The sequence below is a fragment of the Nerophis ophidion genome, linkage group LG25 (genome assembly GCF_033978795.1).
Source record: "Nerophis ophidion isolate RoL-2023_Sa linkage group LG25, RoL_Noph_v1.0, whole genome shotgun sequence".
Classification (NCBI taxonomy): domain Eukaryota; kingdom Metazoa; phylum Chordata; class Actinopteri; order Syngnathiformes; family Syngnathidae; genus Nerophis; species Nerophis ophidion.
The window spans coordinates 22,253,651-22,500,337 of NC_084635.1; the positions used below are offsets into that span (position 1 = coordinate 22,253,651).

A 246,687-nucleotide genomic window follows, 5' to 3' on the forward strand; every position below is an offset into this window, starting at 1 on the left:
TGTGAGAAGGAGATACAAGAAGGAGTGGGAAGAGCCTCTAGTGTAATGCCCGCAGCTAAAAGCAACTGCGTGAGAACGTATACTCCAATATCACGATATTGTCATTTTCTATATTGCAGAGACACTAACCCACGATTGATTGCGTATATCTATATATCGCTAAGTCCTAAGCAGTAGTAATGCAGATGCATCCCGACCAACACCCAACCCACCAAAACAAATTCAGGAAGATTGGAGCATGTGGAAGGAAATTATGACAGTTTTAATTATTCACCAAAAGGGGGCGACAAAGGCACTGCAAAATTGACGCCGGTACGACCCAACCTACACCCCGACCCACCCCAAAGTAAAATGTCAGGAAGTTTGGAGCATGTGTAAGGAACTTATGACTGTTATAGTCATCGTCGTCCCACCGGAGTGAGTTTTTCCTTGCCCATATGTGGGCTCTGTACCGCGGATGTCGTTGTGTATTGTGCAGCCCTTTGAGACACTTGTGATTTAGGGCTATATAAATAAACATTGATTGATTGATGTAGTATTTCACTACCAGCGGGCAATACATTTGTCACATTTGTCGTACAGTTAACCCACCATCAACAATTTTCAGGAAAATCGGAGCATGTCGAAGGAAATTATGGCTGTTATGATTTTCAACCACCAGGGGGCAATGTTGGTAACACTGCAGCAATGCAATTGCAGCCCACCCATTACTGTGATCCACCATAATAATAATAATAATAGATTTTATTTGTTAAACAAAAAAAGCACTTTACGTTGAGCAAACAACCTCAAAGGGCCACAGTGTAAAAAATAGTAATAATAATAATAATAGTAAAAAGATAATAAATAAATAAATGATAAATGGGTTGTACTTGTATAGCGCTTTTCTACCTTCAAGGTACTCAAAGCGCTTTGACAATACTTCCACATTTACCCATTCACACACACATTCACACACTGATGGAGGGAGCTGCCATGCAAGGCGCTAACCAGCACCCATCAGGAGCAAGGGTGAAGTGTCTTGCTCAGGACACAACGGACTTGACCAGGTTGGTACTAGGTGGGGATTGAAACAGGGACCCTCGGGTTGCGCACGGCCACTCTCCCCACTGCGCCATGCCGTCCCTATAAATAATAAATAATAAAAATAAATAAAAATATAAACTTAGAAACTAGAAACAGCCCAATAGCTATAAACAGCATGCATGTCTATACAAAGGCTTTTTTTTTTTAAAAGATGGATTTTTAAGCCTTTTTTAAAAGCATCCACAGTCTGTGGTGCCCTCAGGTGGTCAGGGAGAGCGTTCCACAGACTGGGAGCAGCGGAGCAGAAAGCCCGGTCTCCCATTGTTCGTAGCTTTGTCCGTGGAGGTTGAAGGAGGTTAGCCTGTATGGAGCGGAGGTGTCGTGTAGAGGATTTGGGGGTGAGTAGTACTTTGAGGTAGAGGGGGGCATTTCCATGGAGGCACTGGTGAGTTAGTAGGGAGATTTTGAATTCAATCCTGAGTGGAACAGGAAGCCAGTGAAGGGTTTTGAGAGTTGGTGTGATGTGGTCGTATTTCCGCACTCTCATCAGGATCCTCGTAGCACTATTTTGTATGTACTGCAGCTTCTGAATGTTCCTGCTGGGGATCCTGACAAGAGGATCCTGATCATCAAACATTTCTGGAAAATCAAAGATATGGAAGGAAGTTATCCATCCATTTTCTATCACTTGTCCCTTTTTGGGGTGGTGGGGGGTGCTGGAGTCTATCTCAGCTGCATTCGGGCGGAAGGCGGGGTACACTCTGGACAAGTCACCACCACATGGGGGGGTTGTGAGGATCGGTGTTAAAGTCTAGGCATGGCTGGACCCTGACCTTAGAGCCCAATGTCAGTTTGGAAGAAGATCCGATCATCTAAAGTGAAGTAATGACAGTTTGATTGATAATGGCGTGGGGAACGATTTCGCCTTCAGGCTCCGCCCACTTCAAATGGCTGTGAGCACTGCAAGGTGTCATCATCATCATCATCATCATCATCATCATCATCATCATTTCTACCAATTATGACAAAGGTCTGGACTAGTGGAGTAAACTGCAACAATTGATCATCCACATCAGTTTAGTATTGATATCTGATCACCTTATTAATATAATTTATTAATAATGCAGTTTGTTTACATCAGGGGTGTCCAAACTTTTTCCACAGAGGGCCGCACACGGAAAAATTTAAGCATAGAATAGAATAGAATGGACTTTATTGTCATTATATTTGCATATAACGAGATTAAGGACTCCAACTTAAAGGGGAACATTATCACCAGACCTATGTAAGCGTCAATATATACCTTGATGGTGCAGAAAAAAGACCATATATTTTTTTAACCGATTTCCGAACTCTAAATGGGTGAATTTTGGCGAATTAAACGCCTTTCTGTTTATCGGTCTTGTAGCGATGACGTCAGAACGTGACGTCATTGAGGTAATACACCCGCCATTTTCATTTTCACTTTACAAACACCGGGTCTCAGCTCTGTTATTTTCCGTTTTTTCGACAATTTTTTGGAACTTTGGAGATATCATGCCTCGTCGGTGTGTTGTCGGAGGGTGTAACAACACTAACAGGGAGGGATTCAAGTTGCACCACTGGCTCGAAGATGCGGAAATGTCTGCCACCAGACCCCCATTAAATGTGCCAGAGTGTCTCCACATTTTACCGGCGATGACAGACATGGCACAGAGATGTATGGATAACCTGCAGAAGCATTTGCAACGATTAAGTCAACTAAATCACAGAGGTGAGTTTTGTTGATGTTGTTGACTTATGTGCTAATCAGACATATTTCGTAGCAGCATGACTGCCAGCTAATCGATGCTAACATGCTATGCTAATCGATGCTAACATGCTATTTACGCTAGCTGTATGTACATTTGAAACTAGATACCCACATTTAATGCGAAACAAACACTTACCAATCGACATGTTTAATTTGCTCCACTGTCACAAGATGGGAAAGTCCCGTTCGTTTGGTCTGCACATTTTGCCGGCGATGCTAATCAGACAGCCATGCTATGGGCCACTTCATTAGGTACACCCATGCTATGGCCGAATAGCGTCAATAGCTATTCGCTCAATAGCTTCAGTTTCTTCTTCAATTTCGTTTTCGCTATCTGCCTCCATACTCCGACCATCTGTTTCAATACATGCGTAATCTGTTGAATCGCTTAAGCCGCTGAAATCCGAGTCGGAACCCGAGCTAATGTCGCTATATCTCTCTGTGGTAACCGCCATGTTGTTTGTATTGGCAGCCCTGTATGACGTCACAGGGAAATGGACAGTCGCAACGCAAATAGTGAAAATCAAGAACTTTAAAGCTTTTCTTAGGGATATTCCGGGAGGTGTAACATTTTGAAAAAAACTTCGGAAAACAAAACAAGCCACTGGGAACTGATTTTTACTGTTTTTAACCCTTTTGAAATTGTGATAATGTTCCCCTTTAAGGTGCGGTAGTGGGAACAAATATGGGGTGAAATAAATAACACAAAAGGTAATAAAGGAAAAAAAATGACAATTGAAATAAACAGACTACTATCCAATAAAAATAATAATCAATCCTGTACAATATACGAACCACTATAGAAATACAAAATGCAAGGGCCATTTTGATATTTTTCATTTTCAAACCATAACAAAATTTATGGATTTATTTTTTTTTAATCCTTAGGGCTCCTGGGGAGCCTAGAGGGTCTCAGTTACTAAAATGTTAAAAATAAGTCAGATTATAATTTTTTATTTTTTATTTAATGCTTACAGTAATTCTCTATATCAACTTGAAGTTGATATAAAGTAAAACAAATAAGGTTTTATGCCTTTTCTGTCAAAGACAACTTTGTTTTGTATAGTAAAACTGAAATATGCAGTATTTAGATAGATAGATAGATAAATAGATAGATAGATAGATAGATAGATAGATAGATGGATGGATAGATAGATAGATAGATAGATAGATAGATAGATAGATAGATAGATAGATAGATAGATAGATAGATAGATAGATAGATAGATAGATAGATGGATGGATGGATGGATGGATGGATGGATGGATGGATGGATAGATAGATAGATAGATAGATAGATAGATAGATAGATAGATGGATAGATAGATAGATAGATAGATAGATAGATAGATAGATAGATAGATAGATAGATAGATAGATAGATAGATAGATAGATAGATAGATAGATAGATAGATAGATAGATAGATAGATAGATAGATAGATAGATAGATAGATAGATAGATAGATAGATAGATAGTTATTGATTCCTTCAGGAGAGTTCCTTTACTTAGCAATTAAAGCCCTCAAAGATCAATAATGCAGGACAATGTTGATTTTAATTATTTAATATTTTTGAGTAATCACAGTGAAAAGTTAAATAATATCCTACTAAATATATTTGTGATCCGAAAGGTTCCCCACTCATAAAGTTATGCATTTTTTGTAGTTTTTGTTTTTTTAACTTTTAACACTTAAATTTCAAGATAAACTTCCGATATATTCGTCGATTTTAAGTTTGGACTATTATTTTGTTTGTTTTATGCTCTTTTGTCAAAACTTTGATGTTTTTATACGGCAACCACACAACATATGCAATATTTTTGTCAGGCTTTCCCCTGACAGTTTGTCTATGTTTTATTTTTTTCCTCTGCATTTGTCTGTTTCCTCTGTGTTTAGTATCTCCTGTCTTTAGTTCCTGTATAGTGCTCTTATTTTGTCAGCTTCCTGTCTTTTCCCCTGAGTGCTGTGTTTCTCCTCAGCTGCAGCTGATTGGCACCTGGCCACACCTCTTTCCTATCAGCCCGCTCCTATTTGTACCTGCTTTGTCTTGTGTCAGTTGCTGGATCATTGTATTGTCGTTGCCACATGTCACTCTTGTCGTGCTACCTGTCACGTCGTTTTGTTACAGCTACTACCTGCCATGCTACATTTTGGCCTGGTCGTCGTAGCGGTAGGCTGTTTCTGTTAGCATAAGTTATTTCCAGTTTTTATGTTTGCTATCCACTAGCTTCCATGTTAAAGTTCATTTTTGTTTTCTAGCTTCCAGTGCTAGCTCCCTTAGTTTGTTATTCCGCCCACGTGCGTGCTTTTTGTTTGTTCTTTAGTTATAATTAAATCATGTTTTCATATTCTATGCCTGCCTCCGTCTCTGCATCTTGGGGTTCATCAACAAATAACTCTGACAATTTTTTCCACTTAAAACATTTTAAAGTGATATTTTTAAAGTAATAATTCATTATAACATAGATTTTTTCTGGGTCTTTTTTTTTTTAGCAATGGGAAAAAAGAAAATAAAGAATGCATGGCAGCTTTGTGCACTTTTTCTCATTAGATTTCACCTCATTCCACTTTTTTTAAATGTTTATTTTTTATTTTTACAACACTATCAATTTTGCTATTTTTGCAGAATGTGTGGCGGGCCGGTAAACAATTAGCTGCGGGCCGCAAATGGCCCCCGGGCCGCACTTTGGACACCCCTGGTTTACATGCTTTTTTTTTTTTTTTTTCTTGGCTATTTAGGCTTATTGGACCCTAATTAGAATAAAAACTAAGAATCATCTTTTTATATGATGTACTTAGTCCATAAGTAACAAACGTGTACTTCATGTTTAGTGACCAAATTCTTTATTTTTACACTTTTTTTTTTTCAAATTCCATTGTATGTTATACTCTTCTGACACCACCAGATGGTGACCACATAAGCAAAAAAGACGCAGTTCAGTATCGTACACAATTTTGGAAATAAGAGCTAAAAGGTGTTGTCCACGCATGTGGCCAACATACCCTTTTGAGGTTTTTAAGTGCAGAAGTGACAGTTAAATTGATGATGGCGTGGCTCAGTTTTTTCCGCCAGGCCCCGCCCACTACGAGTAGATATGAACACATGGGGCACTTCAGGGTGTCATCATCATCATTTCTACCTTTAGAGAACAGGATCTAAGTCAGTGGTGCTGAGTTTTGAATGTTTCACGTAAAATGACCAAAAGCCAAGGGAGGAAACTTCTGCACAAGGCCACGCCCACATTTTATGACGTAGGCAAAATCTGTTCGCAATTCATCATCACCTCCATGAGCAGTACTTGCAATGTTAAGCGCAACTCAATTGGTTAAAGTCCCTAAATGGAGTTAGTTAAAAGTATATTATCAACAACAGTATCAATATTAGTTATAATTTCAGCATAGGAGTGATTAAAAATCCCTCATTGACATTATCATTAGACATTTATAAAAATAAAAAAAAGAACAGTAGTGTCACAGTGGCTTACACTTGCATCGCATCTCATAAGCTTGACAACACACTGTGTCCAATGTATTCACAAAAATAAAATAAGTCATATTTTTGGTTCGATTGATAGTTAAAACAAATTTACATTATTGCAATCAGTTGATAAAACATTGTCCTTTACAATTATAAAAGCTTTTTTTTTAAAAATCTACTACTCTGCTAGCATGTCAGCAGACTGGGTAGATCTTGCCGAAATCCTATGTGATGAATAAATACAGAATCGTTTTAAATCAGGAAAAAAAATTGTTTTTGAATCGAGAATTGAATCGAAAAAATTGATATATTATCGAATCGTGACCCCATGAATCGATATTGAATCGAATCGTGGGACACCCAAAGATTCACAGCCCTAATATGTATATATAATGAACGAATATATGTATACATTATATATATATATATATATATATATATATATATATATATATGTATATATATATATATATATATATATATATATATATATATAAATATATATATATATATATACACATACATATAATGAATGAATATATATATATATGTACATATATACATTCTATATACATATATATTTTTTTTATATACATGTATATAGTTAGTAAAATATAGATTTAAATGTGTATATATGTATAAAAATATTTATTAGTATATACATATATACAAGTATGGATACACACATACACATGTAAATACACACACACACACTCATGTATATATATATATATATATATATAGATATATATATATATATATACATATATATAGCTAGGGGCTTCACGGTGGCAGAGGGGTTAGTGCGTCTGCCTCACAATACGAAGTTCCTGCAGTCCTGGGTTCAAATCCAGGCTCGGGATCTTTCTGTGTGGAGTTTGCATGTTCTCCCCGTGAATGCGTGGGTTCCCTCCGGGTACTCCGGCTTCCTCCCACTTCCAAAGACATGCACCTGGGGATAGGTTGATTGACAACACTAAAATTGGCCCTAGTGTGTGAATGTGAGTGTGAATGTTGTCTGTGTATCTGTGTTGGCCCTGCGATGAGGTGGCGACTTGTCCAGGGTGTACCCTGCCTTCCGCCCGATTGTAGCTGAGATAGGCGCCAGCGCCCCCCGCAACCCCGAAAGGGAATAAGCGGTAGAAAATGGATGGATGGATGGATGGATGGATATATAGCTAGCCTAAATAGCATGTTAGCATCGATTAGCTTGCAGTCATGCACTGACCAAATATGCTTGATAAGCACTCAACACAAGACAATAACATCAGCAAAGCATATAAGTTTGGTGGACAAAATGAGACAAAATGAGTGGCATAAAATATGTCTTTCTCTAGCATCATTGAATAATGTTATTCATGTAAACAAACTACGGTGAGTTCAAGGACCGCCAAAATTAGGAGGACAAAACAGCGCTCTCAGAGAATCATGTTTAATATAAACAGTGGGATTTCTAACAAGGGCAGCACGGTGGAAGAGGGGTTAGTCTGCCTCACAATATGAACGTCCTGAGTAGTCCTGGATTCAATCCCGGGCTCGGGATCTTTCTGTGTGGAGTTTGCATGTCCTCCCCGTGACTGCGTTGTGTTGGCCCTGTGATGAGGTGGCGAGTTGTCCAGGGTGTACGCCACCTTCCGCTCGATTGTAGCTGAGAAAATGAAGGTTTTTTTGGCTTCTGGTATATATTTCAGGATGTGGCTAAAATACACTGTAACTTGTACAGGTGAAATTAGATTGATATCCTTTACATTTTGTGAGTATTGTTTAAATAAAAAATGTAAAAAAATTGTATAAATACATTTAAAAAACAAAAAACAAAACAAAAGTATATATATGTCATTGTGGTTTGTGCATCTCTTTGAGGCATTTGTAGTTAAGGGGCTATATAAATAAACTTTAATTGACTTTCTGGCGATGCATTTTTACCAACGTGACAATGATTTGTCAGCACTCAGCAGTCACATGCAAAATAGCAGTGAGTTGGACTCCACACTGTAGTATGAATCACAAACTGAGGAAGACAAATAAAATATCCAAACAAGTGGAGTCTAGTGCTCCAATTATAGTTACTTATAGGTTATGTTGTTGTCTGAAACTTGCGCTAAGGAAATGAGGTGAAATGAATTGAAAATGTGGGGGAACTGGGATGGAGTGGCTCAGTTGGTAGAGCAGCCAAGCCAGCAACTTGAAGATTCCAGGTTCGATCCCCGCTTCTGCCATCCTAGTCACTGCTATTGAGTCCTTGGGCAAGACACTTCAACAACCTGCACCCAGTGCCACCCACACTGTAGCTTTAAGATTGCAGATAATAGGTTTCATTGAGTAGAGCGCTTCGTGTCTCAAGAGAAAAGTACTATATAAATATGGTTCAATTCACATTGAAGTGTCTGTGATGCCTGGTAGTGTGGGTGCTTAAATATCAATGTTTTGTTACAGCAAATATCGTTTGATTTCCAGCTAGAACAGTGGTTCTCAAATGGGGGGATTTGAAGGTATGCCAAGGGGTACGTGAGATTTTTTCAAAATATTCTGAAAATAGCAATAATTCAAAAATCCTTTATAAATATATTTATTGAATAATACTTCAACAAAATATGAATGTAAGTTCATAAACTGTAAAAAGAAATGCAACAATGCAATATTTAGTGTTGACAGCTAGATTTTTTGTGGACATGTTTCATAAATATTGATGTTAAAGATTTCATTTTTTGTAAAGAAATGTTTAGAATGAAGTTCATGAATCCAGATGGATCTCTATTACAATCCCCAAAGAGGGCACTTTAAGTTGATGATTACTTTTATGTGTAGAAATCTTTATTTATAATTGAATCGCTTGTTTATTTTTCAACAAGTTTTTAGTTATTTTTATATCTTTTTTTCCAAATAGTTCAAGAAAGACCACTACAAATGAGCAATATTTTGCACTGTTATACAATTTAATAAATCAGAAACTGATGACATAGTGCTGTATTTTTCTTCTTTATCTTTATAAAAATGCTCTGCTCTGATTAGGGGATACTTGAATTAAAAACATGTTCAAGGTTGAGAACCACTGAGCTAGAACATACAAACATTAAACATAATCTTGAAAAACCAAAGTAAAATAGTTTATTCAATTCTGCTAGTTTCGTACAAAAAATTGAATAGTTTGTTTCCCATCCATATTACTTCAAAACATGCATTTAATCTCTTCAAACCACACTCCCTGTATGCAAGCCAGTAGTGTGTCCCCCAATTCTGAAATCCACATTTTGTTCCTGAAATTAAGCAGCAGTTACAACTCATCCTCCCACATAACAGCTACAGCAGCACCAAATTGTGGCGGTCCAAATCTATTTGTGGCGGGCCAGAAAAAAATTGGCTTCATGAAACGCGATGAAGGAGTTACAGGCAGAATAGGATTGCAACTAAGAAACATTGGATCAGCAATTATTGTGAAAACACGTCGGGTCTTTGGTATGATGTTAAATGAAGTGGTGCCTCATTTATAAATAAATCTTAGCCTTAATCCTTTTTATTTGTATTCTCAGTTCTACCTGCATGAATCAAAGCTCGGCCTAATCACAGCCTAATTACTAGAAAATGACTTTAACTATATGAGATAAATATGCAATGCGGTGTTTACAAATGATATTTTACTACACATTGTACACAAATAGCAGAAACCCAGTAAACAAGTAAATATTTATAACATATGTGATTCAACATTTAGGCACACAAAACTTTCCAGCTCACTTCATGTTTTAAATGGATTTTGAAAAAACAATTAATTAATTAAACCATCCATCCATCCATTTTCTACCGCTTATTCCCTTTCGGAGTCGCGGGGGGCGCTGGCGCCTATCTCAGCTACCCAATAAATGAAATTAAATGTAGTGGATAGGTGACACACATATTCATGCTTTATCAGTCTCTCATAAATAAATCAAGTTAAAGTGCTCCATGTACAGCTGGATACAAATCTAACTCCCTATTGCTAATCTTACAGTAAATGATCTTTCCCATCTCTAAATATAAAGGAACTCCTTTAAATGTTTCTAAAATGGACCTGTCATGTCTTGTGATCATGTTTTGTTTAGTTCTGTATTGTTTAAGACAATCCACTATGGATTGAACTTTCACAGTATCATGTTAGACCCGCTCGACATCCATTGCTTTCGGTCCCCTAGAGGGAGGGGGGTTGCCCACATTTGAGGTCCTCTCCAAGGTTTCTTATAGTCAGCATTGTCACTGGCGTCCCACTGGGTGTGAATTCTCCCTGCCCATTGGGTGTGAGTTTTCCTTGCCTTTATGTGGGTTATTCCGGGGATGTCGTAGTCGTAATGGTTTGTACAGTCCTTTGAGACATTTGTGATTTAGGGCTATATAAATAAACATTGATTGATTGATTAATTGATAAGACTCCATCGCTTCCTGTTTTTTCACTCCCTTGTTTTGTCACCATGGCGACCCATTAGATTCGCCTGTCTCACGCACACACCTGTTTCAATCATGTCATTTTTATTTCAGTTGGTCATCTGGCGTCATCACTCCATTCATGCTGTTTTTATTCTGTCTTGCAATTTTCATAGTTCATGCTGCCCTGCTCATGTCACCGCCAGTACATTTTTGTTTATTTATGCCACAGTTAGTGTCTTTTGTTTCATGTCCACAGTTTACCTCAAAGTGCTAGTTTTGTTCCCTGCGTTAAGTTTTGTACCTCCGCTGCGAGTGCCTTTTGTTTGCATGTTTTATAGTCAAAGAATTAAATCATGTATTCACCTTCACGCCATGTCCGGTCCAGTTCATTTGCATCTCGGGAAAACTATCCACGCAGAAAGCTGCATTGTAGTCCAAGTTCCGAAAGGACCACCAAGAATATACAGTAAAGGGACACTCTTAGAATAAATAAAACTACAAACAAATGTCACTCGTCTTTTGTCCTTCATTCACCATTAAATGCCTACTTAAGAATTACAAATTGCTTTCAAAAAGGGGTCTCAAACATCAAATATGTTGTCTTTCAAGTGCATTCAACTGAATATGGGTTGAAAAGGATTTGCAAATCATTGTATTCCGTTTATATTTACATCCAACACAATTTCCCAACTCATATGGAAACAGGGTTTGTAAATAAGGCCGTCTGCACCACTTTTCAATTGCCCACCCAGTGTTAGTAGCTCACCCGCAAGACGCAATTTTATTGATTGCACATGCAGTTTAGCATGTGGTATTTGGATCTTAGTATATCAAGCCCTTACAGTACAAACATTGTGTATGGTGCAACAGACTAGACTGGCACATTCACCTTTATGGCAAAGACTACTACCTAGCTAAGCAACCCACTATAGCCTACACAAAGCAGCAATCAAAACGTATTGGAATTGCATGCAAAGTCTACTTTATAATACTTGCCAATGAGACTCAGAAATGTCATTTGAAAAAAAATGTAACGACTTGACAGCACAGTTTTCGTAATCAGCTAATTTTTAAAAGTTGCATTAAAAAAAATTGGTTTTATATTTAACAATTAACATTTATCAACACACACACAAAAGTACCTAGAAGTGGGACTGTTGAGTAGCAGCATTGATTCCCATGTACCAGTAGTGGGTACTGTATTGGTTCAAATGTGAAAGGTACGTAGGATTGCCCAATGTGTTTGTTGTTAATTTTGGTGATTACGCTTTTATTATATAGTGTTGTTTGTAGTGGGGATTTTCTTTTTTTGTGAAGAAATGTTTAGAATTAAGTTCATGAATCCAGATGGATCTCTATTACAATCCCCAAAGAGGGCACTTTAAGTTGATGATTACTTCTATGTGTAGAAATCTTTATTTATAATTGTATCACTTGTTTATTTTCCACCAAGTTTTTAGTTATCTTTTTTTCCCAAAGAGTTCAAGAAAGACCACTACAAATGAGCAATATTTTGCACTGTTATACAATTTAATAAATCAGAAACTGATGACATAGTGCTGTATTTTACTTCTTTATCTCTTTTTTTCAACCAAAAATGCTTTGCTCTGATTAGGGGGTACTTGAATTAAAAAAATATTCACAGGGGGTACATCACTGAAAAAAGGTTGAGAACCACTGAACTAAGCCTTAGACTGGTCCTGTTGTGAGTTTTTTTTCTAAATTTTAAACACTTCCTTGTGGTCTACATAACATGTAATGGTGGTTCTTTGGTCAAAAGTTTGCATAGATTATGTTTTTCAGACCGTCTTTAAGCCACTTGCTGACTGTCTCTACAGAATCGCCGCTTTTTTTTGGGGGGGGGGGGGGGGGGGGCATTCTTATTGTCTGCTACTATGTTGCAGTTTTTAGCACTTCCATATTGAGTCGACTGACAGATATCAATCAGAACTAAACGCTACTTTTGATTAGCAATGGCAACTGCGAGGATGTCACTAAATTTATGAATTCCAAACGTCTCGAATGGATGAAGGCATATCTTATTATTTATATATATATATATATATATATATATATATATATATATATATATATATATATATATATTTCATAAATATTTCCGACATATCTTCCCTCATGGTTCGATAAAAAATGTTCAGGACTTCCAAACACACAAAAACAGGGAGCGACGGGTAAGAAAATTTGGTTTTTGCTTCCCCCTTAAGTCATTGTAAATATTAAATAGGATAGTAACATTGCATATTGACATGTTGAGTTCCCCATTTGTCTGCTTTCCTAAAGGAAGTTGCTCTTTGGGTCTCATAGGAATGGTACTTTTTTAGCCACCGATCAAATTTCGTTGTTACTATCGAGTGTAAGATCCAACGATGCCATATTTCGATATATATGCAGAGTACATGCTGATCAAGAAATGCCCACAAAACTGGGAGGAGAAAATGCGAAAGTAATTATTTAGCACGCATCACAATGTGATTCATCGGCAGCAGGGAGGAACAGGGTTTAGTGCGTGTGCTTCACAATACGAATGTCCTCTGCCTCTGTCAGTATTGAAAATTATTTATTGAATACAAAACATTTTGGCCGTTAGTGGAAAAAAAATCCATAAATTAGGTGCACCGTTTTATAAACCGCAGGGATCAAAGCGAAGAAAAGTAGCGGCTGATAGTCCAGAAAATATGGTAAGTGTGCATATGTTTCTGTCGTATAGACTGCGATACAGAAAATGTGTTACAGATTATAAATGTGTGCTGCTGGTTCAATGCATCGCACACAGGTAGGAGCATGATAACATTAAAGGGGAACATTATCACCAGACCTATGTAAGCGTCAATATATACCTTGATGTTGCAGAAAAAAGACCATATGTTTTTTTAACCGATTTCCGAACTCTAAAAGGGTGAATTTGGCAATTGAAATGCCTTTCAATTGTCCGCTATCGGAGCAATGACCTTTCACTTGTGACATCACAACAGGAAGCAATCCGGCATTTTCTCAAACACATTACACACACCAAGTCAAATCAGCTCTGTTATTTTCCGTTTTTTCGACTGTTTTCCGTACCTTGGAGACATCATGCCTCGTCGGTGTGTTGTCGGAGGGTGTAACAACACGAACAGAGAAGGTTTCAAGTTGACTTACGTGGAATGTGCTAATCAGACATATCAATGGTCACGGCATGCTAATCTATGCTAACATGCTATTTAGGCTAGCTGTATGTACATATTGCATCATTTTGCCTCATTTGTAGCTATATTTGCATCCAGCCTTTCCCTCCACCCACATTTAATGCCAAACAAACACATACCAATCGACGGATTCAAGTACACCAGTGGTCAAAAGATGCGAGAAGTCCCTCGTTTGTTCTGCACATTTTACCGACGACAGCTATGCTACGACAGATGGCACAGAGATGTGTGGATATCCTGCGACACTCAAAGCAGCTGCATTTCCAACGATAAAGTCAAAAAAATCACAAAGGTGAGTTTTGTTGATGTTATTGACTTATGTGCTAATCAGACATATTTGGTCACGGCATGACTGCCAGATAATCGATGCTAACATGCTATTTAGGCTAGCTGTATGTACCTTTGTAGCTATATTTGCATCCAGCCTTTCCCTCCACCCACATTTAATGCCAAACAAACACTTACCAATCAACGGATTTAAGTTGCTCCAGTGGTCAAAAGATGCACTCGTTGGTTAGAAAACGATCGCCTAATTCGTCCTCGTTGGCTCAATAGCTTCAGTTTTTTCTTCAATTTCGTTTTCGCTATCTGCCTCCACACTCCAACCATCCGTTTCAATACATGCGTTATCTGTCGAATCGCTTAAGCCGCTGAAATCCGAATTTGAATCCAAGCTGATGTCGCTATATTTTTCTGTTCTATCTGCCATGTTTGTTTGTATTGGCGTCACGCAGTGACGTCACAGGAAAATGGGGGGGTGGATACACAGAGGGCGAAAATCAGGCCCTTTAAAGCCTTTTTTCGGGATATTACATGATGGGTAAAGTTTTGAAAAAAACTTCGAAAAGTAAAATAAGCCACTGGGAACTGATTTTTATTGGTTTTAACCCTTCTGAAATGGTGTTAATGTTCCCCTTTAATGTGCAGAAAATTACCTTCGCTGTAAAAGCCCTGAATGCACGCAATATCCTCATCTAAATAAGGCCGTCTGCACCACTTTTCAATTGCCCACCCAGTGTTAGTAGCTCACCCGCAAGACACAATTTTATTGATTGCACATGCAGTTTAGTGTGTGGTATTTGGATCTTAGTAAATCAAGACCTTACAGCACAGTTTTTGTGATCAGCTAATTTTTAAAAGTTGCATTAAAAAAAATGTGTTTTATATTTAACATTTAACATTTATAAACACACACACACAAAAGTACCGAGAAGTGGGACCGTTGAGTACCAGCATTGATTCCCATGTACCAGTATTGAGTACTGTATTGGTTCAAATGTGAAAGGTACCTAGTGTTGCCCAATGTGTTTGTTGTTAATTTTGGTGATTGCACTTTTATTATATAGTGTTGTTTGTAGTGGGGATTTTAAGATTGTCATAATATATTTAAATGTTTGCTGCTTAAGGTGCGCGGGCCACAGTTAGACTTAACTATTGAGTTACAAACCCCGTTTCCACATGAGTTGGGAAATTGTGTTAGATGTAAATATAAACGGGACACGATGATTTGCAAATCCTTTTCAACCCATATTCAATTGAACGCACTACAAAGACAAGATATTTGATGTTCAAACTCCTCATAAACCTTATTCTTATTTTGCAAATAATAATTAACTTAGAATTTCATGGCTGCAACACGTGCCAAAGTAGTTGGGAAAGGGCATGTTCACCACTGTGTTACATCACCTTTTCTTTTAACAACACTCACTAAACGTTTGGGAACTGAGGAAACTAATTGTTGAAGCTTTGAAAGTGGAATTCTTTCCCATTCTTGTTTTATGTAGAGCGTCAGTCGTTCAACAGTCCGGGGTCTCCGCTCTCGTATTTTACGCTTAATAATGCGCCACACATTATTGATGGGAGACAGGTCTGGACTGCAGGCAAAACAGGAAAGTACCCGCACTCTTTTTTTACGAAGCCACGCTGTTGTAACACATGCTGAATGTGGCTTGGCATTGTTTTGCTGAAATAAGCAGATGCGTCCATGAAAAACACCTCACTTAGATGGCAGCATGTGTTATTCTAAAACTTGTATGTACCTTTCAGCATTAATGGTGCCTTCACAGATGTGTAAGTTACCCATGCCTTGGGCACTAATGCACCCCAATACCATCACAGATGCTGGCTTTTGAACTTTGCGTCGATAACAGTCAGGATGGTTCGCTTCCCCTTTGGTACGGATGACACATTCCAAAAACAATTTGAAATGTGGACTCGTCAGACCACAGAACACTTTTCCACTTTGCTTCAGTCCATCTTAGATTATCCCGGGCCCAGAGAAGCCGGCGGCATTTTTGGATGTTGTTGATAAATGGCTTTCGCTTTGCATAGTAGAGCTTTAAATTGCACTTACAGATGTAGCGACAAACTATATTTAGTGACAGTGGTTTTCTGAAGTGTTCCTGAGCCTATGTGGTGATATCCTTTAGAGATTGATGTCGATTTTTGATACAGTGCAATCTGAGGGATCGAAGGTCACGGTCATTTCCGACCATGCCGCTTACGTGGAGTGATTTCTCCAGATTCTCGGAACCTTTTGATGATATCATGGACCGTAGATGTTGAAATCCCTAAATTTCTTGCAATTGCACTTTGAGAAACGTTGTTCTTAAACTGTTTGACTATTTGCTCACGTAGTTGTGGACAAAGAGGTGTACCTCGCCCCATCCTTTCTTGTGAAAGACTGAGCAGTTTTTGGGAAGCTGTTTTTATACCTAATCATGGCACCCACCTGTTCCCAATTAGCCTGCACACCTGTGGGATGTTCCAAATAAGTGTTTGATGAGCATTCCTCCACTTTATCAGTATTTATTGCCAACTTTCCCAACTTCTTTGTCACGTGTTGCTGGCATCAAATTCTAAAGTTAATGATTATTTGCAAAAAAAAAAAAGTTTATCAGTTTGAACATCAAATATGTTGTCTTTGCAGCATATTCAACTGAATATGGGTTGAAAATGATTTGCAAATCATTGTATTCCGTTTATATTTACATCTAACACAATTTCCCAACTCATATGGAAACGGGGTTTGTAAAATGAGAGACACTTTATTGTTCCTGCAAGCCGCTTGTTTGAGACTCCTGCTTTAAAGTACAAAAGAACTAGTGGTGAAACAAAGCCTAAAAATGCAATAATAGTTAATAATAGGATACTTATAGGTGAAAAAATGATGTGAATAGTAGTTTTATTCAATTCTGTCATGCATTTCCAAATAAATGCACACACTGCTCACAATGGAAGTCACTTGACTCTCACAGATAAAACTCAAGTGATGTTTTTTTGGGGCCTTTTTTCTGTAGTAAGTCCTTTTTGTGACTATGTCTATCCCTGCAAAGTAAATCTGTCTCTTACTAGCCCCGAGAGGTCGGAGGTCAAATGTCACAGTGCTTTGTGTGTTTGCAGCTGCCAGGGAGGTACAACTGCAGCCATCACTTCCTGGCCAGTACTGCAATATATTTGCGGCAAGCAAAAATGATTGTACTTATCAGCTCTGCCCACCCAGGTAGACCTGAACATATGTTTAAGTGTGTCTATGTGTGTTTTTGGGGAGTGTTATTTGCAGCGTGACTTCTACGACCACTGGCAGGAGCAGTCGGTGGGCTCTTGAATGGCGTAGCTGACCCAGGTGGAGTTGCCGCTGCAATAGAGCTGCACAGAGCGCCGCTGCAGCCCCATCTCTCGGCAACACTTGCAGAAGCGAGCGTATGTGTTGATGTTGTAGTTGTAGATGCTGGCAGACGGACACTTCCCGTCACATGACACAATGTTCACCTGCAGGGCAGAGACAAGCACCGTTTCAAATGCTGGGAAGAAAATAATTGGCGCTCGCTGTCACTGGCTATAAGAAGTATAACGTCATCCACTATTACTATCCATGTACTGTATACACTATGTAAGAAAAATGTTGAAAAATGTTTTACTTAAACAGAGTTATTGTCTGAATTATTCATTTTTGGGTAACTTTCAGTAAAACAAGAAATAGAAAATTAATATTGTCATTCACAATGGCGTTTTAATTGTACCATTATGTCCCGGCAAGAAATCTGAGTTCAAAGAATTCCCTCTTATTAGTGATTCTCAGAGCCCAAAAAAAGTCTGCGGGCTATAGAGTGTTTTCTATTATGGCTCCAGTATTCTGGATTGCCCTCCTGGTAACAGTTCGAGATGCTACCTCAGTAGAAACATTTAAAGGCCTACTGAAACCCACTACTACCGACCACGCAGTCTGATAGTTTATATATCAATGATGAAATGTTAACATTGCAACACATGCCAATACAGCCTTTTTAGTTTACTAAATTGCAATTTTGAATTTCATGCGGAGTTTCTTGTTGAAAACGTTGCGGAATGATGACGCGTGCGCATGACGTCACGGACTGTTAGGTAATATTAGCGCAGCACTATTTGCGGCTAAAAGTCATCTCTTTTCATCGCGCAATTAAACAGTATTCTGTACATCTGTGTTGCTGAATCTTTTGCAATTTGTTCAAATAATAATGGAGAAGTCAAAGTAGAAAGATGGAGTTTGGAAGCTTTAGCCTTTAGCCACACAAACACACGGTGATTCATTGTTTAAAATTCCCGGAGGTGATGCTTTACTATGGCTCAGAGCGGTGAAGCGAACATGGATCCCGACCACTTGTCAACCGGCAGGTTTCGGTGAGAAAATTGTGTTAAAAAGTCGCCTCTTACCGGAGATCTGTGGAGTTTGCGCCGTCCTTGTATCTGCCGTGACTTCCCTCAGACACTGGCCTCAAGACACCCGTGGACACACCCCTCCGACTATCAGGAAGTATTTAATCTCACTAAAACACTAACAACACAATAGAAAGATAAGGGATTTCCCAAAAATATTCTAGTTCATGTGTCTAAAACATCTGAATCCGTCCCAATGCAGTCACCTTTTTTTTTTTTTTTTTTTTTTTTCTAGTCCTTCGCTATCAATATCATAATCCACAAATCTTTCATCCTCGCTCAAATTAATGGGGAAATTGTCATTTTCTCGGTCCGAATAGCTCTTGCTGCTGGAGGCTCCCATTATAAACAATGTAAGGACGTAAAGAGCCCTCATCCTTGTGACGTCATCGTCTGCGACTTCCGGTAAAGACAAGGCTTTTTTATCAGCACCAAAAGTTGCAAACTTTATCGTGGATGTTCTTTACTAAATCCTTTCAGCAAAAATATGGCAATATCGCAAAATGATCAAGTATGACACATAGAATGGACCTGCTATCCCCGTTTAAATAAGAAAATCTCATTTTAGTAGGCCTTTAAGTCCCATCTTAAAACTAATTTGTATACTCTAGCCTTTAAATAGACCCCCCTTTTTAGACCAGTTGATCTGCCGTTTCTTTTCTTTTCTCCTATAAACCCCCTCTCCCTAGTGGAGGGGGGCGGGGGGGGGGGGGCACAGGTCTGGTGGCCATGGATGAAGTGCTGGCTGTCCAGAGTCGAGACCCGGGGTCGACCGCTCGACTGTGCATCGGTTGGGGACATCTCTGCGCTGCTAAACCATCTCCGCTCAGGATGGTCCCCTGCTGGTCCCACTATGGACTGGACTCTCACTATTATGTTAGATCCACTACGGACTGGACTCTCACAATATTGTTAGACCCACTATGGACTGGACTCTCTCAATATTATGTTAGACCCACTATGGACTGGACTCTCACTGTTATGTTAGAGCCACTATGGACTGGACTGTCACTATTATGTTGGATCCACTATGGACTGGACTGTCACTATTATGTTAGATCCACTATGGACTGGACTCTAACTAATATGTTAGATCCACAATGGACTGGACTCTCATTAATATGTTGGATCCACTATGGACTGGACACTCACTATTATGTTAGAGCCACTATGGACTGGACTCTTACTATTATGTTAGATCCACTATGGACTCGACTTTCACAATATTATGTCAGACCCACTCGACGTCCATTGCACCGGTCTCCACTAGACTGGGGGGGTCCTCTGCACGGTTTCTCATAGTCATTCTCATCGAAGTCCCACTGGGTTGTGAGTTTTTCCTTGCCCTTATGTGGCCGCTGATCCGCGGATGTCGTTGTGGCTTGTGCAGCCCTTTGAGACACTTGTGATTTAGGGCTATATAAATAAACATTGATTGATTGATTTCTGATGAAATTGTTGAAACCGCAGTCTGCGGAATACAGACCTGTATAACATACTTTATACTGATTAATTACAGCATTTGAAAATTAGATAATTTATTGATTACTACTGTTTTCACAGCAAACTATCAAAACTATATAGGTAACCATTGACTTGACAGTCAAAAACTAATAATTGCTTGTATTGCGACATGTGAATTTTTCCCTTAAGTGGAAAAAAACGGCGGTCAACCAAACTAAGATGGCTGTTGTGCCACAAGCATTGCGATCAAATCTTCCTGCAGATAATCTAACTATGCAATGGAATAGATCCCTATAGTTTATCAAAAAAAAGTTGTTTGAGTGATAGCTAGTATTATCCATCGGTGGAGTTTGCAGACAGATTGAATAATCTTATGCTCCAATGTCATGCTACACGACAAAACAAACACAAAATTAGAAAAGCATGGAGGTCTGTAACTTATTTTAGTGTGGCTGTGTCAGGGAAATTGGCCAAGGGACTGTAGCGTGGTTTTATTGGTCTCTGGCAGTTTTGAAAATTTAAAAACGTGGGAAAATTAATTCAATATTAATGAATATATTTATATGTCATACTGATTTGTTAGTTTGTCACCTTCAACACAAAGCTAAGATGTTTTGTGCAGATAGCTTAGCAGATATTGATCTACAAGGGATTGGTTTTAGCATTCTTTAATGTCAAAATGAATCTGTCATGATCTATGGTCCGGATCATGTTTTTTGTTATTTTCTGTTTCAGACTCCTTCGGTTCGTGTTTTTTGTGCACCCTTGTTTGTTATAGTTACCATGGTTACTTATTATTTCCACCTGCCTCCTATTAGTGTTCGCCCGCTCACCTGCTGCCGGTGCACTAATCAGAGTCATTATTTAAACCTGCTTGTGGACTGCCTGTTTCTTGAATGCTGAGAGCTATTCCCTGGATCCTGACCCCTGTCCCTGTTTGCTGTTTCCTGGTTCGTGTTTTCCTTGCTTTTTTTTTATTTTAACATTAAAACCAAGTTGTTGTTTTTTTTACCAAGCCTGTCATCTCTGCATTTTGGGGTTCGTCACCACCACTTCGTGACAGAATCAAAGTGTTTCCCAGCGTCCTTTACTTTTCCTGTTTGCTGGAAAAAATTGGGACCCCTCTGACTCAGCATGATGACTTAATATGATAAGATGAATAGTTCGATTTTATTTGTTTTATTTGTATTTATTTTAAATTAAATTGATTACCACAAGAGTGAGTGAGTGAGTGAGTGAGAGAGTGAGTGAGTGAGTGAGTGAGTGAGTGAGTGAGTGAGTGAGTGAGTGAGTGAGTGAGTGAGTGAGTGAGTGAGTGAGTGAGTGAGTGAGTGAGTGAGTGAGTGAGTGAGTGACCCACACATGAAACATACCGGCCGGTTACTGCGGCAGTCATTCTTCCTGATCGTCATCCTGACTGTCACCTTCTGACAGGGTTTGCCGTCTTCTTTACCTGATTACAAAAAATAATTCAACAAGAACAGAATATAAGAACCTCTGTAGAAACACAGCAAACACAGGGAAGATACAGCGGGTCACAAAAACGAATGAAGAGGAAAGAGAAGCACTGACATCCGTCATGCACAAGCGATTGGTCAAAACATAAGTATAGAGGGGAGGTCGAACACATAAAAAAGAATTGTCAGGATCCTGACGTCAATGAAAAATATTCAGACAATTACATAAAATACAAACAAGTGCTGGTTGATAAAACCTGCCTCTGGAGGATCTCAGAATTTTAGTGTATCGTTATGTTAATTTCATCAGGTTAAGATTAGCTGTCACATATATCCGCCAATTTCTGTGTCAGAATGCGGAGGTGTGAAACTACTATTGTACATTGGCAGAGAACCATCACACAGGCACAAGGAAAGAAGCTGCTTCACTGATGATGACACAGCGAGAGTGCGGATAGTACTGAATGTGCTTAAAAAGCAGACAGGTCACCCTAGAGGAAGGCTATTCAGTTGGCGGTTCAGTTCAAAACTTGTAGACAAACATTTTTGCAGGAATTTCCTAAAATACAAGAGTGCTCCCATTGAATAGAGGGACTTGGATGACCCTCAACACATTGGCAGAGCCTTGCATTAACATTTAACCTTGCTAACAAACACAGAACCCTGGGCATTAAAATTGTGATAAACCCCAAGCCTTGGCCGAGTCATTCAAAAGACTACAAAAACGGGGACCCATTACCTCCCTGCTTGACACTCAGCATCAAGGGTTGGAATTGGGGGTTAAATCACCAAATGATTCCCAAGCACGGCACATGCTGCTGCTCACTGCTCCCCTCACCTCCCAGGGGGTGAACATGGAGGATGGGGAGGACAAATTTCACCACACCCAGTGTGTGTGAAACAATCAGTGGAACTTTAACTTTAACTTTAATAACTGATACTGTATGTTCCTCAAGGCACCCTTTTAAGTCCCTTCTTTTTTGGCAGGTACAATTTTTTGGATTGGTAATGTTATTTATGTAACTAAAGTGCTGCTATAGTTTTTTTATTTCAAATGCAGTCATTTGTTCACATTCTTTAGTAATAGGATATGATATGATTGACTTTTCTTTATACCACAATAGGCCAATTATGTGGTTGCAGTGCAGATTTTTACATACGGAAACAAAAGTAAAACATAATGAAAATATACAAATTAATAATAAGTAATGAATACATATTGCACACTAACAATAACATTATGTATAGATAAATTATAAAACAAAAACACTATCCTAACACCCGTATTGCATACTAATAAAGGTTGTAGTTTAGGTCCTCTCTTTTTTATGATTTGGTATATTCAACTGGTAGCCTGCGAGTTGAGAGAGATTCACATTTTTGCAGCTGCCACAGAAATTATACTTTACTAGCTTTTTTGCAAAACAGTAGAGCGCTCCTGTAACTGACAAAACAAAAAGATCAAAATATCATGTCTGCGGTAGAGGACACTGGTTTTCTAAGACTAATAGTGAAGAGGGATGTCCGCCCCCTGGTGTTTTGCTGAAAATATGCCCCCAAACCCCCCACCCCCCCCCCCAGAAAATGTTGTTGAGTATCCCTTGTCTAGAGCAGTGGTTCTCAAATGGTGGTACGCGTACCCCTGGGGGTACTTGAAGGTATGCCAAACGGTACGTGAGATTTTTTTTAAATACTCTAAAATTGGCAACAATTCAAAAATCCTAATAAATATATTTATTGAATAATATTTCAACAAAATATGAATGTAAGTTCATAAACTGTGAAAAGAAATGCAACAATGCAATATTCAGTGTTGACAGCTAGATTGTTTTATGGACATGTTCCATAAATATTGATGTTAAAGATTTTTTTTTTTGGTGAAGAAATGTTTAGAATTAAATTCATGAATCCAGATGGATCTCTATTACAATCCCCAAAGAGGGCACTTTAAGTTGATGATTACTTCTATGTGTAGAAATCTTTTTTATAATTGAATCACTTGTTTATTTTTCAACAAGTTTTTAGTTATTTTTATATATTTTTTTCCAAATAGTTCAAGAAAGACCACTACCAATGAGCAATATTTTGCACTGTTATACAATTTAAGAAATCAGAAACTGATGACATACTGCTGTATTTTACTTCTTTATCTGTACTAGGAGCAAGGTGGCTAAAGTGTCTTAAGATGATTTAGTACCAAAAACTCTCAAGTAACTTGTAAATCGTAGTTTAGCTTTGACTGCTAGTTGAGGTTTCAGGGTGCCAATAAATGTATTATAATTTATTATAACATTTTTGTTTATATGATTTAGATTTTTGTAGTACTTAAGAGTAGGGTTGTACGGTATACCGGTATTAGTATAGTGCCGCGATACCAATGAATCCCATTCGGTAATATATCGCCTCTGAAAAGTACCAGTCCACCCCTCCATCGTCGTCAAGTCGTGTCTTTTTTTGTTTTACGAGCAGAGGAGCATGTTCGGTAGCGCACAATTACGGAATACTTACAAACAGACAATGTGTGTAGAAAGAAAATGGGAAAACTGCCGCATTTTGGCTTAAAAACTAACGATAAAGGTGAAGTTGTAAAACTGAAACGCCCACCGGAAGAGGTGCTTTAAGACATGACTAGCTAGCTAGCGATAAACAACAATTTGTAGTCGGCAGTGTTGTAGCTACTTCTAAATCACTAATCCCCGCCTCCATGGCAAAAGAATAAAGTACGTTTCTTACAAGTATCATCCCTGCAGCACGAGGAATAGCTAAACATATTTCACTACACACCATAGCTATTAGCTCACCGGCGTCAAAATTTAAACAAACGCCATTGGTGGATCTACACCTAACATCCACTGTAAGGATACCAAGTAAAGGAACGTATCTAGTGGATACTACTATGATTAGGTCAATATTTTTTGGCACCACAACATCTTTCGTTTTTTTTAAATGTATATTATTTTTATAAACTCATGAAATACGTCCCTGGACACATGAGCCTACGACTTGGTATCAAATTGATACCCAAATTTGTGGAATCATTCAAAACTAATGTTAAGTATCCAAACAATAGAAGAATACATGATTATTACATTTTAACAGAAGTGTAGATAGAACATGTTCAAAGAGAAAGTAAGCAGGTATTAACAGTAAATCAACAAGTCGATTAATTATTAATTTTCTACCACTTGTCCTTAATAATGTTAACAAAATAATAGAATGGAAAATGACAATACGTTACTGCATACATCAGCAGACTAAATTAGGAGCCTTTGTTTGCTTACTTACTAATAAAAGACAAGTTGTCATTTATGTTAACTATTTTATTTAACTTGCAATAAGAAACATACCGGTATGTTTAATGTACCGTAAGATTCTTTGCTAAAATAAAGCCAATAATGCAATTTTTTGTGGTCCCCTTTATTTAGAAAAATTATTGAAAAGTATCAAAATAATTTTGGTGCCGGTACCTAAATATTGGTGTCGGGACAACACCATTTAAGAGTTCAGTAGCACTACTGCTCTACATAATGCTGATTTACAAATAAGTTGATTAAATCTTCCCTGTGTAAAAAAGTTACAAAAGTTAGTAAATATTTACACTCTGAGAAATATAAATATATGATTTGCTGGATCGAAAATACTTTATGATAAAGCTCTTCTATAGGATCTCATTCGATTGCGCAAGTGTATGTAATTGTTGAGTGCATGTGAGCGTCAGGTGGTTCTATTTTCCATTCAGATATTTCAATCCTGAGTGATGAGGTTTAAATATAACTGCAGCCGACAGGCAGCCAGAGAATCAACTCAATAGATCCCTTTGTTGTCAGAGACAGGCGGCACAGCCGGGTTTCGAGTTACGTGGGAGTCAGTGGGACCTGAGCTCCCACGATGAGGTGGTCTGTCCCATCATATTTCTTTCAAAGTAATGGCCTTATTCATGTGGACACCCTGAAAATTGCGCAAGTTTAGTTATAAATAGGGATGCTCCCATCAAGGTTTTTATATTGCTGATTCCAATGCGATCATCCATGGGTGCGATTGGCCGATACCAATACTGAGCACAGTTATTAACTGTACTTTTTTCAATGTATTCATGGTGAATGCTATTGATAGTTTAACAATTGGAACACAATATGTAATTTATACATTTTCTTTTATTACATACAATTGTTAGAGCAAAACATTGTCAATGTTACACAATAAGTGAACAAAAGCAAAAAAAAACATCTAATACACATTTCGACGTTTTAGATTTTGTCCTTTAAGTCCGCTTGTGTCCAGGGAATTATTCCTTGAGTTTGAAAACATGACCAAAAACAACAAAAAATTATTTTGAGAAAAGAAAAATATCTACTAAATCATTTTAGTATCGATCATAAACTTATACTAACCTTGGTGTTGACACCACCAATTTGTGATCCATTTGCCCACCTCTTATGTGTCGTGTACCGATTGCGACAATGCTGAAAACCAACAGTTGTTATAATGTCATCTTTCTTAACTCTTATTAATTTAGTGGTTTGCTTCACTATAGCATGCTTTCTCGCAGCTTGCTCTCGGTGTGTTTAGCCTCAACCTCTAGTGATAATGTAACGATACTTAAGATACTAGGAAATGCAGTTTGCTTGCCAAAATGGAGGTAAATATTATAGGCTTGGAGGCGCAGCTCCACACGCCACATAATTTACTGCTTGCTGCTGCTTGCTAAAAATAAATACAAGGTCAACCAGAGCACTGCAAAAAGTCAGTGTTCAAAAACAAGAAAAAAAATACAAAAATGAGGGGTATTTTACTTGAACAAAGCAAAATTATCTGCCAATAGAACAACAAAATTTGGCTTGTCAAGACTTTCCAGAACAAGTAAAACTAATTAACCTCAATGAACCCAAAAATACCTTAAAATAAGTATATTCTCACTAATAACAGCTGTACTACTATATGAGTACGCATTTTCTATTGTTTCATTGAAAATAAAACAGCAAAGTCAATTTGGCTGTCATCTGTTTTAATTATGAGACACAATTGTGTCAAAGTTATGATTTTTTTTTCGTGCTTGAAATAAGAAATTATTATTTTAAAAAAAGTAGTTTTAAACTTGTGAGTGTTGATGACATCTTACTGAGATCTTTTAAGACCAAAACCCTGAAAACAAGTAAAACACTCTAACATAAAATGTGCTTAATGAGAAGAATTATCTTATGGGACAGAAAATAAGCACATATCACCCTTATTTAAGATATTTAATCTTACTTAGATTTCAGTTTTTGCAGTGAGGGGATTGGCGTGTGTGATCGGCATTAAAAAGCATTAATCGGCAATGATGATCCCACACTTTTACACAAATGTCAGTCGATACCTATCGGTGTCCGATCGATCGGCACATCCCTGGTTATAACCTGGAGACATCATAAATATTCAATCTGTTGTACTAATTATAATTACGCAAAGTGCATGCGATTTTTATTCGCTGCCATATTTGAACCCTATTCTACCCTACGGATCCAAAGCTTAAAGCCCGACAAATTGAGTTACTGCTGCCGTATGATTTACACACAATGATTTATATATAATAAGGGAGTACTGAGGTTTAGACGTCTGGATAGTCAATGAAAACTTCAAGAACATCGCTTGTTGTATTGTCATGAAACATCAATGCAAGAGAATGTCATGTCTTGTGATCATGTTCTGTTTAATTATGTTCTGTTTGTTTTTGACTCCATTAGTTCCTGTTTTTGCACACCCTGGTTTGTTTTAGTTTCCATGACAACTCAGTTTCACCTGCATCATTTGTTTGAACTCACACACCTATTGTTAATCATGTCACTATTTAAGCCTGTCATTTTCTTTTGGTCGTGCTGGTGTCATTCTGACAAAACGTGGACTGTGGAGGGGTTTGTTTTCCCAGAATGCAAAGGAAGGTGACGGAACATGGCGTGAAGGTAAATGCATGATTTTAATCTTAACTCAAAAGCAACAAACAAAAGGCACTCACAGTGGAGGCACAAAACGTAACGCAGGGGACAAAATTAATACTTAAACATAAACTATGAACATATAACAAACAGCACTTACTGTGACATGAGCAAGGCAGCATGAACAATGAACATCAGTACGAACTAAGGCTAGTGTCATCACTCTTGTTTTTGCTCTGTCCATGCCATAGTTCGTACTGATGTTCATTGTTCATGTTGCCTTGCTCATGTCACAGAAAGTGTTGTTTGTTTTATGTTCAAAGTTTATCTTTAAGAATTAATTTTTTCCCTGCGTTAAGTTTTTTGCCTCCACTATGAGTGCCTTTTGTTTGTAGATTTTGAGTTAAGATTAAAATCATGCATTTACCTTCACGCCATGTTCCATCACCTTCCTTTACATTCCGGGAAAACAAACCCCACCACAGTCCATGTTTTGTCAGAATGACACCAGCACGACCAACAGAAAATGACAGGCATAAATAGTGACATGATTAAGAACAGGTGCGTGAGTTCAAACAAACGAGGCAGGTGAAACTATTGAGTTGTCATGGAAACTAAAACAAACCAGGGTGTGCAAAAACAGGAACTAATGGAGTCAAAAACAAACAGAACATAACTAAGCAGAACATGATAAACAGAACATGACATGACAGAGAATAACCAATTCCCAGGATGTATGAATGATGAGTCACTCCTAATATTGTTTCCTGTCAGTATTAACATAGCATCTTAAGCTCTCTGCAGCGGTGGAAGAAAACAAGCAGCATGCAAATCTAATACAGCCACTACTGGATAATCCACACAAACAGCACACACACTACTATCATCTGTTGAAACATGCAGGCATCTAAGCCCGACTACTGGGCTTCTACCAACAGCACATTGTTGGCAATCAACAATGCACTGCCCAGACAGTGCTAAATGTGAAGAGAGTGTAGATTTTGTATACAGGTCTGCAAGGAAGGCAGGGAATAAATGGAGTACTCAAAATTGGGATTTCTTTTCCAGACCCTAAAATGGAAGCCCACCTCAGTTCAACTAGGTATAAAATAATCTGCGAGAAAGTCATACATAAAAATACAAAATGGTATACTGAGGAAGGGAGTACATTGTTGAATTTCAACAATAGCACCAGCAATTATAGTGGTTTGGGTACCTCTTTCACAGTTTGTGTTTAATGTGGGAGTCACGGAGCTAACAGAGAAAGGGAACAGAGGGAATCCAGTACCTGGTGGGATTGGTACATGATGGTAAGCCACACACGTGTTTTCTGAGTTGTGGTTGCAAGTTTACATGCACTCATAGAGAGCATGAATGTCATTACAATGAGAATTGAAAACCGGTTCTTGTTGAGATCTCGTTAGCGCCTCATTGATAAAAGTCTATGCTTTCCTAAAACTAGCTAATATTAACTACAAACATGAAATTAATGTTTCTAATACAACACATTGTAATATTTCATGAAGTGATGTAATAATAATGTACAGCATTTAACTTCAGGAGCAGACTGCGGTATCTCCTGCGAGCGGCTTTTTCTTCTAACACACCATCAGCAGCTTCTCCTTATTTCAATGGATCGATGTTGGCAGTTTAGATATTATTTTAACACTTATTGCTGTTGTTATCAACTCACAGTTTCAGTATGGTGCAGACTAGCCATTCTACGCTCCAATGCGCCACTGAGTTGGCTACACACTTTGTCATGATTAGATGATTTATTTCTTTAATTCATTTCTTTATTTCTCTACTCAGTGGCCTAGTGGTTAGAGTGTTTGCCTTGAGATCGGTAGTTTGTGAGTTCAAACCCCGGCCGAGTCATACCAAAGACTATAAAAAAAAATGGGACCCATTGCCTCCCTGCTTTGCACTCAGCATCAAGAGTTGGAATTGGGGGTTAAATCACCATAAATTATTCCCGGGCGCAGCATCGCTGCTGCCCACTGCTCCCCTCACCTCCCAGGGGGTGATCAAGGGTGATGGGTCAAATGCAGAGAATAACTTCGCCACACCTAGTGTGTGTGTGACAATCATTGGTACTTTAACTTTAACTTTGAATATCATCCTCTTTTTATTACCAGCACTCGCCTTCGCACTTGCTTAATACCTACGGTTTGAAAAACTAATTAATGTTTTGCTAGCTATAAGCCAATGCTCGCAGGTAAGACAACAGATTTTTTGTTGGGAGGCTCGTAAACCAAGTTTTTGCTCGCAACCTGAAGCATGACAAATTGCTGAGAGATAGCTTGTATCCCAAAAAACTCATAAGCTAGGGTCCTCGTATCCCAAAGGTACCACTGTGATTAAAAACCACTGGTCTAATTTATTCAGTCCAAAGACACCTACATGTATCCAAGTTTCAGATGCCAACATGTAGATATTAGGTGAATTTAAAGAATTTGGACTTAAAGGTCGTTATATTTTCTATATGGAACTAAATTAAAATTGTAAGTAAATCAAAGACACCCTACGCTCTAAACATGTCCTTATACTGTCTTTTTAATAAACACATTTGCTTGGCTTTGTTTTTATACTGGACATCTTAATGCAACCCTCCCATTAATTTTGGCTGTGACCAGCACTGGACAGCTCAAATAATTGGGTGTTTGAGTGCGTGAAGCGGCATATACCATTACAACAACATCCTTTTTACGTGCTTGAATTTATTTGTGTGTGAGCGGGTCTGCAGTGGGTTTTGCCTTTGTGGACTATTTCGGAGTCTTTCGATTCCTTTTTTATAATAAGAGGGTAGTAATCATACTGTTTGTCACTGGCGAATGCATTACAACGGTCATTTAATGACTTGGCCTGCGCTTTCTGCATGTGTTACCATATTTAGGTGAATACTGCATGTAATGCATGTACAATTTTGATCCTGTGTGTCTTCGAGAAAAGTTTGCATTCAAAATAAAAATACATTCAGATTTTTGCCTGTGTAGTTGTCGGACATCCTGTCACTGTAAAGCACATTGAGAATACTCACTAATGAGAATAATTGGAAGGCAAATGTGATAGCAAAACAAGCAGCAATTATGACATTGTGCTGATGAATTTAACTCCAAACTGATTGGACATTTTGGAGGCATGTGTGTTGGAAGCTGATTGTGGCTCAAAGCTCGACAGTAGCTACCACAGCTGTGCAATGCTCACGTCACATACTCACATGTTTTGCAACATCCGTCCATGTAACTTACAACACTCCCTCCGATCTGGGTGAAAAAGAGAGCCAAAACAACATCTCTAATTATACTGTTGATCATTTAAAATATACAGTGGGAACAATAACAATAACACCTTTCGAATTTGTAAATTAACCCTTTTATAAAGGCACATTAAGATACTGGAGTAGGTCAGCAGTTCTTTGGACCTAAATACTACAAAGGAGGGATCTGTAACTTCCAGCTGTCTCAAAAATATTCAGGATTCAGAACAGGGGTGTCCAAACCTTTTGACTTGAGGTCCACATTGGGCTAAAAAAATGTGGCCAGTGGCCTGCATTCTAAGTAATATACATTATCCTGTTAGACCCGCTCGACATCTATTGCTTTCGGTCCCCTAGGGGGTGGGGATTGCCCACATATACGGTCCTCTCCAAGGTTTCTCATAGTCATCATTGTCACCAACATCCCACTGGGGGTTAGTTTTCCTTGCCCTTATGTGGGCTCTACTGAGGATCTCGTTGTGGTTTGTGTTGTGGTTTGTGCAGCCCTTTGAGACACTAGTGATTTAGGGCTATATAAATGATCATACATATATACATACATATATATACATATACTATATATACATACATATATACATACATATATACATACATATATACTATATATACATACATATATACATACATATATACACATACATACATATATATGTATAAATACATATATATATACATATAAATATATATATATGTATGTATGTATACAGTATATATATATACTGTATATATATATATATACATATATATATATATATATATATATATATATATATATATATATATATAAATATAAATCTATCTATATATATATATATATATATATATTCCTTGCCCTTGTGTGGATTCTTCCGAGGATATCCTAGTCGTAGTGGTTTGTGCAGTCCTTTGGGACATTTGTGATTTGGGGCTATATAAATAAACATTGATTGATTGATTGATTGATTGAAATATATATATATATATATATATATATTTTTTTTTTATATATACACATATATACATGTATATATACACATATATATATACACACATATATACATACACACACACATATATATACACACACATATACACATACATACATATATATATACAGTATATATATATATATATATATATATATATATATATATATATATATAAATAAACACACGCACACCGTTGTTTGGCTTGATGCCAAAAATTCGTGGAGTTACAACCACCCACGAACCGCAAACGAATGCAAGTGAAATTACTGAATTTTGTAACGAATTGCTAAATGTTTTTGTTTTATTTTTAACAACGTGTGTTTTACCAGCTTCATGTATTATCTGTGTAGTTTTAGCCATAGCATTCTTTACTAATGATCGTATTTGCCTTAAAGCACAGACCAAGAGTGGAAACCATAATTCATGAAGCATTTAATAAAATGTCAGTAAAGCTTTCTATTCTATTCTAACATAATCCTATATTAGGGCAGGCTAAAAAATGTCCATCCATCCATCTATTCTCTACCACTTGTCATATCAAATTGTAAAATGTTCTTTGAGTGCAACAAGAAAATGCCTTTTAATTTGTAAAATTGTTCTTTGAGTGCAATAAAAAAACACATGTTTGATATATGGTAAGATTTGTTTAAAATTATGTTTAAAATAAAACAATTTTGTTGTCCCATTTATTTTGAAAAGTATCAAAAAGTATTGAAATATATTGAAATATATTTTTGGACCGGTACCAAAATATTGGTATCGGGACAACCCTAATACATACTATATTACATAATGGATACATAAATATAAGCAACCACCATAATTGGATATTTGGAGTATGTGAAAGGTAAACGCCTACCTTGTTTGTGATGACCTTTTTAAAGTTTTGTAATCAATCAGAAATATCAAGCAGTTAAAATGCGCTAAACATGGATAAGTGTGGAGAGAGTGTCTTTAATTTTTCCCTGTTTTATGTGTTGACTTTTGGTGTTCATTTATTTACGCCATCAGTGGGAAAGGTTGTCTGGATCGGGTCATAAAAAAAGAAACGCTGTGCTTTGCATTACATAAAGTGAAATTAATGATAATTAACCTGAATTACTCATAATATCCGCATGATGACAAAAAAAATTTGAAGCAATTATACTTTAAGATATTTAGACTATAGTTGGAGGCACCCTATGGGCCAGATACTTGACTAAACTTATGACATTGCATAGGCCAAATTACCACATCGGCAGAGCGTTGTTTGAAGTGTCTTTAAAGAGGAGTTTGTTTTTCTAACATTTCTAACATTCTGACATTGCTTAGAGATCAAATACTGATTTCCTAAATCATAATTTTGGGGATATTTTTTTAATACACCAACCATAAAAACTATTCATTAATTAATGTGCACACGTGTGCGTGTGTGGCTGTGCATACCTTCATACACTCTGTTTCATTGACCGGGGGGCAGCTGAAGGGGTAGGAGATGAGTGTTGGTCCAGACAGCGTGTTTATGCATTCGAACTTCATGCAGTTGTACATCCACGATTTCCCTGGCTGAAACACAGCAATTATAAATCAACAACACATCAATGACAAAAATAACTGCTTGGGTAATGATTTTAAAAAAACACTCGCGTAGCTTTGAAACTAAAACAGGAAAGAATATTCCACATAGGACTTAATAATAATGAAGCATGCTGAGTACCCGACCTTATAAAGAAGAGTGGATCCGTTCTCATGAGCATAGAGGCAGGAAATATTCTTACAAACTCCACAGCAAGTTGACGGCTCTTTTGCAGGGATGTAGATCTGATTCTGCAACATAAACACACATTAACAAACCTAGAAGCTTAAGAAGAGAAAGATTCAGCACCCCATCCAGCTGTATAATCACTCACCATACAGCAATAGATGATACTTGTCTATTTCCTGACCGCTTCTATGTTAGCTACTGTACCTCTCTTTGTTTATAACTTATATTTTCTGCTGAATCTACCCTTTATTAAATGCTGCCCTTTTTTTGCTGCAGCTTTTACATATAATTTAATGGTAATTGGGATTTGTTATATATTGTATATATTATATGATACTATTATATCATATGATAATATATCGGTATATATTATATACTGCATATATAATATGTAAATATTACATATATGTTATATTGCTACTATGGTACATTTTTTATCTGCTTTATACCTTTCGTTTTCACCCTCTTTTTGTGCCTTGTGTGCACAATCCCTTCCAGCCTTGTCATTTCCATCCTTTGTAACTGAGCTACTGTGTGGAACAATTTCCCTTGTGGATCATTAAAGTTTTTCCAAGTCTAAGTCTAATGATTAAGGGTCTGACTGTCACGTGCAATTTTGATAGCACTCGCAAAGCTGATCTACTCAGCTTGTCCGCAGAGGATTGCCTCTCTTAAATGAGCAAATTTAGTTTGTCCGTCGTAATTTATATGCAGAATCCACCGTGTGTTCGTGTCAAAATATTTGGACTGTCAAAAATAAATAATATTAGACACATCTATTCAGCAATATCATTTACTAATGTTATAGCTTATAGAATAAATCCAAATGACTTGTTTTGGTGTCTGCTCGCTGTTTATATATATATATATATATATATATATATATATATATATATATATATATATATATATATATATATATATATATATATATATATATATATATATATATATATATATATATATATATATATATATATATATTTATATATATATATATATAATTTTTTTTTTTTTTTTTTTTTTTTTACTTCTTGCAATATGCATTTCTTTGGATCGTTTCAGACAAACCATCAAAACACTGGTACCTCCTAAAGGGCACTTTTGGTATGCTGAAAATAGTGTGTGTTATCTAGAAAAGGTGATTCATATTACTGTATTTTTCGGACTATAAGTCGCAGTTTTTTTCATAGTTTGGCCGGGGGTGCGACTTATACTCAGGAGCGACTTATATGTGAAATTATTAACACATTACCGTAAAATATCAAATAATATTATTTAGCTCATTCAAGTAAGAGACTAGGCGTATAAGATTTCATGGGATTTAGTAATTAGGAGTGACAGATTGTTTGGTAAACGTATAGCATGTTCTATATGTTATAGTTATTTGAATGACTCTTACCATAATATGTTACGTTAACATACCAGACACCGTCTCAGTTGGTTATTTATGCGTCATATAACGTATACTTATTCAGCCTGTTGTTCACTATTCTTTATTTATTTTAAATTGCCTTTCAAATGTCTATTCTTGGTGGTGGGTTTTATCAAATAAATGTCCCCAAAGAATGCAACTTATACTCCAGTGTGACATATATATGTTTTTTTCCTTCTTTATTATGCATTTTCGGCAGGTGCGACAAATACTCCGTAGCAATTTATACTCTGAAAAATACGGTATAATTGTCTGCAGCATATTCCACAACATAACAATACAGCACTGGTTGGAGCATATAATGTCATGAATATGGAGTGCCTACATAGGCACAGCCTGGAGACAAAAATAGAAAATGAAAAAGGAGGATTACCTCCAAATTTTTCAGGAAAACCTAAAATCATCAGCCTGGAGGTTGGGTCTTGCGTGCAATTGGGAGTTACAACAGGACAATGACCCCAAACACGTCAAAAGTGGTAAAGAAATGACTAAGTCAGGCTTAAATAAAGGTTTTAGAATGGCCTTCCCAAAGGCCTGACTTAATCGTGTGAACAATGCTGAAGAAACAAGTCCATGTCAGAAAGCCAACAAATTTAGCTGAACTGCACCAATTTTGTCAAGAGGAGTGGTCAAAAATTCAACCAGAAAATTGCCAGAAGCTTGTGGATGGCTACCAATAGCGTCTTATTGCAGTGAAACTTGCCAAGGGACATGTAAGCAAATATTAACATTGCTGTATGTATACTTTTGACCTAGCGGATTTGGTCACATTTTCAGTAGACCCATAATAACTTCATAAAAGAACGAAATACATTGAATGTTTTTTGTAACCAAAAAGTAAATGCTCCAATCACTCTGTCACAAAAAATAAGAATTTTAGAAATTATTGGAAACTCAAGACATCCATGACATTATGTTCTTTACAATTTTTGATCGCGACTCTAAATGACGTGTTGTTGGCATTTTTTAGATGGTTATTTAGAGGGCTTTGTGAGCTTCTATTAACTTCATTGTTAGCTGATTCTTCCTAGCATTTATTTGTGGGTTAAAATGCACAAACAAGAAACACATGTGTATTATTGTCTTACATAGGGATTGGGAATTATAGGAAAAATAACAAAAAATGCAGTTCCTCTTTAAACGCCGTTTTATCTGTTAGAGATCCCACACATAAAAATAAAAAATCCTGCAGTGATCTGTTTTGATCTTTGTGCGTATGGGGTGCTGCAATCATATCAGCAGAGCACACTACACACAACGATTCCAGCACACTACCGTGTTTGATGTAAATCGAAATCTCACGTGAACAAATATCATCTAAAATTGAAGAAGAAGACACTTAGCAAACACCACAGTAACGAACGGAACGCACAAAAAACGTTGGTTATTTATGCGTCATATAACGTACACCAGTGACGTGCAGTCATGGAAAGAAAAAAAATGTAAAAAAAAAAAAAAAATTGTTATATGTATCCAGCGATTATACTATAAAGTTATTTTCCATTCAACTTCACCAGTATTAGATTATTTTTATTCAAAATCGCTGAATTTTCACATTTGCTTTCAAATACTGAGGAGAGACTTGCGCTGAGTCAGCAGCCATCTGAGCCTCACCGTCACTATGGATTGCGCAATGACTCGGCTAACTGCTTGCTGCTGTGCAGTGAGACCATATTGCTATATGATTTATACTATACATTTCCATAGTTTAGTTAGCTGAGGTATGTAATGTACAGTGTATTTTGTCAACAACTGTATGTGTGTAACGTATTTCTTGTGCTGGGCAATCGTAAAACGCCTGCGAAGACGCACTGTGTGAGGCTCGCAGTAATCCGGCCTCTTGGCGGTAGAGGGCGCTAGTGATCCCAGAGATTATTCCTGCACCACTCGACTGTGATGAAGTCAGTGCCTCACCAGCCATGAACCTCACACACGTCACTGACGTACATTTATTCAGCCTGTTGTTCACTATTCTTTATTTATTTTAAATTGTCTTCCAAATGTCTATTCTTGGTGTTGGATTTTATCAAATAAATTTCCCCAAAAATCTAATTTATACTCCAGTGCGACGTATATATGTTTTTTTACTTCTTTATTATGCATTTTCAGCCGGTGCGACGTATACTCCGGAGCGATTTATAATCCGAAAAATACGGTAGTCTAACGTGTTATTTTTTATATTCAGTAACTCAGTTACTGTTACGACATGATGCGTTACTGCGTTATTTTACGTTATTTTTTATGTAGTATCGGCTAGAAACGAAAGATCTAAGTGTGTTTTATTGGAGAGTTACGGTGTCGTCCTTCTGATTCTTCCAGTGTCACAAAAGGCGCGCTCTGTGTGAGTGTGGGGGGGTGGCGCACTGTGTGTTGGGTCGTGTCTATGTTTACTAACAAGACATCATGGCAGAGCTAAAGTCAAGTTTCTTGGAGATATTCTCACTACTTTTCTTTTGTCGAGCACTAAGAAAAGAACATTTTAGTCAAATGTAAGTTGTGTCTTGGATCAAAGATCCTATCTACTGCCCAAACAAAGCAATTTAAATCTGCTGAAACAGCTACATAAGCAACATGCTTCAACGCAGCTAGTAGAGAGAAACAGACTCTGATGCCACTTCACCTCCACCTAAGGATTTTAACTGCGGCACTGCTATCCAAGACAACATTGATAGGGCCTTTGCAGCTAGAAAACATGCAGGCTATTTCTACAGTGGAGTCACCCGCTTTCAGGCAGCTAATTAACGTGATACCGGCGTCAAGCAGCAAATGGCACGGAAAACATGTTCCACGTACCTGGACAGTGAGTACATAAAAATGGAAAGCAAGCTAAAGAAAACTCTCAAAACTCTGCCTCTGCTCATCATTCAGCACTGAAGGTACACACACTGTCAATTCTCGTATACCGGTATAATTTTTCATTCTAGACTTCTAGAGTGTTTGATTATCACATCCCTCTAAATGTACAGATTATAAAGTTCACAAACATATGAGGGATCCTAGTGGGCCAGGCCAATCTTTTCTTATCTCTAAACTAAAAGTGGGGAAATGCGTAGAGTTTTCTGGGCTTTAGTACAGTGTTGATCTCCTGAAGAGATGATTTTATTTCCGAATTCCTTGAGAGAAAAATATGCCTGGTTAGGTTTTGTGTATGTCATGTGTGCCTTCCTTGGGAGAAACCAGGTTTACAGCTTTGTTGTGACATGTTATTATTACGCTGTTTGTTACTTATGTATGTTATGTTGCAGCTATTTAAAATAGATTTGTCAATTTGTTCTGGCCTCAAATAAATTGGCCTTTGGAAACATATCTTTGTCTTTGTGTGTTATATGTAGACCACGTGGCTTCGCAAAGTTCAGTGATGCAAATGCATGTCAAGTTGATCAACAGATTGTATTATCCTCCAGTGCAACAACAGTACTGAAATGAAGGCTAAAAGGGCATTAATGGGAGCCTTAAAAAAAATTAAAAAAAATATGTAATTAAATATTTACTTTTCACAGTAACGCATTATTTTTTGGTGTAAGTAACTGAGTTAGTAACTGAGTTACTTTTGAAATAAAGTAACTAGTTACTGGTTTTCGGTAACCAAGCAAACACTGGTCGTAAATAATAAACACATTTTATTATTTACAATTGTTGGCCACAACTTGTTTTGGAAGCGTTTATCGGGACAAATTCCCTATCAACACACTTTAGACCACAGCACAATCTTAACAGATAATCTTAACATAAGATAATCGGGTGTTTGCTGTCTTTTTTCTGTCTTTATGTGTGCACCCCGCTTTAGTACGCCCACCAAAAGTATTAATTATTTTTTTTACTTCCTACATGCAATTTAGCACTTTTTTGTAGATCTTTGTAGTTCAGGCCCTAAGTGTTGTGGAATGTTATGGTCTCTATGACAAAGTAGGTCAAAATCTGCAGGATACTGGTGTAAACTTTAATGTGTTGATTGGCTGTTGCTTATACAGTGGTACCTTTATATACGAGCGGTGCAACTAATGAGATTATCCAGTAAGGGTCATCTCCCAGGCAATTTGTTTTGAGTCGCGAGGTACCATTTGGGTTATGGACCAGCTCCAGATACCTCACCGCTAGTTGGGATAGCAAAGGCCACAGTAAACACTGTAACATCTGCCCAGCAACCCATGTCCTAAAGGCCTACTGAAATGAGATTTTTCCTATTTAAACGGGGATAGCAGGTCCATTCTATGTGACATACTTGATCATTTCGCGATATTGCCATACTTTTGCTGAAAGGATTTAGTAGAGAACATCGACTATAAAGTTCGCAACTTTTGGTCGCTAATAAAAAAGCCTTGCATGTACCGGAAGTAGCGGACGATGTGCGCATGACGTCACGGGTTGTAGGGATCCTCAAATCCTCACATTGTTTACAATCATAGCCACCAGCAGTAAGAGCAATTTGGACAGAGAAAGCGGCGATTTCCCCATTAATTCGAGCAAGGATGAAATTAATGGGGAAACTTAGAAACTCTCTCTCTCTTAAAAAACTACAAGCAATAAAAAAAAAACAACAGGCTCCAGTATTTACCGTATTTTTCGGACAATAAATCGCAGTTTTTTTCATAATTTGGCAAGGAGTGCGCCATATACTCCGGAACGACATATGTGTGAAATTATTAACACATTACCGAAAAATATTAAATAATATTTATCTCAGTCGCGGAAGAGACAAAGAAAATGTCAGCAATCGTCACACACACGTCACGGCGGCAGTGGGAGTGTTTCAGATGTAATTAGACACATTTACTAGGATAATTCTGGAAAATCCCTTTTTTGCTTATTGTGTTAATAGTATTTTAGTGAGATTATAAAGTCATACCTGAATGTCGTATGGCTGCGGGGAGCGCCAGTGTCTCTTAGAAGAAGCCGAAGAGCCAAGATCACAGCTGCCTTTTTGAGCTGCAGGATGAGGTCGCGTAATCCACTCAAGACTCCGGTAAGAGCCAACTTAATACCACAAAATTCTCCATCCAAAAACTTGCTGGTTGACGTAGAGAAACATGTTCTCTTGACCACTCTGTGTTAAAGCTTCACAACAAACAAAGAAACACCGGCTGTGTTTCGGTTGCTAAAGGCAGCCTCTTTCCACCGCTTTCCACCAACAGCATTCTTATTTGACGTCTCCATTATTAATTGAACAAATTGCAAAAGATTCAGCAACACAGATGTCCAAAATACTGTGTAATTGCGCGATGAAAAGAGACGACTTTTAGCCATAAGTGGCGCTGGGCTAAAATGTCCCCTCCAACCAATAACGTCACAAACACGCGTCATCATACGCGTCATCATTCCGCGACGTTTTCAACAGGAAACTCCGCGAGAAATTTAAAATTGTAATTTAGTAAACTAAACCGGCCGTATTGGCATGTGTTGCAATGTTAAGATCTCATCATTGACTGCGTGGTCGGTAGTAGTTGGTTTCAGTAAGCCTTTAATTGATAACAAGACAGACATGCAAGTTAGCAAGGGCGAAAATCAGTTGTAAGTGGACTGCTCAACTAAAGAGCAGAATGTGTGGCTAAAGGCTATAACTTGCGCCTTTTCGAGGTCAATTACGATTCTTTTTCTAAATTAAAAAAATGTCCTTGTGGTCTACATAATGTAATGGTGGTTCTTTGATCAAAATGTTACGTAGATTATATTTTACAAACCTTCTACAGTTGTTTTCTGATTGTCTCTTTAGGATGCGCTGTTTTGTGTGCGCTGTTATTTACGTGCCCCCACTTCGACTGCGTCTTCTCCCTGTCAGTCATGTTGTAGTTTTTAGCGCTTCCACTGACAGATACAAGTTCGAACAATACACTACTTTATACTACTGTGTGCCCTACAACAAGAGGATAGAAAAAAATTATGTTATTGACTATGGCATAGACTACAATGTCGAAGGCATGCAAGGCACTTTGGTTACATTATTACCATATATGGATAATCCGGTGACGGTTTTCCCAATCCGTGACATAACGGTTGGTTTTGTGGAAGTACGAAGGATGGCAAGATGGGTTTCAATATCTATCAGCAAATTTTATTTCATGTTTAAATGCCATTTTTTAATACCATTTAAAAAAGATGTAATGCCCATGTCGGACTGCATATGCTTATAATTGTGTGTACACTCACAATTGTAAGCATTTGACAATGATAGTCTATATTGGTTTAAAAGTTTACATGAACTTTTACTATTTAGTGAATTAGAATTGGCTTAATGACGGTTTCATCAGAGCATTTATTTTTATTTATTCATTTTTCTGTAGTAGCACCCGGTGTTCTGACTTTGTGCAATGGCCTTAGACAATGGCCCACTAAAAGGATCGCATGTCAATCATCACACTGTACCTTCAATCAAAATTACAATATTAAGAGGAATTGCACTTAAGCCTTCAAAATAAACAACTAATTCCGAATAGATTGATCAATATAATAAGCCCAGAAGTCATTATTTTATTCGATCTACAGTATTTATAACAGGCTGTAAAAATGCATATTCGCTGAAAATATGACTGATAATAGCCACAAACTGGAGGATACATTTTTAATCAGCATACAATTTTAGAAAATAGTTAAAAGGTTTAATGGATTTATTAAATTAATTTTTTTGTCCTGTCCAACTTCTCAGGCAAATCATATAGTTGATGTAGATGCCCATATTGGCTGTTCAGATTTACTTTACAAAAGAGAAGTGTAAGATACTTCTCTTGTTGGCTTATTTGAATTTGACTTTATTAAATGTATTTATATTATCATTTGGTGCAGCGGGCCGGAGCAGGAGGCAATAGAAAGATAAAAAAAGGAAGACAGAGGGCGATTAGACAGAGAGACAAAAACAACAACAGCAAACACAACAATAACAACAAAAACAACAACAACAATAGAATTACACCAGCACATACGATATGTACAAATATGATCGTAAAAGTGATAGGAAAGAAACAGTTAGCGTGATAAATAATAATATAGAAATGACAATGAACATTTTTACACTACAACTGGAGCAATACAAATACCAATAGAAAAAGTGTTATTGATCATGAACAATACCAATAATGTACCTCTATTATCAACAATAAAGTTGTTCAAATGCAACAATACATATACATAATGATAACTGGAGAGAAAAAAAAAGGAATACCGAAAGATGGAGGGGGAAGAGAGAGGCAACCTATATTAATCTTTTAGATTGTTATAGTAACAATGGGTTAAGCTTTGTCAGTATGCCATGTGTTACCCAGTTTCCCCTCCGGCAACAACGTTAATATATGTTTGATGAAACGTGATTATGTGCATGAGTGTGTGTATGTACATGTACTTGTATGTGTACATAATGTGTATATGTATGTGTGGAAGGGAGGTTGTGATCAGCACACTGCAGATGTAAATGTCAGTGACCCCGTCTGAGGGTGCACTGTCTCTAGTAGCCCAGACGGGGTCGCTGACATTTACATCTGCAGTGTGCTGATCACAACCTCCCTTCCACAGTATGTTTGTACAGTGAATGTATATGTACAGTATGCGTATGTTTGTACAGTGAATGTATATGTACAGTATGTGTATATGTATGTTTATACAGTGAATGTATATGTACAGTATGTGTATGTTTGTACCTTGAATGTGCGTGTAGATGGACGAACTTGGATTATGTAGGTATGTACTGTATTTTTGTATGTATGTGGGAGCGTAGGTACCTATGTATGTACGTTTGTATGTATGAATAACGGTGTGTGTGTGAGTATATGTGTGTTTGTATGTACAATATATTTGACTCCCAGTGTGCTTGGGAGCCAGAGTACGGCTCCAGCCGCCCAGAGAGCCCAACCCAAACAGCAGGTGTGGCGCCGAGGGAACCAGGGACCACCCGCCCCACGCAGCCAGGCCGGCCAACGGCGGGAACCCCAGAGCCTGGCCCTCCGCGCCGCCCGGAAGAGCCATCAGCAGGCCGCAGACAGACGCCCCTGGCAGAGGACAGGGCACAAGAGAAGCAGCGGACGGCCAGACCCCAAGCCAGCGAGAGACCACCCCCCACACGGGCAGAAAGGCGGGACGCCCCGCCCGGGGGGGCCCAGAAACTCCCCGCAACCAGACAGGAAGACCGCCCCCGTCCCATCAGCACCCGGGCCCCACGAGCCCAACCCCCACCCCCGGAGAGCACGGTTCGGCCTACAACAGGCCACCCCACTCAAGTCAGCCGCCACAGGACCACCAATCGCAGGGCCGCGGAAACCACCCACCCCACCCGCAGGGACTCGAACGATGGAGATGGAACAACCAGCAACCGCCCTATCGAGTTCTCCCTGAGGGAGGGGGGTAAAAAATGTATTTAAAAAATAAAAAATAAAAAAATTAGGTATATATATATATATATATATATATATATATATATATATATATATATACAAACCCCGTTTCCATATGAGTTGGGAAATTGTGTTAGATGTAAATATAAACAGAATACAATGATTTGCAAATAATTTTCAACCTATATTCAATTGGATGCACTACAAAGACAAGATATGGACGGCATGGCGCAGTGGCAGAGTGGCCGTGCGCAACCCGAGGGTCACTGGTTCAAATCCCACCTAGAACCAACCTCGTCACGTCCGTTGTGTCCTGAGCAAGACACTTCACCCTTGCTCCTGATGGCGCCTTGCATGGCAGCTCCCTCCATCAGTGTGTGAATGTGTGTGTGAATGGGTAAATGTGGAAGTAGTGTCAAAGCGCTTTGAGTACTTCGAAGGTAGAAAAGCGCTATACAAGTACAACCCATATTTGATGTTCAAACTCATAAACTTAATTTTTATTTTTTTAGCAAATAATAAGTTAGAATTTCATGGCTGCAACGCGTGCCAAAGTAGTTGGGAAAGGGCATGTTCACCACTGTGTTACATCACATTTTCTTTTAACAACTCTCAATAAACATTTGGGAACTGAGGAAACTAATTGTTGAAGCTTTGAAAGTGGAATTCTTTCCCATTCTGGTTTTATGTTGAGCTTCAGTCGTTCAACAGTCTGGGGTCTCTGCTGTCGTATTTTACGCTTCATAATGCGCCACACATTTTCGATGGGAGACAGGTCTGGACTGCAGGCGGGCCAGGAAAGTACCCGCACTCTTTTTTTACTAGGCCACGCTGTTGTAACACCTGCTGAATGTGGATGGCATTGTCTTGCTGAAATAAACAGGGGCATCTATGAAAAAGACGGCACTTAGATGGCAGCATATGTTAATCCAAAAGCTGTATGTACCTTTCAGCATTAATGGTGCCTTCACAGATGTGTAATTTACCCATGCCTTGGGAGCTAATGCACCCCCATACCGTCACGGATGATGGCTTTTGAACTTTGCGTCGATAACAGTCTGGATGGTTCGCTTCCCCTTTGGTCCAGAGGACACAATGTCAATATTTCCCCCAAAAATTTGAAGTGTGGACTCATCAGACCACAAAACACTTTTCCACTTTGCATCAGTACATCTTAGATGATCTCGGGCCCAGAGAAGCCGGCGGCATATCTGTATGTTGTTGATAAATGGCTTTCGTTTTGCATAGTAGAGCTTTAACTTGCACTTACAGATGTAGCGACAAACTGTATTTAGTGACAGTGGTTTTCTGAAGTGTTCCTGAGCCCATATGGTGATATCCTTTAGAGATTGATGTCGGTTTTTGATACAGTGCCGTCTGAGGGATCGAAGGTCACGGTCATTCGATGTTGGTTTCCGGCCATGCCGCTTACGTGGAGTGATTTCTCCAGATTCTCTAAACCTTTTGATGATATTATGGACCGTAGATGTTGAAATCCCTAAAAATCTTGCAATTGCACTTTGAGAAATGTTGTTCTTAAACTGTTTGACTATTTGCTCATGCAGTTGTGAACAAAGGGGTGTACCTCGCCCCGTCCTTTCTTGTGAAAGACTGAGCATTTTTTGGGGAATCTGTTTTTAATCCCAATCATGGCACCCACCTGTTCCCAAATAGCCTGCAGACCTGTGGGATGTTTCAAATAAGTGTTTGATGAGCATTCCTCAACTTTATCAGTATTTATTGCCACGTTTCCCAACTACTCGTGTTGCTGGCATCAAATTCTAAACTTAATGATCATTTGCAAAAAAAAAAAAGTTTATCAGTTTGAACATCAAATATGTCGTCTTTGTAGCATATTCAAGTGAATATTGCTTGAAAAAGATTTGCAATCATTGTATTCCGTTTATATTTACATTTAACGCAATTTCCCAACTCATACGGAAAAGGGGTTTGTACCTGTTGAAAACCTACACAAGCACAGAGAGATTAGGAAAGAGATGCCAGAGTTAAGATTTTAACCCACAACCGTTTTGCTGTGAGGCAGATGTGCATATTTCCCGCTGTATGTCTATGAGTAGTGAGTAAGTTGTTTTACCTGTTGGCAGTGGGCTGAACAGTTGGTGCTGCTGGTGCGCAGTAAGTGCAAACCACTCGACGTGTCCAGCACCCGGCTGCACTGTTTGCTGTGACACAGGCCATCCTCGCCACGTTCTACCAGGGTCTGACCGGGCCGCAGCACTCTTCGCTCCCCATACACACAGACTGCCTCTTGCACTGCACACACAACCAAAGACAGCAGTTGACTCGACATTACTGGGTACAGAATTAATAGTGTATAATTACAAGTTTCACTAAAAACATTACCCAAATAGTTGCAATTACAAATTCAGTTTTGAATTTAAAATGTAGTTTAATGTCTTAATAAATATAAGCATATAAGTATGCTAATTTGTCTGATACTTTTAAGCAGGCAAAGCTATCAAATTTTCACTTTAACTTTGATTCACTGTCAAACTAACATCTTTGAACTTTTGTAACACACCTTGTTTAAATAGCTTAGTGGAATCGGTCAGAAGTGATGTACATGTTATAGTTCAATCAATGTTGTTACAAGATGAAGATTGAAGAATGCTAAAGTGCTTCATATGTTTTAAAACAAGTAATGTAGTTTTGACTGAATTGTTGAAGTTTATAGCTTACAATCTGGTTCTATGTTGCAAGTTTTATTTTGAATCTATATCAATGATTTTTTTGAAATTTTATGTTTGCAGATGATACCTGTCTTTTAATATCATATTCTAATCTTGATTGCTGGACAAAATAAACACATGAAGTCATGTATGTTAAATCTGAATGGTTTAGGATGAATAACTTGTCATTTAACATTAAATTAACAAACTTTATGATTTTTTTTTACAAAAACAAAAGCTATAATTAAGAATACTTTAGAATTGTTTTAACTTTTAGGAGTTAACTTGACAACAACCGACTGGACTTGTTTGTAGCAAAATGATGAAATCTATAGGTATTTTGAGTATAGTTAGTTAATTTATCAAACACTCTTGTATGTTTACATTGTATTATAGTTTAATATATGCACATATAATGTATGACAATAGTATTTGGGGTGTGATTTGGGGCGGTATAGCTCGGTTGGTAGAGCGGCCGTGTCAGCAACTTGAGGGTTGCAGGTTCGATTCCTGCTTCCGCCATCCTAGTCACTGCCGTTGTGTCCTTGGGCAAGACACTTTACCCACCTACTCCCAGTGCCACCCACACTGGTTTAAATGTAACTTATATGTTGGTTTCACTATGTAAAGCGCTTTGAGTCACTAGAGAGAAGCGCTATATAAATATAATTCACTTCACAATTTGTCAACCCTACCTTTAGAAAATCTTAATTCAAAAGAAATTCTTGAGAAAAATGAATTTTTCCAATACACAGTTCTCATTTGCTCCTTTAAAAAAAAAAAATCTGACAATATTTAATGAGGACATATATTTTATGCATAATTATGCCCATTCATCTACTGAGTAACCAAAAGTTTTCCATATTTTTCCCATATTCTCCTGATTTACTTAACAAGACTTTGTGGTTACTTACCATTATGTAGAACATCTACTAATCAATGTACGCTTAAATATGGCGCACTCTCTTTCTCTTAAATAAACTACTACCAGCTATTCAAATACCAACTGTATTTCATTATTTTTTTTAAAAACTATTATAGGCCATGTTCTTCTCGAGTGAACTATGATGTATATGTTTGTTGTATGATATATGTATTGCATTTGACTTGCCTATTGTTGAAGCTGTGATAATTGGGATGTCTTGGGGAAGTGGCTTTATAAGATCTTGGGGTCCAACCTTTCCCGCACATATGTTTTGCTTTAAATTGTATATGTCTTAGTTTATGCTTGGGCAAAAAAATATAAAACATTTCCATAGGGGATTTGAACCAGTAATACTCACCACATTTGTACCTTTCGCAGGCACACAGGTTGCGTGGGTCAGACAGGAAAACCCCATCCAACTCAGCAATTTTTCCCTGCAAAACAAGGATACAAATACCTACGGATGTCTGTGTAAGATAAACAAACGCAAGAACTAAAACATACCAATCCACATTTAGGAGAGGTGATCTTGTCACAGGAACATTCTAAATATGAAAATACATTTGGGAAATGTTTAAGGCTAAATATCTGCAGACAATGTGGTTTGTATTGTGAAAGCTGCACATTTTATTATTGCATATATTGCAGGTTGTATACCGCATGTTTGCTTGGGACAGCAGTGACCTGCACTGGAAAGTGACACCGCTGACATCCCAACAGGGCAACTGAGCTGGGGACACCTGTAGGTCTCGCATACTATACATACACACACATGCGCACCCACAGTAGTCAAGAGTTGTTGGGGATAGACAATACAGCCATAAGACATCATATCTATTTCATATTTGAATTTAGCAAACCAATTTACTTAAACATGTATCAATGTGTGTGTGTGCAAGTGTGCTGACCACATCTGTAGGTGGGGCAGCAGCGGCCCGTGGTGTTTGCATCCACTGTTAGCACCTCCCCATCCTGGCAGAAAGGAGGCGCATCCACACAAGTAGAACACACTACAGCAAACACACATTGTATCATTGTGCTTTGTGACACCCAAAATATTACATTAAGAAAAAAATCTAATTTGATACTTACTGCAGATGTGATCCAGACAACAGCTATCGCCAGTTCTGGTGGCAATTAATGTCTGGTCGCTTCTGCATGTGGGAATCTCAGATTCACAGCGTTTGGGATCACACTCTGTAACACAGCCATGCATTGAACCCAATGTACAATTGCATTGATTCATTCATTTCCAGAACTGAAAGTACCCTTTTCAAGCGTTTAGACCTTAAGCAGGCAATGCTAATTTTATTCATCCGAGGTAATATATTATCAGGACAATTCCTAACACGACTCCACACTTTCCGGACCAATACACCTCCAACAAAGCAGTCCCATTAAGTTTTGTATGCAAATCAAACTTAGGTTGAAAGAGTGGGTTACTGTGTACTCACCACACACGTAGTCTGGGCAGCAGGAGTCTTGTCGATAGTATGACACTAGCCTCTCCCCATATTTACACTCAGGGGGAACAAGGTCACACAGGGTCTGATTACACACTGCAATGTCATATCACATCGTCTCAGCAAACGCTGTACTTGTTGAATGACAATATGAGCAACTTGGGTTTTTTTCGTTATACTCATACTGCACATCATCTTTGGTCTTACCACAGACTTTACGGGGGCAGCAGCTTGTGTCTTCTGCCAGGCTGATGACCATCTCCCCAGCCCGCTGGCACACAGGCCCCTCCATGGTGGAACAGTTGTACTCCATAGGGAGGATTGTGTCCTTGTCGCAGCGATACATGCAACAAGCGTCCTTAGAGGCCTTCCACACCTCCCCAAGGGCTCGTGGAACCCCAGCACTGTCAGTGCAGGCTACACATACACCCCAATTAGGGAATATAGAGTGACATTAGGGCCATACAGATAAAGATAGGATCTTACCACACTTGCTGGGTGGTATGCAGAGGGCAGAGTATGGTCGATGGAGCAGCGTTCCTTCAGGGCACACACAACCCTCGGTCAGGCCTGAGCAATAGTCTGGGTCTGAGTCAAAGTCCTGGTTGGGACAGGACTGAGACGTGCAGGCTGGCAGACAGGCCTTGTAACGCAGAGTGTCAGGGCACGTGAAGGCTAGAGATAGAGAGCAAAAACTATTACAGAGGAAACTGTGCTCGGTGAGGTTGTAGTTGGGCCAATGCACAGAATGGTGCCGTTTGTGTCACCTGAAAACAACATTAATAGATGCAAAATTAAAATTAATTATAAAATAATTGGTTTTCATTAGGCAAAATTGTATGCACCTAAATGTGATCACATATATATATATATATATATATATGTATATATATATATATATATATATATATATATATATATATATATATATATATATATATAATATATACAATTTACAAAAAATACAAAAATACAAAAATAATTTAGATTTAGATTTGGAAAAAATATATATATTTTGACAGTTACAACAAGTAAATGGCACCCATTTGGTAGAATGGCCAGAATAGTCTGTAAACAATCACAAAGAGGATATTTATTAACGTGATCACATTTATGTCATCCCATTGCTGACAGGAATATGTTTTAATGGTCTGAATAGTTGTCATCAGTAAACAACTAGGAAATACTTTACAGGGATTCAAGCTTACGACAATAATCGGGTCTCCTCCACTCAATGCAGATGTTGAATTTGTGGCAAGACGCCACGTAGGCAGCCAGCGCCACACATTGGTTGTTTACATACTCGACATCTTGGACCCAAACCTCACAGAATGTACTTGGAGAGACCTAAAGAAATGAAACATCATTCACGTTTTCTTGCAAGCTGATAATTATGTTATTTAAAGGCCTACTGAAATTAGATTTTCTCTTTTAAATAGGGATAGCAGGTCTATTCTATGTGTCATACTTGATCATTTCGCGATATTGCCATATTTTTGCTGAAAGGATTTAGTAGAGAACATCGACGATAAAGTTTGCAACTTTTGGTCGCTAATAAAAAAGCCTTGCCTGTACCGGAAGTAGAAGCCGGTGTGCGCGTGACGTCACCGGTGTGAGGGCTCCTCACATCCGCACATTTTTTACAATCATGGACACCAGCAGCGTGAGCGATTCTGACCGAGAAAGCAACAATTTCCCCATTAATTGGAGCGAGGATGAAAAATTTGTGGATGAGGATAGTGAGAGTGAAGGACTAAGCAGAGCAGTGGGAGCGATTCAGATGTTATAAACACATTTACTAGGAAAATTCTGGAAAATCCCTTATATGCTTATTGTGTTACTAGTGTTTTAGTGACATTATAAAGTCATACCTGAAAGTCGGAGGGGTGTGGTGACCGCCAGTGTTTCTGAGGGAGGCCATGGAGGAGCCAAGAAAGTCGAAGCTGCCTCTTTGACAGCTGCAGGAAGAACGACACAACCTCCGCTCATGTTTACGGTAATAGCCAACTTATTACCACAATTTTCTCACCGAAACCTACCGGTTGACATGTGGTAGAGAAACATGTTCGCTTGACCGCTCTGTTCCATATTAAAGCATCACAACAAAGAAAGAAACACCGGCTGCGTTTGTGTTGCTACAGCCGGCCGAAATCCACCGCTTTCCACCAACAGCATTTTTCTTTGTAGTCTCCATTATTAATTGAAAGATTCAGCAACACAGATGTCCAGATTACTGTGTAATTATGCGATTAAATCGGACGACTTTTAGCCGTGAGTTGTGCTGGGATAAAATGTCCGCTACAACCAATAACGTCACAAGCACGCGTCAACATAAGCGTCATAATTCCGCGACGTTTTCAATAGAACACGCCGCGGGAAATTTTAAATTGCAATTTAGTAAACTAAACCAGCCATATTGGCATGTGTTGCAATGTTAATATTTCATCATTGATATATAAACTATCAGACTGCGTGGTCGGTAGTAGTGGGTTTCAGTAGGCCTTTAATAATTTTTTTAAAAGATGCAGCTGCGGCTAATGAGGAAAACCTGTCACTTTGTTGACGAATAAACCTACAAAGGTGTGGCACTGGAAGAAGGCAGGACTCTGCAGCATGAGCAAACACCGAGAGCAGTCGCTGGTGGAGCAGTTGAACTCACGACGTCGACTGTGACTAATGTAGCTGGTGGTGTTGGGAACCTGCCAACTGTCAATGAAGAGAGATGGGTCCTCACCACGTTCAACAGTGGTGCCATTGGGCAAAGTCAAGTCATTATTTGGGTTTCCATCACAGAAACCTATGAGAGCAAATACAAAGAAATGATTCTTCCTGACATTTTAATGAGATGCATCAAGAATGATGTGTTGATAGAATGAGAGGCAATGATTCCCGCATATTTGTATTTATTTCAAATAGGCATCTTTGTTAATTTATCTATGCTGGTAATGTATAGTAACGTTAGAACAATTAAATGCTACATTGACCTATATTCACTATATTGACCTTGTTGCCATTCATAAAAAATAATAATAATAATAATAATGGCGTGCTTGGTGGAGCCCTGTAAGGTTTTCCAGTTTAAAATATGTGCCTTAGCTCAATAATGGTTGGGAAACACTGGTCCGGGGAGGCTAATTCTCCTACAGTTTATTACACTGCTGATCTTGGCAACATAACTTTTCAAAGTTGGGCAAATAATGACTGAATCTGTTTTTTTCAAAGCAGTCATTTGATCAAATTGTTAACATAAATTCCGTACAGTGAATCAAATGCTTTCAGGTTTCATTCCATCAGCAGCAAGGCTGGACAATCACCCCCAGTGGTACTTACAAGGACAAGCAATAAAAAAAACAACAACAGGCTCCGTTATTTACCGTATTTTTCGGACTATAAGTCGCAGTTTTTTTCATAGTTTTGCCGGGAGTGCAACATATAACCCGAAACGACTTATGTGTGAAATTATTTACACATTACCGAAAAATATCAAATAATATTATTTATCTCAGTCGTGGAAGAGACGAAGAAAATGTCAGCAATCGTCACACACACGTCAGCAATCGTCACACACACGCCAACCAATAAGAATTTGGCGGGGGAGGGTCATGGAATGCTAACTTCTATATGCTATATGCAACTGCCGTAGCTATTAAAATGGATTTCATCGTTGGCAGTAACTTATAAAAACTGAGAAAGGCTGAACAAAAACGGCACCAAAAAGGAAATCATGTACTGCAGATGTAGTGAAATATGCAGCAGAAAACGACAAGAGGAAGCGGCACATACCTTTGTAGTTGGCAGATTTGTTTAGAAGCGACATCGAGGAAGAAGATTTCATCTGATTTATCGATTAGGAGTGACAGATTGTTTGGTAAACGTATAGCATGTTCTATATGTTATAGTTATTTGAATGACTCTTACCATAATATGTTACGTTAACATACCAGGCACCTTCTCAGTTGGTTATTTATGTGTCATATAACGTACACTTATTCAGCCTGTTGTTCACTATTCTTTATTTATTTTGAATTGCCTTTCAAATATCTATTCTTGGTGTTGGATTTTATTAAATAAATTTCCCCCAAAAATGCGACTTATACTCCAGTGCGACGTATATGTTTTTTTCCTTCTTTATTATGCATTTTTGGCCGGTGCGACGTATACTCCGAAGCGATTTATAATCCGAAAAATACGTTGTTGTTTTTTTGTTTGTTTTTTTACCGAGTTTCATGTCAAAGATCTGGGTAGCTAAATGAGCATGTTGGAATAACTCTGAATCTATACCTATTCAAACAGTTCTTACCACAGAGGCCCATGGCGGGCAGCTTCTTGCTCTGGCTGTCGATGTCGATCACCATCATTCCAGTGCTGTGGTACCACTGTAGCTTGAGGCCAGCTGGGCTTCGAACCAGGTACATGCTGCCTGTGTCATAGATCTCAAAACCAAACTTTTTAAATCGTGGTCTGGCATACCGTGAGTTGACATAGAGCTGGTGAATAAAAATAAACGTGAACATAAATTATATAACACTTCGTTATGCATATAACAAGAGAGGTGCATTGCCCTACCCTCCTCTGGAGCCTGTCGATGACAATGTGGTTTGAATTGTGGGTGATGTTAAGTGCAATCAGACAAAGGTTGGTAAAATTTGCCAAAAGCTTTGAAAGGAAATGTACATATCAAAAGTGACTCTCAAGCAAATATCTTATATTGTAAAATTCCTTTAAGTCTGACATTGACTCACTGGTGACTGAGAGCCAGCAGAACATTCCTGAACAAGAGCAGTGACCGTCTCATTGGGCAGCTGGGCCACTATAAATGATGCCGCCTTATAAATGGCAACACTGTTGCCATCAAATGTAATCACATTCAAGTCTGGAAACATCGAGCAGCGACCTGGAACAGAGAAATCATGAAAGTGACATGATAACCTCACAGAAGTGTAGTGTAAGAATTGAGTATTCATATAAGTTTATCACAATTTGACACTGGAGTTTGCTTTGAATTGGTTAAGTCTGTGTTTCTCTTACATGGACAGTCCCATTGAGGACAACATTTGTCTCCATTGACCAGTACAGCAAAGCCAAGCAGGCCGCAGTTTGGTGGCTCAGACGAAAAGGGGCAGCTTTGGGATTTGTTGAAAAGGACGAGCTGATTGTTGACACAAATGTACTTGGTACACTCATTGACAATCTCTACATAAGGAGGCTGGAAATACACAAGACAAGTAATCATAAAACTGTACAATCAATGAATTAAAATATTCTTCTAAAAATGTAATTTAATAGCTGACGTGAGTGAACCCACTGCGCACATCCTTGTTGTTTCCACTTGCACAAGAGGTGTCATTACACTCGGACTGGTGCGATTCCTCTTATCCAGTGCAGTTGTTTGATCTGTTGTGGTTGCAAAAATGGAAGTTATGGCAGAAGCAAGAACGCCAGGTTTCTGAGAGGAGATTGACATAACGGGTGGAGAAGTCACGCGTTGGGAAGTGCTTATAGGCTCTGTGGTTGTCAGGACAGATACTGGAGTGGTTGACTTTCTGGGTTCTAAAGTAGGCCCAGGTGAAAATACTGTTGTAAGCGTGGAATCAGGCATTGGTTGTGTGGTCAAAGAAGTAGTCAAAGTGTGCACGGAAATTGTGCCAGCAGGTGTTGTTGTGGTCACTGGAGTCAATGGCTCAGCTGATGTGGTGATGGTTGCAGATGGAATTCCTGCGACTCCAGTTATTGGGCTTGGATGAGGCGTAGTAGTGACTAGCAAGGGTCTTGTTACCATGGTAACCCTGGTCGTGACAGGCTTCTCCGTTGAAGTGATTTTGGGTGTACCTCTTGTGACTGGAACTCTTAGTGTTGTCCTGATGGAGGCTGCCTGTGTGATTGTTGTAGACATTGTAGCAGATGTAGATCTTATAGTTGCAGGTCGTGTAGTGACTTTGTCGGGGGATGTTGTTTTTATTGGTGTTGGAGGAGAAATAGTTGTGCCAGGTGGTGACAAAGATGACATTGCTTCGGTTGTGGCTCTTGTTGTCAATTCCTTTCTGCTTGTAAACAGATGTGTTGTCTCTGTGACTGGTTTTATTGTAACAGGTCTGAGCGGGGTTGCACTAACAGTAGATGGGACACCAGGCTCAGGGGGACGCTCTGGTGTAACTTGTGTCTTGGTATGAAATTCTGCAGTAGGTATTCTGAGAGATGTAGTTTTAACAGTTGTTGTGGTTGTGACAGTAGCAGGTATAGCAGAGGGGCTCATCGGCCTCGATACCGGAAGACGAGGTACTTCAGTTGTTTTAGTCACACTGATGACAAGTGGAACAGCTTGAGAGGTCCGTTTTGGGGTAGTCTTTGTTGTTGGGCTGTACAAGTGGGTTGAAGAGGTGTCCAAATAAGGAGGACGTAATGGTTGTGAGGTATGTGTGGAGGATCTTGGTGAATATGGCGCGCTAGTCATTTTCATGGGGGACACTGACGATGCAGTTGATGTTACAGGTCGGGTGGCTACAGTGGTGGCTACTGCTTCCTCTGGAAGTCTTAAAGTTGCAGTGGACACAGAAATTTGGTCTGTAGGCTTAAGGGGTGGCTGAACAGCTATTGTTGTGATGCTAGAAGGTGTTTTGGACACAGTAGATTCAAGTATGGTTGTTGTATTTATTGCTGCCTGCAAATCTGAAGCAGCTGAGGTAGGACTATGTACAGTTGTAGTCGGAGAGACGTGGACTGGAGTTGATGGTGGTATCGGAGGAGCAGCTGGAGTTGTTAAAATTGTCTTCTCTGTGGTAAGTGCAGACATAGTAGGTCCTGTAGTATCTGGACCAATGAACCGCACCGTGCTGGTTTTAAAAGGTTCAACTGGAATGACTGAGTCTGTAGTCTTTGCTGTTGACATAGATGTTGTTTTTATAGATACAGACAAAAGTGAGGAAGTGGTTGAAGAGCTTGTACTTAGTAAAGCAGGACTGGTACGTGCAGTCGTAGGGGTTGGAGGAATTCCCCCCACCGTTAAAGGTTTTGTGCTGCTGGTTTCCTTATGAACAGTGCTTGTAGATTTGGGTACAATAGTCTGTTGTGTCACTGTTAAAGTCTCTGAAATTAGAATTGAAGGTGTATGAGAAATGGTTCCAAATGGGAACACCACTACTGACTGTGTAGCATCTCTAGAGTCCTCAGTAACAAGGAGTGAAGTGGAGGTTGGTCCCTCAGTAAAGTGCATGGTTGGTGTTGTAGTGGAAGATGTTTGAATGGGTGGTGATTCTTTGGTAGTGAAGAGAGGTTGGAGGGAGTCAGTAGACCTGGTAGTGGAAGTTAGCCGGAAAAGAGAAGTAATTGCAAAGGGAGCACTGCTTGACCTGGAAGTACTGGATCCAAAATGGCTAATGGTTGCACTCTTAGCAGTAGAATCAACTTCAGTCACTGCTAGGGTTGAAATGGGTTTAAAAACCCCTGGCCTTACAGCAGGGGAGACTGCTGTGCTTGAAGGTTCCGGTACTCCAGAAGGGGAGGGTATGCTTGGTTGGGTTGACTCATCGGGAATTGGTGGTATTATGGGAGCAAACGCTGATGTGCTCAACACTGGAGTTGTGGTGCTGGTTATGGTGGTAGAAAGTGTCATCAGAGGGGCAGAAGGCACAGTGGAAGTCTTGAGTGGAGCCGTAAAGTCAACTTTGGTGGTTGTTGAGGAAAGAGTTGCAGAACTTGGCTGGACAATAGTTGAAATTATGGGCATTATGACTGGGGCTTTGATACCTAAAGAGAAAATAAACATTAAAATAGATTGATATTCTAACATATGTAAAAACCAATGGATAGTGGTTTGTTAGCCTTGTAAAATGAATGGTAAGTATTGTATAATAAATGTGAAAATAGTCCTTGCTCATTTCACAGTATGAGCAACAAATTAGTGAATATGATTAAAAAGTATACATATATAATAAATAGTAAGATTATAATTTATACGACCACTGTTTCTAAGACATTGCATGGAGTCAAAGGATTTAAGTGTCAATATTGTCTAACGTTTAATTTCTGGGCTTTTAAACTTGCATGTGTTCGACATACCAGTGAAACAAGATCATACTCACAGTCTTCGACATAGACACACCGGTGAGTCACTTCATCAAGGACCATGTGTGGTGGGCAAAAAGGAAAGCAACCCTCTACTCTGCACAGACAAAACAGCAATGATGAATCTCACAAAATCATTCCAATTAAATTAAAAAATAATCAATCACAATATAATTCAGTGCTCTTGGTCTGCACTCTGATATGCAGTGGATCCATGCATATTCACTATTCAACATTTGTGTCCCATCAAATTTGTATATTTTCCGTTAAAAACAAAACAATATTTTTGTATTATTCTTAAGTTTTCTTTTTAAAAATGTGTCATGTTTTTCACAGAAAAAAAATCTTATTCACTCTTGACCAGTACTAATTAGTAATCTATAAATACAAATAACTTGTAATAAAGCAGCCTGCATGGTGGCCTGGGTGGGATGTAGGCCGCACAGTCAGGAGATCTGGCTTCAAATTTCTGTTTGCATAGACTTTGCATGTTCTCCCCGTGCATGTGTGGATTTTCTTCGGGTACTCTGGCTTCCTCCCACATTCCAAAAATACAAATGTTAGGTTAGGTTAATTGAGGACTCTAAATTATCAATATGCATGAATGTTTGTCTTGGTTGTTTGTCTTGAGTTATATAACCAGTTTACCCACAACCCTAGTGAGGATAAGCAGTATGGAAAACGGATGGATTGTAATAATAAAGCATAACATGGATTGCATAATTAATACAGCATAAAGTACAGAATATTGTACATGTAAGACGTGACAACAGTGCAAGATGGCATCACCCTGCGTCGCTCTGTAACCGATATCCCTCTACAATCAACTTTGTTACAATCTGACCTGAAAACTGGCAATGAGGTGAACACTAGTTAATATTTAAGTTGTTACTGGAAGTACAAGCAGTCTGTGGAACCATGTACCTCCGCTAGCCTTTTTATAGAGGGATATAGGCAGTGCCAAAGCTGATGATAGCGCAGTTGTAGCGCTAACATGACAACGGGGCTAATAATCTAGACTGTGATTCCAATTCCATCTGTTCATCAATCATTCAGTAGTGATAATCACCTTACATTACATACTGTACATGCAATCTTATAGTATAAAATATATTAAATAATTGTGTGAGGCATATTTAGGTCTTAAACCTTAAACGTACTATTGATCAAGATGCATTCAGTACACACTTGTAGTAAAAATGTAAATACATGGCAAATTTGTTTTAAAAAAAAGGTGGTTGTTTGTAATACATGTGTTGAGCTATTGGAATTATTTTTGTCTTGTTGTCTATTGCAAACTTCTGTAAGTGTATACACTTTGCAAATAAATATAATTTACAATTAGATTGAATAACTTCAAGTGCAACTGTAAGTTCAGGTAATACCTTGATAAAACACTTGACAGTAACGTTATTAATTTAAAAAACATAGCAGAAGTTTCTATTGCTGTGAGAGTTCATGGAAAAGTCAAATGTCTCACTGGGGGATGGAGAGACAGGCTTCTGCTGATGGGTCACTGCAGGTTTTGAAACAGGGACTAATGCAAGAGTCGTATCTCCACTGGCAACGTGGACCTGGTGGGGCATCTGGGCCGGAGCCTTGAGGAAAAAATAAAAATTACACTATATAGTATTTTAGGTTAAAAACAAAAAAGTTTCACATTGTTTTTTTTCGTGTACTAATCCTTAAGATGGACACTTTTAGGCCATTTGTTTTATAAAACATTACTAATGTTGATTAAAAAAAGAAAAGTTGGGACAGAATGAACACATGTTTATCTCAGATCATCTTTAGCCAAATAATCAATAGCTAATATGAAGTAGACATTAAGAAGGGGTAGGACTGAATAGCTCTGCTTCTCCCTACCTGCTCCTTTTGTAGAAATAAACCATACTATTACAATGTAAAATTGTAATGGTATGGTTTATTTGTTTCACACATGCTTAAGGTACATACATAGATTAAGTTTGCATGACTCAACATGCCCAAAAAAGGAATATGAAGAAGCAGAATTGTGCAAATATAACCACGTGATGACCCTCGTTAAGCCTGCTTGAAACACGTACGCAATGTTATAGCACAACATGCTGTAAACAAACTGTAAACAAATGCTGCTCTGTTTTAGCTGCAATGAGACTACAGCCAGACATGATGACTTTTGACCCCAATTGATAATCACTGACACAAAGTGACGCAGCAGTTAAACCCCTGACGGACAGCTGAGTGAAATCCATGCATAGAAATACTTCATTAGGCTGACAAAAATACATGCAAGTTAGGGCTGGACGATAAATCGATATACACGATAAATCGTAGGTTTGTCTCTGTGCGATATAGGTATATCGTGATATTCGAGTATACGTTCTCACGCAGTTGTTTTTAGCTGCGGGCAATATACTGAAGGCTCTTCTCGCTCTTTCCTGTCTCTCCTTCTTACAGACAGCAAGCGCACCTTTTTACATACGTCACATACAATGTCATATGCCCTCGCGGAGCAGAGAGGTAGCAGCATGGGTAACGTTAACTGCACGTAAGCGATGATAATATGGACCTTTGATCCCTCAGGCCGAGCCGTGCGAGTGGTAAAACTAGAGAAAGAAGGTGCGAATGAAGGAAAAATTAATTTCCAAGAAAAACAGCAGGGGGTCCATTGTCTGGCGGTGGTTTGGCCTCAAGTGGGAATATGTCGAACAGACAACCGTAATTTGTCAAGTGTGGGCCAAAAGCATTGCTACAAAAAGTAGCATAACTGCTAATGTGTAGCATCGTTTGAAAAGTCACTTGCTACAAAATGAAGAGCGATTACTCCGCATGTCAACATCTCCATTCGGTGCCACACGCCCACACCATCAAAATGCACAGGCAAACATTTCCGGATTAACACCGTATAAAAAAATTGTCAACAACATAATTTCATGAGGTCTGTAGTAACCTACCACATAGCAAAGGACGAACACTATTTGATTTCCTATTATGCAGCTCATTTTTATTTCACTGTAATTGAAATATCTTGTGTGACATCATGCACAAAAGTGCACTTTATTTGTGTTTAACTATTGTAGTGGTGGTCTGTACAAAAAGTGCATTTTAATTTAGTCTTGTTTGGATATGTCATCTTAGTGAAATCATGCACAAAAGTGCCCTAATAGCTTGTTTTAAAATGTCTCTGACAATCTTGCACTTTATGTTTTGGAAATGACATGAATGTTTGTGCCATTGCTTAATAAGTTAAAGTTAAAGTACCAATGATTGTCACACACAAACACTAGGTGTGGTGAAATTTGTCCTCTGCATTTGACCCATTCCCTTGATCACCCCCTGGGAGGTGAGGGGAGCAGTGGGCAGCAGCGGTGCCGCGCCGGGAATCATTTTATGGTGATTTAACCCGCAATTCCAACCTTGCTGAGTGCCAAGCAGGGAGGCAATGGGTCCCATTTTTTTGTAGTCTTTGGTATGACTCGGCCGGGGTTTGAACTCACAACCTACCGATCTCAGGGCGGACACTCTAACCACTAGGCCACTGAGTAGGTAATAACTGTTTAATAAATACAGTTTTGGTCAATTGACTTAGTTGTGATTTCCTTCTCTGCATGAAAGTTTAAAAGTAGCATATATTAATGCAGTATGAAGAAGGATGTTTGAATGTAGACACATAGAATCATCATATTGGTGTGATTATATGCATCAAGTGTTCATTCAAGGCTAAATATCGAGATATATATCCTGTATCGCAATATGGCCTAAAACTATCGAGATATCAAAAAAAGGCCATATCGCCCAGCCCTAATGCAAATACATACTAATAGAGAAGACTGTTGAGTTGACGGGGAGAGAAACCTTTTTTCTATGTTGTTTTTGATTACTATAATTCTTTACTGCGCTTAAACTTCTCAGCTCTTGTTGTTTAACTGTACAGCTTCTTCACAAAGGGAGTCAGTGATTAGTACCTGTCAGTCTGAAAAGAGTAGCCTTGCGGAAGCTGTCAGTGTGACGATATTTGAGCAGGTGGAGGTGAGGGATGGAGGCGTGTAAAAAGAATCCTGACTTTGCTTGGGACTCCAGGGAGTCATAGCCTGAGAGCCATGTGGCCCTGTGAAGCACGAAGGTGGCTCTATCCCAGAATTCCTTGCTGTCTTCCCACTTATCCAGCTTCACCTGGCCACCAGGGCTCACATATAGGAAGTGATTGGGTCTGTTCGCTGCTTCAAAGGAGATCCGGGATATGTCTGGTCAAAAAAAAGACAAAATGAAAAAACAGCATTTTGTATTTAATATGGACTTTCTGTCATCATCCATAAACAATAACCAGATTATGATCTCAGGACTTTTCTCATCTTGACCACACTGGTGAAGAGATACAATATTGCATTAGCAACTAAGATGCTTTTAAACCACATCACATCCTTACTGCCAAACAGGGAAAATAAACACAATGAGAAAAAGTAGTCTACTTTGACTTGAAGGTAAAACAACCCAGTCACACCATGTAAAATGATTAAAACCCTGAGTAAATAAAAATATCCTGAATGTGTTATTAGCTTATTTTGGAAGAGATCAACCAGACTACATGTAACCTAATTCTAGATTGTGGATGGCTGCATAACCAAATGGGTAATGGGTAGGAATGTGACGATACACTCATCTAATGAAACAAGTTCCATCCATCCATCAGTTTTCTACCGCTTATTCCCTTTTGGGGTTGCGGGGGGCTCTGGCGCCTATCTCAGCTACAATCGGGCGGAGGGCGGGGTACACCCTAAGTTGATATTGGATATTGGATTTACAAGCTTGGCCCTGTGATGAGGTGGCGACTTGTCCAGGGTGTACACCGTCTTCTGCCCGATTTTAGCTGAGATAGGCTGCAGCACCCCCGAAGGGGAATAAGCAGTAAAAAATGGATGGATGGATGGATGGATGGATGGATGGATGGATGGATGGATGGATGGATTAATTTACAAGCGCAAGACAAGATTTTAACAATAATTTTAAGCAGGGACACCATGGAGACAATTAAAGTGGCTCCTGATTGGCATGTTTTGTTTGGGTGGGTGTGACGTTGTGTTGGGGTTGGTGAATTCCTGAGTGCGCTTCTCCTTTTTAGAAAACTACTATGGCAAGGTTTGCATGCATGATCTACTGTATGCATGTACGCTTTTAACTGTTGAACTTGTTTCCACAAAAAAAGACTTATATGAAAAATTATGAAAGTCAGAAGACAGTAAATATAATTAAATGTCAGGGCAGAATATGTGTACACAAGAGTATTATTTTACACCGTATTTCAAACGGAAGCGGGCGAAATGGAACTAAAGCATTTGACGGCAAATGTCTGTGTTAAATGTGCTCTTCTGTGCATGACAACTGAGACAATCCTTTTGAAACAACTTTAAAAACTCATGCGTTTGTGTATATGTTGGGTCATTTCTAAATGTGTTTTAAATAGTTCAGCTTCATGCTATCATATGCTAATAAAACTGTCAGGTACAATTTTTCAAACACTGTCTGCTTGCAGGAGGTCCTCTCCCAATATTACAGCATTGATTTTTTTTCTTTATCTGTTGGGATTTTTTCTTCTTTGTCGTTCCGGCCAAACTGCTAGCATCCCCCCATCATTGCAACGTGCCCCCGTGCATGGCCCACTTTGGAAACCACTAGTTTAGTCTACCAGACACAAGAAGAAAAAGTAAATAGAACAATTTACCGTGTGGTCGGGCTCTGCTGAGGCCTGGCGTCATCAGAAAATGGGAGAAGGTGCCAGTGACGTCACTAAAGTTTCCACGTTTTACAAACACAGAGCTGCCAGACCTGCTGGCAACCAGCACCATTGTGCGGTCTCTGAAAGGAATCAATCTGAAGGGGCCTTTACCAAGAACTGCAGAAAGGACGCAGTGTTATTGCAGGTTGTTGGAGGGAAAATATAGACAAATACCTGTCCCTATTATCATTATCTTCAACCAATTTTGAATGAGTGATTCATTGATGATAGCCATCTCTAAATACATAAGCAGGATGCCCAGAAGAAAGTTGATTAATTAAAATCATGCATTTCTGTCCATATCTGTTAAATAAAAGCTGTATAACAGTGGTTCTCAAATGGGGGTACGCGTACCCCTGGGCGTGCTTACAGGTATGCCAAGGGGTACGTGAGATTTTTTTTTAAATATTCTAAAAATAGCAACAATTTAAAAATACTTTTAAATATATTTATTGAATAATACTTCAACAAAATATGAATGTAAGTTCATAAACTGTGAAAAGAAATGCAACAATGCAGTATTCAGTGTTGACAGCTAGATTTTTTTGTGGACATGTTCCATAAATTTTGATGTTAAAGATTTCTGTTTTTGTAAAGACATGTTTAGAGATAAGTTCAGGAATCCAGATGGATCTCTATTACAATCCCCAAAGAGGGAACTTTAAGTTGATGATTACTTCTATGTGTAAAAATCTTAATTTATAATTGAATCACTTGTTTATTTTTCAACATGTTTTTAGTTATTTTTATATCTTTTTTTCCAAATAGTTCAAGAAAGACCACTACAAATAAGCAATATTTTGCACTGTTATACAATTTAATAAATCAGAAACTGATGACATAGTGCTGTATTTTACTTCTTTATCTCTTTTTTTAACCAAAAATGCTTTGCTCTGATTAGGGGGTACTTGAATTAAAAAAAATTTCACAGGGGGTACATCACTGAAAAAAGGTTGAGAACAACTGCTCTATAATACTGTATAATACTACAGTTATTACATGTTTAAAGACAGAAATTCCAAACTTTTTTCCGAAAACTTGCAGCATGTCTCTCATGCATGTGTCCTGGTGTGTTTTTGACTTTAAAATCAACCCCAACCTGCGTATAGTGGCCATCTAACTGTCTACCACCGCAAAGCCTGGCTTTAAAATGCCTCCCAACCTGCGTATAGTGGCCACCTGTCTACCGCAGCAAACCTAGGCTTTAAAATCACTCCCAAACTGAGTTTAGTGGCCACCTGTCAACAACTGCAAGTCCTGGCTTTAAAATGGCTCCGAGTGCAGAATTTTCTTGCAGTTGTTTTTGATCCTATATCAATCAATCAATGTTTATTTATATAGCCCTAAATCACAAATGTCTCGTTTTTGTTTTGCATCTTTTTTAAGTGTGCTTTATAGTTTTGGTGTGATTTTCGTTTTGGATCATTTCTGTGTTGAACATTTGGACTTTGCTGCATGTTTTCCCCTTCCGGCCACTGTAAAATGCAGTTGTTATTTTCTTATTCTATGTCAAAATTTTAAAATCATTTTAAAAAAGGACAAAACAAATCATACCCACTTATTCTGATCGGAAGCGTGCTTTACTGTAAATCAACCTTCTCCTAAACTACACGAGAGCAGCAGCAGAGTACAAACCCCGTTTCCAAATGAGTTGGGAAATTGTGTTAGATGTAAATATAAACGGAATATAATGATTTGCAAATCATTTTTAACTCACATTAGGTTGAATATGCTACAAAGACAAAAAATGTTTATGTTCAAACTGATTAACATTTTTTTTTGTTGCAAGTAATCATTAACTTTAGAATTTGATGCCAGCAACACGTGACAAAGAAGTTGGGAAAGGCGGCAATAAATACTAATAAAGTTGAGGAATGCTCATCAAACACTTATTTGGAACATCCCTCAAGTGTGCAGGCTAATTGGGAACAGGTGGGTGCCATGACTGGTTATAAAAACAGCTTCCCAAAAAATGCTCAGTCTTTCACAAGAAAGGATGAGGAGAGGTACACCCATTTGTCCACAAATGCGTGAGCAAATAGTCAAACAGTTTAAGAACAACGTTCCTCAAAGTGCAATTGCAAGAAATTTAGGGATTTCAACATCTACGGTCCATAATATCATCAAAAGGTTCAGAGAATTAGGAGAAATCACTCCACGTAAGCGGCATGGCCGGAAACCAACATTGAATGACCATGACCTTTGATCTCTCAGACGGCACTGTATCAAAAACCGACACAAATCTCTAAAGGATATCACCACATGGGCTCAGCAACACTTTAGCAAACCACTGTCACTAAATACAGTGTGTCGCTACATCTGCAAGTGCAAGTTAAAGCTCTACTATGCAAAGCGAAAGCCATTTATCAACAACATCCCGAAACGCCGCCGGCTTCTCTGGACATAACGGACGTGACGAGGTTGGTACTAGGTGGGGATTGAACCAGGGACCCTAGGGTTGCGCAAGGCCACTCTCCCAATGCGCCACGCCGTCCCTATCAACAACACCTAGAAACACCGCCGGCTTCACTGGGCCCGAGATCACCAAAGATGGACTGATGCAAAGTGGAAAAGTGTTCTGTGGTCTGACGAGTCCACATTTCAAATTATTTTTGGAAATATTCAACATTGAGTCATATGGACCGAAGGGGAAGCGAACCATCCAGACTGTTATCGACGCAAAGTTCAAAAGCCAGCATCTGTGATGGTATGGGGGTGCATTAGTGCCCAAAGCATGGGTAAATTACACATCTTTGAAGGCACCATTAATGCTGAAAGGTACATACAGGTTTTGGAACAACACATGCTGCCATCTTAGCCCCGTCTTTTTCATGGACGCCCCTGCTTATTTCAGCAAGAAAATGCCAAGCCACATTCAGCACGTTACAACAGCGTGGCTTCGTAAAAAAAGAATACGGTTACTTTCCTGGCCCGCCTGCAGTCCAGACCTGTCTCCCATTGAAAATGTGTGGCGCATTATGAAGCGTAAAATACGACAACGCAGACTCCGGACTGTTGAACGAATGAAGCGCTACATAAAACAAGAATGGGAAAAAATTCCACTTTCAAAGCTTCAACAATTATTTTCTTCAGTTCCCAAAGGTTTATTGAGTGTTGTTAAAAGAAAATGTGATGTAACACAGTGGTGAACATGCCCTTTTCCAACTACTTTGCCACATGTTGCTGCCATGAAATTCTAAGTTAATTATTATTTGCAAAAAAAAATAAAATTTATGAGATTGAACATCAAATATCTTGTCTTTGTAGTGCATTCAATTGAATATGCATTGAAAAGGGTTTGCAAATCATTGTATTCCATTTATATTTACATCTAACTCAATTTCCCAACTCATATGGAACCGGGGTTTGTACAAATGAGAAACTAGAAGAAAGACAGCGTGAAGTTGAAAAAAGTGGAAAGGCTGCTATACCTTTGTTGTAGAATTCACAATCATATGCTGTGGAGGAAAGCATTGATACAGTTAATAAAAACAATTATTAGCAATTGTAGAGTCCAAGGTACTGGCAATATATTTTTATACAACTTTTTTCATAACCACATAAAAACAATCAAGTAAACCAATGAACTAAACGTGGTGTGTTTTAACTTACGGCATAGAGAGGGAGAGCGCCAGTCAACAGGAACACCCTGGTGACAGCACCGTTGGGCGTACACTGCAACACTGGTGCAGAAACATTCGCAGTCGCCTCCCCGACTGCAGCCACAAGTGTCTGCCAAGCAGTTCATGTAAAACCAGGTCACATCCACCTGAGGAGAAGGAAATCCCTTTTTATAAAACTAAGGTTTATACTTGAATCTCTTACGACTGGTAGTGGATGATAGATAATGAAATTAAATGTAATTCAAAAAAATATTGTTAAATGGTATTTATCATCACATACATTTACAGATGTACAGTAGACAGGAGTTGCCTGGAGAAAATGCTATTACACCCTGTTGTCGCAAGCATTTGGCTGCCATTATGTAATATACTACTACACTGTACGGTATAGTCCAAGGCTGTCAATGTTCTCACTTCATACGGATCATTGTATTAATTCTCAAGGCATTGAATCGATCACAAATAGAGTAAACCCTTTCATGTCTTTAGAGGATGAATACTTTGGATCTTCACAATGGCCTCAGACTAAAGCCGAGCTATCTAACTTGTTTAAACTTGTATGGTTATTAAAAATGATAACAAGTCACTTAGAACAGTGGTTCTCAACCGTTTTTCAGTGATGTACCCCCTGTGAACATTTTTTTAATTCAAGTACCCCCTAATCAGAGCAAAGCATTTTTGGTTGAAAAAAAGAGATAAAGAAGTAAAATACAGCACTATGTCATCAGTTTCTGATTTATTAAATTGTATAACAGTGCAAAATATTGCTCATTTGTAGTGGTCTTTCTTGAACTATTTGTAAAAAAAAGATATAAAATTAACTAAAAACTTGTTGAAAAATAAACAGGTAATTCAATTATAAATAAATATTTGTACACATAGAAGTAATCATCTACTTAAAGTACTCTCTTTGGGGATTGTAATAAAGATCCATCTGGATTCATGAACTTAATTCTAAAAATGTCTTCACAAAAAAAGAAATCTTTAACATCAATATTTATGGAACAGGTCCACAAAAAATCTAGCTGTCAACACTGAATATTGCATTGTTGCATTTCTTTTCACAGGTTATGAACTTACATTCATATTTTGTTGAAGTATTATTCAATAAATATATTTATAGAGGATTTTTGAATTGTTGCTCTTTTTAGAATATTTTTTCAAAATCTCACGTACCAGTTGGCATACCTTGGATGGATAGATGTGTGTCTGTTTTAAAAGTGCTCCGCCGCTGGTCAACAGATGAACTAACCATCGTGTGTAAAAATTTGAATTACTCCCTCTATGGCCAACATATGTGACAAGAGGTGCATGTAATAAATCGAAATGTGCCCTCTTTGGCCAAAATTAATTAAAAAATAAAAATGTATACAGAGACATACTGTAATAACTTGAAGTAAATAATAAAGATTACAAACCAATTACAAATAAAAATTTACAAAAAGCTTACCTTGTTTATATTTGCATAGTATGTAAATATTATTAATGTTGTAAATACAAATCTTTATATTTTTCCGAGGTCTCAAGAAGGTAACAAATACAAGAATGTGTGTGTGTGTGTGTGTGTGTGTGTGTGTGTGTGTGTGTGTGTGTGTGTGTGTGTGTGTGTGTGTGTGTGTGTGAGTGTGTGTGTGTGTGTGTGTGTGTGTGTGTGTGTGTGTGTGTGTGTGTGCGTGTGTGTGTGTGTGTGTGTGTGTGTGTGTGTGTGTGTGTGTGTGTGTGTGTGTGTGCGTGCGTGTGGTTGCTTGTGTACATATATAGACATAAAAATATCAAAATACTGCATACCCTTCCTTTGGTGTGTGCAAAGTTTGGACACCCCTCCTTTAGTTATATCTGCCATATAAGATGTTGATTATGCAGTTGTGTGGCTGTTATTCAACAACTTACCACTGGATGGCAGGCCTGGAAGACTTCACTGAGCAGAACTGCACACCGCAGCTTGGCAAAGGGCTCTCTTAGCGGACTGAGGGTGCATGGCTGTCTCATATCTTGGCTACTGACACACTGACAGCAAACAGATGAGGAGACAGTGGATTATTATGAGGGATTAAAATGTATGTTAAACATATGGAAACCCCGTTAAACATATGGAAACCCCGTTTCCATATGATTTAGGAAATTGGGTTGGATGTAAATATAAACTGAATACAATGATTTGCAAATCATTTTCAACCCATATTTAGTTGAATATGCTACAAAGACAATGTATTTGATGTTCAAACTGATAAACATTTCTTTGCAAATAATCATTAACTTTAGAATTTGATGCCAGCAACACGTGACAAAGAAGTTGGGAAAGGTGGCAATAAATACTGATTTTCTTGAGGAACGCTCATCAAACACTTTTTTGGAACATCTCACAGGTCTGCAGGCTAATTGGGAACAAGGACGGGGCGAGGGTCACCAATTTGTAAGCAAATTGTCGAACAGTTTAAGAACAACATTTCTCAACCAGCTATTGCAAGGAATTTAGGGATTTTACCATTTACGGTCTGTAAAATCATCAAAAGGTTCAGAGAATCTGGAAAAATCACTGCACGTAAGTGATGATATTACGGACCATTGATCCCACCGGCGGTACTGCATCAAAAACCGACATCAGTGTGTAAAGAATATCACCACATGGGCTCAGGAACATTTCATAAAACCACTGTCAGTGGTTTGTCACCGATTCTGTTCATAACTTTTATGGACAGAATTTCTAGGCGCAGTCAAGGCGTTGAGGGGTTCCGGTTTGGTAACCGCAGGATTAGGTCTCTGCTTTTTGCAGATGATGTGGTCCTGATGGCTTCATCTGACCGGGATCTTCAGCTCTCGCTGGATCGGTTCGCAGCCGAGTGTGAAGCGACCGGAATGAGAATCAGCACCTCCAAGTCCGAGTCCATGGTTCTCGCCCGGAAAAGGGTGGAGTGCCATCTCCGGGTTGGGGAGGAGACCCTGCCCCAAGTGGAGGAGTTCAAGTACCTAGGAGTCTTGTTCACGAGTGAGGGAAGAGTGGATCGTGAGATCGACAGGCGGATCGGTGCGGCGTCTTCAGTAATGCGGACGTTGTACCGATCCGTTGTGGTGAAGAAGGAGCTGAGCCGGAAGGCAAAGCTCTCAATTTACCGGTCGATCTACGTTCCCATCCTCACCTATGGTCATGAGCTTTGGGTCATGACCGAAAGGATAAGATCACGGGTACAAGCGGCCGAAATGAGTTTCCTCCGCCGTGTGGCGGGGCTCTCCCTTAGAGATAGGGTGAGAAGCTCTGCCATCCGGGAGGGACTCAAAGTAAAGCCGCTGCTCCTTCACATCGAGAGGAGCCAGATGAGGTGGTTCGGGCATCTGGTCAGGATGCCACCCGAACGCCTCCCTAGGGAGGTGTTTAGGGCACGTCCAACCGGTAGGAGGCCACGGGGAAGACCCAGGACACGTTGGGAAGACTATGTCTCCCGGCTGGCCTGGGAACGCCTCGGGATCCCCCGGGAAGAGCTAGACGAAGTGGCTGGGGAGAGGGAAGTCTGGGTTTCCCTGCTTAGGCTGTTGCCCCCGCGACCCGACCTCGGATAAGCGGAAGATGATGGATGGATGGCACTGTCAGTAACTACAGTTGGTCCCCTCATCTGTAAGTGCAAGTTAAAACTCTACTATGCAAAGCAAAAGCCATTTATCAACAACATCCAGGAAAGCCGCCGGCTTTGCCGGGCCAGAGCTCATTTAAGATGGACTGATGCAAAATGTAAAAGTGTTCTGTGGTCTGACGAGTCCACATTTCAAATTATATTTGGAAACTGTGGACGTGGTGTCCTCCGGAACAAAGAGGAAAATAACCATGCGGATTGTTATAGGCCCAAAGTTCAAAAGCCAGCATCTGTGATGGTATCAGGGTGTATTAGTGCCCAAGGCATGGGTAACTTACACATCTGTGAAGTCACCATTAATGCTGAAAGGTCCATATAGGTTTTGGAGCAACATACTGTATGTTGTCATCCAAGCAATGTTACCATGGACGCATGCCCCTGCTTATTTCAGCAAAACAATGCCAAGCCACGTGTTACAACAGCGTGGCTTCGTAGTAAAAGAGTGCGGGTACTTTCCTGGCCCGCCTGTAGTCCAGACATGTCTCCCAACGAAAAGGTGTGGCGTATTATGAAGCGTAAAATACGACAACAAGACCCCGAACTGTTGAACAACTTAAGATGTACATCAATCAAGAATGGTAAAGAATTCCACTTTCAAAACTTCAACAATTAGTTTCCTCAGTTCCCAAATGTTTATTGAGTGTTGTTCAAATAAAAGGTGATGTAACACAGTGGTGAACATGCCCTTTCCCAACTACTTTGGCACATGTTGCAGCCATGAAATTCTAAGTTTATTATTTTTTTGCAAAAAAAAAACAACAAAGTTTGAGTTTGAACATCAAATATTTTGTCTTTGTAGTGCATTCAACTGAATATGGGTTGAAAAGGATTTGCAAATCATTGTATTTACATCCAACCCAATTTCCCAACTCATATGGAAACAAAGTTTGTAATTACAAGATAATAATATGGAGAATTATAATACAACCAATACCAATGGTATAAAATAAAAATGTCTTATCCAAACCCTTCTATTACAAAGACAATTTGTGCATGACTTACCTCTGTTGTCGTCCAGCTGTTTCCAAACTCTTGTGGAGTTGTCGAGTCAATGTTGTCGGGAGTGCGCATCTCGTTCACTGTCTTCAAGTCAAAGTTTCCACACAGACCACTCAATTTCCCCTGAACACACCATTACCAACACTTTATCATTAGCACATGGAACAGCACTACAATTAATTAGTCTAAAACCAGAATCTAAAGTAATTAGGTAAAAAAAAAAAAAAAAGGAACAATACTACTTTTTATTTTTGTTTTGTTTGTTGTAGTTGTTCCTTTCTGTGCAGTTGTCATCACATTTTTTTTAAACCATCCATAAATGTAATGCTCTTCTGTTTGGAGTCAGAGAGACTGAATCAGTTTAACATTTTATTTTAGTTCAAATTTCTACATATTATTGCTTTAAGAGTAGCAACCAGACCAGTAACAGCTGTGCCAGAAGCACCAATAGCATTAACAGTGGGAATTTTTTTTTTTGTAAATACTGTAAATAAAAATATACAAACATATTTACCTTTGGATACTAATAAAGTAACCTAACCAGATCATGCTATCCATTTTAAAACAAATGTTTGAAGATAATGAGCTATATTTAGGTGATTATAGTCTAACTATATGTGGGCTACCGAGGATGTCGTTGTGGTTTGTGTTGTGGTTTGTGCAGCCCTTTGAGACACTAGTGATTTAGGGCTATATAAATAATCAATGATTGATTGATTGAACAATATGAAAGGGGCCCATTTCACAGGTTTTTAAAATGTATTGGATGCAGTGGCGGGTCGTGCGTTTCCTGCCGAGGCCTTTAGTGATGTCCGAATTCAGAGATTACCTCTCAAAATACCATAATTGATGTCACCACCTGACCATTGCTGGAGAAATACTATACAGGAACACATTTACGCCCTACTGGCCATTAGATCACATCAACAGTATAGAAAACTGGTTATTTTTGGCGCATTGAAAAAATCTATTAAGACTCATCAGCAATTAGAACATATCTTATGTGGTACTGTCAAAATTAAAATTGTAATAAACATATTAAAACTAAAAAAATTAAATATTCGAACTCACAAATAGAAGGACCTATTCGACGTTGTATAAGCCAGTGGTACCGCTCGTTGTCTTATTATTCGAGTGGAAATGGTGATCATTTCATCGCGAGAACAGTTGAGCTAGCTTCCGGGGTTGGCCAACATCGTATCACAAGATGTAGTTTCTCCTTAAATATTCTTCTTGAAAATGGCCTTGCAAATATATATCTGCCACCTAATCGACGTTTTGTTCTCCTTCTCTGCTATCCCGGTTGAGCTGCGGCGCAACACTTCCCGCTTTCTGCTATATTTTAACTTGTGATTGGATACTCACTTTGGAATGACAAGTGAGTATCCAATCACAGTCTCATTATCAAGCTACTTGGATAGGCTACTGTCAACATTTTTTGATCTCATTGGCTATAGCAACTGTCTCTCAACTCTAAACGTTCTTAAATTCATCAGCTAACATTTGTTATCATCAGGAAAGATGAGATCACCTACCAAGGTTCCATTCTAGAGGCCAATCTTTCCTGTGATAAAATGGCAACCAAAGTAATCAAAAAGGTCAACCAAATAACAAGATTCCTCTACAGAATCTCCTCTCTGGTCAACAAAAGCACCTTGAAGGTTCTAGCGGGAACTCTCATTAAACCCTTTTACGATTACGCTTGCACCTCCGTGTACCCCAGCCCCTTTCACAACCCTCAAATCTAGACTCCAAACATCCCAGAACAAGCTAGTCAGGTTACCTTTAGACCCCCACCCCAGATCACACTTCACTCCAACCCACTTCTCCAAAGTGGGCTGGCTCAGGGTGGAGGACAGAGTAAAACAACTTGCACTGAGCCTAGTCTATAAAATCCTCTACACCTCCCTGATACCGAAGTACATGTCAAACTACTTCCTTAACGTAAATGACCGCCTTAAGCACAACACCAGGGGGAGCTCCACAAACCACGTTAAACCCAGATTCCGATCTAAGAAAGGTCTTAACTCATTCTCTTTCTCACTCACTCACTCACTCATCCCATTGCCTAGGAGGCCGTAGGGGTGTCATGGTGGATGCTCGGGCAGTCAGGGATCTCCAGCGCTCACAATCTTCTGCTGTTCGTAGCAGGGTTTGGAAGCTGCAGCCAGTCCATTCTTTGATGTTGTCCATCCAGGCCTTTCTCTGCCTGCCTCGTCTGCGCTTCCCCTCTACTGTTCCCTGCAGGATGGTCTTTGACAGGGAGGTGTGCCTTGTGACATGGCCAAACCAGGTCAACTTACGACGTTTAACTGTTGAGAGTAGAGGTTCCTGTTCGCCAGCATGGGTAGTAACTAGCTGTCTAACAATCATTTGTCCGGTGTTCACTGTATTATATATGTAGCATTCTTCTCTAACACTTGCTTTCAAAGGACTGAATCCTGCGCTCAGTGTCCGCTGTGAGCGTTCAGCTCTCACAACCATAGAGTAGGGTGGAAAGAACAAGTGACTTGTAGAGTCTGACCTTTACCTGGAAGCTGATGGTATTGCTTTTCCATTCTCTTTCTATGCCACATCAATGTGGAATGCACTCCCAACAGGTGTAAAAGTAAGTGCATCTCTAGCCTCCGTTAAAACCGCTCTAAAACAACACCTCCAGGCAACTTCAACCCTTTACTAATACCCTCCTCCATTCACATCCCATCTCCCCGGATTGTAAATAACCTAATGTAAATAATCAAATGTATTCCTAATGTATATACTTGTTCTTATGCTATCTGAACTCACTATGTTCTCTGCTTGCTGTACATATCCTGATAAGTCACACCTACACGGTTTCAATGTCCATTTCTCTGTTGATGCAATTTGTTGATGTTGAAGTACTAATATCAACCAAAGCTACTCATCCCACCCCCCGGATTGAAAATAATGTAAATAATTCAATGTATATACTATATGATTAACTTGTGTGATGACTGTATTATGCTGATAGTATATATTTGTACCATGAATTGATTAACGTGGACCCCGAAAAAAACAAGTTGAAAAACTTATCCAGGTGTTACCATTTAGTGGTCAATTGTACGGAATATGTACTGAACTGTGCAATCTACTAATAAAGGTTTCAATCAATCAATCCGGGTGAGTATCCAATCACAGGATGCATAAATGTCACATTCAACATGAGTCCAGCTAGAAGGCCTTACTGACAACAACTCGTGATCTGATTTGCTATCGCAACTGTCTGCACAGACGCCCGCATTGTTGATTCTGAAGGCCTCTGGCAGATTTTGTACAGCATGGCAACATAAGCTACCAGAATTCTGATTGGATACTAACTAAAACTAGAAACAAAAGCACTGGAATGAGCGAAATATGACATGAAGAGAATATGAAAACATTCAGTTATTTAAGGAAAGTAATATAAAAATAATTGTATTTTTAATTATGATCTTGATTTCTCGTTATGGTAGGCCAGCAGAGAAGGCCTTGCTGGCCCTGACAACACACCACTGCAGTAAGTCTATTGTGATAAAATACTACATAAATCAGGTTGTGTACAGGGATAATCTGCATTTCTTTCCTATTGGCCAAAACATCTGCTCTGTTTTAATTGGTCAGGAGTTGGTGGTCGGAACCACTCATAAATATGATTGCCAAGGTTTTAAAAAAAAAAATGTTTTAATCTTCCTTAAGTACCGTATTTTTCGGATTATAAATCGCTCCGGAGTATACGTTGCACCAGCCGAAAATGCATAATAAAGAAGGAAAACAACATGTATACTTCGCATTTTTGGCGGAAATTTATTTGATAAAATTCAACACCAACAATAGACATTTGAAAGGCAATTTGAAAGAAAGAATAGTGAACTATAGGCTGAATAAGTGTACGTTATATGACGCATAAATAACCAACGGAGAACGTGCCTGGTATGTTAACGTAACATATTATTTTTTCTTCTAAAGTTTAGTGGGTGCAGCTTATATTCCGATGCGCTCTGTAGTCCCAAAAATACGGTCCATTCTATTGTATTGTTTTTTAAAACAAATTTCTGTTCTAAAATGTACTTTTTCTTTTTGAAAAGGCATGTTACATGGGATCTGATGGCGTTGTGGCTTGTGCAGCCCTTTGAGACACTCGTGATTTAGAGCTATATAAATAAACTTCGATTGATTGATTGATGTTAACATTTGTGGTGCATTAGAGGTCCAGGCATTTATAAATAGATTTTTAAAATAGTAAATTCATTACAATGGCATCGTTTATTTGAGATTGTTGTGAGTTACAAACTTTGTCATAGAACCAATTGAGCTTGTAAGTTGAGGCACCGCTGTATAGGATAGGGCCCCTTTGAAACTCAAAAATGTTGTATGGATATTGACAATACAACAGGTGGAACATGACTCCAATAGATGTAATTGAAAGCTTAATACTCCTGTCCTTCATAAAAGCTCAAACTTGTCCTTAAACTCCAAAAGTTGTTTAAGATGTGCCGCCTACCTGCCAACGAGGTCCAACCTGGATGTGAATGGTGGTTTTACGGTCCCACAAGATGGTAACGTCCTCTTCTGGGAATTGAACCACAGTAAAGTAACCAGCAGGCCAGAAGAGCATCCTCTGATTACTTTCAATGACACTGGATGGATGCTGTAAAACATGATTCAATTATAGTTGTATTGCTGTACTTATGTTGATATATAACACGAATACAATGTATTATTGTCATTATTGTATGCTGTCTCACAAAAAGAAGCGTGTAACACTACAAAAAACGACACAAAAACAGAAAACGTCACTTACAGGCTGCCCAGTGTCATCATTAAAAGCTATGACTGATCTTCCAATGTTGATCAGCAGTGATTTTCTGCAGATGACGCCATTGTCAAAACAGGCAATGTTCTCAGCCGTCACACTGAGAATCACATCAGCAATGCTCTGTGGAAAGAGAAAAAAAGAAAACGCCAATAAATATTACTAAATGTAAACATGTGAGAGACCTTAACCTTCTGGGGACATATGATTTTATATACTGTATTTTCATTTAAAAGCAAACTAAGACAGAAAAGTCCTTATTTTTTTAAGGGTGTAAGAACATTATGGATTTATATATATACATATATATATATATATATATGTATATATATATATATATATATATATATATATATATATATATATATATATATATATATATACATATATATATATATATTTGTTTTTTTACAAAAATTCCTCAATAAATTTCAGTCGTAAACAAAAATATAAAAAAATCTTAATTTGTTTCTAAATTTTGACCATTTGAATGCCTTTTAATCAGATAATGTTGCCCATTTAACGCAAGTTTATACTAGTTTTGAAAAATGTATGATTTTTATTTTTATTTTTTAAAGGAAACATTTAAATAAATGGCCTTAAAGAGTGTAAATGGGACAATGAAAAAGGAGAAGTACCTCCAAATTCTTCAGGACATCCTAAAATCATCAGCCCGGAGTTTTGAGTCTTAGGCACAGTTGGGTGTTCCAAGAAGAAAATGACCCCAGACACACATCAAAAGTGGTAAAGGAATGGCTAAATCAGGCTAGAATTAAAGTTTTACAATGGCCTTCCCAAAGTCCTGATTTAAACGTGTGGACAATGCTGAAGAAACAAGTCCATGTCAGAAAACCAGCAAATTTAGCTAAATTGCACCAATTTTGTCAAGAGGAGTGGTCAAAAATTCAACCAGAAGCTTGCCAGAAGCTTGTGGGTGGCTACCAAAAGCGCCTTACTGCAGTGAAACGTGCCAAGGGACCAACCAAATAATAACATTGTAAGCTACATTTGTAGCCACAGCTGCCCTGGGGTGGACTGACAGAAGCGAGGCTGCCAGTTTGCGCCTACGGCCCCTCCGACCACCACCTATCCTTCATTCATCGTTCATTCACCAGTGTGAGCGGCACCGGGGGCAAGGGTGAAGTGTCCTGCCCAAAGACACAACTGCAGCGATTTGGATGTCAAGACTGAAGTGAAGTGAATTATATTTATATAGCGCTTTTCTCTAGTGACTCAAAGCGCTTTACATAGTGAAACCCAATATCTAAGTGACATTTAAACCAGTGTGGGTGGCACTGGGAGCAGGTGGGTAAAGTGTCTTGACCAAAGACACAATGGCAGTGACGAGGATGGCAAAAGCGGGGATCGAACCTAGAACCCTCAAGTTGCTGGCACGGCCACTCTCCCAACCGAGCTATACCACCATACACTAGCGAGCAAATCAGAGGCACACTAGGGAGGGTCATATGATGATCACTATATAATGATGATTTGACACACATTGCACTGACAAGAAATCAGTATCTACATCGGGACAAGGTCATTAAACGGCATTGACACAATAAAATATGCAGCTAGCACGGTCTTCCAGATTAACTGGATAAATTAGCATTAGCTAATACAATGCTAACGTTAGCAAGCTCAGGACCGTTGTGCGTTCTCTCTGTAAAGATGCGGATTGTTTTTGTGCAGAGAACTTTGGGCATTTTGCATATAATACAGTACATACATTGCTCTGTGACCGAGACCACTCTGGCCGCAGTGCCCTCTGCTGGTTATTCAGGGGAGTGTGTAAGTCACATTTATTTATGCATCTGGTTTGTGGGAGGAATGTCTCATTGACACAAACGCAAAAAAGCTATCCACATATGCAAATTCAATCCCACCATCCATCTATTTTCTACCGCTTGTCCCTTTATAAATACAAAATCAAGAATATTTATATTCAAATCTCAAAAATATTCTTACTAATACAAGTTTATTTATACAAACTCTTGATGTATTTGTATGTCACATTTTTATATTTATAAATTGTATTTGTATATATTTTCAAATCTCAAAAATATATTTACAAATACGCGTTTATTGATACAATTTTTTATTTATTTATATATCACATTTGTATTTGTATATTTATTAATATATGCATATATATTAATATCATATTGATATATATAAGTTGATGTGAGACAATTCTACTTCCATAAGTTATTGTTGATCAATTGTTATGTGCAGTCTTGAATACATGACAAAGAGGACCTCTTAAATACCAATTATATTTAAACCAGGACATGTATTGGTCAATAATGAAATTTCACCTCAAAGCCAAATATTCTATTAGTAACTTTTTGTGAGTTGTGTATTGTGAACCACAGTTGTGACAGTTTTGTATGCATATGTAATTCATTACCTTTACAAGATAGACTTGGCAAGCACCTATGTAGTCGAAGAGCAGGCCATCGAAGGTTCTGTAATGGCGATCTCCGTAAGTGGTGCACATGGACGGACACGGCTGAAACTCACACTGGAACATTCCGTGCTGGCAAACGCTACAAAGAGAGCAAAATTGCAGCATCATTTTATTGTCAATTTGTTTTTTGTTTTCACATTTAATGGCCACTCCTTTTGTAAAATGTACACAACTGGCAGCACAATGAATTATCGGATGACGGTGTCAGCATTCATTGCATTGTTAGGCTGTCATCACCATTTGGATTCCCGCCAGAAAAAAGAAGTTGATGGAAAAAAGACTAAGATCACTGAGAGTGTTTTCATTCACACTGATGAACAGCGGCGACAATCCGAGAATTCTACAAGAGGCTGCTTGTTTCCCAGTCTTTTCTGCTGTTTAATAATACAATTATGATATCAGGTGGCCTTAGCCTATGGGGGGGCCCCGGGGCTCAGGAGGTTGTATATATATATATATATATATATATATATATATATATATATATATATATATATATATATATATATATATATATATATATATATATATATATATATATATATATATATTTATATATACAGGGTTTCCCGCAGCGTTTTGTTGGTAAGGCAGCCGCCTTACCAACAAAGAGCCGCCGCCTAAGCTAAACAAGCTGCTACGCTTCGTTCTGCCTCTGCTTGTCAGTAGTCTCTGCAGCAACCAGCATTGTCCCATCCACAAAAACCATCTGATTGGTTAAACACATAGCGGTAACAGCCAATCAGCAGTGTGTATTCAAAACGGTAACAGCCAATCAGCAGTGTGTATTCAAAGCACATGGAGTCTGTGCTCCAGCATTGTGACGAGCAGATAGGTGTTTAGCAGGTAAGCATCAGGCAGCGGACTCTCCCCAAATTATAATAAACACCTCCCAGTCAAATACTACTAACATCACTATGAGCCCGTTGACGTTCTAGAAACAAACGGCAGCTGAGCTCGCTAGCAGTCCTCTAGGTGAAGGCTAATTAGCTTTTTAGCGTAACTTTAGCTCATTTTGCAGTGTGTGTGTGTGTGTGTGTATGTGTGCTTGTGTCTGTTACGAACAGCAAAGCTTTGTGTCTGTTATTTCATTTTACCTTTTTCTGCGTATATTGAGCTGTGTTGAAGCAGCATAAAAGGACATTATGTTAAATAAAGAGTTTCTGTCTCTGATAGTTTATATAATAATGTAAGTGCATAATAAAGCCTACATGAACTCCATGGTGTTCATGGACTAATAGTCTCTCCTATTGCTATTGTACTATTTTTTCAGCTATAGTTACATTAATCATTAGTAGTGTAGCGCCCTAGTTTTGAATGACAGGGTCCCTGCAATCACATGTTATTATAATATTTACATAATAAAAATCAACTACAGGCTTCCCAAATGCTGTTATAAATTAAGTTGAGCATATGTCAGCATGTAGCATATTAATGACATACTTAGTATCTCAGGACAAGAACTGTTTTGTTTTTACTTTATGTAAAAAATATCGAGATATATATCGTATATCGTCATTCAGCATATGGAGTGGAAAACACAACCAAAATTTGTAGGCTTCTTCACACGACGAAGCTTGCCTACTTCACCACAGCCTGTAGTCCATTGTCCCCTAGGCTGTGGTGGCAGCGACAAAGTGGAGACTGGATGGCGACAGGCCGAGTTACACTGATCATGACCCCCACCGGTCTGTCCGCGAGAGAGAGACCACCTTAACTAACATATTTTCCGGGGAAAACACTGTATATATATATATATATATATATATATATATATATATATATATATTAGGGGTGTGGGAAAAAATCGATTCGAATACGTTGGGCGATTCAGAATTTATTCTCATTTTTAAGAAAATCAATTTTTTTTTTTTTTTATTTTTTTAATCAATCCAACAAACCACTACACAGCAATACCATAACAATGCAATCCAATTCCAAAACCAAACCTGACCCAGCAACACTCAAAACTGCAATAAACAGAGCAATTGAGAAGACACAAACATGACACAGAACAAACCAAAAGTAGTGAAACAAAAATGAATATTATCAACAACAGTATCAATATTAGTTATAATTTCAGCAGAGCAGTGAATAAAAATCCCTCATTGACATTATCATTAGACATTTATAAAATTTAAAAAAAGAACAATAGTGTCACAGTGGCTTACACTTGCATCACATCTCATAAGCTTGACAACACACTGTGTCCAGTATTTTCACAAAGATAAAATAAGTCATATTTTTGGTTCATTTAATAGTTAAAACAAATTTACATTATTGCAATCAGTTGATAAAACATTGTCCTTTACAATTATAAAAGCTTTTTTTTTTTTTTTTTAAATCTACTACTCTGCTTGCATGTCAGCAGACTTGGGTAGATCCTGCTGAAATCCTATGTATTGAATGAATACAGAATCGTTTTGAATTGGAAAAATATAGTTTTTGAATCAAGAATCGAATCGAATCGAAAAAAATCTATATAATATCGAATCGATATTGAATCAAATAGTGTGTCACCCAAAGATTCGCAGCCCTAATATATATATATATATATCTATATACATATCTCTCTCTCTCTATATATATATATATATATATATATAGAGAGAGAGAGAGAGAGAGATATATATATATATACACACACACACACACACACACACACACACATTTATGTATAAATTAGGGGTTTAAAAATGAATCGGTAGAAACCGAAAACAGATTTTAACTATACAGATGTAAATACATAATGATACACATGATTGGTCAATGTCCAGGTGGAAAGTTATGAATCGGTTGATTGGAGATCTGCAATAAAATAGAGACGCTCAAATCTTGAGACTTCTGTGATGGATGTAATACGAGAGTACTGCTCTAGTTTGTGACTGACAGCAGCAGAGCAGCATGGCAGACAGCACCCAAAAAGTTTACAAAAAATGATAACCCGAATATTAATCTAGTAGTAAACGTTCAGATTTTTTTTTTAAAAGAATGGCCAGTTGGATAAAAGTATGGCCATTTGTATAATTTGGAAAGCAGTGATAATGTAGCGCCAGCATGACTAATTTGAGCACTCACCTGATGTGACAGCATGAAGACACTCAAGCGGGCAATGTGGGAGCTTTAGTTTACTTGGTGGCACTTAATTGTATCTTGCATTTACCGTGGTGTTATAACACATCTGCTTGATTAACAGATTACTTTTCTCTGTATTGTATTGTTGCTAACTGAGCAAACAACAATAAATACCTGGTAGGTTTTGCAAAAGTGTTTGGTTTGCATCTTCTTTTCGTAAAGTTTATGGATTGCAATGCCTTGAACTAGATAGTTCTACTGTTTGCTCATAATTAAAACAGGAATTGCCAGTTTTGTCTGTCTGTTTGAATAATAAACACATGACATTATTCTGACATGATACATGATCCATTTAATTTTTGTTTCACCATGCAAAGCTTCTATCTGCATCGAATCGCACTGAATCATATCGCATCGAATCGTAATGTTTTAAAAAGTATTGTTAGTGAATTGTATCGTAACCCAGGTATCTAGATGCATATTGAACCATTTAAGGTAGAGATGCACACCCCTATATATTAGGAGTGACAGATTGTTTGGTAGACGTATAGCATGTTCTATATGTTATAGTTATTTGAATGACTCTTACCATAATATGTTACGTTAACATACCAGGCACCTTCTCAGTTGGTTATTTATGCGTCATATAACCTACACTTATTCAGCCTGTTGTTTACTATTCTTTATTTATTTTAAATTGCCTTTCAAATGTCTATTCTTGGTGTTGGATTTTATCAAATAAATTTCCCCCAAAATGTGACGTATATGTTTTTTTCCTTCTTTATTATGCATTTTCGGCCGGTGCGACGTATACTCCGGAGCAATTTATAATCCGAAAAATACTGCACACAGTCATGGTCATAAATTTACATACACTTGTAAAGTGTTTGGACACCTCTGCCCTGCGGAAGACAAAGCTGAGATGTTTGTGATTGACAGCTGTGAACACCAATCATTGCGTTCCGCCATCAAAATTGGGGGGGCCCCATATTGGAGGCCATTTACACTGCTCTGTTTCGGGACTTAACAATAGCTTTAAGGCAGTGGTTCTCAACCTGCGTTCGATCGAACCCTAGGAGTTCGGCAGATGTCAAAACACACCCCACTCATCGTGTAAATAAAAACTTCTCCCTATCGCCGTATTAAGGATATGGCAACAACAGAAGTCAGACTGATTTGCAGGTGTGTAATTTGTTGGGAGTTTATGCACTGTGTTGGTTGTGTTGTTTGAACTAGGTGATGTTCATGCATGGTTCATTTTGTGCACAAGTAAAAAAACATGGTAACATTTTAGTATTTGGAACATATTCACCATTAATTAGTTGCTTAATAACATCCAAATTAGTAAAATATTGGCTCTTAACTAGTCATTATTAAGTACTTATTAGTGCCTTATTTGGCATGGTCTTATTATAACCCTAACCCTATAAACCATACCCTAACCCCGATTCCTAACCGAATAACTCTAAATGAAGTTTTTGTTACTATGTTACTTTGTTACACCCCATCCTAAAGTGTTATCAAAAACATAATAACTTTGTTTTGAATTTGTTAAAAAAAAGGAGGGTTCGGTGAATGCGGATATGAAACTGGTGGGATTCGGTACCTCCAACAAGGTTAAGAACCACTGCTTTAAGGCAAAATACAACTTTACAATTTAGCAACATCGATGAAGGGTTATTTTAGTTGTGATACATCATATGTGCAAGCGTACTCGGAAAATAAACTACTGAAATAAGGACAGAGAAAAGGAGGAAAAGCTCGATTTCATTCTAGTACAGCTTGTACTGTCTTAAGCATACAGTTCCGACATACCACTGGTAGCAGGGGGAAGACACTTTGTCACCAGGGAAATACTCTTTTCCTTTCCAGAGGCAGGGGCAGGCTTTAGGTTCAAAGCACTCGTCTCCATGTTTCAGCAAGCTGGTGAAGAAAAAAATTGTTTTGTGAACATAGAAAAGGCACTGTGCCTTTTCCTGATCTCCTTAATACCAACCAGCATTTGGTTCATGGAATACTCCAAGGGGGTAATCACATTCGTTGCCATTTTGGAATTAGGACGATACCCCACCCACTCTTGCACTCATTAACACATCCCATAACTTCTACTCTGCTGTGTTATTACTACGGTACTTTTGTGACGTTGCAGACTATTTCTGAGTGTCTTGTTTGGAGTTGTAATGATTATCTGTTTCAGGTAGCCGCTGTCAATAATTACTTGCAAGAGGAGCAATCGCATGAATTTAAAGACATTTGTTTTTTTCTGCAGCTACACTGCAATCTCTCTGACTTTGTCGAATATCTGCGATCTTATTTTTGGTCGCCCAAAACCATTAGCGTTTGAATCTCAAAAAGAAGGGACATTCCACTGAGGTCAAAGTCTGGATTGGGAGGACCACTAAAATCTAGCAAAGCCCTCCATGAATAGAATAGGTTTACGCCATCACCTGTCATCTGCCTACAACAATGTGCTGACGTCTCTGCCCGAAGCATTGTCTCATTCCACAGAAGTAAGCTGTTTTGCCATCAGAGAGGCAAACAACCTATTGTTTTCCACGACGGTCATTCACCCGCCACACGAGGCAACAACAGCAACCTAAGGAACTGAAGAAGGCTTTCTATGAAAGGTTAACCGTCTTCAAGAGACATGAAGAGTCCTGTGATTCACATGCACAGAAGATGTCTCGTCACAAAGCGCACTCCACTCCATTTACTACAAACCTCGTTTCCATATGAGTTGGGAAATTGTGTTAGATGTAAATATAAACGGAGTACAATGATTTGCAAATCCTTTTCAACCCATATTCAATTGAATGCCACTACAAAGACGAGATATTTGATGTTCAAACTCATAAACTTTTTTTTTTTTCAAAAAATAATTAACTTAGAATTTCATGGCTGCAACATGTGCCAAAGTAGTTGGAAAAGGGCATGTTCACCACTGTGTTACATTACCTTTTCTTTTAACAACACTCAAAAAACGTTTGGGAACTGAGGAAAGTAATTGTTGAAGCTTTGAAAGTGGAATTCTTTCCCATTCTTGTTTTATGTAGAGCTTCAGTCGTTCAACAGTCGGGGGTCTCCGCTGTCGTATATTACGCTTCATAATGCGCCAAACATTTTCTATGGGAGACAGGTTTGGACTGCAGGCGGGTCAGGAAAGTACCCACACACTTTTTTTACGAAGCCACGCTGTTGTAACACGTGCTGAATGTGGCTTGGCATTGTCTTGCTGAAATAAGCAGAGGTGTCCATGAAAAAGACGGCGCTTAGATGGCAGCATATGTTGTTCCGAAACCTGTATGTACCTTTCAGCATTAATGGTGCCTTCACAGATGTGTAAGTTACCCATGCCTTGGGCACTAATGCACCCCCATACCATCACAGATGCTGGCTTTTAAACTTTGCGTCGATAACAGTCTGGATGGTTTGCTTCCTCTTTGGTCCGGATGAAACGATGTGGAATATTCGGCTGGATTACTGTAACTCTTTGTTTTTTGGTATTAATAAATCCTCTCTCTCATGTCTGCAGCTGGCGCAAAATGCAACTGCCTGAATTTTAACAAACAAGAAAAAGAGAGCACATTACTCCTGTTTTAGCCTCCCTCCACTGGCTGCCTGTGTCTTTTAGAGTCAATTTTAAAATTATCTTACTCGTTTTAAATCCTTACATGGTCTTGCCCCACCTTACCTCTCTGAGCTGCTCCACCTCTATGCCCCCACCCGGTCCCTCAGGTCAGCTGATCAGCTGATCCTGGAGGTACCCAAATTAAAAGCGCAAGCTCAGAGGGGACAGAGCCTTCTCTGTTGCGGGTCCCAAACTCTGGAACGATCTCCCTCTCCATGTGAGACAGGCCCCTTCTTTTGCTATTTTTAAGACCCTTCTTAAGACCCACTTTTATTCACTAGCTTTTAACCCAGCATGAGACTTTAAACTGTTTTTAACCTTTAACTTTTTTAACTGTTTTTAACTGCTTCTTATCTAACAAATTGTTCTTAGGGTAATTTGTATTTGCTATTTCAATGTGTTTTTTACTTCTGTTTTAAATGTTATTTTTTTAGTCATTCCTTTGCCTTTATTTTTCTTTGAGGTGTACAGCCCTTTGTTCATCAACTGTGGTTGTTTTTAAAGGGCTTTATAAATAAAGTTGGTATGGTATGGTATATTTCCAAAAACAATTTGAAATATAGACTCGTCACACCACAGAACACTTTTCGAATTTGCATCAGTCCATCTTAAATGATCTCGGGCCCAGAGAAGCCGGCGGCGTTTCTGGATGTTATTGATAAATGGCTTTTGCTTTGCATAGTAGAGCTTTAACCTACACTTACATATGTAGCGAGGAACTGTATTTAGTGACAGTGGTTTTCTGAAGTGTTCCTGAGCCCATGTGGTGATATCCTTTAGAGATTGATGTCGGTTTTTGATACAGTGCCGTCTGAGGGATCGAAGGTCACGGTCATTCTATGTTGGTTTACGGCCATGCCGCTTACGTGGAGTGATTTCTCCAGATTCTCTGGACCTTTTGATGACATTATGGACCGTAGATGTTGAAATCCCTAAATTTCTTGCAATTGCACTTTGAGAAACGTTGTTCTTAAACTGTTTGACTATTTGCTCATGCAGTTGTGGACAATGGGGTGTACCTCGCCCCATCCTTATTTGTGAAAGACTGGGCATTTTTGGGGAAGCTGTTTTTATTCCAAATCATGGCACCCACTTGTTCCCAATTAGCCTGCACACCTGTGGGATGTTCCAAATAAGTGTTTGATGAGCATTCCTCAACTTGATCAATATTTTTTGCCACCTTTCCCAACTTCTTTGTCTCGTGTTGCTGGCATCAAATACTAAAGTTAATAATTATTTGCAAAAAATAATGTTTTATCAGTTTGAACATCAAATATGTTGTCTTTGTAGCATATTCGACTGAATATGGGTTGAAAATGATTTGCAAATCATTGTATTCTGTTTATATTTACATCTAACACAATTTCCCAACTCATATGGAAACAGGGTTCGTAATATAAATGTGGACACTATAGTCAATATGTATAATATGTCTAACCTTTTCAATAGTGCTGTGCAGTGGAAGCCTGTGAGCAAGAACATGAGACAATGAATAGATATGAGGCACCAACACATGAGAAATGTGGACATTTAGGATTCTCACACAGGTAGGGAAAGACACCCTTTGTATGCCCTTCCTCCCATTTACTCCCCGCTCTGCAAGACAGGACTGATAACTATCTTGTAATATCAACGGCTGAGGTATATTGTTGAGTGAGACTGCAGACAATAAAGTGACAAACTGAATGACCCCCCTCCTTAAAACCCCAAGTTCAACTGACTAGAGTTACACCCCAGATAAAACTGTGTTGACAGTTTCCTCTATCCACCCGCCAAGCTGTTGGATCATTACTAACGTCATTGTCACAAACATTTGTGAAGGTACCATTTTGAGTTCAATTGCACAAGACAATGTTGATGTGATCGGATATAGTTAAATAAGAGTTAAATCAGAGTGCAAATCTAGTCATTGGAAATGTACAAGGTAGGTGATTTAAATCAGATAAAAAACAACTGACTAAAATAGAAGAAAAATGTTGTGACTCCACATATAGTGTCCATAGTCTTTAAACTTTTTTTGTATATGTGTTGTAGGTTTACAAATGGTATACTGCACCCTAACACTTTTACATTTCATGCCCTCCAAATTTACTGTACATCTGTGCTCCAATCGCACAATATTGATACACAAGTGTCAATTATACCTACATATGTGGCTGTTTTTTTTGTTTATATTTTACGCTTTATTTGTCTTACTTTGTATCATATTATTATCCTTACCGTACCGTAAATGTGGCTGATTTAACAATGTAATTTCCTGAAAAGGATCAATTAAGTGTCTATAAGTAGTTTTCAGTGTAAAACAAGTCAGTCATCTACAATTATAATCCTCTTTAATTGATTATCTAAAAAATTCACATCAGTTGGATTTTGATTAACATCCATCTATTTTCTCGCATGGGGTGCTGGAGCATATCTCAGCTGCATTCAGGCCGAAAGCGGGGTACACGCTGGACAAGTCGCCACCTCGTCGCAGGCCCAACACGGATAGACGGACAACATTCACATTCACATTCCCACACTAGGGCCAACCTAGTGTTGCCAATCAACCTATCCCCAGGTGCATGTCTTTGGATGTGGGAAGTATTTTTCTTAATTGTATAAATGGAGTCCATTGTCTACTATTATATTTGATTTTTTTTTTTCTTGAAAATATGTATTGGCCTAAACTAATATTGTTATAAAAATAATAATACTATTATTATAACATAATATGATATTAATAATATATAATATTATTATGTGAGGAGGTGTGGCCGGCAGCGGGATGGCGGCGAGGAGGCATGGCGGATGGACCCGCAGCGAGGCGGGGCGCGCTGGGATCGAAATGGACAGCAGGTGCGTGGATCGCCCAGCTGGGCAAAATTCAGTAATCTCCTCCCGCTGTATAAAAGGGCAGCAGCAGTATATATATATATACTGTTTATACATACATATATACATATTCATATATATATATATATATATATATATATATATATATATATATATATATATATATATATATATATATATATATACATATATACACATATATATAAATATATACACACATATATATGCACAAACACACATACACATATATATATATGCACATATATATACATATATATATGCACATATACATTTATATATATGCACGTATATGCACATATAGATTTATATATGCACACATATATATATATATATATATGCACACATATATATATATATATATGCACACATATATATATATACATATATATATATGCACTCACATATATATATATATATATATATATGCACACACACACATATATATATGCACACACACACATATATATATATGCATATATATATATATATATATATATATATATATATATATAACATGTTTTAAATTTAATTAAAACTGTAGATGAGCAAAATATAATTCAGAACATTATAGTAAAGGCTTGTATATCGTATGTAGTCTATATTTACCTTTTTTGCTGTTGACCTACATTCAATTGGTTTCAGTTGTCATGATCTGTTGCCCGGGTCATTTTTTGTTTAGTTTGATATTTCCTTATTTGTTAGTTAATTCTTTTTCAGCACCCTTGTTTGTGTTCTCATTTGCCATAGGTGCTGATTTTTGTCACCTGCCTCTGATTAGTGGTCTGGACGCTCACATTCTCCTGGTCACTTATCAGAGAGCTATTTATTCCCGTTTTGAGCCATACTCTGCCTTTGGATATGAATTTAGAATTACTAGCTTCTTGCTCCGTTGTTGGCTAGTCTATTGCTAAGCTTCACCGTAGCTTCTCATGCCATCCCCACGTTTTCCTTTTTTGTATCTTTTGCCATGTTATTTGAATAAATCTTTGTGGGGTGGCATGGCCGGCAGACCGTCAGCGAGGCGAGGTACGCCAGGGTCGACTCCAAGATGGCGGCGAGGAGGCGTGGCCGGCGGACCAGCAGCGAGGCGGGGCGCGCCGGGATCGGCGCCGAAATGAACGTCAGGTGCATGAATCGCCCGGCTGGGCACAATTATGTAATCCCCTTGTCATGATAAATCAGTATATTACATCAGCCACATAACTGTTTTCTATAGTTAGTTAGCCACATACAGTAATTCAAAATGTTATGGTCAGATTTAAAACTTTCAGAAAATGACATACATGAGATGAGAAACAATTGATTAGATTTTGTGCCTGATTTGTATAACATCTACTACATTACCTTACATTTACGATACAAGCTTCAACTTCTGTGTGTGTCTGCTTTCACCCCCACAGAGAGTAAGTGCTTTTCTACCTCATGTATGTGGCCCTTGGTCAAAAAAGTTTGGACACAGCTTCAACGTTATTCTGACTTTCGACCTTCACCCATGTACATCTACTTAAGCCTGCTCTGTTTAGTAATAGTAACCCACAGTAGACCATTGGTCGACATAGAAGAGAGGGATTGACAACATAAGCAGGACCACCTTTCCACTGTAATATCATTTTGCAGTGATGAAAGTTCAATGGATAAACTGGATAACTTCTCTCTGTTCATATTCACAATGAATGTCCACTCTATCAAGTTACCTAAAACTCCCAACATCCCGGCATTCAAGTTTTTGCAATTACAATGGTTTTCTTGGCTTACTCCGAAACTGGACTAAATGAGTCACCCAGTTAGAGTGAACACAAATGACGCAGAGTCCAAAAGACCAGGCATTGATTGTGCACCTGGCTAACCTTTGATGCTTGTGACGTTACCAAGAACACTGATGCTACTCATGCCCCGATGAAAGGTGGATTTTTGTCAAATCAAGAGTTTAAGTTCAACTTTGTTTTTTGTTTTTGCCTTCTGACTTTTCCACACAGTGAGTCAATGTTGAATTTTAGTTAGTTTTTACACAGGATGACCTTCCTGATGCAACCCTCTTATTTATCTAGCCTGTGAACCGGCACTCAGGGCTAAATAGGGTGTCCCTAAACCAGAGGTCGGCAACCCAAAATGTTGAAAGAGCCATATTGGACCAAAAAAAAAATGATGTAAGTGTCTATATTAGCTATGTTAACCTACTATCAAAATGACAGTGTCGCAGGCTGACACAAATCTTTGTTGACAGAAATGTTGAAATATAATATTTATTCTACCCACTTTTACAAAATTGGAAAACATTAGTAAAACAGAGGCTTCTTAGAGAGCGAGATAATGTTTAGATATTACTGGCTTAGAATGGCCAAAGGCCCAAGTTAAAGAAAATGGCGGGCTGTCTTCTTTGAATGGATTTATGACAATCTACGCAAGCTGGGTAATGTTTGCTGTAATCTGGAACAACATGGCACACAAACAACTTTCAGAAATGCAGCCAATATTACATAAAGATAATATGTCATGAGAAATGCAGATATAAATTAAATAGACAGAGGATATAGGAAATTAAATGAGCTCAAATATACATTAAAGAAAGGCATAAGGATACAATATGTACATAAAGCTATCCTAAATAGCATGTTAGCATTGATGCGCTTGAAGTCATGCACTCCACACAAGTCAATAACATCAACAAAGCTCACGTTTGTGCATTCACTCACAGCCTAAATAGTTTGGTGGACAAAATGAGACAAAGAAAGAGTGGCATAAAACAAGGAAATTGTACATGTAAACAAACTCCGGTGAGTTCAAGTACTGCCAAAATTAGTAGGACAAAACGGTACTCGCCAAATACTCTCATCAGAAAAGCATGTTTAATATAAATAGTGGGATTTTCTTCCTAGAGAACCCCTTTTAAAAGAAAACATATGTTTTTCCCCATGTTTTTTTATTTTCATACATTTTTGAAAAGCTCCAGGGAGCCACTAAGGAGGCACAAAAAGATTCCGCAGGTTGCAGACCTCTGCCCTAAGCGAAATGGTGCTCTGCAAAACCAGTGTGTTAACCTGCATGCCAGTTATGATGTTGAGGAACATTTGCTATTATATTATTATCACTAACAGAACAGGAAGTGGTCTGGAATGAGTTTACAGTAAAATGTCATATAAAGCGCTCTGTCATCTACAAACCACGTTTCCATATAAGTTGGGAAATTGTGTTAGATGTAAATAGAAACGGAATACAATGATTTGCAAATCCTTTTCAACTCATGTTCAGTTGAATATGCTACAAAGACAACATATTTGATGTTCAAACTGATAAACATTTTTTTTTTTTGCAAATAATCATTAACTTTAGAATTTGATGCCAGCAACACGTGACAAAGAAGTTGTGAAAGGTGGCAATAAATATTGATAAAGTTGACAAATGTTCATTAAAAACTTTTTGGGAACATCCCACAGGTGTGCAGACTAATTGGGAACAGCTGGGTGCCATGATTGGGTATAAAAGCAGATTCCATGAAATGCTAAGTAATTCACAAACAAGGATGGGGCGAGGGTCACCACTTTGCGAGCAAATTGTCGAACAGTTTTAGACCAACATTTCTCAACGAGCTATTGCAAAGAATTTAGGGATTTTACCATTTACGGTCCGTAAAATCATCAAAAGGTTCAGAGAATCTGGAGAAATCACTGCACGTAAACGATGATATTACGGACCTTTCATCCATCAGGCGGTACTGTATAAAAAAACCGACATCAGTGTGTAAAGGATATCACCACATGGGCTCAGGAACACTTCATAAAACCACTGTCAATAACTACAGTGGGTCGCTACATCTGTAAGTAGAAGTTAAAACTCTACTATGCAAAGCAAAACCCATTTATAAATGATAAATGGGTTGTACTTGTATAGCGCTTTTCTACCTTCAAGGCACTCAAAGCGCTTTGACACTACTTCCACATTTACCCATTCACACACACATTCACACACTGATGGAGGGAGCTGCCATGCAAGGTGCCAACCAGCACCCATCAGGAGCAAGGGTGAAGTGTCTTGCTCAGGACATAACGGACATGACGATGTTGGTACTAGGTGGGGATTGAACCAGGGACCCTCGGGTTGCGCACGGCCACTCTCCCAATGCGCCACGCCGTCCCTATCAACAACACCTAGAAACACAGCCGGCTTCACTGGGCCCGAGATCACCAAAGATGGACTGATGCAAAGTGGAAAAGTGTTCTGTGGTCCACATTTCAAATTATATTTGTAAACTGTGGACATGGTGTCCTCCGGAACAAAGAGGAAAAGAACCATACGGATTGTTATAGGCGCAAAGTTCAAAAGCCAGCATATGTGATGGTATGGGGGTGTATTAATGCCCAAGGCATGGGTAACTTACACATCTGTGAAGGCACCATTAATGCTGAATGGTCCATACAGGTTTTGGAGCAACATATGTTGTCATCCAAGCAATGTTATCATGGACGCCCCTGTTTATTTCAGCAAGAAAATGCCAAGCCACGTGTTACAACAGCGTGGCTTCATATTAAAAGAGTGCAGGTACTTTCCTGGCCCGCCTGCAGTGCAGACCTGTCTCCCATCGAAAATGTGTGGCGCATTATGAAGCGTAAAATACGACAGCGGAGACCCCGGACTGTTGAACGACTGAAACTCTACATAAAACAAGAATGGGAAAGAATTCCACTTTCAAAGCTTCAACAATTAGTTTACTCAGTTCCCAAACGTTTATTGAGTGTTGTTAAAAGAAAAGGTGATGTAACACAGTGGAAAACATGCCCTTTCTCAACTACTTTGGCACGTGTTGCAGCCATGAAATTCTAAGTTAATTATTATTTGCAAAAAAAAAAAATACGTTTATGAGTTTGAACATCAAATATGTTGTCTTTGTACTGCATTCAATTGAATATGGGTTGAAAAAGATTTGCAAATCATTGTATTCCGTTTATATTTACATCTAACACAATTTCCCAACTCATATGGAAACAGGGTTTGTATACTAAATCAGTTTGGTGTGAGATATTGAGCAGAAGAGCACATTGTTAAATTTTAATCAGTCACTCAGTTTAGAAAGAAGGACAGACCAAAATATGTGTTTCTGCACATATTTGGAGATTGTAAATTAATTACTCAAATGCATCCAGTGTTCTAGTAATGCACCATTTGGCTCAAAAATTTCTAGACCATGCCTAAACAAGTGCATCTGTCAGTCATCCCTGAAATCTGTTGAAGGGGTCATTACTAGGATACATTTCTTTAACCCCGCCTGTACACTCGTTATCACGATGACTTTTTGGTTGGTCTCACAGAATGAAACCACTTAACCCTCTATTTGGGCAGGCAGCCAGTTTGGATTAAAGCTATCAGATAACTTTGCACATGATTTATGTCCTCCCAGGCTAGCTATGAGAACATATGTCTCGATAGATAATCTAAGATTTGCACAAGAATGTGGTCATTTTTAGTTGTAGTTACGTTACGAGTGTACGAACACTGTTTAGTGACCTCATGTTAGCCTTCTCCATGTTTTTCAATCATGTTTTGAAAAAAGTCTACTTCAAATTTTGTCATTGTTTAAAGGCCTACTGAAATTAGATTTTCTTATTCAAACGGGAAAAGCAGGTCCATTCTATGTGTCATACTTGATCATTTCGCGATATAGCCATATTTTTGCTGAAAGGATTTAGTAGAGAACATCGTCGATAAAGTTTGCAACTATTGGTCGCTAATAAAAAAGCCTTGCCTGTACTGGAAGTAGCAGACGATGTGCGCGTGACGTCAAGGGTTGTGGAGCTCCTCACATCTGAACATTGTTTACAATCATAGCCACCAGCAGCAAGAGCGATTCGGACCGAGAAAGGAACGATTTCCCCATTAATTTAAGCGAGGATGAAAGATTTGTGGATGAGGATAGTGAGAGTGAAGGAATAGAAAGAAAAAATAAAATAAAATAAAATAAAAGGCGAAGGCAGTGGGAGTGATTCAGATGTTATTAGACACATTTACTAAGATAATTCTGGAAAATCCCTTATCTGCTTATTGGGTTACTAGTGTTTTAGTGAGATTATATGATACCTGAAAGTCGAAAGGGTGGGGCCACAGGTGTGGTGACCGCCACTGTCTCCAGTGGGAGGAGGTAAGAGAGTCCGCAGCTGCAGGAGGACGCAGGGTCCGCTCATGTTTACGGTAAGAGCCAACTTATTACCACCATTTTCTCACCAAAACCTGCCGGTTGACATGTGGTAGAGAACCATGTTCGCTTGACCGCTCTGTTCCATAGTAAAGCTTCACCTTCGGGAAGGTAAACAAGGAAAAACTGGCTGTGTTTGTGTTGCTAAAGGCAGCTGCAATACACCGCTTCCCACCTACATATTTCTTCTTTGACTTCTCCATTATTAATTGAACAAATTGCAAAAGTTTCAGCAACACAGATGTCCAGAATACTGTGTAATTATGCGATTAAACCAGACGACTTTTAGCCGTGAACGGTGCTGGAAGAAAATGTTCGCTAAAACCGGTGACGTCACGCGCAAGCGTCTTCATACGTGCCATCATTCCGCAACGTTTTCAACAGGATACTTCGCGGGAAATTTAAAATTGCAATTTAGTAAACTAAAAAGGCCGTATTGGCATGTGTTGCAATGTTAATATTTCATCATTGATACATAAACTATCAGACTGCGTGGTCGGTAGTAGTGGGTTTCAGTACGCCTTTAAGCTCAGTAAGTTTTTGTTCCTCTGCAAATATAAAACTATGAGCATTGATTTCAACCTGAACTAAATCAGAATATAATTCCATTATACAGTGAGTATTAGGCTATTAGCCACTGCATTGTGGTATAGAGGTGTAGGTCTATATAAAAAAAAATTGTGGGGCTCCAACCACTTGGGTAGACCACATACCAACAATACTATACAGTGTAAACAGTGAAAGTCGCCTAAAGGGGAACTGCAATTTTTTTTCTTATTGTTGCCTATCATTCACCATCCCTATGTAAGACAAGAACACATACTGTATGTCTTTGTTTTTATCATACATTTGAATTTATACTATACGGCAAGTGCGAGGTGGCTATATTGAAGCTAATGGGAGTCCAGTAGGTTGTGAGTCCAAACCCCGGCCGAGTCATACCAAACACTATAAAAATGGGACCCAATACCTTCCTGCTTGACACTCAGCATCAAGGGTTGAAATTGGGGGTTAAATAACCAAAAATGATTCCAGGGTGCGGACACCGCTGCTGCTCACTGCTCCCCTCACCTCCCAGGGGGTACTAAAGGGTTATGGGTCAAATGCAGAGAATAATTTTGCCACACCTAGTATGTGTGTGACAATCATTGGTACTTGAGGACAGCGTGGCGAAGTTGGGAAAGTGGCCGCGCCAGCAATCTGAGGTCCAATCCCCACCTTCTACCATCCTAGTCACGTCCATTGTGTCCTTGAGCAAGACACTTCACCCTTGCTCCTGATGGGTCCTGGCTAGCACCTTGCATGGCAGCTACCGCCATCAGTGTGTGAATGTGTGTGAATGGTTGAATGTGGAAATATTGTCAAAGCGCGTTGAGTTCCTTAAAGAAAGGTAGAAAAGCGCTATACAAGTACAACCCATTTACCATTTAATTTAAGTCATTACATCATAGTGTTATTGCACCCATAAAACCCACCAACAAGACTGCACTCCAATTACATGTCATGGCCTGAATATCAACAAAGTATTAGCGATATTGTTATCATAAGCGCTAACGCAGAGGAACTACTTTTAGCAGGCGCATTGATAACAGAGAGATAAGTAGCTTATGCAGCCATGACACACTGAACATTAAAAAGTTAAACCTGTGAGCAGCTGCATCGCCTATGATTTGTTAATATTTAATTCTAGATTAAAAATCATGCCTCTCAAGGTTGTTGTCATAAACTGAGAAGTTGGTCAACTTTGACATCCAACTTATGTATGTAAAGACACAAAAAGACGCTGGTTTGCGGTCACCTTTTTTTTTCTTTTACCATCGTGAGGATTATGTTTAATTGAGAGCAGTTCTTGTACAGTAAGCAATTGTTTGCTAATGTTTGTCGTTTGTATTTCTTGCTTAACACAAATCAATACTGCTACTTGGTAGATCTGCCTTATACCCAGCATCTAAAACCTGTAACTCATTATCCTTATGTTCAGGCTCAAAAATATAAAGTTCTGGATCATCATAAGTATCAAAGTAGTTGTTTCTGGCTCTCTTGAAGTCTGCCACATAATTGTAGTCGTTGTTGTTCTTATTGAATAAAATTGTGAACTTTGTGACGTGTATGTGAAATGATTGTGCTTTTATATGCTTAAATTGAGCAAAATATGTACATATTATATGTTATTAAGAATATGCCTGTTACTACATTGCATATATAATTACAGCATGTATTTTAACGCTGATGGAGGTTTTTGGATGTTTTTAGAGCGCTTTATAGACGGAATAGACAAAATGTCATAATGACACGCATTACCTCCATTGTTAGCAGACTTTCTAGCATTTATTTAAGCGTTAAATAAATAATTTAAAAAACATATGTGTGCTTCTGTAACATAAGTATTGTGAATGATAGGCAAAATGGTGTTACATTTTGAACGCACTGTGATGCGCGTGGTGTCACCCCAAGATGCAGCAGGACCAGACAGGCAGAAATTGCAGGTAGGAACCTGGTTTAATACAAAACTCATAAAATAACACTGGTACAAAAGCGCGTGCCTACGCACGGGAAGCTAATGCTAAACTTAGCATGTATTCAAAAAGAGTCCAAGTAGCGTGCCGAATGCACGGAAGCTAGGGCGAAACTTAGCCAAGGTATATAAAGCAAAGAAGCAAACATGATAGTTGCATGAAGCAAACTACGAACCAAGGACAAACTGAGGTAGAATGCAGGTTTAAATACTAAAGCAAACAATTGCCAACAGGTGTGCGTAAAAAGCATAGTTGTGGAACAAATCAAGTAACCATGGTGACAAGATAAAACAGGAAATGCTCAAACTAAGGGATAGGAAGAGTCCAAACAAATAATCAAAACACACAAAAGGACTCAAGAACAAAAACTATGTCTGATCCGGGAGGCGGATCGTGACAAATGACAAGAAAAAAGGTTTCTGGAATTTTGCCTATCGTTCAGAATCATTTTGAGAGACAAGAATACATACATCTTTTTTTTTTAAATTAGGATTTTAAAGATGATAAAAACCCTTGGAAGTTGCGGCTAATGGGAGTCAGCGTTGTAGCCTTCAAATCCCTCTAAGACAACTTAAAAACCATCAATCAACGTTTTGTATACACACTTAAAGTATGTACTGTATATATAATGTAGGAACAAACACATTCAAAACAATATGTAATATGTTCAATATTTACCGTATTTAGATCATTTTAATCATTTTCGGGGCTGACTTCTTCCCTGCATTGATTTCTGTTTCCATAGCAGCGCACGTCCGACTTCCAGTGCGTTCCTACTTCCGGATACAAAACACTTGTGTGTCTTCTAATCATGATGTACTTGGTAACAAACAACAAAGACTATTTTTGGACAAATGAGGATTCACAACCTTATCTTTTTGAAGCTGAATGAACAAAGGATTAACTGCTGCTTCTAGAAGCGAGCACAAAACGTTGGAACAGACAGAAACCGATAGAGTGAAGTGAAATCGACTCGAAGCTGCAAATTTGGAGAGAAGCTATTTCCACGTAAATGGCGTGCTTACCCCAAATAAACCAGAAAAAATTTCCGTGGCCAGCTGGACCAAAGATACAACTGTCCATCGAGTGCTGTATTGCTAGCTGTGTACAAACAAAACATGAAATGTGGGCTAATACCTTACAGATACTGTAATATGATTGTTCATGTTCTTCAGTCAGTAAAGATTGGTGTCCTATCGCAGTGTTGTGCATCACAAACTCAAATGTGTTTTGTGCTGACGTAGAAGCTCGCTTATCTCTTGCCGCAGTTAGCTTTTACGGCTAATACCGATGCACATCGATGTGTAACGACACAGTGTTTGCTCTTACAATAACAATTTCGCGACTCTTTGGTTATTACAAAGGTTTTAGAACGTAAATAAAGTATTGGCGACCATTTTTGAATTCATGTTTTAGGTGATTTAGCGGCACAATCGATTGCTCCCATTAGCTGCATTGCTAGCTACCTAAAACGAGCTGATTTTTACATGTTAGAATAAAAATAAAAAATAAAATACCTTTTGTCTTCTTGTCTCTCATAAGGATTGTGAACAATAGGCAAAATTCCCCAAAAAAGTGCAGTTCCCCTTTAAACTCTTCTATATCAAACAGCTCATCAAGTTCTGGTCCAGCTTGTTTTTATTACTTAAGAATAAGTAAGAGTAGACGGTCGACTGCATTTCTCGACGTAAAATTTGAGAGTCACGTGTCATTTCTGTGAAAAATTGGTCAGTGTATGTCAACCCGTTGTTAATTGCATTACACACTAAGCAGTTTAAAACAAATTCAGCAACATAACAACTGTCTAGCAGTCAGGAGAAACTAAATTATGGAACCTTCCGCACCACTTATTCAAATATTTAAGTGAATGTATGTATATATTACAGCCTGTATGTATATTTTTCCCACTATAGAACTTCAGAAGCCTTAAGAGAAAATTGTACACCATTTAATAATTTATAAAAAAGGCCAAAGCAGACAGAAACATGAAATGGATGCTCATGATGAGCGGCTCTAGACTTCAGATTACAACTGACCACTATTCACAGCTGTGACTGGGCATTTTAGAGTCTGAATTAACCTATTATATTTTTTTTGGACTTCAAGGGGAAATCGTTGTATTCAAACCCACACATGCCTAGAAAATGTAAATTAAATCAAAAGGTGGACATCCAAACCACACATGTCACCGTGCTTCCCAATCAAATCCTGATTCATTTATTATAAACCCATCGCAGTGCTGTATAATGGCAAAAATCTTTCAATGTCCTAATACTTATAAAATAAATAACTATTATATCATTTTATAAAAGACCCAGGATACAATATCAATGCCTCTGAAAAAGGTATGAACTCTCAAACTATGACTGTGTCTCTCGAACACCATGCAGTAAAATAGAAGTTTTTAGAAAATTAGTTAGATGATGTGATTTTCAAGAAGTTAAGAAAGTAGACCATTTTAATTAGAAGTGTGGACTACACGTTTGAGTCCGAGAGCAACTGTCAACGATTTTTTTCACCCAGATGATTCTTGAATGACATTTTCAAAGAGCACTCAACAAGCCTGTTGTCCTACTACCACTTAATATCAGCTTCACTAACACAATCAGTCTGGTTTATTTAGCAGTAATAGCTTATTTTGTAACCTTCAGCAAAGTTGATCATTTTTGCCCCAGGACTACGTTACCTTTAAGTCTCAATCAGCACCTCCTTAGGCGAGTGTATTGTGGAAAAACAATACGGTCAGTACGGCTTAGAAGCCTTCTTACACCATTACCTTCTAATCATAGAGTAAAAATGTCAGAAAATACAATGCAGGTTCTATATTTAGAATATTTTGTCAAGTTCATTCATCACTCTGAGTACAATTTAGCCAAATCCATTCAGAATATGTTAAGTACTAATGTCCAACTCACCCAAAAGGGCAGATACATCCACTCACACACGGCTCATGTGCAGAGCAGGTAAGGTTGAGCAGGTAAGATTCACAGGTGCGCTCACAGGTCACACCTCTTCCTGCAAGTTGGCTGCTCTGACCCTCTGAGCAGTTGTGGTACAACTGATCTTCCGGACATAAGCTGTCTGCAAGAAGAAGAATGATTCTGAATTTTGAATCCTTTAATTTAATATTAAAGGCCTACTGAAAGGAGATTTTCTTATATAAACAGGGATAGCAGGTCCATTCTATGTGTCATACTTGATCATTTTACGATATTGCCATATTTTTACTGAAAGGATTTAGTAGAGAACATCGACGATAAAGTTCGCAACTTTTGGTCGCTGATAAAAAAGCTTTGCCTGTACCGGAAGTAGCAGACGATGTGCGTGACGTCACGGGTTGTGGAGCTCCTCACATCCTCACATTGTTTACAATCATGGCCACCAGCAGCGAGATCGGTTCGGACCGAGAAAGCGACGATTTCCCCATTAATTTGAGCTAGGATGAAAGATTTGTGGATGAGGAAAGTGAGTGAAGGACTAGGAAAAAAAAAAAAACTAGACGGTAGAGCGATTCAGATGTTATTAGACAAATTTACTAGGATAATTCTGGAAAATCCCTAATCTGCTTATTGTATTACTAGTGTTTTAGCGTTTTTGTGAAAGTTGGAGGGGTGTGGCCACGGGTGTGGTGACCGCCAGTGTCTCTGAGGGAAGGCACGTTTCTCTACGAGGCGAAGCGAAGGCAGCTGTTGGGGCCGGGCTGAGATTTTTTTTTCTTCCCTCCTCCACGGTGGAAGCATCCCAGGTTCGGGGGCGGCCGGTTGGAGGAGGCAAGAGAGTCCGCAGCTGCCTCTTTGACAGGTGCACGAGGAACGACGCAAGCTCTCCGCTCATGTTTATGGTAAGAGCCGACTTATTAACCCCATTTTCTTACCGAAACCTGCCGGTTGACATGTGGTAGGGAACCATGTTCGCTTGACCGTTCTGTTCCACAGTAAAGCTTCACCGTCATTTTTCGGGAATGCAAACAAGGAAACACCGGCTGTGTTTGTGTTGCTAAAGGCGGCCGCAATGCACCGCTTCCCACCTACATCTTTCTTCTTTGACGTCTCCATTATTAATTGAATGTCTCCATTATTAATTGAAAAAATTGCAAAAGATTCAGGAACACAGATGTCCAGAATACTCTGTAATTATGCGATTAAAGCAGACGACTTATAGCTGGGATTAGGGCTGGAACAAAATGTCCGCTACAATCCGTGACGTCATGCCCACGCGTCATCATACCGCAACGTTTTCAACAGGATACTTCGCGCGAAATTTAAAATTGCAATATAGTAAACTAAAAAGGCCATATTGGCATGTGTTGCAATGTTGATATTTCATCATTGATATACAAACTATAAGACTGCGTGGTCAGTAGTAGTGGGTTTCAGTAGGCCTTTAAGTAATCCATACATGTGTTCCTCAACATTCACATACCATTAACTAAATCATTATCATCTCCAATAAAAGCTGTGTAATGTAGTGTAGTTACAAACTTCAGGAATAAACAGTTTTGATTATAATAGCTTTTCAATCCTAATAAAATAGTATCATTACTATCTAAGTTAAAGCGTTTCATTGTGAAACTTTACTTACCAGCCTCTGATGTCTGTAACAGAAATTTACCATCCGTACACAGCCTGTAAGGAAAAAAAAAAAAGATCAGCGCCTGGATTTAACTCAATAAACAAGCCATTTCAATTTAATAAACTGATGCAGTAAGTCACTTTTCATTTGTTAAACAGTCATGAGGAAAGAAACATCTTCTGGTCATGGAAAGAATCTCAATTGGTTTTAGAAATGCCAAATTATTTGCAAGCATGAGAAAACATTCACGGTAAAATTGTGTTAAAAACTAACCAATACATTATTAGAAAGTGGTGGGGGAACTTTGCAATGTGGTCAGAATCTCTCATCATCAATACAAAAATGCATACAACTATAAAGTAGTAATGCAACTATTCATAAACAACAGCAAATACGAGTACTGCTTGTATGTTTGACTTAGGTCTTTAGGACTTAAATATTTTAAGAACACTTAGCCTTCATGTCATATTGGTCAACATAATTACAGTATGTACCACTATAGTTTGGCAAACTCCGAAAACGAGTCGGAGCTTTTTTTATTATTTTGTGTGTGCAGTGGTACTTTGGCTTACAACGGCCCTTGCTCATGAGTTTTTAGGGATCTGAGCTGTCTTTCAGCTAATTGTTATGGTTTAGCTCGCCAACACAAAATCGGGTTACAAGCCTCCACAACACTAATTAGCATAAAGATGGTCACAGTAAACCCCGTAAGATTCGACCAAAACATGTCTCACTCGCTACCATTAGTTATTCGCTTGATATAATACAGATAAACTTTGTTTTTCCAACTATGAGTTGGTAGAAAGTGACTTTGAAGGACAGTACTGATAAGGGGAAGGGAATCATAGCAATTGAATTAAAGAGAGACATCATTAAAAATAAAGAGTGTGTAGCCAACTTGGTGAAGCATTACTATCATAGCGCTGCTACAATTATCTGTGCCATTCTGAAGCAGAATGAGTTAAGTATTGAAATTATTTCTAACCTGTTGACATTTATCCATGAAAAAAAAATTGAGAAACTGCTGATGGTGTGTTTGATGGAGAAGCACCTTGTAGAAGTACAAACTGTAGAAGTTGTCTCTCCATGGTAAATGTTGTATACAGTATGTATTATTTCATTATTTAATACAACTACTGTAGTTGCTTTTGGTACAATATACTGTGTCTAGAACAGTGGTTCATAACCTTGTTGGAGGTACCGAACCCCACCAGTTTCATATGCGCATTCACCGAACCCTTCTTTAGTGAAAAATAAAATGTTTTTTTTTTCAAATTCAAGACAAAGTTGTATGTTTTTGGTAACCCTTTAGTATAGGGGAACATATTCTAAGTAACAAAGACTTAATTTAGAGTTATTTGGACACTAAGGAAACATATTCTAAGTAATAAAGACTTGATTTAGAGTTATTTGGTTAGGGTTAGGGTCAGGGTTAGAGGGTTAGGGTTCTAATAAGACCATGCCAAATAAGGCACTAATTAGTACCTAATGACAAGTTAAGAGCCAATATGTTACTAATTTGCATGTTAATAAGCAACTAATTAATGGTGAATATGTTCCCCATACTAAAGTGTTACCATATTTTTTTTACTGGTGCACAAAATGAACCGTTCATGAACATCACCTTGTTCAAACAACAAAACTAAGACAGTGCATTAACTCACAACAAATTACACGCCTGCAAATCAATCAGCTGTTCCCATATCCGTAATATGCCAACAGGGAGAAGTTTGTATTTACACGAAGAGTCGGGTGTGTTTTGATCTCCGCCGAACCCCTGAGGTCGACTCAACGAACTCCTAGGGTTCAATCAAACCCTGGTTAAGAACCACTGGTCTAGAAGTTTGTTTTTCTTATTCAAAATAATTGTATATATTAAAGTTTTGGTGTTTTTGTGGGCTCAGCACAGATTCATTTATTTTCAATTAATTACAACTGCATTAGGAAGATTGATTTGAGATACAAGTAGTTTTGGTTACGAGCTGCGTCACATAACCAACATAACTTGCAAGTCGAGGTACCACCGTAGTTGTACAGTTTATCATTGAGTAGAGGCAGAGACGGGGACGAGGATCTTACTGAACACCTGCTGATGTCATGATCACGTCTCCTGGCTCATAATCAGCCCCAAGGAACGTGCAGGGACACTCACTCCTGCAAAAAACACCAGATGTTGGGAGTTAACTACCCAACATAAGTACCGGTACTAGGTATATTGACATTAAGGCTTTGACTGTATGTGAAATGAAACAAGAGAAAATGAAAGTGGATGGTTGTATGGTAAACACAAAAGCCCATGTGACATATGGGCCACACAGTGGCCTCCGTAAGTCCCCTCTCACTGGTTATCAGATATCAGTGTTGTCCCGAGACTAAGTGGGAATGAAAAGGGGGTTTCACGGTGACTTCCTTGAAGTAACTCTAGCACATAGTAAGTAATGCTGCATTGGGATGTAAAATCGTGGGACAGTTAAGAGTAGGTAAGCTGTATATCTTTCCTTACAAGACAGCATGAATGGGAGTGCTCAGTTAGTGAGTGCTCGAAGGTATTTTTGCCAGCCAGCAGTACAGTTTGCTTCAGCTTTAGGTGGTAGGAATTTTGTTGTCATTTCAAATTTCAAAAGATGGAGAGTGCACCAAAATAGTTGAACTGTGATCTCACCACTTAAATGCATATGCTGGGATACAAACTGCAGTTTGAGTACTCACTGCCAGACTTACGGCAGACTTAGCTTTTTTTTAAATAGTCATTTTCCAATAGACAGAACAAAAAATTATATATCTTCTTTACGTTTGTGTAATTTACAGAAAAGATAGAAAGCTGTCGAATCAAATCAGAAATTTCAGTTGAAGTATGATAAAATACCTCACAAAATTCAACAATTAGCTAACTCATGCTGAAAGGTGGTTGTGAACATTGGCAGTTTTCGACATATTAAAACTAGCCATTGGTTGTACATTTACTTCAGACATCGGCCAGAGACTAGGGGTGTAACGGTACAGGTATTTTATCGAACCGTTTCGGTACGGGGTTTCCGGTTCGGTGCGGAGGTGTACCGAACGAGTTCCCACACGGATATATTAAGTAGCGTACTGCACGTTGTGTAAACAATAATAGAAATGCCGGACATTTGAGGCATTTAAGAAACTCCGCCCTGACAGCTCCGCAAAAGAGGACATGTCCGGTGAAAAACGAAAGGACGTATGGTCAGTCTATGACCTGGCCCGGACTAGGTCCTGACCACACGTCCTCCCCTCACCGGACCCAAACCCCCCACGGGGCCGCCCGGGCAGAGCCCCCCAAACGCCCCAAATGTCCGGCACCTCGAGTTATGGTTGTGTGTTTTTTCAATGTACGTTCAGTGTTTAGAAGGTTAAAAACAAAACAAATTGCACACGCAGCAGCATTCGTGAGGGACGGGGAGAAACAGAGAGAGTGCTTGCGTCAGCTTTTTATCCATAGATTTATCAGATTTAATTTTTGTGTCAAAAGTGTGCCCCGGAGGCCATTTGCAGCCCACAGCTAATGTTTTAAAGGACCACGGCACATTCTAAAAATACTATTATAATAAACAAAAAGATAACAAAAGTGAAATAGAAAAGCTTAAAAGTTAAATGTAATTTAGAAAAAGTTGCAATGTTGACTAATAAAACAAAGCTGTTTTTTTGTTTTTACTTTCAAACTGTCATTGCTCAAAACATAAACATATGTAGAGTATATGTAGTATATGTAGAATATATTTATAATATTTATATTATATATAAATATATATAATATACTATATATATCATAATATCTATTATTATTCTTGTCTATTGTGACCGAACTGTGTACCGAAAATGAACCGAACCGTGACCGCTAAACCGAGGTACGTACCGAACCGAAATTTTTGTGTACCGTTACACCCCTACCAAAGACACGAAAAGGATTGTTTAACATGCAGTTTGTTGGCATCCAATTCAGCAACATATAATTGAGTGCATTTTGTTAGTTGCAGAAAAAGAGAAAAAATAACATCTGGGAAGTCTACAGCAAAGTCTACATCCAAGATGCAAAGATCGTTGGCCATATCCATGCCAAAGCTCATAAGGAAGTGGCAGTTGGTTCAAACCTTCAGTGTTTATTCTTATTGAGTTCGACACAAATAAAAATCTGCTTTTGCAAAAACACTTGAGTAATAATGATTACGTAAAAAATACAACAACACATGTTGACAAAAAACGATTATTAAGACCTCTTTGGGTCTCTAACACGATGTCAGAGCAGTCGACCGTCTACAGTATGTCGACATCGGCTTAATAAGTCTATTTGAGTAAAAAAAAAAACGATATGATGGACTGGAACTTGATGAATTGGTTCACTTTTCCGGTTTGTCGACATAAACAGTGCCAACTCAAACGGGTTCCACTGTCGAATTTGACAAACCAAAATTGTGTTCAAGTTAGACATATATAATGAATCCAACGCCCTGACCTGTGCACACAAAGGTGTGTTCGTTCATTGTAGAACAATCCCTCTGGGCAGACGCAGCCCTCCTCGCACTCCCTCTCACAGTGCTGCGAAGAAGAGAGGGCGGAGCAGCGGCGGTGACAGGATGACACACAAACGCCATACTGCATGGTGGAAGGACAGGTGACCGCTGCAGGGTCACAATCAATCACAATTCTGAGTTTGACTTCAAAATCAATTTGCAAGCAACATAAATGTGTTGTAAATTTAATACAATTGGTCGTAACATGACATTTAAACAGTCTGCAAAGGAAGGGAACAGTTGGCATGAATGGGGTTAAGGTCACAAAGTTGTGATTTACTCATTTTCTACCCCTGATCCTGTTTAGCATCATGGGTGACTTTGGGAAAGAGGTTGGGTAAACCCTGGACTGCTTGAGTCTCCATTGCTCCTTTTGTGAGGCAGACAACTGGGGAGCTAGAGGAGATATTCTAACAGAGATTTAAACCCCAAACCTCTTTGCTGTAAGCTCTGCGACATGCTACCATGCTAAAATATTTTGTGAGAATAAGAACAAGAAGAAGATAAAAAAAAGTAATCTAATTACACTGTACTTGAGTATCGTTTAAAGACTGAAATCATACTTCCGTTTTTTTCGGACTGTAAGACATAGTTTTTTTCATAGTTTGGCCGGGGGTGCAACATATACTCCGAAGCGACTCATGTGTAAAATTATTAACAAATTACCGTGAAATATCAAATAATATTATTTATCTCATTCGCGGAAGAGACAAAGAAAATGTCAGCACACGTCACACACACGTCAGCAATCGTCACACACACGTCAACCAATAAGAATTTGGCAGGGGAGGGTCATGGCAGAAGTGCATTGTGGGTCATGGAATGCTAACTGCTATATTCTATATGCTACTGCCGTAGCTATTAAAATGGATCATTTCATCGTTGGCGGTAACTTATAAAAACTGAGAAGGGCTGAACAAAAATGGCACCGAAAAGGAAATCATATACTGCAGATTACAAGCTGGACGTAGTGAAATATGCAGCAGAAAACGAAAAGAGGAAGCGGCGCATACTTTTGGAGTTGGCAGAGTTGTTTAGAAGCGACATCGAGGAAGAAGATTTCATGGGATTTAGCGATTAGGAGTGACAGATTGTTTGGTAAACGTATAGCATGTTCTATATGTTATAGTTATTTGAATGACTCTTACCATAATATGTTACGTTAACATACCAGGCATCTTCTCAGTTGGTTATTTATGTCATATAACGTACACTTATTCAGCCAAAATAAATAAAGAATAGTGAACAATTCTTTATTTATTTTAAATTGCCTTTCAAATGTCTATTCTTGGTGTTGGATTTTATCAAATACATTTTCCGCAATGGGACTTATACTCCAGTGCGACGTATACATGTTATTTTTCCTTCTTTATTAGGCATTTTCGGCCGGTGCGACGTCTACTCCGGAGCGATTTATAATCAGAAAAATAAGGTAGGTATCAATAGTATCAACATCTGGATCGATCTCGCCTACTTTAAATTGAAGCTTTAGTGCAGGGGTAGGGAATCTATGGCTCTAGAGCCAGACGTGGCTCTTTTGATGACTGCATCTGGCTCTCAGATAAATCTTAGCTGACATTTCTTAACACGATAAGTAATTAATAATTCCGCTGGTAATCACAGTGTTAAAAATAACGTTCAAAATATAAAACATTCTCATGCATTTTAATCCATCCATCCGTTTTCTACCGCACCTGTTCAACAAGTCGTTTATTATTGGTTCTGCTTTAAAATAACAATGTTATTAAAAATAATGATAGACTTATTATATCCTAAAAATGTCGGTCTTACTTAACAATGCACGCATTGTATTCAGTGTTGAAAAATATATTATATGGCTCTCAAGGAAATACATTTTAAAATATTTGGCTTTCATGGCTCTCTCAGCCAAAAGGGTTCCCCTTGCTTCCCCTGCTTTAGTGGTTAGCTTCTCGTGTCGTACTGCTCGGTGTGTTTTTTACAAGCTTAATCATTCATTTTTCTCTAGTCCTCCATTAATAGAATATCTAGTAGCCACATATCTTTTCTGGAGCGGTAATAATAATAATAATAATAATAATAATAATAATAATAATAATTAGATTTATATCGCGCTTTTCTATTGTTAGATACTCAAAGCGCTCACAGTGAAGTGGGAACCCATCATTCATTCACACCTGGTGGTGGTAAGCTACATCAGTAGCCCCAGCTGCCCTGGGGTAGACTGACGGAAGCGTGGCAGCCAGTTTGCGCCTACGGCCCCTCCGACCACCACCAATCATTCATTCATCATTCATTCACCAGTGTGAGCGGCACCGGGAGCAAAGGGTGAAGTGTCCTGCCCAAGGACACAACGGCAGCGATTTTTTTGGATGTCATTAGGTGGGAAGCGAACCTGCAACCCTCAGGTTTCTGGCACGGCCGCTCTACCCACTACGCCATGCCGCCCCCCGGTATCAGTCTAGATGACGTGCTAGCTGACCAGAGTTGTGATCCGGAGTGGATCACTCTTCCATGTACAACTGTAGATGTTGCTGTGAAGCTGACCTGACAGAGCCCGGAAGAAGATCCCTCCCCCATGAGTATCTGCTGGCTTCCAATAGATTGGACTCTCATTTATCTATTGTAACAATTAAATATTAATACCCACTCGACAGCCATTGCAGCCGATCACCCTGTAAGAGGTGTTCCTACAAGCTCGGTCCCCTCTCAAGGTTTCTTCTTTTTCCCCAGCTGGGGTCTTTTGACTCATCCATGTCCGGATGTGGGTTTAGATCAGAAAATGTGGTTAGGTTTGTGAAGCCCCGTTGAGATTCTTGTGATTAAGGGCTACATAAATAGACTTTGACAGATTGATTGATTAAGAAAGTTAGTTTAATTTCCACCATGTAGGTAAGGACGGTAGCTCGTTTCAGCTTGCTCTCAATTTTGACACTGTGTTCTGGCAAGACATGCAGCCTCCTGAAATTCACGCACACACCTGTAACAAGGAATTCAGAAATGTAGTTGTGTCTCAATGAGCGTGCATCCCTTCTGAAGGATGCTTTCAGGTGAGTACAATCTTTAGCCATATACCACTGGGACACAGCTGCCGAAAAGATCAACTAGGCTCAGCAGCTCATTAGCCAAACGCCGACCAGATAAAAAAGACAAATATCAGCCTCAATCCGATCTCATGATCGGGATTAGATTGCTACAATAATCAAATATAAGAAAGCCCTCGTTGCAATTGCCTGGTGTCCAGTCTACAGTCACGCCCAAAGTCAGCTGGGTTAGAGTCGAGCTGACCTGCGGTATAGAAAATGGATAGACGGATGGAAGAGGGCCTTCGGTTACACTTACTTGTATCCCCTGTGGTTGATTTACAGTTGTGTCTGCTATCTTTAACCCTCGTTTTAGTCTTTAAAGTGTTTTATATTCTTGAAATATTGTCCCTCTCTGGTCAGGAATTTTAACCTCCACTTCTCCTGCAAGATCGTGCAATAGCACGAAATCAATGACCACCCTAAACTTCAAGAACATTTTCTCTTTTAGTTTTAATGGGGGTTGATTGTAATAGTCAAAAAATAAGTAACATATTTGCTGCAGGGGAGATATAATTAAATCAGTAAAGTAAGTGTGGCACACACAAGCAACTATGTCCTTCCACTATGTGCGCTGCAACTAATTCTGGAGCAAATCATCCAGAACTAACGGCCAATTTTTATTACACTGTGTCAATGTGTATTTTAAGACATTTAAATTTGTGAAAATTATAAATTTACACATCAATTCATCCATCTATTTTCTACAGCTTTTCCCCATTCAGGGTCACGGGGGATCACTGGGGCCTATCTCAGCTGCATTCGGGCGGAAGGCGGGCTACACCCTGGACAAGTCGCCACCTCATCGCAAGGCCAACACAGATAGACAGACAACATTTACACTCACATTCACACACTAGGGCCAATTTAGTGTTGCCAATCAACCTATCCCCAGGTGCATGTCTTTGGAGGTGGGAGGAAGCCGGAGTACCTGGAGGGAACCCACGCAGTCACAGGGAGAACATACAAACTCCACACAGAAAGATCCCGAGCCCGGGATTGAACCCAGGACAACTCAGGACCTTCATATTGTGAGGAACATGCATTAACCCCTTTTCCACCATGCAAATTTATACAATTTAATATAAAAAACTTTTTTTTTTAAAAGTCTAATCAGACAAATATTTCACAACTCATCTGCAGTAGAACCCCATTTTAAAGACTACTGATTAAGAAGATAAACTAACTGTCAAAGTTAATAACGATGCAATAATAACGCGTTACCTGTAAGTTCCTTTAACAGCGCTAGTTTAACGTGATTGACGCGCATGCATCCTGACTCCTTTTTGATCCCTTGTTCCATTCCGAAGCACGAAAAAAATGTGAAGGCCACAAGTTTTAAAATAGCAAGCAGAAATGCACAAATAAAAGGGTACATTATGAAAATCCCATGTCCAACGCCATGTCCTGTTTCTCTCCCGACAAGACAAGACCATTCTATGTTTCATTGTCGTGAGTGAACGCCTGCTGACGCGCTTTGCCTCTTGCAGAGAGGTGGAGCTTTACTTCCAAGTTTGGATTACGAATAAGTGCATTGATAACATAAAATGTTGATTGTTACACTAACTGCTTTAAAGTTGAATACAATTCAGCAGGAGGTCAAGAGTAATTTTTTTTTCCGGAGACTTTCACTTCGTCAAAACATGTCAAGACACCTCTTCTGTTACCAATCACACACTTCCGGTTTCACAATAATAGTGCTACGGGTCAAATTTGGTCGAACTACTATAACAAAAAGAAAAAAAATGTCTTACATTACAAACATGCCTAGTCAAAGATGTTTTGAAATGTACTCACTGATATTTCTACCTAAATAAATATTTTCTGGCCAATTGAAATAAAGTGCTAATTCCTTTATAACCTGTTCGGATTGATAGTCCACCATTACAGAATGTTGAGCATGCTGAATATAACACTTAAGAATAAATATATGAGTAGGGCTGGGCAATATATCGATATACTCGATATATAGCGGGTTTGTCTCTGAGCAATATAGAAAATGACTATATCGTGATATTCGAGTTTACGTTCTCACGCAGTTGCTTTTAGCTGCGGGCATTACACTACAGGCTCTCCTCGCTCTTGTCTGTCCTTCTCACAGACAGCAAGCGCACCTTTTTACAAACGTCACATACTGTCACGTCATACGTCAGATACGTATACGCCCTCGTGGAGCAGAGAGGTACCGGCATGGGTAACATTAGCTGTGATGCTAGCTGAGCCGTGCAAGTGGTAATACGAGACAGAGAAGGTACGAAACTGGTAACTAATGAGGAAGAATTAATTCCCAATAAAAACAGCAGGGGGCCCATCCGTGGTTTGGCTTCAAGTGGGAATATGTCGAACAGACAACCGTAATTTGTCAAGTGTGAGGCACAAGCGTTGCTACCAAAAGTAGCGTTACTGCTATTATGTAGCATCATTTGAAAAGTCACCTGCTAGGGAATGAAAAGGGATTACTCCGCATGTCAACATCTCCATTCGGTGCCACACGCCCACACCATCAAAATGCCAAGGCAAACATTTTCATATCAACACGGTATGAAAAAAATAGTGTTTTTTTAGTTGTGATTTCCTTCTCTGCATGAAAGTTTAAAATGAGCATATATTAATTAAGTATGAACATGAATGTTTTAATGTAGACACATAGAATCATCATACTGGTGTGATTATATGTATCAAGTGTTAATGCAGGGGTAAGGAAAAATGTCGAGATGTATATTGTGTATGGCCTAAAAATATCGCGTTATTAAAAAAAAAATATATATATAGGTATGTTTTTATTGTCATTAAAAGTGTGTTTATGTCCATTTTGTGTTGAGCTGTTAAAAAAGTATATTGTTTAAAAAACATTTTATTAAAGCAAACTAATTGTCCAGTCATGGTATCACAGAATGACCATGAAATATTACAAATGTGCTTAGTACTCACCACAGTCATGTATGCGCGATCGGAAGTCAATGATGACAGAGAATCTACGGCAGTGGCGTGCGTAGTGAGCGACAGCAGAGCAAAAGCAAGCTGTTCCGCATTTACAGGTATCTGAGCGACACTGCTGGTGGAAAAGCACTGGACTGATGTACTCGTGACAGGAGGAGAACAGATCCTGGTTCAGTATATCACACATCTCGGATGCATAGGCCACTGAACAAAAACAAAAAAGAAAGGAGAAAGCCAACAATGCATTAAAAGGTAAGCTTGCCGGAAAAGACAGTTTTTACATGATTGAACAATTATAGATTCACTTAATATAATCAACATATGTCAGTATACGTAAAATCATGTTGCTGTTTTTTACTTCAAAACTTAAAAGCAGATGGAAGCGTTTTATAAATGCTGGCCAATAAGTGACCTGTATATCCAATCTGTCAATGGAGCTGCAGTAGCTCAGTCCATAAATGTTTAGAGGAGACCAAATTAAAGGATTTTCTGATGAGAAATTGTGACGTAAACGTCAGAAGTATAATACTCCATGTTTTAGGCAAGCATAAAAAAATAGATGTGCATGTGCGGTATTTATGCAATTTAATATAAAAAAACCTTTTTTTTTAAAGTCTAATCAGCAGAAAATTTCACGACCCACCTGCAGTACAACCCCCTTTTAAAAACCACCGATTTATAAAATATACTAAGACAGTGTTAAAACCGGGGCTGTCAGTAAATCAGTAAACAATAACGAACAGGGGCATAGAATGAAAGTGTATTTCTGTCCATTCTCATTCAAATTGAGAGAAAAATAGCAACTGACCCGCCTGTTGGTGTGTGTCACAGGGTTCCAGCTGAGGACTGGTAAGGCTTAGTGTACATGCTGACGAAACCCTCCATGCATTTCCAAACAGAAAAGGAGTGCTTTCTATCATGCCAGCAGGCGACCTGAGGGGGCAAATATAACATAAATGCAATATTGCAGTGACCGAACAAACAAAAAAAATAAGTACCGTATTTTTCGGACTATAAGTCACAGTTTTTTTCATAGTTTGTCCGGGGGTGCGACTTATACTCAGGAGCGACTTATGTGTGAAATTATTTACACATTACCTTAAAATATCAAATATTATTATCTAACTCATTCACATAAGAGACTAGACGTATAAGATTTCATGGGATTTAGCAATTAGGAGTGACAGATTGTTTGGTAAACGTATAGCATGTTCTATATGTTATAGTTATTTGAATGACTCTTACCATAATATGTTACGTTAACATACCAGGCATCTTCTCAGTTGGTTATTTATGCGTCATATAACCTACACTTATTCAGCCTGTTGTTCACTATTCTTTATTTATTTTACATTGCCTTTCAATTGTCTATTCTTGGTGTTGGATTTTATCAAATAAATTTCCCCCAAAATTCCAATTATACTCCAGTGCGACATATATGTTTTTTCTTTCTTTATTATGCATTTTCAGCAGGTGTGACTTCCATCCATCCATCCATCCATCTTCTTCCGCTTATCCGAGGTCGGGTAGCGGGGGGCAGCAGCCTAAGCAGGGAATCCCAGACTTCCCTCTCCCCAGCCACTTCGTCCAGCTCTTCCCGGGGGATCCTGAGGCGTTCCCAGGCCAGCCGGGACACCTAGTCTTCCCAACGTGTCCTGGGTCTTCCCCGTGGCCTCCTACCGGTTGGACGTGCCCTAAACACATCCCTAGGGACGTGTTCGGGTGGCATCCTGACCAGATGCCCGAGCCACCTCATCTGGCTCCTTTCGATGTGGAGGAGCAGCGGCTTTACTTTGAGCTCCTCTCGGATGGCAGAGCTTCTCACCCTATCTCTAAGGGAGAGCCCCGCCACCCGGCGGAGGAAACTCATTTCGACCGCTTGTACCCGTGATCTTATCCTTTCGGTCATGACCCAAAGCTCATGACCACAGGTGAGGATGGGAACGTAGATCGACCGGTAAATTGAGAGCTTTGCCTTCCGGCTCAGCTCCTTCTTCACCACAACGGATCGATACAACGTCCGCATTAATGAAGACGCCGCACCGATCCGCCTGTTGATCTCACGATCCACTCTTCCCCCACTCGTGAACAAGAATCCTAGGTAATTGAACTCCTCCACTTGGGGCAGGGTCTCCTCCCCAACCCGGAGATGGCACTCCACCTTTTTCCGGGCGAGAACCATGGACTCGGACTTGGAGGTGCTGATTCTCATTCCGGTCGGTTCACACTCGGCTGCGAACCGATCCAGTGAGAGCTGAAGATCCCGGCCAGATGAAGCCATCAGGACCACATCATCTGCAAAAAGCGGAGACCTAATCCCGCGGCCACCAAACCAGATCCCCTCAACGCCTTGACTGCGCCTAGAAGTTATAAACAGAATCGGTGACAAAGGACAGCCTTGGCGGAGCCCAACCCCAGGTGTGATTTATACTCAGAAAAATACGGTAGTTGATCATACACTGCCTAACCAAAAAACAGTCACAATCTGGATTTGAAAAATTAATAGGTTTGAGGTTACGCCAGTTGATCATGTCAAAGTACAGCAACATCGTGTACCTAAAGAATGAGGTTAGCAGAGCTTAATACCTGACAACAGTTAAACCTCGGTTTTGTACACCCCACTTATCGTATGGTGATTTGGTTTTCACAAAAGATTTTTGCCAAAATTATAACCTGATTTTTGTACACTTTTACGATTATCATTTGGAAAAAAATTGCATGTAACAAATTAGTTTGCCCAAGTATCGTTCCGCAGAATCGAGTGCCCAAACAAAGAAGCCCTCGTGATTCAGTCTCTAACTCAATTGCATTGACACCTAGCTAACATAACATGTTGAAAAACAATCAATCTAAAAGTAAAGGATAGAGATTATATTATTTTTCGGTAGCCTTCTGTTTACCAAAGAATTGTCTGGGACTCAAGGCTAAATAAGTACTTTTACAATTAGTTCATTGAAATTGGGTGTTTTGAGTGTTTGGATTGAGACAAAACAGTCACGCAGTCTTTTATCATTTAATCATTTCCCATGTTTTCTAACATGGCTAATTTGTCAGGTCAGTATTCTTACTAAAGAGATCAACTGCACAATCACTTCAATGGATGTATTATACATAAGATTGATGTTTTTAAACAAATCTGTATTTTGAAAGGGAATTTTCACACAGTCTGAGGAAGCAGACAAACCAACGTCAATCATGGTGACGTTAACTGAAGAAACCGATTTGCATTAGCACATATTGTACTTACTGATTGGCAAATACTTCTAGAGGAAGTGCACTTTTTTTTAGATTTTTGCCTATCGTTCACGATCATTATGAGAGGCATGGCAATGAATGTTTTTTTTTTCCATTCTAAATACTAAATAGTTCAAAAGTGTGCTTACAATGGAGCCTATGGGAGCCATGCAATTCTGCCTATAAAGCCCTTGAGGTTTTATATACATGATGTAAGTATATATCTAATGTCGTAACAGGCACATTTATAATATAATTTACTATTTACGTATTTTGATCATTTTAAGGATACGCAGCAAATTAATTTAAAAAACGCATCAAAACGTTTGCTTATTTTTCTTCATCACAATTATAACTCACTGCAGACTTCATGAGAGCCAACAAACATAATAAAACATCACTTAATGTACAATGTCTGCTGTCATCAAAATGCCGGCTGCTAAGATGTTCGTACATTCTCATTTAGGTGAAGAATGTCTCATAATCCTCACGATGAAACTTTTTGTGTCGTCCTTGCCAGTTTCGTGTCCTAAACGCCTGTCAAAGTGTACCAACTTGTCAGAATACCTAATCAGACATCTTATGTCCTGGTGAGATGAGTGATTTATGATCTAAAATAAACTTACAGGGAGCAAGGAAGCGGGGAAGCAGCATACCACTCGACATAAACACAGCAACACATGGAAGTGATAACGGCGTCTACTTAGTGGCCTAGTGGTTAGAGTGTCCGTCCTGAGATCAGTAGCTTGTTAGTTCAAATCCCGGCCGAGTCATACCAAAGACAATAAAAAATGGGACCCATTACCTCCCTGCTTGGCACTCAGCATCAAGGGTTGGAATTGGGGGTTAAAATCACCAAAAATTATTCCCGGGCGCGGCACCGCTGCTGCCCACTGCTCCCCTCACCTCCAAGGGGGTGATCAAGGGTGATGGGTCAAATGCAGAGAATAATTTTGCCACACCTAGTGTGTCTGACAATCATTGGTACTTTAACTTTAACTTTAAAATTGTTGTCTGCATTAGTACTTCCAATAACAATATCTCTAATAGTCCATGTAAATGGAGTATTGTTGGCACTTTTTGAATGGTTATTTATTGGATTTTATGGGCGAACTAGAAGAGCTCCAATGGGCTCCGCTGTAAGCGGACTTTTATTTATCTTAATTTACAAATTAGAATGCATAAAATAAAAAAAATCCATTCCCTGTCATGTTTTTCATAATGATTGTGAATGATAGGCAACATTCCATAAAAAGTGAAGTTCCCCTTTAATGTTAATAAGTGTGTAACTTTAAAAAACTGTATAAAAATACTGTAACTTTGCTGTGGTTCAAAGCGATCTTCAGTCATTAGTGCTAGCATAATTAACCATACAACAAAAAAATGTTTAGTTCATGTCGTAGAAATCCACGAGCACCAATAGTTAAATATCCCTGACTCAAGTGAAGTGAATTATGTTTTTATGGCACTTTTTCTCTAGTGACTCAAAGCACTTTACATAGTGAAACCCAATATCTAAGTTAAAGCAGTGTGGGTAAAGTGTCTTGCCCAAGGACACAACGGCAGTGACTAGGATGGCAGAAGCAGGGTTCGAACCTACAACCCTCAAGTTGCTGGCATGGCCACTCAACCAACCGAGCTATACCGCCCAAGTACAAAAATCCTCAAGTCAAGTTAGAGGTTAAAGACTGTGAATCAACTTCTTTGAGAGATTTTGTCACTTCAAGTTAAGATAATTCTAGTTTCTTTTTTCGCAGCATACAAGCCTGTTCATCACGGGTGACATGTATATCCTTTTACAGCTGTTAGACAACATCCGCCCTTCATGGCTGCCCATGACGATACGGAACAGTGAACCTCCAACAGTAAATTCCTTGTTGAGGCGCTTTCTCGTCTTGCCCGTCTGGCTTTGATGCCAAGCAGTGTGCATTACATAGCGTGAGAAAGAAATTTACATTTAGGGCTGCACAATATTATTGTAATATTTTCAGATTTTGGACACATGCTGAATCATAATCTCTGCATGTCAGTAGCAAAGGGCTTCATTAAAATGATCATTGTACGTTGTACATGCCTCATTCTACATCCAGTTATCCAACATGAACACTTGTAAAATCCCCATTCTTTATTACCTAGCTATGGGGCAATTAAGAGCCCTCAGTTCCTCAGTGCCTCACCTGGAATGAAGGTCACCATCTGTCACGGCTTTGCACTTTTGTGATTCAGTGGCTAGAAATACACACACACTTACAAGAAGTCATCTTGAATGTTGCCATTGAAGGTTCCACACAGTCCCACTGTGTCGTCCTTCCACAGCGCGTTGGCCTGCAGATAGAGACGAAATTCCTTCCAGCTGTACTGCAGACGCAGGCCAAATGTTGTCTTCACTTGGAGGAACATGGATGAGAGCTGCTGAATTTGGAAGATGTCTGCAAAAGATGGATGACTGAATAAGTTCAACACAACATCTACACTATTCACAAAAAGTTGAGGTATATTTGGGTAAAATTTCAGGATGAAGCCAAAAAGCACCATAATATTTACAGGTGAACTTAATTTGACTTAATCTAAACTTTTGAATGCACATGTCCAATAGTCCAATGTTCTCTAAATACACTGCAAAAACTGAAATCTAAGTAAGATGAAATATCTCACATAAGGGTGATATTTGCTAATATTCTGTCTGATAAGATAATTATTCTCACTAAGCAGATTTTATGTTGGTGTTTTACTTGTTTTGAGGGTTTTGGTCCTAAATGATTTCAGTGAGATATTACAGCTTGTTGCTGAGATTTGATGACCTATATTGAGTAAAACATGCTTGAAACTAGAATATCAACTGACGCAAAGCTGTGTCATCAACACTCACAAGTATAAAACTACTTTTTTAAAGTAATAATTTCTTACTTCAAGCATGACAAAAAAAATCATGACACATATCATTATGTCAAGATAATGGCACTAGTATTTACGTACCGTATTTCCTTGAATTGCCGTAGGGGCGCTTATCAATTTAAAACCTCTTCTCACTCCTGCGCTTTACTAAAGCCATGCGGTAAAAGTAAGCATGCGCTAATTATTTTAAAGCCTTTTCTCACTCCGGCACTTACCAAAGGTATGCAGTAAACATTTGAGTGTGATGTAAGCTTGGACCTTAAATCCTACTGAATAGCTCTTTTTTTCTTCCCTTTATGCGATTTAAAATTACCAGCGCCCCCCGCGACCCCGAAAGGGACTAAGCGGTAGAAAATGGATGGATGGATGAAATCAGCCTCCTCCATTTTGAAAATTATGACAGGGGAAGTGTCACTCACTTTGACCAGGCGGTAATACTAAGCATGCGCTAATTATTTTGCGAAGCGAGTTTGACCCGGCAGTAATTCAAGGCAGGCGCATACTATATGTCCTGCGGCAATTCAAGGAAATACGGTAATTTAAGAATATTTTTCTACCAAGAAAAGTGCACTTGTTATTAGTGAGAATATATTTATTTTAAGGTATTTTGGGGTTCATTGAGGTTAGCTAATTTTACTTGTTTTGGAAAGTCTTGACAAGCCGAATTTTCTTGTTCTATTTAGCAAATAATTTTGCTTAGTTCAAATAAAATACCCCTCATTTTTGTATTTTTTTTTCTTGTTTTTCAACACTGACTTTTTGCAGTGTAGAAGCAGAATGACAAAATTGTGAGTGATGATGGATAAACGTTAATGTCCTGGTCGAATAGGTATTAGAACATTATTCTTGACCATGCTGACACGCAAACATTGATCAACAGTACGTTGCCATTGCGAGCCTTCAAACAGGATGTTCGCAGAAGGAAGTGACCACTGAGCTTAGAGTGTCACAGACTGTCATCAGTAAATAGGAACCTAAATACTGGATTAGTCAATGAAAGGCAATGAGTGTGCCTTTCTGTAAAAATGTATTGATCGATTCATGAATCACAGAAAATACTCCGCCGAATATTATCACATTTTTTATGTACAATGTATGGTATTAAATTACACGTCTTTAACTCCTCTCGCATTTAGTATTTCTTTGGAGGAATTCTACAAATGTGCACAATATACATTGATGGGATTACTCAAACTCAATTTAATCTTCCTCATCCCTAATCTTGACCTTTCCTTCACTTTTACCTCAAGTTGTGTGTCGTACTATGTAAAAAAAAAAAAACCCATTCATAGAAACATTGTTCTGTGATGCGACAATCTGAAAATGGACAATTGTTTGAAGTCAGTGTTGGAAGGTAATAAAAAAAAAGCGTTACCATCAGAGTAGGGCAGGGAGATGCGGTACTGACCAGCCATGAACACCTCACCGATGTGGCTTAGAGTAATCTCCATTTTTGGATCTTCATCAATTACCAAGTTAACGGACTGTATGCAAGCCCCGTCCAGATTCTGGAATAAAAACAAGATGGCCTGGTGAAGTTTCCTAAACTTTCAAATACAAACAGGGTACACAATAAACAGGTCATTGGTAGTGACAAATGACTAAATTCAGTTTTAAACATTCATGTTCTGCGATGAGAAGGCGACTTGTCCAGGGTGTAACCGGCCTTCCGCCCGATTGTAGCGGAGATACGCACCAGCGCCCCCCGCAACCCCAAGGGGAATCAGCGGTAGGAAATGAATGGCTAGATGGAACATTCATGTTGGTTTTTTTCAGTTTCAAAATAATCTTAAACAACTAATTTATACATGAATTGTCCTGCAATAAGTAATATACTGCAAAAGATTTAAGGTATAGGTAATAATAGTATTTGCTCGTGACGGGTAAATGACGTCTCATTAAGTGTGTGGCACACTCACTGGTTGTGTTGACGCTGCACTGACACAGGTGTTGTTTCATAATGGTGCCTGTGCTGGATTGACCGAAATATAAAATAGTTATTTTATTTAAAAAAAATACTGTAGCTGTTCAGAAAGGAATATGAAACATCAAGGACATTCACATTATTTGGCGCAATAAGAAACCAATTATTACACATTTCTGAATGTATCATTGTTTGATTTAAATTGATTATGGAACGATGATTTAGTTTGCATGTATATATATATTAGGGCTGTCAAATTTAACGCACTAACGCGTTAACTATAAAGTCCTTTAACGGTCACGCATGCCTCCTTTTTGACCCTCGGGTGATTCCATAGTGTGAGGAAGTCTAATGACGTTTACTGTGTCCAGTCACTGTTGAGCCACAAGCAGGAAAATAGCGAACAGAAATGCACAAAAAAAAGGGAACAATATGGAAATCCAATATACAAAGCCACGACAAGTCGTTCTCCCGTCTCCTAAGACCATTTTATCTTTAACCGCAGTGAGACGACGTGACTGGAGCGAATGTAGGGTGGTGTGCTTTGCCGCTTGCAGAGAGGAGGAGCTTCATGTATGTGTTTGCAGTACAGTTGAGTGCATTAATAACATAACATGTAGATTGTTACTGTAACTGCTTTAGTAAGATGGGGTAAAAGCTCAACAGAAAGGAAAGACGGAGGCAGGAGGCAGACAGTAGGCAGGAAATCTTAATAATTATTTAGTCTTTTCGTCAAAACATGTCAAGAGACCTTCTCAAATCAATCACTGTTCCGGTTTCACATTAAAAGTGCTACGTGTTACATCCTCTACAGCAGTGGTTCTCAAATGGGGGTACGCGTACTCCTGGGGGTACTTGAAGGTATGCCAAGGGGTATGTGAGATTTTTTTTTAAATATTCTAAAACATAGCAATAATTCAGAAATCCTTTATAAATATATTTATTGAATAATACTTCAACAAAATATGAATGTAAGTTCATGAACTGTGGAAAGAAATGCAACAATGCAATATTCAGTGTTGACAGATAGATTGTTTGTGGACATGTTCCATAAATATTGATGTTACAGATTTCTTTTTTTGTGAAGAAATGTTAAGAATTAAGTTCAAGAATCTAGATGGATCTCTATTACAATCCCCAAAGAGGGCACTTTAAGTCGATGATTACTTCTGTGTGTAGAAATCTTTATAATTGAATCACTTGTTTATTTTTCAACAAGTTTTTAGTTATTTTTATGTCTTTTTTTCCAAATAGTTCAAGAAAGACCACTACAAATGAGCAATATTTTGCACTGTTATACAATTTAATAAATCAGAAACTGATGACATAGTGCTGTATTTTACTTCTTTCTCTCTTTTTTTCAACCAAAAATGCTTTGCTCTGCTTAGGGGGTACTTGAAATAAAAAAATGTTCACAGGGGGTACATCACTGAAAAAAGGTTGAGAAACACTGCTCTAAAGTAATAAAAAAATTAAAAATGTATTTCATTACGGTCATGCTTTGATTGTCAAAGACGCTTTGTCGGAACCTGTGATATTTTAAAACAAATATGATTAACCCAAAGTTGGTAGAGTGGCTGTGCCAGCAATCTGAGGGTTACTGGTTCAATCCCCACCTTCTACCATCCTAGTCACGTCCGTTGTGTCCTTGGGCAAGAAACTACACCCTTGCTCCTGATGAGTCCTGGTGAGCACCTTGCATGGCAGCTCCCACCGTCAGTGTGTGAATGTGTGTGTGAATGGGCGAATGTGGAAATACGGTCAACGCGCTTTGTGCTCCTTAAAAAGGGGTAGAAAAGCAGTATACAAGTACAACCTATTTACCATTTACCATAGTGTTTAAAAAACATTTCATTAAAGCAAAGTAATTGTCCAGTAACGTTAATAAAAATTTGAAAATTATCCATCTAGGGTAGACTTATGAATGACGAAAAATCATATCTTTCTGCGGTTATCGCATTTTATTTTGCGTTAACTATGAACAAACTGCGATTAATCACAATTAAAAATATTTATTGCTTGACAGCCCTAATATATACATACACTTATGTACACGTATAGAGAGAGAGAGAGAGAGAGAGAGGGAGAGAGAAAGACAGATGAACCGTTACACCACTAATACATATACATATGTATACATATGTACACATACAGATACAGTACAGGCCAAAAGTTTGGACACACCTTCTCATTTCAATGCATTTTCTTTATGTTGATGACTATTGTATTGTATTGTAGATTCTCACTGAAGGCATCAAAACTATGACACCTGTGAAGTGAAAACCAATTCAGGTGACTACCTCTTGAAGCAAGCAGTAATCAGAGCAAAGGGTGGCTATTTTTAAGAAACTAGAATATAAAACATATTTTCAGTTATTGCACCTTTTTTTGTTAAGTACATAAGTCCACGTGTTCATTCATAGATTTGATGCCTTCATGACAATATACAATGTAAATAGTCATGAAAATAAAGAAAACACATTGAATGAGAAGGTGTGTCCAAACTTTTGGCCTGTACTGTATATACATATATCCATCCATCTTCTACCGCTTGTCCCTTTTACAGTACATATATACTGTACATATGTACTGTATATTTACATATATTTACATATATATATGTATATATATATATATATATATATATATATATATATATATATATATATACACATGTATATATATATATATTTATATAAATATATATATATACAGTGTATATATATAGTATAAATATACATACAAACCTGTGTGTGTGTATGTATGTATATATATATATATATATATTTATATATACAAACCTGTGTGTGTGTATATATATATATATATATATTTATATATATATATATAAATGCACTTGTATATCTATGTGTAAATACCTAAACATATCTACTGTATATAGACACAGACACAAATATACACGTATACATATACAAGCACATATATATATACAGTGAGAGTAAAAAGTATTTGATCCCTTGCTGATTTTGTTGGTTTGTCCACTAATAAAGACATGATCATTCTATACTTTTAATGGTATTTAAACATGGTGAGATAGAATATCAAAAAGAAAATCCAGAAAATAACTTTAAGGAATATATTTTAATTGATTTGTATTTCATTGAGGGAAAAAAGTATTTGATCCCCTAGTGTGCCTTAGGATTTCTGGCTTTCACAGAGCAGTTAGACACTCCCAATCAACTTGGGAATTGAAGACTGAATTGAAGACACCTGTTCTAACTAATCACCTGTATAAAAGACACCTGATGAGAGACTCAGACAGATTCCAAGCTCTCCAACATGGGTAAGACAAAATAACTCTCTCAGGACCTCAGAGACAGGATTGTTGACCTGCACAAATTTGGAATGGGCTACAAAAACATTAGCAAGATGCTGGGAATCAAAGTAACAACTACTGGTGCAACTGTTAGAAAATTTAAAAAGTATAACATGACCATCAACAGACCTCAATCTGGTGCTCCACAGAAGATTTCACCTCGTGGGGTTGCAATGATCATGAGAACTGTGAGAAATCGTCCTGCAACCACTCAGCAGGAGTTAGTGAATGACCTCAAGGCAGCTGGGACCACAGTCACCAGGAAAACAGTTGGCAACACTTTGCGACGGAATGAGTTAAAATCCTGCAGTGCCCGAAAGGTACCCCTGCATAAGAAGGCACATGTGGAGGCCCGCCTAAAGTATGCCAATGATCACCTCAAAGATGCACAAAGTGATTAGGAGAAGGTTCTATGGTCAGACGAGACCAAAATTGAACTATTTGGCCTAAAAAACTCTACACGTCATGTGTGGGGAAAGAAAAATGCTGCCTATGACCCAAAGAACACTGTGCCCACCATCAACCATGGAGGTGGAAGCATTATGTTTTGGGGGTGTTTCTCTGCCAAGGGCACAGGGCTACTACACCGCATCAGTGGGAAGATGGATGGAGCCATGTACCATGCAGTCTTGAGGGACAACCTCCTCCCCTCTGCCAGGAAGCGGAAAATGGACCGTGGTTGGGTCTTCCAACATGACAACAATCCAAAGCATACAGCAAAGGCAACAAAGGAGTGGCTCAAGAAGAACCATATTAAGGTCATGGAGTGGCCCAGCCAGTCTCCGGACCTCAATCCTATTGAAAATCTATGGAGGGAGCTGAAGGTCCGAGTTGCCAAGTGACAGCCCACCAACCTGAATGATCTCGAGAGGATCTGCAAAGAAGAGTGGGCCAAAATTCCCCCTGATATGTGTGCTAACCTTGTGGCTATCTACCACAAATGTCTGACCGCTGTGCTTGCAAACAAAGGCTTTGCCACCAAGTATTAACTGGTTTTGTCTAGAGGGATCAAATACTTATTTCCCTCAATGAAATACAAATGAATTAAAATATATTCTTGAAAGTTATTTTCTGGATTTTTGTTTTGATATTCTGTCCCTCCATGTTAGAATACATCTACCATTAAAAGTATAGAATGATCATGTCTTTATTAGTGGGCAAACCAACAAATTCAGCAAGGGATCAAATACTTTTAACTCTCACTGTATTTATATATATGTATATATATACTGTATATACACATATATACACATTATATGTATATATATATATATTAAAATATATATATGCATATATATGTATGTATGTATACACACACAAATATACACGTATACATATACAAGCACATATACATATATATATATATATATATACATATATATATATATATATATATATATATATATATATATAAAATATATATACATGTATGTATGTATACACATATATATATATATATATATATATATATATATATATATATATAAAATATATATACATGTATGTATGTATACACATATATATATATATATATATATATATATATATATATATATATATATATATATGCTTGTATATGTATTCTTCTACGGAGAGCCGTGGCTGGGTGAAACCACTCAAAGATGGGGAAAGCAGAGAGAAGGTGTTGGTCTAAGCAGCATACTCAAAAGTAACAAACTCAAAAGTAACTCACTGTACAGTGACTATAAAATAAAATAACTTTGCTATGGAAGTACAATCAATGTTTCCCTTTGAAATTAATTTAACATATTTCAACATATCAAACACCAACCTTTTTAATTCATCCACACTGCAGGACATGCAAGCGTTAATCTCTCTTAAAAGTGTGGCATTAGAAAGAATATGCGTTCACTTTAACACATTAACGCTAACGTCTCTATTTGTAACAGCTAAATGAAAGCAAAGTTGACGTACAGCTCCACAGGGGGCGTTCTGGATCGTGACTGTAAACTTTCCTGATTTCCGACTTTTTGCGAGGACATACTGACATGTTGCCGGGAAAGTGTAGACACGGCCATCAAATGACTGGAAATACATGTCACCAGTCACAGAGCATTCACCTACAGGAGGAGGAAGAGAATTTGTTTAAAAATCGTAATTTGTCATTCTTTGTTGTCATTGTCTCACAGTCAATCTGCATACAGGCGGTCCTTGTGTTATAACATTTTGTAGTTACGAAGCATTCCTATAAATTTCTAATTCTTTACAAAAAGAAAAAAGTAAGATCATACGAATAATATGTAGTTGTGCATGAAGAAGGACAAAGTCACTATTGTTATTTTCAGTTCACTTATTCTTTTCATTATGTCTCCAAAGCATGGGGCAGACTATTCTGACGGCAGTGAAACAAAGAAAAGGAAAGTAAAAGTACAATTTCAGTCAAGCTGCTTAAACGCCACAAACATTATCAAGGATAAAGTTATTATTATTGAACATGTGAAAAGATCTATAGCTACAAAGTGGAGAGTGATAAATAAACAGTGTATAAACAGTGTAGTGGTCTCATTATTGAAACTCCCACCTCAAATAAGCCTGTCTTTCCCTACTGAAAGTGTGCAAGGCAAGTAAGGAGTTATTCCCTTTTTTTTATTTGTATTACTGTTTCATTGAATTATTGTGTTTAATATTTGTATGTCCATTTAGATGTCCATGTGTTGTGTGTGTTCTGGTTGTGTTGCAGAGAGAAAAAGGAAAGTGCAGGTAAAAGAAAAAAGGTAACTGAGGTATCACCAGTGTGCACAAAGCTTGAACTACTGGTGATGAAAAAACGTACAGCTCAGAAGAAGATTAATCCAAAAACTAAAGGAGACAGACCCTCACTGTACTTGACGTACAAAAGATAATTAACCAGTATCTGTAAGTGGGCAGATGTTGGCTATAAACTAAATTAATTGGCAATCTGCAGAAGCAGTGCTTTCTAAGTCCTAAAATCAGAGGCAGGTTTGGAGAGCAGCGCTATAAGGGAATTTAGGAAAGTTACAACAACAGAGAACAGGGAAAACAGGAAGAAACCTAGCAAAATAAAAGTGCTAAACAGGAAATGAACACAAAAAAGAAGGAAAATACAGCAAAACATTACCAAATGGAAGGAAAAAGTCATGATAGGGTGGAACCAATCATGACACTGTGTGCAGTGTGAGTGACTTAGGTTTAACTCAGGTATTTGTTCTGACTCACAATAAAACTTAGCTTTTATCGCTATGGTAGGAACATAACTAGTATGTAGACCTGTATTCGCATTCAGTAATAATATCCTGTTCAGGAATCAGAATTGAAGTCAACAGAAAAATTGAGGTACTGTACTGCCAAAAGAGGATTAATGTAGAGCTGTCTGGCACTTTGTGAAATGTACTACAGGTGGTCATGACTGGGAATTACTGATCTGGTTGGTTTTGACTTACCTGGGCAGCTGTAATCAGTACAGTTCCACACTCCAGCTGTGCATGTACTGAAAAACAAAGCAGATATATCCTTGTATTGCTCTGTGAAAATAGAAGACTGAGGGTTATGGGATTGCAAGTGAAGTAATATATTTTATTCAGGATGATAGCTTAATTAAGGAATAAAAGGAATAAATGGGTGAGTATGAAAAAAACAAAAGGAACAGTCTCAAGAAATTTTTTTGAGGCTCACCAGTTGTTACATTCCTCCTGTATTGTTTGTCCAGACTGGTAGAAGACGCCATGGGACTCACAAGGACAGTCAGAAGGGGTTAGACAGCCCCCGTCTTTATATATCAAACCTGACCAAATATGCATGGTTACTATTACAGAGAGATGTTGCAATAGAAACAAAATAGAATAGAGTTACCAACTCACCTTCTGGACAATAGCATCCATCCAGGCAGGCCAGCCTGCTGTCGATACATGTCCTCTCTTTGTTGCATGACGCCGGGCAGCCGCTGATGCATTCCAGGTACTGTAACCCTGGAGGACACTGCTTTGCTTTTTTCCATCATAAAGACAAACACAATGGGCATATTCTGAATCAGACATTGCAGATAATCCTGGTTACAAATATTCAAAGAATTTTGTAGTTTGTGAATGTTTGTGAGATTGCTTCAATAACAATTTGACTTTGATGGTATCTGGATGTCTTTGAGCATCCATGGCATAGAGTGCAGTTTTAGAAAAATTTCAAACATACCACACTGGGGAATATGGTCCCTCCAGGCATTCATTGGGTGCTCGGCATGGGCGCAGGCTCTGGAGTACTCAGTGAACACCTGGCACACTGCCTCCTCAGTAGGGCCCGACCTTGTAAGGAAGCATAATGAAGAGTGAAAGGTACACAGGTAACTTAAAATAGGCTGCACACCTTATACTGTTGCACAGCTATCAAATGTAATATAAAAAAAAATACACGCTAAGGCCATCACATTATCAGAAGTGGAGTGCCATTTGTGGATGTTTAGCAGCATTGATAAATGTGTATTATGTAGCATGTAAACTGAATGTGGTTTTCTTACATGCAGAGGATGTTAAAACAGCCGGCCATGTAGGACAAAGGGCTGACAAAGTCATTGCAACTTTGGAATGGTGGATCCAGCAGCATTAAACAAGCTTCTTCCACTTTCTAAAACAAACAAACAATGATCACATTTAAAGCAACATAATGGATTAAAGCTTTCTTTTTTCTTTTCGTCCTGCCCAGCTTCCCAGGCAAATCATATAGTAGATGTAGATGCCCATATCGGCATCTACATCATCTGTTCAGATTTAATTTACACAAGAGAAGTGTAGGATACACTTCTCTTGTTGCCTTATTTGAATTTGACTTTATTAAATGTATTTATGTTATCATTTGGTGCAGCCGGGCCGGAGCAGGAGGGGATAGAAAGAGAAGAAAAGCAAGACAGAGGGGGAATTGTGGAGGTAAGAGGGGGGTTAGACAAAGAGACAAAAACAACAACAGCAAACACAACAATAACAACAAAAACAACAACAATAGAACAACACCAGCACTTACGATATGTACAAATGATCGTAAAAGGGATAGCAAAGAAGCAGTTAGCGAAATAAATAATAATATAGAAATGACAATGAGCATTTTTACACTACAACTGGAGCAATACAAATAGCGCAATTGATAATGAACAATACCAATAATTTACCTCTATTATCAACAATACAATTGGTCAAATGCAACAATACATATACATAATGATAACAATAGATAAAAAAGGAATACCGAAAGATGGAGGGGAAGAGAGTGAGGCAACCTATATTAACTTTATAGATTGTTATAGTAACAATGGGTTAAGCTTTGTCAGTGTGCCATGTGTTACCAAGTTTCCCCTAGGGAAACAACGTTAATATATGTTTGATGTAACGTGACTATGTGAATGAGTGTATGTATGTATATGTACTTGTATATGTACAGAATGTATATGTGAATGTTTGTACAGTAAATGTATATGTACAGAATGTGTATATGTATGTTTGTTCAGTGAATGTATATGTGCAGAATGTGTATATGTATGTTTGATCCAGCAGCATTAAACAAGCTTCCTCCACTTTCTAAAACAAACAAACAATGATCATATTTAAAGCAACAAAATGGAGTAAAGCTTAAAGGGGCTGTTTGCAACTTTTACGCGTATGCCTTAAAAGTGCAAACTTTCAGGGTTTTTTTGTCTTGTCCAGCTTCTCAGGCAAATCATATTGTTGATGTAAATGACCATATCGGCAATACAAATTTGCTGCAAACTTTCCAATGTGTTTTAATCTTTATTGCTCGCTATTTTATGGTTTTTAGTACGTAATGTCTGGCCCTGCAATGAGGTGGCGACTTGTCCAGGGTGTACACCGCCTTCCGCCCGATTGTATCTGAGATAGGCACCAGCGCCCCCCGCTACCCCAAAAAGAATAAGCGGTAGAAAATTGATGGATGGAGTACGTAATGTCATAAACTACGCACTTATGCAACACGTGCATTGGCTTTGTGTGTTGTTAGCTAATGATAGCGATTTGGCTGGCTAATGTTAACTATTATTGAATGTATAGCTGGCCTGTCATAACAATAACATGACTGCAAACTTTTGTTTGCTTCTCCTGGACTGTTTTTGTGTACGTGCACACGCTTCCTGCATGTACCTATGGACGAGACAGCGGTGAGTGACAGGCATGAACGCAAGACAAATTCCTTCGACTGACAAGCAATTTTTATTCAATATAATGAGGACATTTTAAAAATATTGACTTGTATGTAACATACAGTACATAGATGTTCTGATAAACCACTTATAATAACATAAGCTAACCGGGGACCTTAAACTTTTTGGTTTAAAAAATGTGCAAGCTGCAAACAGCCCCTTTAAATGTAGCCTGCTAGATATGCCCCAGTTGTTATAGCTCGGTGGATAGAGTGGCCGTGCCAACAACTTGAGGGTTCCAGGTTCGATCCCCGCTTCTGCCATCCTAGTCACTGCAGTTGTGTCCTTAGGCAAGACACTTTACCCATCTCCTCCCAGTGCCACCCACACTGGTTTGAAAATGTAACTAAGGTATTGGGTTTTCACAATGTAAAGCGCTTTGAGTCACTAGAGAAAAGCGCTATATAAATATACTTCACTTACTTCACATTCTGTATGTAACATGAAAGTTGTTGGGCAAAACAATTAGACTGCACCAACAAGGTCAGTGTCAATTCACCTGTAAAAGGGGTATTACCCTGATTATTTCAGGGGCTATTAAAATTATATTGAATCCAGTAGGGCACTACAGTAAGTTTATTTTCATAAAAAGAGGACTGCACTTTTTTGGAATTTTGCCAATGATTCACCACCCTTATGAAGGACAAGAACACTTGTTTTTCTATTTTTATGCAGTCCAAATCGTCAATGGGAGCTCCTCCATTCCAGCCAGAAACCCCTCTAAATAACCATCTAAAAACCGCAAACAATACTCCATTTACATTTTGTGACGGTGGAAGAGGGGTTAGTGCGTTTGCCTCACAATACGAAGGTCCTGCAGTCTTGGGTTCAATCCCAGGCTCGGGATCTTTCTGTGTGGAGTTTGCATGTTCTCCCCATGAATGCGTGGGTTTCCTCCAAGTACTTCGGCTTCCTCCCACTTTCAAAGACATGCACCTGGGGATAGGTTGATTGGCAACACTAAATTGGCCCTAGTGTGTGAATGTGAGTGTGAATGTTGTCTGTCTATCTGTGTTGGCCCTGCGATGAGGTGGTGACTTGTCCATGGTGTACCCCACCTTCTGCCCGATTGTAGCTGAGATAGGCGCCAGCGCCCCCCGCAACCCCAAAAGGGAATAAGCCGTAGAAGATGGATGGATGGATGGACCGAATATTGACCAAGTCTTAGCGATATTGGTATTATAAGCGCTTGCTAATATTAAGGACCTGTTTATAGCGGCGCATATTAAACATAGAGCAGTAACTAGCTAATGCTACTATATCGACATCATGATGAGGTGGGTGGCGAATTGTCCAGGGTGTACAGTGCCTTCCACCCAAATGCCGCTGGGATAGGCTCCAGCAACTACCCGCGACCCCATAAGGCACAAGCGGTAGTAGAAAATAGATGGATGGATGGAACTGGGGAGCTAATTTCTCGCCTTTGAGCTTCTGAAAGTTATATTATAAAATCATGCCTCTCACTCTCATAGTAGAAGGTTGTGGCCATAAACCGAGAAGTTGATCAACATTGACAGTCAACTTAGACCAGGAGATTGCGAGAAAGACACGAAAAGACGCACGCAACTTTTTTTTTAAACTATCGCAAGGATTATGTGTATTCTTCATCAAAACAAGAGAGATATGAACATTCCATTAGTTGTCATTCCAGTTAGAGCAGACATTGTACAGTAAGGCCTGATTTACTAAACGTTTGTGTGTACTAAAACATGTGCAAAGTTGATTATATTGATTAAGGGAGCATAATAAGGCATGCAATCAATTTTGCGTCTTTGTCTTCATTAATATGCAAAATATATGCTGATTATCAAAATGCCTAAACTACAGGGAGAAGAAAATGCAATATATTATAGAGCACGCGCATCTGATTTATCAACACTCATCACTGTTTTGGGAGCACTATTTAGAGTTTTATTTAGCACGTTTGAAAAGGACGCTCAAACAAGGGGATGGGTCAAATGCAGAGGACAAATTTCAACACACCTAGTGTGTATGAGACAATCATTGGTAGTTTAAATTAAAAATCCTTTAATAATTCTATGGCTGTTGGATGACTTATGAGGCTGATTAAAACTAATTCAACGGATGCATATTGGTGTCATTTAATATTTTTTATTGACATATGTTTTTTCACATAGAATAAATATTACTAACATATTTGTCACGGCCAGGGAACGCGCCCTCATCCTTGTGCTCTGCTTCTCACCTCGGGACATGCCCACGGCTGCGCACATCCAGCCGTGCGCATCGCCGCCAACCAGCAGCCACCAGCTGCAATCATTTACCAGCAATCAGAACACCTGCCTGTATGAATGAGTTGCCTTCATAAGCCTGCTCAACTTGCCATCAGGCGCCGGAATATAGTCTTCTGTACCTTCCCTGTGTGCATCCCCGAGTCACGCTGTGTGTCGTGTGCTCCTGTATCTTCTCTGCCTCCCTCGTGCTTCCTGGTTCTCGAATCCTCGCTTGCACCCGGACTACGACGACTCGCTCCTGCCTCTCGACCTTGCTTCCTCCCCTGGACAACCCTGCCTGCCTTGCCCTTGTCGGAAAGCACCGCTCCTCTAAACACACACCTCCAACATTGACGGTAAAACCCTCCAGTTAAATCCTGCACATAGCCTTACACCATACACACTCTTGTTACACACTCGTTCACACTCCATTTCCTTAGTTTATATTATTATTGTTTTATTAATATATATGGTCTATTAATCTTTGGACATTACCCCTCAGCCTGGTGTCAGTTGCCGTCATCTCCCCTCTGCAAACCATAACAATATTTCCTATATGACACAAACTTCTTGAAGAATGTATTGTTTTTGGCTTTAGCACAGTAGTGCAGCCTCCCTCCCATGCACCTTCAGCGGTAGGGAAAAAGAAAAAAAGGCAATGTCGATGCACTGCACGACTGCTTCTAAGATATTCATAAAAATCGGTAGTTGTCTCCTGCTTGTTTGAAAACATAGCAAAATGCCACAGGTAGGAGCATGATAACATGCAGTAAACAAGAATGTCTCCATGGTGATGCCTCGTATAGCACACACAAAATCAGCCTCACTTAAATAAGTCGGACTGCACCACTTTTCACTTGCACAAACAGTGTTACTAGATCACACACAACACGGCCGCTAATAGTACACGCTATTTTATAGATTGCGCGCGCTGATTAGCGTGAAGTATTTGGATCTGAGTAAATCAGGCCCTAAATGTTTGTTTTATTATGTTTGTTGTCTCTCTTGAAGTCTGCATGAATAGTAGACAGTGTTGTTGCTGAAGGAAAAAGTCTATGAAATAATACCTCTTTGAATAAGCTTAAAATGACGAAAATACAGAATAAATACATGTTATAATGTGTCTGTTACTAAAATACATACATACTCACAGCAAGTATACAAAACAATGATAGAGGTGTTTGGATGTTTTAGAACACTGTATGGGCAGATCAGAGCAACTCCCATTGACGCCATTTAGAGCTGACATTTTCTAAGTTTTATTTATGATTTAGAATGAATAAAAAAAAGAACAACATATGTTCTTTTCTTACATAGGGATTGTGAATGATAGGCAAAATTAAAAAAAAAAAGTGCATCTTTGCTACTTTGAGCTGCATAGAGGCAACCCTCTCTATCCAGTTACATGCTAATGGTTTTTAGCAGATTATTGGATAGTGTGCAAAATTGGGTAAGTATTGGGAAATCCGGTCTCAAACTGCGTGCTTTGTTCGAGACCATAAGGCAGGTCTTTAGTTCTCTAAACTTAAACAGTCTTCCCATTGTTTCCTTACTCTGGTTTCGATAGGCAATTCTTATATCAGGAAAAAAAACCTTTCTGGCTATATTTTTAAGGAAATGTGACAAACAGTGCTGGGAAGTCGCAACTTGCCATAATTGGACATTCACGTTTAGGAGAAAAATAAAACCATGGATAGATCAAATGAGTACATTTTATTTAAAATATAAACAAGACTTTGATGTGAGGGGGAACTATTGCTACTGCATCAGATTATGTTGACCACAGATCACTGAACATATTTCTGATGGGGTTTTTTTTAAATACTACTAATACATTTTATAAGTCAGTGATGTTTAATATACAGTATGTTACATTGTAGGTTATGGTAACTCTGTAAGAGGTATATTTTTACTTCGTTCTTTCATTGCTATTGTCTGGCCACTTGGCTTTGGTCATAAATAGTTATTTTTAAAAGGAGATGTTTTATTTATTTTTTTAAAGAAAATCTGTATGATTGTTCCAGATAGTGGCCCTGCGATGAGGTGGCGACTTGTCCAGGGTGTACCCCGCCTTCCGCCCGATTGTAGCTGAGATAGGCGCCAGCGCCCCCCGCGACCCCAAAAGGGAATAAGCGGTAGAAAATGGATGGATGGATGGATGTTCCAGATAGGTGTCTTACCAGTAGAACTTGCACATCAACTGCTGCACAAGGTGAGGAGAAACCAGAAGGCACCATGGGACACCAGGCCTGGAGTGGCACTGTTTCCACCCAGCTGTTCCCAAAAATTTCCAGATCATGACTTATTATACCTGATAGAAACACAGACAATGAATGTGTTATGGTTCAGTAGTCAATTAGGAAGGAAACAATATACATTATTTTTTATTTTTCTATCTAAAGTGATTTTGTTATGTTCTTTAGTTAAGTGTCTTGAAATATGTTATGTATGCATACTTGCCAACCTTGAGACCTCCAAATTCGGGAGATTGTTGAGGTGGGCGGGGTATATTTATTGCTAGAATTCACTTATTTACACATATACACACACATAATACTCCTCTCTACTCATTGTTGTATTTGAAAGTACAATGTTTTGCAGCATAGATATGGGCAGCATCTGTGACATTTAATTTGCAGGAAAGGAGTTAGTTTAGGGTTGAATTTTCCATCCTCGTTCTATTTTCTGTCACTATCTTTTTTTGGACATTACTACTTGCCGTAGTTTTGAAGCAATGCATGATGGGAATCCGGATGTTGTGTGTCAGTGTATTAACGTGCCAGATGGAATAAACACACGCTGAGAAGTAGCTCCGTGCCTGCCTACTTTATGGGTTATAGATAAACCTATGGATAACGGAGACATATATAATAGTCTCCTTTTTGTTGTGTGTGCAGTTGTCACTGAGCTCCAAAAACTGTAGATGTTATAAAGTGACTGGGCCAGCACGCTGTTTATGTGGAGGAAAAGTGGACGTGACAACAAGCTGTCCTCATTTCTCCTGATTTCCAGCCGGAAATCGGGAGAAATTTGGGAGAATGGTTGTCCTAGGAGATTTTCGGGAGAGGCACTGAAATTCGGGAGTCTCCAGGAAAATTTGGGAGAGTTGGCAGGTATGTATATATGTACAGTGGTACCTTAACTTAAGAGTGTTTTGAGATAATCACTGTCTTTCGGCTAATTGTTATGCATTCAGTTACAAGCAAAACATTTTGTTACAAGAATAGCAAATGTCACAGTGAACCCATAAGATCCATCCAAAAAATCAGGGGCCGCATGTATTAATAGTGCATACTAGGGCTGGGCGATACGGCCTTTTTTTAATATCTCGATATTGTATTGCGATACACGATATATATCTCCATATTTTTCCTTGGCCTTGAATTAACGCTTGATACATATAATCACAGCAGTATGATGATTCTATGTGTCTACATTAAAACATTCTTGTTTATACTGCATTAATATATGCTCATTTAAAACTTTCATGCAGAGAAGGAAATCACAACTAAGTCAATTGACCAAAACTGTATTTATTTAACAGTTATTAAGCAATGGCATAAACGTTCATGCCATTTCCAAAACAGAAAGTGCAAGATTGTCAGAGACATTTTAAGTGTCAAATAAAAATGAGCTGCATAATATGAAATCAAATCGTGTTCGTCCTTCGCTATGTGGTAGGTTACTACGAACGTTATTAAATTCTGTTGTTGAGTATTTTTTTCATACGGTGTTGATGTGGAAATGTTTGCTTTGGCATTTTGATGGTGTGGGAGTGTGGCACCGAATGGAGATGTTGAAATGTGGAGTCATTCTCTTCATTCTCTAGCAAGTGACTTTTCAAATGATGCTACATATTAGCAGTAATGCTAATTTTGGTAGCAACGCCTTTGGCCCACACTTGACAAATTACGGTTTTCTATTCGACATATTCCCACTTGAAGTTAAACCACCACGAGACGATGGACCCCCTGCTGTTTTTCTTGGGAATTAATTCTTCCTTCATTCGCATCTTTTTTCCCTCGTGTTACCACTCGCACGGCTCTGCTAGCATCACAGCTAACGTTACCCATGCTGCTACCTCTCTGCTCCGCGAGGGCGTATATGTATGTGACGTATGACGTGACAGTATGTGACGTGTGTAAGAAGGTGCGCTTGTCTGTGAGTAGGAGACAGGAAAGGGCGAGAAGAGCCTGTAATGGAATGCCAGCAGCTAAAAGCAACTGCCTGAGAACGTATACTCGAATATCACGATATAGTCATTTTCTATATCGCACAGAGACAAACCCGTGATATATCGTGTATTTTGATATATCGGCCAGCCCTCGTGCATACGCACAAAAACCTGGCGTTCGCCCTTTTTCAAGGCAAAGTTGAGATGTATCAAATGTGAACTCGACGTGGAAATGTGCAGCGTCTCAAGCCAACTTCATGGCTGTTGTACCCACATTTATACATGCTATGGATATTTTGGCGACAGTCAAGAGGTGACGCTGGTTAACTGTTTAAATTAAGAAAAGTCAGACAATTACTCAGACTGATTGATGCGCACATCTGAGACATATAAACAATTAACACACCCTGTGTGTGCAATGACACAAACTACTGTACAAACATTGCTATTGCTGTAATATAAGTAGTAGTAATATAGTCTGGTACTTGAAAGTGCAGGCTGCAAACCAACGTAATTTTATCACACACAATGTGACTCTTTTCTGTTTTGTCCTACAACATAATTTCTTCTTTTTGATTATTGTATACCATTTCAAATATAATGAATGGCATTATCACAAACAAACATATCAATCTTACCGTAGCTGGTCCTGAAGTCATCTTGAGTATCTGCGTTGAAGTTCCCACAGAGGCCACAGGTTTTGCCCACAAATTCTGGACTAAGTTTGATGTAAACCGAGCCACTTTGTCCTTCCCAGGCCAACGTGATGCCTTGTGGTTGTGTTACTAACACATACTGAGAGATCTGCTCTAGATGCAGGTCATGGATGTGATGTGGAAGCTGCAAACTGGACACAGAATTATTTTTTTTTCAGAAATACTCAGTCTTGTTAGTACATAGAGCATTAATTTTCATTTATAAGCATAGGATGTATTTATATGAGTTAAATAAGAAGCTACAGTGCATATGGAAAGTACTTCACTTTTCCAAATGTAATGTTACAGCCTTTTCCAAAATGGAAAAAAATATGTTTTTTTACTCAAAGACAATGACCAATAATGACAATGTAAAAAGTTTTTTTTTTTAATTTTGCACATTTATTTAAATGAAAAAACTAAAAAATTCACAAGCACTTAGTAAGTATTCACAACCTTCGCTCAATACTATGTTAATGCACCTTTGGGAAAAATTACAGCCTCAGTCGTTTTGAATACGATGCCACAAACATGGCACACCTATACATTCCTCTTTGCAGCACCTCTCAAGCTCCATCAGATTGGAGGGGAAGTGTTGGTTTTCATCCAGGATGTTTCTGTACATTGCTGCATAAATCTTAGTCGAGTCAGGGAGGTGACCAAGAGCCCAATTGTCACTCTGTCAGAATTGCAGCATTTCTCTGTGTACAGAGGGACAACCATCTCGGCAGCAATCCACCAATCAGGCCTGAATGGTAGAGTGGCCAGACGGAAGCCATTTCTTTGTAAAAAGTTTGCCAACATGCACCATGCACAAATATTCTCAGATCATTACAGACAAAATTGTCTGGTCAGATGAGACAAAGATTGAACCCATTGTTTGAATGCCAGGCATCATGTTTGGAGGAAACCAGGCACCACTCATCACCAGGCTAATAACTATCAATCAATCAATCAATGTTTACTTATATAGCCCTAAATCACTAGTGTCTCAAAGGGCTGCACAAACCACTACGACATCCTCGGTAGGCCCACATAAGGGCAAGGAAAACTCACACCCAGTGGGACATCGGTGACAATAATGACCCAGTGGGACGTCGGTGACAATGATGACTATGAGAACATGATACTGTGATACTGATGATACTGATGACTATGAGAACATATGAGAACATGATACTGTGAAAGTTCAATCCATAATGGATCCAACACAGTCGCGAGAGTCCAGTCCAAAGCGGATCCAACACAGCAGCGAGAGTCCCATTCACAGCGGAGCCAGTAGGAAACCATCCCAAGCGGAGGCTGATCAGCAGCGCAGAGATGTCCCCAGCCGATACACAGGCGAGCAGTACATGGCCACCGGATCGGACCGGACTCCCTCCACAAAGGAGAGTGGGACATAGAAGAAAAAGAAGAGAAACGGCAGATCAACTGTTCTAAAAAGGGAGTCTATTTAAAGGCTAGAGTATACAAATGAGTTTTAAGGTGAGACTTAAATGCTTCTACTGAGGTGGCATCTCGAACTGTTACCGGGAGGGCATTCCAGAGTACTGGAGCCCGAAATGAAAAAGCTCTACAGCCCGCAGACTTTTTTTGGGCTTTGGGGATCACTAATAAGCCGGAGTCCTTTGAACGCAGATTTCTTGCCGGGACATATGGTACAATACAATCGGCAAGATAGGATGGAGCTAGACCGTGTAGTATTTTATACGTAAGTAGTAAAACCTTAAAGTCACATCTTAAGTGCACAGGAAGCCAGTGCAGGTGAGCCAGTACAGGCGTAATGTGATCAAACTTTCTTGTTCTTGTCAAAAGTCTAGCAGCCGCATTTTGTACCAACTGTAATCTTTTAATGCTAGACATGGGGAGACCCGAAAAGAATACGTTACAGTAGTCGAGGCGAGACGTAACAAACGCATGGATAATGATCTCAGCGTCTTTAGTGGACAGAATGGAGCGAATTTTAGCGATATTGCGGAGATGAAAGAAGGCCGTTTTAGTAACGCTTTTAATGTGTGCCTCAAAGGAGAGAGTTGGGTCGAAGATAATACCCAGATTCTTTACCGTGTCGCCTTGTTTAATTGTTTGGTTGTCAAATGTTAGAGTTGTATTATTAAATAGAGTTCGATGTCTAGCAGGACCGATAATCAGCATTTCCGTTTTTTTGGCGTTGAGTTGCAAAAAGTTAGCGGACATACATTGTTTAATTTCATTAAGACACGCCTCCAGCTGACTACAATCCGGCATGTTGGTCAGCTTTAGGGGCATGTAGAGTTGGGTGTCATCAGCATAACAGTGAAAGCTAACACCGTATTTGCGTATGATGTCACCTAGCGGCAGCATGTAGATGCTGAAGAGTGCAGGGCCAAGGACCGAACCCTGGGGAACTCCACACGTTACCTTAACGTAGTCCGAGGTCACATTGTTATGGGAGACACACTGCATCCTATCAGTAAGATAAGAGTTAAACCAAGACAGGGCTAAGTCTGACATACCAATCCCTACAGTGAAGCATGGTGGTGGCAGCATCATGCCGTGGAGATGTTTTTCAGGGCCAGGAACCGGGAGGCTTCTCAAGACAGAGGGAACAATGAATGCAGCAATGTACAGAGACATCCTGGATGAAAACCAATGCTTTCCAACAAACCTGATGGCGCTTGAGAGATACTGTAAAGAGCAATGGGCAAAGAAGAATGGGTACAACTGCTCAGAGATAGGTGTCCAAAGCTTGTGGCATGGCATTCAAAAAAGACTTGAGGCTGTCATTCCTGCCAAAGATGCATCAACAAAGTATGTATCAAAGGCAGTGAATACAACAAGTGATTTTATTTATGTATTTCTCTTTTAATTAATTTTTAATGTTAAGAGATATATATATATATATATATATATATATATATATATATATATATATATATATATATATATATATATATATTCACATTGTCATTATGGGGTATTGTCTGTAAAATTTTGAAGAAAATAAGAACAGATATTATTTTGGAATAAGGCTTTAACAAAATGTGGAATAAGTAACGTGCTGAGAATAATTTCCGGATTCACCGTACATTCAAGAAAACTACACTTCTCTGTACTACTGTTTAGGGCAGGGTCGCCAACCCACTGATCGCAATTTACCATTCGATCTTTGGGAACCTTTTGAAACTATTTTCGATCGCAAAAAAATATTTGAAAAATAAATTATTTATTAATATGACATCAGTGACACCTCCACTCAGAGTGATCAGCTGACCTGCAAACCGGCACACAATTTAACCCCTGAACACACCCGCACACCTCGCCTCTCTCTCTTCCGCCTCACATCCGCTGCTCTCGACACCACGGCCACACACTTGGAGCACGGTTGCACACTACACCTGCTCGTCTTGCAAACACACATGGCATAATGTGCACAAAAATCCTCGAGCTGCAACAATTTCTTAAGGTTGACTGTTGCAACACAGCAGAAATTTTTTAGCATCCAAGATCAAACAACTCTCCAAGCAACTCTTCCCTCAACTACGAGGCCACGACCATCATCGCTCGCCTGCGACGGGAAGCTAACAAGTTAAATAATAGTCTCTGAACATTGCTAAAAAGTAAGGATTTCGTGTTGATTTATTATGCATACCTATGCAACCTGATTGGTTTGTGATCCTGTCCCTCCGGGTTTATGCATAGTAGACGCCTAAGGCAAAGAAGATGTAAGATGCTTAGCCGCTGCTCTTGGTGGGAGTCTAGGGTCCAGGTTTCACTACCGTACGGTAAAGTGCTGGTGACACAGACTCTGTACACCTGCACCTTAGCGTGGATAGTGAGCTTGCTGTTTTCCCATACTCTCTCTGTAAGCTTCCCAGAAGTTGAGGCGGCTTTTCCGATGCGGCCACTGAGTTCAACATTGAGTGAGAGGTTTTCAGTGATGGTGGAACCCAGGTAGGTGAAGGTGTTTACAACTTCCAGGGGGTAGTTGTTGATGGTGATAGAGGGGACAGGGGGGTTCGGTTCCCTGTCCCATTGTGTTTGGTTTTGCTCAGACTGATGGTCAGGCTGAAGTCTCGAAAGGCTTTGGTGAACTAGTCCATTAGGGTTTGCAGATGCTCCTGGGAGTGTGATACCACTGCTGCGTCGTCAGCAAACAGCATGTCTGGGATGACGAGAGGCCTGACCTTTGTTTTGGCTTTCAGACGGACAAGGTTGAATAGTTTACTGTCTGTCCTTGTGTGAAGGTAGACTCTTTCAGTTGCTGTACCAAATGCTTGGCGCAAGAGAAGGGAAAAGAAGATCCCAAACAGGGTGGGCACCAGCATGCATCCCTGCTTGACACCACAGCAGATTTTGAAGGGGCCTGATGTGGACCCATCGAACGTGACGGTGCCATGCATGTCGGGGTGGAAGGACTGGAGGATGCAAAGGAGTTTGGGGGGGACAGCCTATTCTTTCAACCAGCTGAAAGAGGCCACTTCTGCTAACAAGGGCGAAAGCCTTCGTTAGGTCAATAAATGCAATGTAGTTTTCTCTGCTCTCTACACTTCTCCTGCAGCTGTCTCAGAGAGAAAATCATGTCAGTGGTAGACCTTCCAGCTCTGAACCCTGCCTGAGATTCTGGGTATATTTTCTCAGTGAGAACCTGGAGTCTATTCAGTGCAACCCTGGCAAAGAGTTTACCGGTAGTGTTGAGTAGAGAGATACCACGGATACCACTCCTGTCTCCCTTATTCTTGGATAGGGTTATGATGGTAGCATCCTCATGTCCTGTGGGACAGCACTTTCCCTCCAGCACAGACAGAGGAGCTTGTGAAGTTTGTCGAGGAGAGCAGGCTTTCCACACTTGAGAATTTCAGCTGCTATTCCGTCACTGCCAGGTGATTTACCGGATGCTAGGCTGTCAATCGCTTTGCTTAGCTCCTCAGTTGTTAGTTCCATGTCCAGTTCTTCCATTACAGGTTGACACTCAACATGACAGAGGGCTACATCGGAGACAGTGTTGTAGCTGGCGTAGAGTTCGGAGTAGTGTTCTACCCAGCGGTCGAGTTGTTTAGAGCGGTCAGTAATGATTTCTCCCAGGGCCAATTTCAGCGGCACAGTTGTGTGGTGGGATGGTCCAAGCGCCTTTTTTGATGCCATCGTACATGCCTTTGATGTTGCCGGAGTCAGCAGCTGATAGGATGTTGCTGCAAAGCTGTAGCCAGTAGCTGTTAGCACAGCGACGGGAAGCATTCTGCAGTTTCTTCCTTGATGCCCTGAGAGCATGTAGGGTTTTGTCACTCGACGTGCATTTGTAGTTGGTAAGGGCGATACGCTTTTCTTCCAGTATAGGTGCAAAAACCGATGCGTTGGCTTCAAACCAGTCATTGGACCTTCGCAATCTTTTGCCAAAAACTGTGGTGTGGACAGGCAGCTGCTGGGCACAGCAGCACTGGGGTAGTTGGTGGAGGGAATCCTCTAAGACACGGTTGAAGGAAACAGTTTGAGTTGGATTGGCTGCTTTGCTGCTGTCCACAAGGGGTGGGGGCTTTTAGGTTTGGCTCTGTAGATATTTTTTGTCTGGAGATTGACTCCACAGCAGACGGAGTGATCGAAGTCACAGTCTGCACTGTGTAAGGTACGGGTTTGGAGGACACTTCTGAGGTCAGAGCACCGTGTTATGATCAGGTCCAATTGGTGCCAATAGCCAGATCTTGGGTGTCTCCAGGAGACTTTGTGGCAGGGTTTGGACTGAAAGTATGCATTAGTGAGGCAGAGATTGTGAAATGTGCTCGCAACTTAAAGTATAAGAAAATGCTAAGAGACACATTGTACCTCCGTTACATGTAAGTTAAGTTACATGTAACGGAGGTACAAGAAACTGTTATTGTTGGATGTCCTTTTTTGTGGAACAATTGGGGCTGTTACAGCTTACGCGTTAACGAATGCATTTAATACAAAAAAATTGCATTAATCATGTATAATCACATATTAATCTTGCAATTTGACTCTATTAATGCTCCTTTACCTTATCCACAGATGGTGACCTGAAAGATGAGGTCAATGCATACGACAACGCAAAGATGAGTGGAAGATGGGAAAAAAATATGTTTGTTTTGACTTCTGACCTTTGCCCTTTGAATGTCACATTAGTGGCGTGCAACCGGATCTCACCCTCCCATGGAAGGTAGAGGCTGACAGAGCGCTGGCAGCTGTAAGGTTTGGAACCACAGTCTGGGTCATTGTGCACCTGCATAGAGAAGGATGCTATGTGATATTAAAACAGTTCATCCCTAAATTTTATTATAAAATCATATTTTATCTATTTTATCATATTCATTCTACAACCACATGCTCAAAACACCTTTAGTTGGTAATCACTATTTAATGTCAAAAATTATTAAGTGAAATATAACTGTATATTTTCCTGATAAATGTGAAACCTGAGCTTGAGTTTATTTCGAACATGCAAGCATACACATGATACATCACAATTTCCAGTTTCTCTTTTCAACATGTTCAAAAAGGAGTAGGAAGAAGCAGAGCTTATTAAATCCTACCCCTTTTCTTTTCCATAACAGTTGCTAAAACTTTTGTTCACTTCCTGTTCTCAATGTATTCACAATATACTCCATAAATAAGTGTTTTTCAACCACTGTGCCACTAGTGTGACGTGAGATACAGTCTGGTGTGCCGTGGGAGATTATCTAGTTTCACCTATTTGGGTTAAAAATATTTTTTTGCAAACCAGTAATTATACTCTGCAAATGATGTGTTGTTCTTGAGTGTCGGTGTTGTCTAGAGCAGTGTTTTTCAACCACTGTGCCGCGGCACACTAGTGTGCCGTGAGACGCAGTCTGGTGTGCCTTGAGAGATTATCTAGTTTCACATATTTGGGTTAAAAATATCGTTTGCAAAGCAGTAATTATATGTATGATGTGTTGTGGTTGAGTGTTGGTGCTGTCTAGAGCGGGAGGCAGTGTGCAGGTAAAAAGGTGTCTAATGCTTAAACCAAAAATAAACATAGGGTAAGTGCCTCTAGGAAAAGACTTTAAAGCTTAGATAAGGCTATGCAGATTGAAACTGAAAACTGAACTGGCTACAATGTAAACAAAAACAGAATGCTGGACGACAGCAAAGACTTACTGTGGAGCAAAGACAATGTACGTCTGAACATGACATGACAATCAACAATGTTCCCACAAATAAGGATTAAAAACTATTGAAATATTCTTGATTGCTAAAACATGTATATGTGAGAAATATCACTCAAAGGAAGACATGAAACTGCTACAGGAAAATACCAAACAAAGGGAAAAAAACACCAAAATAGGAGCACAAGACAAGAACTAAAACACTACACACAGGAAAACAGCAAAAAAGTCCTAATAAATCACGGTGTGCTATGACAGGTGGTGACAGTACACCTACTTTGAGACAAGAGCTATAGTCATGCATGCTTGGTTATGATTAAAAGTCGTATCCAAAAATTGCGACTTTTTACTGTCAACTGAGTTTCTTTTTTTAATGATTTCTGCTGGTGGTGTGACTCCGCATTTTTTCAACGCAAAAAATGTGCCTTGGCTCAAAAAAGGTTGAAAAACGCTGCCATAAGTATCACAATAAAAATAAATAAATATTGGTGAAGTAAGTTATATTCAATACAATGAGTTAAGTAAGGTTATTTTGAGAATGAGATAATGGATGGATGAGCTATTTAAATAAAACATCCATCCATCCATCCATTTTCTACCGCTTATTCCCTTTTGGGGTCGAGGGGGGCGCTGGCGCCTATCTCAGCTACAATCGGGCGGAAGGCGGGGTACACGGAAAAGTAAATTCAACAAGCTTAATACATATAAGATCAGGTTCCAAATTATCTCCGTTAGATTAATTCTTACTTCTTATTGTTTATATGTTAGGGGTCTTGTATTCAGACAAGTTTTAGGTATAATTATTTTATTTTCTACCTGAATGTAAAGGTAACTTAAGTTTAAATAATTAATTTGCTTACACTTTTATACTCTTGTTGCCTTATTTGAATTTGACTTTATTAAATGTATTTATACTATCATTTGGTCCAGCCAGGCCGGAGCAGGAGGGAATAGAAAGAGAAAAAAAGCAAGACAAAGGGGGAAATTGTGGGGATAAGAAGGGGACTGGACAGAGAGACAAAAACAACAACAGCAAACACAACAATAACAACAAAAACAACAACAACAATAGAACAACACCAGCTTATACGATATGTACAAATATGATTGTAAAAGTGATAGCAAAGAAGCAGTTAGTGAAATAAATAATAATATAGAAATGACAATGAGCATTTTTACACTACAACTGCAGCAATACAAATACCAATAGAAAAAGCGCTTTTGATTATGAACAATACCAATAGTTTACCTCTATTATCAAAAATGCAGTTGTTCAAATGCAACAATACATATACAAAATGATAACTAGAAAGATTTAAAAAAAATAAAAAAAAAGAATACCAAAAGATGGAGGGGAAGAGAGAGAGGCAACCTATAATAATCTTGTAGATTGTTATAGTAACAATAGGTTAAGCTTTGTCAGTATGCCATGTGTTACCCAGTTTACCCTAGGGCAACAACATTGATATATGTTTGATGAAACTTGTAGAAATAAAATATCAAAATGTGTTAAGTCGACAAAAAGATCACTGGGTTGGGTTGAAAAACAGCAGTTAATTGACTCACATTTTTACATGCATTGATTGTTCTCTAAAGGCGATATTAGTTAAGCATGCTGATACGAGTGTTCACCTGAACAACGATGTTGGCCACAGTAGTTTCCTCACAGTCTTTGAGCAGTGTGTACGTGCATCGACCAGGGAAGTAATAGTAGAGGCCATCAAAGGTCTCAAAGTGGTACTGACCCCAAGTCCTGCATGTCATCTCCCTCTCAAAACCAGGATTGGGAACTGAGCACATAGTAAATAGAGTAGAAAGTATACATGATTATAAGGGTTTGGGTGGAAATCCACGCAAAGAATTTATCTGATTCTCACTGCCATTTTATACTTCTTTTAACTAGGTTAGCAATGCTTTGTTTATTGCAAAAAAATAATCATGTTAACCAGCAACAAAATGTTCCTATCAGTTTATGTTTAGTTCCCAAACAAAGCACTTACCCAGTGAAAAATGTCTAATATCACCTAATTGACTGAAAAGAATGGGCCTAAAATGTGTTTTACCTGTTTGACACCTCTGTCCAGTGGCCTGAAACAAGCTGCAGTCACATGACTCAGAACGAGTGCACCAACCACCATTCAGGCAGGAAAAGGTACATGACTCTTCAAAAAGACAACAACACAGCAAAGTGATGACTATTCTTTCCATTCCAATAAAATGTTTGCTCCGATATGTCACATTTCATCTATTTGAACTGCAAACCACAAAGGAGTTGGGTTAGTGACCATAGTCAGGTGTTAGTACAAAGCTGTAAAAAAATGCAATGAATGTCCATAGTATACTGAACAAAAATATAAACCCAACTCTTTTGTTCTTGTTCCAATTTTTCATCAGTTGAACTCAAAGATCTAAAACTTTTACTATATACACAAAATACATTTTCCTCTCAAATATTTTTCTTAAATCTGTCTAAATCTGTGTTAGTATTTTTTCTTTGCCAAAAAAATCCATCCCACCTCACAGGTGCAGCGTGCCAATATGCTGATTAAATAGCATGATTACTGCACAGGTGTGCATTTGGCTGCCCACAATAAAAAAACAATCTGAAAGGTTTACGGAAATGAGATTTTCTTATTTAAACGGGGATAGCATGTCCATTCTATGTGTCATACTTGATCATTTCGCGATATTGCCATATTTTTGCTGAAAGGATTTAGTAGAGAACATCGACGATAAAGTTTGCAACTTTTGGTCGCTAATAAAAAAGCCTTGCCTGTACCGGAAGTAGCAGACGATGTGTGCGTGACGTCACGGGTTGTAGGGCTCCTCACATCCTCACATTGTTTATAATCATAGCCACCAGCAGCAAGAGCGATTCGGACCGAGAAAGCGACGATTTCCCCGTTAATTTGAGCAAGGATGAGGAAAGTTAGAGTGAAGCACTAGAAAAAAACAACAACAAAAAAGGCGAGTGCAGTGGGAGCGATTCAGATGTTATTAGACACATTTACTAGGATAATTCTGGAAAATCCCTTATCTGCTTTTTGTGTTAATAGTGTTTTAGTGAGATTATAAAGTCATACCTGAAAGTCAGAGGGCTGCGGTGACCACCAGTGTCTCTGAGAGAAGCCAATGGAGGAGCCAAGATGACAGCTGCTGCAGGAGGACACTAACTCCGCACAAGTCTCCGGTAAGAGCCGACTTAATATCACAATTTTCTCATCCAAAAACTTGCTGGTTGACATGTAGTAGAGAAACATGTTTGCTAAAGCTTCACAACAAACAAAGAAACATCGGCTGTGTTTCGGTTGCTAAAGGCAGCTGCAATCCACCGCTTTCCACCGACAGCATTCTTCTTAATAGTCTCCATTATTAATTGAACAAATTGCAAAAGATTCAGCAACACAGATGTCCAAAATACTGTGTAATAATGCGATGAAAAGAGACGACTTTTAGCCATAAGTGGTGCTGGGCTAATATATCCGCTCAGCCTATAACGTCACAAACACGCGTCATCATACGCGTCTTCATTCTGTGACAATTTCAACAAGAAACTCCGCGGGAAATTTAAAATTGTAATTTAGTCAACTAAACCGGCCGTATTGGCATGTGTTGCAATGTTAATATTTCATCATTGATATATAAACTATCAGACTGCGTGGTCGGTAGTAGTGGGTTTCAGTAGGCCTTTAAATGTGCTGTTTTGCTTCATTGGAGGTCTGGGGTTGTCAGAAAAGCAGTCAGTATCTGGTGTGACCACCATTTGTCTCACGCAGTGCAAGACATCTCCTTCGCACATAGTTGCTCAGGTTCTTGATTGGGGCCTGTGGAATGTTGGTCCACTCCTCTTCAATGGCTGTGCAAAGTTGCTGGATATTGTCAGGAACTGGAAAACGCTGTCGTATATACCGATCCACAGCATCCAACATGCTTAATTGGTGACACGTCCAGTGAGTATGCTGGCAGTGCCAGAACTGGGATTTTTTCTGCTTCCAAGAAGTGTGTACAGATCCTTGCAGCTAGGAGCTGTGCATTGTCATGCTGCAACATGAGGTGATGATCTCGGGGAAATGTCTCAACAATGGGCTTCAGGAATTGATTGCCATCAATAAAATGCACTTGGGTTCTTTGTCCATAAGATATGCCTGCCCATACCAAAACCCCACTCCCACCATGGGTCACTCGATTCACAACGTTGACATCAGCAAACGACTCTCCCACACAACGCCACACGCGCTGTTAGCCATCTGCCCTGACCAGTGAAAACCGGGATTGATCCGTGAAGAGAACACCTCTCCAACGTGCCAGACGTCATCGAATGTGGGCATACGCCCACTCAAGTTGGTTACAACGAGGAACAACAGTCACGTCGAGACCCCGATGAGGACGACGAGCATGCATATGAGCTTCCTTTTTTGAGTTTGTGCAGAAATTATTTGGTTGTGCAAACCAATTGTTGCAGCAGCTGTCCGGGTGGCTGGTCTCAGACGATCATGGAGGTGCAAATGCTAGATGTGGAAGTCCTGGGCTGGTGTGGTTACATGTGGTCTGTGGTCGTGAGGCCTGTTGGATGTACTGCCAAATTCTCTGAAACGCCTGTGGAAACGGCTTACGGTAGAGAAATTAACATTCAATTCACAGGCAACAGCTTTGATGGACATTCCAACAGTCAGCATGCCCACTGCACGCTCCCTTAAAACCTGCGACATCTGTGGCATTGGGCGGGGTGATAAAACTGCACATTTCAGTGTGGCCTTTTTTTGTGGGGAGCCTAAAGCACACCTGTGTAATAATCATGCTGTTTAATCAGCCTTTTGATATGCTCCACCTATGAGGTGGGATGGATTATCTTGGCAAAGAAGAAATGCTCACTAACACCGATTTAGACAGATTTGTGAACAATATTTGAGAGGAATAGGTATTTTATAGTAAAAGTTTTAGATCTTTGAGTTCAACTCATAAAAATTGGAGCAAAAACAAAAGTGTTTCATTTACATTTTTGTTCAGTGTATTTTGTTTGTGAATGTTTGTACTGTATTTGTGATTGTGAGTGAAGTGGTTCACTTATGCAGTTAAAAAACTTAGTGTAAGTAGCTTTAAAAAAAATTCCGTATTCAAATGACGCTCCTTAAATGTTATAAAATAATTTGCTTTAGATGCTTGAAAACCGTACTGAACAGTTGACTGTAGGTGTCTCAAGTTCCAAAGTGAAAAGTCCCCATCTGTCTGCCCTCTAAAGAGATGGAGCTCCAAAAAGTAGGCAGTACTGACTGAGCAGTAACACAAAACAATGGCTCCCTCATCCAGCCTATTTAACCATCTGGTAAGTGGGCTCGCAGCATAGCATGTGTGCCCACTCAGCCACATCTCAAAAGGTACCATTTTTAATGAGTAAGATTATCTTCATTCTTTTTAACCCTTTGGGGGTTATGATTGTCGAGACCAGATGACCACTTAAAACAAAACACATTTTAGAGTAGTCAATGAATGAGGTCTGTCAGAAAATTTCCAGGACTGTTGATGTTGATCACATTCTTCAATGCGATAAGCATCTCCCACTGCAACTTTTTACCATAGGGTCAGATAATCAGCCAGCACGAATACAAAAAATCCTACCGCATTTTCTTCATTCAGTGTGCGAGAGAAGGCGAAAGTTGTGGTAGGACAACTTGTGGCTGCTTAACTATGACAGTGCGGCTGCTCACAATGGGAGCTTACTAAAGTGATAAACAATACACAATTACGCGGATTCTGGCCGTACAGCATTAACTTAAGTCTGTCACTGCACGCCTTCATCCACGGCACGTACCCTGGGTGGTGCCACCCTTACATGTAAGAATTCCCACTCAAATCTGGGTTTGGGTATACTGTATTCTCCCATCAACATAAGTACTTTTGCACCTATGCACTTCCGAAGCTGCAATAAGTCCAGCATCCCATTAAGTTGAAACATTAAACAGCACTTAAAGTTTGAATGCAGTGAACACAACACGTAATGAGAAGATAAAAGAGACTGCCAGAAAACTATAACATCTATTTTGATAGCCTCTATTGATTCACCTGCAAACCATTGAGATGAGGATGAAAGAACCATAATGCCACAAAAACTATCAAAACTGTAAATGCATTTCAATCTTGATAGTTGTACCGACAATGCTGAAAAGGATTCCTGAAGAATCCTCCCGGCAGTGCATGAAGGCATGGCAGAAAAGGCTGCGAACGTGTGTTAGACTGCAGAGGGATTACTTCAAAGAGGAAAATGTGATGAACCCAGTACTGGAATTTTTCTGACACACCTCATACATGTTTTTGGACTGTGACAAGAAAAATTCCCACAAGCACATAGAGAGCGAAAAACATGTAAACACTACATCAAAAAGCTAAAAATAACAGACGTTAGCAAATGTCTTTCTTGCAAGTGATATAAGGACAACCAACACAATAGTTACCTGACATCATGTGGAACCTTGACTTCAGCGCTTCTTTTGCCTTTCTGGTGAATACTGAATCATGAATTGGACGACGGTCTTGCAAGAACACTCCGCTGGCAGGGTTTTCTGTTCCATTCAGGATTAACTGGCTTGATGGTTTTACTGAGCTTATCAAGGTTTCCTCAAGTGGTGACTGATTTGACAGAGGTTTGGTTGGTATTGATTGTTTGATTGGTAATCGTCTGGTTGGTGACTGACTTATTTGGGTTGTGGTCGTTGCTTGACTAGATGGGCTGGATAGTGCTGTGGGCAATGATACTGCCGTGCTGCTTGAATGAAGAGTTTTCTTAGACGTTGCTAAGATGATTAAGGATTGCGTAAGTGGCTCTTTGGTAGGAGAAGCTGTACTAGATGGCGTTGTTCTATCTGCTGACTGACTGGGAGATGCCATGGTAACTTGTTGTTGTTTGGTTGGTGCTGTTGTAGATGGTATCGTGACATGTGTTGGAGGTGTCGAAGATGTGGGAAAGTTGGAGTTCAGTCTCTTTTCTGAGCTGGAGCGTGTGTGAGACAAGTCACTGGTGGTCACTTTGGATGTGGTGGTCTGGCTGACTTGAGTTTGCCTAATGGCAGATGTGGTGGAGACTAATCGAACAGATGTTGATTGGAGCGCCTTAAAAAAGAAAGTATAATTATTAGGTAATATGAATCAATCAAAATAACTGCAACTTAATAGTGGAATGACATGGAAACATGCAAGGACCCAGTTTAGCTCAAACAACTTATGAATATTTACAATTTCGGCAATCACTGCTTCTGGTCACTGATACCTGGTGTTAAAGTTAAAGTACCAATGATTGTCACACACACACTAGGTGTGGTGAAATTTGTCCTCTGCATTTGACCCATCCCCTTGATCACCCCCTGGGAAGTGAGGGGAGCAGTAGGCAGCAGCGGTGCTGCGCCCGGGAATCATTTATGGTGATTTAACCCCCAATTCCAACCCTTGATGCTGAGAGCAAAGCAGGGAGGTAATGGGTCCCATTTTTATAGTCTTTGGTAAGACTCGGCCGGGGTTTGAACTCACAACCTACCGATCTCAGGGCGGACACTCTAACCACTAGGCCACTGAGTAGGTGAGATGTCACGTGTTTAAAACAACTGGCAGTATGTCTTGGCCTCCCCGATCTATCTCTCGACAAATTGTTTGTATGCAGACAGTCTTTTACTTAAGAGTGTTTAGAGGATGTTTCTACATGGGGACACGCTGCAGTCAGACAGGAAGATCTCTGTGCCACCGCACACCTCTGGCCGGCCGCAGCCCTCTGTAGGTAGAGATGGGTAGGTAGGGTAGGGATGAACTGGTTCCTAGTGTATCAATTCCTTGTCATTTTTTCAAACGATTCATTTCACACTATGGGCGGGAATGACATCAATAAGCAATGTGCTTAGTGATGTAAGACAGCAACGTGGAGCCCATCCATCCATCCATTTTCTACCGTTTATTCCCTTTTGGGGTCACGGGGGGCGCTGGCGCCTATCTCAGCTACAATCAGGCGGAAGGCGGGGTACACCCTGGACAAGTCGCCACCTCATCGCAGGGCCAACACAGACAACACCCATGCTGCGTAAATTCTTCTAAGATGGGCTATATTTCACAACAAAAGGTTACAACAGCGCTACTAACTGCAAGGTTGTTATTTCATCAAGAGGAGGACATACTGCGCCGATCTCGTCCCAGCAGCAGTCATCTGCGTATAAACGAGAAGTACTAACTAACACTGCCAATGATGTAATGTCAGCGACAATACTTGGTAAAATTGAAATGAATGCCTACTTTCTTAGACGAGCCTGGCTACGAGACGGGCAGTAAGTACTCACTCCAAGTCAGACTTCACCTCCCTCCTTTCACCGCTGGCTAAGATAGACAAATGTCACTGAGCAGTGACCAAGTTTGTGGTCAAAAGCTCATACATTATTGCCACAGTGCTCCTGATTTTCGGTAGGTGAATGTTCAATTGTCGTCAGAGAAAAGTTGCATATTTTCCTTCCACTCAATTTTTACAGTAATTTCCATAATACAGGTGAAACTCATAAAATTTTAATATTGTGTTAAAGTCCATTTATTAAGTTAAAGTTAAGATACCAATGATTGTCACACACACATTTTGTGTGGCGAAATTATTCTCTGCATTTGACCCATCACCCTTGATCACCCCCTTGGAGGTGAGGGGAGCAAAGAGCAGCAGCGGTGCGTATGTCTGCAATTCAACTGCAAATGTGAAACTAATATGTGATGTTACCTCCTAACATGCAAAGTGAAATATGTCAAGCCTTTATTTCTTATCATTTTGATCATCATGGCTTACAGTTTTTGAAAACCCTATATTTTCTGAGATTTTCAATTCAATCTTTTCATAAAGTATAAGTAATAATCGTCAAAATGTTATCAAAAGAAAGCTTTAAACATCGTGAGATGCATGTTATGAGTCATACTTTGATTTCTAGGGGTGTGGGAAAAAATCGATTCGAATTAGAATCGCTATTCTCACGTTCTGCGATTCAGAAGCGATTCCCTTTTTTTTTTTTAAATCGATTTTTTTTTTCTAATCAATCCAACAAACCACTACACAGCAATACCATAACAATGCAATCCAATTCCAAAACCAAACCTGACCCAGCAACACTCAGAACTGCAATAAACAGAGCAATTGAGAGGACACAAACACAACACAGAACAAACCAAAAGTAATGAAACAAAAATGAATATTATCAACAACAGTATCAATATTAGTTAGAATTTCAGCATAGCAGTGATTAAAAATCCTTCATTGACATTATCATTAGACATTTTTAAAAATAAAAATAAAAAGAACAATAGTGTCACAGTGGCTTACACTTGCATCGCATCTCATAAGCTTGACAACACACTGTGTCCAATATTTTCACAAAGATAAAATAAGTCATATTTTTGGTTCGTTTAATAGTTAAAACAAATTTACATTATTGCAATCTGTTGATAAAACATTGTCCTTTACAATTATAAAAGCTTTTTACAAAAATCTACTACTCTGTTTGCATGTCAACAGACTGGGGTAGATCCTACTGAAATCCTATGTATTGAATGAATACAGAATCCTTTTAAATCGGGAAAAAATTGTTTTTGAATCGAGAATCGTGTTGAATTGAAAAAAAAAATTGATTTTGAATCAAATCGTGACCCCAAGAATCGATATTGAATCGAATTGTGGGACACCCAAAGATTCGCAGCCCTATTGATTTCACTTTGTAAATTTAAGCAGACCTTTGCACAATATTCCCATTATTTTAGTTCTCTTGTAAATTTGCTAGAGCAACGACAATGATTCTTAAAAGTTTTAATATGTTGCTAAATGTTATAATATTGTGTAATTTTCACATACCCTCTTAAGACCTCACTTTAGGCTCTGAAAATTAAAATTATCTCTAAACTAAACTAAATTGATGCTAACTCACCTTTATGTACTCTTTTTTACCAAAAAATAATTGATAAAAGAACCGTAAGGAACCGTTAAGCAGAATTGAAGGTGGAATCGGAATCAGAAAAATCTTATCAATTCCCATTTCTATCTGTCGGTACTTGTGTAAGTCTACCGTAATGGAGCACCTCGCTCCATAATTGTAGCTGTCTGTTGGTAAAGGTAATGATAGGTTCACATTGACTTACGACTTTTACTTTCTCCATTCAGGCAACTTTGATGTTTAGTCGTAGCGCCAGCGCTGAGGACCTCACTTAATCAAATCCCTACCGTGTTTATTTGCTCTCAGGTTATTTCTTATTTTGAAAAAGTTTCAAGTGAGACCTTTGTTGTTATGTTCACTTTAATGAGAGACTATTTATTTTATAAATATCTGAAATAATCACCCAAACCATTTCGATTATACTATTATACTGACACCTGGACGCATGGTGTTGAACACTGCTTGGATCATCCAACAAATAGGTGTAATTCTATGTAAACTTTAATCTATGTCTGTTTGGATGGCGGTTGTTTGAATTGGGATAGCACACACAGAAAAACAGCATTGCGTCCACTATGCCATGCGTGACATGGTGTTACACTAAAACAACTCAGGATGCAACACAACAAAGTATTAAAACAACCCATTCATCCAGGAATTTACCACAACTTGGACCAGATGAAGCCATCAAGGGCACAGTAAGAAGACAGATTGATATATTATTTCAGGACTCTGACTTTGTTCACAAAATCAGTAAACTATTGGTAGACTCCTTGATTGAGCCCTTCAAACACGCTATCACCGACTCTAGTAGAATCTGTCAAAGATTCTCTGAAATATGAGATGCAAAATACGCCGGATAACGAACTACCGTATTTTTCGGAGTATAAGTCGCACTGGAGTTTAAGCCGCATTTTTGGGGGAAATTTATTTCTCAGATGATGCAATTGTTGATGACTGAAGTGCAAACCGCACCAACCCCCCCGCCCCCCCACACACACACACCTTTCTCACCCTCCACATCCCACCCAGTGGATCGAAAATAATGTAAATAATTCAATGTATTTACTCTGAAGATAAACTTGTGTGATGACTGTATTATGCTGATAGTACCTTATTTTTCGGATTATAAATCGCTCCGGAGTATACGTCCCACCGGCGGAAAATGCATAATAAAGAAGGAAACAAACATATATACGTCGCACTGGAGTATAAGTCGCATTTTTGGGGGAAATTTATTGGATAAAACCCATCACCAAGAATAGACATTTGAAAGGCAATGTAAAATAAATAAAGAATAGTGAACAACAGGCTGAATAAGTGTACATTATATGACGCATAAATAACCAACTGAGAAGGTGCCTGGTATGTTAACGTAACATATTATGGTAAGAGTCATTCAAATAACTATAACATATAGAACATGCTATACGTTTACCAAACATTCTGTCACTCCTAATAGCTAAATTCCATGAAATCTTATATGTCTAGTCTCTGACGTGAATGAGTCAAATAATATTATTTGATATTTTACAGTAATGTGTTAATAATTTCACACATATATCGTTCCTGAGTATAAGTCGCACCCCCGGCCAAACTATTAAAAAAACTACGACGTATAGTCAGAAAAATACGGTACAAAACAAATACATAGACATTGAGGGCACTTTAGATCAGGGGTCGGCAACCCGCTCTTTGGCCACTCTGATGTGGCTCAGCTGCATAATTGCCGACACCCCGATTGTTACGGGGGTATTCCGGATTTCGGTGCCTCTCCCGGGGTAAACGTTCTCCGATTTTCACTCAGACTACAATATTGAGGGCGTGCTGTGATGGATTTACTTTTAATGGATTTACTTTTAACGTCCTCTACAACATGTCATCGCGCCCGCCTTTACGCCATGCTATGCTATGCTATGCTATTTGCGTGCCGGCTGGAAGCATGCATTTCGCTGCTTCTATCGGCACACGTACGAGATTGCAAGGCATACTGGGTGATACAGGTTACACTGAAGGTTGTGATATAAACAACTTTAACAATCTTACTAATATGCGCCACACTGTGAACCCACACCAAACAAGAATGACAAACACATTTCGGGAGAACATCCTCACAGTAACACATTATAAACACAATATAACAATTACCTAGAATCCCGTGCATCCATGACTCTTCCAGGCTATATTATACACCCCCACAGCCTCAACCCCGCCCACCTCAACCGACGCACGGTGAGGGGGTGGGGGCGCAGTTTGGTGCTAGCGGGGGTGTATAATATAGTCTGGAAGAGTCATGGATGCACGGGATTCTGGGTAATTGTTATGTTGCGTTTATAATGTGTTACTGTGAGGATGTTCTCCTGAAATGTGTTTGTCATTCTTGTTTGGTGTGGGTTCACAGTGTGGCGCATATTAGTAAGAGTGTTAAAGTTGTTTATATCACAACCGTCAGTATAACCTTTATCACCCAGTATGCCTTGCAATTTGTACGTGTGTATGCTGAAGCCACATACAACATTATACTGGACTGGGAAGCTTTTTGTACAAGTTGTAGAAGGCGTCAGAGGCAATGGCTTCACAGCACGCCCTTATTATTGTTATCTGGGTGACCACCAGCAGATATTCACAAGAATGGCTGCGGCTCCCATTGTCTTCTTTATTTTGTGAAATGGGTCAAAATGGCTCTTTGAGCGGTAAAGGTTGCAGACCCCTGCTTTAGATGAACAAGAACAGTACTCGTTTATGGTGTTCCAGAAAATGACAATAAAAATACAGATGAAGTGGTGATGGCCGTTAATAAAAACAAGTTGAACAATAATGTGATGGCTGGCAACATTGACAGGAGCCATCGCTTCGGATCAAAATTAAAACGGGATAAGCCAGGAGAAATCATCGTCAAGTTTGCCCACTACAACATCAGAGAACGGGTTTATCAGACAAAAAAACATCTCAGGAGAACTACACCAAAGATGCATATTCTGGACAGTTCAATTGCAAAGAGGGCTAAACTGCTGTAAGAACTTGCATAGAAAGCACAAAGACTTGGGACAATCGTTTGTATTTGCTCACAAAATCAAATCACAAACATGTCTTCAGTAATCTTTCTGATGCCAAAAAACTGCCTCTATGGACTGTGTAATTTTGGTCAACTGGACTATAGGTTATGTGAGTAAACATGATTTATTATTTATTCTTGTTGGCTCTGATCCAGCAAATATGATTGTTTTGGTATTTTTATTTACATTGTTTTGATTTCACAGTGTATTTTGTTCATAATTTAACTTGGGTTCATTTTCAGGTTATGTTCTGTTTGTTTGTTACTTGGTTGCTTGCTTGTGTGTTTGTTGGGATGTAGTTTGTGATAGTGAAAGTGTCTGCAAAAAGGGTGTTACACCAAAAACCCTAACAAGTGAGTGAGTGAGTGAGCGAGTGAGTGAGTGAGTGAGTGAGTGAGTGAGTGAGTGAGTGAGTGAGTGAGTGAGTGAGTGAGAGCTTTTGAGAATGTCTTATTCTCTTATTTCCCTCTGTTAGTCTAGATTAGATTATCCATCACTGTAGATAGATTAGTTAGGGTGGAGTTTGCAATTTAAGGATCGATAGGTTGAATTTGTAGAATCTTCTAGCTCGGAATTTTAAAGCGATAGTAAAATATTCCCAACTGAACACATAAGATCTCATCTACTTTGTAATACAATTACTGTATAGGCTACTCAGTGGCCTAGTGGTTAGAGTGTCCACCCTGAGATCGGTAGGTTGTGAGTTTAAACCCCGGCCGAATCATACCAAAGACTTTAAAAATGGGACTCATTACCACCCTGCTTGGCACTCAGCATCAAGGGTTTGAATTGGGGGTTAAATCACCAAAAATGATTCCCGGGCGCGGCACGGCTGCTGCCCACTGCTCCCCTCACCTCCCAGGGGGTGATCAAGAGTGATGGGTCAAATGCAGAGAATAATTTCGCCACACCAAGAATCTGTGTGACAATCATTGGTACTTTAACTTTGACTTTACTTTAACTTTTGAAGAAATAACTACTTATGACCAAAAGTATGCGATACTTGACCAGCATTGCTTTAAAATTTGATCTGTAAGCGTGTTACACCCAAAAACTTACCCCCTAAACGCTAGAAGCTTGATAATGCATCACATAACTTACTTGCATTGTTAGCTAGTTAAGATCATAAGTTTAATGTAATTGGATGTAGAGAAACTTGGGTAAACGATAGATCATATTTGAACACACTTAACCTGGATAGCTTTGTCCTCTACTATAAAAACAGAACAGGGAGACCAGGTGAGGGTGTATGCATGTATGTAGACCCTAAATACATCCGTGATGACATACGTTGTAACACATATCCTAGTTATCTTAAAAAAACTATAGATTCTCCAGAAAAAAGTCATACTGTACGTGTTATATCTCAGGCAAACTTAAAAGCTGCCTCAGATCCTCTTTTTTATGGGTACAATCTCCTGAGGCTTACTGTGTGTAACAGATTCCACAGTGCTTGTATTATGTATAACGTAGTATATTGATTAAATTCTACACTCTGCCAACTCATTCCAGTGACCACTCCTTCTCATAGACATAACACCAGAAGTAAACATTTGTTAAGAGGGAAAATCGTCATCTAAAAGCAGAGGTCCCCAACCACCGGTCCGTTACGCATTTGCTACCGGGCCGCAGAGAAACATTAAATTATTTATACACGACTGCATTTTCTCAGATTTAACTCTCGCCTGTCCCACTAGACCGGGGGCCAGCAACCCACGGCTCTTTAGTGCCACCATAGTGGCTTCCTGGAACTATCCATTAGAGCTGCAAATCTTTGGGTGTCCCACGATTCGATTTAATATCGATTCTTGGGTCGCGATTCGATTATAAATCGATTTTTTTCCATTCAACGCGATTCTCGATTCAAAAACGATATTTGTCCGATCCTAATCGATTCTGTATTCATTCAATACATAGGATTTCAGCAGGATCTACCCCAGTCTGCTGACATTCTAGCATAGTTTATTTTATTTTTTTAAAACTTTTATAATTGTAAAGGACAATGTTTTATCAACTGATTGTAATAATGTAAATTTGTTTTAACTATTAAACGAACCAAAAATATTACTTATTTTATCTTTGTGAAAACAATGGACACAGTGTGTTGTCAAGTTTATGAGATGCGATGCAAGTGTAAGCCACTGTGACACTATTGTTCTTTTTTTTTTATTTTGATAAATGTCTAATGATAATGTCAATGAGGGAATTTCAATCACTGCTCTGCTGAAATTATAACTAATATTGATACTGTTGTTGATAATATTAATTTTTGTTTCACTACTTTTGTTTTTTTCTGTGTCGTGTTTGTGTCTCCTCAATTGCTCTGTTTATTGCAGTTCTGAGTGTTGCTGGGTCAGGTTTGGTTTTGGAATTGGATTGCATTGTTATGGTATTGCTGTGTATTGTTTTGTTGAATTGATAAAAAAAAATAAAAAAATGTAAGTTAAATTTTTTTTTTTAATCGATTTTTTAAAAATGAGAATCAATTCTGAATCGCACAACGTGAGAATCGCGATCCAATTTCGAATCTATTTTTTCCCACACCCCTATTATTCATCCATCTTTTTCCACTTATCCGAGGTCGGGTCGCGGGGGCAGCAGCCTAAGCAGGGAAGCCCAGACTTCTCTCTCCCCAGCCACTTCGTCCAGCTCCTCCCAGGGGATCCCGAGGCGTTCCCGGGCCAGCCGGGAGACATAGTCTTCTCAACGTGTCCTGGGTCTTCCCCGTGGCCTCCTACCGGTCGGACGTGCCCTAAACACCTCCATCGGGAGGCACTCAAGGTGCATCCTGACCAGATGCCCAAACCACCTCATCTGGCTCCTCTCCATGTGGAGGAGCAGCGGCTTTACTTTGAGCTCCCCCCGGATGACAGAGCTTCTCACCCTATCTCTAAGGGAGAGAACCGCCACCCGGCGGAAGAAGCTTATTTCGGCCGCTTGTACCCGTGATCTTGTCCTTCTGGTCATAACCCAAAACTCATGACTATAGGTGAGGATGGGAACGTAAATCGCCCGGTAAATTGAGAGCTCTGCCTTCCGGCTCAGCTCCTTCTTCACCACAACAGATCGATACATCGTCCGCATTACTGAAGACGCCGCACCAATCCACCTGTCGACCTTACGATCCACTCTTCCCTCACTCGTAAACAAGACTCCTAGGTACTTGAACTCCTCCACTTGGGGCAAGATCTCCTCCCCCACCCAGAGATGGCACTCCAACCTTTTCCGCGCGAGAACCATGGACTCGGACTTGCAGGTGCTGATTCTCATCCCAGTCGCTTTCTGGAACTATTTATTTTTTATTTTAATACAGTTTCTGTATGAGGACAACATGACAGAAACCTCCCTAATTGTTAGAAATCCCACTGTTTATATAAGACCTGATTATCTGATGAGAGTATTAGGCAAGCACCGTTTTGTCCTATTAATTTCAGCAATCGGGCTTCACGGAGGCAGAGGGGTTAGTGCGTCTGCCTCACAATACGAAGGTCCTGCAGTCCTGGGTTAAAATCCAGGCTTGGGATCTTTCTGTGTGGAGTTTGCATGTTCTCCCCGTGAATGCGTGGGTTCCCTCCGGGTACTCCGGCTTCCTCCCACTTCCAAAGACATGCACTTGGGGATAGGTTGATTGGCAACACTAAATTGGCCCTAGTGTGTGAATGTGAGTGTGAATGTTGTCTGTCTATCTGTGTTGGCCCTGCGATGAGGTGGCGACTTGTCCATGGTGTACCCCGCCTTCCGCCCGATTGTAGCTGAGATAGGCCCCAGCGCCCTCCGCGACCCCGAAAGGGAATAAGCGGTAGAAAATGGATGGATGGATAATTTCAGCAATCCTTGGACTCACCCTAGTTTGTTTACATGTATAACTTCCTCCGATGCTACCACCGAAAGATATGTTTTATGCCACTCCTTCTTTGTTTCATTTTGTCCACCAAACGTTTTATACTGCGCGTGAATAAACAAAGGTGAATGTTGTTGAGGTTATTAACCTGTTGGAGTGCTAATCAGATTGGTCAGTGCATGACTGCAAGCTAATCCATGATAACATGCTATTTAGGCTAGCTGTAAGTACATATTGTATCATCATGCCTCATTTGTAGCTATATTTGAGCTCATTTAATTTAATTTACTTATGTCCTCTCTCTTTTTAGTTTATTTTTGTTTCAGGACACACTATCTATATGTAATATTGGCTCCATTTCTGATAGCTGTTGTGCGCCATGTTGTTCCATACCAAAGCTTGCATAGATTGTTATAAATCCATTAGAAGAAGCCAGCCTGCAGTTTCCTTTAACTTGGACACACATCTATACCTTAGGTCATTGTAAGACAATAATTGCCAGGAGTTACAGTATGTCACCCTCTGAGAAGCAGAGGGTGACATACAAATGTTTTATAATGTTGTAAAAATGTGTAGAATAAATTTTACATTTCAACATTTCTGTCAACCTGCGATTAGGTGTCGACTTGTCCAGGGTGTACCCTGCCTACCGCCCGAATGCAGCTGAGATAGGCTCCAGCGACCCCACGCGACCCAGAAAGGGACAAGCGGTAGAAAATGGATGGATGGGCATTTCTGTCCATGAAGATTTGCGTCAGCCTGCGACACACGGTTTTTGATCGTAGGCTAATATGGCTAATATAAACACTTACTGTATATCATGTGTTGCCTTCATTATAACACTTATATAAGGCTTTTAATTTTTTGCGGCTCCAGACAGATTTTTTTTTTTTTTGTATTTTCTCTCCAGTATGGCACTTTCAACATTTTGGGTTACCGACCCGTGCACCACACACACCAATAAGCTTGTTTATAGATGTAAAATAAAACTCCTCATAGGAAGTTGCCATTTTTCATATTTGTTCTAACTTTGTGAAATGATACAATGCACATTAATGAACATACAAAATATAAATGTGACAAATCTCAATTCCCCAGCAGGTTACATCAACCTGCTCATTGCAAAGAAACAAGCCGAGGGTTACCACTAATTCAGCCTAATAGTACGTTGTTTTTATCATGCACTTATTTTTGCTGTATTTATATGGCACAAGTGGAAAGCCGGTTCCTGAAAATAAGGCCTACATTAAATAGGTCTGTGGTGCAAAAAAGGTTGGGGACCCCTGATCTAAGTGTACAAGCTTTAATACAGGCTGTAACGGCCTGGTGATCTGGAAAGATATTGATAGCTCTGTAAAAGAGACACATTCTTTAAACATATTTAATGAGAAATTTAAGAAAAATGTTTTCCTATTTTAAGCTCAGTATATTTAGCACACCTGTCATGGCTGAGGATTTCACATTCGTCGCATAATTCTGGTCATGACCCCTGTAAGTATGACAAGATTATCGCAAATCTTCAAGATGCAACTTTTTAATCAAATTTTAATAATAAGATATTAAGACTGATTTGGTGGATTAAAAGCTTCCTTCTCTCTAAAAGTAAACCTGTTGGTAGGTTGGTACGAAATACTAAATGTGGGTAGATTTTGAAATTAATTTTACTGTACTGTGTTTTGTATATTATATGATGATGTATATTTTAACTGTGGGTCGCTATCCATAAGTTCTATGCTTCAAGGTATTTCCTTCTTACACAGCAGAATCTAAAATCAACAAAAGAAACAATAATGTAATATAAATTATGTTTGTAAATAAATACATAAAGAAATAGTCCGTATTCGAGATGTCCAATAATATCGGCCGATAAATGCTTTAAAATGTAATATCGGAAACTACTGGTATCGGTTTCAAAAAGTTAAATTAATGACTTTTTAAAACGCCGCTGTATAGAGCGGTCCACATCCGGTAAAACATGAATGTAGGGAGAAGTACAGAGCAGTTGCGTCTCCTAGTCAGCAGCCCCTCCCTTCTCCTCTCTCTCTTCTCCCCTCTCCCTACACAACACAGGAGTTGACGACTGCAGCATGAGAGGTTTACTGGCGACGCTTGATGACGTCATAAAACCGCCGCGAGCGGAGCATAACAACAACAAGAGTGTGTTGTTGCCGGTGCTGTTTTGCCGTGGCTAACAAGCGAGCTCGGTGACTGACTAACGACAATGTCTATGGTTTGGGATTATTTTAAAGTGTGTCTGATGGATGAAAAAAAAGTAATTTGCAATGACTGAAAAAATGTGGTTACGTGAGGAGGAACCACGACGTCTTCCTTTAATACGAGCAATTTGATCTCCCACCTTTTCAAGAATCATAAGAAGATACACGATGAATACAAGCGGAAGATGGATGAAAAGCAAACAGCGAAAAAAAGTAGTACCACACAGTTGTCTCTTAAAGACTCCGCCGAGAAAAAACAAAAATACAACAAAAACCACCCCACAGCGAAAGCCCGCGCAATATGGCAAAAGCTACGGTGGGGTTTGGTGTGGCTAGTCTGCCCTGCATGGCGCACACTTTGCAACTTGCAGTGAGCAGAGCTGCCCTGTCTCAACGCAGCATTTCAGAAGCTCTGACTGACTGATCAGCCATTTCAAGCACTCACCACTAGCTTGCAGCACATTTTTGTTACTCATACAAATACGTTAGAGCAGGGCAGATTGAGCCCAGTTTATAATTTCCTGTTTTACAGTATACCAGGCAGTCTTGCCCTAAAGGAGGACTATGTTATTGTGTACTTTATTACTCTAGTATACTCTGGGCTGAAGCTGTGTGCCTTCATTTTTTGTGTAGCTGTTGTTTTGAGGCATGTTTAAAAAATATAAATAAACAATGCACTTTGTGAAAGTCAAAGTATAGTATTTCCCATAGTTGTAGTGGGTATCAGGATTATCTCAGGGAGAGCATGTCCCAAATTCCAAGCTGCTGTTTTGAGGCATGTTAAAAAAAAATAATGTACTTTGTGACTTCAATAATAAATATGACAGTGCCATGTTGGCCTTTTTTTCCACAACTTGAGTTGACGTTGTTCTCTCATTTTGGAAAACCTTGTTACATTGTTTAATGCATCCAGCGGGGCATCACAACAAAATTTGGCTCAATAATGTGTTAATTCTACGAATGTATAAATCAGTATCAGTTGGTTATTAAGAGCTGGACAATATCGGAATATCGGATATCAGCAAAAAAGCCATTATCGGACATCTCTAGTCGGTATACACTACTACCATCACAATCTCTTTATTTTTCTCTTTAAATAAGTTGCCATAAATTATACTGATAGTGTACTATTGGCAAAACCTACTAAATCAGATTCAACTATGAAAATCCTTAGACGAAGACAGCACTACCATAGCTTTTTGTTGTTGATAGCCATCATCCACAAGTGAGATCGGCCAAAACCAATACCTATACCGATCTCATGTATTAACTGTACAATTTTCAATTTACTCATTGGAAGTGCTATTGACTTTTTAACAATATCGAGACAATATTTAAATTAGTTTCTTATTCTATTTTATTATACACACAGTTGTTTGAACAAAACAAAGTAAATAGTTCACAATAACTACATCTACTGCTCATTTAAACCATTTGGTTTTTGCCCTCAAAGTCCTCCTGTATCCAAGGAATTATTCCTGAGTTTGAAAACATTAACAAACACAACAAAAAAAGTAAAGAAAAATATTGACCAAATCACATTAGCATCAATCATATACTGATACTACCCTTGGTATCGACGCCCAAATTTCACCAATTTCCGATATAGGCGCTCCGATACAAGCAGTCCTGCGGCATGTTTACTTGTGCACAGCTTGACAGCTAGTTAACAGCTAAATGTCCTCCAATAAGCACACAAGATTACTCATTTCTTGTATTTTAGTAGTCATTTACAAAAGGTACAGTAAACACGGCAGGCTGTAGGAGCTAGCAGCTGCAAAACAGCTAAGCACACAATAGCACACAAGCTAGACATACATAAGTTTACAAAGTTCCAGTCTAAAACACCGCATTTGCTAATACTGACAAGAATTAAATAATTATGGTTGCATATTACTTACAGATACAAAATTTCCAAGCCAGAAGTGTGTTAGAAAATATCCAGTAAAAAAACATGTTTGCATCATTTAACTTACTGTGTCATGAGGTCAATTATTAATTATATGAATTACTGTAGCGACAAGGTGTTGCCAAAATATATATATATATATTAAAATAAATAAAAATGACCACACCACTTCAACTCAAAGACATCATAGGTTCATTTTAGACAATTAATAATAACTAGGTTAGGGTTTTAAAATTCGTACCTACCATTGCTCACCATGTGATTAATTTTACTTTAAAAGCCTGTCTAACTAACATTCCACACACCTACATGTGCTGATACCGTTTTGAATCAATATCGGTATCGTATCGGAAGTTAAAAAGTGAGATTGGGACAATCCTAATGAATTTAAAACATGTATCTTTGGCAGACAGAACAAAAATAACCGCTCCTAGAGTTTGAGGCTCAATGGACACCTGAGCTCTAAAACCAAGGCTTTCAACCCATGCAGTTGGAACAAAGCAGATGGCAAAGGTGATTCGTAGGTGACATGAGGCGCTCTATAGCATAAATTATTAATCAAAGATGAGTAACAGACATAGAAAAAGTGAGCAACAGACTAGCCACTATGCAACTAAATAAGATGTCAAAGACTTCAAAGGACCCACTGAGGTGTTTATTTAACAGGACATCTGCTCTGTTCACCTGCAAACCTGTGCTGATAATTATTTTGTTCCCTTAGTCACATACATAGCTTGGACCGAAATTCTCTCGCCTTTCTACGCCAGAGAAGAGTTGGAAAAAAGACAAAAACACTAATTTTTTTTATTTTATTTTTTTCCTTCCAAGATGGCGCTGCTGTAGTGGCTGCTGTTGGCAGGAGCTCTGTGCTCTTGTGTCATCCTTTTGTGTTTCCCTCTTGTTTTCATGTCTTATTATATTTTTTTGCCTTTTGGTCCGGGACCCTTTGGGACTGTGTGACAAGGGGTGCCACTTTCGTGACCTCTGTGGTGCTTTTTTGTGGACTTCTGGATCTGCCTCCTTGGAGCCTTTTGGCCATGGAGACTAGCTGCTGGGTGTCTGCCACACCGGAGTCAGTTTGGAGGGACTGGCGGAGATGCGGATGAGGGGACAGGACTGCAGAGTTTGGAGGGACTGGAGGAGGTGCGGATGAGGGGACAGGGCTGCGGAGCTAGCACTGAGCGCTGGGACGGAGAGGCTTCGTGGTGTCTTGGCTGGTAGAGCAGGTGTCGGACACATCAGTCACCTTGGACGTATCCTCGCTCATCCATGCGGACTGGACACTGGCCGAGAGTGGAGTCTGCTGTCTTGGTTGCTTTGTTGGGTCTGCTCCTGTCTCTGGCCATGCTCCCTCCACCCCAGCGGACGATGGCGTGGAACACCGCAGAGGCCACCAAAGTGCATATGTTTCTTTTAGTTTTTATTGATAGCTGTATGTAGAAGTGTCTGGTTGTATCTGCTGCTTTAATGTCTTTAATGTCCTCTGTGTTCTTTGATGTTCTATGTTTCCCTCTTACACACATGGAAGAGGGCTGTGTACCATGGCTATGAGTTGTTGTTTTTTTCCCCCTTAGCCTCAGTCTGCACTCTCCAGGGCCCAGGCTAAGACCGATTTTTTTTTAATTTTATTTTAATCTTCTATTTTTTTCTCCCATTCCCCCTCTTGTTTACCTGTATCTCATCTTTTTTGTAAGGGGCGCTGGAAGCCGGCAGACCCGTCAGCGATCCTGTTCTGTCTCCCTGTAATGTTTGTCTAAACTTGAATGGGATTGTGCTGAAAATTTTAATTTTCCTGAAGGAACTCTCCTGACGGAATAAATAAAGTACTATTTAATCTAATCCATCTAATCTAAGGAGGCGATAGGTTGTTTTCCTCTTCATCTTTCCTTTTCTGCAGAGGAAATATTACTGTGAAGCACCTACAGTATAGTGTAACTGAACATCCACAGAGAAAAAAAGGGTAAAGTACAGTATGTGGGGAAAAAAAGCTAATTGATACATACTTTTCTCTGAGCCTTTGTACTGGTTCGACTTAGTGTAGATATAGGTGGAATAGTATTGATATTGTTGAATGTTTCCACATTTTGTTACGTCACGTCTAGGGGTGCCCCGATAGAACTTTTTGAAGGAGAATATGTATGGGCAGCATCTGTGACATTTAATTTGCAGGAAAGGACTGAGTTTAAGGTTGAATTGTCCATCCTCATTCTATTCTCTGTCACTATCTTTCTAACCAGGCTGAACACCCTCTCTGATGATGCATTGCTGTGTGGCACGCACAAAAGTGCCTTCATCAAATGCACCAGAGTCTGGAATCTTCCATCTACCGAGGATTTCGTTGTGGTTTGTGGAGCCCTTTGAGACACTTGTGATTTAGGGCTATATGAATAAACATTGATTGAACTCTCCCTAGCATACCCCTTTCCCCTTCGAGCTGTCTTGGATGGACTGAAATTCTTGTTTCCAATCATTTTGGAACTTGCAAGCGTACTTCTTACTCGTCGACGCCATGTCTCTTCTTCGTTTTTCTGCTTCGTCTCTGTTATGATTTTGGACATTACTACTTGCCGTAGATTTGAAGCAATGCATGATGGGAATACGGATGTTGTGTGTCAGTGTATTAACGTGCCAGCTGGAATAAACACACGCTGAGAAATAGCTCCGTGCCTGCCTACTTTATGGGTTATAGATAAACATATGGATAACGGAGACATATATAATGGTCTCCTTCTTGCTGTGTGTGCAGTTGCGCACTGAGCTCCAAAAGCCATAGCTGTTATAACGTGACTGGGCCGGTACGCTGTTTATATGGAGGAAAAGCGGACGTGACAACAGGCTGTCCTCACTCAAGTCCGGCTAGTAATCGGGAGAAATTCGGGAGAATGGTTTTCCCGGGAAAAGCACGGAAATTCGGGAGTCTCCCAGAATATTCGGCAAGGTTGGCAAGTATGCTGATGACAATGGTAGGAATGAAATACACAAACATATGTTCTTAACTGCCTGGAATAGACTCATGTTGTCTTTAAATTTAAGTAGAGTGGTAAAAAAAATTGGCGACATACTGGCCACAGTAATTCATTAGGTCAAGCTCATGACGCAGTAAATTGCAGTATGCGGACACGTTTGTACTTTCTAAAAGGCTTGTCTGCTTTGGAGACTTTGTATGTGTAAGTAACTATAATTAATTATTTGATGCTTCTTTATATTGACAAATCTTTTGTTTCAGACTGCAATGTTGTTTAAACAAATACATGTTGTGATGTTCCATACTTGTGTTAAACAATGCCAAAGCTTGAAATCAAGATTCATGAATTTGGACATCTTTGTTAAAGGGTTTTGCAGTTTTTTTTTAACAGTGGGCCATTTGTGATGTGATAGATTGACGGACGTACTTATGTGGGCATCTTAGCATCTGCTGTCAGCCATCCTTCTCAACCCTCCTTTCCGTTTCATGTCTTCCTGCCTGCCGTGATGTCTACAAAATAAATATCTATCCATCCATCCATCTATCCATCCATTTGTACCGCTTATACCTCTTGGGGATGTCTCATTTCAGACAAAATAAATATGTCAGTGTTTATTTTTCCACAACATGTAAGTTGGTACTATTTTGTCCACATGGACCGGTCAGTACAAAGTTGGATTAGCCGCAAGCTAAAAATATGTGGGGTGTTTTTGTAACAATTTCCATTGCAACATTTCCAGTGGGTTTAAGGAAACAAAAGAGAAGGTAGGATAAGTATGATTTTCATTTAATCTTGGCATGTGACAAGCAGTGAGATAAATGTTAGTAAAACAAAAGCTTTATTTAATGCAGCTTTGTGGGGGGGTGTACCTAATGTTGTGACTCGGTGAATCTATATATTGTTTATGAAGTTGATTTTTGGTCGTTTTCAAAAGATAAATTCTGATACTTGTGGAAAGGATGAGGTGTAAAGGGTATCATTTGCAATCCGGTAATGCCTCCAGAAACTACCCGTTTGCAGACAATACACAGAAAGTAGGTCACAAAAATGACTATGGAGCCAAATTCACACTAACAAAATCATATCCAATACATATCATCTAGACCAGGGGTCTCAGACACGCGGCCCAATTGCGGCCCGCGAGACGTTATTTTGCGGTCCCCACCATAATATGAAAGTTTAACGTTAGTGCAGCCCGCGAGTTTTATATGAATGGCGCTTGACAGCATTGTGTTATTTGGGTCCAAAATGGCTCTTTCAACGTTCTGGGATGCCTACCCCTGCATTAGTGGAAAAGCGGCAAATGAGTGAAAGCGACAGATATGTTGCCATACAGACGATGGTTTTCTTACGTGCCCAGCTGCAGTCACTAATAACAGTCCCCGATAACCTGGACCAATTCAAATTGTTATTTTTTTTATTGTTTAATTTGCATTGCCTCACCCGATGAACACTACATATGACGCCGGATAACACTGCGGAAGCCGTCCCTTTTTTGCGCTCGCTATCCCGGTACTATTATCCGCCGTCTTGCTGTACGGAGGGAAAACGAAACGATACACTTTGCGGAAACAACATTATTCTCCGTGCATCGGCTAAATACAAATATATTCCACATAAAGAAGTATGCAAAAAAAAATTTAGGAAATATTTTCTTGCAGCCCAACTCCACCCAGACTCTGCATGCAGTGGCCCCCAGGTAAAGTGAGTTTGAGACCCCTGATCTAGATAAAAGGTCCTCAAACTTTTTCCACCAAGTACCACCTCAGAAAACACTTGGCTCTCGTACCACCATAATGACCAACATTGCAATACAGTAGCATAATATTGGCTAAATATTCATTTAAGACAAGGCTGAGTTTTTATTTAACAAGTATATTTAATATGTATATTTGGTTACTGTAACATTACGCACAGTTTGAACAGTAACAATGTTTGAATATTTAATTAAGTGATTTTTTTGGCGTACCACTAGTAGTACATGTACCACAGTTTGAGAATCCCTGATTGAGACCACAATGAACTTAAATGTAGATTGGAATAATCATAAGTTCTCTTTTCAGGACACACATGTTTAGTTTGTGAGCTATTGTGTGCTTAATTGTTGTGTAGCTGCTTGTTCCTAGAAGTCTATAACCTACCATGTTAACTTTTTGTAAATGACTTCATTATAATAGGAGAAAAGACCAACCTTGTTTGCTTATTGGAAGATATTTAGCTGTTAACAGGCTGTCCAACATTGCATGATGAACACGCTGCATGACTGCTTATATCGGGATTTTTAAATGCAAACCAATATAATCCCTTACATGTTTTTTTCTGACCGATATCAATATCGACACTTACTGTATATCATGTGTTGCCTTCATTATAACACTTATATAAGGCTTTTAATTTTTTGCGGCTCCAGACAGATTTTTTTTTTTTTTGTATTTTCTCTCCAGTATGGCACTTTCAACATTTTGGGTTACCGACCCGTGCACCACACACACCAATAAGCTTGTTTATAGATGTAAAATAAAACTCCTCATAGGAAGTTGCCATTTTTCATATTTGTTCTAACTTTGTGAAATGATACAATGCACATTAATGAACATACAAAATATAAATGTGACAAATCTCAATTCCCCAGCAGGTTACATCAACCTGCTCATTGCAAAGAAACAAGCCGAGGGTTACCACTAATTCAGCCTAATAGTACGTTGTTTTTATCATGCACTTATTTTTGCTGTATTTATATGGCACAAGTGGAAAGCCGGTTCCTGAAAATAAGGCCTACATTAAATAGGTCTGTGGTGCAAAAAAGGTTGGGGACCCCTGATCTAAGTGTACAAGCTTTAATACAGGCTGTAACGGCCTGGTGATCTGGAAAGATATTGATAGCTCTGTAAAAGAGACACATTCTTTAAACATATTTAATGAGAAATTTAAGAAAAATGTTTTCCTATTTTAAGCTCAGTATATTTAGCACACCTGTCATGGCTGAGGATTTCACATTCGTCGCATAATTCTGGTCATGACCCCTGTAAGTATGACAAGATTATCGCAAATCTTCAAGATGCAACTTTTTAATCAAATTTTAATAATAAGATATTAAGACTGATTTGGTGGATTAAAAGCTTCCTTCTCTCTAAAAGTAAACCTGTTGGTAGGTTGGTACGAAATACTAAATGTGGGTAGATTTTGAAATTAATTTTACTGTACTGTGTTTTGTATATTATATGATGATGTATATTTTAACTGTGGGTCGCTATCCATAAGTTCTATGCTTCAAGGTATTTCCTTCTTACACAGCAGAATCTAAAATCAACAAAAGAAACAATAATGTAATATAAATTATGTTTGTAAATAAATACATAAAGAAATAGTCCGTATTCGAGATGTCCAATAATATCGGCCGATAAATGCTTTAAAATGTAATATCGGAAACTACTGGTATCGGTTTCAAAAAGTTAAATTAATGACTTTTTAAAACGCCGCTGTATAGAGCGGTCCACATCCGGTAAAACATGAATGTAGGGAGAAGTACAGAGCAGTTGCGTCTCCTAGTCAGCAGCCCCTCCCTTCTCCTCTCTCTCTTCTCCCCTCTCCCTACACAACACAGGAGTTGACGACTGCAGCATGAGAGGTTTACTGGCGACGCTTGATGACGTCATAAAACCGCCGCGAGCGGAGCATAACAACAACAAGAGTGTGTTGTTGCCGGTGCTGTTTTGCCGTGGCTAACAAGCGAGCTCGGTGACTGACTAACGACAATGTCTATGGTTTGGGATTATTTTAAAGTGTGTCTGATGGATGAAAAAAAGGTAATTTGCAATGACTGAAAAAATGTGGTTACGTGAGGAGGAACCACGACGTCTTCCTTTAATACGAGCAATTTGATCTCCCACCTTTTCAAGAATCATAAGAAGATACACGATGAATACAAGCGGAAGATGGATGAAAAGCAAACAGCGAAAAAAAGTAGTACCACACAGTTGTCTCTTAAAGACTCCGCCGAGAAAAAACAAAAGTACAACAAAAACCACCCCACAGCGAAAGCCCGCGCAATATGGCAAAAGCTACGGTGGGGTTTGGTGTGGCTAGTCTGCCCTGCATGGCGCACACTTTGCAACTTGCAGTGAGCAGAGCTGCCCTGTCTCAACGCAGCATTTCAGAAGCTCTGACTGACTGATCAGCCATTTCAAGCACTCACCACTAGCTTGCAGCACATTTTTGTTACTCATACAAATACGTTAGAGCAGGGCAGATTGAGCCCAGTTTATAATTTCCTGTTTTACAGTATACCAGGCAGTCTTGCCCTAAAGGAGGACTATGTTATTGTGTACTTTATTACTCTAGTATACTCTGGGCTGAAGCTGTGTGCCTTCATTTTTTGTGTAGCTGTTGTTTTGAGGCATGTTTAAAAAATATAAATAAACAATGCACTTTGTGAAAGTCAAAGTATAGTATTTCCCATAGTTGTAGTGGGTATCAGGATTATCTCAGGGAGAGCATGTCCCAAATTCCAAGCTGCTGTTTTGAGGCATGTTAAAAAAAAATAATGTACTTTGTGACTTCAATAATAAATATGACAGTGCCATGTTGGCCTTTTTTTCCACAACTTGAGTTGACGTTGTTCTCTCATTTTGGAAAACCTTGTTACATTGTTTAATGCATCCAGCGGGGCATCACAACAAAATTTGGCTCAATAATGTGTTAATTCTACGAATGTATAAATCAGTATCAGTTGGTTATTAAGAGCTGGACAATATCGGAATATCGGATATCAGCAAAAAAGCCATTATCGGACATCTCTAGTCGGTATACACTACTACCATCACAATCTCTTTATTTTTCTCTTTAAATAAGTTGCCATAAATTATACTGATAGTGTACTATTGGCAAAACCTACTAAATCAGATTCAACTATGAAAATCCTTAGACGAAGACAGCACTACCATAGCTTTTTGTTGTTGATAGCCATCATCCACAAGTGAGATCGGCCAAAACCAATACCTATACCGATCTCATGTATTAACTGTACAATTTTCAATTTACTCATTGGAAGTGCTATTGACTTTTTAACAATATCGAGACAATATTTAAATTAGTTTCTTATTCTATTTTATTATACACACAGTTGTTTGAACAAAACAAAGTAAATAGTTCACAATAACTACATCTACTGCTCATTTAAACCATTTGGTTTTTGCCCTCAAAGTCCTCCTGTATCCAAGGAATTATTCCTGAGTTTGAAAACATTAACAAACACAACAAAAAAAGTAAAGAAAAATATTGACCAAATCACATTAGCATCAATCATATACTGATACTACCCTTGGTATCGACGCCCAAATTTCACCAATTTCCGATATAGGCGCTCCGATACAAGCAGTCCTGCGGCATGTTTACTTGTGCACAGCTTGACAGCTAGTTAACAGCTAAATGTCCTCCAATAAGCACACAAGATTACTCATTTCTTGTATTTTAGTAGTCATTTACAAAAGGTACAGTAAACACGGCAGGCTGTAGGAGCTAGCAGCTGCAAAACAGCTAAGCACACAATAGCACACAAGCTAGACATACATAAGTTTACAAAGTTCCAGTCTAAAACACCGCATTTGCTAATACTGACAAGAATTAAATAATTATGGTTGCATATTACTTACAGATACAAAATTTCCAAGCCAGAAGTGTGTTAGAAAATATCCAGTAAAAAAACATGTTTGCATCATTTAACTTACTGTGTCATGAGTTCAATTATTAATTATATGAATTACTGTAGCGACAAGGTGTTGCCAAAATATATATATATATATATATTAAAATAAATAAAAATGACCACACCACTTCAACTCAAAGACATCATAGGTTCATTTTAGACAATTAATAATAACTAGGTTAGGGTTTTAAAATTCGTACCTACCATTGCTCACCATGTGATTAATTTTACTTTAAAAGCCTGTCTAACTAACATTCCACACACCTACATGTGCTGATACCGTTTTGAATCAATATCGGTATCGTATCGGAAGTTAAAAAGTGAGATTGGGACAATCCTAATGAATTTAAAACATGTATCTTTGGCAGACAGAACAAAAATAACCGCTCCTAGAGTTTGAGGCTCAATGGACACCTGAGCTCTAAAACCAAGGCTTTCAACCCATGCAGTTGGAACAAAGCAGATGGCAAAGGTGATTCGTAGGTGACATGAGGCGCTCTATAGCATAAATTATTAATCAAAGATGAGTAACAGACATAGAAAAAGTGAGCAACAGACTAGCCACTATGCAACTAAATAAGATGTCAAAGACTTCAAAGGACCCACTGAGGTGTTTATTTAACAGGACATCTGCTCTGTTCACCTGCAAACCTGTGCTGATAATTATTTTGTTCCCTTAGTCACATACATAGCTTGGACCGAAATTCTCTCGCCTTTCTACGCCAGAGAAGAGTTGGAAAAAAGACAAAAACACTAATTTTTTTTATTTTATTTTTTTCCTTCCAAGATGGCGCTGCTGTAGTGGCTGCTGTTGGCAGGAGCTCTGTGCTCTTGTGTCATCCTTTTGTGTTTCCCTCTTGTTTTCATGTCTTATTATATTTTTTTGCCTTTTGGTCCGGGACCCTTTGGGACTGTGTGACAAGGGGTGCCACTTTCGTGACCTCTGTGGTGCTTTTTTGTGGACTTCTGGATCTGCCTCCTTGGAGCCTTTTGGCCATGGAGACTAGCTGCTGGGTGTCTGCCACACCGGAGTCAGTTTGGAGGGACTGGCGGAGATGCGGATGAGGGGACAGGACTGCAGAGTTTGGAGGGACTGGAGGAGGTGCGGATGAGGGGACAGGGCTGCGGAGCTAGCACTGAGCGCTGGGACGGAGAGGCTTCGTGGTGTCTTGGCTGGGTGAGCAGGTGTCGGACACATCAGTCACCTTGGACGTATCCTCGCTCATCCATGCGGACTGGACACTGGCCGAGAGTGGAGTCTGCTGTCTTGGTTGCTTTGTTGGGTCTGCTCCTGTCTCTGGCCATGCTCCCTCCACCCCAGCGGACGATGGCGTGGAACACCGCAGAGGCCACCACAGTGCATATGTTTCTTTTAGTTTTTATTGATAGCTGTATGTAGAAGTGTCTGGTTGTATCTGCTGCTTTAATGTCTTTAATGTCCTCTGTGTTCTTTGATGTTCTATGTTTCCCTCTTACACACATGGAAGAGGGCTGTGTACCATGGCTATGAGTTGTTGTTTTTTTCCCCCTTAGCCTCAGTCTGCACTCTCCAGGGCCCAGGCTAAGACCGATTTTTTTTTAATTTTATTTTAATCTTCTATTTTTTTCTCCCATTCCCCCTCTTGTTTACCTGTATCTCATCTTTTTTGTAAGGGGCGCTGGAAGCCGGCAGACCCGTCAGCGATCCTGTTCTGTCTCCCTGTAATGTTTGTCTAAACTTGAATGGGATTGTGCTGAAAATTTTAATTTTCCTGAAGGAACTCTCCTGACGGAATAAATAAAGTACTATCTAATCTAATCCATCTAATCTAAGGAGGCGATAGGTTGTTTTCCTCTTCATCTTTCCTTTTCTGCAGAGGAAATATTACTGTGAAGCACCTACAGTATAGTGTAACTGAACATCCACAGAGAAAAAAAGGGTAAAGTACAGTATGTGGGGAAAAAAAGCTAATTGATACATACTTTTCTCTGAGCCTTTGTACTGGTTCGACTTAGTGTAGATATTGGTGGAATAGTATTGATATTGTTGAATGTTTCCACATTTTGTTACGTCACGTCTAGGGGTGCCCCGATAGAACTTTTTGAAGGAGAATATGTATGGGCAGCATCTGTGACATTTAATTTGCAGGAAAGGACTGAGTTTAAGGTTGAATTGTCCATCCTCATTCTATTCTCTGTCACTATCTTTCTAACCAGGCTGAACACCCTCTCTGATGATGCATTGCTGTGTGGCACGCACAAAAGTGCCTTCATCAAATGCACCAGAGTCTGGAATCTTCCATCTACCGAGGATTTCGTTGTGGTTTGTGGAGCCCTTTGAGACACTTGTGATTTAGGGCTATATGAATAAACATTGATTGAACTCTCCCTAGCATACCCCTTTCCCCTTCGAGCTGTCTTGGATGGACTGAAATTCTTGTTTCCAATCATTTTGGAACTTGCAAGCGTACTTCTTACTCGTCGACGCCATGTCTCTTCTTCGTTTTTCTGCTTCGTCTCTGTTATGATTTTGGACATTACTACTTGCCGTAGATTTGAAGCAATGCATGATGGGAATACGGATGTTGTGTGTCAGTGTATTAACGTGCCAGCTGGAATAAACACACGCTGAGAAATAGCTCCGTGCCTGCCTACTTTATGGGTTATAGATAAACATATGGATAACGGAGACATATATAATGGTCTCCTTCTTGCTGTGTGTGCAGTTGCGCACTGAGCTCCAAAAGCCATAGCTGTTATAACGTGACTGGGCCGGTACGCTGTTTATATGGAGGAAAAGCGGACGTGACAACAGGCTGTCCTCACTCAAGTCCGGCTAGTAATCGGGAGAAATTCGGGAGAATGGTTTTCCCGGGAAAAGCACGGAAATTCGGGAGTCTCCCAGAATATTCGGCAAGGTTGGCAAGTATGCTGATGACAATGGTAGGAATGAAATACACAAACATATGTTCTTAACTGCCTGGAATAGACTCATGTTGTCTTTAAATTTAAGTAGAGTGGTAAAAAAAATTGGCGACATACTGGCCACAGTAATTCATTAGGTCAAGCTCATGACGCAGTAAATTGCAGTATGCGGACACGTTTGTACTTTCTAAAAGGCTTGTCTGCTTTGGAGACTTTGTATGTGTAAGTAACTATAATTAATTATTTGATGCTTCTTTATATTGACAAATCTTTTGTTTCAGACTGCAATGTTGTTTAAACAAATACATGTTGTGATGTTCCATACTTGTGTTAAACAATGCCAAAGCTTGAAATCAAGATTCATGAATTTGGACATCTTTGTTAAAGGGTTTTGCTGTTTTTTTTTAACAGTGGGCCATTTGTGATGTGATAGATTGACGGACGTACTTATGTGGGCATCTTAGCATCTGCTGTCAGCCATCCTTCTCAACCCTCCTTTCCGTTTCATGTCTTCCTGCCTGCCGTGATGTCTACAAAATAAATATCTATCCATCCATCCATCTATCCATCCATTTGTACCGCTTATACCTCTTGGGGATGTCTCATTTCAGACAAAATAAATATGTCAGTGTTTATTTTTCCACAACATGTAAGTTGGTACTATTTTGTCCACATGGACCGGTCAGTACAAAGTTGGATTAGCCGCAAGCTAAAAATATGTGGGGTGTTTTTGTAACAATTTCCATTGCAACATTTCCAGTGGGTTTAAGGAAACAAAAGAGAAGGTAGGATAAGTATGATTTTCATTTAATCTTGGCATGTGACAAGCAGTGAGATAAATGTTAGTAAAACAAAAGCTTTATTTAATGCAGCTTTGTGGGGGGGTGTACCTAATGTTGTGACTCGGTGAATCTATATATTGTTTATGAAGTTGATTTTTGGTCGTTTTCAAAAGATAAATTCTGATACTTGTGGAAAGGATGAGGTGTAAAGGGTATCATTTGCAATCCGGTAATGCCTCCAGAAACTACCCGTTTGCAGACAATACACAGAAAGTAGGTCACAAAAATGACTATGGAGCCAAATTCACACTAACAAAATCATATCCAATACATATCATCTAGACCAGGGGTCTCAGACACGCGGCCCAATTGCGGCCCGCGAGACGTTATTTTGCGGTCCCCACCATAATATGAAAGTTTAACGTTAGTGCAGCCCGCGAGTTTTATATGAATGGCGCTTGACAGCATTGTGTTATTTGGGTCCAAAATGGCTCTTTCAACGTTCTGGGATGCCTACCCCTGCATTAGTGGAAAAGCGGCAAATGAGTGAAAGCGACAGATATGTTGCCATACAGACGATGGTTTTCTTACGTGCCCAGCTGCAGTCACTAATAACAGTCCCCGATAACCTGGACCAATTCAAATTGTTATTTTTTTTATTGTTTAATTTGCATTGCCTCACCCGATGAACACTACATATGACGCCGGATAACACTGCGGAAGCCGTCCCTTTTTTGCGCTCGCTATCCCGGTACTATTATCCGCCGTCTTGCTGTACGGAGGGAAAACGAAACGATACACTTTGCGGAAAACAACATTATTCTCCGTGCATCGGCTAAATACAAATATATTCCACATAAAGAAGTATGCAAAAAAAAATTTGGGAAATATTTTCTTGCAGCCCAACTTCACCCAGACTCTGCATGCAGTGGCCCCCAGGTAAAGTGAGTTTGAGACCCCTGATCTAGATAAAAGGTCCTCAAACTTTTTCCACCAAGTACCACCTCAGAAAACACTTGGCTCTCGTACCACCATAATGACCAACATTGCAATACAGTAGCATAATATTGGCTAAATATTCATTTAAGACAAGGCTGAGTTTTTATTTAACAAGTATATTTAATATGTATATTTGGTTACTGTAACATTACGCACAGTTTGAACAGTAACAATGTTTGAATATTTAATTAAGTGATTTTTTTGGCGTACCACTAGTAGTACATGTACCACAGTTTGAGAATCCCTGATTGAGACCACAATGAACTTAAATGTAGATTGGAATAATCATAAGTTCTCTTTTCAGGACACACATGTTTAGTTTGTGAGCTATTGTGTGCTTAATTGTTGTGTAGCTGCTTGTTCCTAGAAGTCTATAACCTACCATGTTAACTTTTTGTAAATGACTTCATTATAATAGGAGAAAAGACCAACCTTGTTTGCTTATTGGAAGATATTTAGCTGTTAACAGGCTGTCCAACATTGCATGATGAACACGCTGCATGACTGCTTATATCGGGATTTTTAAATGCAAACCAATATAATCCCTTACATGTTTTTTTCTGACCGATATCAATATCGAATAGGGGCACTCGTAGTCACGATCACAAACTAAAAATAATTGTATTTTTTGATGTGAAAGATACATGCAAAGCGCAATCTAATTGTGAATTAGAAAGAAAATGAACAATGATTTTTTTTTTTTACATATTCATAGCCGAAAGCCCCCCTGGGTCAACACTTTCTGTAACCGCATTTGGCTGCAATTACAAATGCATATCTTTTTAGATATGCGTCTAACAGCTTCTGGCGACCATTCTAGGGTGCACCTTGCCTCTTACCCGAAGTCAGTTGAGATAGGCTCCAGCCTATCCTAATGAGGATAAGTGGTTTAGAAAATGGATTGATGGATGGATGTCTACCAGCCTTTACAAAATTTGAAAATCAAGAATCATGTTCATCATTGAACTTGGAAAATGACACAATGAATTGTGTCATTTTCATTGTGACACAATGACTATTCAACTTCACAATTGAAAAAAGTATTGACTGAATACTGAATACTTCCGCACACCGCGCTTTTTTTTTTTTTTTTACTTTGTAAAAAGTCTTAAAAACCATATTCTATTTTACAATTGTATGCCACTTTGTGTTGGTATTTTACATCAAATCACAGTAAAAGGAATTTCTGTGTGAGGTGACAATACATAAATATTGAAAGAATATGAATACTTTCAAGCCACTGTTTTTGGATATTACTGGTTGAGCACTTTAATCTGCAAAGATGGTACATGTTTCTGCCTACCTGCTCTCCCTGGGAAGTGGTGTCCCATTTCTCCTGCTTTATCCTGTTGCTTCGGCTGTTGGGAGAAAGAACAAGGACAGATTTGTTCTTGGTGCTGCTGTCCCCGTGACACCATAAACCCGCCAACAACCAAACCACTAACTGTCAACCATAAAGCCAAAATTGCAACATTTGCAACATGCAAAAACTCATTTTTTTGGACAAGCGGTAGAAAATGGATGGATGGATGTTTTTATGCCCTCTCGACGAATGCTATATGTGTATAGAATTTTGGTTGAATAATATGTATAACATACTGTACATTCAGAAAACAAACATGTGATACTCTTTTTTTGGATGAATTAATGTACATATATTAAATACAACTTTTATGAATAAAACTTACTTATTAAAGTCATCTGAGTTTAAATGATCCACTTCAACTTCATTGCTTGATAGTTGCACTGAAACCACATTGAAAAAAAAAATTAATTACATTGTTAGGTATGGATATGATTAAACTTATTTGTTTTTTTCCTTGCTGTGTCAAAAGTATGTTCAAGCTGTATCAACGTGACTCACCTTGATAAATTAGGATAAAATATAAAGATAATAAGTGCAAGGCCCTTTTCCAGCTAAGTACTAAGTAGCGATCCATTCGTGTTTCGTGGCTCCTCAGTCGGGTTTAGACAGCATCACCTGGTAAAAACTTTCTGGCTGGACCCCTGCTGCTGCCTGCTCTGCTCCATCAGGCTCATCCTCAAGTAGCCGGTCGAGAGCCTCAAGAGCTGGGGTACCTTCTCATTTGCATAAAATATGCACAGGTGGGGAAGTAGGTAGGCGGTGCCAAACCAAAAAGATGCGCTTAAACACTTCTCTGTGGAGATGAAAACAGAATACATTTTCCTTAGAATAGAACAGAAAATAATTATATTTAAATGGGGACAATACAGTTCATCATAGTTCCAAAACAATGAATGCAACTGATGGGCTATACATACAGTTTATAGCTTATGCTATTTTTACACTCTGTCCTAAGCTAGGCTTTTTGAAAAACATAACATGCTCTTAACAAACTATACAATCAATCAACATACGAAAATATCGCACAGTGAAATAAAAAACAAAGGCCTTAAAAGAAAAAGTACAACCATAACCAAGTCATTGTGTACAGTTTTGTTTTCCCTTCAACCAAAATTTTTAATTTTTTGTAAACAGGTTAAAATCTAAGATTAAATTGATTTCTGTTGGTAATGTATTCCATTAGGAATGGCAAGGTTGGGACGATGTAAGCAGGAAGTGAAGTATGTTCGTAATAAATAGGATTCATTGTTTTGTTTTTTTTAACATTTCCTGAAAATTCCATTAACATCTGTCCATAACTGTTTGTTTTTTGTTGCTAACAAATACACAAACAAACCCTGGTGAAAACATAACCTCTTTGGCGTAGGTAATGAAGTCTGCGTTCTGCAAAGCAAAGCACACCACTTTTGTGTTTCCAAGGTGACACAGAGCCAGCCGGTCACGGCGCACCGCACGTAGGATATCACCAAAAAAAACTACACCGTGGAAAATACAAATACATTGAAAAGCTATTCGATAAAGCCTCAATCCATTCATCCGTTTTCTACCGCTTGTCTCTCACGATGTCGCAGGGGTTGGAACCTATCCAGCTGCACTTGGATGGAAGGGTACACCCTGTACAAGTCGCCACCTCATAAACCGTCACCCAAAAGCAAAGCCAGCAAAGCTAAACATCAGTTTGTGAGGTGTTTACATTATTAAAAGTTACATTTTTAGTTAACTTTTCTAAAAAACAGCATTTTCCAAACTGATATAAAATAAATGTCCACTGTAGATTACCTTGCTTCTCTGAGAGTAAAAGTCGAAAGACACTAATCTGCACAAAATTGTTTTACAATGGATGTTCACATTGTCACTTTGAAAACACTCAACTTAATATTTTCTAGAAAAAGTGGATGATCTTGCACATCTCTTTGCACTTAAAAAATAAATTAATAAATATATTTATAACATTTGAGCATTATTTTTGTGTGCAATTACAGTAAGTGTTTATCGAAACATTCCTACCACTGCATTTGACACACTAGAGCTTTTTAAAGAGGACCTGCACTTCTCAACCATTATGAAAGACAAGACGATGAATTTATTTTTTTAATGCATTAAAATGTCAAACTTTGCTATTCCGCCCATAAAACCCAATATGTAATCATCCAAAAACGGCCAAAAATACTACACTTACATTTTGCGAGTTAAATATTAACAAAGTATTTACTGATATTGGTATTATAAGCACCAACGCAGACAAGCTACTTATAGCAGCGCCTTGACCACAAGCTTATGTGGCTATATCGGCATCATCATTATCGGCTGGTTGATTGATTGATTGATTAAAACTTTAATTAGTAGATTGCACAGTTCAGTACATATTCCGTACAATTGACCACTAAATGGTAACACCCGAATAAGTTCTTCATCTTAATCAATTCATGGTAGCTGGTGAGCTGCTTTCTTGCGTCTCAACTTGTGGAAGTTTATTCCATCCATACATTTTCTAACGATTGTCCCTTATAGGGTCGCGGGGGTGCTGGAGCCTATCCCGGCTGCACACGGGTGGAAGGCGGAGTACACCCTGGACAAGTCGCCACCTCATCGCAGGACAACATTCACACGCACTTTCACTGGGGCCGATTTTTAGTGTTGCCTATCAACCAATCCCCAGGTGCATGTCTTTGGAGGTTAGAGGAATCCGCAGAACCCTAAGGGAACCCACCCAGTCACAGGGAGAACATGCAAACGGCAGGCTCGGTTGGTAGAGTGGCCATGCCAGCAACTTGAGGGTTGCAGGTTCGATTCCCGCTTCCACCATCCTAGTCACTGCCGTTGTGTCCTTGGGCAAGACAATTTACCCACCTGCTCCCAGTGCCACCCACACTGGTTTAAATGTAACTTAGATATTGGGTTTCACTATGTAAAGCGCTTTGAGTCACTTGAGAAGAGCGCTATATAAATATAATTCACTTCACTTCACAAACTCCACACAGAAAGATCCCGAGCCCAGGATCGAATTGTAGATCATGAATCATGCTTCTCACCTTGATAGCAAAAAGATGAAGACATGATTTGACAAGTTGGTACACTTTGAAAGTCAATTTAGACCCGGAATTGGTGAGAACGACACAAAAATACGCTTGGTTCCAGCCCGTTTTTCTTCGCGAGAATTATGAGTCATTCTTCATCCAAACAAGAATATAACAAGAGTCTGTCAGTCGGCATCCTAATGATAGCAGACATTGCACAGTAAGTGATGTTCTATTATGTTTGTTGTCTCTCATGAAGTCTGCAGTGAGTAGTTGAAGGAAATAGCAAACGTGATGCGTTGTTGAAATTATCGCGGCCCATATGCCTAATATGAATAAATTACTGAGCAAAATATGTAAATATGAAATGTTATTATGAATGTACCCATTACTACATTACATACATACTTACATCATGTATATAGGTAGAATAGAACGGCCCCTTTAAGCTCCATTATAAGCGGACATTTGATCACATTTATTTATTATTTAGAATGCTTTAAAAAATCATGTGTTCTTGTCTCAGATAAGGATTATGAATGATAGGCAAAATTGTAAAAAAAACTGTGCAGGTCCCCTTTCAGTCTTTTTTTTATTTTTTTATTTTTTTTACATACTGTACCTGTGTACAACAATAATATCATACCGTGGCCTTAATTTTGATACCGTTACATCCCTATATTTCACAGTTGACAGGCCGGGATGGAAAAGGAAGATATGTCCAAACATATGAGATTTGTATTATACAATTAGAGGAAATGTTAATACAATTGACATCCCCATGTGTCGTAATTTAAGTTAGATTTGGGGGGAAATGTATAATCTAAAGTATCCCAGGAGAGAATGATAGTGTCACTGATGTGCCACATCAGCCGATCTGGGTCCGTTAGCATATGAACGTTTTTGGCAGCGACCACACTTCCTGAATCTCTCCTTTCTGTCCTCTAAAAAGGCCTTTGACTTTCACGGAGCCCTCTGAGACCCCAGCAGGCTTTGTTTCACACTGCAAGGGGGTTTTCTCTTTCATAAACGGGAAAAAAAAAAGGATAGGAATGGGGGTGGTAGTCCCTAGCGGTAGTTTGGATACATATAAAAACTGTAAGCTAACAAACAGGTTGGTTTTCAGTAAACTTACACCATCATTACATTTTAAATTATGCACACACAATTTGCTCTGGTGTTTGCTGATTTTGAATACAGTTCATACAACTCATACAATTTTTTGCAACTTGCAGGTACGCAGCCACTTGTATCTTTCCTGCACTTGTTTGTTGTCATTATGTAGTTGTAATGAATGCACTTATGTAGAAAAAGCAGAAAACTTTTTTATTTGTATTAAACAATTTGTTTCACACTTTTTAAATCAAACTTGAATTGATGCATGTTTTGGGCAATACATTTTTGAATAATGATTTTTTTTTATTGCACAATAGCAATTTTATCATCATTCATCCATCCATCCAGCTTATCCGAGGTTTGGGTCGCGGGGGAAGCAGCATAAGCAGGGAAGCCCAGATTTCCCTCTCCCCAGCCACTTCGTCCAGCTCCTCCCGGGGGATACCGAAGCATTCCCAGGCCAGCCGGGAGACATAGTCTTCCCAACGTGTCCTGGGTCTTCCACGTGGCCTCCTACCAGTCGGACGTACCCTTAACACCTCCCTAGGGAGACGTTCGGGTGGCATCCTGACCAAATTCCCGAACCACCTCATCATCATTGAGCTCCTCCCGGATGGTAGAGCTTCTCACCCTATCTCTAAGGGAGAGCCCCGCCACGCAGCGGAGGAAACTCATTATGGCCGCTTGTACCTGTGAGCTTGTGTTTTCGGTCATAACCCAAAGCTCTTGACCATAGGTGAGGATGGGAACGTAGATTGACCAGTAAATTGAGAACTTTGCCTTCCGGCTCACCTCCTTCTTTACCACAAAAGATCAATACAGCGTCCGCATTACTGAAGACGCCGCACCGATCCGCCTGTCGATCTCCACTCTTTCCTCACTCGTGAACAAGACTCCGAAGTACTTTAATTCCTCCACTTGGGAAAGATCTCTGCCCCAACCCGGAGATGGCACGCCACCCTTTTCCAAGCTAGAGAACCATTGAGTAGGATTTGGAGGTGCTGATTCTCATCCCAGTCGCTTCACACTCGGATGCGAACTGATCCAGTGAGATCTGAAGATCCTGGCCAGATGAAGCCATCAGAACCACATCATCTGCAAAAAGCAGGAACCTAATCCTCCAGCCAGCAAACCAGATCCCCTCAACACCCTGACTGTGCCTAGAAATTCTGTCTATAAAAGTTACGAACAGACCTGGTGACAAAGGCTGAGTCCAACCCTCACTGGAAATGGGTCCGACTTACTGCCGGCAATGCGTAACAAATGGGTTATACTTGTATAGCACTTTTCTACCTTCATGGTACTCAAAGCGCTTTGACACTATTCCCACATTCACCCTTTCACAAGCACATTCACACACTGATGTCGGGAGCTAACCAGGACCCATCAGGAGCAAGAGTGAAGTGTCTTGCTCAAGGACACAACGGACGTGACTAGGTTGGTAGAAGGTGGGGATTGAACCAGGAACCCTCAGGTTGCAGGCACAACCACTCTCCCAACCGCGCCACACCGTCCCCAAGGTCTGACACTGATTATACAGGGAGCGGACCGCCACAATCAGACAGTCCGTGACCCCATACTCTCCAAGCACTCCCCACAGCACTTCTTGGGGTACGCGGTCGAATGCCTTCTCCAAGTCCACAAAACACATGTAGACTGGTAGGGCAAACTCCCATGCACCCTCAAGGACCCTGCCGAGAGTATAGAGCTGGTCCACAGTTCCATGACCAGGACGAAAATCACACTGTTCCTTCTGAATCCAAGGTTTGACTGTATGGCGTGGCCTCCTCTCCAGTACACTTTACCAGGAAGGTAAAATTTTATCATCAATAAAACACACGTTTAAAACCTTCTCCACCCATCTCAACCAGGATTCAAATCCAGTATTACTGCCTTTCAAAACAACACTATCACTGTGCGCCACACGAGCTAGTGGGATTATGTGGGTACATTTGTATTCTTATCAGTGATAGAACAGGAGGTGGCTAAGAATTATTTTGTGTGAAAATTTAATATGAAGCGCCCTGTCATTTATTAATTGACATTATATATGGGGGTTTTTTTCACACAAAACGAGGACCCAACGGAGAGTGCACAGCACGGGGAAAAAATCTACATACAAGGAAAGGCGGACCTGGCTGGCTAGCCATCTCAGTTGCAGCTAACTCCAAGGTTGTTTGATGAGCTTGAGGTCAAGACTCTGAAGTTCTTTCACCACCAAACACAAATCTGCTCTTGTGAGGAACACTGTCATTTTGGAACAGAAATGGGTATTCCTTAAACTGTGTCCACAAAGTTGGAAGCATACACTCTGAGGTGCTGCTTGCAAACAGGCAAGGTAGGCAATTGCTTGGGGTCCGTGGCCAAAAAGGACTCTCCAGTGTCCGGCCTGAGATCGGTAGGTTGTGGGTTCAAACCACGGACGAGTCATACCAAAGACTAAAAAAATGGGACCCATTACCTCCCTGCTTGGCACTTAGCATCAAGGGTTGGAATTGGGGGTTAAATCACCAAAAGTGATTCCCGGGAGCGGCACCGCTGCTGCTCACTGCTCCCCTCACCTCCCAGGGGGTAATCAAGGGGATGGGTCAAATCCAGAGGACACATTTCACCACATCTAGTGTGTGTGTGACAATCATTGGTACTTTAACTCAGTGGTTCTCAACTTTTTTTCAGTGATGTACCCCCTGTGAACATTTTTTTAATTCAAGTACCCCCTAATCAGAGCAAAGAATTTTTGGTTGACACAAATAGATAAAGAAGTAAAATACAGCACTTTGTCATCAGTTTCTGATTTATTAAATTGTATAACATTGCAAAATATTGCTCATTTGTAGTAGTCTTTCTTGAACTATTTGGAAAAAAAGATATACAAATAACTAAAAACTTGTTTATAAATAAACCAGTGATTCAATTATAAATAAAGATTTCTACACATAGAAGTAATCATCAACTTAAAGTGCCCTCTTTGGGGATTGTAATAGAGATCCATCTGGATTCATGAACTTATTTCTAAACATTTCTTCACAAAAAAAGAAATCTTTAACATCAATATTTATAGAACATGTCCGCAAAATATCTAGCTGTCCCCATTGAATATTGCATTGTTGCATTTCTTTTCACGGTTTATAAGTCATATTTTGTGGAAGTATTATTCAATAAATATATTTATAAAGGATTTTTGAATTGTTGCTATTTTTAGAATATTTAAAAAAATCTCACATACCCCTTGCCATACCTTCAAGTACCCTTAGGGGTACGTGTACCCCCATTTGAGAACCACTGCCTTAACGTACCGCATTTTTCGGAGTATAAGTCGCACCTGCCGAAAATGCATAATAAAGGAAAAAAACATGTATAAGTCGCACTGGAGTATAAGTTGCATTTTTTGGGGAAATGTATTTGATAAAACCCAACACCAAGAATAGACATTTGAAAGGCAATTAAAATACATAAAGAATAGTGAACAACAGGCTGAATAAGTGTACGATAGATAGATAGATAGATAGATAGATAGATAGATAGATAGATAGATAGATAGATAGATAGATAGATAGATAGATAGATAGATAGATAGATAGATAGATGGATAGATAGATAGATAGATAGATAGATAGATAGATAGATAGATAGATAGATAGATAGATAGATAGATAGATAGATAGAGAGTACTTTATTGATCTTTATTGATATGACGCATAAATAACCAACTGAGAAGATGCCTGGTATGTTAACGTAACATATTATGGTAAGAGTCATTCAAATAACTATAACATATAGAACATGCTATACGTTTACCAAACAATCTGTCACTCTTAATCGCTAAATCCAATTAAATCTTATACGTGTAGTCTCTTACGTGAATGAGCTAAATAATATTATTTGATATTTTACGTTAATGTGTTAATATTTTCACACATAAATCGAACCCCTGGCCAAACTATGAAAAAAACCGTGACTTATAGTCAGAAAAATACGGTAACTTTAACAGTGTACTGGAGCTATGCAGTCTGGCATAGACTACTTACGGTTTGGTATGAACCTCGACTTAAAAGTCACGGTTTGGTTCAATGCAAAAAATAAAACTGTAAAACAAAATGTATCCATCCATTCATTCATTTTCTACCGCTTGTCCTTCTCAGGTCACAGGAGGATTGGAGCAAATCAAATCTAACTTTATCTATAGAGCACCTTTCATTATACAAATATGCAGTTGCGAGGTTATCAGCAGGTAGAACTAATGAGGCCGTATTGTCTGATTCTAGTCAAGATTCAAGCAGCAAGCAGCATTCTGGATGTGCTGCAGCTGCTTTAGTTTGTTTAAAAAGCTCAATGAGAAGGTCTATCTTGCTGAAGACAAAGGCATGCCTTAGTCTCTCAAAGTAATGTCTAAACACTCATCCTTTGATTTTGGAATTGTTTAGGAGGTAAAAGTTGCTGATGTTATTAATGTTATTATTTACCTTTCATTCTCGAGTGTGGTCCACGGCGAAATAAGCCAGCATGTCAATGTTCCAAGCAACGGGGCCGCCGTGAAGACCAGCAAGTAGGGCGTGGCGTCAGGGATTTTCTGATGGACTCAGTCAATACCTTCAAGGACATCTGCAGATAAAAATCATTCATGACTAATATTAGCCAATACCTACATAATCAACGGCTTGATCATGTTCTGATTGGCCTGCTTCCGTTAGACCTCTCAGCAGTGCATTGCTCATCTGTCACAAGTGGGTGAAAGCCTCGATGTACCTGAACACTTGTAACAAAGTAGCGTCCAAGCAAGTTTTTTGGCTGAAATCTCAGAGAAACAAAAAGTGTGACATTTACTTGAGAACTCAAAAGTAGCACTAGGTATTAGTTTCCAGGTACTGTAGCCATACAAAGATAACAATGTTCTTGATAAAAAATCTTTAAAGTGACTTTCATAAAGACTAGATGAGAGTCGACATGACCAAAAAAACATCTGACCCCAATTTTGCTGTCCACCTATATGAAACCCACACTGTCTGCACTTGTATGTACCGTATTTTTCGGACTATAAGTCACAGTTTTTTTCATAGTTTGGCCGGGGGTGCGATTTACACTCAGGAGCGACTTATGTGTGAAATTATTAACACATTACCGTAAAATATCAAATAATATTATTAGCTCATTCACGTTAGAGACTACACGTATAAGATTTCATTGGATTTAGCGATTAGGAGTGACAGGTTGTTTAGTAAACGTATAGCATGTTCTATATGTTATAGTTATTTGAATGACTCTTACCATAATATGTTACGTTAACATACCAGGCACCTTCTCAGTTGGTTATTTATGCTTCATATAACGTACACTTATTCAGCCTGTTGTTCACTATTCTTTATTTATTTTAAATTGCCTTTAAAATGTCTATTCTTGGTGTTGGGTTTTATCAAATAAATTTCCCCCAAAAATGCGACTTATACTCCAGTGCGCCTTATATGTTTTTTCACTTCTTTATTATGCATTTTCGGCAGGTGTGACTTATAATGCGACTTATACTCCGAAAAATACGGTACTTTCTTTGATATTTTATGAAACGCAACATAGGTGTTTTGTCTTTAAAAGCTTTGACCAGACTGGGGGTTTTCAAAAACTCAGGCTTCAGGGTTGATGTGCGAACACTTTAAACTGAGCTTTTTTTGTTTGTGTCATAGGAAACATGTCTTTAAACTGCTGCTCTCATAAACTTCTCTTAACTGCCTATGAAATATATTTAAAGGTTTTTTTAAGTAACACATTCATTACTTATAGTAATTAATTACATGTATTAAAGAGTAATTCCATCAGTAATTAAATTACTTTTTTGGTTAAGTAGAAAGGGGGTGGCCGAGCTTCATTGATTGTAGAAATAAAGTAAGAAGCAGCAATTGAAAAAATAGAGCAAAACAAAATAAGAAAAATATGTTACTTCTAACGACTAATGACTATAATATATAACAACTATTTTTAAATATATGTGTAACATGTTTTTGCCATAGCCAATGCTCCATCACCACCACAACTGAAATACACTGGCACTGCTTTTATTAAAGGCCTACTGAAATGAGATGTTCTTATTTAAACGGGGATAGCAGGTCCATTCTATGTGTCATACTTGATCATTTCGCGATATTGCCATATTTTTGCTGAAAGGATTTAGTAGAGAACATCCACGATAAAGTTTGCAACTTTTGGTCGCTAATAAAAAAGCCTTGCCTGTACCGGAAGTAGCAGACGATGTGCGCGTGACGTCACGGGTTGTAAAGCTCCTCACATCTGAACATTGTTTACAATCACAGCCACCAGCAGCGAGAGTAATTCGAACCGAGAAATCGACGATTTCCCCATTAATTTCAGCGACGGATGAAAGATTCGTGGATGAGGAAAGTGAGAGTGAAGGACTATAAAAAAAAAAAACTAGACGGCAGAGCGATTCAGATGTTATTAGACACATTTACTAGGATAATTCTGGAAAATTCCTTATCTGCTTATTGTGTTACTTGTGTTTTAGTGAGATTATATGGTCATACCTGAAGGTCGGAGGGGTGTGGCCACGGGTGTGGTGACTGCCAGTGACTCTGAGGGAAGCCACGTTTCTCGACGAGGCGAAGGCAGCCGATGCTTCCTCCACATTGGAAGCATCCGACGGTCGTGGGCGGCCGGTGGGAGGAGGCAAGAGAGTCCGCAGCTGCCTCTTTGACAGGTGCGCGGGGAACAACGCAAGCTCTCTGCTCATGTCTACGGTAAGAGCCGACTTATTACCACCATTTTCTCACCGAAACCTGCCGGTTGACATGTGGTAGGAAACCATGTTCGCTTTACCGCTCTGTTCCATAGTAAAGCTTCACCGTCATCTTTCGGGAATGTAAACAAGGAAACAAGGAAACACCGGCTGTTTGTGTTGCTAATGGCGGCCGCAATACACCGCTTTCCACCTACATCTTTCTTCTTTGACGTTTCCATTATTAATTGAACAAATTGCCAAAGATTCAGCAACACAGATGTCCAGAATACTGTGGAATTCTGCGATTAAAACAGACGACTTATAGCTTGCAACAATGCTGAACCAAAATGTCCTCTACGATGCGTGACGTTTTATCATGGTACTTCCGCGCGAAATTTAAAATTGCAATTTAGTAAACTGAACCGGCCGTATTGTGTTGCAATGTTAAGATTTCATCATTGATGTATAAACTATCAGACTGCATGGTCGGTAGTAGTGGGTTATAGTAGGCCTTTAGTACAGCTACATTGATACAAACAAAGCAGAGGTGAGATATGTGTGTTTTATTAATATAACTAGCAAAATGTGTGCTTTTTGAATCAGATTTCCACCCAAACTGTGTGGTTATTATCTGCATGCTATTGGTGAGTTGGAGAACTCTGCAGTGTCACCGTCACAAAGCTGCACATACTGTGTTTAAGTTCAACAACTTAGATACACATATACTTTGCGGATGAAATCGCCATATGTACTTGTGGCTTCTCCGTCGGAAAAAAAAACGATGTCTGAACTTCCCCAATTTATCCTTTATTTAAAAAGTCACATTTTGAATCCTATAGCCCAGTGGTCCCCAACCTTTTTGTAGCTGCGGACCGGTCAACGCTTGATAATTTGTACCGCGGCCCGGCGCTTGGTGGTTGGGGACCACTGCTATAGTCCAGGAGTCACCAACGCGGTGCCTTCAGGCACCAGGTAGCCCGTAAAGACCAGATGAATAGCCCGCTGGCCTGTTCTAAAAATAGCTCAAATAGCAGCACTTACCAGTGAGCTGCCCGATATTTTTTAAATTTTATTTATTTACTAGCAAGCTGATCTCGCTTTGTTCGACATTTTTAATTCTAAGAGAGACAAAACTCAACAGAATTTGAAAATCCAAGAAAATATTTTAAAGACTTGGTCTTCACTTGTTTAAATATATTCATTTATTTTTTTTATTTTGCTTCTTATAACTTTCAGAAAGACAATTTTAGAGAAAAAATACAACCTTAAAAATAATTTTAGGATTTTTAAACACATATACCTTTTTACCTTTTAAATTCCTTCCTCTTCTTTCCTGACAATTTAAATCAATGTTCAAGTAATTATTTTTTTTATTATCGTAAAGAATAATGAATACATTTTAATTAAATTCTTCATTTTAGCTTCTGTTTTTTTGATGAAGAATATTTGTGAAATATTTCTTCAAACTTATTATGATTAAAATGCAAAGAAAATTATTCTGGCAAATCTAGAAAATCTGTAGAATCAAATTTAAATCTTATCTCAAAGTCTTTTGAATTTCTTTAAAAAAAAATTTGTTCTGGAAAATCTAGAAGAAATAATGATTTGTCTTTGTTAGAAATATAGCTTGGTCCAATTTGTTATTTATTATAACAAAGTGCAGATTGGATTTTAACCTATTTAAAACATGTCATCAAAATTCTAAAATTAATCTTAATCAGGAAAAATGACTAATGATGTTCCATAAATTATTTTTTAAATGTTTTCAAAAAGATTTGAATTATCTATTTTTTCTCTTCAATTTTGAATTTCAAAGAGTCGAAATTGAAGATCAACTATGTTTCAAAATTTTATTTTCATTTTTTTCCTGTTTTCTCCTCTTTGAGACCCTCTACAAGAAGGGTTTGAGCCACCTCTACTTCCTCAGGAGGGTAAGATCCTTCAACGTCTGTACAAAGATGTTGAAGATGTTCTACGAGTCGGTAGTGGTGGGCGCTTTCTTGTACGCCGTGGCCTGCTGGGGCAGCGGGCAGAGAGTGAGGGACGCAAACAGACTGGACAAGTTGGTAAAGAAGGCCAGTAACGTGGTGGGAGTGGAGCTGGACTCTCTGGCAGTGGTGTCAGAGAAGAGAAGTCTAGGAAAACTCCTAGCCATTATGGACAACACCTCCCACCCACTACACTCGGACCTTGCGGAGAGAATGAGCACATTCAGTGGAAGGCTCAGACTCCCAAAATGCAACACGGAACGACACATGAGGTCCTTCATACCGACAGCAATCAGACTGTATAATGCATATGTTCCTTCTTGACTGCACTTTAATGTTGAATATATGTATTATAAATGTATATTATTAATATATTATATTTTATATATATATATATATATATATATATATATATATATATATATATATATATATATATATATATATATATATATATACTGAAACCCACTACTACCCACCACGCAGTCTGATAGTTTATATATCAATGATGAAATATTAACATTGCAACACATGCCAATACGGCCTTTTTAGTTTACTAAATTACAATTTTAAATTTCCCGGGAGTTTCGTCTTCGAAACGTCGTGTAATGATGACGTGTACGCAAGACGTCACAGGTTTTTAGGAAGTATGAGCGCTGCGCACACACACAGCTAAATGTCGTCTGCTTTAACGGCATAATTATACAGTTTTTTGGACATCTGTGTTGCTGAATCCTCTGCAATTTGTTCAATTAATATTGGAGAAGTCACAGTAGAAAGATGGAGTTGGGAAGCTTTAGCCTTTAGCCACACAAACACACGGTGATTCCTTGTTTAAAATTCCTGGAGGTGAAACTTTACTATGGATCAGAGCGCGGTTAAGCAAACATGAATCACGACAGAATGTCAACCAGCAGGTTTCGGTGAGAAAATTGTGGTTAAAAAGTTCTTACCGGAGAAAAGCTGAGCTTGTGCCGTCCATAGCTGCCGTCGACTCCCCTGAGACACTGTGCGTCAAGACACCCGTGGAGACACCCTTCCGACTATCAGGTAATATTTAACTCACTAAAACAATAGCAACACAATAGAAAGATAAGGGATTCCCCAGAATTAACCTAGTAAATGTGTCTAAAAACATCGGAATGCGATCGCGTTTTTTTTTTGTTTTTTTTCTAGTCCGTCGCTATCAATCTTTCATTCTCGCTCAAATTAATGGGGAAATTGTCGTTTTCCCGGTCCGAATAGCACTTTTTGCTGGAGGCTCCCGTTAAAAACAATGTGAATATGTGAAGAGCCATTAAAACATGTGACGTCATTGTCTGCGACTTCCAGTAGAGGCAGGGCTTTTCTCTTTGTACCGAAAGTTGCGAACTTTATCGTGGATGTTCTCTACTAATTCCTTTCAGCAAAAATATGGCAATATCGCGAAATTATCAAGTATGAAACATAAAATGGACCTGCTATCCCCGTTTGAATAAGAAAATCTCATTTCAGTAGGCCTTCAAGTGTTTTTTTCATCATCTATTCTCTACAAAAAACCTTCCATAAAAGAAAAAAAAATGTACGAAGGAATGACAGACCGAAATACACATTTTTAAAAAAAATAAAAAATTAAAAAATAAAAAATAAAAATAAAAATATATATATATATATATACATATATATATATATATATGTGTATATATATATATATATATGTGTGTGTGTATATATATATATATATATATATATATATATATATATATGTGTGTGTGTGTATATATATATTAAAGATACATTTAGCAAATTGGCTATTTCTGGCAATTTATTTAAGTGTGTATCAAACTGGTAGCCCTTCGCATTAATTGGTACTCGAGAAGTAACTCTTGGTTACAAAAAGGTTGGTAACCCCTGCTATAGCCATTAGCTAGTCAGATAAATTAGCTGCCGCCAATCAATGGCAGAGTGACAGCCAAGGCAAAGCTAATATTAAAAGATGGCAGAAAAGTCGAACTGCAATGGGTGTCAATTGTGAGCGATCGGTCACGCTGGCATGTACTGGATAAGCCTGCAGTGAACTGATGTGAAGCTGTTTATTGCACTTCTTTTCCAGATAGTTTCATATTATCACGGTCATAAAAATACGTCACAAAGAGCGTCCTTTGGTAGCTCAATTCGAAACGCTTACGTTTGTCTCCAAACACTGGACGATTTATTTTTCAAGAGACGGTTAGGTTGTGTGTTACTCACGGAAAGTCACAGCTATAGAGTTTATCCGCCATGGTGCGTTTGGGTACAACTCGGAAATAGGAGTGATACATGTTTTAAATGACTTTAAAGTTAACCAACTGCGGAATTACAGGCTAGAAAAGAGCAGAGGTTAAAAAGTAAAATTTAAGTTGCAAGATTGGAGAGTTAGTTTCATCAGCATGAACGGTATGGCCGGATAAGGGATGGATGAAAGGCGTGACATGAACCTCTTTGATGCCTCGATTTAAACCCTTGGACAGTTGAGGCTTAAGTCAACACTGAACATCTGCAGGTAAAGTAGTCCCTTTTTATGCAGAATGCAAAAAATATATATTTTTGAACCAGGGTGTTCAACGTTTTTTACAGCTCTTCTAACTTGATATTGTGAAAATAAAATAGTGATCGTTCATAGTCCGCCTAAATAGACTTATTTGACATATATTGTTAAACCTTACAGACCAGATGACAAAATGTATAGTTATCAAAAATAATCAAGATGCTACTAATGCACTTCCTGACAATATATGCTTATTACCTTTGTTTGGTATGAAGAAGGTAGTTCTAAAGTTAGGAAAGAAGGGTGGGATAGACTTTATAAATCCCAAAATGGGGGAATTTTGTGGCTGAAGTGCATGTTCACTTTGTGTGGTGTTCGGGTCTGTGGGACCCATCCATTTTCCTCCGCTTGTCCCTTTTCGTGGGACCCGTTTTCGATTTTTATTAAAGGAACAATGATACAATTTATTAATTTTTCAAACTGAGACTCACTGACTTTGGCTCATTTTCAATGAAAAATCAATCAATCAATGTTTATTTATATAGCCCTAAATCACCAGTGTCTCAAAGGGCTGCACAAACCACAACAACATCCTCGGTAGAGCCCACATAAGGGCAAGGAAAACTCACCCCAGTGGGACGTCGGTGTCAGTGACAATGATGACTATGAGAAACCTTGGAGAGGACTGCATATGTGGGCAACCCTCCGCCACCCTAGGGGACCGAAAGCAATGGATGTCGAACGGGTCTAACATGATACAGTGAAAGTTCAATCCATAGTGGATCCAACACAACCGCAAGAGTCCAGTCCAAAGTGAATCAAACACAGTAGCGAGAGTCCCGTCCAAAGTGGAGCCAGCAGGAAACCATCCCAAGCGGAGGCGGATCAGCAGCGCAGAGATGTCCCCAGTCGATACACAGTCGAGCGGCCTATCCTGGGTCCCGACTCTGGATGAGCGGTCCATCCTGGGTCCCGACTCTGGACAGCCAGTACTTCATCCATGGCCACCGGACCGGACGCCCTCCACAAGGGAGAGTGGGAACAATGATACAATTCATTTTTCAAACTGAGACTCACTGACTTTGGCTTATTTTCTATGAAGAACATATATCAGAATACATATTTAATGAACACACACCATACACCCCTCCTACACATTTCTATTACACATAATATGTCCGGTTTCACCGGACCCGGGGCTAATAGAAGTGTGGAAATTGATTGATTGGGACTTTTATTAGTAGATTGCACAGTACAGTACATATTCCGTACAATTGACCACTAAATGGTAACACCCGAATAAGTTTTTCAACTTGTTTAGGTCGGGGTCCAGTTGTTGCTCAGATGAAATAAAATGACAAAACTTTTCTTCTACATATAAAAAGTGCAACCTTAAACAGTTTCAAGTCAACTCAGCCTCAGATTAACTTTTTGAAATCAGCCTCTTTCATTTTGAAAATGATGACAGGGGAAGTGTCAATCGTGACGTCACGAGTTTGACCAGGCAGTAATACTGAGCATGCGCTAATTATTTTGCGAAGCGAGTTTGACCCGGCAGTAATTCAAGGCAGGCGCATACTATATGCCGGCGGCAATTCAAGGAAATACGGTAATCATCAACTTAAAGTGCCCTCTTTGGGGATTGCAATAGAGATCCATCTGGATTCATGAACTTAATTCTAAACATTTCTTAACAAAAAAATAAATATTTAACATCAATATTTATGGAACATGTCCACAAAAAATCTAGCTGTCAACACTGAATATTGCATTGTTGTATTTTTTTTCACAGTTCATGAACTTACATTCATATTTTGTTGAAGTATCTTTCAATAAATATATTTATAAAGGAATTTTGCAATTTTGCTATTTTTAGAATATTTTAAAAAATCTCACGTACCTTCATACCTTCAAGTACCCCCAGGGGTACGCGTAGCTCCATTTAAGAAAAGCCTGAAATGTACCTGCTGATGTACACATAAGTGAAATACTTGAGCTGTTGGAGACACAAAATACAATAAAAAAATGTTCTGTTTTACAGCAAGTTCCGGTCCAACAGTCCAACGATGACGTCTCGACTTCCAGTCTTAGCTTTGCTGCGCTCTTTCGTCATGCTGCTGACATTTTGCAGCCCAGGCCCAGCTTGTGCTCTTAAAATCAGCTCCGACCTGACGTCCTACCATGCGGCCCAGGAATCGAGCGTCACCCTTCACTGCGAATACACATATTCCTCTGTGGACAAGCACGACACCGAGGTGGAGTGGACCAAGTTGACCCCACACAGACATGACGACAGGATCGTTATTTGGTTTACCGGAGGCCAGCTGTATAACGACCTGGACGAACCCACGAAGGGCCGGGTCCACTTCGCTTCTCCCGACCCCCGTAATGGTGATGCCTCCGTGACCATCAGCGACCTGCGTCTTTCAGATACAGGGACCTACCAGTGCATGGTGAAAAAGCTACCTGGGCTCGACATTAAGAACGTCTTCCTGACGGTCATAGAGAAGCCAACATCTGCGGTGGAAGTGGAGCCTGCGGCGGAAACAGCTCATGCAACCAAAGCTACAGAAGCGACAGTAACGATCGTCACGCTTCTGCCTCTTCCTGCGGCAAAAAATGTGGCAGCCAGAGGCGACGGTGATAAAGCTCCGGAAGCATGTGTGGCGACCGCGACCTTGAACGATGGATATATAATTACCACAGTGGCAGTGACGACCGGCGTGTTTGTGTGTATCATGGCCTGCGTTCTCGCCGTCATCTGGTACTGTCGCAGAATAAATCGCGCAGAGCGGCGTGTGAGGGAGATGGTGCAAGTGGAGGCCCATCCTAAATTGTGGGTTTCCCCAGACACTAACGACATGCTGCCTCTGGCTTCAGACAAAGTGAGTGACACGTTTTTGACATGCAACATTTGACGTGTCTGCCGTCGTACTCTAATCATTGAATGTTTGCTCCTACAGGTGCACGTTATCGTCTTTAATGCGGTGTCCACTCTTTGAAGATGACCAGGACATCCGGCTGCAACATCATCCATTTTTTTTCTTTACCAGTGGTTCTCAAACTTTTTACCACCTTAGAAAACATTCGGCCCTCCAAGTAACACCATGATGACCGATATTAAAATACAATAGCGTAGTAGGCTTAAGTATTCAATAAAAACAAGGCACATGTTTTATATAACAAGTGTATTTAATATTTTTGGCCACTGTAACATTACACAGTGTTCCAACATTGAAACAATGATGTACATATTTACAGACTTACTTGGCATACTGTATCACTCGACCGCGTACCACTCCATCTTGGTACCACAGTGTGAGAATCACTATTCTATACTGTTTGTGTTGCAGCGGAACTTTAGGACAATTTTTTGCTGAGCACATTATATATGAAATATATTAGTAGTCATTTCAGACTTCCTAGATCTCCAATTGAGTGTACAGACTTTATCAAATGATCGTGCCAGGGACAAGCGGTAGAAAATGGATGAAATTGTCCCGTTACTTTGTTGTGATTATTTTTTTGTTTACTTTTGTGGCCTTTCTGTACTGTTTGTTCAAGGCATTTCATCAATCTTTCTGTGTGGTTTCAAGTTTACGAGGAGCTTTTTTTGCTCTCTCATTGCTATTTATTCATTGATTTTGATAAACAGCTGACTTCAATAAAGTTGTTTTGTACACTTTTGGCCAAAGTAGATCGGATGCTCTTTACAAATCGGACATTACACGTTGATATGTATATACAGTATAGAATATATATATAAAAAAATCCGATGATACACATATATATACACATACACATATATATATAAATATATATATATATATATATATGTATATATATATATATATATATATATTAGGGGTGTGGGGGAAAATCACATCGAATCGAATCGTTTACGTTGTGCGATTCAGAATCATCGAATCTCATTTTTAAAAAATCGATTTTTTTTTTTTAATTTTAAAATATATATATATTTTTTTTTTTTTTTTTTTTTTAATCAATCCAACAAACCACTACACAGCAATACCAATTCCAAAACCAAACTTGACCCAGCAACACTCAAAACTGCAATAAACAGAGCAATTGAGAGGAGACACAAACACGACACAGAACAAACCAAAAGTAGTGAAACAAAAATGAATATTATCAACAACAGTATCAATATTAGTTATAATTTCAGTATAGCAGTGATTAAAAATCCCTCACTGACATTGTCATTAGACATTTATAAAAATAAACGCGACACAGAACAAACCAAAAGTAGTGAAACAAAAATGAATATTATCAACAACAGTATCAATATTAGTTATAATTTCAGCATAGCAGTGATTAAAAATCCCTCACTGACATTATCATTAGACATTTATAAAAAGAAAAAAAAACAATAGTGTCACAGTGGCTTACACTTGCATCGCATCTCATAAGCTTGACAACACACTGTGTCCAATATTTTCACAAAGATAAAATAAGTCATATTTTTGGTTTGTTTAATAGTTAAAACAAATTTACATTATTGCAATCAGTTGATAAAACATTGTCCTTTACAATTATAAAAGCTTTTTACAAAAATCTACTAATCTGCTAGCATGTCAGCAGACTGGGGTAGATCCTGCTGAAATCCTATGTATTGAATGAATACAGAGTCGTTTTGAATCGGAAAAATATAATTTTTGAATCGAGAACCGAATCGAATCAAAAAAAATCGATATATTATCGAATCGTGAACCAAGAATCGATATTGAATTGAATCGTGGGACACCCAAAGATTCACAGCCCTTTTATATATATATATATATATATATATATATATATATATATATATATATATATATATACATATATATATATATATATATACACGTGTATATATATATATTCTCTGCTCTTCAGGGGACTTTATTCAAGTGTGTCTGTGGTTGTTACATATACATAGGGTACATTACATGGGGGTTTGGCCATTGTGACACAGTAGTGCCTTGCTTCTGTCCGGGATGTGAAACAGGCCTGTAGGGATGAAATGGCCTCTCTTATTGCTGACCTCACGTACCGTATTTTTCGGAGTATACGTCGCACGGGATGAAATGGCCTCTCTTATTGCTGACCTCACGTACCGTATTTTTCGGAGTATACGTCGCACCGGCCAAAAATGAATAATAAAGAAGGAAAAAAACGTATACAAGTCGCACTGGAGTATAAATCGCATATTTGGGGGAAATTATTTGATAAAACCCAACACCAAGAATAGACATTTGAAAGGCAATTTAAAATACATAAAGAATAGTGAACAACAGGCTGAATATAACATGCACTTGTATGTTATATGAGGCATAAATAACCAACTGAGAAGGTGCCTGGTATGTTAACGTAACATATTATGGTAAGGGTCATTCATATAACTAACATATAGAACATGCTGTACGTTTACCAAACAATCTGTCACTCCTAATCGCTAAATCCCATGAAATCTTATACGTCTAGTCTCTTACGTGAATGAGCTAAATAATATTATTTGATATTTTGAGGTAATGTGTTAATAATTTCACACAGGCTATGTCATCGCTACAAGCCTGTATCGCAGGTTTCTCTGCTCTTCAGGGGACTTTATTGAAGTGTGTCTGTGGTTGTTACATATACATAGGGTACATTACATGGGGGTTTGGCCATTGTGACACAGTAGTGCCTTGCTTCTGTCCGGGATGTGAAACAGGCCTGTAGGGATGAAATGGCCTCTCTTATTGCTGACCTCACGTACCGTATTTTTCGGAGTATAAGTCGCTCCGGAGTATACGTCGCACCGGCCGAAAATGAATAATAAAGAAGGAAAAAAACGTATACAAGTCGCACTGGAGTATAAATCGCATATTTGGGAGAAATTATTTGATAAAACCCAACACCAAGAATAGACATTTGAAAGGCAATTTAAAATACATAAAGAATAGTGAACAACAGGCTGAATATAACAGGCTATGTCATCGCTACAAGCCTGTATCGCAGGTTTCTCTGCTCTTCAGGGGACTTTATTGAAGTGGTTCTGTGGTTGTTACATATACATAGGGTACATTACATGGGGATGTAGCCATTGTGACACAGTAGTGCCTTGCTTCTGTGACGGCATGTGAAACAGGCTTGTAGTGATAAAATAAGCTCTCTTTTTCCTGACCTTACGTATATTCCGCTCTAACGTAGTAGTGAGCACTGTATAGTGGATAAACCACAGAAACCTCGACTATGTATATGTGTATATATATATACATATATATATATATGTATACATATATAAAACATATATATATATATATTTATATTGATATATCTATATACAAACCCTGTTTCCACATGAGTTGGGAAATTGTGTTAGATGTACATATAAACGCAATACAATGATTTGCAAATAATTTTCAACCCATATTCAGTTGAATGCACTACAAAGACAAGATATTTGATGTTCAAACTCATAAACTTTTTTTTTTTTTTGCAAATAATAATTAACTTAGAATTTCTTGGCTGCAACACGCGCCAAAGTAGTTGGGAAAGGGCATGTTCACCACTGTGCTACATCACCTTTTCTTTTAAAAACACTCAATAAACGTTTTGGGAACTGAGGAAACTAATTGTTGAAGCTTTGAAAGTGGAATTCTTTGTCATTCTTGTTTTATGTAGAGCTTCAGTCGTTCAACAGTCCAGGGTCTCCGCTGTTGTATTTTACGCTTCATAATGCGTCACACATTTTCGATGGGAGACAGGTCTGGACTGCAGGCGGGCCAGGAAAGTACCCGCACTCTTTTACTACGAAACCACGCTGTTGTAACACGTGTCTTAGCATTGTCTTGCTGAAATAAGCAGGGACATCCATGATAACGTTGCTTTGATGACAACATATGTTGCTCCAAAACCTGTATGGACCATTCAGCATTAATGGTGCCTTCACAGATGTGTAAGTTACCCATGCCTTGGGCACTAATACACCCCCATACCATCACAGATGCTGGCTTTTCAACTTTGCGCCTATAACAATCCGGATGGTTATTTTCCTTTTTGTTCCGGAGAACACCATGTCCAGTTTGTCCACAGTTTCCACATATAATTTGAAATGTGGACTCGACAGACCACAGAACACATTTTCACTTCGCATCAGTCCATCTTAGATGAGCTCAGGCCCAGCAAAGCCAGCGGCGTTTCTTGGTGTTGTTGATAAATGGGTTTAGCTTTGCATAGTAGAGTTTTAACTTGCACTTACAGATGTAGCAACCAACTGTAGTTACTGACAGTGGTTTTATGAAGTGTTCCTGAGCCCAAATGGTGATATCCTTTACACACTGATGTCGGTTTTTGATGCAGTACCGCCTGAGGGATCCAAAGGTCCGTAATAGCATCGCTTACGTGCAGTAATTTCTCGAGATTCTCTGAACCTTTGATTATTTTACGGACCGTAGATGGTAAAATCCCTAAATTCCTTGCAATAGCTCGCTGAGAAATGTTCTAAAACTGTTCGACAATTTGCTTACAAATTGGTGACCCTCGCCCCATCCTCGTTTGTGAATTATTTAGCATTTCATGGAAGCTGCTTTTATACCCAATCATGGCACCCACCTGTTCCCAATTAGCCTGCACACCTGTGGGATGTTCCAAATAAGTGATGAGTATTTCTCAACTTTATCAGTATTTATTGCCACATTTCCCAACTTCTTTGTCACGTGTTGCTGGCATCAAATTCTGAAGTTAATGATTATTTGCAGAAAAAAAAAATGTTTATCAGTTTGAACATCAAATATGTTGTCTTTGTAGCATATTCAACTGAATATGGGTTGAAAACGATTGGCAAATCATTCTATTCCGTTTATATTTACATCTAACACAATTTCCCAACTCGGTGTTTGTATATATATATATATATATATATATATATATATATATATATATATATATATATATATATATATACATATATATATATATATACATATATATCTATCTATATATATATATATATATATATATAGATAGATATATATGTATATATATATATATATATATATATATATATATATATATATATATATATATATATATATATATATATATATACAAACACCGAGTTGGATGGATGGATGGATATATATATATATATATATATATATATATATATATATATATATGTAGGTGTGGGAAAAATCACAAGACTACTTCATCTCTACAGAACTGTTTCATGAGGGGTTCCCTCAATCATCAGGAGATTTTAATGGAAGCATTCACATACAATGGTTTATATAGGGCACAGAGTGGGTGGGTACAGGCAGGCGTAGGGTTTGGTGATTGGCTCATGTGTTACCTAGGAGGTGTTTCCGTCTGTGGCGGCATGTTGAAATGATTTCACTGCGCTTGTTGGGGGATGATAGATCTGGATGATATATAATAAACAGTTTCTCTTTTAAGCATAGGTTGCATCTTTTATTACCACTGTTGTAAGGTGTGCTGGATGCAAGAATTTGCCATGTTATTGAATATTCAACATTATTGTCTTTGAGGTTCCAAATGTGTTTGCTGAGTTCTGTAGAATTCCGCAAAGTCTGGTTTCTAAAGGAGGTGTTGTGATTATTCCATCTTGTTTTGAACGCTCCTTCGGTTAATCCTACGTACGTGTCGGATGTGTTAATGTCCTTGCGTGTTACCTTTGCTTGGTAAACGACTGATGTCTGTAAGCACCCTCCGTTGAGAGGGCAATCAGGTTTCTTGCGACAGTTACATTACTTATTGGTTTCAGAGTCGTTTAGTCTGGGGGTAGGCAGTCCTTTTGCAATTGCTTTGTTGTGGTTTGAAATGATTTGTTGTATGTTATTCATACAGCTGTAGCTCAATTTAATGTTCTTCTTGTTGAATATTTTTCTTAGGGTGTTGCCTTTGGGGAAGTGTTTGTCGATCAGAGTGAGGAACTTGCGGCCAATGTTGGTTGAGACGTTTTGGCTGAATGGCGGATTGTACCAGATGATGTTTCGTTTTCTGCTCTTTTTTGGTTGGTTTCCTGGAGTGGGTTCATAGGTGAGGGTGAAGTTGTATCCGCTTTCATCAAGTGCTTTCTGGTACGGGGGGGTTGCTTGGTCGAATTCAGCTTTGCTAGATGACAGCATCGATAGCCTTTTATTAATTCCGGTAGGTATTCTTTTCGTGGTGGTGGGTGGGTGGTTGCTGTCGTGGTGCACGTATTGGAGTGTTGTGTTGGGTTTCGTGAATGGTTGGTAGCTGTTATTTCTCAGGTTGAAAGTGACGTCGAGGAAGTTGACGGTTTGCTTGTTGGCTTCAATCGTGATCCGTAGGCCGTTTTCTTTGAAGATTTGGCATATGCGCTTCTTGGTGTTCTCGCTGCTCCTTGGCGAGGCGCGGCACACTGCCAGTCTGTCATCACGGTAAATACCAAGGTTCAGGTTGAGGCTAGCAAGCTGGGAGAGGAGGAAACTTCCAACAAGTTCGCACGTTTCTGCTCCGTCAAAACTCCCCATAGTAACGTCAAATGTTGAATTGTTCTTTTTTTGCCATGGTGTACTGTTGTGGACGAGTATGGAGTTCTTTGCGTGAATGATGATGTTTCTTTCGTTGCCTGTGATTGAATCGTAGTCCGAGGCGAAGTTTAGTGCTTGGGTCAGTAGGTCTTGCGTGATGGAAGGGTAAAATTATTCGATGTCGAAGGAGATAAAGTTGTATTTTTGTTTGTCTTGGATGTTGTTAAACCATTTGATTACTGCTGCTGTATTTCTCCATAGGTTGAGTGGTGTTTTGTCCTTGATTTTTGTGTTGATTCTGTCCAGGATTATTTTGCTGATTTTTCCTATTTCGGATTTAGTTGGGTTTATTAGTCGGCATGTTGGGTTATTTGCAAAGTTGGGTTTGTGGTCCTTCAATGTGATGAAGGCTTCTTTGTTGGCTGTGGCGTCCACCCTGTCCTCAATGTCCAGTTCGGTTGCGATCCGCTTGTTTTCCAGGTGGATGTTCTGTAAAGTGTTGGGTTGCGCTTTTTTGTATGATTTGGTGATGCTTTTGTCCAGTAAAGAGTTGTGTTCTGGTATGTCCATTCTGTAGAAGTTAGTGGTTTTATCGGCGGCTATGATGAGGTTGCTTACTTTCTTGATGCGCTCCGTGTCATTTTTCACCTTGGTTAGGAATGGGTTGCGGGCTGGCTTAAATTTGACTGATTGTATCATTTTGAGCATGTCGTTCTCAAAGTCCTTGACTGTGGGTGGGTTCTTGGTAGATTTGAATCCGTAAGTTTCCTTTTGCGTTCCTTTTGTTTCAGGGTGGAGGAAAAAGTGTGCTTTCCACCACATCCTTCTTAGGAAGTGTTCCGTCTTTTCTATGAGTCTTTGCTTGTAGTCCTTCTGCGCGGGTATGGGAATGTTCTTCGTGGAGTAGTCGATGCTGAACTTTTCCATTTCGGATCGTCGTACAGTGCTCAACAAATGTCAATTTGGAGCGGAATCACCACACCCTACGCCTGCCTGTACCCACCCACTCTGTGCCCTATATAAACCATTGTATGTGAATGCTTCCATTAAAATCTCCTGATGATTGAGGGAACTCCTCATGAAACAGTTCTGTAGAGATGAAGTAGTCTTGTGATTTTTCCCACACCTACATATTGCGCTCTACCACGGTATCGAGCACTATTCTCTGGATAATCCAATCAAGACATATATATATATATATATATATATATATATATATATATATATATATATATATATATATATATATATATATATATATATTCGCTTATTCCCTTTAGCTGAGATAGGCGCCAGCGCCCCCTGCGACCCCGAAAGGGAATAAGCGGTAGAAAATGTATATATATATATATATATATATATATATATATATATATATATATATATATATATATATATATATATATATATATATATATATAAATCCATCCATCCATTTTCTACCGCTTATTCCCTTTTGGCGTCGCGGGGTGCGCTGGCGCCTATCTCAGCTACAAGTCGCCGCCTCATCGCAGGGCCAACACAGATAGACAGACAACATTCATATATATATATATATATATATATATATATATATGTATATATATATATGTATATATATATATATATATATATATATATAGGGCAGCACGGTGGTAGAGGGGTTAGTGTGTCTGCCTCACAATACTTAGTCCTGGGTTCAATTCCGGGCTCAGGATCTTTTTGTGTGGAGTTTGCATGTTCTCCCTGTGATTGCGTGGGTTCCCTCCGGGTACTCCAGCTTCCTCCCACTTCCGAAAACATGCACCTGGGGATAGGTTGATTGGGAACACTAAATGGTCCCTAGTGTGTGAATGTGAGTGTGAATGTTGTCTGTCTATTTGTGTTGGCCTTGCGATGAGATGGTGACTTGTCCGGGGTGTACCCCGCCTTCCGCTCGATTTTAGCATTTTAGGCACCAGCGACCCCAAAGGGAATAAGCGGTAGAAAATGGATGGATGGATGGACGTTATATATATCATGCACACACACACATCCTTCTGAAAGGGGTAAGTGAGTAAAGGAAAGGGCTGAGGACACAGCCTTGTGGGCCTCCTGTAGTCAGACTGCGAGAAAGAGTGGGTGGGACTGACAGTGGTTGATTGGTTGGTGAGAAAATCCTGTATCTATGGGCAGATGTTATGGTGATGGGCCCTGGTCTTTAAAATGTTGAGTTCTACTTTTCTGTGAGCGCTTTGAGTGTTTTGAAAAGCGCAATATAAATGTAAGTGTTTTTTTTGGGGTTTTTTAACGGTGCGAGGGTGGTGTTAAAGGATCCACAAACAGCAACTTTGAGCTATTAGTATCAACTTTTTCCTGTTAAATGACATTTCTTTGCTAAATTACTCCACATTTTGTTTTTTTTTAGTAGTAGAATCTTTAAAAATGTGCCGCCGGCTGTTAAAAAATGTCCTGCATTCACCAATTGAAACATATATATATATATATTAGGGGTGTGGGAAAAAATCGATTCGAATACGAATCGCGATTCTCACGTTGAGCGATTCAGAATCGATTCTATTTTTTTTTTTAATCGATTTTTTCAATTATTTTTTTAATCAATCCAACCAAACAATACACAGCAATACCATAACAATGCAATCCAATTCCAAAACCAAACCTGACCCAGCAACACTCAGAACTGCAATAAACAGCAATTGAGAAGACACAAACACGACACAGAACAAACCAAAAGGAGTGAAACAAAAATCAATATTATCAAAAACAGTATCAATATTAGTTATAATTTCGGCATAGCAGTGATTAAAAATCCCTCATTGACATTATCATTAGATATTTATAAAATAAAATAAAAAGAACAATAGTGTCACACTGGCTTACACTTGCATCGCATCTCATAAGCTTGACAACACACTGTCCAATGTTTTCACAAAGATAAAATAAGTCGTATTTTATGTTCGTTTAATAGTTAAAACAAATTTACATTATTGCAATCAGTTGATAAAACATTGTCCTTTACAATTATAAAAGCTTTTTACAAAAATCTACTACTCTGCTAGCATGTCAGCAGACTGGGGTAGATCCTGCTGAAATCCTATGTATTGAATGAATACAGAATCGTTTTGAATCGGAAAAATATCGTTTTTGAATCGAGAATCGCGTTGAATCGAAAAAAATCGATATATAATCGAATTGCTAACCCAAGAATCGATATTGAATCGAATCGTGGGACACCCAAAGATTCGCAGCCCTAATATATATATATATATATATATATATATATATGACTAAACTAAATTGAAGATAAAGTATTGTTGGGATAAAGACTAACACAAATATATGTATTATATAACATTTAATAATAATAGTTTTCAACCGCTTGTCGCTTTTGGGGTCACTAACCCCTCTTCCACCGTGCTGCCATTATTACTTTTAATGATAAATTCTAATTTTAGGGCAACATCTTTTTTTCAGTATTCAAGGGAGTCCTTTAAAATGTATTTCCTGAACATAAAATTAGATGTATATTCACATTTGCAGTTGGGAATATCCATCCATCCACTTATATTCTACCGCTTGTCCATTTCGGGGTCACAATACATCGGGAAAAAAAAGAGGCAATAGCGTTAAGTGGTCGCTAGGGGGCAGCAGTGCGGAATGTTTCGGGGACCGGAAAACGGGGAGAAAGAAGACGTTTTATTTCCGGGTCTTTTTCTCTAGAGTTGCAAACATGGCGACTGAAGGAGATGTGGATTTGGATTTAGAAACGGAAGAAAACTGCACTGGGAAACAAATAGAAAAGCCTCGCAAACATGACAGCGGTGCTGCAGATTTGGAGAGAGTCACCGACTATGCGGAAGAGAAAGAAATTTCCAGTTCCGACTTAGAAACGGTAAGAATATCGCTTGTTGGTGTGTCTGTAGTTAACATGAGGCCACTGCTGCTGACGTCAGGCCCGCTTTATTTCACCACAAACTCTAAAATACGCAATTAGCGTTTTAATTACACTACCAAATCTGGACAAACTGGAGTTATTCTTCGCATTGTCTTTAAGTAATACGTATTTGCATTTGAAATGTAACCTATTTATATGGTTTTGCCTCTTTGCGCCTTCAAAATAAGAGCTCAAGGCATATACTGTATAACAGGAACTTAAAAAGGCCTACTGAAATGAGATTTTCTTATTCAAACGGGGATAGCAGGTCCATTCTATGTGTCATACTTGATCATTTGGCGATATTTCCATATTTTTCCAAAAAGGATTTAGTAGAGAACATCGACGATAAAGTTCGCAACTTTTGGTCGCTAACAAAAAAGCCTTGCCTGTACCGGAAGTAGCAGATGATGTGCGCGTGACGTCACGGGTTGTGGAGCTCCTCACATCCTCACATTGTTTACAATCATAGCCACCAGCAGCGAGAGCGATTCGGACCGAGAAAGCGACAATTTCGCCATTAATTTGAGCGAGGATGAAAGATCCGCAGATGAGGATAGTGAGAGTGAAGGACTAGAAGAAGAAGAAAAAAAGAAAAGGTGAGGGCATTGAGAGCGAATCAGATGTTATTAGACACATTTAATAGGATAATTCTGGAAAATCCCTTATCTGCTTATTGTGTTAATAGTGTTTTAGTGAAATTATATAGTCTACCCGTAAGTCGGAGAGGTGTGGTGACCGCCAGTTTCTCTGAGGGAAGCCACGGAGGAGCCAATAGTCGCAGCTGCCCCTTTGACAGCTGCAGGAGGAACGGCGCAAGCTTCGCTCATGTCTACGGTAAGAGCCGACTTATTACCACAATTTTCTCACAGAAACCTGCCGGTTGACATGTGGCCAGGAACCATGTTCGTTTGACCGCTCTGTTCCATAATAAAGCTTCACCTTCGGAAACGTAAACAAGGAAACACCGGCTGTGTTTGTGTTGTTAAAAGCAGCTGCAATACACCGCTTCCCACCTACATCTTTCTTCTTTGACGTCTCCATTATTAATTGAACACATTGCAAAAGATTCAGCAACACAGATGTCCAGAAAACTGTGTAATTATGTGATTACAGCAGACGAATGTTAGCCGTGATCAGTGCTGGAAGAACATGTCCGCTACAACCGGTGACATCACGCGCACGCGTCATCATTCTGCAACGTTTTCAACAGGACACTTGGCGGGAAATTTAAAATTGCAATTTAGTAAACTAAACCGGCCGTATTGGCATGTGTTGCAATGTTAATATTTCATCATTGATATATAAACTATCAGACTGTGTGGTCGGTAGTAGTGGGTTTCAGTAGGCCTTTAACATTACAAAGAGGCAAAACCATAAAAATAGGTTACATTTCAAATAGGCATATACTGTTATACAGTACCGCTTGGAGCTCTTATTTTGAAGGCTCAAAGAGCGGAAATTGTGTCACGTTGGAGTGGAGCGGAGGTATTCGGATGGAAAGAAAATAAAGTGGCCCTCTTGTAAAAGAGCCTCCGTGTTTGTTATTTTATAGTTTTAGACGGTATAGGCCAGTGGTTCTCAAATGGGGGTATGCGTACCCCTGGGGGTACTTGAAGGTATGCCAAGGGGTACGTGAGATTTTAAAAAAAATTATCTAAAAATGGCAACAATTCAAAAATCATTTATAAATATATTTAATGAATAATAATTCAACAAAATATGAATGTAAGTTTATAAACTGTGAAAAGAAATGCAACAATGCAATATTCAGTGTTGACAGATAGATTTTTTGTGGACATGTTCCATAAATATTGATGTTAAAGATTCCTTTTTATTTTTTTTTAAGAAATGTTTAGAATTAAGTTCATGAATCCAGATGGATCTCTATTACAATCCCCAAAGAGGGCACTTTAAGTACTCGGGTGATACAGCTCGGTTGGTAGAGTGGCCCTGCCAGCAACTTGAGGGTTCCAGGTTCGATTCCCGCTTCCGCCATCCTAGTTACTGTCGTGTCCTTGGACTAGTACTTTACCCACTTGTTATACAATTTAATAAATCAGAAACTGATGACATAGTGCAGTATTTTACTTCATCTCTTTTTTTCAACCAAAAATGCTTTGCTCTGATTAGGGGGTACTTGAATTAAAAAAAAGTTTCACAGGGGGTATATCACTGAAAAAGGTTGAGAACCACTGTTATACAGTATATGCCTTAGAACTCTTATTTTGAAGGCACAAAGAGCGGAAGTTGTGTCACGTTGGAATGGAGCGGAGGTTTTCGAAAGGAAAGAAAATAAAGTGGTCCTCATGTAAAACTAGAGCCTCCGTGTTTGTTATTTTATAGTTTTATACAGTATATACTTATTCAAACCTTCACTTACAGAAATATGAGAAATATTTCATATTTTTTAAAATACTGGAGTTTAGGAGACTAACACTGGACTAAATGTTGTGCGTTATAACTTAACTGATCCGAGAGGTAGGAATACTTCCTGTTTAGAAGGTCATTTGAAATGCAGAAAATACTAACGGGAAAAAATGGTCATTAATAATAAAATCCAGATTATTAATCCCGAATATTCGTTATATTAGCAACAACAACAAAAACACACACACAGTGACGCCCACAAGTCAGCAATCGATTTGCAGTTGAAGGTGGGTGGAGGCGGGGGTAGGAACGTGACGTCATCATGTAACAAAATGGTCTAATAAAAGGCTACATAGATGTCATAATACAGTGGTTCTCAACCTTTTTTCAGTGATGTACCCCCTGTGAACATTTTTTTAATTCAAGTATCTCCTAATCAGAGCAAATCATTTTTGGTTGTAAAAAAGAGATAAAGAAGTAAAATACAGCACTATGTCATCAGTTTCTGATTTATTAAATTGTATAACAGTGCAAAATATTGTTCATTTGTAGTGGTCTTCCTTGAACTATTTGGAAAAAAAGATATAAAAATAACTAAAAACTTGTTGAAAAATGAACAAGTGATTCAATAATAAATAAAGATTTCTACACATAGAAGTAATCATCAACTTAAAGTGCCCTCTTTGGGGATTGTAATAGAGATCCATCTGGATTCATGAACTTAATTCTGAACATTTCTTCACAAAGAAAGAAATCTTAAACATCAATATTAATGGAACATGTCCACAAAAAATCTAGCTGTCAACACTGAATATTGCATTGTTGCATTTCTTTTTACAGTTTATGAACTTACATTCATATTTTGTTGAAGTATTATTCAATAAATATATTTGTAAAGGATTTTTGAATTGTTGCTATTTTTAGAATATTTAAAAAAAATCTCACCTACCCCTTGGCATACCTTCAAGTACCCCCAGGGGTACAAGTACCCCCATTTGAGAACCACTGTCATAAGGGATGGGCGATAAAGTCCTAATTTGCATGCATTCATTAATTTTCATTTAATGTTATTTTTCTGTCTTTTTTCTTTAGATTTTTTCCCTCTCGGTTACAATACACTTACCATAAGAGTTCTGTTGTGTTCATATGTTTGCATGTGGCCGAACTAACACAATGAACAGGTGCTCTAAAACATTACTTATTATCCATATGTACAGAGAGCGTACATCTGGATGAACTTGGGCTGAGAGTGTATATTGATGTCCTCCATGTATTGCTCCTGCTAAAAGGGAAGACATTTTGTCTTTAGTCTGCATCAACTATAAAATGTTGCATACGTGTGGCGGAAAAATGCATGTAGCAAGAGTCAATCATCTATAACTGTGCTCTATATTTATGCCATAGACATGCATTTATATTTACTACTGCAGTTCAAACAGACATTGATATTGTTGTTGTTTTTTGTTTCCAGGCCATGTCAGTGATAGGAGACAGAAGGTCACGAGAACAGAAAGCCAAACAAGAAAGGTACCATCAATTAATTTTTTTAGGATGACATTTTTAGTTGTGAAAAATGTATTCGAATGATGTCAAACTTGCTACGAAATGATGTAAGAGAAAATTGTGTTTTGATCTTTCAGAGAAAAGGAGTTGGCCAGAGTCACCATCAAGAGAGAAGACGTTGAATTAATTGTAAGTTTGTCCAAAAGACCAAACACACATGACAAGTAGTGTCATTTTTAGATGTTGATAACCATACAAAACAAAACAAAATATTTTAAGTTGATACCCCTCGGCCTGCCTTGCTGTAGTCGACATAAGCGGTCGTCGACATAACCATCGGTTGCTCATAGGGATGGGTACCTTTCACATTGGAACTGATACGGTCACAATTCCCGGTATGTGTGCAAATTTTCAGTACTTTTGTTTAAAAAAAAAAAAAAAAAGGTAATTTGTTTTATATATATATATTTTTTTTTCATTGTAATATAGAAAACTGAGCTGATTATAACTTTGGGTTAGTCGCACTTTATTGATCCACAAGGGAAATTGTTCCACACAGTAGCTCAGTTACAAAGGTTGGAAAGGATAATGCACACAAGGGCATAAACAAAAGGTATAAAGTAGACTAAAATGTACCATAGTAGCAATATAAATTGTATGTTTGTCCAAAAGACCAAACACAGTAGTAACAAAGTAGTCATTTTTATAGGTCTATAACCATACAAAACAAAACAAAATATTTTAAGTCGATACCCCTTGGCTTGCCTGGCTGTCGTCGACAGAAGCGGTTGTCGACATAACCATTGGTTGCTCATAGGGATGGGAACCTTTCACACTTGAACTGATACGGTACATTTTCAGTACTTTTGTTTTTAAAAAAAAGTTCATTTGTTTTATAATCTTTTTTTTTTTTCATTGTAATATTTAAAACTGAGCAATTATAACTTAGACTTAGACACACTTAATTGATCCACAAGGGAAATTGTTCTGCACAGTATCTCAGTTACAAAGGATGGAAAGGATAATGCACACAAGGGCGTAAAGAAAATGTATAAAGTAGACTAAAATGTACCATGGTAGCAATATAAATTGTAAGTTTGTCCAAAAGACCAAACACAGTAGTAACGAAGAAGGCATTTTTAGATGTTGATAACCATACAAAAAAAAACAAAATATTTTAAATTGATACCCCTCGGCCTGCCTGACTGTCGTCGACATAAGCGGTTGTCGACATAACCATTGGTTGCTCATAGGGATGGGTACCTTTTACATTGGAACTGATACGGTACCAATTCCCGTTATGTGCACATTTTCAGTACTTTTGTTGAAAAAAAAAAATAAGGTAATTTGTTATATAATCTTTTTTTTTTTCATTGTAAAAGTTTACAACTGAGCTGATTATAACTTAGACTTAGTCACACTTTATTGATCCACAAGGGAAATTGTTCCACACAGTAGCTCAGTTACAAAGGGTGGAAAGGGTAAGGATGGAAAAAATAATGCACACAAGGGCATAAACAAAAGGTATAAAGTAGACTAAAATGTATCATAGTAGCAATATAAATTGTATATTTGTCCAAAAGACCAAACACAGTAGTAACAAAGTAGTCATTTTTATATGTCGATAACCATACAAAAAACATATATTTATTTTAAGTTGATACCCCTCGGCCTGCCTGACTGTAGTCGACATAAGCAGTTGTCGACATAACCATTGATTGCTCATAGGGATGGGTACCTTTCACATTGGAACTGATACGGTACCAATTCCCGGTATGTGTGAACATTTTCAGTACTTTTGTTTAAAAAAAATAAAGGCATTTGTTTTATAATCTTTTTTTATTGTAATATTTAAAACTGAGCTGATTATAACTTAGACTTAGTCACACTTTATTGATCCACAAGGGAAATTGTTCTGCACAGTATCTCAGTTACAAAGGATGGAAAGGATACTGCACACAAGGGCGTAAAGAAAATGTATAACGTAGACTAAAATGTACCATGGTAGCAATATAAATTGTAAGTTTGTCCAAAAGACCAAACACAGTAGTAACGAAGAAGGCATTTTTAGATGTTGATAACCATACAAAACAAAACAAAATATTTTAAGTTGATACCCCTCGGCCTGCCTGACTGTCGTCGACATAAGCGGTTGTCGACATAATTCCCGGTATGTGTGAACATTTTCAGTACTTTTGTTTAAAAAAAAAAAGGCATTTGTTTTATAATCTTTTTTGATCGTAATATTTAAAACTGAGCTGATTATAACTTAGACTTAGTCACACTTTATTGATCCACAAGGGAAATTGTTCCACACAGTAGCTCAGTTACAAAGGATGGAAAGGATACTGCACACAAGGGCGCAAAAAGAGAGCGTAAACAAAAGGTATAAAGTAGAATAAAAATGTACCATAGTAGCAATATAACATATACCGTATTTCCCTAAATTGCCGCCGGGGCGCTAATTAATTTAAAACCTCTTCTCACTCCTGCGCTTACCAAACGCATGCGGTAAAAGTAAGCATGCGCTAATTATTTTTAAAACCTCTTCTCACTCCGGCACTTACCAGAGGCATGTGGTAAAAGTAAGCATGCGCTAATTATTTTAAAACCTCTTCTCACTCCGGCACTCACCAAAGGTATGCAGTAAACATTTGAGTGTGATGTAAGCTTGGACCTTAAATCCTACTGAATAGCTCTTAATCTTCTTCCCTTTATGCGATTTCAAATTACCGGTATTCAGGGATGGGAATGAAGATTTACAAAATCAGCTGAAAAATGTTCAATCCTAAAACACCGCTTTGCGGAAGGCCGCATGGCAGCCGCACCCGAGTGCACTATGTGCACTCGCCTGCTAGGGGGGTCTGTGGGGCATGCCCCCCCCCCCTCAGAAAAATTTTGAAATCTATGTTAGCTTAGGATACATTTCCTGCAATTTTGAGTCAAAATCTAACAATATTCTCCTGACCAAAATTTCACATTTATTAGTAAATATATTCATAAAAATGTATCGTGATGAAATTTATGTATACAAGTTTACACATACATCAAATTCTTGCACACTTTCGGATTATAGACAAAAATAGGCCTACAAATGGATTAACCAGAATTCTTCTCCGTAAACTGACTTTACTTAGATGCCTTGCCGATTTCGTGTGGTCAAAGAGTGCCTGCCACCTTTCCCCGAGATCCATAGTTAACAATGTCCTTGCAATATAAGCACTTAGCACGTCCCGGTTCATCGCACTTTGCAATGAAATCGCTGATCAGTTCGTCTACTTCTATGATATTGTTGTTAATCTTCACCTTCAGTTTGATAGATATATCGAGCCATGCCTACGTAGTTCCACTTGTTTCTCATGCCTTTATCGATATCTTTCGCTTATGAAGAATTCCTATCTTGAATAAGCTTAACCATGTCTGAAACTGTTTTGTTAATAAAGAAATGTGTTAATTGAGAGCTACTGTGTTTTCTTTCCAGATTAGTCGCGAATAAACACAACAGATATAAACAGAATACGAGTTCAGAAACGCTCACAATAATTGAGGATCAGGGACTAGATATTGTCGGCAAACGACACGTGCAGACGTCTATAACGGGCAATGTCATTGGTTGATGTTGTCAGCTGATAGTAGAGCTAACCAATCTGGTGCCTTCACACATTGGCATTATATTTTTCGCGGGAATTCTCTGCCTCGTACTGATAACTAGGTCAACGCAGAGACAAAAACCAGGAGTACCTAACACCCCTATAATTTTCTCCCCGGATTTAAACGTTTCACAGAAATGACCCTGGCGGAATTTTGCGGAAAATTCCCATCACTGGGTATTGAAATCAGCCTCCTCCATTTTGAAAATTATGATAGGGGAAGTGTCACTCGTGATGTCACGAGTTTGACCAGGCGGTAATACTAAGTATGCGCTAATTATTTTGGGAAGCGAGTTTGACCCGGCAGTAATTCTTTTTTTTTTTTCATTTTATTTTTATTGACATCCAGCATTAGACATTTCCATCTACTAAATCATATTCACATACATCACATAACCGTTGTCTATCCTAAATGTCAAAAGTATTTTTGTTTGCCACCCACCCCCCCCAAAAAACAAAAAGAAACAGAGATAAACAAAAACAAGGTAGTATTTACACAAACATCAATTAAATCAGCAAAGAATAAATAATACATTGATAATAATAATGAATAGAAATAAAATAAAATATATACAGATACTTATATGTATATATACACATATAGGGAGTAACATTTATTTATTTTTTTTAAACAGTACACTAATTCCCAAGATTTAAGTCAGGCTTATGGGGCGTGACATAATTGACCCAGTTTTCCCAGTATAAGTCGACCCGGCAGTAATTCAAGGCAGGCGCATACTAAATGCCCGGCGGCAATTCAAGGAAATACGGTATATAATATTTACATATTATATATACAGACATAATATTATATTATTACATAATACATACAATATATAACAAATCTCAATGACTATGTAGAGTATTACAGTCTATGTAACAGCTGCAGCATAAAATAGAGAGTAGATCCAGCAGAAAATAGACATTATAAAATAAAAGGAGGGGTAGCTAACACGTCTGGTGTCAGGTAATAAACAGATATCATCTATTGCTGTATGGCAGGTAATTATACCGATTTTTTTTTTTTTTTACAACACCTGTGCTTAGAGCTGTGCGATACGGGAAAAAATTATATCATGATGTATGGTGGCCAAAAGACATTCAGAAGTGATGTCCTTTCTCCATAAATTGTGTAAGAATGATGCACGTTTCGCCAAGCAAAAGAAGCATGGTCAACTCTGGTAAAAAACAAAACATTCTACATCAGACCTAGGCAAATTAAGGCCCGGGGGCCACATGTGGCCCGTTAAGCTCTTCAATCTGGCCCGCCGGTCATTCCCAAATGTTTTTTTTTTTTTAATCTTTAAGATGGAAAGTGTAGCTGCCATTATGATGTGCATTCATGTTTTCTAATGACCGTAAGTCTTGAACTATACAAAGTAGTTCCATGCTTGAAATCTCCGATTTTGCATGATATTTTAGTGCCAAGTGTTGTCCTGATACCAATATTATTTTGGTACTTTTCTAAATAGAGGGGACTAGAAAATATTGCATTATTGGCTTTATTTTAACAAAAAAATCTTAGTGTGGCGGACCAGTACTTTTCAGAGGCGGTATGGTACCGAATATGATTCATTAGTATCGCGGTACTATACTAATACCCATATACTATATATTAGTTTTCTTAAAAATATACAAACCGGCCCCCAGACTCTTTTTTTTCTCTAAATTTGGCCCCGAGTCAAAATAATTGCCCAGGCCTGGTCTAACTTATACAAACCATTAAATCAGTTCTGACATATTTAAGTTTATTATGACAATTTAACTTCACGGTGAAAGAGGGATTAGTGCGTCTGCCTCACAGTATGAAAGTCCTGCAGTCCGGGGTTCAATCCCAGGCTCGGGATCTTTCTGTGTGGAGTTTGCATTTTCTCCCCGTGAATGCGTGGGCTTCCTCCCACTTCCAAAGACATGCACCTGGGGATAGGTTGATTGGCAACACTAAATTGGCCCTAGTGTGTGAGTGTGAATGTTGTCTGTCTATCTGTGTTGGCCCTGCGATGAGGTGGCGACTTGTCCAGGGTGTACACCGCCTTCCGCCCGATTGTAGCTGAGATATGCGCCAGCGACCCCAAAAGGGAATAAGCGGTAGAAAATGGATGGATGGATGACAATTTATTTGTTTTTTGTTGGATAGAAGTTGTCCTATCCCCACTATTTAAAGCTGATAACCTCACACTTCTCTCAGCCAAGTTTCATGACAGAGTGACACCTCTTCTTCAACTTGGTTATATTTTATCTTTGTGCTGCAGGTTAGTCTTACATCTTTTACAATGTGTACTAAATCACTGCTGTCCTGTTATATATCATTTGGCAAGTATGATATATACATACATATATACACACATATATATATACACATACATATATATATACATATATATATTTACACATATATATATCCATATATATATATATAATAATTTTATAGATAATTTGATTTAATCCTCCCAAAATGTATATTTATAAATACATATTGCTTGTAATCAATTCAGTTAGGTCAATCAGACTTGAATGAGTGTGTTCCTGACTGAATGACGTCCATGTTGTGATGCAGATGTCAGAGATGGAGATTTCAAGGTTGGCAGCAGAGCGCAGTCTGAGGGAAAACATGGGCAACGTGGTGGACGCACTAGTGGCGCTGACCAGCTGAGCACATAAACATTACAAGCAACCTTTTTTTTGTCAAATAAAAATATTTCAACAATCTCATCTTTGTATGCATGCTCATTTAAATGACTATGGACACATTTATATAGTGAAAATACGCGTTTGGTTAAATTACAGGTGCATCTCATTTTAAAATATCTGGAAAGTTAATTCCCGTCAAGACAAAAATATACACTGTAAATTCACAATAAACACAAAGTGAAATAAAAACATTTTCCATAATATATTGTTACCTTTGCAGGGAGGTTATGTAATTGCCATGGTTTGTCTGTTAGCAACATAACTAAAGAATTATGGGCAGATTTTAATGACATGTTTAGGAAATGGGATAAGGAACAAGAGATTACATTTTGGAGGTGAGTCGGTACAGTTCTACTGTTACCTTGCGAGGCTGAACTTAACTGTGTGTCGGTTAACTGTCCCGCCTTCACCCGCAGAGACAAAGAGTGGATGATTGACAAGGAGGTTCACTCCTTTGATTTTATTATGCTGTAGACTAGCAACATAATTTAAAGGTTCAGGCAGATTTCGAAATAAACTTTCAGGAAATAGAATAAAAAACAATTGATTACATTTTAAGATGACCTGAATCACAGTCTTGATTATGGAATATCTCGGGTGTTTTTCTAGTTATTTACTGGGTTTCGCTTGATAATCATTTCAAAGACTCAAAACCCTGCAATAGTTCAGTTTGGTGACCAAAAAGCAACTCCCTGTTTTAATTTATATACAGTCAAGAAAATAAGTATTTGAACACCCTGCTATTTTGCAAGTTCTCCCACTTAGAAATCATGGAGGGGTCTGATATTTTCACATTGGGTGCAAGTACACTGTATGAGAGATAACCTTAAAAGAAAAATCCAGAATTCACAATCAATGATTTTTTAACAATTTATTAGTGTGATACAGCTGAAAATAAGTATTTGAACACCTATCAGCTAGCATTCTGACCCTCAAAGACCTGTTAGTCCGCCTTTAAAAGTCCTCTACTCCACTGTATTATCCTAAATCAGATGCACCTGTGTGAGGTCGTTAGCTGCATAAAGACACCTGTCCACCCATACAATCAGTAAGACCCAACCATTCAGCATGGCTAAGAGCAAAGAGCTGTCCAAAGACACCAGAGACAAAATTGTACAACTCCACAAGGATTGAAAGGGCTGCAGAGAAATTGCCAAACAGCTTGGTGAAAAGAGGTCCACTGTTGGAGCAATCATTAGAAAATGGAAGAGGGTAAACATGACGGTCAATCTCAATCGGAGTGGAGCCCCTTGCAAGATATCACCTTGTGGGGTCTCAACGATGCTAAGAAAGGTGAGGAATCAGCCCAGGACTACACGGCAGTACTTGGTCAATGACCTGAAAAGAGCGGGGACCACTGTTGATAATACACTAAGACGTCATGGTTTGAAATCATGCATGGCACGGAAGGTTCCCCTACTTAAACCAGCACATGTTAAGGCCCGTCTTAAGTTTGCCAATGACCATTTGGATGATCCAGAGTTTTGTGGACAGATGAGACCAAAATTGACCTTTTTGGTCATAATTCCACTATGCGTGTTTGGAGGAAGAAGAATGATGCGTACCATCCCAAGAACACCAGTCCTACTGTGAAGCATGGTTTGGAGGTGTTTTTCTGCTCATGGGACAGGACGGCTGTACTGTATTAAGGAGAGGATGACTGCAGCCATGTATTGTGAGATTTTGGCCAAAAACCTCTTTTCCTCAGTCAGATCATTGAAGATGAGTAGTGGCTGGATCTTCCAACATGACAATGACCCAAAGCACACAGTCAGGAAAACCAAGAAGTGGCTTCGTAAGAACCATATCAAAATTCTGGAGTGGCTTAGCCAGTCTCCAGACCTAAATCCAATTGAAAATCTTTGGATGGAGTTGAAAGTCTGTGTTACTCAGCGACAGCCCAGAAACCTGACTGATCTAGAGAAGATCTGTGTGGAGGAGTGGGCCAAAATCCCTCCTGCAGTCTGCAAACCTGCTGAAGAACTACAGGAAATGTTTGACCTCTGTAATTGCAAAAAAAGGCTACTCTACCAAATATTAATATTGGTGTTCAAATACTTATTTTCAGCTTCATCACACGGATAAATAGTTAAAAAATTCTAGATTGTGATTTCTGGATTTTTCTTTTTAGGTTATCTCTCATACAGTGGACATGCACATACCGTGAAAATTTCAGACCTCTCCATGATTTCTAAGTGGGAGAACTTGCAAAATAGCAGGGTGTTCAAATACTTATTTTCTTCACTGTTTTTTATATATTTATATATTTACAAATGTAATTATTCATGATTCACCATGAGCATGTACAAATGTCACTTTTAATCCTAAAATCCAAAGGTCAAATATAATCAAGCTAATAAACAAATACCCCTTTCATACATTAAAAAAAACATTTGAGGAAATTGTGAAAAAATACAAAAGCTGTTTTAAAATAGGTAATTACATTTTAATCACACAACTTTTTTAGTTCAACTGTTGAGATAAATTGTTTCCCCACAGTATTCTAATTTGCTGAGCTGTAGCTCCATATTAAGTACAAATGTAAAAAAAAAAAAGAGTTCTGTACAACAGACAACACCAACGTGAATGACAGTTTTGAGCATGTTTCATCTGAGACAATTACTCAAAAAAGAAAGAAAACTATTGGAACTCATATTTAAGTTGGTTTTTCAAACATTTTGACTCAAGTCTTTAACAAGGATCAAAAAGATCCGACCTGTATCAGTACATTTCCCTACAGTTGCAGTCAGAAGATAAATACAGTCCTCACCATCTTATTCACTTTGACTTTGATTGATTTTAACCACTCTTTTGCCAGCAAGGATTTGAATATACAACATACAGTTCTGTTCTTAAACAGTATTTATTAAAGGAGGTTCTTTTCTCATTTACACCGTGTGAGACATCTACATCTTTAAAGATGTATATTGTGTAATTAATCCCGCCCACAAAAAGAATGGTTAAAATCAATCTATAGGTTGTTGTCGTGATCAGTGTCATATTTTGAGCAGACCTGCATATAAGGTATTGTCCAGCAGAGGGAGCAAAACACATCTTATGTCTTCTTCCTCTTAACTGTGGGCCTGTCAAACACGTCTCTCACTCCTGCTGCCTTCTGCTTGAAGAATTTGCTGTTCTGAGCGGTCTCCTGAGCCCAAGCGGAGTCAAACGACGTGGTGTCCTGGTCCACCAGATGGGTGTATTTGGTTCGTCCAGACCGCCCAAAGTTTTTGACCTATGGAGCAAAAACCCAGAAATGTTTGACTACATATGCTCCAAATCTGCTACACACATTTACAGGGTTTCTGCAGGCATACAGATCTAATTTAATGATTTTTAACCCTTGGGGAAACCCTATACCTTTGTGGGTCTTTTTAATGTTTTTTAAGATGACATCATGGTTTAAAGGTTATGACCACAGGAGTTGTAAAGGAATTACTCTAAAATTTGCATTGTCATATTCATATGAGACGCCGAGTTGCTTTCCATCCGCCAACAACTTGTATGTAATTATAACCATGTTGGTGAGTTGGTAGTGACAAATTAGTCGAGTGGATCTTGGTACAAAAATACTGCACCTGTGTGCATGAATATTACATACACTTGGCAATAATGGTATGGTAAACATTGAGCACATAACACTTTGAGAGAGAGTACAACAGCAAGTCGAATCAAATTAAAGACCCTCGTCTCTATATTTGAACCAGACCCAATGTTTGTATAATAGTTTTATGTAGCACTAAATCACAAGTGTCTCAAAGGGCTGCACAAGCCACAACGACATCCCCGGATCAGAGCCCACATAAGGGCAAGGAAAAACTCAGAACCCAGTGGGACGTTGATGAGAATGACTATAAGAAACCTTGGAGAGGACCGCAAATGTGGGTAACCCCCATCTCTAGGGGAGACTGGTGCAATGGACGTTGAGTGGGTCTAACATAATATTGTGAAAGTCCAGTCCATAGTGGATCTAACAAAATAGTGAGAGTCCAGTCCATAGTGGATCTAACATAATATTGTGAAAGTCCAGTCCATAGTGGATCTAACATAATAGTGAGAGTCCTGTCCATAGTGGATCTAACATAATAGTGAGAGTCCAGTCCATAGTGGATCTAACATAATAGTGAGAGTCCAGTCCATAGTGGGTCTAGTTTTGGGTATCGAGTATCGATTGGAATCGGGACTAACTTTCCGATTCTCCCGGAATCGTTCAAAAGTTTAAATTTCAATTCCTAGTTTCGATACCCAGTCCGCCGACCGGAAAAAAATGATAAGTCCGCCGACCTGGAAGAAGAAGCCGCTGAACACCAACAAAGAAGCGCCCACCGCCGGAAGTGTTAGCATAGCCGAGCCTATGTAGCCGAACGAGTCAGTCAAGCATGGATAGCGGGCGTCGACGGTCGAAAGTGTGGCTTTATGTTGCTAAAAAAAAATGAAATATCGGCGAAATGTAACACGTGCGACAGGACTGTTTCGTGCTTAGGGGGGTGCACGTCGAACATGATGAAGCACCTCCGAGTTCATGGAGTACAAATAAATGCGTGTCCCGTCTTCGACAGGAGACACTATCTGTCCAGAACGCTCACGCATCCTGCCTAAGGCGGATATGGTCATTTTCCTAAACAAGAACTGTCTCTGATTTTATACTGTACCTGCTGCTAATCTGGACTGGGTTTTGCAAGTTGTTTCTTATTGTTTATTTGCTTTTCTGCACCAGGTTAGCCCATCAGTGGGAGCACGGTAACATGTTTAAGTACCTGCAGCATCATACACTTCTGTGTAAATGTGTTTTCATGAGGTTTTCAAAAATAAAGCTCTCTTGATGAAAGTGTACCCCTGTGAAAATGTATTCATAATTTATAATATTTATATTCAAGTTCATAGATTTGATATTTATATTCTAGTTGAAAACAGCCCTGTGAGGAATTTATAGTAAAGTTCATAAAAAGTTAATAGAATTAAAATTGATGGAGAATGTCAGACTATTTCATTCAGAAAGATTGTAGGTTGGTTAGCTCATTTAAAATATCCTAAACTTTTTTTTGACCATGCCTTTTTTTTTTTTTTAAAGAAAGAATCGGAATCGTCAGGAATCGGAATCGAAACCAAGAATTGGAATTGGAATCGTTCTAATTCAAACGATACCCAACCCAAAGTGGGTCTAACATAATTGTGGAAGTCTAGTCCTTGGTGGGTCTAATATAATATTGTGAAACTCCAGTCCATAGTGGATCTAAGATAATAGTGAGTGTCCAGTCCATAGTGGATCTAAAATAATAGTGAGAGTCCAGTCCATAGTGGATCTAATATAATAGTGAGAGTCCAGTCCATAATGGATCTAACATAATAGTGTGAGTCCAGTCCATAGAGGATCTAACATAATAGTGAGAGTTCAGTCCATAGTGGGTCTAACATAATACTGAGAGTCTAGTCTATAGTGGATCTAACATAATAGTGAGAGTCTAGTCCATAGTGGATCTAACATAATAGTGAGAGTCCAGTCCATAGTGGATCTAACATAATAGTGAGAGTCCAGTCCATAGTGGATCTTACATAATAGTGAGAGTTCAGTCCATAGTGGATCTGACATAATAGTGAGAGTCCAGTCCATAGTGGCTCTAACACAACAGGGAGAGTCCAGTCCATAGTGGATCTAACATAATAGTGAGAGCCCAGTCCATAGTGGATCTAACATAATAGTGAGAGTCCAGTCCATAGTGGATCTTACATAATAGTGAGAGTTCAGTCCATAGTGGATCTGATATAATAGTGAGAGTCCAGTCCATAATGGATCTAACAAAAGTGAGAGTCCAGTCCATTGTGGCTCTAACATAATAGTGAGAGTCCAGTCCATAGTGGCTCTAACACAACAGGGAGAGTCCAGTCCATAGTGGATCTAACATAATAGTGAGAGCCCAGTCCATAGTGGATCTAACATAATAGTGAGAGTCCTGTCTATAGTGGGGCCAGCAGGACATATAGGGCATCCAAAGGGTTAATGTCTTTTTAATGCAATTCAAAACAAATTTAATGCACATGTCTGACTTTAGATCATTATTATATAAAGTCAAATGGATACAATTGTCTGTAGAGACAAAATTGTAAGAATTTGAAGATAAAAATGTGGAGCCAAATTAAGCACTAATGTATTCATAACTTATAACAACAATGCAAGTAACCCTTTCAGACGCAATAAAAATATTTTTCATTGCTGTAATATTTTATACTATTGTAATGGGAAGGTCAATAACTTCCATTCATCATCCATTTAATTATCCTAAATAGGTAAACAAACTTTAAAATTAAATAGACTCCCTTTTTGTTAGCCAAAATTGCACTTCAATAAATATTGAACATCTCGTGCAGTTTTCCCCCAATTGGAAAAACTAAGTTGAGTGTTTTTTTGTTGCGACTTGTAATGTATAATTTTTTTTTTTTTTATTCCCTAAGGACATCGTATTTAATGCTCTTTAATGCCATTTAAGGTTTTAATTCTAGCTGACTTAATGTTTTTCAATGACCAGGGATTAAGAACCGATGGTAGATTTGTCTATTAGAGTAGGCTTTGCTTATCATTATGCTCATTTTCCATCTTTACAGTCAACATTTTCCACACATCACATAAACACTAACTGAAATAATGTTTCAAATGGACTAAGTATCATTAGTGTGGTGAAAAAGCCCAAAGAAGATTTGCCACTCACCTGCATGACTTTGGGTAAGATGGTTTTGTTGAAGTGATCCTCCAGAGTTGGTGCACTGAAATCTCTCTTGTACACATCTTCCTCTTCATCCTGCAACACACATCACGTTTACAGTGACCGACCATTGAAGAACCCACAACACTCCTAAATTTTATGGTCCTCAATGTATTTATTGAAACCTGCTTAAGTCAACATCCTGTCAAAAATGTCAATTCTGGCATTCTGCCTATTCTCCCATCGACCTAAGTACTTTTGTTCCTATGTGCTCCTGAGGCTGCAATAAGGGAAGGTGAAACATAATGCTGTACTTGAAGTTGGGATGCAGTGTACACCACATGTAATACAATGATCAAATAAGACTCTCAGAAAGCTTGCAAATATTTTCTGTTGGACTAAATGAAGAAAAACACAAAGATGTGTACTCGTACTAGTAATTCATATGATGTGAAATGAAGAAGGGGTCAGCAAAAATTAGCTTTGCTTCTTCCCTTTTAGGCATGTTGAAGTATACACATTTGTGCCGAAACTTTGTAAGCATGTTGGAAATTAATGACTAATACTAGAACGTGGGGTGCACAAAAAAATTGTTTCACAACCGAATCGCAATTCTATTTCATCCTGATTGTAAATCAATTTTTTTTTTTAATCGATTAACAAAAAAAAAAAAGTACAATTGTTTTTAAATTAACAAGAATTCATTAAAAAAACTGTTTAGGTCATTTCCATGCGACCAGAAATAGCTTTTTTAACCTCTAACCCAGGGTTTGGGAACATTTTTGGCCAAGAGAGCCATGAAAGCCAAATATTTCAAAACGTATTTCGGTGAGAGCCATATAATATTTTTTAACACTGAATAAAACTAAATGCGTGCATTTTTAAGTAAGACCAACACTTTTAGAGTATAATAAGTCTCTTATTCTTTTTAAGAACATTGTTATTCTAAAGTTAACCAATAATAAATACTTCTTACCATTAATGCGACATCTTGGGCAGGGGCGATAGAAAACAGATAGTTGAATTAAAATGCATGAGAATGTTTTATAATTTGAACGTTACTTTTAACACTCTGATTACCAGCGGAATTATTAATTACTTATCGTGTTAAGCAATGTCAGCTGAGATTTATCTGAGAGCCAGATGCAGTCATCAAAAGAGCCAGAGGTTCCCTACCCCTGCTCTAACACCTTTGGGTTTCATTATAATTATTATACCAAACAGTACATTGCAAAAATTTGAATTAAGAATTGTTTCTAAATCAAATCGTCACTCTCGGAATCGGATCGAATTGTTAGGGTAACGTTAGCTGTGTTGCTATTGGAGTGGTAATACGAGAGAGAAGGTGCGAATCTGGTAATAAATGAAGAATTAATTCCCAAGAAAAACAGCAGGGACTCCATCGTCTGGCGGTGGTTTGGCTTCAAGTGGGAATATGTCGAACAGCCAACCGTAATTTGTCAAGTGTGGGGCAAAAGCGTTGCTACAAAAAGTAGCATTACTGCTGATATGTAGCATCATTTGAAAAGTCACGAGCGAGAGAATGAAGAGTGCTTACTTCGCATGTCAACATCTCCATTCGGTGCCACACGCCCACACCATCAAAATGCTGAGGCAAACATTTCCAGATCAACACCGTATGAAATAGTTATTTTTTTTAGTTTTGATTTCCTTCTCTGCATGAAAGTTTAAAATGAGCATATATTAATGCAGTATGAAGAAGAATGTTTTAATGTAGACACATTGAATCATCATACTGCTGTGATTATATGCATCAAGTGTTCATTCAAGGCCAAGGCAAAATATTGAGATATATATGGTGCATCGCGATATGGCCTGAAAAAATATCACGCTATTAAAAAAAAAGCCATATCGCCCAGCCCTATATGAGGGAACACGCTATTTATTTCTGTCCATACGGCACAACACTAGGACGACATCTTTTTTGTCACTGTAGTCAAGACATACAACAAAATGATCAGAGCAGCACTGTTTGAAGAATCTAAATAAAACTATGCACCAAAAGGAAGACAACCATGTCGACAAACTGACATAGGCAACAACGTCCTTTGTCACCAATTCTCTTTACGTCTGGCAAAAGTCGGACGTAAATGTGGAAGCAATGGTTAGTTTTTGATTTCATTGATATCAACGTGACTCATCCCCTTCTAGGAATGTTGAGATTAACGTGTTCTAATGTATATGGATATCTTGAATCAGTTCCATAAATTCAGGGATGTCCAAACCTTAACCACCAAGCGTCGCATACAGAAAGTTTATATGCGTACGGGTAGGGTCGGGCAATTCATCAAAAAATAATCAAAACCAGCATTTAGAGCTCCTAAAGGACATAAAACTGCCATGTAGGTGATTAAAATTTTCCTTTGTAATTTTCTTTCTACTAATACACCATTCTATTGAAATGCACTGTTGGTTGTGTAGTTACATGACAGTGACGTGATGGCTGCCAAAACAACTAGTAGAAGACGTGGTCACATGACATTGTCCTATCCAGTCCACTACACAGAAGAGTCAAGGAGAAAAACTCAAACACCGAGCTGACAGTACAATGCGAGGCCACTTGTACCCAAAAGGAGTTCTGTGTCAGTTGTCTGGGCGAATTTTGGCTACAGTAAAGATGACGTTGACCGAAAAGTGGAGTAATAGTTGAGAGGGATAACTGTGCATCCATAGAAATCGGGGTAGAAAGTTCAACGAATTGTGATTTTTGCCAATGTCATACAGCTTTATGTATGGGCACCATTTAGGTTCATGAGATGTGCTAAAATCAATCCTTCTGTTAGTCAGTGTTTACATTCTTTTTTTTTTTACGGCCCACTAAAAAAATATTTTAACTCACACAAATAAATTGGGTACTAACTGTTTTAATGTGACCTGGTGTGCCAGAGAGAAAAAAGACACAGTAGGAGGGATCAGTAATACCAAATCAGCAACTGTTGCTATACTTAGAAATAATCAGACCTCACATGAGAGCACAAATCGCAATTTTTAAAAAGCAGCAAGTGCTGCTGTGCGCCCATGCCCCCCCATTTAGAAGCACTCAGAGACGGATCTGTTCTTTCGTGACATAAAAAACTAAAAGACGTGACAGAAGAAAGTTCATTTGTAGTTTCAGAGCCTATTTGTTCACCGTTTCAAGTAGTTAAACCCACTTTTTGCATTGTCTCATTTAACTTCCAAAAGACAAATATATTTTTGGTGGATCATTTTGAAAGGGTAACATTTTATGTCATTGTATGTCGCCCTTTGACTTTTTAGACTGCATTTAACATGTAGTTAATAGAAGTCATGTGTGGCATGATATAATTGGGTAGCAACTCACCATGAAGAAGGCTCCTCTGTGGAAGTACTTTTGAAGGAACTTATATTTGCCTTTGGATGCTTTGTTGGTGACAACTTTGCCATTGTTGCGCAGCTCTGCCCTGCGTTCCTCATCTTTCAAATTATGGAATCTGTCGATTTCAGCCTTCTCCTTCTCCATTCTGTACACACAATTCAGCACGATCAGCAGTCTGCTCTTGGAGTGTTTATTCAACAAGACTGGCAAGCTTTAATAAAAGTTATTGACAACCATCTATTTTAAGGAATTTGGCTATAATATCAGTTTCTACTCACGCTTCTCGAGCTTCTCTGTCCTTCTTGATTCGTTTCAGTTCACGGATTTTCCAGGATTCATACTCCTCTTCCTCATTCTCACCGTCGGTGTCGAGATCATCTAAAGCGGCGAGGGTGCGACGGTTTTCCTCAAACTCCTTCTTGGCCTCCTCTTCTACTATCTTTAGGGTGTAACGCCGTCGCTCTTCTTGCTGCCTCTTGGCCTCAGCCTCCAGCTCTCTCTGCTTCTGCAGCTCTACCTCTCGCTCTGCCACCGTCACTCTGTCCTTTCTGTGACACAAACAGATTACACCTATCATTTAAACGATAATTTCATACTAACTGTGGCTTTATTTTTTATATATTATTTTCCACAATCTTCCACTGCAGCATTTATTTTCGCCTGAAATTTCTTTTTGACACCCTGGTATGTAAATAAAAAGCTGAAGATACACATTTCTTCACTCTCTTCATTTCCACTGGCCATTTTGGCATATCAGACAGCCACGAGCATTTGTCCCCACATGCCCTGGGACTGCACCACTGGTTGACATATTTCACTGAGAAGGTCAAGTGTTACTACGGAAATGTGTCTCTGGAGAAAGAGTACCAGTAATAGCTCAACATGCTACACTACACACTGCAAACTAGCGCTTGTCAATGTACACAAAGGTTGGCAGATCGATACAAATACCCACAGCAGTTGTATTTATATTTTTAGAATCAAACATTTTTTTAATCATTTTAGTTGTTCACAAACTCATGAAATAAGTCCATGGACACAGAAGGGATTTGAAGGCAAAAACCAAAACAATTAAATCACAGCCAATAATAATGATAAATGATAAATGGGTTGTACTTGTATAGCGCTTTTCTACCTTCAAGGTACTCAAAGCGCTTTAACACTACTTCCACATTTACCCATTCACACACACATTCCCACACACATTCACACACTGATTGTGGGAGCTGCCATGCAAGGCACTAACCAGCACCCATCAGGAGCAAGGGTGAAGTGTCTTGCTCAGGACACAACGGACGTGACAAGGTTGGTACTAGGTGGGGATTGAACCACGGACCCTCGGGTTGCGCACGGCCACTCTACCACTGCGCCACGCCGTAATAGGAAATCATCTAAATATTTAATTGATATTGTAACACTGCCATCGTGTGTTTTTGTCCGAATATAATTGTGATCAAAAGTTCTTTGTGGCTGCTTCTTCTTCAGGTGACAGGTGAGCGGCAATGACAGATATGCCAATATAGAGGCAATGTGAAGGGGAGGCTTGAGGCCTGGCCCCCAAAATGAAGCCTCTACTGCACTTTATGCGATATCCCAATGTCAAACAATAATCGATCATACATTAATAAGACAGCAACATTTTAGTATGGATCCCAGATCAATGTCACAGCAATCACAACTCTAAAGAGACCTGGCAAGCGGCCCGCCAAACAAACTGGCACCATCTTGCCCCCCATTTTGAGTCAAAGGACACTATAGATCTGCTACTTTTTTAAATTATAACCAACTAGTGGGTCTGATTTAAATCCAATGACTTATTTTTTTAGTTTTTAAATGATAACAAAAAACACAACAGATTTTTTTTATAGTAAAAAATTATATTTTCTGAAGTATTTTTGTCTGCAGCAGGACGTAAAGCGGGACTCTGTGTCCTTATAGACTGAGCTGCTGTTGACTCATCTTGCTAGGACTGCAGGGGTGACACCAGACTAAATCAAATACAACATTTTAAGGCTTAGGCATCAGCTGGGTTTTACTTAAACCAAAACAAAAATGTTGACATTACAGAACTCTTGTGCAATGGAGAAACAGTACTTACTTGCGAATGAAAACGGGTTTGAGTCGTGGCTCTGCTTCATCTTCACTGTCTGTATATTCTTCATATTCAGACTCAGACTCCGACTCCTCCCCAGACTTCCCTTCCTCCTCCACCTCCATGACCTCCATCTCATCAGTCTTGCGTTCTATAGCCCGCTGCCGCATCATTGCTCGCCGCCTCTCAATTTCCTGCACGAACATCATATTGTTGTCTTGGAACATAGCAATACAAATACTGTTTTGCACTGAATATAAGACAACCACTCTTTTTCAGTGCCCATTCTCAGGAGAAAAAAAATTTGATTAATGTTTTAATATGGGGGTAACAAATTTTCCCTCCAATCTTTCATATTTGTGCGCAAACGCCAAAACGCCTTAAGCATTCAGTGGCGCACATGTGAGCGATGGCAGACCTGCACACTGTTATGCGCTTATCTTTTTATTCGATTTTGTGCGCGGCCTAGATTTGCCGTGCGCAGAGAACGTGTGAGCAGTGTGCAATTGCACAGGCGCGTACCTTAGAGGGAACGTTGGGTGTAACGATATTGTAAATATTGCGGTATTTCGGTTTCAAAGTCTTCACAATAATACTTTGACGTGTGACGGTATCAAACAAAACCTTGGAACGTATGTTCAGCACTTCAGAATCGGCCGAGTCTGATTATAAATGACATATCCCAGAACCCCCTGCGCAGCACTGGGCGCCAAGGTGGGGTCATGGAACGCTGTAGGCAGGAAGTGAAGTGTGTTCATAATCAATGAGAGGAATTTCTGCTAAGCAATACTTTCTCCAGCGCTTCCAAGGCAACGCAGAGCCAGCCAGTCATGTCACACAGCAAGGTAATCACCGGAAAAAACCTTCAACGTGGGTAATATAAGGAAACTGAAAAAATACTTGATAAATCCTTAATCCATCTATCTATTTTTACACCGCTTGTTTCTCTTGATGTCCTGGGCGGGCTGGAGCCTATCAAGCCGCACTCGGGTGAAAGGCAGTGTACACCTTGGTTAAGTCGCCACCTCATAGACTGTCATCTAGAAAATATATTTGAAACCAGCAAAGCCAAACATAAGTTTGTGAGGTATTTACATTATTAAAAGTAATATTGTTGGTTCAATTTTCTGAGAAACAGCATTTTTCAGATTGATATAAACATGTCCACTGTGAAGAACACTGCTTGACAGAAAGTAAAAGTTGAAAGACAAAGTGAACATTATTGTTGGATGTTCACATTGTTGATTAAAAGTCACTCAACTGTTGTTTTTTTCCTAATATTTGCTTGATACAGAGGATGTCCCTGCAGTTCTTTGCACTTAACAAATTATGTTTCTAGTTATAAATATGATTGGAACATTTTAGCATTACGCTTGTGTTCAACTATAATAAGTGTGTTTATCCTAAACATTCCTGCCACTTGATTTTACACACTATAACATTTTTAAGCCTTTTTTAGGACATATACTACAAACATATCAAACCATAGCATTAATACTGTGTTAACATTGTACCGTGAGATTTAATACCGTTACATCCCTATTTTTTAATATCACTAAAATGATGTCATATTTCTTAGGTATAGATGGTGTGATGAGTCCGCTTCTTAAAATCGGTACCCTAACTCCTCCTGTTATCTCCCTACTTTGACAAACCCTCAGGGTTTCGATCACACTGGTACTGTGCAAAAGTAAAGAAGATTATTTTAGCGCTGGTATTTTTTGTCACCAAACCAAAGGCAGTAAAATGTTAAGTATTGCATAAAGCAAGCATTAAGTAGGGACAGGGTTGGTAACTCACTTCTACCTCGGTTTTTGGTTGTAAGTCGTTCAAAAAGGTTTGAGGAAGACCAAATCGTATGAAAATGGAGCTACTTTTCCATTTAAAAAATCCAAAATACTTTGTTTCAAACAATTACAATATGAACACAAAAGACAGTTAAGTGCAGGAAAAACAATGTGAAAATACATACTACGGATCAAATGAATAAATTGACATTTAAAATCAACTTTACTGCCGATAAAGACAGTATTGGGAGAAGGTGAAGGAAAAAGGACCTTCCTAAGTTGCGACAAGTTCTTTATTGAATTGGATTAATAGTGTTCACACCTTCTTATCAAAGTGCTGGCATTCAGCCACCAACGCATGGAATTCTTTGTTTGGTCCCTTAATTATTTATGTAAATATTATCCAGTTCAGTTGTCAATTATAAGTATTTCTCCATGTGAAACTAAAATTGTCTACAAAATGTGTTTTATGTTTATATTGTTGGGTGTCTGGAACGGGTTAATTTGATTTATATTATTTCTCATGGGAAAAATTGTGTCAGTTTTTAAACAATTCAGTCTTCTTCAGACCTTTTCAAACGGATTACTCACTAAAGCCTAGGTACCACTGTACTGTATGTAATTGTATGTCGGTCAATTTGGTATTACTGCAATTACTAACGAATCATCACATGTCATGAAATTATTGTTATCACAATACAAACCTCATCATCAACTTCTTCCTCCTCCTCTTCTTCTTCGTCCTCACTGCTCTCCTCACGTTGTGGATGCCACGTCCCTTCATCAGAGTCTTCGCTGCTCTCCTCTACAACCTCAGGCTCCACAATCTGTCGATGTCTTGCAATTCTGAGCAAAGAAGATAGTAAAGAGGTCACATTTTGATGTAAGCAAAAAAAAAATAAAAATAAAAATAAAAAATTATTAAATAAAACAATCAGGGGATACCTCTCCTCTACATCCTCAGAGACACGGTTGAGCAAACGCTTTAAACGTGGGTCAGAAACATCGTCCTCCTCCTCCTGTTCGATCTCAGGTTCAGTTTCTTTTTCTTTCTTTACAAACTGGAAGTCCTCTTCTTCCTCATCTGATGACTCCATCGGTGCATAGTCTGGACGTTTACCTGATACATATCTCTTCACCTTCACCTTCTCCATGGAGAGCTCACCTATTCAATGACACATTTGACAATAAAAAAAATCAACACAATAGATGGCAAAATATTAAATACCAGACAGTGTCCCCCATACATTCATCTAATAGATAGATTTTGTGCTTCTCTATTTTTTTAGATTTGAAGTCATCTGCTCACCCTTACTCACAAACCCAATATGATGAGGCTATTTTGGAGGCTTGTAGTTACAACTCTAAATGGGCTCCTTACTCAGCATAATGAGGAGCACATTGACTAGCTTATGGGAAAGTGCTATTCAGTTTGCAAACGACTGCCAGAAAAAAGCTTGTTATCAAACAGAACGACAATGTTATTCACGTACAAACCATAAAATAAACAGCTTGACGCGGAACAGGCAAATAACACACACCAGCAATAAACAACCATTTCATGTGGGTAATAATAACTAGACGTTAACAACAACCATTTGGGTTTTAAAGGGGACCTATTATGCAAAACCAACTTTTCTTACCTATTGGTACAGGTTTTTGTGTATTTTAGGAGCTATATGAGCCCTGAAAATTTTAAATCAAACCATAAATGCGTGGCGGAGATATTCATAAAATAATATTGCCTACATCCTCTAAACCAGTGGTTCTCAACCTTTTATCAGTGATGTACCCCCTGTGAACATTTTTTTTGATTCAAGTACCCCCTAATCAGAGCAAAGCATTTGTGGTTGAAAAAAAAGATAAAGAAGTAAAATACAGCACTATGTCATCAGTTTCTGATTTATTAAATTGTATGACAGTGCAAAATATTGCTCCTTTGTAGTGGTCTTCTTGAATTATTTGGAAAAAAATATATAAAAATAACTAAAAACTTCTGATTCAATTATAAATAAAGATTTATACACATAGAAGTAATCATAAACCTAAAGTGCCCTCTTTGGGGATTGTAATAAAGATCCATCTGGATTCATCAACTTCATTCTAAAGATATCTTCACAAAAAAATAAATCTTTAACATCAATATTTATGGAACACGTCCACAAAAAAATCTAGCTGTCAACATTGAATATTGCATTGTAATATTTTTTTTCACAGTTTAGGAACTTACATTCATATTTTGTTGAAGTATTATTCAATAAATATATTAAAGGATTTTTGAATCGTTGCTATTTTTAGAATATTATTTAAAAATCTCACGTACCCCTTGGCATACCTTCAAGTAGCCCCAGGGGTACGCGTACCCCCATTTGAAAACCACTGCTCTAAACGAGCCGTTTGGAATTTGCCCCAATACTGAAATTTTTCCTAATCATGACGTCAAAAAATATCTCCATTTTTGGAAGAGGTTTACACGTAGTGCTTTGCGCGACTTCGCCACTGCAGTCAATAAGCTCCTTCTTTTTTAATATCCTATAGTGGGGCAGACTGGTTCGTACTTGGACATGCATCCTCGGCTGTTTCCACTTCTCATATAAATGAACATATTGTTCCATCCATTTTCTACCGCTTGGCCCTTTAGGGCTCGAGGGGGGTGCTGGAGCCTATCTCAGCTGCATTTGGACGGAAGGCGGTGTACACTCTGGACAAGACGCCACCTCATTGCAGGGCCAACACAGATAGACAGACAACATTCACACTCTCATTTACACAATGAACGTATAGTTGAAACTTATATCTGTCAGCAGACTCAATATGGAAGCACTAAAACGACAACATCTATGACGCAAAGTGGAGGCACGTAAATAAGACCACCCACAGAGAAGGTCAAAAAGCGGATTGAAAACGATCTATAAAACAATCTATGCCACATTTTGACCAAAGAACCACCATTACATGTAGTGTAAACCACAAGGAAGTGTTTTGAATCTAGAAAAAAAAAAAATCTGAATATTACCCATTTATTTCAAGTGACTAACTATTTTGTAAAGGCATGCTGGGGAGACAAAGATATGCACCTGGGGATAGGTTGATTGGCAACACTAAATTGGCCCTAGTGTGTGAATGTGAGTGTGAATGTTGTCTGTCTATCTGTATTGGCCCTGCGATGAGATAGCGACTTGTCCAGGGTGTACCCCACCTTCCGCCCGATTGTAGCTGAGATAGGCACCTGTGCCCCCTGCGACCCCAAAGGGAATAAGCAGTAGAAAATGGATGGATGGATGGATGGAATGATGTGCATGTTGGGTACTCCTGTAGTAATGCTACAATATAGTAAGGTAATATATGTGCAATGACATGTATATCATCGTTAAAATGTATTGCATGCGTAAGTCAATTACTTCAAATTTTAAAGTAATGTTTCACATTTTTCGTGAAACGCTGCTGGTACATTGCAGGCCTGTGAGAAACAGTGGGTACACTTTTGCAAGTTCTATTCTTTCTTTCTTTCTATGTTTCTTTCTTTCTTTAGTTTATTTCGAACATGAACACACTTACAGTATAATACATCACACAGTTTCATATCATTTCACTTTACATGTCCAAAGAGTAGGAAGAAGCAAAGCTTATTTAATCATACCCTTTTCGCACTTCAGAGCGTTCACAAATATATAAAATCATTTACTGACATTTTTATAATAAAATAACATCTGTGAATTAGCATACACAACAGTTTTGTAATATGTAATCAATTAATTCAGTCATTAACATACTGCGATGCAGAATATCTTATTTTCAATAAGGTTGAAAGTATTTTTCATAATTCTTCTTCTTTGTAAGCACTATTAATTTGAACAACCTCTTAAACTGGATCATATCAGTACAATGTTTAACTTATTTACCTAATCCATTCCATAATTCAATTCCACCTACTGATATGCTAAAGGTTTTAATGTTTTAAGTTTTATCAAATCCAATACAAAAACTTCCAGATTTCATATGATGGCTGGTTTGATTACTTATATGGCTACAGTTTTATGTATGGAATATATTGCTCAACGATTTCATACAATAAGTTAAAGTTAAAGTACCAATGATTGTCACACACACACACACACACACACACTAGGTGGGAGGTGAGGGGAGCAGTGGGCAGCAGCGGTGCCGCGCACAGGAATCATTTATGGTGATTTAACCCCCAATTCCAACTTTTGATGCTGAGTGTCAAGCAGGGAGGCAATGGGTCCCATTTTTTTTATAGTCTTGGGTATGACTCGGCCGGGGTTTGAACTCCCAACCTACCGATCTCAGGACGGACACTCTAACCCAGTGGTTCTTAACCTGGGTTCGATCGAACCCTAGGAGTTCGGTGAGTCGGCCTCAGGCTTTCGGCGGAGCTTCAGCCGCTGAGGTTGAGACACACCCGACTCATCGTGTAAATAAAAACTTTTCCCTATCACCGTATTATGAATACCCCCAAACAATGTTCCCTCTAATTTTCCATCTGATTTGCAGGTCTGTAATTTGTAGTGCGTTCATGCACTGTGTTGGTTTTGTTCTTTGAACGAGATGATGTTCATGCACGGTTAATTTTGTGCAACAGTAAAAGAAACATAACTGTCTTGATTTTGAGAAAAAAACTTTTTGTTTGTCACCAAAGAATTGATTGATTGATTGATTTCTACTTTTATTAGTAGATTGCACATTTTAGTACATATTCCGTACAATTGACCACTAAATGGTAACACCCGAATAAGTTTTTCAACTTGTTTAAGTCGGGGTCCACGTTTATCAATGCATGGTAGAAGGGTTCGGCAAATGTGCATATGAAACTGGTGGGGTTCGGTACCTCCAACAAGGTTAAGAACCACTGCTCTAACCACTACTGCAGTGCACCTAATGATGCAGATCTTAAATAATTTAAACCATGGTTAAAGAAAAGGCGACCGCGAGGCAATTGAAAACTACATTTATTATTGACTTGGTGCAAGGCAGACAAACTGACATCCATCCATTTTCTACCGCTTATTCCCTTCGGGGTCGCTGGTGCCTATCTTAGCTACAATCGGACGAAAGGCGGCGTACACCGTGGACGAGTCGCCACCTCATCTCAAGACAGACAGACAACATTCACACTCACATTCACACACTAGGGCCCATTTAGTGTTGCCAAACTACCTATCCCTGTTGTAGGCACAATACCAATGTGAGCGATTTGCAAAATGCGCAACCGCATTTTGCAAAGCGGTTGCGCATTTTGCAAATTTGTATAGGTAAATATTTGTACTAGAATTGGTAAATATTTGTACTAGAATACGTAAATATTTGTACAAGAATACGTAAATATTTGTACTAGAATACATAAATATTTGTACTGAATACATAAATATTTGTACTACAATACGTAAATATTTGTACTAAAATACGTAAATATTTGTACTAGAATACGTAAATATTTGTACTAAAATATATAAATATTTGTACTAGAATACGTAAATATTTGTATGAATTCGTAAATATTTGTACTAGAATACGTGAATATTTGTACTACAATACGTAAATATTTGTACAAGAATACGTAATTATATGTACTAAATAACGTAAATATTTGTACTAGAATACGTAAATATTTGTATGAATTCGTAAATATTTGTACTAGGATATGTAAATATTTGAATTCATTCGTAAATATTTTTACTACAATACGCCAATATTAAGTACTAGAATAGGTAAATATTTGTATGAATTCCATATTATTAGACTGATGTGGATGCTGATGCTTCGCGAGTGTTAGCGTTAGCTTGCTATTAGCACATTTCGAGCTAGCCATTCAACGACTCACCTTTCTCATTCCGGACAGGCACAGCTCCGGCCGTGGACTGTATGGCTGGAAGCTTCATGTTGGCCGAATCGTGGGTCGACATGGCTGCCCGGTAGGAAAAATAAATAAATACAAATAAATGTGTTTCACTGCCGCTGCCAATTGTCCGGCCAGGGAGGGCCAAAGACCAGAAGTGCAGGAGGCAACATGGGCGGAGTCGTGATTTTCTTCTTCTTTGGTTGAAGGGCGGTTGCAAGCTGTTTAAGTGCATCAGCGCCCTTCCTAGGATGTGGATGGTGACTTCATGGCTTACAGACTTTGACATTACACATTATTTCAAATTCCATCCATCCATTCATCCATCCATTTGTTACCGCTTATTCCCTTTGGGGTTGCAGGGGCCGCTGGTGCCTATCTCAGCTACATTTGGGCGAAAGGCGGGGTACACCCTGGACAAGTCGCCACCTCATTGCAGGACCAACACAGATAGACAGACAACATTCACACTCATACACACACTAGGTCCAATTTAGTGTTGCCAATCAACCTATCCCCAGCTGCATGTTTTTGGCAGTGGGATGAAGCCGGAGTACCCGGAGGGAACCCATTCAGTCACTGGGAGAACATGCAAATTCCACACAGAAAGATCCCGAGCCCAGGATTGAACTCAGGACTACTCAGGACCTTCGTATTGTGAGGCACATGCACTAACCCCTGTTCCACCATGCTGCCTGTATATGTATATGTATATATATATATATATATATATATATATATATATATATATATGTAACAGGGTCAATTACGTCTTGTAAATAATGTATTATCTAATGTTTTATTATTGTTAGAATTACACAAAATATGTAAGTTACATCTAAATACCTGAATATTGTTTGATGTTTTGTCAATGTGGAACCATTGTCTCGTTGTCCCTCCTACTGCAATAATAACTGTGACACCTGTCTTTTTATATGCGTTGGACACGCCTTTCAACTTCCCTTTTTGTTCACGATAACAGGAGAGGGACTCGACGATGGCACAAAGTTTTTGATAACAATTGTATTATTAGTAAAGTGCAGCTGAGAAACCCATGGTGTCGGTCGTCTTCCATAAATAACACATAATGCAGAGGAAAAGACCACCAGTTACATATATATATATATATATATATATATATATATATATTTATTTATTTTTATTTTTTTTATATGTATATATGTGTATATATATATATATACACATGTATATACATAGATATATATATATACACACACACATATATACATATACATACATATTAATGTATACCCATACATTTATACACGTGTATATATACATATACAGTATATGTATATATACATATATTTATAGACATACATATACATATATAAACATATATGTATACACACACACACACACACACACACACACACACACACACACACACACACTCACATATACATACTGTACATACAAGTCCATGTCAGAAAACCAACAAATTTAGCTGAACTGCGCCAATATATATGGGCTTCACGGTGGCAGAGAGGTTTGTGCGTCTACCTCACAGAACGAAGGTCCTGAGTAGTCATGGGTTCAATCCCGGGCTTGGGATCTTTCTGTGTGGAGTTTGCATGTTCTCCCCGTGAAGGCGTGGGTTCCCTCCGGGTACTCCGGCTTCGTCCCACCTTCAAAGACATGCACCTGGGGATAGGTTGATTGGCAACACTAAATTGGCCCTAGTGTGTGAATGTGAGTTGTCAGTCTATCTATGTTGGCCCTGCAATGAGGTGGCGACTTGTCCTGGGTGTACTGCGCCTTCCGCCTGATTGTAGCTGAGATAGGCACCACGGCCCCAAAGGGAATTAGTGGTAGAAAATGGATGGATGTATATATATATATATATATATATATATATGTATATATATATATATATATATATATATATATATATATATATATATACAAACCCCGTTTTCATATGAGTTGGGAAATTGTGTTAGATGTAAACATAAACGGAATACAATTGTTTGCAAATACTTTTCAACCCATATTCAATTGAATGCACTACAGAGACAAGATATCTGATGTTCAAACTCATACAAGTACAACCCATTTACCCATTTACCATAAACTTAATTTTTTTTTTTTTCAAATAATTAACTTGGAATTTCATGGCTGCAACACGTGCCAAAGTAGTTGGGAAAGGGCATGTTCACCACTCAATAAACGTTTGGGAACTGAGGAAACTAATTGTTGAAGCTTTGAAATTGGAATTTTTTTCCCACTCTTGCGTTATGTAGAGCTTCAGTCGTTCAACATTCCATGGTCTCCGCTGTCATATTTTACGCTTCATAATGCGCCACACATTTTCGATGGGAGACAGGTCTGGACTGCAGGCGGGCCTGGAAAGTACCCAAACTCTTTTTTTACGAAGCCACGCTGTTGTAACACGTGCTGAATGTGACTTGATATTGTCTTGCTGAAATAAGCAGGGGCCTCCATGAAAAAGACAGTGCTTAGATGGCAGCATATGTTGTTTCAAAACCTGTATGTACCTTTCAGAATTAACGGTGCCTTCACAGATGTGTAAGTTACCCATGCCTTGGGAGCTAATGCACCCCCATACCATCACAGATGCTGGCTTTTGAACTTTGCGTCGGTAACAGTCTGGATGGTTTGCTTCCCCTTTGGTCCCACGATGCCGAATATTTCCAAAAACAATTTGAAATGTGGACTCGTCTAACCACAGATCACTTTACCACTTTGCATCGTCCATCCTAGATGATCTCGGGCCCAGAGAAGCCGGCGGCGTTTCTGGATGTTGTTGATAAATGCCTTTCGCTTTGCATAGTAGAGCTTTAACTTGCACTTACAGATGTAGCGACAAACTGTATTTAGTGACACTGGTTTTCTGAAGTGTTCCTGAGCCCATGTGGTGATATCCGTTAGAGATTAACGTCAGTTTTTGATACAGTGCCGTCTGAGGGATCGAAGGTCACGGTCATTCAATGTTGGTTTGCGGCCATGCCGCTTACGTGGAGTGATTTCTCCAGATTCTCTGAACCTTTTGATGATATTATGGACCGTAGATGTTGAAATCCCTAAATTTCTTGCAATTGCACTTTGAGAAACGTTGTTCTTAAACTGTTTGACTATTTGTTCACGCAGTTGTGGACAAAGGGGTGTACCTCGCCCCATCCTTTCTTGTAAAAGACTGAGCATTTTTTGGGAAGCTGTTTTTATACCCAATCATGGCACCCACCTGTTCCCAATTAGCCTGCACACATGTGGGATGTTTCAACTAAGTGTTTGATGAGAATTCCTCAACTTTTTTAGTATTTATTGCCACCTTTCCAACTTCTTTGTCACGTGTTGCTGGCATCAAATTAATGATTATTTGCAACAAAAAAAAAATGTTTACCAGTTTGAACCAGCAATTTCCAATGAACATGAAACATAATGTTGGTTATTGTCTGCTGGTTCTGCATCAATGATGATTTGGAGTAAGCATGTGTGAGTTGAGTGCTTCTCAAATGGTTTATCTTCAGGAAGAAAAACATTTTTCCATATCATCAAGTCGTGAGCCAAATTTTTAAATCATTCAAGTTTATTTCACAGAAAAATAGCACAGTAGACTTGTCTTGTTAATCGGTGTGACTTTGACTAATATAATCTTGTTTTGTCACCAGAAAAATGGCTACAGCTAAAGCATCTGGTTTTGTTTCCAGAAAAAATAGTAACATTTCAGTATTTGTTTTCAGAAAGATGGCTGAAAATATCAGGTTTTGTTGCCCCATTTAGATTTAAAAAAATATATTTCCATGTCTGTCCTGAGTCCTCCTCCAACTTGTTAGTCGGTTTGCCTTTTGCTAAAATATTCACTAATAGTCACTAGAAAAATGGCTAAAAATATCTGGTTTTGTTGCCACAATTGGAATTTTTTTCTCCCTACATTTTTTTTTTTTCCATGCACACATCTGACTGCGACTCACTGAAAATGACACACAATCCACTTTTATGTCACGACCCAGCAGTTGGGAACCACTGGTCAACTGTATAACAGTTACTGTAATATTTCCATGTCTGTCCAGAGTGATTGACCACTTTGCAAAAATGAAAATGAGACGTTACAGTTTACTTCTCAGAAAATGATTCCCTGAACAGACACACAACAGTTGTTCATTTATTCTACTACTGTGGCTTTATTGTTTTGTGTATATTTTATAGTTTTGTGTATCGGAAATAGGATTAGCCACATTGCCATAAATGGAAATTAAATAATATAAAATAACCCAGAGATGTAGGGGTGCTTTATTTTTTGTTTTACTTTTGTAGATGTTAAATTTGCAAATGATTACTGCAATAAATATTTCAAAAAGATTAATTGCTCTTCCTTTTTGCTTTTACCAGTAGCAGTTTAGAAGTCTGGAGTAAAAAAGTGCACAAGTAGGTCAAATGCATTAGTTAATTTCAGGTGGTTAATCAAAGATCCATACAACATAATCTGATATGATTTCATAGTTTAAAGCACTATTTTATGTATTTTTTATGATAAATATTTGCTAAAAATGTTTTTGCTTGCGCGCTTTGCATGCTCACATGAATTATTTGTGCCCCAGGTGTGCCCCAGTACAGTATTAGGTCTAGTGACGCCCCTGGTTTGAACATCAATAATGTTGTCCTTGTAGCATTTGTAAATCATTGTATTCTGTTTATATTTACATCTAACACAATTTCCCAACTCATATGGAAACAGGGTTTGTATATATATATATATATATATATATATATATATATATATATATATAGTATATATCAAAATTTTAGTTGCAAAACTAAACCCAGGACAATACTGGGTGATGTGGTCTTGGCGATGAGAACTGGTGAGTAGGAGTGCAGCAGAGTTTTGGATGGATTAGTTGAAGTGTATGGAGGACTTTGGAAGATGAACCATAAAGAATGATGTTGCAGTGATCCTGTCTGGAAGTGATAAATGCATGAATAATTTTTTTAGCGGTAAAGAATGAGAGGATGGGTCGTAGACAGGCAATATTCCTAAGGAGTATGTAGGCTGTTTTAGTAATGTCTTTGACACTAGCTTCAAATGAAAAGATATTGTCCAACATCCAGAAAATTTGGTCTGGAGGTTCTGGATCTACGTGGTGGGGAACAGGGTGAGGCTGTTTAAGGATATGTTGAAATGTTGACAGAATTGGTAAGATATTTTAGACCAAAAATTCTGAGATATGTTTTGCTGTAGTTACGTTTGGGAAAGGTTTTGTTAATCCAGATGTTAATGTCGGTGAGGCAGTTGGTGACAGCAGTGTGGGTGGCAGGGGAGATGGACCGGTTTGAAGTATAGATTTGTGTATCATCAGCATAGCAGTGATAGTTAAGGCCATGTGTTGAAAAATTATTTGTCCAAGGGAGAGTATGTACAGTGTGAAGAAGAGAGGGCCGAGTACCGAACCTTGGGACAGGGCGTGATGGATGACGAGCAGTTATTGATGAAAATGTACTGCTGTCTGTCAGTCAGGTATGATTTATTGTAGAAGAGTGAAGGACGGAGCGATTTATGGTGTCAAAAGCTGTGGTGGAATTCAGAAGAAAGAGGTGATTGAGGAGGCATGAGTCAGATGCTAGGAGGAATTTGTGACTTTAATGAAGGCTGTTTTAGTGCTGTGGTGGGAACGGAAACCGGACTGAAATGGATCAGGGAGATTGATGATTTTGAAGAAAATTTTTATGTGGCTTGCCACTGCCATTCCAATATTATTGACAGAAAAATGAGGTTGGATTTGGACCGGAAGTTGCTAATGGATTCAGTATCAAGTCCAAGTTTTTTGAGGATGGGTATGACTAAAGCAGTTTTGAACGAGAGGGGGAAAAAATCTGAGATAAGGTATGAGTTAATTATATCACAAATCCGGTGTGGGTGATTAACAGGAGGCAATCTTTCACAAGAGATGTGGGAATAGGATCAAGTACACAAGTGGAGTTTTTGGTTTTATTTATGCGATTAATTATATCAGATTGGTACATCAGTAGGAAATGTGTTCAAGGTAATGTATCATTAAAGGTGTTGGTGTGGGCCAAGGAGCTGTAGTGGTTGTGAAGTATGTTGTAAGGTAGTGCAGGATGGGGTGAAGCTGGTTTATTGTGCTGAACGGAGTCCATGGGTTGGATGAGTTTGAATAGATTAGACCAGGGCTCGGGAACCTTTTTGGCTGAGAGAGCCATGAAAGCCAAATGTTTCAAAATGTATTTCCGTAAGAGCCATATAACATTTTTCAACATTGAATACAACTAAATTTGTACATTTTTAAGTATGACCAACATTTGTAGAGCATAATAAGTCTCTTATTCTTTTTAACAACATTGCTATTCTAAAAGTTAACCAATAATAAATATAATACTTCTTACCATTAATGCGACATCTTGAACAGGTGCGGTAGAAAACGGGTGGTTGGATTAAAATGCATGAGAATGTTTTATAATTTGAACGTTATTTTTGAAACTGTGATTACCAGCGGAATTATTCATTACTTATCGTGTTAAGCAATGTCAGCTAAGATTTATCTGAGAGCCATATGCAGTCATCTGGCTCTAGAGCCATAGGTTCCATATCCCTGGTTTATTCATTAGACACCTTTTTACCTGCACTCTGCCTCCCGCTGTTTCCCACATCAACAAAGCAATTAGCTACCGACTGCCACCTACTGATATGGAGAAGTATTACACGGTTACTCGGCATAGCTCGGTTAGGAGAGTGGCCGTGCTAGCAACCTGAGGGTTCCAGGTTCGATTCCCGCTTCCGCCATCCTAGTCACTGCCGTTGTGTCCTTGGGCAAGACACTTTACACACCTGCCCCCAGTGCCACCCGCACTGGTTTAAATGTAACTTAGATATTTGGTGTCACTTTGTAAAGCGCTTTGAGTCACTAGAGAAAAGCGCTATATAAATATAGTTACCTGAGAGCCATATGTAGTCATCAAAAGAGCCACATCTGGCTCTAGAGCCATAGGTTCCCTACCCCTGGATTAAACTATAATGCAAACTAAAGATGGAGGTGATGAGCTCCAAAAAAAAATTTCTTCAAATGATGTTGCATCACGAACAATATAGAAAATGGATGAAGGGCCACCTGTAGGGGCAAACATTTCATCATTCAAACATAACGGTGGACACGTCATATGTTGCATGTCAAAAACTTGTTGCTCACCTCATCTGAAGGAATGTCTGAATGTCTTTCGGGAAATCCACAAAGAAGGAAAAGTCTCCACTTCCCTGGAAACTTAATGTAAAAAAATGTACAACATAAAGTAGCAAGAAACACGCCAATATTGAATAAAACAAAATATGTTTTAGACCAAAAATCACAAAATTTTCTCTATTGTTTGCTAGTGGGCAGCACAGTGGGAGAGGGGTTAGTGCTTCTGCCTCACAATTCGAAGGTCCTGAGTAGCCCTGCGTTCAATCCCGGGCTTAGGATCTTTCTGTGTGGAGTTTGCATGTTCTCCCCGTGACTGCGTGGGTTCCCTCCGGGTACTCCAGCTTCCTCCCACCTCGAAAGACATGCACCTGGGGATAGGTTGATTGGCAACACTAAATTGGCCCTAGTGTGTGAATGTTGTCTATCTGTGTTGGCCCTGTGATGAGGTGGCGACTTGTCCAGGGTGTACCCCGCCTTCCGCCCAATTGTAGCTGAGATAGGCACCAGCGCCCCCCGCGACCCCAAAGGGAATAAGCGGAAGAAAATGGATGGATGGATGGTGTTGCTGTATCTATATCGCTTCTGGCCGCATTTGTCATAGCCGCATCTTTAGTTTTATCTCCTTAGTTCATGGCCATAGTCATCACAGCTGCTTCTGTACCTCAATCGTCATCACTGGTGGGCAAAAGCACGGCGGTCATCACAGCCTGTGCTGTGGCTGTATCCCCATCACTCATGGCCGCCGTCGTTACAGCCGCTCCTGTAGCTGTATCTCCATCGCTTGTGGCCACAGTTGTCAGGGCCACAGTTGTCAGGGCCACTCCTGTAGCTTTATACACATCTACTTTACAAAGCACAGTGTTTGTCTTAGCCACTGCTGTATATTGATCTCAATCGCTCGTGGTTGTGAAAGTCACAACCGCCTTTGGAACATTATTGCCGTCCCTCATGGCCTCTGCATTCTCTGTAGCAAGGGGCAAAAGCAAGGTTCTCTCAGACGCTACTGTAGTTTTATCTCCATCGGTGGTTGCAGTCGTCATAAGCTGTTGTTTCATCGACATTGCTCGTGGACGCAGTCATCACAGCCTCATACCATACCAACTGTATTTATAAAGCCATTTAAAAACAAGCACAGTTGAAGAACAAAGGGTTGTACACCACAAAGAAATAGAGGCAAAGGACAGACTAAAAAATAACATTTAAAACAGAAGTAAAAAACACATTGAAATAGCAAATACAAATTACCCTAACAACAATTTGTTAGAGAAAAAGCAGTTAAAAACAGTTTAAAAAGTTAAAAGTTAAAAACAGTTTAAAGCAGGGGTCTCAAACTCAATTTGCCTGCGGGCCACTGGATGCAGAGTCTGGGTGGAGGTTGGGCTGCAAGAAAAGATTTCTTAAAAAAAATATTTTTAAATGTCTTTATCTTTATTTTCAACACAAAATAAAATCACAATATAAATTAACAAAATGAGAATTAAGTAAATAAATAAGTCATAGGTAATAACAATAATAATGTGATTTCTCCAGTCAGCAACAACGTATACACATACTTACTGAAGTTAAAAAGTTAAAGTACCAATGATTGTCACACACTTACTAGATGTGGCAAAATTATTCTCTGCATTAGACCCATCACCCTTGATCACCCCCTGGGAGGTGAGGGGAGCAGTGGGCAGCAGCGGTGCCGCGCCCGGGAATCATTTATGGTGATTTAACCCCCAATTCCAACCCTTAATGCTGAGTGCCAAGCAGGGAGGTAATGGGTCCCATTTTTATAGTCTTTGGACTCGGCCGGGATTTGAACTCACGACCTACCGATCTCAGGGCGGACACTCTAACCACTGTGATGTTATGAGCTGGAGAAAATAAGAACTACACTACCCAGCATGCAACAGTAGTGACAAGCATGCGCAGTAGCCCCGGTGAAAGTTATATGTCGCAATGTAAGCAGCTAGAATGTGCTTATGGTAGCACAATTAGCCCCGAACGGGTTAACATCCTGACTAATGTGTTGCACGTCCGATTCGCCCAGCGACTATCTGTCGGAGTATCAGCGGTGGGGTCCAGTGTACCACAGTTTTGTATTGTCGTTCGGGCCTTTGGCGGAGTGCTTCGGAAGCTATCGGATTCTTTCAGCTCTGCACACAACAATGTCAAGCGCCATTCATATACAACATGTGGGCCAAACTTTCATATTAAGGTGGGGGCCGCAGAATAACGTCTCGCGGGCCGCGTGTCTGAGACCCCTGGTTTAAAGTCTCATACTGGGTTAAAAGCCAGTGAATAAAAACGGGTTTTTAGAAGGGTCTTAAA

The 246,687-nt window shown here is 38.9% G+C and overlaps 4 protein-coding genes and 2 long non-coding RNA genes across 7 annotated transcripts; 4 read left to right on the forward strand and 2 right to left on the reverse strand.

Moving 5' to 3' along the window:
• Positions 1–16,953: 16,953 nt before the first annotated feature.
• On the reverse strand, positions 16,954–149,848 carry otog (otogelin). The gene is given in 54 exon segments (XM_061886968.1): positions 16,954–17,673; positions 21,435–21,514; positions 30,651–30,696; positions 33,104–33,223; positions 33,380–33,484; positions 45,268–45,446; positions 47,146–47,221; positions 47,292–47,332; positions 47,445–47,543; positions 47,696–47,797; positions 47,880–47,984; positions 48,242–48,346; positions 48,458–48,667; positions 48,737–48,925; positions 49,459–49,597; positions 50,827–51,047; positions 52,551–52,737; positions 52,817–52,906; positions 52,993–53,144; positions 53,279–53,456; positions 53,556–55,993; positions 56,329–56,408; positions 57,792–57,909; positions 60,259–60,537; positions 62,013–62,183; positions 65,498–65,524; positions 65,679–65,835; positions 67,580–67,696; positions 70,318–70,437; positions 74,816–74,962; positions 75,116–75,250; positions 77,538–77,676; positions 82,488–82,595; positions 98,772–98,937; positions 100,438–100,481; positions 102,508–102,582; positions 104,903–105,068; positions 110,954–111,166; positions 111,771–111,895; positions 115,853–115,859; positions 116,440–116,625; positions 118,467–118,599; positions 124,288–124,433; positions 125,775–125,821; positions 126,007–126,115; positions 126,192–126,317; positions 126,520–126,629; positions 126,842–126,948; positions 132,942–133,072; positions 135,574–135,782; positions 141,723–141,844; positions 144,381–144,538; positions 144,812–144,910; positions 149,198–149,848. Coding segments are annotated over 54 exon segments (9,573 nt in total). The 5' UTR covers positions 149,631–149,848; the 3' UTR covers positions 16,954–17,472.
• LOC133542797 (uncharacterized) lies at positions 133,519–166,416 on the forward strand. 2 transcript variants are annotated; one of them, XR_009804213.1, is made up of 3 exons: positions 133,519–133,874; positions 141,634–144,900; positions 165,940–166,416. It is a non-coding gene; the product is annotated as an uncharacterized LOC133542797 (long non-coding RNA). The 2 variants fall into 2 exon arrangements; XR_009804212.1 differs by lacking the exon at positions 165,940–166,416 and having other exon boundaries at positions 141,634–144,980.
• A 3,634-nt stretch (positions 166,417–170,050) lies between these two features.
• LOC133542799 (uncharacterized) lies at positions 170,051–171,271 on the forward strand. The gene is made up of 2 exons (XR_009804215.1): positions 170,051–170,474; positions 170,568–171,271. It is a non-coding gene; the product is annotated as an uncharacterized LOC133542799 (long non-coding RNA).
• A 22,058-nt stretch (positions 171,272–193,329) lies between these two features.
• Positions 193,330–196,776, forward strand: LOC133542826 (coxsackievirus and adenovirus receptor homolog). Its single transcript, XM_061887016.1, has 3 exons — positions 193,330–193,789; positions 195,816–196,659; positions 196,738–196,776. The coding sequence occupies exons 2-3, from the start codon at positions 195,841–195,843 to the stop codon at positions 196,774–196,776; spliced, it is 858 nt and encodes a 285-aa protein (XP_061743000.1). The 5' UTR covers positions 193,330–193,789; positions 195,816–195,840.
• A 10,179-nt stretch (positions 196,777–206,955) lies between these two features.
• Positions 206,956–217,422, forward strand: hypk (huntingtin interacting protein K). Its single transcript, XM_061886966.1, has 4 exons — positions 206,956–207,145; positions 211,029–211,084; positions 211,198–211,249; positions 217,268–217,422. The coding sequence occupies exons 1-4, from the start codon at positions 206,984–206,986 to the stop codon at positions 217,361–217,363; spliced, it is 366 nt and encodes a 121-aa protein (XP_061742950.1). The 5' UTR covers positions 206,956–206,983; the 3' UTR covers positions 217,364–217,422.
• Positions 217,423–219,825: 2,403 nt separating this feature from the next.
• Positions 219,826–237,389, reverse strand: mfap1 (microfibril associated protein 1). The gene is made up of 8 exons (XM_061886952.1): positions 237,179–237,389; positions 232,282–232,501; positions 232,041–232,182; positions 229,556–229,743; positions 227,736–228,005; positions 227,443–227,602; positions 224,106–224,195; positions 219,826–220,636 (listed from the first exon to the last, which is right to left on the reverse strand). Exons 1-8 carry the CDS (start codon positions 237,258–237,260, stop codon positions 220,457–220,459), a joined length of 1,332 nt encoding a protein of 443 aa, XP_061742936.1. The 5' UTR covers positions 237,261–237,389; the 3' UTR covers positions 219,826–220,456.
• Between the last annotated feature and the right edge of the window lie 9,298 nt (positions 237,390–246,687).

Bases quoted from the DNA above. Each gene is read 5' to 3' on its own strand.
- LOC133542826 (XM_061887016.1), top strand. From the start codon at position 195,841: ATGACGTCTCGACTTCCAGTCTTAGCTTTGCTGCGCTCTTTCGTCATG. The intron at 196,660-196,737 runs GTGAGTGACACG...TTGCTCCTACAG, and splicing joins TGCCTCTGGCTTCAGACAAA to GTGCACGTTATCGTCTTTAA.
- hypk (XM_061886966.1), top strand. From the start codon at position 206,984: ATGGCGACTGAAGGAGATGTGGATTTGGATTTAGAAACGGAAGAAAAC. The intron at 211,085-211,197 runs GTACCATCAATT...TTGATCTTTCAG, and splicing joins CAGAAAGCCAAACAAGAAAG to AGAAAAGGAGTTGGCCAGAG. The intron at 211,250-217,267 runs GTAAGTTTGTCC...GTTGTGATGCAG, and splicing joins GAGAAGACGTTGAATTAATT to ATGTCAGAGATGGAGATTTC.
- mfap1 (XM_061886952.1), bottom strand. From the start codon at position 237,260: ATGTCGACCCACGATTCGGCCAACATGAAGCTTCCAGCCATACAGTCC. The intron at 232,502-237,178 runs GTGAGTCGTTGA...GTCATTGAATAG, and splicing joins GCCTGTCCGGAATGAGAAAG to GTGAGCTCTCCATGGAGAAG. The intron at 228,006-229,555 runs GTAAGTACTGTT...TTTGTGTCACAG, and splicing joins AAACCCGTTTTCATTCGCAA to AAAGGACAGAGTGACGGTGG.